This window comes from Musca vetustissima, unplaced genomic scaffold, assembly GCF_032173495.1.
Source record: "Musca vetustissima isolate MV318-11 ecotype Yass unplaced genomic scaffold, APGP_CSIRO_Mvet_v1 utg704, whole genome shotgun sequence".
Lineage (NCBI taxonomy): Eukaryota > Metazoa > Arthropoda > Insecta > Diptera > Muscidae > Musca > Musca vetustissima.
Window position 1 is genome coordinate 1,279,077 of NW_026876336.1, and position 273,860 is coordinate 1,552,936.

Sequence of the window (273,860 nt, forward strand, 5' to 3'; positions counted from 1 at the left end):
ATCAGTCATTTTTGACTATGATCTCTCAGTTACGCTCTCACAGACTTATTCTCAATTTTGCACTGTTCAACACTGATTTAGAACCATCAAATACGATTGGTGGAATTTTTCCTATAAAAATCTATCATTCCTTTCTCTATTACAATCAATCCTAATTAAATAATGTTTCTCTTCTTCTCTCTCTTTTTTTCAGCAACAAAACACATGATCAACACTAACTGTAACATTCCAAATATAAATAATTCAAAAGAGAGGCTACGAGTGACAATTTAAAATACATACCAAAGGTCATCAAATGTCTCTCTCAAATGAAGAACAGCAGAGCTAGAAGAAATATAAAAGAAAATAAACAAAATTAAATGTGTTTATCAACAAAAAGAATTAATATAACTAAATAAGAGATGTGACATGTTAATCCTTTACAAGCAATTAATGAGAGTGGAAGAGTAACAAACAAATTTATTTATAATAGTGAAAAGAACTTCAACTTAATCAAATGCCAAATGTTTACATTATCTAAGAGAGTGTAAAGTGTAAAATTCCAACCATAATCGCCTTTATAGACATAGAGACGGACGAATTTATTTCGTTCGTTCGTTGAAATAATTACATAGTCATCGTTGCCACAGTGGTCGTCTAGCCGTTTTCAGGCTAACAGAGTGTGGGGTATAAAACATGACTAAAAAGTACGAGTTCGATTGGATAATTCCGGTACCACCGGAATTAACAACTGGCTGTGTCTTCGATCGTTGGTTCGAAAATGAAAAGGAAACCAAAGATAATGACTTTGAAAAGGATGCCTTATTTAAAGTGGACGAATATGGTTTCTTTTTATATTGGAAAAGTGATGGAAGGGTAAGTGAAGTTTCTGTCACACAAATCAGAAATCGTTGAAATGACTTGTAAAAATCTGTTTGTTGTGTTGTTGTTATTGTTTTTTTCAGGAAGGAGATGTCATCGAATTATGTCAAGTCAGTGATATAAGAGCTGGTGGTGTACCTAAGGTAAGTAGCGGGAAATTAAGGGTTTTTGGTGAACAACCAATAAAAGCTTTTGTGTGGGTATTTGTTACCACCAGCAACAATTTAATTATGTAACTAACCTTTTCAATGTTAATTAACTTCCTTAAACTAATAAAGGAAACGAAGGGATGGGAGAAAGATACTTTATTTTGAAAATAATTACTTCCATGGGAGTATTATAAATATAATAATATTCTATGATTTAAAGAGAGGATAACTAAAATAAAGAAAATCATTAAAGAAATAAATAAAGTCTTATTAGCATGGGGGAAAATAATAAATAAATGAATCCGATTGGTTATAAGACTGTTCAAGGACTAAAAACATAATAAAAGGTTGTAGCTCTAAAATCGTGATTTTTTTTGTCACCATATATTAAAACATAAAATCCGGACAACATAACTTCGAACTTCGAACTACTTCGAATTTTAAACAATTTTTTTGAATATAATTTTTTAAGATATTCCGCAGTTTTTTCATTTACCATTTGCCCTTTAGGATTACGCTTGAATCAATTTACAACTAAATTGAATTATAGCAAACATATGATTTTTCCTTTAAACCCTCACCACCCTGACATGATTAAGATGCAATCAAAAATCTTAAAAAATAAACAGACAAAAAGATTCGTGTGTGTGTGTTTGTGTGCAAACAAATTTGCACTTAAATATCAACAATATTACTATCCATACTTTCTCATCATCGCCATGACGTTTCCAATGGTGAAAAACAATCCGACAATCCGAACATATGCAGCAAGTGCAGTTTCATCATTATCAATATTTCCTTCTTGCTTTCATACTTGCTTTAATCCTTACTAATATCAACCTTGATGTCATGCGAAAAGGAAATGCTAGAATTATTTACTTTGCCTTCTCCTACCCCCCAACCCCACTCCTTAGCACGTTCGTGCATTTCGTGTTCACTCAATATGTTACAGTTAATCTCATCACTGTTACGATGACACTTTATGAGAATTTTCCATTGGTTCCTCTGCTCGTTCGCTCTCTGTCTCTTACACGCACACACACACACACACACACACTCTCAAACACTCTACAGTCGTCATTTTGTCAACATTCAATACTTGTGATATGATGGCAATTTGTTGTTTTTATTTGATTTCCTGTTATTTTCCTAATAAAATATCCTCTTTTATTTAATGAACGTAGAGTTTCGTTGCATCTATGGCATTTCCGTTGATATTTGGTTCTATTTTTTAGAAAGAGAGGGAGAGAGAGATAGGAAGCAAATTGGGAAATAAACAAATATATTTCAAATTGGAAATAATTAAGTTTTAAAAGTCGTAGTCCTTCAGAATTTTAAATGGTGTCCTCGGTATTTGAGGCTATTTAAAGACAGAAACTTGCCGAAGCGATACAGTGAACAGGTGACGTATTAGTAATATATATCATTCATACGCCACTTTGTACAACAAGAGAATATATAAAATCTAAGATATTTTATAGTAGAGCAAAAGTTGTCCTCTGTCTTTGCTACAGAAGGAAAAGACTCGAGAGGTAGTTTTTTTCTGTAGAACAGACTGAGATTAAATAAAAACTTTCAGACCGATTGACATTTTCTGGGGACATTGACATTGAGGACTTTTAAAAATTTTTCCTCAAGACTGCGAAATTTTCCTGAAGAAACATTTTTCCAATGACTAAGGGCATCTAAAGAAATTCTAATAGTAAACTTTCTCATCTCTGTTGACTAATTGACAATGAAAAAATATATTTTCTCCTCATAAGTATTTTGTTAAATTGATTTTTTTTCTGTTTTCTATTTTCTAGGATCCGAAAATTCTCGATAAAGTCACAAAAAAATGTGGTGCAGATATGGCGGCCCTGGATAAAAAATCGTTAACAATATGTTCCAATACAGATTATATAAATATAACATATCATCATGTAGTGTGTCCGGATGCGGATACGGCAAAGGTAAATTGAAAAATGTTTCGTTTTTTTTTTTTGGAATTCAATAGCATAATGACCAACAAAAAAAAATAAATTTGAAACACTTATGGACACAATGTGTGACTAGCAATGAAAGCAATTTTGGCACTTTCCAAAGCAATCCAAAAAAATTGTTAACAAGTACTTTTTGGAAGAAAATTTCAAGTGCACACACAAAATATATAAAAAATCTTCAACTACAACAACAGTGAAAAAGAAAACTCCCAAGAAAAAGTTGTTAGTCAAAGTTATAGTTTTTACCCACATTAAATGAAATATAACTGAACAAAGGACCTGCTGCCATAATTTACTTTTACAAACTAACAATTTTTTGACAGCAGTTTTATACAATAAAAACAACAACATCAAATGTTCTTCATAACGCCATGGAAACTAGCGGCACAAAAATGCCACAAAACCCAAACCAAAAAGTAAAAAAGAACAACTGAAATCAAACAAAGATGGAATTGTGTGATGAAGAAGAAGAAAAAAAAAAGAGAAAAAACTCACATCACTCATAATTATTTTCAAACAATGAAATCTTTTCAAGGAAATGAATGGGGCGGAGGATTATTTTGAGAAACAAAGTTATGAAGAATATTATTTAAAATGGATTTAAGTTGATATGTGCCTTCAAATGTATTGAAAAGTTTTAATAGAATGTATCAACATCTTTTGAAATCGATATCAATCAAAAAGACGAGTCCCAATGAAAAATATGTGAAAGTTGAACGAACTTTGTGTTTACAAAATTTCATTTCAAAGATACAATTCGAAATTCTAAAATTAGATTAACCACCTTCAGATTTTTTAACAACATCCCTTGTGTTTTCTCTCTTTGTATTTCTCTTAGATTTGGTTACTAGGTTTACGCAAAATTACCCACAATGTTAAGGCCAATAATATATGTCCAATGATGTGTCTGAAAAAACAGTAAGTCCACGAAAAAATAAAAATAACAACATCAGCAACAACAAAAACTCGTTAGCACCACTAACCAGGGGGACATTTGTTTGTTTGTCTGTCCACCCACTAACGACCACTCACTTATAACCAATAAATATGCAAATGCGATTCATATTTCTGTTCTTAATGATTTTCAAGTTATTTGTGTTTCTTTTGCGTTCTATTATGTGTGTGTTTGTGCCTTTGTCTGTATGTGTGTGCATGTCTTAAGCGTTCATTCACACTTCCGTTTCAGACATTGTGTGGTCGAAGTACGCCTTCGATTGCATGTCAAAGTTCTGTCGCTTTGTTATTTTTTTTTTCTATTATTTCTACACTTTGCTTTCCGTTTTCTATTTCCATTTCCATTCCTGTTACTGTTTTGTTTTGTGGTGACCATTTGCCAACCGGCTTTTGTGTTGTCGTTCTTAATGTGGCATAACTGCCGCCACATTGTTGCTGTTGATATTTATTTTACGATATGTTAATAATATTATTTTGGTATTTGTTTTGTAAATTAGTTATGGTGGCAATGTTGCCGGCCATACCCGGAACAATTAATGATGGCCCGCAATCCTCAGAAATCATTTCCATATTGTTTTGAAAAAAATATACCAACTGCAGAAAGTTGTCAAAGCAATGTAGGGAACAGGTGGCGTACTAGCAACATACATAGCTCATACGCCACTTTGTATAGCGATATAAAAAATGTCACTAGGATGGGCGGAATTTTTGGATAGAACTTACCCAACCCTCTGTATTTTATATAACATGTAACATTTCGCCAGATTTCTCGGAATTGAGGATTTATTTCAATAAAAAATGAACCCTCAAAAAATGATGGTTTTATTCATTACAAAAAGTTCAGAAGATTTTTTCGTAGAAAACTAGTAGTTCTAAGGGAAGAGGAATTATTTTCAGTAGCAACCTAGGTTTAAGATTTTGTTTTAGGAAAAAAAGTCCGCATTGAATTGACTTATTATGAGACAAATGTATCCTCTGCCTTCTCAATAAAAGACAATGAATCCTAGGATACTGATTTTGTTCAATAGAAACAAATGTGTCTTTTGTGGAATTTTTCAGTAGGAAGCGTTGGTCCTCAGTTTTGTGAAGTTACAAAAAAATCGGTCCTTATGTCTGAACATAGTTTTCAAATTAAAAAAGTGTCTTTAGACTGCATTTTGTAGAAATATTCCTTGGAATTGCAAGTTTTCTTTGCCAAGAAGTGCTTATAGTAAAGAAAAATGTGAACAGTGTCTTCTTTGTAGAAGGTAACGTAATCAGGTCGTGAGAATTGTTTCCCTAAAAAAATTGTCTTCTGTGATGAGGTTTTTTCAATGGAGCAAAAGCGTCCTGAGAGTGAGATGTTAAAAAAGAAGAAATGAATGTGTCCTTTGGTCCTATAGCATTGTACTGTAGAAAAATAAGTATCCTCAGAAATATATTCCATAGAAACCACAGAACAAGTTGAAAATTTGTGTTCTCAGATTTTTTTGCTATAGAAGAAATAATAAATATTCTCTAGGGAAAATAAAACAAAACTGCGATATGTGTTTTAATAGAAAAATGGGTTTCAGAACTAAGCATTGGGTTCTCATTGCTCAAGAATGTATTCCCTTAGAAAAATTTAGTTCCCAGAATAGTGGAATTTTTTCAATAGGGAAATTGTTCACAGGTCGGAACCTTTTGCCCTATAAGCATTTAATGAAATAAAATTTTCTCATGTGTTGAAGATTTTTTCTATAGAAACTAATGAGGCTTTATATAAAAGAAGATTGTTACTATTGAAAATAAAGGTCATCATGTCTTTAAAAGAAAATATATATCATCAGGGTTAAGGATTTTGTATAGGAAAAATGCTTTCAGGAATAAAAATATTTTTCGTAGAAAAAATTGAGCCTTAAGGATTTTTGTTATAGCAAAGAAAATATTAATAATTTTTATTGCAAAATATGTTGTCGTTTATTTTTTTCCTCTCAAAATTTATATATTCACTCTTTTCTTATTTTGTTCTCTTATTTATTTTGTAATATCAATTTATTTATAATCTGTATTAAACTTTCTTCTTTCTTGCATGCCTTATAACTATTTCGTTCTACACATCTTTCGTTTGTTTTAACGTTTGTCAAATTGCAATTGTGTCTTTCACCAAAATAACAATGCACGTTTTTATGACATTTTGTCAACCTAACTATATGGCATTAAAAATAACACAACCTCCACCATCCAACACACTAACATTTTAAATAAAACTAACCTCACTTTCGACCGATCGAACGACCGACCGCACACTCTAGCGTTGGCAAGATGGGTTACGGCACATTACTCACAATAATAAAGCCACCAATGTCTGCCCAACGACTAATTTAATGAAACAGTAAGTCAAATATTTTTCATAAATAATTTCACTGTAATAAGGAAATGAAATCGGTTAACGGTAAGTTGGAAAGTGTTGCCTAGCATAGTATAAGGTAAGTACGAAATCAATTAATGGAACATTGTTAGTAGAGGAAATGAAAATGTCAATGCCTGGGATGAATGGAACATTTCTGTTAGTAATTTTTTTAATAATAATTTAAATAATGGCCAAGTGGACTGATTTCTTTCTTGTTTCTGTAATCAGTGGCACAGATAATTGAAGCACATACGCTTCACATGTCCCCAACAGCCTCCACATGCAATTCGCAATGGCAAAATCACATCTGACCTTTAACATTTGGCCTGCTGATAATTTATGGCTTTTCAAGTTTTACAGCTGCAACAGCAACAACAATAGCCGTAGCAGCAGCAACAAATGTAGAAGCCTTATTACCGAGGTTTTTCAGCATTACTATGAAAAATCCTGCACTTTATTATGCAGCTCCTTTTGCCCACCTCCCAGCTCTCGATACTCCTGGTGTCCTTTCTCACTCGCTCTCCCTTTCATAGAATATAATAATTTTCCCGCCATTCAACCATCATAGAAAAGTTATCATGAATGTTATTCCCCATGAAATGATTGAGATTGAGAAGAAATGATAATAATACTGTTGCTGTAGCTGCTGCTGTTGGTTTTTGCCTCTGCCCCTCCTGCAGCGGCAGCTGATGATGATGGAGATGAAATGTGAGTCTCTTTCAGGACAACACAGTAAAATCCTCCAACATTTTCATTCATTGCATTTGCAATTTTTATTGCAAGTATGGGCTGAATCTCCTGACAATACACCACTAGCAAGGACATTATATACTCCCATAACAATTCTATACAAAAAAACACAAATGTGTGTTTATATTAAATTTGTTTACAATTTTCAAATAAAGCGATACGAATTTTGTAAACGATAGCAAAGCAATTAACAATGCGAAGTTTTTTCAGTTATTTTCTATATTAAAAAAGGCCGTGAAGATTTTGTGTAAACTAAAATTAGTAAAATCTATAACAACATAGTCCTATTTTAAAAAAGGAAAATCAGGCATTTGTGAGGAAAAAATAAAATTCCCCATGTCATAACAGGTGAGTTAAATCAGACCTCAATAGTCTCCAAAGACAAGGTAAGGTTTTGTAAATTCATGTATTACAATATAAATATATTTTCTTATTTTCAACAGAGAAATTATTTTAGTAATGATCCCCTTGTACGTTTCTTCTACCTACCCTTACAGTTGGATGCGTTTATCATTTTCCGTGGAAAAAGGTGGGAAAATTCCCATCAAAGTTGTGGCCAAGACCTTCGCCTCTGGCAAAACCGAGAAATTGGTATATCAGTGTATCAAAGATTGTGGACTGCCCGATGACAAGAGTGCAGTGATGACCCGCGATGAATTTACATTCGATAAATTTTATGCCTTGTATCACAAAGTGTGTCCCCGAAATGACATTGAGGAATTGTTTACAACGATGTAAGCCGAGATCGACATCACTTCTAAGTTCTTATATTCGAAATCATATATCGTCTCTTTTGTTTCTAGAACCAAAGGCAAATCCGAAGTGATAAATCTCGAACAATTTATCCAATTCATGAATGAAAAGCAGCGTGATCCACGCATGAACGAAATTTTATATCCCCTCTATGAAGAGAAACGTTGTACAGAAATTATCAATGATTATGAATTGAGCGAGGAAAGAAAAAAGGCTGGTAGGTATCGATGGAGTGCACGGGGGGAGAGTAGCTTGGAAAACCATAATTTTTAATTTCTTCCGAATATCCAGGTGAATTCTCTTTAGATGGCTTTAAGCGTTACCTGATGTCCGATGAAAATGCTCCCGTATTCCTGGATCGTCTTGACATGTACATGGACATGGAACAGCCATTGTCCCATTACTATATCAATAGCTCACACAATACCTATTTGTCAGGCAGACAAATCGGTGGTAAATCATCGGTGGAAATGTATCGGCAGACTATGTTGGCAGGATGCCGGTAAGTAATACCCCCCACCACCCCCAATGGAAATTCAAATTAACTAAGATTATTTTCCCCCCAGCTGTGTTGAGTTGGATTGCTGGAATGGCAAAGGTGAAGATGAAGAACCCATTGTTACTCACGGTCACGCCTATTGTACTGAAATTCTGTACAAGGACTGCATACAAGCCATTGCCGATTGTGCATTTGTAGCCTCCAGTTATCCGGTTATTTTGTCATTCGAAAATCACTGCAATCGTGCCCAGCAATATAAATTAGCCAAATACTGTGATGACTTCTTTGGCGAGCTGCTGTTAAAGGAACCTCTACCCGATCACCCGGTAAATAGGCATTCATCATCAATTTCATTTGGGGAGTTTAAAATTCTAATTTATTTTGTAGTTGGAACCTGGTTTGCCACTCCCACCGCCTTGCAAATTACAACGTAAAATCATGATCAAAAACAAACGCATGAAACCCGAGGTGGAAAAAGTCGAATTGGAATTGTGGCTCAAGGGTGAACTGAAAACCGACGACGACCCCGTCGAAGATGCCACAGCTGCCAAACCGCCAGAAGAAGCACCGCCACCACCACCACCAGAAGCTGCAGCTGAACCGGGCCCGGATGGTGCACCGGCCGAAGGTGCTGGCGCCGAGGGCGGAGAACAACCAGCTGCCTACAGTGGCTCCACAACCAATGTCCACCCGTGGCTTTCGTCGATGGTCAACTATGCCCAGCCCATTAAATTCCAGGGCTTCGATAAGGCCATTGAGAAGAACATTGCCCACAATATGTCCTCGTTCGCCGAGTCGGCCGGCATGAATTACCTGAAACAGAATGCCATCGATTTTGTCAATTACAACAAACGTCAAATGTCTCGAATTTATCCCAAGGGCACACGTGCCGATTCTTCCAATTACATGCCTCAGGTCTTCTGGAATGCCGGCTGCCAGATGGTCTCACTCAACTTCCAAACATCCGATTTGCCCATGCAACTGAACCAGGGCAAATTCGAGTACAACGGTGGCTGTGGCTATTTGCTGAAACCCGATTTCATGCGTCGTTCCGACAAGGACTTCGATCCCTTCGCCGATGCGCCAGTGGACGGTGTCATTGCTGCCCAGTGTTCGGTGAAAATCATTGCCGGCCAGTTCTTGTCCGACAAGAAGGTCGGCACCTACGTTGAAGTCGATATGTTTGGTCTTCCCTCCGATACAGTGAAAAAGGAATTCCGTACCCGTTTGGTGCCCAACAACGGCCTCAATCCCGTCTACAATGAAGATCCCTTTGTATTCCGTAAAGTGGTCTTGCCCGATCTGGCTGTGCTACGTTTCGGTGTCTATGAAGAGAGCGGCAAAATGATTGGCCAACGCATCTTGCCCATGGATGGTCTGCAGGCGGGCTATCGCCATGTATCGCTGCGTACCGAAGCCAATTTCCCCATGTCCTTGCCCATGTTGTTTGTCCAGATCGAATTGAAGATTTATGTACCCGATGGCTTTGAAGATTTCATGGCTATGCTTTCGGATCCCAGAGGTTTTGCTGGTGCGGCACAGAAACAAAATGAACAATTGAAGGGATTGGGTATTGAGGAGCAGAGTAGTGGTGCGGCCAAAGATGCTGGTAAATCTAAGGAGGAGGAGAAGAAGGAAGCTCCATTGGTGTTTGAGCCGGTTACATTGGAATCTTTGCGTAGCGAAAAGGGTTTCCAAAAGGTGGCCAAGAAGCAAAACAAGGAATTGGATACGTTGAAGAAGAAGCATACCAAGGAGCGTATGGCTGTGCAGAAGACCCAGAATGCTGCCATTGATAAATTGATCAAGGGCAAGAGGTATGGCGGGGGGTTTTATTGGGGAAATTGAATTTGTTGGAAAATAGATTTGTAACTTGTTGTTGTTCTTGTTCATTATAGCAAGGATGAAATCCGTAATGACTCGGCCATTAAGAATGCCATTGCCGAACAAACCAAACAGTGGACTGAAATGATTGCCAAACACAAGAAGGAGGAATGGGATCTCTTGCGTCAGCATGTGCAAGATTCTCAAGAGGCCATGAAGGCATTGATGTTGACCGTACAGGCATCACAAATCAAGCAATTGGAAGAGAGGCATGCAAGGTGAGTCAGAAGATATGGAATTTGTTGGAATTAAGTTTATTTTAATGTGTCCATGTGTACAGAGATGTCAAGGATTTGAATGCCAAACAGGCCAAGACTTCAGCCGATACCGCCAAGGAGGTACAAAACGACAAAACATTAAAGACTAAAAACGAAAAGGATCGTCGTCTAAGAGAGAAAAGACAAAATAACATTAAACGTTTTATGGAAGAGAAAAAGGTGAGTTGAGAATTTTATTTTCTCTTGTGATTTTTGGAAATATTGAATTTCAATTTATTTTTTCCCCTTTCCAGCAAATTGGTGTCAAACAGGGCCGTGCCATGGAAAAACTAAAAATGGCCCATAGCAAACAAGTCGAGGAATTTAGTACTGACGTACAAAAGGTACTAAACGACACACTGCCGCAGAATGACACAGTAGCAAAGTAGATCTGCCTTTATGTAATGCTAAAATACTAAACAAACAACAAAAAACACTAAACAAAGTAGTAGTCACGTAGAATTTCATCATCATCATCATCACCATCGTCATCACCAATCAGGATCATGAACAACTACATTGTTGAATGTTAATTAATTCCATTATCATTTACTCAATATCATATTTAAACAAATGTTAACAACATTGCAAACAAAACAAAACAAAACAAAACAGAAAAAAACAGATGAGATGAAGAGGCAACAATATTTACAGTAATTAATTAATTATTTGTTTGAATTTCAATAGAATTTCAATAATTTGTAAGAAAAAATGATTGTACCAATGCAAATGCGAATTATCGGAATTCTAAAGGGAGAAACACATAAGAGGATTCAGGCCTGGCTGTTGGCTTTGTATAAAATGTCAAATTTCATATTGGAAGTCGTTCTATTTTATTCTTTTACAATAAAATAACCCAACTTAACATGCCAAGCCTGAAGTTCTCTTATATGTTTTAATGTTTTTTTTTATTTATTCCAAATGTTGACCCCGTTCCACAATCTGCAAGAATTTAAAATGTTTTACTACTATTACAATTTTTCCTTTATGCTTTCCAAAAAATAGTAAAATTTAGTAGAGGTTATTTTTGATATTCAAAATTGTATAGTAGTGCCTAGAATTATGCAATGATTTTAAGATCCTACAGACAAAATAGTACTATTTTTAAAATTTTACCTACAAACTATTTTTTTAATCCAAAATGAAACTGGAAATGGATTACTTTTCCCTTAGGGAAATAACAGATTTTGCTTTTATACTGTATTTACTCTGAATAGGTACGGGAAAACATATAGAAAGGCTACCATGGGTTGGGTAGTTCAAATGGATAACCGGTTCAGATTTAGAAATAGATTTCCGTTCGATTTCATGTAAATGGAGATACCATGACCTTTAGTTCTCTTTATACGTGTCCAACTGACCTTTCCTTAATTGAATATTGGGCCTTTCCTTAATCGGTATTCTTAGCTTTCTATCAGAGCATTTTAATAACACAACCTCACTTCTTAAGATCTTAGCTGTTATTTATATTGGTATTATTAGAAAATGTTATATATTTTTATAATTATTATCTAAAATAATATTTATTTACTTATTTTTTTCTTAATTTTTACAGCTCTTAGATATGTACAAAGTGGAAGAAGAGGCCTATAAACTACATGGAAAATCGGAATTCTATGTCTAGGATTTGCCCAATGAGGATACCCATGAAACTATGCCAAAACAACAACAACAGCAACAATAATATTATATTTTTAAAACAACAAAATCAATAACATTTTTATAATAATATTCATATAAAAAACCAAGCAAGCAAAGGGGGAATTATATATGAACCTAAAACAAAAGAGAGACTATTTTTCTATATAAGCCAAGAAAAAAATATGAGGCATTGATTTTTTGGGTATTTCCTTTCGACATGAAACAAAGGCCAATAACCAAAGCAAAGCATTTGGCCTAAAAACCAAACCAGAAAAATGCAATCGAAATATTACTGTGTAAGAAAATCAGAAATTAAGAGAAATTATTATTATTATCTAAGATAAAAATATAAAATATATTATAATTTATTCATAAGTGAAATAAGTTAAAAAAATAATAATAAATATTTATTAAAGAGGAAAACACTTAAATGAAACTGTTAATATTTAAAAACCAAACTAATAATTAAATAAAAAATATTTAAAACAAATAAAATAAACGTAAAACAAAATTTAGTTTGTATTTTTCAATATTAACAGGCTATGAGAAGAAAACATGAAAATTCCAAACAAATATACACCGATTATACAAAATAAAATAATAAACAAATAATATACAGTAATTTTAAAAGAAATAAATCTAGTCAAATTTATAATAAAAAAATAAATAAATAAAACAAATCTCTATAGAAATGTATCCAAAACTAATAATAAGAATAATAACAGTATTTTGAATGAAAATAAATAAATAAAAAAATCCCAAAGAGTTTCCGTTTAACCACCTATTTATGGAATTACTTAACCCAATGATGGTCCCAAAAAAGAAATGGTCCATAATAAATACAAAGGGTTCAGTAATTCATTTTTAATAAAATAAAAATAATAACAACAATTTATTGTAAACAACAGGCCAAATTATGTAATGCATTGTGCATTTAAAGAAATAATCAGAAAACGAAAAATATTACAAATTGCAAAAGTTAACAATTCCATTTGCTGAATTAGTTTTAAAACTTTAATGCTAAGGATTTGAGGGGTTTTATAAAAATTTCCAGAGAGAGATTAATTGTTGTTGTAATTTAAATTTTTACATTCCCAATTTCCTTAATGGTTTGGAGACAAAAATCAAGGAAATCTTCTTAAGATTCAAAATAGAAATTTAGTTTTCAATCTGGTGTGGTATTTAAAAAGAAAGAATTGAAACTTATTATTACTAAAACGATACAAATTCTAATTCCTTAAGAATATCTCCTTCAACTCCACAACATTCCCTAAATTATCGTATCCAAGCTATTTTCCCTCAAATAATACGCCATAACCTCATTTTCCATAATTTTTTTATCTTTAAATGATGCATTGCATGATAATTTGGCCACTTAATTTTATTTGTTATTTATTTTTTTAAATAGTACAATAAGCAACACTAACACAGAAAATACACTGAGCAAAAAAATTCTTCCGTATTGTAAACAAAAGAAACAAAACAAAAAATTTGTTCTAACAGATAAAAGCATTTATTTTCCAGATAAAGAAAGAAAAATCTAAAGAAATAAATTTAACAAAAACGAAACAATAATGAAAATAATCATTTGAAAACAAGAACTCAAAACAAAAACAAAAATACAAAACAACATACATACATACATATTAACGATGTATGTATATGACATATTGTTATAACACCTTACAGATATCAGTGTGGTTTTTTCACAGGCAAAAAAAAAAAATAAAAAATGGCCAAGTGACTTCATTTAAAATGTGGACTTTAGAAAATATTTTTTCAAAGAAGATATACATAATACATATAACTTTTTAAAAGTTATTCAAAATAAAATTGAAATCCTTTCATAAAGTCCACATTTCCCATTTTGTCACTTGAATTATTTATTTATTATTTTTTCTTTCAAATTTTTTTTTTTCATTTCCATAAAAAAATAGCAGTTTATTGTTATGCTTAAAGCTTTCTAAACTAAAAAAAGAATACAAACAATTTTGTAATGGAAACCAAAAATGATTAAAAAAAACACTAAAACTTGGATTAACTTTTATATGTGATACATAATTCTAATACTTCTAATTTAAACCAAACAATTTTCAATTAAACCCATAAGGAAAATGAAAACCAAAACTAAAACATACTTTCTATAATCAATAATTTAATTTAAAAAAAGAACACATATTTATATTGTTTTCTAAACAAATAAAAATAAATTACTAAATGAAAACAATAAAAAAATATAAAGAAAAACAACAAAACCTGCGCTGCGTATGAACTTATGAAAAATCCCAAATACCAAAACATATATAAAACAAAACAAATATTTTCTTTAATTAAGAACTAACAAAAAAAAAGAAATAAATTAAAGAAAATTATTTTGCCCACATTTTGTAAAAGAAAAAAAAAACAAAATGTTGGGACTAAACAACATTTCCTTACATATTTTTTTTCTTTCATTTGAATGTAAACGAACTTGGCTTAAAGGCAATTAAAACACACATAACTCGCATATAAACAACAATTCAAATATATATTTAATTTTGAAACATTTTTCAATATTTATTTCTACGTTTTTTTTTTCTTTTGTTCCTATCGAAGCAAAATGAAATTATTAACAAAATAAATTACAAAAACTTAAAATATTAACTCATTGTAAAAGTTACAAGCAAAACATAATGTCGAAAATCAATTTATTTAGTTATATAAGCTTATCAAAAAGGTATTATAAAGAAGAAGAAGAAGAAAAACTAAAACAAAAGAAAACCAAACAAATGGCAAGACGTATCCCTCTCATTACCACATAAGCTATTGTAAAGGAAACCTATTAAAAAAGAAGAAGAAAAAAAAACAATTGAAATTAAAAGTTATAGAAAATAAAAACAAAGAAAGAAAAAAAATAATAAAACAAAAAATATATATTAAAAAAAAACAAAATGGATTTTTATTTTATACAATAAAACCAGTAGGGAAGGGGTGGGCACCATTTTGCTGACTCCTCATAGGGGACGTTCAAGTATTACGTAAGCACTATAGGGTATGGAGGGTCACTGCTTTGCTAATTTTGGGTTAAGAGCTATGTATACTTTTGATGACAGGGTGGACCCGGGATATATAATTGCAAGAAATCTGCTTACGTAATACTTGAACGGCACCATACTTTAAAACATAACTAACAAAGCGGAATGTGTCATAAAAAGTAATTCTTTGCGGGAGCCATGTTACCCTAAATAGATTTGATATCAGATAAAATGTGAGGCATCCCCCTTTCATACCCTTTTCCGGCATATGTCTACCTCATGATTATTGGAATGGGGTATGAAACCTATATATTGTGGCGTTAGAAACTCATTGGGCGACAAAAAACTTATAATACCTTCACAAAAAGTTGTGTAGGGTAACACGTAAGAGGACGTCAGGCATGGCCTGTTAATTTTGCTTTTATATTGTTAACGGAGAACGGCGTCCAAAATCAAGTTTGACTCTGATATTCCTTTTAATTGACATATCATACAAAGCCAACTTTAAAATGCCAGGCCTGAATCCTTGTATGTGTTTCTCCCTTGAGTCGTAGGCCACACCATGATGCAAAAATAAGATGATGTATCAAAACAAAAAACATTTCTTTTTGTTTCGATCATCTGTCAAAATGTTCCTTATAATAGGTAACATGGTTGGCAACATTGCACGTCGTATTCAAGTAGAAATTACGCACTTTGACAGTTAAATCGAGTCATCAGCTGCCCTAAATGGGCAGACTACCTATTTATTGTGTCATGGCCACACTAAAGTGACTTCAGGAAACAAGTTACAAGAAATTATGAGTTCTTAGATCGAGTTCCCCAGTTGAATAATTTTTTAAAATTACTGTAGCGGTGAACACGATCTAAGGACGCATACTTTGATGTAAATTATTTCATGAAATTACTTTAGTGTGGACAGGGACTCGATATTATTTTCAATACATTTTTTTTTAAATAGTCATTGCCGTTATTTTTTGATGTTCTTCATAAAACGGCATTTAACGATTTAACGAAAGTTTAAAAAAGCTTTACCTGAAATACATCAGCTGCTTATCAAAACAGCTGTTACAAAAGCTCTATGACGTTGCGGCCAAGCAAAACAGCGAATAACACAATCAATAAAAGAAATACAACACAACCTATGCTAGAATTATTCAGATCTATACACAGACTTCAACTGGTAATAAAATACAAATTCCATTTCTCCTCACATATACACACTCCCCTAGCAAAAAAATGTCAACTTTTGGACAAGAATTTGATAAAATATGGCCAACAACGGATACACCGCTACAGCTAAGCGATTTCGGTAAGAAACTTCTAAAACAATGTGTGGACATAAAGAAACCGGAACAAAAGGAAGTGGATATCAATGCATTTAAATTGAAATCTTCAAATTTCCCATTGGAAGTAAGTCAAATTTTCGAGGTATAATGTGGCTCCATTCCGTTTCAATGTCTTGTTTTTATTTGGGGTATTTGTAGTTTGGTACCAATACCTGCCGCATTCTGAGTCAACCCAAAGACCGCTATCCCAATATACAAAAGCAAATTGTCTCAGCGTATCCCCTAATCCACGAAAGAGTTCTACAATTGTATTTGGATTTTCTGGAACACAAATGTCAGTTTGGTAAGTAAACGTCATTGCAGAAATCCACCAAATAGAAAAAAAACATAATTTCACAATTATTGTTTATATGTATGAATACACACAATGTAACAAACCGCTCCACAACTGAGCAGAGTATATAAACAATATAAATTTCAATAGCAATGAGAGTTATTTAACGGTAAGAGCGTGACGGGAAAGGGATGTTTGTAAACATTATATTCGCGAGTAGTGAGCGCGAGAGTGAGAGAAAGTGTGTATGAGAATATGAACGGGTTGCCAACCTTTTACATTTGCAATAAGGGTATTCACAAAACCATAATTGTTTTACTCATTTAAATGAAATTCCGACAAAAAAATAATATTTATTGGCATTTTTATAAAACAAAAACATGAACAAAAAATAATAATGAATAATAAAGGCGATGATCATTTGAATGTATTATAAGCGAATTTTTTTCTCTTTCGAGTCGACCTTAATGATCGAATATGTTTTTATTAAATACTTTTAGGCAACTCCATTGAAAAAGAAATCTATCAAAATCTCACCTTAACTGGTCTTGTGCAGCGCCTTTTAAAACAGCGCTGTGCCAGCTTTTTTGGGAAAAATGATAAATTTCTACTGCTAACCTCTGAACGTGGATGCAGTGGTTTTATGGATGTTGGCACCCCAAATGAAAAGCCTCCATTGATTTTAAAGAATGTCTTGAGCTATGATGAAATCAAGGTATGATTTGACTTTGGAATAGCTACCCATCTACCCATAAATAAATGTTTCGAATTTATTTTAGCTTTCTGCCCTATTGTCTGTTTCCTCGTATTCGGAATTAATAAACAATGGCTATCGTCAAAATTGCGGTGTTATAGAGAAAAATAAATCTCTTATAGAACGTGAAGGTGTTGTTATTGGTTTAATTGGAGCCCGGTTAACACGGAGAGATGTTATGGAGTTCCAAGACATTGTTATTGCAAAGACACAAAACACCAAAGAAAATGGTTATGGCTTTCCATTAGACGATGAGGAACCCGATAGTAGGGCAAAAGGTTATCGTCAAATTTGGAAGAAATTTTACCAAGAACCCGATTTCCTATTTACGGATGTAAAGAAAGACGACAAACGTTTCGCCACTGCTAAAAATCAAAATGATATTTTCGATAATCTGCTGATGAAGAAACGTTATACCATTTCGTTTGACACTTTGTTATTGGAGAGCAATGAACGGGCCAAGGCGGCTGGTAAACAGGCCTATGTCCATGTTGTGGGCATTGGTTTGGGTGTGTGGAAGGCTGCCGCACATCAAGAGCAACTATTTTTGGAAACATTTACACAGCGCATAAAGTATCTATTACCGAAACTGGGAAATATTGATGTGCTACATTTCTCCTGGTTCCAACTCAGTGAATGGGGTGAATTGAAAAATGGCAAAGTGTTTCAATCGGAAACCCACCCTTCGGGTGGCATTAAATGTTTCATATCGAAAAGAAATCCAGCCGATAAACTGAATACACCAGAAACGGAAAATATGCTATTGATAATATCCTATGCCTGGGATGGTAATGCAATACCGGGTAATGAATTTTGGATGGTAAATAACTTCAAGCTAAAGTTTATGCAACAAAAGAGTCTAATAGAAACTTTTTTATTATAGAAAATGTTAAAATCGACTGGTGATTCTTCTACGGCCTGTAGTACTCTAATAGCGGAGCTCCACAATCCCCACATCAATTCAGAATGGGTGAATGGTGATAATTTGCATATAGCCAGCGAGGAATATGGTATCATACACATTGCAGATTATGTTAAAAAGAAAATGCTTGACTAAATACATGATCAATTTTATACCTGACCTATGACCACCCACCTGTACAATGGACAATGTGCAATATATACATATTTTTAAGATCAATAATAAATAAATTATTAGACATATTTAAACATATGCCTTATTGTACGAAAATAACATTATTTTTATAGGAAAATAAATGGTTTTATTACACGTTTGAACAAATTTCGAAGAAGTTCTGTTCTATTTAGTTTGAATAATCATAACTTCCGAATGTATGTTTAGAACTTCTTACAGAATTCAGTTTAAAAGTCGGAAATGCATTTAAATTGTATACGATAAGCGACCAATAAAATTTCCCTTCAGAATTCGATAGATAACACGCCTACCATTTCTTATGACTTTCGATGCGAACTCTAGCTGTTTTGATTGCTACTCTAGAACAGTTATTATTTTAGGTGCCGTTCAAAAAAAAAATGCAGGACCAAATGTACGTAAAAAAGGACCAAAATCAGATTATCGGACCAACATTGAACATTTCATCGGGATTCTCTTAAATAGCCAAACATCAAATGTCCAAACGGCAATATTGGTACGAATACATGCACACAATATCAGTACTCAGTACTCACTGTTACTCATTTCCAATTGTTTTGAGATAGAGAGAGCTTTACCAAATACGTACGATACTAAAAACAAATAACAAGAAAAACATGAAGAATGCACACACATACCTATGTCTTAGCCGGAACAAAGAAGTCGTTGAAGGCAGGGTTTAAAATGCAGCATCAAAAAATATTAGCATTAGTCTTACAGAGCTACTGCTAAAAAATATTGACATTATGACTAAATCAGCAAACGGCACGTATTGCACATGCGAGCTTTTTTTGTTATGACTAATCGGCAGTACGACTACATATTCACATTTCGCTGCCAAACATCAAATGTTTGTGTGTTCCAGAATTAGAAAAACGGCAATTTTGCGTTTTTATTTAATTTACATGCACACAAAATCAGTACTAAAAAGTAATAATATATTAAATTAAACTCTTTAGCAAGTTTCCAATTGTTTTGATTATCATAGAGCCATTTTTAATTATCTCAGTTAATTTATAAAATTTCAATGGGCGATACTAAAAACAAATAGCAGCCACAGTCAAAAAAGCTTTGGTTGTTAGTCGCGTTGACAATTATGTTGTAGTTGTTCATTGCTATTTTGTAGCTGCTGACACACAGCTTTAGTTTTGCTTGCTAAAATTATTCGTAATGCATTGCTATTTGTTGCAGTTGTGCTTGGCTGTGCTGCATAGTTTGAGGATGAATTTAGTTAGCAGTGCGCCAATTTTCTGTGTTTTTGCTATTTTGGCGTTAGCATTTTAAACCCTGGTTGAAGGTACTTCCCGCACAGAATTTTATGTTAATTTCGTCACAATATACCTGTAAATAGCGGAGAAGGAGGAAATATGTCAAAATTTGGTCCTGAATTTGAACAGATTTGGCCCAATGGTAGCCGCATCGAATTGTATAATATTCTTTTGAAGCAATGTGAAAATATTAAAAAAACCGGCAAATACGGAGGTTGATATTGACGCATTTATGGAGAAATCTTCGCAATTTCCTTTAGAGGTATTCTGATGCCAGTAAAGCTAAAACGATTTAAACAAATAATTTCGTCTTCACAATAGTTTGGCTCGAATAACTGTCGGGTTATGAGTCAGCCCAAGGACCGCAATCCCATCATTAAGAAACAAATCTCGTCAGCACATCCAGTTATACACGAAAGAGTATTGCAATTGTATGTGGATTTCCTGCAATTTAAGTGTCGATATGGTATGTCCAAATTTTTATTACGCTAACTTATGCAGACTTTAGTAGCATTCAAGCTCCGATTTACATTAGCCAATGCAATTTTACTTGGGTCATTTCTCAGTTTGATGTGAGTAGTGAGAGTGTTGCCATCTCTCACCTACAAACTACAGAATTGTGGCAAATAAAATTATCGAAAGTGTAACCATCGTCCAAGAAATTTCCACTTTATTGACAAAAAATATATATATTCAATATTTTTCCAACAAACACCCAGGACACGCCAAAGAAAAGATCCTCTATAAGGACATGACTGTGGAAGATTTTGTACAACGTCTACTGACAAAACGATGTGTGGTATTTACTGATGATGTTGATAACTATATACTGATCGATGGTACAACAGGATATGGTTTCGACTATGATCTGATTGGCACCGACCAAGAACAAGAGCCATTGGTACTAAGTAATTGTTTGTCATATGATGAAGTTAAGGTGAGTAACAGAGAGGATTCCACATCAAATAATAATTGGCCATTCGCTTCCAGCTTTCAATATTTCTTTCGGTTTCTTCGCATAGTGAACTTATCAATAATGGGAATCGTAACAATATGGCAATTATTGAAAAAGATCTCAGCAAAATTGAACGTGAAGGTGTGGTCATTGGCTTAATTGGTGCTCGTTTTCAACGACCATTTGTTATGGAATATCAGGACATTATCATCAACAGTGAACAAAATATTGAAGAAAGGGGCTATGGTCCAAGAAGCTCTTCATTTTATTTGCTTACCAAAAGAAATTGCACCGAAGAAAAACTTCCCGAATTGGTTCCGCTCATTGAATATCGTGGAATCTGGATAAAATTCTATGATGAACGTCCTTATCTACATCGCAATGTCAAAAAAGATTATAAACGATTTGGTAATGTTCTGAATTCCAATTCGAGCGATATTTTTGATAATGTTGTTATGAAGAAACGATATACCATATCATTCGATACATTGTTGTTGGAAGCCCAGTCGAGGGCAGCAAAATTGAATAAACAAGCCTATGTCCACATTGTGGGCATCGGTTTGGGTGTGTGGCGTGCTGCTGTCCAGCAGACGGACATTTTCTTGGAAACTTTCTATCAACGAGTTCAACAACTCCTGCCAAAACTTAATAATATTGCTGTTTTGCATTTTGCCTGGTTCGAAGTGGACCAATGTGGAGATTTAAAACATAATGGTTTCATAGAATCGTCAGTACATCCTCACGGCGGAATAAGAACTTTTATTTCTAAACGTAATCCAGCTGATAAATTATTGGAGCCCGATTTTTCCGATATGCTTTTAGTTATATCCTATGCATGGGATGCTAATGCCTTGCCGGGTAATGAGTTTTGGGATGTAAGTAGAATTTTTTTTTTTATTAATTTGTTTGCCAGCGTTGGCGTTTAATATTGTTTTCCAGAAATGTTTGGGTAATTCCAGTGATTCGTCAACGGCCAGTAGTACTCTGATAACAGAACTGCACAACGGTCACATTAATACAGAATGGGTATGTGGTGGAAATCTGCATATAGCAAGTGCTGAACATGGTGTAATTCATATTTCCGACTATGTGAAAAAAATACACGAGCGAGCGGAATGATCGTAAATATTTGAAGTCACCAAAATACAGTGGTATTCTCTTTTAGTCCATTACACAATTAGGAGAATTTAAATTCTCACTATATGTATACAAAATTATATGCGAAATATTATATATTCAATAAATGTGTGTACCTACAGAAAAATATATGTGTCTATTAATTTACTATGTGATGAAAGGATGTTAAATTATATGTAGCGGTGGTTTTAAAGGAATTTATATTATTGTATATATTTTCATAGGACACAACACAACAAGGAATTTAACTGAATTATATATTTTCATAGGACACAACAAGAATCAAGAATGTATTCTGGAAGGATGCACATGGAAGAATACAAATACACCAGCATCAACCATTCGTTTAGCATTTATTAAAAATTCCCACTGGGTTAATTCAAACACTCTCTCCAACTTAATTTGTTGTTGTTACGTGTTTTGAGAGAGATAAAGGGAGAGAGCTTTATGAAACAGCTGCTGATAATCTAACCGAAAAAATATAAACAGAGAATAAAAACAAAACACTTTGACGGCTAATCAACCATTCATTCATTTCGCCCGCTAAGAAGACGCACACACGAAGCACGAAGTTACCCAGCTTTTAACAAAAAATTTCATCATAAATCATAATAAAAACACAAAGTAAAATATAAAATAATTACTATGTCAATATTTGGTCCCGAATTTGAACAGATTTGGCCTAAAGCCGGTTCTGCCTTAAAATTAACTGAATTCGGCAAGAAGCTGTTGAAACAATGTGAAAATATCAAGAAACCTGAAAAGACAGACGTGGATATTGAGGCCTTTATGAAGAAATCTTCGGAATTTCCCTTGGAGGTGTGCAATATGACATCTGGAATCTGTAATGCAATTTAATTTTGTTTTCGTTTCCCTCAATAGTTCGGCTCCAACAACTGTCGGGTTATGAGGCAACCCAAGGACCGCCATCCCATCATTCAGAAACAAATTTCATCAGCATATCCAGTAATACATGAGAGAGTATTGCAGTTGTATTTGGATTTCTTGGAATATAAATGTTTATATGGTAAGTAGAGAATAACAACAAATATTTGTGTGAGCATTAGGGTATACCGTTTTAATATGTTATTTCATTCGTTAAAGAGACAAATGCCATGTTAAAAAATTTCATTTTTAAAGGATTACATTTCCTTTTTCTCGTACCACAACAACGTTTGCACTTTTGTTTTAATTTTCTGCAACACCCTATTGTACAGACGCACGCATATATTCCATCCATATTGTTATTGTTAAATACAAAAATATAGGGGGTTTCTTGGTTAAACTGTTGAATGTTTGTTTTCACAAGAGACCGACAAAAATGTCAATGACTAATACTTTGAGTACCTGAGAGATTGATATCTGGGAAAATACAAAAAAAAGTTATGGGTATACTTGTTTATGATAATAATCAGCTTTCGCTAAAGAGTTTTATTTTGTATAATACCCATCAAGTCTTAATGCAAAATAAAATGTGTAATGAAAATATATTTAATTTATTTACTCTTCAATAAAATTCAAAACTTGTTTGTGGTTTACGGTAATCGGTTAGAGTTTGAAAATATTTACATATTTCAATATAACTAGAATATCCTAATGCATACACTTTTCCAGGAAATTCAATTGAAAAGGGAATTTATCAAAATCTAAGTTTAAACGCATTCGTGCAACGATTATTACAAAAACGTTGCGCTAGTTTCTTTGGCCGAAATGATAAATTCTTACTCTTGACACGTCATCGAGGTTGTGGTGGTTTCAAAGATGTGGGAACCACACCCGAAAAATATCCATTAACATTAGAAAATGTCTTGAGTTACGATGAAATGAAGGTAAGCGCCATCGTAAACACAAATTAAAGCCAAATTTAAAATCAATTCAATATTTTTGTTAGCTTTCAGCACTGCTATCTGTCTCATCCTATTCGGAATTGATTAACAATGGTAATCGTCAAAATTGTGGAGTTATTGAAAAGAACAAATTGGCCATAGAACAAGAGGGTATAGTTGTGGGTTTAATTGGTGCACGACTAAATCAGCCAATGGTTATGGAATTTCAGGATATAATTATAACAAAAACACAAAATAGTCCAGTAAACGGTTATGGCGACTCTAAACATGATAAACCCAAGGCCAAATATCGTAAAATATGGCAAAAGTTCTATGAGGAATCGGATTTGCTATTCGATTCCGTGAAAATCGATAACCGTCGATTTGGACCAACTAAAACTCCAAATGATATTTTTGACAATCTATTAATGAAGAAACGCTATACGATATCATTTGACACATTGTTATTGGAGAGCAATGAGCGTGCCAAAAATGCCGGTCAACAGGCGTATATACATGTTGTTGGCATTGGTCTGGGTGTTTGGAACGTTGCCGAGCAGCAGGAGAAAATATTTCTGGAAACATTCACTCAACGTCTAAAATATTTGTTACCCAAACTTCAGTATATTGATGTGGTACATTTCTCCTGGTTCCAACTGAACACATGGGGAGAACTGGGAAATGGCAAAGTGTTCAAATCCGAAACTCATCCCTCAGGTGGTATAACGTGTTACCTATCGAAACGGAATCCGGCAGATAGACTGAAAATAAACGACAACAAAGCCAGACTGTTGATAATTTCATATGCTTGGGATGGTAATGCCTTGCCGGGAAATGAATTTTGGATGGTAACTATTTGCTTTTCTTTTTATTATGAATATTTTCAAAAAATATATTGTTTTTTTTGGTTTCGTATAGAAAATGTTAAAATCCACTGGAGACTCTTCTACTGCCTGTAGTACATTAATAACGGAACTTCACAATCCCCACATCAATAAGGAATGGGTGAATGGTGATAATTTACACATTGCCAGCGAGAATTACGGTGTCATACACATTAGAGATTATGTGAAAAATATAAAACCCGATTGAAATAAATGAACATTTATTTATAAAGAACTAGTTTCACATTTTCTATTTATTTCTATTTGGATTTTCCCAGAGACTTAAACATATTCATAAGTAATGTTAAAAATACTTTGGACAGTAGTTGTGTATTGCTTCGGGATTGGTCCATTATGCAACATTGATAAGATAATTGTGGCTTACCACATATCAAATTCTATTATAAAAAGTAATAAGTGACTAATCATTATTATGCTTTGTGCTACACTTAGTAAAATAATTAACAACCAAAGTGAAAGCTTGGCGGCTATCTTCTCCAGCATCATGCTTAATATCATATGTTTACTACTCCCACATTGCTCAGGTCATCCTAAGGAAAAAGTCCTCTATACAGACATGTCTTTGGAGACTTTTATACAACGATTGCTAACCAAACGATGTGTTGCATTTGTTGGTCCCATGGATGCTTATATGCTGATGAATGGCAGAGTGGGATATGGTCTCGATTATGATTTGATTGGCAGCGATGAGGAAAAGGAACCATTAGTCTTAAGCAACTGTTTGTCGTACGATGAAGTAAAGGTGAGCGAGCAACAAAACAGATAGCTTCAATTTACATTTTTTTTTTTCATTCAATGTCCTTCTTTTGTAGCTCTCAGCTTTTCTTTCTGTTTCATCGTATAGTGAACTCATCAATGATGGAAATCGTAAAAATATGGCGATTATTGAAAAGGATCTAAGCAAAATTGAACGTGAAGGTGTGGTCATTGGTTTAATTGGTGCTCGTTTTCAGCGACCATATGTTATGGAGTATCAGGATATTATCATTAGCATCGAACAAAATACAGAAGAGAGGGGCTATGGCCCAAGAAAATCATTCTTCGATTCCCTTACGAAATTATTCGCCAACAAAGAGCACTCTGATGTGGCGATTACCACATCTAGGAAATATCGTAAAATTTGGGAAAAGTTTTACGAGGAACCCAGCTACCATTTCCGCAATGTCAAGAAAGACAATAAACGATTTGGTGATATTGAAGGCGCCAATTCAACTGCGATTTTCGATAATGTTGTTATGAAGAAGAGATTTACAATTACATTTGATACACTGTTGCTGGAGGCCCAGTCGAGGGCAGCTTATTTAAATAAACAAGCCTATCTTCACATTGTGGGCATCGGTTTGGGAGTGTGGCGTGCGGCTGTACAACAGACTGAAATTTTCTTGGAAACCTTTCATCAGCGAGTTCTACAACTCCTGCCCAAACTAAATAATATTGGTGTTTTACATTTTACCTGGTTCCAAATGCCACAATGCGGAGACTTAAAACATGGCGGTTTTATTGAATCGCACTCACATCCACATGGTGGTATAAAAATATTTATATCAAATCGTAACCCAGCTGATAAAATTGTGGGCCCAGAATTCGCCGATATGCTTTTGGTTATATCCTATGCCTGGGATGCTAATGCGTTGCCGGGAAATGAATTCTGGCAGGTAAGTAGTTAATCAAGTGTTTATTTTTGTAATGAATACAAGAAAATTATTGTTGCCTCTATCATCTAGAAACACTTGGGTGATTCCAGTGATTCTTCAACGGCAAGTAGTACTTTGATTACCGAACTACATAATGGTCATATTAACACAGATTGGGTGTGTGGCCGAAATCTGCATATAGCAAGTGGTGAACATGGCATCATTCATATTAGCGATTATGTGAAGAAAATCTATGGATAGAAAATGAGAAGATTCAGTTATTTTTAAAATCCATGTTATATTATCGTATTGTAATAAAATAAATCTATTATATGTATTGTAAAATATATTTGTTGTTTTAATGTGGTTTCTTAATTCGTGACTAGGAATGATACCAACGGTTTCCTCAGAAATGTGTATCAATCTCTTACCCCTTCAAATCAGGATGTGTGCACATGTCCTATGGTTTCTGTGTCGTGCTCTTGTTGTTCCCAATATTTTTATCATAGTAGCGTTTGATATTAACAACTGATTTTGTTTATCCATGACTAGGCTCTCCGGTTGAACAAACACTCTATAAAGGTTTAGGCTTCAGCGCATTTGTTCAGCGTCTATTGGATAAACGTTGCGTTGCTTTTGTCGGTGATAGGGATTCGTATTTACTAATTACGGGCCAATGTGGAGATGGTTACAGTGATTATCCACTTATTGGGAAGCCAAATGAAAAAGAACCACTGACGCTTGAGAATTGTATTTCCTACAATGAAATTAAGGTAAGTTACCGAAAATATTTATTTTTTATTAACGATAATAATTGGGCTCTATAGCTTTCAGCTTTTCTCTCGATTTCATCTTCTACGGAACTTTTAAATGATGGTAATCGTTACAATGTAGCTGAATTTGAGAAAGATTTGAATAAAATAGAACGACAGGGAATAGTGGTGGGTCTAATTGGCGCACGCTTCGAAAGACCCCCCTATATGGAGTGTGAAGATATAATCATCTCATCCGAACAAAATACAAAAGAAAATGGTTATGGCTTTGATGCCAACAACACCACAGTCGCAGAACATTCAAATTCCCATACTGAATATCGTAAATTATGGCAACAGTTCTATCAAGAAAGAGATTTCCTTTATGATAATACCGTGGTGGACGACAATCCCAGATTCTACCGGTGTTCATCGCAGGAAATATTCGACAATGTTTTAATGAAAAAACGTTATGCCATCTCGTTTGATACCCTACTCATGGAGGCTCAAAGTCGAGCAGAGAAATGTCAACAGCATGCCTATATCCATATTGTGGGCATCGGACTGGGTGTGTGGAAGAAAGTGTCCCATCAAAATAAAATATTTTTAGAAACGTTTTCACAAAGGGTGCACCATTTATTGCCTAAACTAAATAATATTGGAGCATTGCATTTCTCGTGGTTCCATATGAATGAATGGCATGATCTGAAGGACAAGGGCTTTATAAAATCAGCCTCGCATCCCTTAGGTGGCATTCACGTTTTCATGCATAATCGCAATCCGGCTGACAAATTGCAAGACTCATTTGAAAATATGTTATTGGTGATATCCTATGCATGGGATGGTAATGCATTACCTGGCAATGAATTTTGGTTTGTGAGTATCGAAAACGGATAAAAAAATATGTATGTGGATTTTTTCACTTGTAAAATTCATTTTTATAGGGATCCTTATCTGGATCTAATGATCCGTCGACTGCTTGCAGTACTCTGATCACCGAGCTGCACAATCCGCACATTAATACCCAATGGGTATGTGGTGATAATTTACATATAGCGAGCGGGGAATTTGGCACAACACTTCACATTCGGGATTATATTGAGAAAATATCACAACAATTATTGTAGTTGATGCGGCGCCATCGAATTGAATGTGTAATCCATGGACTTATTAACAAATATCAAATTTAATTAAAAAATAAAATATTTGATGTACATATATAAAATATATTAAACGAATCAATAATAATTTCATTTTGTTGGTTACAATGTGTACAGGATTTAGATTACATGTATGTGAAACTTATACCTATCGAAATATATGCATAAATAATTTACACATTGAATATCTTATAATTTTTAAATATACAAGGATATCAAATAAAATCGGTTACTTTGAATTACTCGATATTTAAATAACTGTCACAGAATCATTTCTTCTTTGAAGAAGAAAGTAGAAACTATGCTGTTACTAGCAATGAAAATATGATTTTTTCTTTGAATTTCACAATTACACCTCTTATTGGAAACCCCACTCATATCATATTTCCACCCATTTTAGGTCATCCCAAGGAAAGGGAACTTTATACCAACATGTCCTTAACTGAGTTCATACAACGGTTATTATCAAAGCGTTGTGTTTCATTCGTGGGCCACATGGATGCTTATTTGCTGATCAGTGGTGCAACTGGGCACGGTGATAGCTACTTCAATGTAGGCACCAACAAAGAAAAGAAACCATTAACCCTCAATAACTGTTTGTCTTATGATGAAGTGAAGGTAGGTAGGGTCAGCAATACTGATAGTGTAATTAAATTAAATTAATTCTTGTTATTATCTTCTTCTTCTCAAAGCTCTCTGCATTTCTTTCAATTTCGTCATACAGCGAACTTATTAATAATGGCAATCGTAAAAACCATGCAGTAATTGAAACAGATTTCAATAAAATTGAACGCGAAGCTGTGATCATAGGTTTGGTAGGCGCTCGTTTCCAAAGACCCTTTGTTATGGACTATCAGGACATAGTGATAAGCCCCCAACAAAATACCATGACAAATGGTTATGGCCAGCCAAAAAGCTTAACTCTGTGGAATTCTATAAAATACAATTTATTTTCGAACAAAAGTCGTAGAGAAAAACGTAAATTGTGGGAAAAGTTCTATGAAGAACCCTCATTACTCTATCATCAAGTTGTGAAAGACCATAAAAGATTCGGCGATGTTGTTAGACCCGGATCCCAAGAAATTTTCGATAGTGTGGTTATGAAAAAACGTTACAGCTTGGCATTTGATGTGCTCTTAATGGAGGCCCAATCTCGAGCTGCCATTGAAAATAAGCAGGCCTATGTGCATATTGTGGGTATAGGGTTGGGTACCTGGCGAATTGCCCAACAACAAACCCACATTTTTATGGAAACATTTGAACAACGAGTCCACTATTTATTAACAAAACTTGATAACATTGGGGTGTTGCATTTCTCCTGGTTTGACATCGACGAATGGGGTGATCTAAAGAACAATTCCATAATTTCATCTAAATCGCATCCTTTGGGTGGTATACGTGTATTTATTGATAATCGCAATCCGGGCGATAAACTTCAGGGAACTAAATTTGAAAATATGTTGCTGGTAATCTCATATGCTTGGGATGGCAATGCCTTACCGGGTAATGAGTTTTGGTTGGTAAGTCTAGTTGGAGTATTATTTGTTTTATTATTATCTTCCTTAAAATCATATATTCACTTTTCAGCAACATTTGTCGGGTTCCAGTGATTCGGCCACGGCCAGCAGTACCATAATTAGTGAATTACATAATCCATTTATCAACACCAAATGGGTATGCAGTGAAAATCTACAGATAAGCACATTCGAGTTAGGAATAATTCATATTAGTGACTATGTAAAATATCTAAATCAATTTGATAATATCAAATAAAAAAATTAAATTAAAAATAAATCAAAGAGCCTGGTATTTTATTATATTAAACGGCATACACATTAGAACTTTTTACCGGGTTAACCTACTTTATCAGGATTTATTTGACATATATGCAAAAGAATTGACAATTGAAACCCACTGGGTTAACGTTTGGCACGATAATTTTGGCCAAGTAAAATTTGAAAATATGTGTTAATTTTGAAAGAGTGCAGTAGGATTTGATTGTTCTGATGCTATATATCATGTCTTCATTCTCCACTACTACTGCCTCAGAACTTATTTTAAAACGAACGATCACATCTGATCGTAAAAAATTGCAATTTGCAGAATCTATATTGAACGAACATATGGTTCGTCGAAAGGCTTTTCTTTAGTTCTTTGCTCTTTTGGGTAAAAACTGCAATTTTTCAAAAATACTCTCAAAGAGAGCTTTTATTAAATACAAAAGTAAACAACGACACACAATTAAATATAAATACGCCACAACCAAGTGAATACTGATATCAGTATGAAAATTCTCCACAGGGTAGTAGCGTGGGTGGTGTATACAAAAATATTCTTGATGTGTATTCAAAAGCTACAACTCAGCTGAGATGACGGCAATGATTCACTACGCTGGATAAAGGCTTCGTTTCGTTTCTTATTTGCCACAAACCGAAAAATCAGCCATCCAAGGCATTTCAGTCTCTGTTTTGTATTTCTACTCTCCATAATGTCCGAATTTGGCGAGGAGTTCGAAAAGAATTGGCCTCCCTTTGGCATAAATCGAAAGCTGACAAAGTTCGGTAATAAACTCATAGAAAAATTGCGTTCAATAGAGAAGCCACAAACAACAAATGTTGATGTTGCAGAATTTATAAACAAATCATCCGATTTCCCCATAGATGTGAGTAAATTGGTGTTTGATTTTTCTATTAAAATTAAAAGAAAAACTCTTTTTTAGTTTCCCATTGAAAGCTGCCGCATTAAGTCCCGGCCGAAAGAACGCTATCCAATCGTACAGCAACAGATTGTTTCCGCTTATCCGCTGATACATGAAAAAGTTCTTATTTTGATAATAGATTTTTTGGAGCATAAACTAAAATATGGTATGTATGGAAAGAAAGGATAACTTGAAAAGCGGAACATATGGTAAACTTTAAAAGAGCTTTCTTCTAGTTACAGTTATAAAAGCTATGAAAACATATGTTTTTGTCAATATTGAGGTTATGTTTGAAAGATTAGATTAAAAAACATATTTGAAAACAAACTTAAATTGACACAAAAATTACTTGTAGAAATTTATTCCCTAAAGATAGGTATTTTGACCATAAAATTAAATATCACAACTACGGTATATAAGAGTGACTTCTTTAGCTCAAAAATAAAAACTGTATGGATATGTTGGATTAGTCAACAATAGAATTGACGGATTTGAATAAAATTGAAATCCCTGCTTAAAACTAAAGAAAATATGTATATACACAATATTTTGATCGCTTTTCTGCAGGTTCTCAAATGGAAAAACGTCTTTACAAAGGCATGACAATAACGGAATTTATACAACGACTCTTAACCAAAAGATGTGTCAGTTTTTATGGTGAAGATGATGATTATTTACTTTTGGATGCCAATACAGGATATGGACCGAATTATAAAAAGATCGGAAGCAAAGATGAAATAACTCCATTAGTTTTAAAGAATGTGCTAAGCTATGATGAAATTAAGGTAACTACATTATCAAGATCTCCAACATATGACCACTAATTTATCAATGGAATTCCTGCAGATTTCCGCCCTACTTTCAGTTTCCTCATACAGTGATTTCATTAACGATGGAAACCGCACAAATTGTGGCAAACCCATCGATGATTTAACAAAAATCGAACGTGACGGTGTTGTATTGGGCATTATTGGTGCCAGATTTGAACGTCGAGAAGTAATGGAATTTCAGGATATAATTATATCGGAGAATCAAAATATTCTAAAAAATGGTTATGGTCAGAAAAGTTTTGAAATGAAACCACAAAGAAAATCTCTAAATCCTTGGAAAAAAATCAATGAATTGGAGAAATTACAAGATTATCGTCGTATATGGAATACATTTTATGAAGAATACGATCATCTCTACGAAGAAGTCGTAAAGGAGAATAATCCACGCATTGGCAATTCGTTGAATTGTTTGCTAAAATTTGACAATTTAATGATGAAGAAACGCTATGCCATCGCCTTTGACATGTTATTGTTGGAGTCGGAGAATCGCGCCAAATTAGCGGGAAAATTAGCCTACATACATGTGGTGGGATTTGGTTTGGGTGTGTGGCGAGCTGCTGCCCAACAGGAGAAAATCTTTTTCGAAACTTTTAGCCAACGTTTAAAAGAGTTATTACCCAAATTGAATAGCATTGGGGTTGTTCATTTTGCCTGGTTCAATTTAAATGAATGGAAAGATTTGAAAAATGGTGGATTCTTGAAATCGGATTGCCATCCTCGCGGTGGCATTAAAACGTTCCTATCAAAACGGAATCCCAATGATAAACTGGTAAGTCTTTAAGCTAATTTTTTCGAGATTCATTGTTATTGTATAAGAATATTTTTAGGAATCTCCTGATTATGACAATATGTTGTTGATAGTTTCCTATGCCTGGGATGGCAATGCCTTGCCAGGCAATGAATTTTGGGTGGTAAGTAATAAATTCAAAGAAAAATATGAATAGAAATTTATCTCAATATTCTATTCAGAGAAAACTTGCCGCCTCCAATGATCCCTCCACGGCTTGTAGTACTTTAATAAGTGAGCTGCATAATCCCCACATTAATACGGAATTTGTATGTGGTAATAATTTACATGTTGCCAGCGCCGAACATGGGATTTTGCATGTTAAGGATTATGTAGATAAATATCTACGTTCTAATACATAACCATATAATAACTCAATAATACTATCGGAAGTATAATCCAGCTTTAAAACCTAAAATTGTAATGAATACAATATTAAATCCTATTTCTATTAATATTTTTATAAACTCAACTATATTCTCCAAATAAGTAAGCAGGGAGCTCCCTGGTACCGAACACGAAATATGTTCATTAGAAATCATTACAATATAATGTAAATATTTTTATACCGTAGCACAGTGTAAATTTTGAACTTTGTGTTGGAATGTTTTAAAATAAATGATTTTTAATCGTTTTCTATTTTTTATTCGAATTATATTTTTTGGCACAAATCTAATCAGGGATGATCTATCGTTTCCTGGTTCCACCTCAAGAATCAACACATCTATGCAGCAGGAACCAATGAAAACGCAAGATTTTGAACACCCTTCACTTGATGTTATTCAATGCCCATCCTTTTCTATGTTGGAAACTACTTAAAAAAGCTTTTCATTGAGTAAGACAGAGATGGAAGAGTAAAAGCTATGGAAAAGGATAATGATTTGGCTTTGCTAAGAAACAAAATGGCTAACGTTATTTTGTGGGTGGTAGCAAAGTGTGAGAGAGAGTGAGAGAGAAGCTCAACTGACTGAGAGAGTGTAAATTGAAAAATAAACGGATTTTAGCAAGCATTTAATCCTTACCACCCTATTTTCCTCCATTGCAGCATCCCCCACCTTAGTGCGGTGGTGGTTATGCTGCTGCTGATTTCGTTGCTGTTTTTAATCAATCTTATCCTGCCGACATCGACAACAACAACAACGTTATGACGTTCATCTCATCATAACTGTCAGTATTTATTTGTAATTCGTTTAGCGTTGTTTAACTTTTAAGGACACCCAACCATACTGGATGTATCGTTTTTTTTTTCTGAGGATATCTGACCGGAATGCCACAACGCTTTCGCTAAGAGTTAAAAACAAAAATTAACATCCACGGTGTTTGGCAGTTGTTCATTTCGCGTTGTCGCAAACTCAACATTTAACGGATAAAAACAAATAGTAAATCGCGCTTAAATCGAATTGACATTTTTTAAAGCGTTTGTATTTTAACCGACGGAAGATAACCGAAATTATTATTTCAAAATAAAATAATAACGGAAAAATATAAATACACCATTTCCACAATTACACAAAAATAAAATTAAAAAAAAAATAAAATAAACAAAAACTGAAGAATGCACAATCAAAATTCCAAATCCTTTTTGATTCGAGACCTTTTGGGGGATTTAATTAATCATCAGCAGCAACAAAATGAAGATGGTAAGACATTTCGAGTTGTAATATAATTTGAAACTTTTTCTTTTTTGAATATTACAATAGCAACAAAAACTGCAATAATAAACCCAAGTGTTTTGATCCTGTCAACATAAGCTAAATAATTTGAAAACAAATTAAAAAAAATTGTTTAAAACATATTTTCTAAATATCTAAATTTCTAATGCAAAATAATCATTCAAATAAAAAGCAAGTCGAATGTTTTTTCTATTTCCAACGTAAAAACGACAAATAATATATTTCAATTATTATTAATCTATAAAATGAGACAGAGTGGTTTTAATGATAGTATACGATTTTTACACATAATAGTTCCAGACTTTGAGAAAGTCTCCTGACTATTTGATGTCATTGAAGCCAATGATCGTAATACGAAATAAAATTTTTAAAATGAAAAACGAAACGAAATGAAATGTTTTAAAACTTTTACTTACAAGTTGCTTGAATCATTGCCATGGTACTGCCATGGGAAACATAAAAAGTCGTTGAGTGTTTGGAAGCCTGTTTCGTCTTCCTGACACTATTTTCCGATATTATGCCCGATAAGATTTGTTGTGAATAGGGGTACACACAAGAAATCTGTTCAAGAACTTGCAAATGTGTACAATTTGTTACTATCATTACAATTTTTCTTTTATGAAATATAAGTCGTTTATGAAATATAAGTGGTTAAGGTCCATTTTAGGTTCTGGTACAAATCTTTGTTTTCTAGAAAAGTTTACGTAAATATATTCTATCATGTTTAAGGACACAAAGCCACAAACTAAATTAATACCACTTAAAAATAGTTTTGAAACAATATATATATATCTTCATAGACCCACACAGTATACCAAACTGAACTTTGAATACTGCGGAATTATTGTTGCAAAAACAACAAGAGATGATTGTCACTCTTCGGACTTAAAAATCCACCTCTACCGCCAGAATTCTAAAATTACAACTTTAATTTATAATTTTTTTCCAAGAGACTGAAAATGTAGAGGTTATACCAAAATTTGAACATATGCTGACTTTGGATGCAGAAATACCCATTTGAGAACTTACAACCTATGACTTATTGTATAATTAAATTTGGACATTATTGGCCTTATATCACTTTGGATTTTTCAGACTTTGTTAAAACTTACAACTAGTTTATCTAACAATTCAAATCGCCTGTCTGCTGAAATCGCAATATTTAATATGGTGTACCGAAATTGATAGCTGTACTGGGAAATTAATTTTATTATTAAATTTAGCAAAATTAAAATATGTCCAAGTCGCTTTCAGGGCACAAATAAATACAAAAAGTACGGAAACGTTAATCTATTCGCAATGTCAAAATCAGACCAGCAGCCAATTTCCAATTGGAATTCGCTTTCAGGGCACAAATAAAAAAAAATATGGAAACGTTAATCTATTCGGAATATCAAAATCAGCCCAGCAGCCAATTTCCAATTGGAATTCTAGGTTACAATTTTTACTCGGCCACATTTGCTAGGAGAAGAGTGAACCTTTAAAGGGATCGTTTTTCGAACAAAGGTATTAAAAACTAGTACAATTTAACAAATTCTGGATCAAAACCTACTATGACAGTACCACCCAAATTTAGATATTGAGATATTGCCTCAACTCTATAGTTTGTATTTAAGAGAGTTGAGGAGACTCTTCACTTCTCTCGCCCACGAACTGGCACTTGCAGCAAGTAAAATTGCTTAATGTTAATCGGGACTAATTTTTTCCCACATTTTATAAAATATGATGGAATTTATCATTTTCTCGGCGTATAGAAGACATATGTTTATGTTAAATTTCCCATATTGGTATACGTTTTGTATTATAACTCATGTAACGGAACTTTTCGATATTCCGCAGTAGTTATATAACATTTTCAATGTTTTATAACGTTTTCAATGTTTTGACAATGTTATTGCTATTATGTAATACAGATCCATGTTCCCATATAACCACACCTCTCAAAAATTCTAGCTGCATTTTTCGAATACAATTTCCAGAATTTTATATAATATAGCACTTATATTAATTTTGTTATCCAGTACCGAATTTGGCAAATTAGGGGTTTTGGTCTCATTTTCTAATATCAATACTCTCAGAGCTCTTCCCCCCAAAATAATAAACATATATTTATATTTTCCGATTATACCGTTCAATTTTAGGTATTTTCAAGACCATAGTCTCATTGGTTTCAAAATATGATATCATACACTATGGACCCACTTTTTTATAGGTATTTTCCGATTTTACTCTCAACTTTTCGTTGATTATCTATTATTTATTTTAATTAGTTTATCCTTATCCTTACTACATTCTCTTTTTTTCAATTTAAGGTCCTTAACATACTCAAGAATTTTAGGTTACCACCATACAGATACAAAACAACATATGTGATAAGAGAAACCTTAAGGACTTCTCCTCCATTAAGAAACTGTAAAGCACAGAGCGTTGCCTGAATTGCCACCATTTGCTAACAAACAAATAAAATAATATGAAGATATAATTTGTTGTTGGCTTTCCAACTAAATACGAGTTAATTGTGTATTTAACATTTAAATAGTTGCTAATTGTTTAGTACTACATGTTTAGATTTGAGTAGGATACTTGGCATCTTGTCAGGCGGCGGCAGCGGCAGCGGCAGGCACCATTGCCATGGCAATGTTGTGACAAGTTTATCTCTAATTCATGTTCTGCACTCTATTTAACACACAGACACACTTATATACACTCTCTAATTAATATGGCATCATTCTCTTTGACATTATCCTCACATACACACTCACACAAAGTATCCTGCTGACACTTTACCCACTCTCATTCGCATTCAACCGCACACAAAATGCCACAGGCCAGTTATGAAAATTGTTTACATGGACAAGTGGAGGTGGAGTGGATGGGGGTGTGGTTAGGTATGGTGTTGGTTTCAGTTAATCCTCAAAACGAATCCTTATTGTTTAACAATATTGCATAAAAGTGTCGTAAATTTGTGGTTGTGTGTGTGTGTGTCGAAGTCGACTAAATGAATAGCTAGACATTATTTTACATTTTTAATTGCCGTATGATTTGTTTGTGCACAAAACAAACCAAACGTACATTTTCATTTCTCCCTTGTCACCACGTTTGGTTGGGGGGCTAAAGGTGGCAAACGACTTTTCTGCTCATCTCCTTGTCGGAATCGACTACTGTAGCGCTTACTCACACCCTGTGCTGGCGGTAAATGAATGCGAATGCAGTGACAGAACACACCAAATGACAAAGTCGTACGTGACAAATTGCTTATAAAGTTGTTAACATATTTTCATCGTTTTCGTCAAGTACACCCTACACTGAGAATGGTGGGTGGTATTCACATGTGTTTTTCAATAGAAAACGAAAATACTCAACGTTTGTAAAAGGAATTGCAAATTGTAAATACAATATTTTCAATAGAAGAAATAATTACTCATGACAGAATAATAAAGGTAGAATTACCTGGCGAAATTAATAAAAATACTGTAATCTAGTGTAAGGTCTTAATATTGACAACATTTTAAATACAATATTTTCGACGTCATTTATTTGCTGTATAATCAAGGGAATTGAATACCCACCGAAGAGGTCAAGAATTTGCCACAAGAACAGCATAGAAAAATATATCGACAATATTGTAGAGGAGTGAAAGTAATATTTATTGCTGGTTATCGTCAAAAGGATTTTTTTTATTCTAATTCTTTACCACTGAAAGAAACATTATTTTAGGGTATCGTTTTGTCACATATGACCAACACTTACACATAGTTGTGGTTTATTTTTTACACGGTCCCATAAAATGACTTAAGGCATTTGCTTTATTATTTTTCAGTGTTATCTTGATTTCATTCCCTTCAACTGGGTGTCTTTGTTTATCTTCGAATTGTTGTTTTTGCCATAATTCCAATTTTGATTTGGCTTGTGCACTCAAGTGTTGAGCTATTAACCGTTGATGTGACATCCTGAAGTTTTCATTAGACTGCGTTTGGTAAGCAGCGATTTCTGCTACTGCTAATTGGTCTGTTGATATCCTGTGGTTACTTTATTTGTTTGTCAAACCCATTTAAAAATGGGGTTGTTGTGCTGTTGTACAATAATTAAGGACATGTATATTTTGAAATCAGAAAAGATAGAAATTAACAGAAAGTTATATTTTTAGACAAAAGAAAAAATAATAAAAAATACAACATCTGTGCAAAAAAAAAATGATATTTTGTGAAGCTGGTAAGGAAAAAGGACAACATAGAAAGGATTGCAGTGTGCTTTTAGGAGTCATATTATAACTCACAATCAATTCAAAAAAATGTACATCATAAATAACTTCTTTGAAGCTATTTTGAACAAATTCAAATCAGATAAATGAAATCGGACGAACATATATATGGTAAATATGTCGAAATATGATTATGAAAGCCCTTAAGAGTTTACCAACAATTTTTTAATAAATAATGTAGATACACCCCATTAGGTAATGTAGATACCCTCATTAGGAAATCAAAATTGTTATTTTTTAAACAAAAATATAATAAGGATATTTAAAAAATACGAATTTAATTTGTATTCCTTTGTATGTAATACTGTAATATTTACATATAATGTTTAGTATCCTAAATAACTTTGGTTTTGCCTTTTCAAATTGACTAATAACCACTTAATTCGTATTCGGAAATATAACAATTGGTATCACTTTAATAACGGATATCTTCAAATCCCATAACTTGTGAACATACATACATATTTAAAAGCAATTTATTGCCAATTGAACACATTTTTTGCAAGTTTTTTTTTATAGCCCTAGGGCAATTGACTTTTAAACCCTTTAAAGACAGAAGAACAACCCCCATTTTCGAAACCACCGAATAAAAAAATCACATATATCTGATAAATATAATTGAAGGATATGTGTATGTCTGTTTTTTTTTATTTTTTTTAACTAGAAAAGGGGGATTTGAGTAACGAAGGAAATCATCTTTAAGAATTTCAACAAAAAGTCACGTCCAATCAATTTATCCTTTCTATTTCTACACTTGCTGGGAGTCAAGTAGCAATTATTTTATTCTTTCAATTGATTTTATTTATTCCAAGAGGACAAAACAACATATGATGATTATGTTTATGTATTTACACATACATTATAGAGATTATGGGAATATCCTGTGGAAAATTTATGGAAAACATAATAAAACAATTACAAAAAAGGATCAAGAGATTGAGGCTTTTGATTTGTACTTAGAAACACATGACTTGTTCTAATTAAATTTTAATTTCTCACATCATGAAATTTTGAATTAACACAGTTATTTATCATCCATCTTATAGTATTTTTATCCTTAAATATTGTTATATTACTGCATCATTTGTGATTGATTTTGATTGTGAAATTAATAAAAAATCCTACATATTCTTTTCTCTGACGTCATATAAATTTTTTTGACACATGTTTGACCTTTTTTCGTCAAAATTAAGACAAAAACTCCTATGAAATCATCTTCAGTAAACACGTGAACATAATGATTCCAACTGTGCCCTCCATTAAGGCTATCGTGGCAACCTCTTATTTTTTATTCGTCTGCAAAAGCACACATGTGCCGCATTTCACCGCTGCAGACAGGATACAAAGGATATCGCCAGATAAAAATAACACAATTACCACACAATACAATGCTATTTTCGTACATAAGAAGACCAGTTCAGTTCAAGGAAATAGACTAAATTCGTTTTGCATGTGGCTTTGTGGCAAAAGTACTCCAAGAGGATAACAATGGATTGGCAAAGCAACGGGAAAACGATGATGCGCAAGCCGAAGCTATCTTTGTCCCGTCCTCCTCCGAGAGTAATGCCAAGTGGGATTGATGAATGAACAAACGAATGAGCGAGCCATTGGATGACTGAATGACGACTATTGATGATGATGATGGGTTATATTTTAAGTGGTGGTATTGGTGGAACATGTGTGTGTGTTTGTATGTGTGGTAGATAGACGTCTAACAAACGCCCACTTAAAAAAGCATTAAATCTGAATATTCAGTTCTTGTTGAATTGTCTTCTAATGATTGTGTTGTCTTGAGTGGGTTCCATTTGATTATTGTGTGGTCGGTCTCTTCATCACAAGGGGTATTATTATTTTTAACCTCAAAAAAATCTGAATTTAATGGAAGCCTTGTAGGTGGTTAAGCGTTTACACGTGTCGAACCACAGGATAGTTGTTACAAGTTCTATGGAAATCAATGTTAACATCACCTCTCTTCTTTTTGTCATTGCAGATTCGGATATATCTGACAACAATTCGGATATAGATATTGAAGATCGTTCATCTCCTGATTCAGAAGCTCTGAATTGTCATTATGCAGGTGGAGGAAATTCCCTGTCAAATGGCCATTTCAATCTGAGCAACAATGAATCCAGTCTTGATTCCTCAAGTTATCAAAATGACAACGATGCCGCTGCCAGTGGCCAGCCACAGGGACAAACGCACCCCAGTTTTCTCAATGATCCCAAAATGAACTTGGTGAAAAGTGGTCGCAAACCAAGACGTCGACGCACAGCCTTTACCCATGCCCAGTTGGCGTATTTAGAAAGGAAATTTCGTTGTCAGAAATATTTGAGTGTGGCCGATCGCAGTGATGTGGCGGAAACATTAAATTTATCTGAAACACAGGTTAAAACTTGGTATCAAAATAGAAGGTGAGCATATCTCAAAAAATTCCAAAAAAGAATTACGACTAAACTTTTAAAATTATTTTTCAGAACCAAATGGAAGCGCCAAAATCAATTGCGCTTGGAACAGTTACGCCATCAGGCCACCATGGAAAAAGAATATGTCGGCGATGGTACGGGCAATCCTTTGGGTTGTTGCCCACCTGGCCTATCTTCGTTCAACACAACAAATCCCTGCAATTTTTTAACATCAGCAGCAGCGGCAGCCTTATTCCGTAACGTGGGCTATGTTCATGGATGTCCCCTGTAAGAATTGTCGAATGCCACGGAAGGAACCTAATCGGGTTGAATGTTAACTGGCCAAACGAAAATGTTTATTGTTAATTAATTTTTAAATACATTTTGTAAATAGTTAATGAAAAACGGTGTACAAAAAAACGTACAAAGATATTGTACACCGCGGTAATTAAATCTGTGCCAACACAGTGCAATATTTAAATTAGAATTAAAAAATAACTAATAATTGTAAAATATTTAAAGAAAATTATTATAATAAAGCGAAATAATAATGCATATTGAGAATTTGTTTTTTATCGTAAAATCAAAGGAAGGGGGAAAGACTTAAAATTGTTGTTTGGTGGTAAGTATAGGGCTATTATATCAACAAGGGAGTATGGGGGGTTTTTGTCAGGTTAGGTGCAGAGGTAATATACTAGTTTCTATTACAAACAATACATCTAAAAAAATAAAATAAATCGGAAAATAAAAAATACAAAAATAGGGTTTAATAAAAATGCGATTTAAATCTCAGAATTTTTATTTCATATAACATTCGGAACTACTATATTATCCCAATCATAAGAATATAAAAAGACAATTTCGATTCATTAAAATCTTGTGATACATCAAAATAACCCCTTTTCTTCAGTACAGCTCACAAAATGTAAAATTTCAGTTTCTCTCATTCTGACTGGCCATCAGTTTTCAACCAACCATGGTTCATTTTACATCTTCTTCTCTCTGACTCTTGCCAATGTCTCTGAACAACAACAATAACAACAATTATGAGCAAAATAATGATTGCATGCAGAATACTTGTTTATGGCCCGTTGAAGGAGTCATTGAAACTTTGCCAACCAACCACCCACAACGCCATACCCCCCGGGAGGTGGGGAAAATACAACATTGTAATGTCGATTATCTGCTCATTAGTGTTTTACTCTGCTGAGCACTTTTGACTTCCGTTACAAATAATAAACTATAACAAAAATAACGTCATAACATCAACATTTATTGGGATTTGTTTAAATGAAATGATGGTTCTTCAAAATAAAAAAATCTGTTTGGAAGGATAGAGAGTTATTTAGTTGAGAAAAGAGGAGACATGGAAAGGTTTTATGCTGATATTAATGATGACAATTAAGGAAGGACATTTAAGGTTTAAAATATAAAAAAAAAAACAATTCAAATGTAAAAGCTTTAGCATTTTGTGCAACCCCTCAAAAGTGGAAAATCTTTTCAAAACATTTGGAGCAAAAAAAGAGAAACAAAATGTTTGTATATTATCGAAATATCGGTTTGGAACAAATCAGTTATAGGAAACATATCGAGTCGATTTAGAAAGGCTAAAATTTTGAAGCGATTTGATCCAAAGGTTTCAAATCGTAAAAAGTTAAATAAAAAATGGAATCTGTCTACACGATAATTTTCCGCCAAAAAGTTCCACAATTTGATATAATTTAAGTCTCATACGAAGCTAAGTGAAAATCGTAATTTTTTTACAAATCTACGATAGGATCAATCGGTTCACTCATTCTGACCCTTTCCCCATAAAGGGTTGAAATTTTGAAAATTTTGTAAATTGAAGAATTAGCTTTGATCTATCAATTGTACAGCGTGAAATATAAGCAGACCTTCATTAAATTTGAAGATGTGATCTATAGGGCCACTCACATAGGTACCTACTCAACCCAGATGAACAACTTTTCGGTCATGCCGTGACCTTATCATTTATATTAAATTCAAATTTATAATTAATTAAGTTCGCTGTTACTTGTTTACAATATTTATTATTAATTTACTAATTAAAAAATAATACAAATGTGAAAATCGGGTTTTTAATAAAAATATTCAAGAAAAAACTCACCATAGTGTCCGCCATTTTGCACATCTTCAGCAAAACCTCATACACAAGGATTTCCAATCAGATGTGTTTCTAAACGCAAGATTATTTTTTTATCAATGTATATATAATATTATTTCAAACGGAAATACATTTTTGCACATATTCTATATTTTTATTTTTTTTCTTTCACTCTTCCTTTGTAACAACAAACCGATCACATAAACAAGATGGCTCTTGCCGTCATTTAATATAAACAACAAAGAAGACAACACTGGCACACTCACGCGAGATGCCAACGATAGCAAAATGTTCATAGAAATGTGGTTAATTTGTTAAATTCACTTCCGTTTTTTTACACACAATATATCACACATTTATTTTTGACCAATTATTTTTCTATTTTATTTTCTACAATAACACATTTTTATACTTTTCACGACATTTTATTGATTGCTACCGATCACTGCAAACAATACCGAAGAACTAATGGCAAAAATGTCAAATAGAAATTTACTGAGAACAAGAGAGAGAGAGAGAGAGAGAAAGGGAATGGGCGAGCGAGAGTTCAAGTTATGTCATTTGTTATTGTTGTAAATTAAAGCTCTCCTCATATGGTAATTTAGAAACAATAATTAAAATCAATACAAAATCGTTAAAATGATAATAATAATAGTTTGATTAACTATTGAAACCAATGTTCACTCTTGTGTATGTTCAGTCTGGGTTTTCCCATGCAACTTTTGTATGCAACACACAGTTTTTGGGAAGAGTTGTATACATAATGTGACTTATATAAACCAGATTTAACATCCACAAGAGTCAATATTGTGGCTATGGTTAAATTGAATATTTTAATTTATTTGCTCAATTTATACAATTTTTCACGAACATCTTTTATAAAAAATTGTTTTTAATTATCGGTACTAAATTAAAATAAATAAAAAGCCACTTGTCACTTTTTTTCTCTCGGTTTCTCCCAGTAAGTCTTACAAATTATTTCGCAGTGCCTTTTTTGCATTAGTATTTAGAAATTGGAATAAATACATGACATTTGTTTCATACCGATTTATAATTAATATTATTCCAGGCACTCATCTTTACAAAAAATCTATTTTTTTATTTATCTTTTACTCTTTTTGTGAGAACATACCGATCACAAAAACAAGATGGCTTTTGTCGCCATTTAATGTAATCACGGCCAAATACACAACAAAGAAGACAACACAAGCACACACACGCGAGATACCAACGATAAGAAAATATTCCAATTGGGTTAATTTGTCACTTTCACTTCCATTTTTCATACACAATTTATCACATATTTGTTCTACAATAATTATTTTAATGTTTTATTGTAAAACTCTAACATTATTTAATACTTTTAGCATTGATTTTATTGCTTGCGACCGATCATTGCAAAGAATACCGAAGAACTAATAACAAAACTGTCAAATAGAAATATACTGAGAGCAAGAGAGTGAGTGAGTGAGCGAGAGTTGAAGTTATGTCAATTGTTGTTGGTATAATTTCAAGCTCTTCTTATAAATATACAGTAGTGAGTCTTGTGATAATGGTAATTTGACTATTATTTACTTTTTTAGATTACAGAATTTATCACAAAATTGTTTTATTTTACTCATAGTTATTAAATTTAAAATAACAAACAAATAATGTTCCTATGGTCTTATACTTAAAACACTTGTCAGTGTTTTTGTTGACATGCAAAGTTGATTTTGGTTCTCTGTCTTTCCTCCCCGTCATTGTCAGTCAAATTGTCAAGTGGTTGCCAACATTTTTCCATGTGAATGTTAACGAGAAAAAGTCATCACCAGAGATTAAAAAAAAGAAAAACAAAAACAAAGTATGGCGTTTATTATTTCAATACAACAAGTAATAAAGAACCATTAAGTCTGGATGTATTTTACAACAACAAAAGTCATTCCCTTTTTGTTATTTATTCCGTTTGGAAAAATGTTACAAATTGTATTTATCCTCTGGGCCGTAAATAATCTGTTCGCTGTACCTTTCTAGGTGAAAATCATTCGCCTATGAATGTCACAGTTTATGTCACATAAAATCCATCCAAAAGGGAGAACATGAATGGCAAACGTCACCAACAATTACAAAACGATTTAGTTGGAGGGTTGTAGTAGTCTAATATTAAAATCAAATCATTTATAAATATTGACTAGAAATTAATAAATTACTTGTGATAACAAAAAAAAAACAACTAAAAAAACTATAAATTTGCAATTTCATGCTTTTTTAATATCAATTTATATGGTATTAAATTTATTTTGGGGGTGGCTTAAAATATTACCCTGCAGACATTTGAAACCCATTTTTTACATTTTCTTGTTTGAAGTATTCATTAATTAGCGTTGCATAACTTGTGAAATAAGTTATAAAAAAAGAGTGGAATTTTATTTTTTCGTTTTTTGCCTTTCTCCGGACTCTTTTCAATTTCATTCATGGGTTTATTATCGTTATCATTGCTTATTCATTGCATTTATATTAAACGCTTAAATGGGGAAAAAATGTAGCTTCCACTTGGAGCCCACCCATGGCATCTATCCATTTATTTATCGGCAGCTGTGTGTTGCCTGTGTTAGTGAACTCGAAAAGTCCTTACAACTACAGCTGTAAAATAACTGTCTGCCACTAGAGGCAACAGCGCCAACTAACTGGAATTACCGTTATTTCATTTATAACAGTGCCAGGCTTCAGATTGGTTCACTGAACAACATTTTAACTGGGCTATGTAGAATATATACTTGCACGAGAGCTGCCAGATCAATTTTTTAATTTTATTTTTTATTGACCCTTTGATATGTATTGTTATGTCATAAATTGTTCTGAAATGATTATTCTCTGGTTCAAAATCCATATGGCACATTCTTGATGGAATATTACAACATTTGGTCATTTCCCGCACTGCAATAATCTACTAGATTTTACCACTTTCTTTGATATCATATAGGAAAATTCGTTATAGTAGTAACAAATTTTAGATTCTTGCAGTACGGGAACAGATCCATTATCTTACATGTCGATTCCACATTCAAAATGAATCCTAAAAATTCGATCAAGTAAATTTTTAAAATGAAATTGACAAATCATATGGCATCCTTGGCAATCCCTTCTCATAACAAATTTATCATCGTTGCAGTGTTCAGTACCCTTTTAATTTTTAACGTTGTTGCTTGTTTTCCGGTTGGCTACATTTTTCGACTTCCATTTTGTTTGGTACCCCGCTAACCACCTCTACCATGCAGCACATAGACATACAGCTCCACAACAAACAGCCACGTTTAACATCATTCTCACATCTCACTAGTAAACGTTGATTCTATGATTTTTATACACATATATACATTTATATATATAGAAAGAGGGGAGCTGCCTGGAAGGGGGTTTTATGTTATACCCCATAACCATCTTTCTGTCAGAACTCCTCTCCATTTCATTGAGAAGTGGTTGGCCAAATTGTATAAAGCTGTTTCGTTCGTTTATTTTCAAATTTTCAGATGCAGTTGCTTGTGAATGATGATGTTGGCTTTTTTCTTGTTTCTGTTGCCATGTTACCAGCGGGACTTTGAAGTATCTATAGATTTTTGTTATATAATACATTTTTGTTGCACAGCAAATTTATTTTTGTTAACGGATGAAATAATTTGTTAATCGCAATAGAATTGAAGTACAAAAAAACACGGAGATTGCTGTTTGCAGTTATTTTTTGGGGAGCTTCTAGCCATTACAATAACATTTATTCACGGCTTTGTTAGTTGGTTGAAATTCAGTTGTGTCTCCTCTTAAAAATGAATATTTATTCTAATCAAAAATTAATTGGATGTATTTTTTTTTTTATTTGGAGTGGGCTGCAGTATGGTAGAATGTCATTTCATAGTTGTAGAAAATTTTAGAAAGTGAAATATATTTATGATTTTGAATGGTTATTAATAGAAATAATAATAAAATTTGCAGAACAGAGCTTAAAGTAAAAAAATAAGTAAACGTAATCCGCATATTTATTATAATTATAATTTCTAATACATAGATATGCAACGCACTTGTCAATACGACTATGTATAATCCTAACCCAACATTTCTCAAAAGCAAATAAAAAACTGCTGAAAATGTCCATTCATATTGATGGGAAAATCAAATATATTTTAGCAATAATAGACCTACTATACACTTGTCACACTAACAATAGAGATTAAACATTAAAAATTAAGAATTGAATACATAACCTCTAAAGCTAACAGATTAAAAGATACATAACCTCAGAAATCTTGATAGTCTTATCTATTATCTTTGCTACTCTACTCTAAGGGATATCAATTAGAACAATTTACAGCTAATTAAACACGAACAACAATCACTTGTTAATTTGGCTATGATGACAGGCAACCCTCCTTCCCACTCTCGTTAAAATGTTGATGTCGATGGGAAAATCCGAACGTTATGCTCCTTTCCTCTTTTTTGTTGTTGTTGTTTGTTGTTATGATTATCAAGATTTTAGACTTCAAATATTATTATGAAACCCATTAAACTTTTGCCGCAGAAAATCCATTCAGCGTATAATCATTTCATTCGGGGGTTAGTTTGTCAAATTTACAGCTTCCCCTTCATTTATCCTGTGGCATGTCACAATTGGAAAAAAGTCAACAACTTCCTCCCTTTTTTATTTATTTGACACTTGGACTCTTTGTTGTTCATGAAGTTGTTTCTTGTGGAGGGTGAGTGAGTGCACGGGCCTGTTTAGTTGTTTATCAAGGAGTGATATTTTGTTATTATGTGACACAATTTAAATAATTTGTGGTTGTAAACATCATGAAAGGTCCGCTGCAACGTGAAGTGGCAATTTAGGTCATGCCACTAATTATAACACTGGTTATATGCTAAAATAGATTCACTCTAGTGAAACGTGATTTCAACAAGTGAAATTAGAGGACCGCCCAAAGGGACAAACTCTATGTTTAATAGTAAAATAATCAAAAAATACTTTTTAAAAAATAAAAATCTTATTTTAGAACCAGTAGTTAAAATTAGTAGTTAGAATGAAACTTCAGCATCTGGGAACGATAATATTCAAACTTTTTGAACTGGAAATTAAATAATTTTCCGCAACTACCCTACGTCTGCATCGTCATTAGTTCCATGCACCCACAGGAGCTTTATGCCTTTGAGTGCTGTTGGTAATTTGCAATTATTGCCAATGATACACCCTCCTTTTGCCCATTTATATTGTACTTTGTCCTCTGTTATCACACAAAATTGGTAATTTGTGGGCTTTTTGTGATTTCCATTTCATCAAAGATTACACAAATCAAAGATTACACAAACAATAATCCAAGAATTACTGATGGAAATCATTTTGGAAATGATACAATATCAAAGCTGATTTACAAACAACAAGTGAAAGGGAGGGATGAAGACTTTTGCCATAGAAAGTGTTCAAAATCATTCTGGGGAAAATTGAGAAATAGTTGTCTGAAAAATTTTAACACAATTGGTCTGTTCCCGTACTGCAAGAATCTCCTAGTTTTTACTACGATAACAGTTTTTCCTTTATGATATCGGAAAAAATAGTAAAAATTAGTAGATTCTTGCAGTACGGGAACAGGCCAAATATTTCATCATAACTTATATTCGAGTAACTATGGGGTTCTTAACCCTGAGGATAGTATATCATATTACTCCTCTAACATACTTCGTGATTTTATTTATTTTTAAAAATTTCTGGAATGGGTCTATCGTCAAGCACCAAATTGTTCCAAACGAAAGAATAATAATATTTTTTTTTTACTTCTTTAAAGGCAAAATATCGAGGGACTATAGCCTGAATCCAGCAGTATATAAACATAAATACTCCAGACATTACTTTGTGATATCCAAAATAAAAATTATAAATATCCTCCTCGAAATCACATTCGAATAATGGAAATATTTTGAATATAAAACTTAACTTAGTTTCAGTTGTGATCATTATTATTTTTTAATTAAAACATTAGAAGTGTTCGTTATTTCAATACAAAACACTAACGAAATTTTGCTTAAATGAACATCTATAGAATATGAAATAAAGGATATGCATCTGTCTTCATTATAGAAACTTGACGTCAATAACCCTTAGCAAATAATTATTTTTAGGCGTTTGCAATTGTTCACATGTATATACATGTAGGTGCAATTATGTCATAGCTTATTCTTAACAAATGTAAAATACAAATAAAATAGGTCTCTCCCTCAGAAACTAGATTAAAAATTGCTATGCATATGGATTAAATGCATCTTGGCTTCTTTCCACATGCCTTAACCTGCATACAGAGATGCTCACTCGGTTCATCATTATACATTCATATTTTGAAATTTCTTTCATTTTTCGCAACAAAAACAACAAAACACTTACATTTATAATAAATCTATGCAAGATTGCTATGCATTTCAGCCAGTGCAGCTTTCTTCGGTACTTTGTGAAAGGCCCACAGGAAAAAAATGAGCAAAAATATTTTATGACTAACGAGCTAAAGTCTTTATGGGCGTGACACCCAAACCCCAAATGTATAACTTTCAAATGTAAATAACTTTTGCCCCTGTTGTTGCAGCATTTCTTACAAAGTTGCTGTTGTTGTCATCCGTGTTGCCTACCTATGGATGGATGGATGGGAGTTGGTTGCTCTTGTACTTGGATTGCGTTGCTGCACTTTTTCCCCCATTTGTTTCGTCTGGGTGGGTGGTTGGCTATGTATGTGTGTGTTGGCACAAGTTTTATATTTTAATAAATTTTAATTATGCATTCACATGAAAAGATTATCAACTTTAGCATTATGTTGTTGTCGTTCTTGTGTTCTTTTTCTTGTTGCATAAGTATCATAAGTTGTACATTTTATTTTTTAATTACTACCACCGAAGAGAGCTGGTTGTTGGTAGTAAAAAAACAAAGCCTGCTTAGAATTTGCCTTTTAATTGGTTGAATCTGATATGCTTTATCTTAGAAAACAACAACAGCGTACAAATATATAACCAGGTCATCTAAATGTTTGAATTGCATTAATAAAGAAAATCATCGATTCTCATCAAGCATTTCCTGAAATAGTAACAAGATTTATTTTATAAATCACAGTAAAGTAATTTTTAATCTGGTTTCTATTGTCATTTCAAAAAATAATTAATTTTCTTTCGGGTTCCTTTCTTCTGAATTTTTGTATGTCCCCCATATGTTACGAAAATATGTTACAATTTTTCTTTACAAATATGAAAAGATGAAAAGTTTTTGGACAAGTACTATCTTCATATGAAAGATAAACTCGATACGATTAAAATTCGTTTTATTAATTTATTTCTTATATCCGCAAATTTATTTATTTTCTTCTAACAAAGCTTAAAGCATTTTCAATAATATCTACACCATTTTCAATTTCAATTTATTCTTCTAAAACATTGTCCAACCATTGTTGAATATCATCCTTATTGTCTCCAGTTGGCTTACCTGCTACAGTTACCGGCGTCGAGGGAGCATTTGTTGCTGGTGTATTTCGACCTGACTGTACGCTGGCCTTCGACATTTGATCTGTTGTCATATTTAATAGCTCGTCCAGTTCGTCGGGTGCTTCCGAAGCAGCTTTTTTAGCATTGGAAGCCTGTGATTTTTGACTTTTAGCCGAATTGGTTTTACGACTAGCCGAACTAATTTGAATTCGTGGATTATCAATGTGTTCCTTAAGAACATTCTGGTAAGTCTTTTCCGCCAACTCTGCCGACTTTTCCATACTCATCAATTGTTCATTGCTAAACATGGTTGATGAAAAATCCATACGTTTATAGAATGGAATTGTCTGAAGACCCACATTGATGAGTTTCAGATTCAAGGTAAAGTATTCACTAGCTTCCGTATTGTCAAGGAAGGCTTCATTCTCCGCCTGTTCCCATTGTTTTTCTGAAGAAAATTTAAAGTGTCCACCCACAGACAAAGGCATTTGGGACATTAAATGGAAGTCGCCAGCTCTCATCTGTTCATTTTCTTCGTCTTCCAAATTCATATCCAGGTCACGAGCATATTCCAATTGTGTGGTTACCCTTGGGCCACGGCCCTTAACCCACTCATTGCGATCCACGAAACGTTCGTCACTGGAGTCCACAACATCAACATAGCCCCTGATTGGTTCTGCTTTATCCGAACTAGAGGATGTTTTGCAATATTTGCTCTTATTGCGGTAGAAAGTTTTCATCTTATGGCGTTTACTGGGGAAAAAAGTGTGAAAATTCAATTAGCTTCGTATACCAGAGGTCAACTATGTACCTACTCTTTTGATCGATTGTCCTTGCCTTCCATTTTATGTGGATTTTTGGATGGTTTCCTTGGAGATTTTTCAGGAAGTAGTTAAACGGTGGTCATTAGTAGGAATGGAATGGCGAACAATCGATAACACTATCGACAATTTTTTATCGTTAGTTCTGCTTTAGGCTCAAATTTCTCGCCATTGTGCATCACACTCTTTCGTAAACAAGAGTAATGTTCAGTGTTGCCATTCTACATAATTAATTACCGAATTGGGGAATTTGTTTTGGGGATGTAGGGATTTTTAGTACATATATTTCGATACAATCGATGAACTTGGGATATGATTTTGGGTGAAATAAAAAACAAAAACTAAGAAATAACAGAATGCGAAATTCATATTTTATTTTATATTTCCTTTATTCATATCTTAAAGCATATAAAAAATTCGCTAAGTTCTAAGCCAAATCATCAACAAAAGTCGCAGCTATATCCTCCAACAGTTTTTCTTCATCGATCTCTTCTATATTTTGTATTTCTTCTCTGTCATTAGTCTTTGCCTTTTTTGTGCTCGGCTCATCGTCATCAGCTTCCTCATCAACATTCTGTACAAGTGGGCTGTCACAGTCTTCAACGCGAAGAACAATGTCAGGCGATTTTGGATTCTCGTTGAGTTGATCATTTGTATTGTCATTTTCTTCAAGATGTGTTTTGTCGTTGTCAGCAGCTGGCGACACAATTTGACAGTCGTCATTATCCTCCAGTCCATTGTCCACCACCTTATGTGTCGTATCTTCTACATCTTTATGTATCTTATCTTCCACAATCTGCACATCATCTTCATTTGTTTGTTCAAGCATTTCGACATCATTATCACTTGATATATCAACAATCTGTGTTACCGAGTCTTCAGTTGAATTAATAACTCCTCTATCATGTTCATCGATATTTTCCAAACTTTCCTCCTCACGCCCCTCGTCCACCTCCTCACCGTTATCTTTGTTATTGACATCTTCATTAAGCTCATTCTCCTCATCACTATCATCACCAACGCCATTCAACGCCGTAGAGTCCCCTAATAACCGTTCCTGCCCCAGCATAATAAAAGCATTGCGAATCTCACGAGCATCAATGGGAAAGATCAACGATTCCTTTTGAGGATGAACAAGTTTTTCAAGGTTCTGTAGAATTCTAGCACATTGATTACGGACTCTCATGTTGCCATCCCGACAGCAAGCGTTGTTCAACAAACTCAAAATTAAATCCATTGGTGGTGGAGACAAATGGTGTGGAGTGGATACCATTACATACAGTACATTGTAAATCTCCAGGCGACATTGGGCGCTTGAATACAAGTACCCCATATCTCCGGCAAATTCATAAAACTGGCTACAAATCTGTACCACCACGGTTTGTAATAATTTGATTTTCGTGGGCTTCAGGAAACTTGCAACGGAAAGCAGCAACTCCTGTAGACAGCGAAGGGCAGCAATGCACACTAATTGATTTTTGTCATCCCTTTGCGATAGGGAGTTCTTCGCTGTCTTAACACTGTTCTTCGAAATGTTGGAACGCTCATTTTGTGCCTTGTGCAATTGCCGTTTCATCTTCTTGGACAAATGTTTACCCGATCCAGCGCACACCTGCAATGTCAGTTCATTCTGCTCTGGTGTAACATCCACCAGAATTTCATTGATCAGATATTCGGCAATCGAATCGCAACGGCTGCCACCGCCTTGAATTTTGCACCACAGTGAAACACTGTCATAGATCTTGGCCCGGAGCACAGCGAAAGGCTTCTGTTTACCATGACTCTCAGCTGCCGATGTAGACTTCATAATATCCATTAGCAAGCCCAAAATTAAATTATAGTAGGGCAATACATGGGCTCTGAGAATCGATACGACTGCATCTAACAAATACAAAAGATCAATGTGAACCTTTGGCATCAACAAGGCTAAGGCAATGTTATCCGTTATGGGATTTTGATGTAGAAGATTCAGAGTAACACTCAGTCCACGATTGATAATCCCCAACAGCATTTTAGACAACAACGGCTTCTCAGCTGGAAATGGTTCCTTCAGAGCGGCAATTAGATACTGTACCAAGTTGTGGCATCTTATATACAGCTGAGCTGCTCTGTTGACTGGTTCATCGGATAGCACCAACTTCTCCATATTCAGTTGGTCGGTGACAATATTGTCGTCCCATATCTCATTACAACTGGCAAACATGTCGTTGAATACGGCATGAAGGCTGCCCACCAATTGGGTCTGATAATTCTTCCATTGTGTCTTGTGACTGGAACTGCGAACCTCACCACCGCTAACCTGCTGCATTAGATGCAAACATTTTCCATTATAGGCCACAATGTCGGCATCGAGAGAGTCTTGAAACTTTGCTAAGAATTTTTCAATCGTTTTTCTCGACGGGCCACTCGATGCCGGATAGCATCGTAAGCATATTTCCACACACCGAAGGGCGCTGCCAACACTTTCAGCTGGGACATAATTCAACGATTCGTATACTTTTGAAAGATGACCACTTGCAAACGATTTCGTCAAATCTGCTGATTGCAGTGATTTTGTGGTGATCTTACCCAACGCCTCATACGCCAGCATGGATTCATTCGGTTGCATATGGGCATGGCAAGCTTTTAAAGCCAACGATGTCCAAAGATTTCCAGTCTTGTTGAAGACATCGTCAGTGCATTGATCAAGAAATTTATTCAATAAACGAAGCCCCAACAATCGTGACGAAGCTTTGGACAGGAGGGAACTAATGTTTTGGATGACATCGGCCAAACGATCCGCCTGCAAGCCGAACACCTGATCATCCAAACCCTCAACGTAGATGTTGAAAAAGTTATTCTCTGACGAAGAGACACTGTGTATCACTTGCAAAAGTCCTTCAGTTGCCATTCCGAGATGTGTTTCCAATACCTTCCGAACGAGCTGAACGGTAAACAATAATTAGAAAGAAAACGTGCACACCACACACACTCATTCGACTAATCGATTATTTCTTATACAAAAGTCCCAGACGATAATCGCTAATGAAAAATATCGCAATGTCCAATGGAGATTTAATAAGGTAGTATTACAATTCTGAGCGTTGAAAGCTTTCCACAGGTGAATGTCAAAATTTTCCGTTGAGAGTTTGCCTACTTAAGTCTTGATTACTATATTGTATTTTTATTTGCGTTTTTTTTTTAATTTTTGGTTACTAGGGTTCAGTTCTATTGCAATGTTATCGGAACCGATTACTGGCGATTATTTGCCTGGTCATTTTTTATCGTTGATTAATCGATTTTAGTTTGATTGCACGTTTTCCTCCAATTGTTTTTATTTTTTCTCGGGAAAGCAGCAAGTGATTAATATCCTATCTATTGTGAAATTCCTTTACTTGGAGCACTTCGAACAATGTCCAATTTTACCTGCATCAATTGTAGTGTAAAATTCGCTTCGGCGGATATACAGAGAGAGCATTACAAAACAGATTGGCATCGCTACAATCTCAAGCGCCGAGTTGCTGAACTGCCACCAGTCACGGCAGAGGATTTCCAATCGCGTGTCTTGCAAATGCGCAATGCCGAGGCCACTGCCAACGAGGAACGCCAAATGAGCTTGTACTGCAATGCCTGCAGGAAGCAGTTTGGCAATCAGAAGGCCCATGACAACCATTTGAACAGCAAGAAACACAAGGAAAATTTGGTGAAATTTGAACGGGAATGTGGCAGCGAAGTCAAGGAGGTAACCACCAAATCTTTAATACAGCAAAGGCCACATCCGGCTATTGCTGCAGCAGCTGAAGGAAAAGGAAAGTTTGCTTTGAAGCAGGCTGCACAAGTGGTGGAGTATGGTGATGACGACGACGACGATGATGATGAATACGAAGATATTGAAGAGGAAGAGGTTGATTCGGATGAGTTGGATGAGATTGCCGAGAGTCCGTTAAAGGAAAATGACTGCATATTCTGTGAACATAAAGCAGAGGATTTGGTTGATAATTTAAAACACATGTCCGTCGCACATTCCTTCTTTATACCCGACGTTGAGTATTGTACTGATGTGGAGGGTTTGATACACTATTTGGGTGAAAAGGTAGCCGTCTTCTTCATATGCCTGTTGTGCAATGATAGAGGCAAGACCTTCTATTCGTTGGATGCCGTCAGAAAGCACATGATTGACAAGGGACACTGTCAAATGCTACATGAAGGTTTGGCCTTGGCTGAATATGCAGATTACTACGACTACAGTTCCAGTTATCCAGATCATGTAAGTTCTGATAGAACATGTATAGATTTAATGTTACTAATTCACCTCAATTGATTGTTTTTTTGCAGGAAGAAGGCATGGATGTTGATGAAGAAGTTGTTCCAGAACTATTGGATGGTGATGAATATCAACTTGTTTTGCCCTCAGGTGCCACTATTGGCCATCGTTCGTTGCTGCGTTACTACAAACAACGTTTGAATCCAAATCGTGCATTGGTTCCAAAGAAATCAAGTAAATTACACCATGTCCTAAGCACTTATCGATCATTGGGCTGGACGAAAACCGAACAGAAATTGGCTGCTCGTAAAGCTCACGATATTCACTTGATGAAGAGAGTCCATGCTAAATGGCAAATGAAGCTTGGTGTACGCGCAAATAAACTGCAAAAGCATTATCGTGCTCAAGTTATGTTCTAAGTTGATGGTGGTATATGGATTTTATGCGATAGTGGAACTAAATATGATTCTTAGCTAATAGGTTAATTGAACTTTACACGAGTCTTCATAATAAATTTACAACAATGTTTTGTAAATTGTTTTTTATTATAATCACCTGCTGTAACGAAAATATATTTTTTTGAAAAAAAATAAAGGAAATATTTAAAAACAAATGTGCAAAAACTTTCTCTTAAAAAAGGGGGTTAGTTAATTTTAGATACGTCCCTGCTATTTAAAAGCCTTTTCAAATAGGCTGAAAACTTATTTTCGAAAGACAATAACCAAGGTTTATTCATAAGGTTAACGAAGTCTTCATTGACTGTCAAATTTATTTTTAGTTTTTATCCTGTTCTGGTTTGTATTTCGCGATTAAAATGTTGACAGCAAGAGAAGACTAAAGCATGAATTCGTCTCCCTGTTAACCTTATAAACAAACCTTGACAATAATGAAAAATAATGGGTTTGTTGCGATATTTATTGGCCAGATGGCTTTTTCCTCGCAATGAATAAAAATAAATTAAATTAAAGTTATAACGGAATTGTGAATGTCAGCGAAACGCAGCGATATGCTTAATTTATCGGGTATTCAGGATTTTTTGTCAACTGCAACTTACCCAAATTGCTTAATAGACAACTACAAGCCCAGGTTGAACATGCAAGCATCTCAAATATTAATCTTTAATTTATGTTTTAAATTTATTTAAATTTTAAAGTCAAAATTATAAATACAATTTAAGTTTTAACGCTATTATTTTTCTCTTTATTATAAAATTAAAACTAAAACATATTTTAAAACGGGTGGAGTGACAGTTTTCTTTTTAAAGTCGGCAGATTGTTGCTTTCATTTACATGTTTTCTCTCCGTATTACGGCATTGTTAAATTAAAAAAAATGCGAGGAAAAATGTGTACAAAAATTGAACTAAAAAGTAAATAAATTATGAAAAATAAAATTAAATTCAACTATTGTTTTTTGTATATGAGCTGATGTGGGGTCGTATGTATATATGTGTGTGTGTGTTTGTATGGGAGATTTTGTATACTATTTTTAAATGAAATATAAACTATTGAGTCCTTTTTGTTTTATGTAGTATTTTTTTCTTCTGTTTGCTTTAATTCTGTTTTAACTAAAAATTTAAATTAAAAACTTACAAAATAAAATGTTTGTTTTTTGCATATAATATATTTTTTTGCATATAATATATTTAAACATATTTATAGTATATACTTTTTTTAATATTAAGGTAGCACTTCATCGAAACATATAATAGTCATTATTATTTTCAATTTAGCAACTGCTTTTGTTTAAACAATCTGGTATATCTCAATTATTTCTATTGTAGAAAAGTATAGTTTATAAATATTATTAGAAATGGACGGATTTAAAAAAAAAACCGCAGACTGAATAAGAATGGATAAGTAGTTGTGTTTAAGAATATTATAGCTGATTTAAGTTTGTTCATTCATAGGTAATTTGTATATAGTGAAAGGGATTTGTCGTTGTTTTTTAAAAGCAGCTGCTTGACTTACATAAAATAGTCATATATCATATCAAGTGTATTTTATGTATATATGTATATTATATACTCTTTTATATGTATATCTCTGTGACAGTTTTGATAAATATTATAAAAATGACGCAGTGCCAAAAAACTACTCTCGTAGTGTATATAAGAGGTCAGTAATAGTTTCGTAGAAATATAATTAGAATAAAACCTCATTTGCAAAGTGAGATTATGTCAAATAGTGACTATGAAACATTTGAAACTTAGGATATAAATCTATTAACAATTTTTTCACGATAGTACATACAAAATAATTATAATTGTATATACATGCTGACTGCTGAAACGTAACTAAGGCATAACCAAACTTCCAGATTGGGCATCATTAAACGGAGTGTTTAAACTGACAATACGTATTTGCAATATTTTCAGAACTGGCCCACTCTTGAGAAAACTGGAGTATTTGTGTTGGCTTTAGCACTGCGTTATCTTTATTTAATTTAAGAGACGAAAATCGGGGATAAATTATTAGCTTGTATTTTTTTCTTTTTCGTTTGTTTTTTTTTTAATTAAATACATATATATATATTTAAAAAGGTGATAATTATGTATATCTAAAATATATGTATGTTTGTATATATTTAAATTAAATATAAAAAAGAGCAAACGACCGTAGCAGAGTTCACTATTCTGTTATGGAAATGAAATAGGAGAAAATATACATGTGTTGGTGTGTGTGTTTTCTCGACGAAAAAAATCCTAATGGGCAACGGAATCGGTAGACACATTGCATACCGAAAAAAAAAACAAATAAATAGCGCTGTTGCTTTTCATTGTCATTTAGGAAAGCTCCCTACATGGAACTAGTGAATAACAACAGGACTTTGTTGAACACAAACGCCTACCATTGGCGAGGAGGCATCTCCACTGGCCGACGAACCGCTACCACCGCCACCAGCCGTCGCACTGCCGCCACCGCCGGCGCCTCCTACACTATTCGAATTCGAACTACTACTTGTGGCGCTGCCCGGCGGTAGACGTCCCTGCGAATCGTTACGTCTTTGTGAATGTTGTAGTTGTTGCATTTGATGGTGCTGTTGCTGCTGCTGTAAGTGAAGGCCTGGTATTGGTGGCGGCACCATATCACCTACAACCATATTCGATTGAATTGGCTGCGGAGGTGGTGGCATACCAAAGGGATGACTATTGGGCCCTGAACTGGGCCAAGATGTGTAGGCAGGTCCGGTCGCTGAAGCAGAAGCCGTTATAACACTCGAGTCGGTCATCATTAAATGCGAGGCCGCCGCTGATAGCGGATGATGTACCAAATCTAAGGGTAAAGAAGCGGGTGCATAGCTGTGATGATGTGTTACACCTTGCGGTGGCAATGGTGGCGGCTGCTGACTCGATGAGTGAACCATTGATTGTTGGGGTTGCTGTTTGGCGAAAACACTGTTTGTACCGCCACTACTGCCCGAATTTTGACGCAACCGTGAACTTGTCGAACCTGAGGAACCACCACCCGAAGATGATGACGATGATGAGCCACCCACAGGCCCCGATGTAGTAGACGTTACACCGCCACCCTGTAATGACGACGACGAAGAGCCGAGTCCGAAACGTATTTGTTGTTGGGGTGGCGGTGGTGGTGGCATCTGTTGTGTAGTTAATGGTGGATCACAGTCCATGGCCAATGGATATTGTTGATGGTGACTATTGTTTTGAGTGGTACTGCTACAACTACTGCTACTGCCGGGTGATAGGAGGCCTTGCAATGACTGTTGGGCGGCAAAAAGTTGTTGTTGTTGCTGCTGCTGTTGTTGTTCATAGAGGGATTTCATCATCAGGCTGCTTTGGTCGAAACTCTGGGGGCCGCTACCGCTGCCGCCATTACCAGCACCGCCAATTGCCCGTGAACGCATAAAATTACCGCCACCTAAACTGTTTGGCTGTTGGGCGGACGGATGTATTAGAAGACCTGTAGCAAGAAAAAGCAAAAACACACTTTTAGAACAAAATAATGTACATAATAAAGTAATTGTCAGCCAACTAGTTGTATTGCCCAAAATTGTAAAGTTCCTGCGCCTAAAAAAGGATTTTATTTTACTAAATGGACTACAGGAAGTAATATAATCAGGATTTAGCTTGCTGTGAAATTTTCAATTTTAGCTATGGATAAATATTTTCAAATGTTGTACACTTCAGCTCCCGTATTATCATTGAAATGGAAGACACAGCTTCCATTAGTAAAAATAACAGACATCCTAGCAATTGAAACACATTTGTTGATAACAGAGCATTTTTTTTCTTTTTTGTTGATTATATCATAAATTTTTATTAAGTTTTTTTTCATTCTTTTTTGTTCTTGTTTCTTTTTCCTTCATATAATTATTAATTTGTTGTTATTGTTATTTTTATTATTATACTGGTATTGGGTTTATTATGTATTATTTGCGTTTGTTGTTGTTGTCGTTCTTCTTGTTCTTCTCCTTTTTCAGTTATTGTTATATATTAATATTAATTATGAAATATTAACTTAAAGTTAAATGAAATATGTTTATGTGTGTGTGGTTTTATTAATATTAATTCTTTTATTTTATTAATATTGTTTTTCTTTTTAATGTCGTATTTGGTTTTATGTATTAATGATTTTTATGATGAAGTTTTTTGTTTTTGTTTAGTTTTCACTTGTATTTATATTACTTATTAATTAAATGGCTTAAAGTTGTATAACATTTTCTTTACTTTTCTATACTCATTCTTTTGTTTGCGTTTGTTTATTCAAATTTATCGATTGGTAACTGGATGGGGTTTAAAGTAATGTGAAAAAAGGGACAAATGAATAAAATCTGACGTATTGAGTAGAAAGGATACACAATTGAAGATCAATTTGTTGTGAATGTTTCTCAGAGCCCAGTTTTGCACAGTCGAATATCGAAAATATCACCAACGAGGCTTGAAAATGTGTCATATCCATTGGAAATTACACAATTTTATGTTTCGGAATTTAATTTCATGAATATGAACCTGCAAGAATGTACACATATTTACTACAATTATTCCTTAACGAAAGTAAGGAAAGTAATAGTAAAAATAAGTAAATTCTTGAAATTCTGGAACAGACATATTGAAATTTGTTGTAAATAAAACATATTTTAAAACCAATTCGTGTACTTGGAACATATGTTTATAAAATGTTTAAAATTTAAATTTTGTTGTCAAATGTTTTGAAATTTTTTGATACATTATTGTAAAAAAGGAGCAGATTTGGCTTTTTCACATCAGTTGGATTGCACAAGTTCTAGAAAAAATAAATAAATAATATTCCAAATAATAACTCTCCTACTAAAACGAAAAACGTTTTTAGTGAAAAAATATATGCCATTTTAATATGTGATTTTGAGTTGTCAATATTAGCATAATCTTATTTCAATATTATATTTTTTTGGATTTTTTCTGCTTTTCTTTTTGTTGTTGTCTAAAAAGTATTATATTATTATTATTTTAGGTAAATTTATGTATTTGCTTTTTGTTCATTTTATTTACTTCAATAATATTTCAATATTTTACAACAACACACACGCATTTTCATTTGAACATTCATTCTGTTTGTTTTTTTCTCTTTTTTTGTAATTTGTTTTCACTTTTATTGTTAATATTAAATATTACGCATGTTACTCTGCTGTTTGTTGGATTTGTTTCTCTTATTTTTTTTATTATAAACTATGATTTGTTTTTACTGTTACCTAATTATATTATGTTTATATTCTAATGTTTTGTTTTTGTTTCATCTTCAATCCGCTTTTTATTTTGTATTCTAGTATTAAATGTTTATTCTGTATACGATTGCTAATCAAGTTGTTGTTTTGGTAAAGGTAGAGAGGAAGAAATTGGGGCATGGGGATAAAGGGGAAGGGTTTTAAATGTTTGTGGTAATTTTTACAAGTGTATTGAGAATTATTTTGTTAATTCTATTGAAAATGCTAAATTTGTTTTGCATTCATCATGTAGATGTATTTTATACAGCATTTGTTTAATTTATTAACAATAGTCGAGGATTAATTTTTCGTTAATTACAGAATGCCATAAAAGAAACGATAATGTATTCTTCCATTCGTTGCATCCGTATATAACAGAACAACAAATCCGACAACTATTTTCTATTTGCTTTATTTAATAATGGTATAAATATTCACTTTCATTGTTAAATATGTTTTCTTTTTTTTTGGATTTTCATCGTTACTCTGCAAATAATGAACTCTATGGTGGTTAAAGTCACCTAATAAATGCATATTTTTTTCATATAAATATTTGTCCTTTACTTCTTTTTATAAACTATAAATCTTTTCAATATATTAATATCTTTCAGAAAGTTGTCATGTTTTTATAAGTTTAAGAAGTTGTGTTTTTATACAAAATTAAATTCGGATAGGGCGATAAAGTTATTGTGTTTTTTAACTGTTATAATATCAAAATCATTCTGCTACAAGTAAAGAATATTTCAATATATTCCGTACACGAAAAATGGGAAGAAATTTTAAATAACCTGTTTAATTAGTTTACTTGTTTTATTCAAATATTTTAGAAAAAAAAAAATATTTTTATCTAGACATGATTTCCGCAAGAACCCTACGAATATTGCTAATAGTATTTAAAGAATAAACAGTTTTAAAAATTAATTAAAAATGGAATGAAATGCAACTTTAATTTTTGTAGAAAAAAGTGTAACACATTGTTGAACGCACCAGAAATATAGGGACTCGTAAAAGATAGATGATTTTCTATTAACTGCGACTGACAGATAGATTTCATTCCACAAAAGTTTCATTAAAAATACAGCCGATTTGTGGTCAACCAATTTGAATTCGTTGTGACACGTCAAGGTAAATATTTGAACTAGAAATTCGAATTAGGACTCAATATTTGACAATTTACTTTTATAAAAGAATTAAGCGAATATCAAGCCAAATATTCTAACATGTTTTTTTTTTTGCGAATGAACAACATTATAACAGTTATAAAACATAAATAAATTTATTTTTTAAAATAAAAGAAAGAAATTCCAAAATTGATATTAATGAAATAAAGTTATTTGACTTCTTCTTTTTTCATTTATTATTCTTTTTTCTTTCATTTAAATAAAGCCTATGGTGAGAGTGTGTTTGTCTAAATGTTTTGTTTTTTTCTTTAGTTACAAATATGGTTTGATTAATTGGATAAACATTGCCATAGAGTCCAAAAAGTAGGTATGTAGTAAAATATTGTTTTTTTTAGTATTGTTTCTTTTTCATTTCCATAATATATATTTTGTTATGTTTTCTTCTTCTTCGTCTTTTTATTTATAATTTTCTTCATTTTGTATAGTAATAGTTCGATGCCAAAAATATGTGTTTTTGTTGTTGTTGTTGTTTTAGTATAAAGTTTTAGTTTATAATTCATTCCATGTGCGAATGGAAATTGCTTGGATAGAAGGGGCTGGAAGGGATATACATAGGGGGGAGAGTAATATGAAAACAAAAGTGATTTTCTTTTTCCAAAAATGAAATAAAGCCAAAATTATATTAAATTTTTGTTATGATTTATTTTGAGATTGAGATCTTTTGAAGAGATTTTTGTTTCTTATTGTTGGTAGAATATGTTGTTATAAATATATGTTGTTTTTCTTGTTATCTCTTTAGAGTTGCTTCTTCTCAATATTTGCTCTTTAAGAGAGCAATATTGAGACTTAAATTTCTAAACAAAATCTAATAGTAATTTCATGTCTTCATGTTTATATAAATTGTAGTAGTAGTTTTTTTCCTTTTTTCCATTGGTAGCCAAAAATGTTTCAATTTCTTCTTGATTTCTTTGTAATCGTATTGTTGTTGTTGTTAATGTTTCCGCCGGAATTTTTATTTTAATAGTTATTTTTGTTTCGGAAAAGTTGCAAAATGTTGGTTTCGGGTCGGTTTTGTATGTTGTTTTTGTTTTTGCTGGATTTACTAAAACTATAAGTTTTATTTTGCCTTTATTACTACGTTTGTATGTTTTTGTTTTTCCTTTGCTGTTGTTATATTCTTATTTTTCTTTTGTTTTAAATTTCGATTACGACAATGTTGAACCAACTAATCCTTGTTATCCTTTTTTGTATAGATTGCTGCTGTTGTTTGTTGTTTTAATTCTTAAGAAGAATTTATTGAGATTTTTAAATACAGATTTTTTTTCTTTTCGTTTTTCTTTTTTATTGATTTAAATAAAAAATAGTAGAACTTCCTTGTTGTTATTTAGTAATTAAATAGAAATATATTTAGTTTTGTTGTTGTTGTTGTATTTTTGTAATTATGTTTTAAAATTATGGCAGTCACTTAAAGTCGTTTTGTTGTTCTTGTTGTTGTTAAGTAGGAAAAATAACATTAATATAATAGCAATGATTTCCTTTTAAATTATTAATTAAATTAATGTCAGTTTATGTATAAATATATTTATGTATAATCAATTATAAATACGCTTAAAACAAAAGCTTAAATATTTTTTTTACAAAACCTTGTGAGAAAGTTTGAAATCTAAAACAACAATTATGAATGTAGAATAAAGGAATTGTGATAAAAAGGGAGGAGATTCCTAGGAGCATGCAACTCAGCCCTGCCTTTATTCACATTCACATTACAAAGAATATTTGTTTTAATTTTCCAATTTTTTAAATAGTAGCCGCCAGACATTTTGGAATCAAACCAAACATTGATGTTTCTAACAAATAATCGTGTGCTTAAGACGTTTTTAAAATTTTGATTAGTAAACTTGTTTGGTCTCAAATCCTTAGTTAGATAAGTAAATTTGAAATTTAATCAATTTTTGTGCGAACAATCAATCTAACCGGATTGTAAAGTTACATTTCTTATTTTTTGCGCCGAAAAAATGAAACTTCCTAAAACATTCCTGTACATCACATCTTCAAATTTCAGTTTAAGGTCTACTCAATACAGACATTGCAGTATGTTGGTGTCTAATTTTTATTTAAAAAAAAGATAAAGGCAAATTATAGAATTGTTGTGTAATTTGTGAATGAAAACTAATTGTGACGAGTTCACCAATTACATTTTATTCAATTATCCATTATTGTTGCTATCGTTTTAACCTTTCTCATAGTTGAAACTAAAATTTAAAATTAGATATAACCTAAAATTTTCTAACTTAAAATAAATAATTATAAAATACACAGCTTATTATAAAATAAATATATAATTTAAATAAAGTATTAAATTATATGCTAATCACCACAAGTTACGTTGTTACAAACGTATTGGTTTGTTTAGTTTTTCAATTAATTTGAAGGGAAATAAAAACCACAAAACGGGAAAAGCAAGAGCCCAAGATTCAATTTTTTTTTTTTTTTTTTTTTTAAATCATTGGAAAGAAAGTTTACAACAAAAGGTATGTATATACAAAGAGTTTTTGGTTGATTTTGGGCATACGTTTGAAATTTATATTTTTAAATCAAATTGTGTGTTGATTGATGATGTTGTCCCGTTGTGGTGTTTATAGTATTTGTGGTTGTTGAAGTTGATGTTGTTGCTGTTACCCTATTTATATTCCTGGTAGCCGTATTAGAACCTGAGGAAGCTATGGATGTATTGGATGATGATGTTGATGTAGATGCTGATGCTGATTTTGGGTTTGTTGATTGATGTAAATGTTGTTGAGTGTTGTTGATGTTGTCCTTTGATGAAGTTGAATGTTGATTGTTTTCTCTGCTAATCACCATTCCAGGTCATCGTCGATCATCTGTCCATGTTTATATTAAAGAGTGGCACGCAGACATGTATAGTTTTGTTTTTACGTTTTACATACATACAAATATTATTTAATTAAAGTAAAATAATATTTCAATTTCATAAATAGAAGAAAGGGAGAAATAAGAAAGATACATTACATTATGTATATAGAATTACTTAAATTCTATTTAATATTTAGTAAGCACGGTTCTACAAAATAATTACATTAAAAGAAAAAAAATAGAATAAATAATAAACATTGTAATTATAATTTTTGTTATACTTTTGGAAATAATACAAATATAATTAATATTTATATAAACATTAAAAATAAACATATTTAATTTCCAAATAAATATGACTTAAGATTACATAATGATATACAATTCCTCTATATATATTTATAAATTTCCAGCGTATTTTGTAAATAATTGTTTTAAATATTGATAAGGAGGATTGCTGTATATCTAACTACATTTATGTAAGACTAAAAAATAACTTAAAATAAAACTAAAAAAAAACTTTCATGAAACAAATAACATTTCGAACATGCAAAGATTTGTTCGTTAAAATTTATCTATAAAATTTCATCATTTAATGCATAAATTTGACGACAGTTTTTCAATGGGCATTGATTAAACTCTAATTACGGAAATAATAAAATATCATCATGAAAGAAAAAATCGCAGATTTATATCTTTCTTTAAATCAAAATAGATACTGAATGTCCAGTAATACATGGATATGAAGTTTGTAGTTTAAACCCCCTTGTTCATAAGGTTGATGACCGCCAATCACTACACAATTGTGTAATATAAAAGTAAACAAAATAAAACAACCGCTTAACATTCGCGCCTACAAACAGATAATTGTCTAAATAAAATCATTATCCTCAAACTAACTTGTTAAGAAAACAAAAAAACACAACACATGTAAATGAAAATTATTTAAAAAAAGTCTAATTTTCCTACATAAAAAAGGTAACTAAAACAACTTTTGTATTTTGAATAACTTACCGTGACTTTGTTGCTCTGAATGTTGCACCGTACTGGCTGATAACATTTGTCCAGGCACCAATGCAGCCGTTGATGACGACGTTGAACTAACGGAAGGCGAAGATATTGCTATACTACCAGGTTGTACTGCACCAGCACCGGTGGTGGTACTCTCATCTGAGGTACGCTTAAAGAAATTATGCTGCAGAGCATAGTAGGGCGTTACACGTGTCTTCGGATCGAAGTCCAACATTCGCAGTATTAAGTCTTTGAATTTCAGATAGTCCGCCACCGAATGACCTTGTTCATCCATGCGCCTGCCGCCCGGACCACCCGTCTCTACACCCAATATATCGTGTAATTTCCGAGACCCAGGCGGTTTATATTTTCGGCCATTTTGACTTTTCTTCAATACGTACGAACCATCTGAGACCACCTTATCGAAAAATTTACGAGTCTTGTGCGCTTGATCCAACAGATATTTGGGTGGCATGCCCAACACTTCGACAATTTTATTCATTTGATCGACTTCATTGCAGCCGGAGAACAACGGTTCGCCAGTATGCATTTCCACCAAAATACAACCCAAGGACCACATGTCGATGGCCAAATCATAAGGTATGCCCAGTAAAACTTCCGGCGAACGATAGAAACGAGATTGTATATATTGATATATCTGATGGAGAGAGAGATGAAAAATGTAAATTTTTCGAATGATTAAAGCTACAAATTGTATTTTCTATTGCTTACCCTTTGCCCCAGCTGACATGAACTACCAAAATCAACAATTTTGATGGCTGATCGTTTGGGATTACAAAGTAGTATATTCTCGGGTTTTAGATCACAGTGGATTATATTCAGTTCGGGAGTACTCAAGAAGAGCAAAGCAGTGCATAGCTGTTGAGCAAATTTTCGCGTTAGATTCAATGATACGCCGCGAAAATTTGTATTACGTAATAAATCATACAAATTATAGGATAATAACTCAAATACTAAACATAAATGATTGCGCCACATAAAATGCCTTTTAAGTTTAACTGTAAATTGAAAAGAGAAAATATTAATGGAATTTGCGGTATAGTGATTTTAAGGCATAATTGAGTAACAGACAAAAATCAAAACTGATAACTCTGCAGACGTCTCTCATAACTATGAGCAGCAGAAGGTTTGATAAGCATGAGCTGTCAGTTCCGATTTACCGATACACGGTACACTATCCTGCATTTGTACTTACCAATATAATATTTGTTTTCTGCATCTGCCCGATTCATCATTTCCAATAGTTTAACCTCGATTTGTGCCTGATTTAGGAACGGTTTTTTGTTTTTAATTATTTTTATTGCTACATAACCTTGCTCTTCATGATCATACGCCTTGACCACTTGTCCAAAACTACCCTTGCCTGTAGAGAGAAGATATTTAATTAAAATTTTCTAATAAAACGAATGACTGTCAGTTAAAACTTACCAATCAATGAATCGATTTCATAGCGATCCAAAAATTTCTCACCATGTTTTATTATATAATCGTGATTATCGTCGTCATAACCATCGTTATATAATTTCCGTTCCTTTTTATTTGAGGAATCATCTTCGCCTTGTGTCTGTTGGGCACGTCGTTTCTTTTTTGCATAATAAACCTGTAAAAAGCGGAAAGAAGAGAATGGTTTGGAATTAATTTTTAATAAAAATATAAAATTATAATATTAGGCATTCATGGGAAATGTGCCTCAAGGTATGTAAGATCAAATTGTTTGTATTACAAGGGTTTTTATAAAAACCATAACAAAAATATCTTGTAAAAATAAAATTTTCCAAAAATAATAATAATTTTGACAGAACGTACCTAAGACTGGGTCGTTGTAGCTTTGAACTACATAAAACATTTTATTTGAACTGGGTCGAACTTTAGAAACCCTGCAGTATTCCAATACCAATCCACCAGACGGATTTACCAATCCACAATGAAATACTGATAATAGACCTAAATATTAGAATTTTTTGAAAAAATCATTGCTGAGGAAGCCAAAACAGGACTGGGAATTTAGGGGTTGAAATGGGTTATGAACAACTTAAAGAGACCCTTCTACACAATAAATTTTTGGACTTGAAAGTATATTTTCTTTGTCCAATGATATGGCTTTCAATTTCCATTATAGATTTCAGATAATTCATAATAAAATAACTGGTTTTATCAAAATCGATAATTAGTTCTCAAGACCCTAAAAGATCTATCCTTATACCACAATGCTCTCTCAAATTTGTAACGATATGTAAATAGTAGATAGAGACGACGACAGCATTAGGAGTCTCTATATAAAATGTGGGGGAAATCTACAAATAATAGAAGCAGAACACATTTTTGTTTCCCGAATGAGGATGTTGTTGGGGCAGAGATGATGGTGATGGCATCGAATGTGGCGCTCACTCACGAAAGGTGGTGCTGGTAGTGGTGGCCGTCTATGAAATGTAAACATTACTGAAAGCGCATGTGTCTGCTGGCCATGATGTTGATGATGGGCTGGTTGGGCTGCTGTCAGGCCAAGCGAGGGAATACTGAACGAAGACTACTGACAAAAACCGAAAACCAAAAAGAAGAGAACACAAAAAACGAACAACTGTGTATGAAACAAGAAAACACATGGATAAGTGAAGAAATAACGGCGTCCGGCAGCAATACAAACCCAGAACAAGGCAAATATAATGCAAACATGACAGAATGTTGCATGGCGGTCTGTCTAACTGTCTCCCATACACTTAGCTGCTTTAGCCAGCCAAACACAAAGCAACTGAATTGGTCAAAATAGAAAAATGAAAAAAAAAAAACTAAATGGACATAAACATTGACTGGGCTAACAGATATATGTACGTATGTAGAATTCCCCGCTCCTCACTCCATATGCGACACCGACAGAGTCGTATCAAACAGCCAGACATTCATTCAGTCAGTCAGCTAGGCAGACATTTAGTCAGTAAACGAGTCAGTCGTCGTTGTCTGTTGTCTCTGTATGCTTGTTGTGTTGAGTTTCATAGCCGGCTCCTTCATTCCCTGTTTTCTTGAATACCAACTCTGCTGGTTCTCTTTCCTTCCCCTTCCCATCCCCTCACAAACCGAACCAAACACAGTACTTCTCTTTCCCCACCACAGCCAGCTCCTCTCGCCCATCAACTCAGCCCATAGAAGTATGCAATGAAAAATCAAAAATTGCAAAAAAGTTGTTGCTAACCCGTGGAACATTTAGAATTCTGCTGTACAGAAAGAAGATGTATAAGCACAAAAACAACAACAACAACAGCAGCAACAACAATGCCGCGTCGTCACAGACCAAGGTAGCAGCAACAGACGACGTCGGGCAGCACAACACATCAAGGCAGAGATTGGGTCGCCGACAGAGAGCAGAGAAAACAAGGCCCCAGAAAGAGTTTGCAAAGAAAATGTTTTTACTCACACACAGTTTCGGTACAGAGAGAACTGAAATAGCGCCAATAAATGCAACAACAACAACAAAAATGTAATTTTCAAAAACAAATGTTGATGTTATCCATTTGACATAAATTATTGAATTTTTGACGTTTTGTTATCATGTGTGTGTGTGTTTCATAGTTCCTTGAAAATTATTAAATAACTATATGCCCCCCACCACCATGATGCAAATATGCTGGCCATATTTTATTCCCATCTAGGTATGTATATGGTAACAATATAAGAGTTTCTTGGCCCCAAATAAATGAGTTGCGCCTAAAAGTCTGCAAAGAAGTTACTCAGTAAACGCTTAAAAATGGGTGTATGCCAAATTCTGTTGCGGCAACGTCGATGACTACGTTGCCGTTTACATCTCCTCCACACAAAAACTTTACATGCAACACACACACGCACGCACACAAACTTTATAGCCAAACAAATAAGAGCGCGGCGCACTAACAGATACACCGAGAGACAGACCAGCGACCACCAACGAGCGAGCGAGCGACCTGTGTGGAATGTATGTACTTCTGTGTTCTCTTTCTGGTGTTGTCGTTCTGTAAACGTTAAACTTTTCTCTACCTTTATAGCAGCTGCCAACGAGCCAGTCAGCCAGCCAGCCAACCAGCCATCCACCGAGCGCAAAAGTTTTGCTAGCTCTTCTCAGGGTGTTTGTCATCAATAGAGTCGTTTTTTTTTTGGGGGGGTTTAATGCGGATAAATATTCCGAAAAGTTGCCTCAATGCCATGGCATTGCATTTCTAACATAGTTGGAGCACTACTACCACCACTTTAATATCATCAATAGCCGGCAAAAATAATGTGTCGTTTCTGTCTGGCTGGCTGGCTAGGCTGTCTGGCTGCCTCTGTAATAATTTTGCAAAAGGGTGACTCTTGGAAAGCAATTATCTATTTTTTTTTTTGTATTTTTTTCTTTTTGGTTTTCGGGGAATATTGATGCATCCCTTTATTAATGAACGACCGAACGAAGCATAGACTTAAACACCAATAAAATGTTCATTTTTGGTGCTCCCAACAACTCATGGAGGACATGTTGCTCTCGTCCCTTTACTCGGCGATTCAATCATTTGGGCATGTATGATGTTCGATGGTGTTGGGGGGAGTTCCATGCCAATTTTGTAGAAGTTTGGCTGACTGACTACTGGTAGTTTAACAGACTACTTAGCGCCTGTGACTGCAGCAATCTATTTGGTAAAGTAGAGAAAACGAACGAACGAAATCAAAGGGTCACTTGCCCTAGCTACTACGGTTCTGCATACCACAAGTTGTTCATTAACAAACAATAAGATAAGCATCACAGTGGCAATTGTTGTCACCAGCAGCTACACCTCCCCTCCCCTCATCTTGGCTAGCAGCGTCGTTGGCCCCACACTCTCATAAGCGTTGTCATCAAGTGAATATGGAAATATTCAACAGCGTGTTAATGGTGAATATCCGGTTTTATTGTTGCTGATGCTGCTGTTGTCGTTGTTTTCGTTTTGGTTTCATTCAATTCGGAGAATGAGTGTATATCCTTGGAATATTTAATTTTGTTTTTCACATAAGGAAGTTAAAATAAAGCCTTTCTATGAAAGCAAGTGAAAGTTTTTGGTTTTTTGTTACCAGGAGAATATTTTTTTGAGAGAGAAACACTTTTGGAAGATTGCAAGAATTTAATGATAAATGTGAGTTTCAGCGATTTATATCAGGTGAAAGATAAGCAAGTTCCTAGTCGTCGGTACCCAAAAGTATTTCAATAAATTAAATATTTGACTGAAGAAGCGTTGGTAGTAGATTTGGGGACAGCTAGACTTCATCCATATAAAATACTTGAGAATTGTAATCTTTTTTTCGGGAAATTTGATATATTAACGCCTAGGTATATTCACACACAGTGAATATACCTACACACAGTGAATAAAAAAAATGGCATGACTATTATCATAGACGACGGACGATACACATCAATATCCGTCCATCCACCATTCATCCATCAGTCAGTTTAGAAATAACCTTGACCCACAAATCAGACTAGGGGTAAGGCGGAACAAAGACAATGAACAGACAGAAAAAAAAACAAAAAACATCTATAGAAAATAATAATAAAAAAATAAAACTGCTGCTTTTTTTCCTATTTGAAATTCTGATTAGCCGCCACAGTTCAAATGAATAGCTGCTGAAAAAAGGTCAGTGCAAATGATTTTTGAACAACAATGTCAGCAATTTTTTAAACTGAAGGTATCTGAATGTGTGTTTGATGGTTTGTCACAAAGGCAGGCCAATGGATAGATGGATGAATGGCAATATCACAATAAGGATTGGAGGCAATAATTTATTTTTTATATTCCAATTTTTGTTTGTCTCAGTAGTTGTTCTGGCCAATGTTCTTAGTGGCTGGCTATCTGTTCGACAGTCTGTCTGTTAGCCGCCAGTCTATTCTTGAATAGTGTTTTTTTTTTTTTTTGTTTTGCGCCTAAGCGGCGTCATTTTGTTGTTTTTATTTTGTTTCTTGTCGTGATGGTTTGCTCTGTTAGTTGTTGCTGATGGGGGGATACTTACCTCATTTATATGTTTGTAGGTCTTTATTAAATCCACACTTAATTTTCGTAACGGCGCCGTTGCGGGATCACGAAAATGTGTTGGAATTCGTGCTTGCATGGCGCGCACCTCTGATGAAGAAGTTGGACTAGATCGCTGTATGTTTGTTGGGTGGTAGACGAGGAAAGGCATGGAGAGAAAAAGGAAGAACAAAAAAGAGTTAATTTTGGTTTTAATTTGAAGTTTACATTAAATATTAATAGGTTACATAAATAAATTCGATTAGTATTGAAGTCTAAATTAATAAATTTGCTTATCCCAAGTAAATTGCTACCACTCGTTATATATACAGTGGTGGTCACAGAATTAAAACATTTACTGTGGTAAAAATTGTTTGATCAGCCCTTGATTCGTTTGAAGTATTTTTGAAAATTTTTTAATTCAGAACACTTCGATATACTGCACTTAAGAGATTTAGTGTGAAAATAGAAAATTATTACATGCAATTTTTCCATAAATAACGATTTTTATGAAAATACATCGACTTTGAAGTGGCCATATAATTAAAACATTGTGTGATTTTTTACTTTACTGCATTTTTTTGAAAATATTTTTACAAAAGCTCTTTTATTTAGTTGAATTATGTAAATTAAGCACTGATAGATTCATTTACAGATAAAAATATCTTAAAAAAATCTGTAAAATCGATCAAAATTGCCAAAAATGTGTACAGTACACCTAACATTCAGAAAACACCCTTATTATAGAAAATAAAAGTCCGAATGCACAAGAAATTGCTAGAATTAGTAAAAAACAATTAATAATTCTCAAAATAAATAAATATTTGAAATAAAAACTAAAAAAAATTGAATTTAAAGGAATTCAATTTAATATCGGTACAGAATATATTTTATCAAAAAATATATCAGTCCCAACAGAACGAACATAGATCAACGCCTATGTTGACGAGTAAAGGTTTCTTGCACACAGCAGCATGGTTGATTGTCAACTCTTGACCCTTAAAATCTATTGAACATGACAATATTTTTCCAAAATAATATTTTATTAAGAGAATAACTTCCACTTAATCTATTTTAGTAACAAGGATGGAAAAATTTTACAGTTTGACAAATATTTGAAGACTTTTGTTGAACATCAACCATGCTGCTGTGTGCTAGAAACCTTTTCTCGTCAACATAGGCGTTAATCTCTGTTCGTTCTGTTGTGACTAATATATTTTTTGATAGAATATATTCTGTACTACTCGAACAATCGATTTGATATAATAAATACCGATATCAATCGATATTTTCTCATATACTGCAAAAATATTCCGGTCTTCTTTAGTAAAGGCTATTGAAATTGAATCGCTCCTTTAGGTTAATTCCCATTTTTTTGAGTTTTTATTTCAAATATTTATTTATTTTGAGAATTATTAATTGTTTTTTACTAATTCTAGCAATTTCTGGTGCATTCGGACTTTTATTTTCTATAATAAGGGTGTTTTCTGAATGTTAGGTGTACTGTACACATTTTTGGCAATTTTGATCGATTTTACAGTTTTTTTTTTCAGAAATTTTTATCTGTAAATTATTCTATCAGTGCTTAGTTTACATATTTCAACTAAATTAAAGAGTTTTTGTAAAAATATTTTCAAAAAAAAAAAAAAAAAAAAAAATGCAGTAAAGTAAAAAATCACACAATGTTTTAATTATATGGCCACTTCAAAGTCGATGTATTTTCATAAAAACCGTTATTTATGGAAAAATTGCATGCAATAATTTTCTACAGGGTTTAAAATGCTAACGCCAAAATAGCAAAAACACAGAAAATTGGCGCACTGCTAACTAAATTCATCCTCAAACTATGCAGCACAGCCAAGCACAACTGCAACAAATAGCAATACATTACGAATAATTTTAGCAAGCAAAACTAAAGCTTCTTGATCTTGTCAGCAGCTACAAAATAGCAATGAACAACTACAACATAATTGTCAACGCGACTAACAACCAAAGCTTACAATGAAGACTAAGCACCTTGACTGTGGCTGCTTAGCAAGATTTTTAGCAAACAAAACCCGAGAATTTTTCGAGTTCAGTGTTGCCCATTGAAATTTTATAAATTAACTGAGATAATTAAAAATGGCGATTATGATAATTTCATTTTTTCGAACAAAGACAATTAGTAATACTTGCTAAAGAGTTTAATTTAATATATTATTTAGTTTTTAGTACTATTATTGACAGTTTTAATTGCGATTTGACAAGCTTAAATTAAATAAAAACGCACAAAATGAAATGCCGTTTTTCTAATTCTGCGTTGGCAACACACAAACATAAAAACAACCCTCGGCTGATTATTCGTCGGCAGCGAAATATGAATATGTAGTCGTACTGCCGATTAGTCATAACAAAAAAAGCTCGCATGTGCAATACGTTCTTAGCACGGATGCTACGAACTAAAAAAGCTAGCCGTTTGCTGATTTAGTCATAATGTCAATATTTTTTAGCAGTAGCTCTGTAAGACTAATGCTAATATTTTTTGATGCTGCATTTTAAACCCTGATTTTCTATTTTCACACTAAATCTCTAAAGTGCAGTATATCGAAGTGTTCTGAATTAAAAAATTTTCAAAAATACTTCAAACGAATCGAGGGCTGATCAAAAAATTTTTACAACAGTAAATGTTTTAATTCTGTGACCACCATTGTATATATATATAGAGAATACCTCTACTCGTACATGTGGTATATGATAAAACAAAATTGGAATTATTTGGAAAATTCAACAGTCAAATAACATTCTGAACTATATCATTCCACTACTTAAGATGGGTTGCTTTCTTGGTACCAATATGTATGAAGTTATTCGTTCCTTTTTCACATTATCGTCCTGAATAATCATTTTTTCTGCAAAGATCCTTAGCTGAATTTACTTTTTGTATTGAATGACTTAGCTGAATTGAGTATTTCTAGTAATGAATTGGTATTTGCGTAAGAAACCGTAAAATGATTTCACATTATCCCTTTGCTGAATATAGATTTTCTATAAAAAAGGAAGTCACTTATTCAAGTTTTTCAATTGAAATGTTAACTTTGTTGAGTTTTCTAACTAAATTGAGTTTTTCTATAGAAAACGCTTGGTGAATTGTGTTTTCAAGTATATGTAGTCTTGGTTTTGAGTTTTCTACGGGAAAGCTGAGCTGAATTGACTTTATCTATTGAATAAGTTAGCTGAATTGGGGTTATGCATGAAAAAACTTAGCAAAAATTATTTGTTTGTTGTTTGTTGTTTTTATAAAAAAAGGTATGGAATTGTTTGTAAATGTCTTGTTAACCTCGAAGTGAGGCTCCAGCGAAATTCTCATACAGTTTATGTCGCTGGTCAGCTAAGTACTTCGCTTTGTTACAAGAGACATTTGGGTATGAACGGTTTTTTGTATAGAAGCTAGAAAACTAAGGGAACTGATGAAGATCAGTGGCGTGATCCGAAACTATAGTCTTCCCTGCCTTACCCCTCGGCAAACAATGCCATACATTCCCCACTAATAAATAGTTGTTTTTTTTTATAAAAACAACAAACTGGGATTCAGCCTGACTATTTTGCAAAAACAAAATACAAATGGTATCCCAAATAAACCGCCAACACTACCAAAAATTATTTTTTCCATACAAAAACCTTGCTTAGTTTGATATTTTCGAATTAAAAAATGTAATACATTGTCATAGGCTTCTGCTAAATTTGAATTTTCTGCAGAAAATGGCCAGCTGTTTTTCTATACCTAAATTGCATTTTTCTATTTTGTAACATAGCTGAATTTGATTTTTCTATAAAACAGAGTTTACGGAATTGAGTTTTTCTAAAGAAAAAATAGCTGAATTGATTTTGCCAATAGAAAAAGTTAGCTGAATGAAGTTATTATATAGTAAAAAGTCGTCCAATCCACTTTTTCCATATTAAAAGTTTCCTGAATTGAGTTTTTCCTTAAAACACGTAGCTGAATTGAGTTTTTTATTTTATTTTATTTATTTATTTTTTTTTTTTGAAAAACTTTGCTGAATTGAGTTTTTTTAATTAAAAACTCTGCTGAAATGAGTTTTTTCTATTAAAAATCTCAGCAGCATTTAATTTTAATATGGAAAAACTTCTTAAAATTGGCTTCTTCCTAGAATAACCTTGCTGAATTAGGTATTTACATAAAAGCACCTTGCTGAATTAAGATATTCTATTGAAAAACTGGCGATCAGCATATATTATTGTGGGATCATATAATCGAAAATATGTCAAAATGACTGTTCGAGTATATACTTACATGATGCATAACTTCGCGATGTGTTGCAGGAAGCTCTTCTTCACCAACAAAACGGCCGTATAGGGGAGCATGTCGCTGGCGACCTCCACCACTACCGGCTTCGACAGCAGCTGCCGCGCTGGATACATAAGCTGCAGATACTGGAAGAAAGGAAGAAAAGAGATATTGATATTAAAACACCTAATACTGTTTTCTTAAATAAGTATTTGTAATTAAAATAAAACTGTATGATTCCAACAGTTTTGGAATCAGTGTATTACGAAAAATAAATAATTCAGATTCTGGTCTGGAATAAGCAAATATGATTGGGAGCTAATACATAAATCCTGCTTGAGATTTTAGGTAATATTTTGGACATTTATTTTTCACTTATATTCGAATCATTTTTTTGAATTTCCACCACCTCCCTATGCTGTTACAAACATTGAGAATCCTACTAAATTGGAATTCTTAACAATTATATTGATTTTATCATTTGAATACTTTTTTTCGTTCATCCTTTGCATCATATTTTGATTTTTGGCACCTTGGCCAAAATGTTAAGTACCTCCGAGCAATAACCAAAAGAAACTCTTTGTATAAGATTTTGCTTTTTTTCTTGTTCCATTGCTGCCATCAGCGTCATCATCAAATTGCCAGCATAGATTTCTAGCTATAATGACAAAATGCTGAAAAGGAAACAACAACCGGAACATTAAAAGGCACTGAATATGTCGTTGTCGCCGTCGTCGCCACCGCCGCCACATGGCAGCATCAGATGAAAATAAGCCAAAATCAAATGTAAATTACCAACAATTTCACCTAAATTCTACGGATGCCAAAAAGTCTCGATTTCTTCGGTAATAGTGGGGATAGACAAATAAATGACAGGTTTCTTGTGCATTTATCTTGGCGAAAAATTGTTGGTCGCATTACATGTTTGTTGTTGTTTCTGTTTTTTTTTCTCTTATTTGGTTGAAAAGGAAGCAGCAACGGACGAAGGGAAGCTATGAAATTATTGCACAATATTTAAAGGGGGGATAATAGTGAAATAATAACAATGAGAAAAAAGAAACATTATACAATGCTAAATTCTTTAGGGAGAAGCTTCAAAGATTAATATTTCGAAATAACTTTTGTTTATTATGTATATTGTATCTATTTGTATTGTATATTTCTCACTCCATATCTTTGCCATGAAAATTGGCATTTCATCTCCCTCTCTTCACAAAAATAGGTTTATAAATCGAAGAAAATTATGTCTCGAAATCAACAAAATAACTATGAAAAAATAGATTAAATTGTAAAAATGGTTTGGACCAAAATTATTATTAAGAGTAGAGGACGAGTCCACTTCGTTTCAATATTTTTGGGAACTAAAAAATTGTCAACAAAAAATGGCAATATTTCTTCACATTTGAGCCACACTGTATGTGGATGCCTTGTGAGGTGGCAAGATGTGATGACCATCATCATGCAAACTAAGATTTAAAAATAAAAAAAAGAAAAAAAAAACACCTACAATTTCGAAGCAGCTGATGACTGCGAGCTATTTCATGATCTACCAGTAATCGCTCATCGATAGTTTGCTGCTGCCTTTGATCGTTGTAAACAAGACCTGCATCATCATGATCATAATCAGCAGCATCATTGACAATTTCATGCTGAAAACTGTTATTGGCAACATTATAATGATGATTCTGCGGATATTGATGTCGATCTGTGCTATTGCTTTCAGGGTGATAATAATGATATTCGTCATCATAATGAGGTGGCGGGGATGGTTGTTGGCTATAGTGATGATTAGTGTGGTATACAGCCTCCTGCTGTTCATCATTTCCCGAGCCTATATCACCACCCGATCCGCTACTGTTGCCATTTGTAATAAAACCAATATTTTTTGTAGGATGATGACGCAGCGGCTGCTTCGGCTGCCGATGATGATGCATTTCCCAATCTCCATCTGGCTGAGTGTTGGTGGCATCATCGTCACTGCTCCTCTGTTGACTGTTGGCTAAAAAATGTGAGGATCGTAGTTTATTCAAATTTCTGCTGCTATTTATACGTTGAAATATCGAAGACTGGTGATTAACGCTGCAGTTTTCGTTAACGTTTGTCGCCTTCGGTGGTAGCATTGCTGTTGATGTGGGACTGGTGGTACTATCGGCGGCCATAGCTGCTAATGTTGATGATGATACGGAGGAGTTGGGAACTTCTGCAGTAACAACGCCAGCAGTTGATGCCTGCCAATAGCATAAAGCAGCGGCAGACATAATGATGTTTTACACTGCCCAAACAAATTCTTTTAAATATTTTACACTGTGCTACAAAGATCTTAGAAATGGAAACACCAATAAAATACCTTTGCAATTGAAGGGATTTTCAGATACTGCTCTTGGGTTTAGTTAAAATTTAAAAAAAAAAACTACTCTATCGAAATCGTTTGTAACGACCTATTAATTACGAACAGCATTCAAAACTCCCGCAAAAATGGTGTTATTTACTTGATAACGACAATTGGTTCCTAGGTCGTCGTTATAATTGATTTCGAATCTATTTATTTTTTTATCTGTAGCACAGTGTAATTAATATTAGCTTTCTGTATATTCTTTATGTTTGTTTGTTAAAGAATCTTGAATCCCAATACCACCAACACAATTTCGTTAAATGTTCTGTTTCTTTTTTTTTGCCAAGCAACCAAATAATTTATATATGTTTTTTTTTGTTTTCTTTTTTTTTTTTGGTTTAGCTATTTTTGTCGAATACAGCATAAATAATTTCGAAAAGTATTTTTTTTTTTACAAAATACTTTTGATGGATTTTTTGTTGGCTTGTTGGGGGTTTTCACTAATTTTTTGTTGATGTTGCTGTTGTTTTATAAACTTTTAATTATAAACAATTGTGGTTGGTTAACAACAACACACACGGAGAAACACCATTGCGTACATGGATAATTTGTGTTAATCAGGTCGGATTGTATGGACGGACGGACAGACAACCGCTGTCGTTGGTTATGCTGTTGGGAAACGCGTTCTGGTAAAATTCTTTCCGGGTTGGCACTGAATTGAATTTTATTTTTGTTTATACAAATTTTGATTAAGTAAGCGATTTGTGTACTTGGTTGGATTATGTAGGTGGTTGTTCTTGGTTATTGCACTATATACATATATATGTTGATATATATTTCCACACAAACGCACACACACTTCAATTGAATTTAAATTACTGTATTTTTCGTAAATTATCTTCTGAAATTCTTTGTAAAATTTTCAATATTATATTTCTTTTCACAAACTAATTTTATTCTCGTCTAGGCAAGTTGGGTATTTCTTAATTTTTTTGATTCTTCTCACAAAACCATCCGTTACCGAATTTCAACGAAAACTGCAACACAATGCGAAATCTTTTTAGAAAAACATTTAGCTATTTTTCTACATTTTGAATTGACGATTTCGGCATTTCTCTGAAAATGTTGCTGTGCGCTCGTGGTTGTCTGTGTGTTTGTGTTTTTGGGATTTTCGTTTTTATTTCGAAATTCTCAATTGAAATTTTATTATTTTAGAATACCCAACAAACCAAAATATCACAAAGAAACGGGGAAAAAAGAAAAGAACACACAGGCGAAAGATCAGTCAACGACAATCAGACCAACAAAAAAAACATCATTTCGAAAAGGGGAAGAAGAATCAAATTCACAACATTAAAAGTAGACAAAAAGAATTTCTGTTTTTCTACAAAATTAACTTTGGTGAATAAGCCAGGAGGGAAGAAAAGGTGAAGAATGGGTGGCAAATCACAATACGTAATATTGAAACGAAAAAAAAAACAGACAGATATTCAGTCACAGTGGTTAATGAAATATATGTATATGTTCAATTGACGACGAAGACATGAATCATTGTCCAAACAAATTCTCTAGAAAAATACAGGCCAGATATTTGTTTACTTTGGGGTTATAGAAAATACAGTACATTCCTTCTGAAAAAATAAAGTCCAATATTAAGAAAAACGAATGCTAAATCGACGAAAAATCATTTTAAATTATTCTCTATATTCCTTTTTAAAGAATCAAAAATAATCCTGGTGACAGAATTCAAACAATTCGAATACGAAGCGATTTTAATATTTTGGGCTGTATACACAAATTAGTACTGTACACATTATTTTGCCCTCTTCTCTATATTGAAAAGCTCATAAATTTACCAAAAAATTGAATTTTTAAGATTTTTTAATGTATTAAATCCAACGTGTCCTATATAATTACACGAATATCTGAACCTATTTTAGAAATTTTCTAGGAAGAAGTGGAAAAGGCATCCAGGGCCTATCAATATACCTTATATTTATGGTTCTGGGCGTTTTTTTAATGTTTCCTATATACAAAGATCGACCAGTATTTATAATTTTTCTTACAGAAATATTAAATTACAGACAATTAAAATAAATAAAATATGATTTTTTAAGTGGTTTAAGGCCTTTTTAGGTTCTGATACATATTTAAGAACACAAAGCCACAAACAAAAATAACACAACCTAACAATTTTTAAAACAAATCAAACACAATTTCTTAAATATTTCAATATAAGAAAAAAAAACGGATTTAAACCATTTTCAAAATAAACTACCATCCCAGGAAAAGGAACAATATATGTGTAAAATTTTAAAACTTTTTAGCTCGCCAGACGGACATGGCTAAATCGACATTGAAATTTATTCTGATAAAAAATGTACTTTGTGGTTTCTAAAGATAATATTTCAAAGTGTTGCTTACTGAATAATAGATTTGATATGGAAGCTCCACTTTAAATGGAAATACCTATAGCCACATTTATATCCTCAAGAATACCGAATTGCAAATATTTGAGCTCACCGATATCATCTCTGACGCTATTTGATGTCCACCACAAAGCAATTCCTTCCCACAGGCTGTATGGAAGTGAAAAATTATATTAAGTACTAAATTTTATTACGCAAAATATCCTTCACACTTATTTTGTCATTAAAAATTTGGCGAGGGAAGGGGGAAGAGCAAGCAATCGTACAATACGACGACGAGTACGACAAAGATGACAGCAATTGAATGAGAAAAGCAAACTTTGTTGGTCACTTTTGACAGTTTTATTTCATTTCATTCAAATAAATGTTCGATGTCAATATTTAACAGACGAGAAAACTTTTTCGACCATCACAGACAAATAACATGGGAATACTAGAGTGCTAAGGGAGGTAGGGAGGCACATAAACATAAAACTTTCTAACATTATTAGTTGTAATAAGACGAGTTTTACTAACAAGAAAAAGGGTTAATACAACAATGTATCGGCAGCAATGCTATGCCTTTTTACGCTATCTCCTGTCATTGAAAATGTGTGACGTTGTTTGACACGTCTCTCTAATATCCACCAACATTCACATCCACATCATTTCGAATTCCCACGAATAGAAAGAAAAAAAAAAAATAAAAAAAAAACAAGAACAAAAACTACAAAGAAAGATGTCTATAAGTTTTATGTCTGTCGCCAAGCAAATAAAGGAACGACTAACAATGAATATCTCGCAGATGACAACAACGCACTGCAAGAATACAAGTGGCAAAGAAACAATAACAACAGAAAAAAGTAATGTAAACTATTGCACAATAGTTATTCGGGGTGGTATATTTCATTTAAGAAACAAATTATTTATTTTCAAAAATATATATCGAATGTATCCATCACATGCCACCTATATTGTAAAGGTCCATTTGTAATATTAATAACATTCGGCGTTTCTCAATAAAAAACACAAAATATCAATAATGTGAGGGTGGTCTCACCTCACCTGTCATCAATATCTATTTACCACCACCATACCAACACCCCACCATGTTACACATGACTTTCTTCATTCTTCCGTGTGACCAATAGATGTGCTCTTTGTTTGTATTTTTCACTTTTGGTATTTGTTGATGCTGTTGAAAGGTCCGTTCTTTTTGTAAACGAAATAAAAAACAACAACAGAAAACACCACAAAAAACCAAAGCATTTTTTTCTAGGAACAAAAAGCGAATACATTAATGCCCGCGCCAATCAATGGCTTTGACGTCAAATGACGAATATCGCACACACACAGAGACCATGTGGTAGCCACAAAAACGTAAACTCTTGTAAATATGTACCACTTGTACGTATGCGATTAGTAGCAGTGGTTAGATGGGCACTGCGATTAAAGGCATACAATGTCACTATAATTTTATAAAAAAAAAACAAATATTCTTAAAATATCCCCCAAATGTGAGTTCAATGATGATAGATAGTCTTGGAGACTAAACTTGACATTATCATATGTCTATAACTATTTATTTTTATACATTGCTTGTTTATATGTCATCAACTGTCAGATGATTAACTATGTGTGAGTAAATGGACATTTCAATGAACTTTGCAACCTCTATGATGATGTGGTCAGGGCATTGCTTGATTCTAAAAATACTATTTTTGTTGAAAAAAAAAAAAGTTATTGAAGCGAAGTTCTTGAACCTAATCTATTATATATTAGAGATTCGAAATTCGGTAACATGGATATGATTGACATGTGCCAGGATTTCTATCCTACTAAAAATACGCCTAAGTCCATCCAAAAAGGACTGCTACCTTTATATTGGGGGTATGTCGAAATACGGAATATCACAGAATACCAAACTACAGATATTTTTATAAAAATATTTTTCTCTTAAATTATAATTCATATTTTGGCCAGGGATTAGCATATGGGGCGCAGAGTTCAATATACACGTTCCATATACTAAATAAACAAAATGTTGTTGGCATTTCTGATGGCCAATCTGAAAATTAAATTTGATGCCAAAATAAAGAAATCGAAATTATGCGGCTGTCAAAGTAAAATATTTTTTTGCCAAGAAAAAGTTCAATAATCTGTTTCTGTTTTATTAAGAGGACCCACGAATTCGCAAGAAGTGAAAAACATACGAAAGAAAACAAATACGCATTATTTTTTTATATTGCTGAAATTTGGTTGGATGCTAAGATTCTTTTAACTAATATAAAATAAAATTGAATTTTGTTTGTTTTTAGATTATACCTCAGTTGAATAGTTTGCAATAACATTGTTTCACTGTACATAAATTAAATGCAATAATTTCTTATTTTGGGAGACTGACAATTTCCAAAATTTTGAAAATCAACCATATGTTCAGTTACTAAGCGATGTTTTTTTTTGTCTGAATCAAAAGGAGGGAGGACCGGTTAACGTGCCGGCCTCTAATAAAAAAAAACAGAAAACTTCCCACGCCATAGTTTGCCACACAAATTAGTTGTCTCTATTTTGGAGTCAATTGTAAGTGTTGTTAGCAACCAACCAGCCAACCAAACAATCAAACACCAAAGAAGGCTGACCAACAACAACAAACGAAAACCAAAAACTTTGGATTATTCATAACAAACATGTCGGTGACGAACTCATACCCCACACACCCAACATGCATAGCTGAGATATGCATGTCGAGAATGCAAAGTCCCCTTTTATGTTATCTCCTCTAGTCGATGACCAAAAATAGCCAACCAATTAGCCAGGCGGTGGGTGAGCTATTTAAAGCAAGCGTGACTAGTGACTACGGTTCATTGGCTAGGATATTGTTTGTTGTTGTTGTTTTTTGTCGACAAAGTAAAATAAAATATATTGATCACCCTATTTTGCCAAATTATAATTAGTTAAGCTAATTAAAATTAGAATTCAAAAGAAATTTAAAGGTGGTGGACATTTTTACAAGTCAAAGCACTGATTTGGGTTTTATTTTAGGAATGAGAATTCAAACAGTTTTATGGAATTTGGACTTCGCAATATTTCTTTTTTTGCATTATTATAATAAATCTTCTTTTTCATTATTTATAATAAATGAAGTAAAATAGAAGCACTTACATTTTTGTTTGGCTTTGTCCATTGCGGCGCCGCTTGTATCCTCTAGTCTATACATATAAAGACCGTTCTATTTGTCGTGGTATGCGGGGGAAAGTTGGCTCTGGTTCTGTTGATTCCGAAAAAAATGCCCGTAACACGAACGGGGGTTTCACCAAAATATTTCCCAAGAAACTAGAAGGTGTCGCCGCGCACACTTATAGAACGACGCTGGGGTTCGTTCGTATCAAGATAGAAAAAAACCACAAATTTCTTGGGAAAATCTTTGCCTCCAATGGTGTTTGTTATTTTATTTATGTGTGTACAAACAACAATCTGTCGAGGGCGTTGTTTTTATTGTTGTTATTTTTTTTCAAAAAGGGGAAAACGGAAACACCAATGCACTATTATATTAAATTACGTTGCTATTTTTATTTTTTTGTTGGTATTAATTTCCAAAAGTAGCTAGTATTTGATCTTTTTTGAACACACACTGTGTAATATCTGTTTTTTTTTTCTTTTTTTTTTGGTATTTCAATACCTTTGTAGTTTGAATATGTTTCCTCTATTTTATTTTAACTCTTTAGTTATTACTCTTTTTTGCAACACTTTTCTTGTGGTTAATTTAAAACTTTTTTCACGTTTAATTTTTGTTTTACAAAATTATCTTGTTGTTGTTGTTATAGATGTCAACGTGCATAATGATATTGTTGTTATTGTTGTAGTTGGGTCTTTCAAGACAAGTACTTTGAACATTTTTCACATTCAAAATTAACGCCACGAAATTTAAATGACAACGAAACATTTTACAAAACTTTTTTCTTTGCTGATTTGTTGTTTTCTTTGTTGTTTTAAACGAAAATGTAACACAGCATTCGTTTATTTATTGGTGGTTGTTGTTGTTGTTGTTTTTGTTACTTCTTTGTTGTAAAATATATACAATTGTTATTATTATTGTATTGCAAATATTTTATTATTCACTTATGGCATATTTCATTTATTTCACTTTATATAAAAATGTATGGACAAATTTCCATACTTTTACTTTAGTTTAACTATATGCGGAACCAATATTTAGTTGCGGCTTAAAACTGGAAAATCTGCAAAGAAAAACAAGGGGAAAATGTGTGTTTAGTATGATTATTTTATAATATCATTATGTGTATACAATTTATTAGGTAATTTTATAAAATTCTGAAGCAAAAATGCCTAAAATTCTCGGAATTAAATAAAAAAAAATCTGAAAAAAAAATTTAAAATTCTGAAGCAAAAATTCCTAAAATTGTCGGAATTAAAAAAAAAAATACTAACATAAATTCTCTTCCTGTTGACGTATATCAAAAAACAATTCTAATTGCTTTAAATTAGGACCTGACTAGCCCTGGCCACAATAAAATCTTGCTGTAAGACATTTGACAGGAATGTCCTTCGAATAGTGTGAACCAATCATCAATTCACACAGTTTTGGGTTAGCAACTTCTATGACTAATGTTTCTCTGCTACAACCAGCCTTAGTCATTAACATTATTCCCCATGCAAGTAAAGCAATTGCAAGCTATGAAGAGACAGCAAATTTTGTGCATGGCAACAACGAAATACCCCAACATTAGGTAGTAGCAAAGTCAGACAATCCGAAAAAAAAATTAATAATGTAAATTTATTTATTTTAAGCAATTTTAATATCGGGGTTTCAGGCATTTCATTTATTCCGCGGACAACGCTCTCAAAAGAATAAGTTTACCAAAGTAAAACAATTCCGAGGGAGCGATTTTAATTTATGAAACACAGTAAAGACTTTACGCAAATCCTACTGCAGATATGCTGTCATTAGAAGATTTTCATAAATATGCTGCTAATTGAAAATAATAACTGACCCTAACACACATCTCTGCTGACATTCTGAAATGATCGATATCTGATTAAATGACCATTTGACATCAAACGATCATCATAATATGACAAATATTGTAAAAACATAAATATGTTAGCTATCGTATTTTGTTTTTATTTTGTATTAAGTTACAAATGGTAAATACGAAACAAAATTTATTTAGCCAAACACTTTCTCTCGGCTAAAACCGACAAAAACAAAACAATGCGAAAGAAAGCCAAAAGAAAATTTAGAGAGAAAAAAAAAAAACAAATATTAATCACGCCAAGGTGGTAAAAAATAGGTAACAGCAGCAAAAACACACACACGCTTAACATAAAGCTGTCACGCGCCCTCACAACAACAACAAAAAATGTTGTAGACAACGACACAAACTGACTGTTTTGTTGATCTAGAAATATTTGCCATTTTTCGCATATTATTTGATTTAAATAAAATGTAGGGATTCGCCACGAAATCCATTTTTTACTTCAGTTCTAGTAAAAATGAGGGGAGATATAGTCATCTTACGTTTTGCTACACATAGCATCTCTGACTACACCAACATCGACTTAAATATGAAAATGTTCAAAAATTGAATTAAAACAGGTAGTGAGTTTTATATAATCTTGAATCATAACAATTAAAACAAAAATAAATATTAATGCATTAATTTAATAATGTAACAGTAGAAACATTATTAAATTTATATATGTTTACAAACATATATGCCTAAAATGATATGAAGCCGCTTTAGTTATGACGATGGTGGGAGCATTCCGGTTAGCGGAGCCCCTATAAACACTACTTCCCATCATTCATCAACAACAACAACAACGTCAGTTTTGCTTGCTTTAGCTACAGCTGAGCGCGTACTTTGATCAAGTCAACACACATGTATTTATGTACGAATGTATGTAATTATATACAGGTCTCTATACATATGGAGACAAGTAGTAAAAACCCTGTGTATTGTTGTTGTTATTTTTTAGTTTTGCTACTGCTGCTGTTGTTGTCGTAGGAAAATACGTCATATTCTGACCTAAATACTCAAGAAAATATTAGCGTTTTTATTGTTTTTTTTCTTCGTTCAGTTTTTTATTGTCATTGCCGACAAAAGCAACAATAAGAACAATTTTTTGTTTCCATATATAAAAATTATATAAAATATGACAATTAATTATCAAAAAAAAATTTAAAATAAAATAAAAAACATTTATTGAAAAAAAAAGGAATGAAAATCGAAATAAAAAAATAAAAAGAAATTCACAAGTGAAAAATGCAATTTCTGCAAAAGCAATTTCTAAAACGATCGTCGTGTTCGTTTCCCGGGGGATTTACATATGCAACTTTTCTAAGCAACTCTGCTGAGTTCTTATGAGAGAGCATGTGTAAACCCCGAGATTCAGAAAAACCAAGTGCCATGTTTCAACTTATTGCAAAATATTGAATATATTTAATTGAATTGAAAAGATTTTTTTATAAAATATCAAGATCGAATAAATATAGAATTTTTTTTATTAAAACTTTCCTAATTACGACCACAATAATTACAAACAAATGAAGCGTGCTATGTGATCCCGTAGTGAGGATATGACTACAAAAAATGCAACTAAAACAGAAAATGAAACCGAAGTTGTATCGTTTCGGCATGCACAATATTCCAGATGATAAAGATGTTGTTGAGTTCTGTTGCTGACCGGCTAGCCAGCTGTTTATTTGTCTGTCTGCGATGCCTGATGTTTGCCGACACACTGCTGTTACTGCCAACAAGGTGCTGACTAAAGTGAAACTTTTTTTATTGCACTCTGCTCTCAACTACACCCATCATCCTCATCATCGGCCATGCAGTCACCCAGTCAGTCAGTCAGTTAGTCAGAGAGTCGTTTCATGTTACTTTTATGGGAAGTAGCGCAGTCTGGAAGTGTGCTTGTGTGTTGCTCAGTGTCGGACTGCGTGCGTAGAATGTATGTCCGTATGACTCCACCTAACCGTTGCTAAGGCTTAAATTTTTGGACAGGTGCATTTTTTTTGGATGTAATAACACTGCGCTGGTATATCTGCCAAACACCAACCAAAACAATTCCTAATTTTTGAAAGAAAAAAATGTTGTCACCTGTTCAATGGAATAAAACACGAGATTCCAGAAAAAATATTCTATTTCTCAAAATATATAATCCGATTGATTGAAAGTGGAAAATGTTTACCAAATTAAAGAATTTCAATGTCTGTTGGAACATTACCCATTGTCGTGTGTAATATGTCTTCCAATTTTTCTAATTTTATTTGTTAACAACATGTATGACGTCAAAAACTGAAATGGAATATCCGTTTATATTAAAATTTTGCCTTTGCATTATATTGAATAACCCGTATATGACTTCCATACTCAATGAAAACGAATCGATCAATGGATTGAATTGGACTGGAATTGTTTGGACTACTGACCTTTGCAAATGACTTATTTACACATTTCTTTTCTAAATATTTACAATACAAGCTAATTTCACAGCCACAGCCACAACAGAAACAACAACAAATTCAATGTTTTACAATATTTCCATATTCTTTGTTTTGGTGTAAAAATTCTGTTATTGATATCTTTATGTTCAGATTGTTTATATTACGAGCAGCATTTTCAAGTGCGCAAATTACTTTGAATCCAAAACAAAAACGAAGGAAATAGAATAGAAAGAATGAAATTTGCAAATGAAAGTAATCAGTCAACCAACTGCAAAGAAATTAAACAAAGCGTCATAGAAGATAGTCTCATTCCTCCCTCGCCGACAAACAAACATACAAATAGCCATCCATCCAGGGAGGCAGGCAGGCAATACAAACAAACATTACAATCCGCATCGAACTGGTGCGCATTCAATTATTCAGCAGAAATGTGGCGTTCACTCGACTCGCTCGTCTTGTTGCACAAATTGTGAAATAAAAATAGATCCCCGAGCAAGTGGGTGTGAGTGCGGTGGTGTAGAGGGAATGGTCATATTTTTTCCGTCATTTTTTTTTATTTTTGTAAATTGAACGCCCACGTCATCACCTGCATTATCATCATCACCAGCACTTCTGCCCTTTACTATCTTCTGTAACTGGCGCCTAGGCGTCACGTGTTAAGCTGCTACAAAAATATGTCGGAATGTTTGTTGATAACCGAGGGAGAGAGCGCATCTTTCGAAACCATTACCACAAAACGCCTATCTGATTTTTGTTTTACGACAGAGACGATAACAATGATAATTATCTACTAGCCGGTTGGCTGGATAGAACTGACAACGCAGTTCCATAGTGGGTTAGGTAGGTGGTGGGTAGGCGGCTACTTTATCATTGTTACAAAAAAATAAGAGGAATATTTGTTTGTTTGCTTTCTTCCCACAACAATGTCTGGATTGTAAATACAATATTAATTCAAGCCCAGAATAATAACAACAAGAGAAAAATAACCAACAATCAATATTGTTAACACGGTCCAGTGTAATCGCCAATACTATTTTTAAACAGAGGGAAAAAAAAATTGCCTCCCCAACAAATTATTAGTAATATCTAATAATATTATGTTATTATTGTTTTTTTGGATGCATAGTAAAAACCAGATACTATATAATAATGCAGATGTTTAGAGGGCAATAGTATTTTTCCTAGAAATTTAATGGTAACTAGATCAGTAGATCATGCACAATATTGAAAAGGCTACTTCTAATGCCCAAAGAAAACACTGAAAATTGTAATTGGACACTAAAGAACCCATCGAAAGAACTTTACAAAGTCTCTATGGTTAATAAAAATATTATATTGTAGTTCTTCTATGATCAATAGTTCTTCTAAAACAATAGGAGAACATTAGAAGTATTTTATGGACAACACCATATCTTCAGAAGCCTTTTGTAGTTAACAGTAGATTTATTGAAGCCTATAATGGTTATAAAATAGTTCCAAATTTACCAAAATTCTGTTTATCAAGCTTTCAGAATTCTCCTGGCAACTCTTGAAACCGCTCTATGGCCAAACAAAGACATTCAGAGGCCCTTCACGATTCAGAGTTTATTTTGCGGCCTTTTCTACTAAAATCCTTTACATATATCTGCTGACATCAGTAAAATGTCATCTATGGTCAATAGAAGACAATAGGAGATATATTAGGGTCAATACAATAAATTAAGATTCCCTCTTTGATCAACAGAGGACGTTTAGAATATTTATTACATATGACACGCAGTTTCGCTGATCCCTGATTTAGAACATTTTGATAACAATTGGAAATCGGTGTGTTTATCATTTAACCTTTGGTCAATAGAATTTTTCCGAAGAAGGCCTCTTCGGCCTGCCACTCTCTGAAATCTAATGGTATTAATAAAATACCACTTATAATAAATAGATTATTTTCAAAGATATATTCGTTCGGTCAGCCACTTGTTTTAAATATACACAAAAATCTCCTGTGAATACTTTTTTAACCTTTTGTTCTTAACAAAAAATAAACATTGTGCTGCTTTTTTGATAAAAAAAAAGAAGCCGAGTAGACTATAATAAGCACCTAGCGGTACGATAGCCCTTAGCAGCAACAAAAAAAAAACGACACACGAAAATTTTTTGAAGAATTTTAGAGCAATGGTTGCGGTTCCTCTTACTTCAATCTATTTCCAGTTGGAAAAAGGCTCTTGGTAACGAACGAAAAAAACGAACTAAACCAAAATACAAGAAAACGAAACTGAATAATAATAACAATAAGAATTCAAATCATAATAATGAAATGTTTTTTTTTTTTTGAAGAAAAGAAGAGCTGCTACTTATGTTTGTTTAAACTTAAAGAGAGCATGACGTTTATAAGGTACAATGACCCACGACAGGCATAACAGCAGCAACAACAACAACAAATAGAAGCAAAGCGGCAGCGACAGAAAGCAATACAAATAAATATCATCAAACACACAAGAATCCCACAGAAAAGCAACAACGGCAAACACTCTCTCTCACACATGACATCACAAACATACGCACACACACTCACTCAACAAGAATCAAACCATTTCGTCTGTTGACTAAATAAAGTTGAGCACCACCAGAGAGAGATACAGATACAAATGAACAACAACAACGGCAACGCAATTTCTTCTTTTCATTTATTTCTAACGGATATCACACAACAGCAGTCTTCCCAAAACAAAAATTACCCCAAAATAAAACGTAAAACAATAATGAACTCCAAACATGGTTGGATGTATCCCCCCAAAATCAAATTAAAATAAATGCAAATGAATAAAAATCAAAGTAAATATAGCGAGGAAGAATACCCACACACACACACTCTTAATTCGCCCGGTTAGAAATAGCAACAAACACGCGCACGTCACAGGTATAATCAAATAAAAGAAAAAAAACAGACGAGTGCTGCTGTTCTTTGTATTTGGTTGGTGTTAATATAGAATGCACACACACATTTAAATATTTAGAAAGCTTTGTCAAAAGAAAGCAGTAACAAAAACAAACAATAATAAAAACATGAACATGAAGACCACGACGACAACGACGACGATCATTTGATTGAGGGGGTTGTGTTTGTTTAATTCGTTCTTTGTTTTGGAACATGGACATGGGGTTTGTTGTCGAGAGAGATAGAGAGAAGCAGAGCAATAATGGTGTATTGAGAACAGCTCAACAAAATAAACAACAACTGTGAAAGTCAATGAGTGAGATTAATTGCAAATTTCCCCCTAGAAGTTCATGAACGTTTTTTTGCAACTGATTGAACAAAGAATAATTCTGATTGTCAAGTTCAAAGCTAGTGATTAGGAAATGTGAAATGTTAATAATCCGCCTCGAAATTTACAAGCTATTGAAGAAAAAATATTTATAAGAAGAGCAACAGAGGCCTTTTATGGACCATAGTGGATTTTACGACGACGTCTATAGAAAAAAAAAAAACAAAATTACTTCGTAACTTTATCTTTTGTCCATAAAGGATCTCTAGAAAATACCAGACCTAAAGATTACTTTCATCGACATCAATATCGGGCTTATGAGCGTTTCAGTGGTCTTCAATAATCAAAATGAAAACTTTAAATGTATATTTTAATCGATGAAGACCTTTAATGTTCTTCTATGAATAAAAGTTGATTTGAGATTGCAGGTTTAATGAAATGCCTTAAGAATCCTTAAATTGTATATCTTCTATAAAGGCATTAAGTATTTCAATACATACCTCGATGTCATATATGTTCAAGAAAGTTTTCAATGATCCACAGGGAACAGGGACCTCAGGGAAAGTCTTCTATAACCCGCGGAATATACCAATATGAATTTTATGTACAAAAGAAGACATTGGGAGGAATTATATTTACAATACAGGTCCCTAAAATACTTTCTGTTCAGAGATGCTCTATAAAACACGTTGTTCTCTATGCTCTGCAGAAGATCTTGGTCGTCTATTCTCACGAAATATCGTTTAAATTCTTTATACAATTCTAAAAAAACGTATACCTATATGCTATATATATAAAAGTTCTGTAAAACACTCTTATGGTCAATTGGAAAAAACTATGAAGATCCCTGTATTTTTACAAGACTTTTATAATTAATAGAAACCCTAAAAAACTTCATAACTTTGCAATACTTAAAAAATGCAAAATGAAATGATTTTGTAAAAATGTCCTTTGAATACGGAAATAAATGCGGAAGTTAGGTTAATTTCACAGACTTTCCTATGAATACATTAAATATACTAAGAAATTGTCAACGATTGTAGCATTGTTACAAAATGCTTCCCACTTACAGTGAAAAACAACAACAACAACATCAATTAGCCATTAAAGCTACAGAGTAGAGCCAGAACAAAAACTGTGTGCAATTTGTAAATGCATGAGAACTGATCTTTGTCAATATAAATCTTTGGAAATTCAAAGCATGCGTCAGATGGCATTGCCCGCAACAATGATGTTGCCGGTAAGTTCAATAAACGAAACAAGTTTGACAGCAGACGAGCGAAGAAAAAAACGCTGACTCACAAAGCATGCAATGTGATAAATACAATAAACATAATGCAAATGCAAAATGGTATTATTAATATTTAGCGAATGCAAAAAAGCTTTGCAGTCCTACAGTTAACAATGAGAAAAAAACAGAAACCTAACCTATAAAAATGGTATAGGAATACAAATGATAACTGTTGCATTGTTTAATCGTCATTAGCATTTCATCGGCCTCAGCCCACATCTTATTTATTATTTAATTTAAGATTTCTTTGACCTGTTTCCCAAAGACGTTGACAACACAATGTCAATGAACAACGACGCTTTATGACCGAGCAGAGCTCCACATGAATTAAATAAACGGGCCAGCCATTGAGTAAAAAAACAACATGCATATGGTGGAGGAGCTAGGTACCTGACTCTGAAACATTTCTTGGGAATGTTTGTTGTAGTAATAATGGCTATACAATAAAAGACAAATGCTTGTCAATAGAAAAAATAATTAAACCAAAGGAGATACTGACTACATAAGAATATTCAATAGTTGATAAAATTTTATTTTGCATTGTCGCCAATTTTTTTAGTGGATACTCCTATTTATATCAAATATACTGTTCCTTAAGATGGCATTGAGATCTGCAACATCTGTAAATTTTAAATCTAGAATAGTTTTCAATAATGAATAAAACAGTGGAGCATGTTCGGCCAAAGCCTTCTTTAAGTTTTCTCTTTTTCAACAATTCTAACGAAAACATATATACAAATAAATGCTTCTAAATTTAGTTAATATTTATAACTTTTCACAACTTACATTTCATATCGATTTGTTTTGATATTCCTTTCCGGTGAACGAAAAAATTCGAATTCCGTGTGTCTTGCCGATATTAGTATTTTGTAGCATTTTCATAATTTATATTCCAATTTAACCAACAAAAAAAAATTAAGTTATATATTAAATGTGTTTTTGTTGCTATTGTTGGTGTCGTGGTGTAGTTATTGTTGTTGTTTGTGATGATGGCAATAACACAAAACTAAACAGAAACCGAAAAAAAGAAACGAAATGAAACGTTGGTTGGTTCTTATTTGAGTTCTTTTGTCTGTTCGCACGGTTTTGTTGTTGTTGATGGGTTTAGGAAGGGGACAGCAGTAAAGGGAAATGGAAAAAATACAGAGAGAGAGAGCAAGTTGATAGGAAACGAAACACACACACACGCCAAACAGATAAAAATATAAAAGAAACCAAACAAAACAAAACTCTTCGAAAATTGAGAACAGTGACTGAGCGAGAGAGAAAGAGAGGGGAAAGAAGAACAATCCAACGGCAACAAAATAATGATGTTATTGTTGTTGTTACTGCTGCCGTGCTTTGTGTATAATGTGTGTGGGAACAGTTTTTCGTTGTTCTTTTTTTGTTGTTGTTGGTGTTTGGGGAAAAATACAAGGAGCTCCGATCAATTTTTTGTGTGTAGTAAGAAATGGAATTTTGATTTTTTTAGTTTGTATTTTTTGTTTTGTACTCTTTGTTCCTTGTGTGTTCTTGTTTGACAATGTTTTCGATTCGAACAAATCAAATGAACAAAACAACAACAAAAGCAAACCGAAAAAAATACCAAACAGACGGAAATTACACTGACTTTGGGACTTGACTTCTTCTTGTCTGTCTGCTACAAAACATCAGCATCTCAACTCTCCTACAACAACATGTCGGTCGTTGGTGTTGCCATGAACCAAAAAAAAGAGAGGAGAGCACAACGCCATCCAAAATGACGACAACGATGATGATGATGATGAAGGCGATGATGACAATGAAGAAGATATTAGACTCCAATATGACTTGTAGTGTGTATGCTAAATATTTGCAGTCGTCTAACTAAGCCTTCGGCAGACGTCGGCAGCTCAGTTGCGAGTGCAGCAACGTAAACGACAGCGCTACCGGCAGCAAACACATTTTTTTGCACAAAAACACTATCCTTTTTTATCTTTCTATCTCTCGATGAGATTCTTTTTTCAAAATTTTGTTTTTTTTTTGCAATTTATTTTTGTTTTCAGAAATTGCCAAATAAATTTTGGATTTTTTCAATTTTCTTGTCAACACCACTTTTTGTTTTATTACATTTTATTTGAGACTGACTATATTCACATTTTCTGGGCGCGACGTTTGTCGTTGTTGGAGGGGGAGACACACACCAAACCAGCAGAGAAAGAGAGCGACGGCAACGGCGACGACGATACAGCACAAAACGCACGCACACAGACACAATTTACCCCGATTTTGTCCGCTTTAACAAATTTCCGTGATTTTCTTCTGCTTTATTGTGTTATTTTATATTTCATGGATTTCGATTTTTATAACTTTGAGTAATTTGTTATTTTTGGAAATGAACTTTGCGTACAGGCAACATCGAATTGCTTGCTTTTCTGTTTCGAATTGAATTTTCCTCGCCACGGGTATGGAGGATTTGCGTTCTTTTCTTTCGTTTAGGTTTTTTCGGCTTGGAGAATGAATGAAGAAAAAGAATGAACACAAAAACGCAAGCCTTTTTTTCCCAGCCGTAAATTTGCTTCTAGCACGATTTTCTTCTTCTTTCGAAACAATTGGTATTTATAATTTTGTTTTCATTTATTGCAATTACATTTTTCAACGTTTTTTGTTAAATAATTTACTCTTAAAAATGTTTTAATCTTACAAAGTTTTTCGACGCGACTTCTCCCGTGATGTGAGTGATGCCTTCGTTTGCGACTGAAAGAAAAACTAAAAACGTTCCACCTGCTGCAAATGGGTAGAACGGCAGAATACCCGATAAAGTAGAAAATCAAAGTGGAAAAACGAAATTTACGAATGAGGTATGATGGACACCGCTTAGAAAGCGTATTATCGAGAATGAGGCATGGCAGAATTGCCGATTAGGGATACCGCAAGACGGCAAGTCGGACAAATCATGCGGCGATGTTGAAAGACGTCGGAGGCGGCTTGCATTCGGGTTTGAGTCGATGTTTCTTAAACAATTTTTTATCAAATTATCTTGATACCAAAATGTTAAATTTTTTAAATAAAACAAAAAATTACAACTAAATTTCTTTTTTTACATTAGTGGTGCGATTTTGTAACGACATAAATACCGACAGCAGCAAATTCTCGTCTGCTTAAATTTCGTTTATTTAAAAAAAATATGTAAAAAAATAAAATATTACTAAAATTTTAAAATAAATTTTAATTTAATTTGAGAAATATGCATTTCTTTTTCAGAACCTGCAAGAATATACAATTTTTTTTTTCATCTATGATAGGTTGTAAGAATGGGTTAATTCATGTAGGTAATTCGAATGCTCGTCAGAACATGGTATAAGCTGAAATTCGACTAATCGATTTTGTTGGCTTCGTTTTGTTGAATCACTTTGAATTTATAACATGATTGAAGCGATTAGTTCTTTTAATATTATCGGACTTGGAGTATTTTATTAAAAGAATATTTCATTGGATTCAAACACTTTATTCTTTTAAAATTAGTATGAGTTTTTAAGATTTTGAATTACTTTCCTGTTGTTTTGTGGTTATTATTTATTTTTTATTTTCGTACTGAATTGCCATTGAAAGATGTTGAATTTTGAGACAGTTTCAACGGGACTTTTACTGAAGTCAAGGGACAGAATGGCATTCGTTGTCGCCGATTTTTATAGATTAACGACAGTTTCTAATTTCTTGCCGGAAAATTAGAACCTGCACGCAGTCGTGATTTAGAATTTATATACAACCTCTTTCACAATGGAAGGGCACATCGATTTTAGCATCTAGTACCATAACCTTACAGTCAAAAAGGTTTCGTGTTTTCAAATTTTTAAACATTTTAGGGTTAGAATCGTCAGTCATAAGGAGTGGTATATACAGTGACTTTGATTTGTATAAGGATTTCCATTACAAATTATGAAATATTCTTTCCAGAATGAGTTTCTGATATTTAATAATTATGAAATATTATTCTAATGTTACGATGACGAGAAATATAATCACTCGTAATGAGATGAACATCATCTTTAGAAGTCGTGGTAAATGTATTGAACGTTTTTTTTGATCTGTCATAGAATGAATCTACTGTCTTTCTGATTGTCCATACCCGCATCGGTATACCCTACATCTTAAAGCTGTTTATACAGCAAGTCCAGACAAAGGATTCCACCGCCCTCCCTTATTATTGAATTTCTCTGGTAAAACGCAAAACTGATTTTTTGATTCAATATTTGAATATATATTCATTCATTTATTCGATTTATATTCGTATCGATGGTTATGGGATTTGGATTAGCATAATATTTAAGAAAATATGTATTTTAGTTATTTTTTAAATATTTGTTTAGATAATATTTAGCCTTTGTAAATAAATATGAGATCAATTGGAATGAGATAACCAAAAAATTATTTAATATTGATTTGCATTAACTATAATTTGTTTGGGGATGTTCATTAACATTTGTTTTTTTTATGTATTAATTTATACATGTCACTGCTTGCATTTTAATGTTTCATCTCAATGAATCAGTCTATCAAATGAATATTGTAATATTTTTTTTTGTCCTTTTTTATAAATTATATATGTAATTGCTTGTTCTTAGTTTGTAAAACACATTATCAGTATAATTTTTACTTAAAACTAAATACATACATACAAATAAGAAACAAATATATTTTTTCTAAATTCATTCATAAATAATTGGACATTTTCAGTTTTGGTTATTAGAAGCGTGTTTTAGGTTTGAAAATCATTTTATGAAATATTTACATTGCATGTGGGCTTCAGTTTCTTCTTCGTCATTTTTTGTTTTGGGATCTGATCTGTAGAGGCTTTAGAAGCGTTTTCCCTGCAGCGGGTAATGATCTGAATAAAATAAAGTCGAATATGCTTTTAGGACAACCTTTTTAAAATTAAAATTTAAAAATAAATACTTTAGGGTATAATTCATTCAAGGAGTTATATACTTGGCTAGATTTCTGTCATTATTTTCAATGTCACATTTCCACGGGAAGCTAGCTATAGCTCAGCTTTTTCTACATTTACATGCTAATAACTTTGTTAACAGCACTTATTCTACTAAGCGTTTTCGTTTAGAAAACCCCCGATCTATTCAATGGCTGCTGTTGCTGTACTTAGGTGCAACAATGATAACTGGTTTGTCCACCACCACCACCACCATTACTGGAGCCATTTCTCAGAACGTAATCATTGTATATAAGAGAATTGGAGGAGGATGTTTTACTATAACTGGTGTGGATCTGCTGTGAACTATTATCAATTGAATGTATGGTTTTACAAGAGAATTGACGATGATTTGAGTCCTGAAAGTAAGCGATGCATTATATATGGGAAAAGTCAATATTTGATTGATTCGAGTACCTTTGGTTGTATGGGAAAACAACACCATAGAATGAAAGCAACAAAGGCCACAAATGTGCCAACCAACAAAATAAAATCTTCGATTGTCTGGAATGAAAGCATCCAAAATATTCCATAATAATATATTTTCGTATGTGTGGTAATTCCATTGAACTTACCGGTTCCTCCCCAAGTAAGACAAAATTTATTAAATAGGAAAAATCGTCAAATGGTGTCATCTTTATGGGACTCCTTGGTATACAATTTAATGTGTACAAGATTTGAGTAGATTCGATTGTAGCTTTCAAAGATTTATTGTCTGATTGCTGCAATAAATTACTTGCAAAAAACGGCAACAAACTCTTCAATAAACCCGAAAAATTGTCGAATTGTTTGTAATTGCAATGTCAAATAAGACATTTGATTCTCTTTGGTTCACTATCGTGTTCTCTCTGAGGCTGGCTGTCGTCCTTCAGTGACAGTTGTATCCTTTGTTTACATTGCACAAAGTTAAGGGATGTTTCTTTTTTGCGATATGTCACTCTGTCACTGAGGTAATGATTTTCCGTTAATTCAATTATTGGTTTGGAAATATTGAGAATTTGAAATGTAAAAATTACTAATTAATTAATAATTCAGCATTTGTATACCATTAGTAATGATTACGTGCCCGTTACATCATAGAGTAACTCTGTGACAAGGGTTTCTTCAGAATTATCTTTCATTGGCTGTAAATTTAACACAAATAAGGTGTCATATTGAAGGTGATATATTTTGCTTTATGATATAAACGGCAAATTTATTATTTAAATCTAGGTTAAAGCGGCAATTTAGAAACGCAACCACCAAACGAATTTTTCGCACAAAGAGGTTCATATTTATGAAAATATGAATGAATTTCGAAAATATGCCTTTACGACCTGTAAATTTAGCGACTGGGGAGATGGAGAAAACAAAAAAATTAGGATTTTCTTCAATGTTCAATAACTTTTGATATACTTGGAGTATAGTGATCAAATTGGTATCATATGAAAGGTAAAAACTCTAGCTATTTCGATATCTGATCAGAAATTTATATATATGGACTGCTATATGTCAAAAAATATTCTGAATATACATTTAAAAATTACAACCTTAAGTAAGTTTTTAAAATAAAATTTGTTGATACTATAATAAAGACAACAATTTGCCCTTTAATATGGTACCTTTGTTGTGTTAATAGAGCAATTTGTTAAAAAGTTGCAGGTAGTAGAAAACAATTCCAATGAAACAAGAAAAAAGTGTCAATTGTTTAGTTTTCTTAGTAAGCCCACATATGTAATTTATCTCATTTATATACGATGTAGCACAGTCTGCCCCAATCGACTATAGAGCTTTGTTAACATTTGACCAAAAAATTGACGATATTTTAATATCTTTAAACTTTCACATAATGCTAATTTTCTCCTATATAACATGCGTATTTATATTGAGCGTCGATATGTAATAACACTTTAGAATTCCCTCTAACCATTGGTGCAAATTTTATACAAATCGGTTAAGTATTCGCTGAGTTATTTGCGTTTGAAGTCAACGATGTTCCGAATTATACTTACTGTTCGGTGCTGGGCGCCTATTACCTTAAAATGAAAAAACACACAAAAATCGATCTTGTAAAAATGGAAAGAATTTTTTTCTTCATAGTAGCTACTGTGTATGTATGTGTAAGCTGTGTTACATTAAATTTGAGCTTAAAACAACAATTCACACACATTAATTTAAAAAACGAACGACAGACACACAGACTGCATTTGGCCTAAAAGTATGCTATACTATTCTTTACAAACCAGCAGCCATGACGAAAAATTGCCGTTCTTAAAAATGGATTTTTGTGTGGTTTTTCATTTTCAGGTAATAGGTGCCCAGCACCGAACAGTAAGTATAATTCGGAACATCGTTGACTTCAAACGCAAATAACTCAGCGAATACTTAACCGATTCTCAAAAATTTTGCATGAATGGTTAGAGGGAATTCTGAAGTGTTATTACATATCGACGCTCAATATAAATACGCATGTTATATAGGAGAAAATTAGCATTATGTGAAAGTTTGGAGATATTAAAATATCGTCAAGTTTTTTTGGTTAAATGTTAACAAAGCTCTATAGTCGATTGGGGCAGACTGTGCTACATCGTATATAAATGAGAGATTATTAGAAAAGTCTATGTCCTGACACATAACTGACGTTTTTATATAATATGGAATATAGTAAAAAAAAAAATAAAAATAAAAAAATAAAAGATCGGGAACATAGGGTAGCCCTTTTGCAATTTGATGTTCTTCAGGAATTATCTTTGTGTGGCTAAAGGGAACTATTGATTGTCATTAAAATTGCAATATTCATATTTTGAAACTGATTACTACTTTCCTCCAAAAAAGTAATACACGATTTTTTTTTAATTTCTATTGTTTATTTGTCGTTGTGTTTTTATTCGCTATTCGATCTAAAATACTAAATAACAATAAAATAAGACTTATTACGAATTGAAAGCGTATAAAATTAATAAATTAGAAGAGTAATTATTGTCTTGTCTTTTTTTAATCTAAATAAATACACATGAGTATACACTCTTACTTCGAAATTTCGGAACAAGTCCACATAAAATGTTATAAATACTTGATTATTGTAAAATATTACCCCATTTTCAAAATTTTGGATACAAAGAAAAAAACTTAAACCGAAATAATGAAAATGAGGTGTGTATTAATTAAAAACTTGTACTTGGTAGTTATAAACAAAAAACACAGCTAATTTTTGGTTTGAAAACATTTTTAAACTACGTTTTAGAACTCTTTGGAAAGAAATATATTAAAATTTCGTCTCGTTCTCCCATTTTTTTCTGTGACATGGAAGTTTCCTTTGTTATTGTTTATAAACTAAACAGTCTTAATTAAATTTACAAATTATCTAATGTGTAAGGTACATCTAAAATACTTAGATAGATTGGCGTTAGCATTTCTTGGGGAAGAATACATTCATTTCGATCAAGATCTGCAACACTATGAATACGGTATAGACTGTGAGTAAAATAGCGCCTAGTCGTTTGGTGAGACGATAGCCGGTAAAGCTGAGACCAAGGAAAAGCGCCAAAGTACAAAGCATCAAAATGAATATGCTGTACTCGATGCCCTGGGCAGCGACATTGATCATGTTTTGAGCTTCGCCAAAATGAATGCAATTTTTAATGAACCATGGTACACCCAATGACAAGAGAATGGCCAAGGAGTTGGCACCAAGAGAATTCGATACACCAATACCACTTTCACCTATGGGAACGGAATTATTAGTCAGTACATCATTACTTTCAAGGTTGTCTGAAATACTTACCATTTCTTAGAGATATTACACTGGAAACAGCTTCAGGTGTTGTGGAACCAGCAGCCAAGAAGGTGAGACCCATAATAATTGTTGGTACTCCAATTGCAACACCTAATCGAAGATCGAATTAATTACAAATATTCTAGTAAAAACAGACAGTTGCTTTCTTCACATACCGAAGGCTGTTAAGGTCCAGACAATCATGTAAGCATTAACGCCAATACAAACGATGCACATTATGAACGAAAGTGGATACAATTTACGGTACTGGACTGGATGAGGAATAATACATCTCAGGACAAATTTAATTGGGAATGTGAATGCCCACCAGAATTTCATGACTTTAGATTCACCGCGAGGCAATGCGAATAGTTTAGCTGGCAGTTCCATAGATGCTTCTTCGCCATCCCCTAGTACACAATGCGGAAAGAAGTTAGTTATTGGAAACCTCAAGGCCTAATTTCAATATGATTATTATACTTACAGCTCTTGGAGTGTGTAAGTTGGACACGCGACGACATGGAATTGGTATTTTCTGGTAAGTTAACCACAAACAAACCATTACCAGTCAATGGATCCTTTTTCAAAGGCAATTTAGCCTTGGCACTGTTCTCTGGAGGTTCGGTGAGATCTGAAAGAAATTTAATAAAGACAGGAAAATTAAATTGAAATATTCGTCATACAGAAGAATGTTAGGGATTCTCATACCGTATCTTGTTGAGATGCAGCAATTCAATTTGTCTTCCACAAATACTCGTATGGCAGGCATGAATTTGTTGTTGTTGAACGTAACCAAATAATATATCACCAGGAAGCCCATCATTACACAGGATTCCACAAATGTAATGTTACCACCCCAAGCCAATACAATTAGAATAATTGTATTCAAGCCATAGATGAAACAATCGCGTACAATGGGCCACCAATCCAATTGGACAGGCTACAAATGAAGAAATGATGATGACGTTATCAAAAATAAAATAAAAAGAAATCCAGGGATTTGCTATTACCTTGTTGATGGCCAATGCAGCCACACTGGCTACGCCCAGGGTGTTGAACATAAGTGATCCGATAATTGTACCCAAACCCATATCCGAGTTTGTTAACAAGGTACTGATGGTGTTGGTAAAGAATTCCGGCATAGATGTGGCGGTGGCCATAAAGGTGGCGGCAGCCACATCTTTGGACAAATTCAAATCCTCACAAATACATTCGACGGTGGGTAAGAAATAGTCATTACAAATAGTGGCCAATAAAATAAAGAAGTAAATAGCGCCAAAGACATGCAGAACAACCCAGCCTTGACGCAATTGTTCAACTGGAAAGAAAAGATATCAAAAACAAAATAAATTAACTGATACGAATCTAGCTTTAAAATTATTTTCAAATTTGTCGAAATTAGTTGTCAGGCTATGAGTTATCACAAATCAATAACAAATACAAGTTATCTTCGATTAACGAATCTCCTGTTTTTAAATCACTGCTCCAATCGCTTCACGTGATTTGAGATTTCCTAACTTGGCCTCCCTGGCTAGTTACTAGGTCTTGTCATTTTAAAAAATAATTAATTTGTTTGGTTATAAGTTATCAAAAATGTTGCCGCCATTTTAAATATTTTAAAATTGTTTTTTTTTTTTTTCGAAAAAAAAATTGGTGACGAGTTAATATCAGGAACACTTGACTCCCTCCAATTGACTCCTCAGTAATCAGGGCTGAGATATGTTATCATATAACCGATAACTTCAACTTCTTCAGAGCAAAAATATTGTTTTTGCTGCTGCTGCTGCTGCTGCAATGAGGCGACAATTATTGATGACTTATACAGAGGCATGTCTTCCATTTGTCTGTGAAGTTTTTGACGCAAGTCATATCATTAGAATATGTAGTAATTTAACCGAGATATGTACAGGCGTGGTTAGGTGCCGATTGGTTTTTAATTTAAATATTTGACTATCTTTCAAGTGGTAAAGTTTTGATTTATCGGTACGCAAAGTTTGTTAGGTGTGATTTTTACCTGTAAACAATTCTGGGAAATCGTCCAGCGGTGATGCTTCTGGTTCATCGGGACACACATCCCGGCTAACTCCGTTTAAAGCAACAAAATCTTCGAAATTTTGCAAAAATGTTTCAAAATTATTTTGTGTGTGCTGTGTCAGGGATCCATTGTTTTCTGAAAAAAAAGATATAAAAGGAGAAAAATCAAAATTATTAGTTATCTCGTATATGTGTGTGTGTGCATTTGGAATTAAGTGATAAAATTATAATCAGTCTTTTACATGAATGACAGCACAATATTTATGTATGTGCATACGTATTTTTTGGGAACATTTCATTATGTGAAAATGATTGATGGTATTACATTAATGCATGGTGTTGGACAGTTAAATGTATCGTAAAGTGAGTACAGAAGTATGTACTGTTGTATTCCATAATCTAACCGTCGGTGAGAGTGTCGTCTTCCTTACAAATGTAATAATCGAGGAGAGTTGCAAATTCTAATTCTTCAATAGATACGAGGTGAAAAACTGTTACCACTTTCGAGTTACGGCTGATAGTCTGTTACCACTAGTTCTAGTTTCTGCGGAACAATTATCTTGCCAAAGGTGTGGTTGTTGGCTGAGAGGCGTCGTGCAACTGACAATTGAAATAATCTCAAAGCAATCAACAAAAGGGGAAACCATATATCGTATATTTATCTAATACAATTCATTGTCATACCATTTCTTAGTGATAAGTGCTAGCAGAACGCAAGTGTCTCTAGAAACTGGTGTTTAAATTACTAGGCAATGACACATAGAGTTATAATTATTTAAAAATGGTCAATTAATTCAATTTAATAGTAAATTAGATTAACGTCGATAGACTTAATAAGAAAGATAGTAGTCGGATTGTTTTTTTTAAAGTTTAATTTATACATTCCTGGGAAAATATTTTCTAAGAATTTTTCTATTTGAAATGTGAAACTTTTGAACTATTTTAACGATTTATTGATAATTATAGAGATATTTTTTATAGAGACGTAATGTATAATATGCTGGACAGATTTCTTTTGAAATGCCGTATTAAAAATGAGGTGCATTTTGGGACCGTTAGCTGCATCTGCTGCACTTGAGAAATATAATCAAAAATACCATTTCTAAGGGAAATGAAACATAAATAATTTTGTTCCACACTATGGCTTGTTAGACGAGACTTACTTCGATAGGAAAATAAAATAGTTTGTATCCCGACATTAAATGGCTGATCGAAATTAAATAATTTTAATTTTACTAAACTGCAAAAAGGAACAATATTTAAAATTGTTTTACCGAGAATTTTCGAATTCTATTTTGGTTTTTTTAATAGGGACGGTCAAGATCTGTTAATAAGGTCACCCAGCAAGCGGAAGCCCGCTGTTTTTTCTCAAGTATAATGTCAACAATTTGAATTTTTTTACGTTTTCATAATGAATGTAAATACACAATAATGGTTTCCCTGGATGACCATATTAATAGGCCTTGGGGATAATGGTGCTGAAATGTCGTATCGTAGTAAAATGAATAATTGGGATTCTTTGAGTATATGTATGTTAATAAAAAGCTCGTTATCTTAAAACCATATCCTTTTATTAATAATAAACTATATTAGAAATTTATTTAAAAATTACCTAAGGTAATTGATAGCTAATAAACAGAATAAATGTTCTGTCTATTGTATTGACATTCTGTCTATTGAAAAAATTAGTATCTGCTGTTGTTTTTATTTACATTTAAACGATTTATTGGGCGAATTATTGCAACTTAGCCGCAAGATATGAACATTTATGTCCAGACTGCCTGTAAACTTTTATTGATAATTAAAGTTAGAATGGTCATTGCATTATTTTATTTATTATTGAATAAAAAATAGTAAAAAGTAAACAAAGAGATATCGTCCTGGTAAAGACATTTTTTGCGGAAAATGTGTAAAACACTATATTTTTAAATATTAAATAATATGATCCCATACATTCAAATGATCCCTGGATTCAAATAATTATTCAAAATTTTAAATAATTATTTTATTATTTAATATCTTGGTATTGATTTTGCAAAGCAATTATTAATTTTCTGGTATGAAACCAACATTAATAATAATTAATTTAACGACATTACCGATTAAAATTAGTAAAATAAGCCGAAAAATGTTGCAAATATTGATAGCACGCAAAAAACTAAGCCATCCGTCATGGTTCTTGAAAATGAAAAACAAAATATATACTCTACCTGCCACCAAACTGTATACAATTTAACAATTGATAACACTTTGAGGAAATTTTTAAATTCACTCCATTATCATTCATCATTTTTCTATTAAATTAAATAATTTTTTTTTTTGTAAAAGTTTATAATTATTTTAGTATTTTGTCAGTATTTATTGACATTTAAAGGAGAATTGCTTTAGATAAGTTAATTGTTCTTTTTAAATGGGCCATATAAAATACCATAAAGCTCTAAAAAGCAAAGCAAATTACCGAAAACAATGAAAATAAAAACAAAAGTCTGTCTCCATACATTCCAGACACTTTACCGATCAATTATGTGGCATAAAATTAGACGAGAGAATGAAATAAAGAAATGTCTGCCAGACTATCGTCTATTTCGGTGGAAATACCTTTTTCTCCAGATACAAAGTTTATGAGACTCGATAAGAAGTTATTGCGCAAAGTGTAAACAGTTCGAAATTAATCATGCGATTATTTTTAGAGATTTGCTAGGAAAGGTAGGTCAGTTTTGTTAGGGGGAAAATAATGACGAGCATTGCTTCCACTCCAATAAGGAAATAGTGTGGGTACTTTACCATCATTATTTACCATAAAATGTTATGGGTACTTTTATGACAATATGCTAATATTGTTTTGTGATATCGAGGCTACCGATAGTAAAATAATTAAGATAATGGGAATTTGATTGTTTTGGAGATAATTATTTTTAGATAATTATATCCTTATAAAAATTCTCAGATTCTTAAAAAAACTATTCCATAAATATTGCGAATAATAATCAAAATTATGGAAAGACAACTCCAAAATAATAAATAAATATTTTAAACAAAGAATTTTGCAACTTATCTATTCCTTTTTAGTTAAACACATTATTATTTGAATTTTATTGTAGTCTTTGAGCTTGATTTGTTACCATCATTGCGGTCATTAACATATAATTTCGCACATATATATTTTTATTAAAACAAAATCACGTTATTGTATTTTGAACAAAAGCCAATAAAATTGTCGAAACTGTAACAATTTGCGGCTGCCTAGAACGATATTTGTAAACAAAATAAATTTTATTTTCAAAGATTACCTCAAAGGTGCATAAAAAAGAAATCAATGCCATGGTTCAAACGTTGGTTGCAAGGCAGGGGTGGGGGCAAAAACAATATATGATGATAGCACAAGTAATATTTTCATGTCATGACTTTTACAAAGTCTTTGTTAATTAGAATAAATATTTATTGGAACTATAAAAATGTATTTTAATTTTATAATATTGAGAATATAAAAAAGTATTTACCCACAAAATACCACCACCTTCTCCAAGGTAAATCCATTTTTTAAACTTTGTTTAAGTAATCGTTTATTTATTTATTTATTAAATTAATCACATTGACTAGGATGTCTCGTTATTGGACTCATATTTGGTTTTTTAAATGAGTTATTAATACCATTAGCCAATACTAATAACACATTTTCTTCTTTTAGTTTATTGGTTTTGAGACGAGAATAGTGATTGTGGTTGATTTTTGCCTTTAGTTTGATATTATTTTGTAAAACGATTAATTATTATGCTTTATTTACAATTATTATTACTTTTTTTCAATTCATTACCACAAAGGCTAAAACAATTTTATAGTGTACACTCACACAGCAATGTAATAATATCTTTTTTTTTTTTTTTGTTTTTTGTTTACACTGGAAAATGATTTTTATGTTCAAAACTCATGCCAACAATAACAACAACGAAGTAAATACTTCAATTCTTAATTTGTGTATGCCGTTCGCGATTCACGTACTCTTCATATCTGGTAAATATTCCAACTCAATTTGATACGATCCGAGTAAACGACAGAGAGATATCGATCGATCCGCTATCGGTCTGATTGACTGTTGAGCATTTCAAGTGTAAATAAACCTTTACTTTAAACTTATCGTTAGTTTTATACGTCAACGGCAGACTAAAATAAAAATAATTGAAAAAAAAAACCGAAATTCAAACTCAAACTGAACTTTGTGCAAAGGCAAAACAAAACCAGACACTAGACTAGACAATAAGGCACATGCGCTGGCGCAAGAAAACCAAAACAATCTTAGCTACAACAACAATTAATAAAATAATAAAAAAAAAAAACAAAACAAAAACAATTGAAAAGCAAATGTTATTATCTACTTAGAAGCTGAATTTCCCCGTCGAATATGAGTTTCTTGAAATTTATTTATACAAAAACAAAAGTACAAATATAAAAGCTTTTTTGACAACACCATGGACAATCGGTTAATATTTTCGTTCAATATTTATTATGAGCATGATTGGATATTCATTTTGTAGATCAAAAGTTATAAATATACAATTGACATATTTGTCTTAAAAGATCATTTCAAGTATCGAATTTGAAAAAAAATCTGCTAATTTTTAATTCTTTTTTTCGAATTTCTACTATTAAATTTTTGGATTTCAAAACTGTAAATTGAAGAATGAATAACCTAAACAAGTTATTTGACATACGATTGACCCATTCTCCACTTTCTTCTCCTATTAACTGATAATTTATTTTAAAATTGATTTTCTCATACCAAAAAAGTGCTTACAATGCAGTTATATTAAAATTAGGACACTCATGTCCGAATTTTGGAAAAATGTTGGAAACAGTGTAATAAATTTGTAATGATGATTTTCAATATCAATGTGATTATTTCGGGGGAATTTATTTCTTAGCCATCTCATAATTTATTGACTGTTTATAATAGTTGCATGCTTATATATTTTTATGTTGATTAGGGTGGTTCACCATGTACACATTATAACGATATATTAATTTTTATTTTTAAAACACAAAGTAAAAAAATTCTTTTTTCCTTAAAAAATCGGGGTTTCTTTGTTTTTATAAATATGATCCAGTTTATAAATGGCAGCAATATTTAATCATAACATTGTTTATTATATTCTTGTGTATGTCATCTATATTATTAATATTCATTTGCATATCAATTACTGTTTATCATTAAAAAATATATATATATATATATATATATATATATTTCAAGATCAAAACAATAAAACATTTGTGTAAATTCCAAAATAAATTTAAGCTACTTGAAATATTTCTTTTCATTCAAAAAAATAAAAATATCGGGAACGAGTATACAAAATGTAACATTCACTAGGTATTTCCAAGTTAGATCGTATAAAGTATACGGAAATACCTGCAGGAATATATTAAATCATATATTCGAAATTTGTTTTTATGGAATTTTGAGTAATTTTGCCTGTAATATTATATATATATATTCTTGACACTAACATCTTCATTTAATTTATTATAATTGTTGATTGAACTTTAATTGTCTAAACAAAAGCCAGCTGGCTCCTAAAATATTTCTATGTATTTATGTATATTTTCACATCATATCAGTATGTCGATTGGGGGTGTGAAAAAAATAATTGAATTTTTCTTTTGTTTTATATATTTATATTGTTGTTGTATTCTATGCGGTTTATTTGATTTGTTGATTTATCAAAGAATTGCTAAAGCAAATAAACAACATGATTATTGCGTGACACGTGCTGTGGTGAGAATTAATGTTTTGCCGGTCGGCCGATTATAAAACACTCAATTGGCTGAAAATACTTGAAATATTCAAAGTTCAATTGTTTGGGGTTTTTTACTATTGTTGGTCGTCTTTTTTGTTGATGAAAGATCTTGAAATAATATATTTCTAAAGAATTCAACATTGAATTTTAAATATGAAAACATAATTGTTTGAAATGCAATTTTGTTTGCAAGACATACAAAAAAAACAAAAAAATTGAAAAGAAAAAAAAATACCTTATCAAGAAAATAGTTTAATGGAAATCAATAAATGGAGTTTACTAAAATCCCATTTGAATCAATGCAACATTGATTAAATTGCCATTGACATTCACATTGAAACTGAGCTGCAAAACAAAAATCCCCCACTTCAGGTGGTTTACAGGTGTAGGCCTAGCTAGCATATCTACCTGACATAAGTCGTATACATACATACGTATACGTATGTTTGTCCGATACCTTATCAATTTTTTACGATTTACTGTTGTCGTGTCTGTTGTACAACTTCGATGTAATGAAGCTATTTGATTTAATTATTATATGTTTTACTTCTACAAAGAGTTACACAAAAAAGTTCCCCTTACAACCAGTAAAACATTTAGATTGTATCCTTTGGTTAGGAGTGATAGTAAATTTAATGATATAATTGTTGAAATAATTGGTAATAAAAGTTTTACAAAAGATTAAACCACGGTGGTAGAACATGTGATAAGAATTCGATATAGGAGCACTTAGATTTTAAATAAAGAGGCACTTACAAAAATACGAAAAACATCATGACTTTTATTTTCTTTCTCTCTGTACTCTTAGACGAATTTTAACATTCCGCACTTTTCCTAGTTTTACTATTAAAAAACATTAATAAACGGTACTATTGTTGGAAATTTGACATAGTTGCATTTAAAATTATTGAAATGTATTAATATTATTAAAACTAAATACAACACCCTTTTTTACTGAAAACTAAAAGTTTCCATCTGTTCAAAAAGCGTGAATGCTATCTAATTTCAGTTTAAAAATGTTAACACCTTGACATCTGCCTTCAATAATTCCCCTTTTAATATTTGAAAATGCATTACAAATTTATTCGTTAATTTTGTATAGACCCTTTTGTTAGAAGGGCTTTTAATTAATTCAATTTTAAACTTTGGTAAATAAAATATTGCAATGACGATGTTTTTTTTTTTCAAACGAAAAAAAAAAATAGGAGGAGATACGACGTAAACGTTCTTAAGTGATGGGAATTTTTGTTTTGCTGTAATTGCAATTCCCAAAGCGCGTTGAGATAACCAAAGTAACTGGCAACAAATGTTGGGCGCCAAAACAAATAGTAAACGTAATTTGTATACTCCGTACTCAGACGAGAGTATCTATCTATATAATTCCCATACAATGCAATTGGAAATTTATTGATAAATATTGTCTTGTTGTTGTTCTTTGTATTTTTGTATTTCATCTTTATGAACTTTGAAATAAAACAAAAAAACTTGGTAATTTACAAGGCCAGGTAATTGATGGTGGATAGACTTAATTACTTTTATTTAATGGTTATTCCATAGAAATTTCTCTTGCATAATTATTTTAAAATCTAACATATATTAAAAAATTATTATGTAGATAGTTTTTTTGGGTTTCTAGAATCCAATTAGCAAATTTCTTAAATACATAACTCGATTAGAATCATTTAATAAAGTAGCTTTGTTAATTGTTCGCGTATTAATTACAAATACATAAACGTCAGCACCTATTTGTTCTTCTTGGCGAATTCTAAGAAAATTAAGTATTGTCGTTGCGGGGATATACCCCAAATCACATAGAATCTTTGCCATTTCACCTACTTTGCTATCAACCAAAATATTAATGATTTAATCGGTTATTGTTTTGAGTTGGCAACATTAACGTTTCCTTTGAAATAATTATTTATTTTTTCTGTACTTTTAAGTATTATTATATCATTTAAAGTGTATATTAATAAAAATAGAAAATCTAATTTTGCTTTATCATTGCTATCAACGAAAAAGCAAAAAAGGCTAAAAAATCGACTTTTGTAGTTGTTATTGTCATTTCTCGTTTTTGACAAGTACTTAAGTTGTAGTTGTTGGAATTTTATTCTGAAAAATGACTTTATATTTTTAACTTTCCTATAATAGCTAATTTACTGTCATCATATCTACATAGCGTAATTGGAATTTACCATAAATTGGTTATTCTTATAAATTAACAATTAAAAATCTAATTTGGCTGAAAATCCAAATGGTCTTTCTAAATATTAAATTAAAATTTTCACTTAAAAGTCTGTGCATACATGACATCTCAAAATTTAATTTGAATTTCCAGTGGAGTATTAGGTCTTGGTAGTGAATCATGGATATTACAAATTCAAATAAATGAAAATTGTTGTATAATCCAATAAGCCAGATACGAATGAATGGGTCATTTATGAACCAGGATTGAGAATAATAGGAGTAGTGTTCTTAAAATATTTTAAATTTTAATTTAATGAAAACATTCCACAAAACTAGAATTACAACTTTGAAGTAAATTTTTCCATTGTTATTAGGATACCACGATAAATGATTGTTGACGTCTTGAAATGCGTATATTAAAAAATAAAATATTGGCTAATTTATGAATATATGAATTCGTACATATATTGTATGAAAAAAACTTCTTCTGTTAAGGAAAACAAATTTCCCAAATTGCTCCCAAAATTATGACCCAAAGAAGAAAAAAATTGGATATAGAACTTTTAAAGCATTTCATATGATGACGGAATAAGTTTTCCGTCGGCAGTTGTATACAACCCCGAAATACAAACAAATGATTTTTTGATCTGCTATTTCAGTTTTTAATATGAGAAAAAACACTGTATCAGGTCAAGACTTCCACTTATAAATATTAAATTAAATGAAATCAATTGTATATGTTAGAAAAAATCTTAAAATGCTTGTATGTTAAACTCACCATTAGATCCATGGACAGCTGATGGATGGGCAAATATTAAAAATAGCACAGCCAAGTGCAGCATACATTTCGTAAACATGCTTCAATGTAGTTAATTTTATTTATTATTGGACAATATTTTTTTTTCAATTTACTTTTCAAAAATGTTTTCGATTTCAGAAAACGCTTGGAGACGAGAAGCAAATTGTTTTCGTTTCGTTTTATTTTTTTTTTGTTCACCGAACCAGTATCACCGTTACACAGCTTCCAAAATAAACAATACAAGCTTTAGTCTTAGCTTAGTGAATTTTAACACCAGTATGTTTTAAGCTTTTGTCGAAGCTTTTCAAAACATGATTTTTCGTTGCAAATTTTCACCGTTTCCGCTTTCGGTTTGGGCACAACGAACTAACCGGAAATTCAAACCAGTTTTGTTTATTTCTTCTTGTTTTGGAAATAAACAAAAGTACAAGAACCGTCTATGGTTTGGCGTCTACGGCGCTGGTATTCATCGATTTTGTCTTATCAACGACGTTTTGTAAATCCGCAAATTTTTCTAACATAACCAATTGTGTTTAATTTACAACGTTTAACTGTTTTTGGTTCTTTTTTTTACCACACCGCGTCTACTTTTCTGTCGGAAATCAGGACAAACGTCTTTACGGCCACTATTGATGAGAATAAAATCAGACCGTGTTGTTTTATTAATTTTATACTCGGCCAACTAGCTAGCTGGCTGGCTATCGGCAGCGTTTATACTGAGCAAGTGTTGGTGGTCGCCGTGGTTGGCTGATATCTGTCTGTCATCGGTTTTTTGTTTTTCGAATGATTACGCACAGTTCGTTAACTCGTAAGCGACAATCGTGCGACCACCGATTTGCCAGCCCTCTCAAGTTGATCGGTATTATCGGTTGGACCGGAGACATTTTAGCGATATCAGTTGTAGATAAATTGGGTCCGCCAAAAAGGAAAACAAACAAAAACGAAACATCCAAAAACAGTAGTAGTAGGAACAATAACTACAGCAAAACGAATTTGGAGAGTGAAATTATTTGCGCAGAGTATTGCCGACAATGTGATAAAAGGCCCATCAATCGGAGGGGCAAAACTGATTTTTTTTCTAATTTCGGGAGATTTGGTATTATTGATATATGCCCCATTCAATTCTCCAGTTAAGATTTGCCATTGACATAGCCGCACCAAGAAAAGTTGTATTGAAATAAATACCCCTAAGAAATGGAAATAAAAATATTTAGCGATATGTCAAAGACTTCAACAGTGACGCATTTAGATCGCTATAAATCACTGACGACTGGAGGTGTCTTCGTATCTTATGTTATCGCTTTGCGCTTGATTTTTTTCGAATTGTATGATAGCCCCTAGTGGTGTTAGGTGGTCAAAAATCAGCGTAATAGCTGAAATTTTAGGTATCAATAAATCTTTTGCTACAGGTGCAATTTTGATAAGGAAACAAGAAAATGTAAATTCTTAAATAAGCAAAATGGGGGGGGTTGAGCAATTTGTAAGGAAATATGTTCAATTGAATATACATACCTACATTGGAAATGGCCATAGATAGGCAGTCCAAATTAATGTTGTTATGACAAATGATGTCTCCCAAAGCAAATATTAAGTCGCGATTTTGACAGATGAGGCCCTGCAATAGAAATTAATAAAAAAGAAAATAAAAAACTTTGTGGCAATTCGTACAAAATTCGTGAGGAGAAATAAATTTTTGTTTTCATTCTTTTTTAATTTGACTACAATTTTTGCTTGTTTTCGGGGTAATTCAAAATTGCAATAATACAGTATTGTTTCTATTTTTTTTGGAATTTTTTGGAACATTTAGTAAAACATCTAGTAAAAAATACTCAGTCAGTAAAAAATACTTAGCTCTCGCACGTAAAAATATTACAAAAATTTATGGCTGTCATCCAGAATGTGAATTTTTCTCAGTGTCATTTGAGCTGACTCATTTTGTTAGTAATTTACTAACTTATTAAGCTAACCTCGTTCATAGAGATAGAAAATAAATTTATTTATTACTTATATTAATGCTTATGGTTTATTTTATCATTGTTTTATTTTTTGTTGAATAATTTATGCACAATTCTAATTTAAACATTTCCACCGAACGATATCTATGTCAAAATCGTAAATAGATTTATGATCTAAGAAGCAGCAGCCACCATCACCACCAGCAGTGTTAGTTCGATGGAGGCAACATGTGAAATATCGCTTATCTGGTGGTTTTAAATTCCATGAATGGCTAGAATCAATCGATGATTGTATGACTAATATAGAAATCCTTCAAGGTCTATTTCCAAAATAGTTTGTGGTTATGAATGCGACTGATGACAAATTCCATCTTTCACAATTAATCCTTGGCTTATTGATTGCATTCATTTACTTGTAATATAGAGCCGTTTTTATAAAAGAGATAATAAAATAAAAACATGTTTCGGCATAATTAAAGAGGGATTTATTCAAAGCCCTTGGTATAATTGATTGTTGATATTCAATGATAAGCCATGTTCATTCGATACCCAGTAGACATATTTTTTTTTTGCATTGACTTCTTTATCAGCACCTACCATGGTTTGATAGATTGTTGTGCCAATAAACTAAATTCGCCAGAGTACCTAAATCTAAACGAGAAGTGATCCCATTATCGGTAGTAGCCTAATTGTGTTAATGACACTTTGACAAATCATAAAAAATAGGAATAGACTTCATTTATTATTTTGTTGGCATTCGAATCTCATGTGAACCCTGAGGGGTGGAATAGGAATTTGTGTTATGTGGGTGGTGATGGTGTCGGCATTAGTTACAAATCCCAAAAATAAACATCAAACGAAATAAATTTCCGTGGGAAATAAATTGAAATTCTTGGAAGAAAAAAAGATAATTTTTTTTGGCAAAAAATAGATAATTACTCATACATTGTCAGTTACAATTAGATCTAAAGAACCTGGATACAAACACGTAATATACTCGCACGGGTCATAGGAATGTAAAACAGACACATTAACACGCTAAATGACGTTTTATGTCTAAAACTATTCTTTCAAAATATTCTGAATTTATTTTTCCTCAAATAAATGTTTCGAATACGGTACTACTGTATAATAGGTAAAATTTATTATTATTTACTTAATCTCAGATTACCCCACAATTAACGATTCGATATGTTTGGTAGTCTCTTAAGTACCAAGAAACCTAAGGCAGATAAACATCATGAAAAAACAAGCTTCTCAAACGATCAACACTAAAACTTAACGATGACAAGTTAAATTAAAATATCACTTATAAGAAATCACGGCTAATTATCTAATCTGGCTCATCTATCGACAAATCCTCGTCATGTGGTAGTTTTGAAGAGTTTCAAAATGGCCATTGCTCTTTGAGCAGACTGATCGTCCACTTTTCTCTTAATTGGCGTAAGAAGGCACGTGCGAAAGTATTTGTCTTCCCAGTTTCTTTTGTTTTGCAAAATCGACAGCGTTCGAAATCGGATTTTGATTACATTTTCAAATACTCTTGAACTTCACCATGGTCAAATGATAACATTATATAATATTCTTTATAAAATATTCGTATTTATCTGGTATACTATCACTTTTAAATTATTAATAGATTATAAAGACAATTTGTTGTAGATAATTTTGTTGTATACTTTATAAACAAAGATATTAGATGAAAATGGAATTCTAATGAATTTTTGATAAATTTATATATTTATTTGTATTCGAGAAGAACGCCTAACATTTGTTTCAACGTTGAACAACTCTTTACGGAGTTCAATTTTTTCTGCTTAAAAAATTATTTGAAAATCAAATTTTCTACTGAATTGTTCTTTAATGATATATTTTTCTTAAAATTAATATTTTACTAACATTATTCGTTTCTTCCTTATAAAATAAATACTTAAAAACAACTACGGTCTAAAATTAATGCGGACAAACGGGTAAATTGACAGGGAAAAATACATTCAATTGCATTAACGTTGTTAGAGTCATTATAATAATATACAGTATCAGACAAGAGAGGCCAACTTTCCGATTTAATGTAAATTTGTTAAGTACAAAGATAACATAGAGGGCCACCAATGATGTCAACAGAGCAACACTGGTAAATGTTAATCCTTTGGAATTTAATGTTACCGCCGATTCTTGTGGATCATCTGGTGAAAAATAGGATTTAACCAGCCATGGTAGACCTAAACAAAGTAAAATGTCAAATGTATTCGAACCGAGGGAGTTACTAAGACCTTTTGAAGCCTGTCCTTGTCGTGTCACTATAATACTACATATTGCTTCCGGTATACTCATACCAGCAGCCAATATAGTGAGTCCCATGACAGAGTCGGGGATAAACAGGGTATCACCTAAAAAATAAAATTAAACAAATAAATTAACAATTTAAAAAAAAAGAACACGGAAACCGAATACAACGAACGATCCACGATAACATTTTCACGGTAACATCGACTTCGATCCAAAATATTTGTGGTTACAATTTAATTTTCCAAAATACAATGAGAATAGAACGATTGTCAGCACATTTTGGTTCTTATTAGCCAATCAAATGTCGAATTAGCCACTCTGAGTGACCAGTACTGTCTAGCAAAGAAATCGTAAAAATAGTACATAGTTTCTTCAACAAAACATTTATCAAAAATGTATCAATTGTACAATGTTATACCATAATTACATTAGGCAATTTTTCTTAAGGGCGGGAGAGGCGAAGTGTTTTGCCAAACCCCATTCACTCTCTCAACGAACAAACTACAGAATTAAGACAATTAAAATTGCTTAATGTAAATCTGGACGAAATTATTTATTTTTTTTCTTCAAATTTATTTTCATTCAATCGTAGAAATTCAATCATATCCTGATAGAATCGTGGGAATACAATTTAACTAAATATTCCCCATATTTCAAGTATTCGCCTAATTTTTATAGTTTATTTTGCATATAAACCGAATACACTGCCCACAAATATATCGCTTAATTGGCAATACAGTTTGTATGGCACTATGACCATTAAAAATAAATGCGACTATGTTTTCCAAAACCAAGTTATCAATACTTTTAAATCTCTTTAAAGTCTAAAGGCTCTTTTGGGGGTGTGCGAAGCGATAAGATTGTTGGCCTGTGACTGCTTCAACTTCGTCGGTTCCGATAAACAAATTACCATTTATAATACTTACCAATAATTGTTATACCAAATGCTACCACATAGGACATTATGCCGGTCCATAAAATAGTCAACGTCAATGTTATATATTTGAGTGAGTGTCGTTGCCGGCAATTGGGCACGGTCAACCATAAAAGTGCAGTTATGGGCCAGCGGAATATAAACTCCACTTTTGAGTATCCCTCACAAGACCAGGGCGATCTGATGTTTTCTATACAAAAAAAAAAAAGTTTTTCTTAGCTGAAGATGACAATGTATGTGCATGACAGTTGAGTACGTACCTTCTTTTTCTTGTTGCTCCAAATACAACATCATGTGTGATGAATGCAGACCCTTTTCCAAATTCAAATATGCCTCTGTGGCAAGACTAAATTTCGAATCATTTTTTGGCAATAGTGGTGTAAATTCACAAACTTCCTGATACTGAGGTGTGTGCAGGCCACATGTTTGTAAAAGTCGTTTAGCTGTTGTGGACATTTTCTGGTTGTGATACATGACTGTATGTATGGAAAAAAGAACACACGCTTAAAAATTGTTGTACAATTTTCTCCAAGGGCAGTTGTTTTGAACTTACCCAACATATATACGAAATATGCTATAATTAAGCCAAAAGCTTCATACCACAAAACCTTGCCATCTTTTAGAATGCCAAGTAACGTTAAGACGGCAGCAAGATATACTAAACAGTCTCGAGTAATTGGCCACCAATCCAATTTTAGATAGCTAAGAGCAAATAGTCCACAACAGGCTGGCACAGCCAAAAGATTGAATACGGCTGAGCCCACAATTGCACTCACTCCAATGTCTCCCTTGGTGATAAAGGTACCAACGACATTCATAAATAGTTCGGGACTAGAGACCGCCGCTGCCATAACAGTAGCTCCAATTACATCTTCGTCAATTTTGAAATCTGTAAGAGAATATAAAATTAAATTATTAAATTTAATTAAAATTAAAAAATAAAAATTTTATTCTAAAATTAATTAAAATCTTTTTGATATTCTTCAAATTCTGTTCCATTTCAATGATTTAACTTACTCGAACAAATCTGCTCAATACTTGGCACCATATAATCATCACATATTGCTGCCAGAAACCAAAACCCATAGAACACCAACACAATATGTATGATTATCCAACCGTGTAGACGTTGTTCTCGATTTAAGCCATCAGAGGGAAACTCCAAGATTGCAGGAGGTGTACAATTGCCAAAATCCAAATCATAATCCACTGATAAAATTTTGCGATTATATGAACTTTGAATCCATGCTGTAATATTTGGAATTTTTTAATTTAATTAAATTGTCATTATTATCAAAACTTTCATACAATTTTCGTTTTCATTCAAATCCTCTGCTGTACCCATCAGCAAGTAACGTAAATAGAACAGAGTTAATATCCCAAATATCAACACCATTCTCAAGATGAATATCATTTTCGTCAATTTCCATTTTGAATTGATAATGGATCGTTTTGAAAATGTCATATTGAATTATTGTTTTGCTGCTGATGCGAATGCGTTGCCACCTCTATCGGAAAAAGATCGTTGTCTCACTGAACGTCTGAATTCTATGAATGCAAACCCTCGTGCCAATTGCAGTCACTTATGTACGCACGCATGTGATTTGATGTTGTTTTTATTTCTAAAGGGAAAATATTTATTGTTTGTGTGTGTGTACATTTCTGTAAAGAAAACAAATTTCCGTCAAATGGCAAATAAATGATAAGTCTTGTTACAGAATTACACATTTTATGGAAAATTTCCAGAAACGGATTTTTTGGCTGCTGTCAAAAGTTAAACCAGATTCAGGTAGATACTTTGTATGGAATCAGGTAGTAGTTTTAGGTTATAGGTAGATTCAAGGGGAATTTAAGATAATTCTGGAAATTTTTATTTAAAGAAAAATTATAATTCGAAGAAGAATTCTTCCGTTTTATAATGAAAATGCCAGTATCAATTTTGACATCCCTACTAAAAACGAATTATTGTAGTGTAGACTGTTGATCGGTCTAGCATATTTTCTTCATAGTCATTCACCACAAGTATGTGCTTAGGCATCCTTACAAAAGTGTAGTTTTCAACCAGACTGTAAATCGCTCTAAAATCTTTACATGTATTCCATTGACAACACTTCCAAGCTATTCAAAAAATCCCCAGAAGATCGAAATTGGCATCCCTATATAAAATTGCATTTTTCCAGTTTTGTTTAGCATTTATTAGGTGTTTGACAAATGTTTACATTTTCAAACATATTTACTTACGATTTGGAGCTAAATTTAAACTATGTTTATAAATCAATCATTATGGGGAGAATTAACGCCGAGGGAGAGAGGATGTCCCTTATCAGTAGTAAAACTAATCAAATCAAAAGCGGCTAGTAAGTACATGTCCATAAAAACGTAGCGTGTGTCCAACTAACTAACTAACTAAATGTGGTCTGAGAGTATTGTTTTCTTTTGCAAAACAAATTTGATTATACAAAACTGTATAAACAATTCAAAATCATTTGTTAATCTTGAACGAATGAAAAATTAGCAAAATATTATTCTTTTTCTCTCTCGCGCAGTGCAACGCAAATTTATGGAAACCTTTTCGCTATTGGGTGTATATTATTGATTATGACAATTAGTGGACTTTGATTATGAAATTCTACGAAGATACGTCATAATTGCCAAGAAATATGACTAGTTTTATTAAAGCAGGTTTAATGTAAATGTTACCCAAATGATCTTAAAATATCGATTTTTCGTCTTTGAAGACCCCACCTCAATTCTTACGACCAATAAGAATTTGAATTTTACTTAATAAATATAATCTCAGAACATAAATAAAATAGCTACAAATGCAGATGACGCCAAATCTATCATTTTGTCGCACAGTGTAATCAAGTGAACTGACAATATAAATTACGTGTTTTATTAAAACAGGTAAATGTCTCAAAACTGGCATTGGTAAGAATCGTTACTAAAATAGAATCAGAATGTAGGTGGCGTCTCTGTTTATACCTGATAATTGTTTATTGTGAATAGTTCATCGTTAGAACCTATATGTGCATTGTTTGAACTCGGTAATATTTTTTAGCGATATTCACATTTTTTTCTTCTAAAGATCATTGACATTTTTCCTTTTTATTTATTTAAAGTGTGATATTTTCATTCTAATAATAATTAAATCAAATGACCAAAAAATAATATTTATCTATGTTTTGATAATTTTTCTTAATTCTTCCGTAAAAAAATATTTCGATAAATTTCGTCTGGCCCAGATAATAATACAATATGACTAACTTTCATTTCACATGTTTTGCACATGTTCAGCTTTAAAAGAAATCCCCGTTGCCGAAAATTCCAGAGAAGACATTGTGATTTCATATCTAAAATCAAAAAGAAAAACTTCCCTCTTTCATTCGATTTGCGCAATTTAATGAAAGAAACCCTCTACTAAACCTCTAAAGTGGCCCACTATCAAGACCATTGGTCTATGGGTCTTAATTAAAATTAAATTACAATTTTCTAGAGGTTCTATTCCATCGTCTGTTTATATTGTATTTTTTCCTGTTCTAAATAACAAATACTAAAATATTATAATTTAATCGGGATATAAATCAAAGTCGTTGATAACAGGGGACACACATACTTGAAATTTCTTGGACATACGCATATATTTTCTATGGAAACGTTACCTCTCTGTAATGGTGGTCGTACCTGCCGCACCTGTGAATGACGTCAATTAAGAAATTCAATGACATCAGTAGCGAATATCAATTGTCGAAATAAAATTAATCGTCAAATTCCATCTTAAAACTGTCGCAGATAAGTGAAATAACTGCCGAAGAAAAAATGAAAGAAATAATTGAACGCAATAAAATGGTGAACAAAAAGACAAGGGCTAACAATTGTGTGTACAAAATAAAGGGTCGCAATTAAGTGTATTATATTCTTTTGTATGCCCTTATCATACACTAGAATGAAAATTGAACAACAGAATGAATATATATATATATATATATGTTGGTCCAATAAAAATGTTGACTGTTGTTGTATTCGGTTATGAAAATGATTGTTTTGAATTTCAAGTATAAAGGTTTTATTTACTCCAAAAACTAGCAAAGTTAAGACAGCGAAATATCGCTCTCTTCCTATTTGACGGACTAAAAATGGTAACTAGGAATGCCAATCTCTGATTTATTTAGACATCTTTACTAATATTTCGATCTGTTCAAGTATGTTGGTCCAATAAAAATTTTGACTATTGTTGTATTCGGTTATGAAAATGATTGTTTTGAATTTCAAAATAAAAATTAAAGGTTTTATTTACATTGCCATATATAAAAACATAGCAAAGTTCCTTGAAGAAAGCGAAATTTCAGCTCTCTGAGTAAATTGAAAACGGCACATTTAATAAAGAACAATTTTAAATTGAATGCCAATCTCTGATTTTTATTCATAGACATCTTGGAATAGCTGGGAATATTTGGATCTGTTACTAGCTTTAACGTAAAAAACATTTATGTGTATGTACAAAGAATTGGAAGAATTTCAAGTATCCTTCACTAACATTTTTCTTCGAGTGTATTGTTTTTTGTTTCAAACGTTAATATAAATGTCAGTAAAATAGAACGTAAAAGAAATTATTAAATAAATCGTAACGGATGGCCTTTGCTTATAATAATGACAGGGATTTCTCTTTGAGTAAGTGATCGATAATATTTTTAGGCTCCATATTTCATCAATGTTTTCAATCTCTTTTTTCAAGTTTATAAATTTTTCCATCGAAATCATGAACATATCGAAAATTGCACAATCAGTGGAATTGATGCCTTTCCCAATTGGTTTACCCAAGAAGTTATTCGTTATGACTATGTAGCGATCTGTTTTGTCATAACAATGTATTTATTTTTGGGCGTGGCCATTGTCTGTGATGAATATTGTGTACCCTCAGTGGAGAGATTGTGTTATAGTATGAGTGATGTAGTGACACGTTTTGGAAAATGTTATATGTATTTTCATTTCTCTTCTCTCGGTTTAGAATTGGATATGTCCTATGATGTGGCCGGAGCAACATTTCTGGCAATGGCCACCTCAGTTCCAGAATTTTTTGTCAATTTATATGCCACGTTTTTGACGGAAGGTGATATGGGTATTGGTACCATAGTCGGTTCTTCAACCTTTAATAGCTTAGCCATAACAGCATTTTGTGGTTTTACAGCGGCTATGGTGGTAGGAGTCACAAGCGATCTTATTGTAGGTATATCTTAAAAATTAATTTTTTTTTGCTTTCAGGGAGTCTCATTGGATTGGTGGCCACTTTCCCGTGATCTCCTATGGAATTTAATAAATATAATCTTATTAGGCATATTTATCTATGATGGTTATATATTTTGGTATGAAGCTGCAATACTATTTCTGTGTTTTCTAACCAATATCACAAATTTGTCATTGGATGGTGTTATACAAAATCGATTTAGAGGTTATTATCTTAAATGTTAATAATGAAAGGAAGGTAAATCCTTTTTGTGGGATAAAGAGCCATTTCAAAAATGGCAACAATCTTTCAAAAAAAATATCTATAGAAAGGGTGATAGATAATTTTGATTGTAGTAGTTGTGGCCCCCTAAATAACTAAAATCAGCATTACTAACTTAGTTGGAGTAATAAATGTGTAATTTGCTAATATTTCCTATTTTTATGCAATTCTCTTCAAAATCCATAGATCCCGAAAAACAATGTCCATGCATTTGTTTTATACCCCGTGGTCCGGTACAAGATTTTATGGAAATGATTGATCCAGATAATTCCGCAGAAGAACCATTCAATTTCCAACAATGGCCAGTGAATGAAAATAAATGGACACAATTTATTTGGTTCATCTCTTATCCATTGGAAGTGTTAATGTTTCTAACCATACCAGATGTGCGACGAACGTCCCAAAGTAAATGCTATATACTGGGCTTAATCATGTCCGTTGTGTGGATATCAATTTTAACATATTTAATATCATGGATGCTGACCGTGGTTGGTATGACAGATAAATCCTGTGATGTTTTTCCACCACATACAAATGTTATCCATTGAAATAGGTTATTATTTGCAAATACCCGATTCCATAATGGGCATAACAATACTGGCAATTGGTACAAGCATTCCCGAGGCAATATCAAGTGTTATTGTTACCAAAAAAGGTAAACTTATTGCTTTCATTTAATTTGTGTTCAAGAAATTTCCCCTTTGTATTATTTTAGGCTATGGTTCAATGGCAGTCTGTAATGCCGTTGGCTCCAATAATTTCAACATTTCCTTTTGCTTAAGTATTCCATGGCTCTTCAAAACCATACTCATGTCCAGTAATTCCCAACAACAGACCATTGCAATTAATTCGACAAGTATTTTCCACTCGACTGTCATTATGGTGGTCACATGTTTAATACTGTATGGCTCATTTATGTTGACAAGATTCCAATTGGGTTTTGTTGTAGCGATAATTTGTTTAATTTCCTATTTAGCCTATATTGTATTGGCTGTAATATTGGAAATGCATGTTTTTGGTAATCATGTGTTACCACATTGTCAACATCGATTTAATGGAAATTAGTAAAACAAAAAATATATATTTGGATTGAAATAAACAGATTGTTTTATAGAAACAAATTATATTTAATTAAAACTCCTTAAAGTATGCTAAATTAAATGTAATTACCTCTGTAATTTACATACGCTACTTAATTATGGTTTATTTCTACAATGAATTTAGAAGAAAATATATCAAATGCATCTCATGAAAAAGTGTGTGAAGTAACCAAAAAGGCTAGATTGAGAAATGGGTGTAGGTCCTTCATATCCCCGCCTACCGTTATTTGAGGGATATCAAATGAGGTTTAAATTTCTAAAATATATATTATTTTTTAACACAAAACGTGTGTGTGTGTTTTTGTGTGTTATTTTTTAGTTTTATTCGTGCAACAATAAAAGTCACACAAATGTTTGTGTGCGTGTGTGTGTGTGTTTTTGTGAGGCAAGTCAGTTTCTACTGGCGACAACCGATTTATATGATTGACCACATTTTTACATACAAATATCCAACATATATTGATGTACATATACAAAATAGAGAAGACATCGAAAACGATATTAAGAACAACAACCACAATCACCACCAAATCTTACTTAATTCACTTTGTCACTTAAATCTTCTAAAGATACATTTTTGTCCAGCTTGTGTTTGGCTCTATTGTATGAGCAGAGAACGTCAAACTTATTTCTTTTTTTTCAACTTTTCAACAACAATGAACATTTTGCTTTTTTCCACACACACACACAATCATACACCCAGAAAAATACATGCAGCACCAACCACATAGAGCACCTTCTCCATCATTGATTGTTATTTAATGTATCTAAGTTGTGTGTACATACATATGTACGAATGGAGATAGCTGCAAGTAGATCTTTATTTTTGTAGCAGCTCCTGTAAAGCAAAAAGCGAGACAACAAAATTCACCACTGATTTTTATTACTACTCTCTACCATTGGACACGGAAGGACGGGGGACAAGGAAGGTAAAGGTGCTGCGGGCATTATGCGATCGGTATGTGACCGATGTTATTTGTTGTCGTCGTTTAATGACAAACAACAACAGCAACAACAACGACGACGATGATGATTTTCTTCTTCTTAATACAACAGATTACATTTGAATTATTCTCTCGTATAGGACACACGGTATCCCATTGTATTCAAATTAAAGTAGAAAAATGATTTGTGAAAAGAATGAAATTTTAAGTGATAATATCACACACACACATACGTGAAGTGAGTAGTATGTATAGACATGTTGATGTACAGATATATGACCGCACTATAGTATTTATAAAAGTCAACCAAGATGCGAAATCGTGGGGGGGATAAATTGTGAAAACTTTTGCAACCAAGACGGAAAAATAAAAATAAAGTCTATCTAAATGAATGAAATGTATAAAATTTCCTCAATAAATTAGTAGGAACTAGGTCTATTAATAATAAATCAATAATCTAAAAAAAAAATGTTCTCAAATGCTTCGCATGGAAGTGAATTTAACGACGAAATACGGACACTCATTGATAAACTCAAATATTAATTTGATTATAATTTTTAGAAACGGAAAATCTTATTCATATTCGGATCAAGCACGTGCAATCCAATCGTTTTTCTTAATCTGCAGTTATTCTGTTAAAAATAGATAAAATATTATTTACTCATATCTGACATGATTTTTAGACCAAAATTAACTTCGATCGAAAGTTTAATAATGTAAAATAAAGCCTCGAAGACTGTAAATGAAAGCCTCGACGACCTGAAAAAAGATTCCAATTTTGATTGGATGGTTTTTCGGAAGCATTTTGCTCAATTAGTTCTAGACAAAATTATCTACAATGTATCAGCCATACGTTCCATCACGAATCCTTATCCTGGCACCTGTAACAAAAATTTTAAAAGGATGAATAAGTAAAACATTAAAACAGGAGCTGCACAAGCAAACAGAATTTTGAAGTATTTTAAGTATTGCAATCTCTATAATCCAGATTATTCGGTAATCTGGACTGGATTTCACAACTCACTGCGCATTCTAGAATCCAGATACTACACAAATTTACATTTGGGAGTGAATGTTTTCCTTATCAGTGTATTATTTTGCACGACGCCTTCAGTAAATATGTCACACAAACTTTACTTATTATAAGTAAAAATTGTATCTTTTTATTTAAAATCGATATTTTTATTAACTTTTTAATAAAAACAAAAACATAATTTAATAAACACTAAATTAATAAAAAATTAAACCAATAAAAAACCACGATTTTGATGAAACCTTAGTATTTTCTCCCAGAACCATATGATTTTGATTCTATTATTTATTTAAATACTATCATTCCAAAAAGTGTCATTATCATCGTTAGCATGATAATGCTCATAATATGTTGAAATAATTTGTAATGACGTCGCTTAATCACATTATGCCCCAGTGTCGAATTACTATTACATTGTAGTGACCTTTTGCAGGGTCCGGTGTGAATGTGTGTATGTGTCGTTCTGTAAGCGTGCGTCTGTTTTGTTTATTATTTAATTTTATTTTATTCGATTCATTTGCTTTGGTTCGATTTTTATTGCACCACTTTGTACTTAGAATAGAATCCGATACTGGGCAGTTCATTTGCAATGAACTGTCGTATACAGACATTTGTGGACACGCTTTAATTATTATGTGAAATGGGATGGGTTTCATTCGGATACTATAATGACATATACAACACGCACATCTAATGAAGTAAATTTGACCGTACGCACATCTAATGAAATATATTTGACAATATTGTCGAAATCCACCACAATATTTGAAAAATAATACATAATTGAAGAGTTCAACTACCAACAACAATGAATTAAGCTTGAGTAAGCTCAGACATTTTCACTACAAATCCAAAACATTATTTAGTATTGGAAAATTTATAATAAAAAAATCGAATATTTCATAATTTAAAAACAAATGACCCATATAAAAACAATCGATTGAATCAATTATAATAAATATCTGACTTACAAGTCACAAATACGTGACAAATAACGAAAAGCCACTAGCTTTGCTGTCTCCAAATTCTATTTGACCCGCATTATAGCTGTCCAAAAATACCAGTACACACACACAGACATATCCGAACTTTGTAAAAAAAGATATTTTTATTTAATTTGTACAATAAGTTTGTTACTTTTTTAGGTTTGAAAAAAAAAACAAAGAAACACAGCGACAGCAACCCAATGATGATCTCTAGTAATCATCACACATTTAAATTATTTCACTTACACAGTGACAATTGAGCATGATCTCGTATTGTGCTCACTTGCTCGCACAAATTACTCTAATACTCACACATCATTATTTCAGTGGTCCCCTCGTGACCCGTCACAATCACTTTACGCTTCTGTTCGGTCCAGCCACCACTGGTGGTCATATTGTCATTCTCCATTGTTGTCATCGTTACCGTTGTGCGACGACCAGCGACGTCCAGAGCATTCAATGTTTTTGCCGATTTTGGATTTTTTTTTTTTCCAACTGACATCAAATTGCCGTCGTGGTTTTGTGTGTGAGCTTCATGCATTAGTTGCGAGCTTAGGAGAAATTAGTTCACGAAAACACAGCGGTAACTGAACATCATATGCAAAGAAATTTCGTGTGTTCTAAACGTCTTTCCTTTGGAAATTTATACACACAACCTCCAAAAGACAAACATTTGCGGCTTACATCGGTTTCAAGATCAACTAATTTAAAATGCTTTTGATATTCTGCCGACAGTGACGTTTGACCAGAAAACCTAAAAAAAATACTCGCAAAAACGTAATAATTAAATCCGCTGTTTTAAAACAACGACGACGGAAACCAAAGATTTTCTTTTAACTAGACCGCCTTCGTGCCCGAGAAGTAGAGTTACGGTGACGTTCGATTCACAAAAAAATAAAACAGAAGATTCCCGGTTTCGTGAACGTTTCTTGGCCGGCCTCCATTCATCCATGTTTCGCCTAATTCCCCAGCGTAAAAAGAAGCTCAATTTAAGCTATACAAAGACGACGACGTCGGTGGTTCTGCATCTGATTCTTGTCGTCTCAATCATAGCCGTCACTTTTGTTTTTGTTTAGAATGCTGTTGATGCTGCAGATGTTGGCGGCATATCTTCTCGACAATATCCAGAAGCAATTGTACTCACACTAAGGAAAATGATGCTGGCTGGCTCTGCGATCACTGTCATTGTGTGTGTGTGTTGCCCATGTAGTGGTTGAATAACGCCTGTTCTATTTCCCCCCGAAAAAGTATAAGAAAAACGACAATTTGTCATAGAGCCGAGTCGCCTTTAGATTTTGCAGTACCGTGTGTGAGCTTGTGTGTCTTTGTGGGGAGCGAGCGAGTGAATGTATCTCGGCTGTTGTCGCAATTGTCATATGTGTGATGAGCACATTTGCGGAGGCTGAGCACAGTTTCTGACGAGCGGTGTTCAAAATATCAACCAACGTAACTACGATCGCGCTTACGATCTTCCGTGAATTGACAAATTAAAACAAAACCCCAAATAAAAAAACACAAATTTACAATAAATCACAACAACAAACTAAGAGTGAATTAGAAAAATAGAAACAAAACAAAATAACAAGCCTTAAAAACGATAACAACAACATAAAAACCATTGAAATTGAAAAATAAACAACAAAAAACCTCGAACTCGAGCAACGAACGGGGTTTAGAGGTTTTTTTCATTTGTTACGTTTTTTTTTTTTTTTGTTGTGCTAAATATTTGAAAATTCAAAACATTATTAAATGAAAATCATTTGAAAAGAAAATAGTTTGAAACCCAAAAACATAACCCGACACCAATAAGAAGAACTCCACTACTACCAACAGACGACGACGACGACGCTCAGGCTCGTATTCAAAGGAAAATGGAGGATCACTGGGGTTTAAGTAATACAAATGGTATATACTGTAGTAATGTTTAACGAATATTTATATTTATAAGAATACTAAACTATTTAAGCTGCTGCTAAAGAGCGAAAATTCCATACGAGGGTTTTGAGGAATAACATTTTTAACATTGACGTAATCGATATACAAGTTATAATTTATTATTTACTTTTGAATATTTTTCTCGAGTTTTACAGTGGGAAAAATAGAGTGCGTAGTAAATGTACAATATAGTTAGATATAAAGATACCCCAGTATCTCTCAACAAAAATACACTTGCGAATAAAATAATATTTAAAATCTATTTTAGTGGGATTTCATCGTTTAGTATGAAAGACATGAAAAAATACAAAAAAAAAACTGGTAACGGATTTTTTTTTTATTTTCTGAACACTTTTTACGTCGAATTACCCCAAAATTATATTTTTAGAAGTTTTATGTTATTATTATAATAATTTAGGACAAACTGATTTCAAAACATTACCACTGTAGTGTAATTGTCATTGTTTATAATTATTGCCAGTGTTTACATTTGATGCGATACTTAGAAATGTTTGAGCGATGATCGCGGATTCAATCAACACCGTCGCATGCCACCACTAAACAAATGGAAATGCACCATGCCATCATTTCATTTATATACTGTTTACAGTGCTATAATTAAACGGGGTAAAATGTATTTAAAAAATAAGAGAAACGTACATTTTGTTGCTTTTAGTCGGAGACATAGCCATGGACAAACATTTTTTTTTCAAAATTTAATAAAGTATAGTTTCAAAATCACTAACAATTCATTAATGATTTATCAAATATATACTTTATTTATGTTAAGCAACAATACATAGAAACGTAGATGACATGTATTAGGCAATCGTTTAACAAAAACATTTGTCTTGTAAACCACAAATAAGGTAAATTCCTTTAAAATTCAAAGAAAAGAAAAATATTTTTATTATTAATCCACAAAATTAATATTTTAATAAAACAATTTTTGATATTATGCAATGAAGTAGGGATTAACCCTACTTATCCAATATATTTTAGTTTAAATAATCTCATTTTTATATATACGTCATGGATATGAATTACCCTTCCCTTTGAAATATTCGCACGGAACACCACATTTCAGTACCAGTTCCAAAAAATTGTACAATTATACCGATCGATTTTCTGTATTTTAAAATTACTGGGCAACATTTTCAACACAATTTTTATAACATAGTTTTTAATTGATACAAATCTCTCTCATAGAAAATTATCGATTGCCACATTGAATGTGAAGTCTGTCCCGCGGTTCACACTACCAGAAAAAAAGATTATATTAGGTTGGGGAAAAAAGATTCCATTATTTTTATTTGAACTATAGGACATTATTTAACACGCTTCGGAATGTCCGATTTGGGCCAAATATGCACCGTTTTGTTGTATGATTTGTTGTCATTTTAAGGGTAACTCAATAATGCCTCTCTCATAGAAGTCCTGCTCTCTATTTGCAAAAAACTCTAGTAGTCGATTTTCACACAATCCTCCCACAGATACCAGATCATTAAAGAAATTTTGCAATGCAATAAAAAGATGATAATCGCTTTTTGCCAAGTCCGGATGCATTAAAACGTCCCAACCAAGCTCCCAAAGTGTGTGGCGAGTCACTGTAGATGTGTGTGGCCTAGCGTTGTCCTGGTGGTACACGATACCTCTCCTGTTGGCGAATTCTGGCCGTTTCTGGTCAATTTCTATCTTCAGACGGTCCAGTTGTTGACATTAGAGATCAGAATTTAGCGTTTGTCCATATGTAAGCAACTCATTAAATACTTTATAACTGCTTCAGAACCTTATGATTCTTTTATTTATTATTATTTATGATTATTCTTTTAGAAAATTTAAAAGTTGTAGCATTTTTGGAGTACGACGAAAGGTATATTAATTTTGAAAAATGTGTTCCTAATTACATAGTTCAATTTTTTTACTTAAATGTTATAATTTTTATATATTTTCATAACTATCTGTAGGATTCGTCTCTTTCCTGAACACATATATTTTTTATTACTATATTTAAAATAACTGAGCACCTTTGTATGCATATTATTCTGTGTCTAACAATAAACATTGATTGCACAACAAATATTGAAGGAAATTTCTAAAAAAAAAAGCACTCACATCTACAGCTTATGATTGAGAAAGCAAATAAAAGTGTTCTTTTTTCTAAGATAGAAACCCCAGGTGGTGATTATCTATGGTTTAGGAACTCACCACGCAGTAGAGATACACAAATACACACTTCCAAACTAAACAAATGAAATCACAACCAACATGAGGACTATATCTCAGTGTGTGTGGGGCATAGAAAACGATGAAATTCGTAAACTAGAGTAAATGCCTTAACTATAGAAAACGAAGAAGAAGTGCGATAATATGGGTTTAAATTGATGATCATCTTCATCATCATCATAGGTTGTAGTCCATAGATCTCAAAGCGAGCGATGGATATGTAAAAGATAATAAATAATAATAAGCAGTCAACTAACGGCTAGAGGCATCAAGAGCAAAATACAACAACAGCAACAACACCGACAATGTAAAGTGATGATTAAGAACATCACACCCAAAGCAATTTAGAAATGAAAAGAAAATAAAAAAAATAACAGCCATCATCGAATTTAGTACTCAGCAGCGACTTATGACATACGTGTATAGCAGTAGATTTTGTCGGTATATAAGAAATTTGAAAAGATAGAAAGAACCAAAGAACAAATCGTAAAGCATTTGAAACGAAAGAAATGATGAAAGGAAAAAAGGCAATATTAATATAAATGAATAAAATGACGTTGATAATAATGACGTCAATTTGTCAACATGGATGTATACTTATAACATTTTACGTTAATATTAAAATGAATAATATTTTCAGTATAACATATATAGGGATTTGTATGTATGTTCATAATATTTTATGTAAATATTAAAAAAATACTAATATTTTCAGTATGACATAAAATAGGGATTTGTATAATTTGTGGTACATTGTGGCGTATGAACAACGTGCTGTTTTTAGTTGCCTCATAATATGTTATACCATTTTATTTTCAATAGATTATTTATTAATGTAATTCATTTAACACTTGTCATTAAAAATATATATTATTTATCTATAGTGGAAAAAACACAATTGTCCCAATAGTTATTTGATAACAATCTGGATATATTAAATAACGTTTACTCTAATTTTTGTTAGCACGCTATGATTATTTGTCTGGTTGGTTTAAGGCAGACATTAATTGACAATTACACTGTTATTCATTATATTTAATCATATATGCTTTGATTAAATATATAATACGATAATAAAAACAATGAGGGGAGTGAAAATTTTCTTATGGCGATGAAAGCTCTTGGCGCGGACCTAGAAGCACAAACACGTTAAGTTTTTGAGTTATGACTTACAGTTTCTTCATAAATCAGCTTCACATCTTTGTTTTATTCTATTGTAGATTATTTTTGAGATGGCATGCCTTCAGCTAAATCGAATGAGGACTATTTTTGTAAAACATATCCTCTTAATATCTGAAGAAAAAATACGGCTCACATTCAAAAAATATCAAAAGGTATAGCCGATTTTGAAAGAGTAAGAATTTTCTGCATTTTACATTTGATCGAGTAAAAATTGAATGTGTTGATTTTAAAGAATTTTTCACTTTTTTTATATTTGGTTGGGGAAAAAGAAATTCATTATTTTTTCGGCAGATGACTGTACTGACAGATTTCTCGTAAAGTATCGACCAAATAATTTTAGATTTATGCTCGTTGTGGGTTACAGGGTGTTAAACATGCAAGTGAACAAAGGGAAAATTCGGTACATTTTATAGTTGTTCTTTTACAAAAACGAAAATGCAAGCCAAGCGGTTAACATTATGAATGATGTTTATGGTTACGATACTGTAACAGCCAATTATGTGCTATTTTGATTTCGTAGATTCCGTTCAGGAATATTTGATGTTAAAGATGCACCTCGCACAGGTAGGCTGGTCGTCGAAAATGTTGATAAAATCGGATAAATGATCAAATCATAGAACAAAACGGTGCATATTTGGCCCAAATCGGACATTACGAAGCATGTTAAATAAAGTCCTATAGTTCATAAAAAATAATGGATTTTCCCCAACCTAATATATGACCACTCTATTTTCGACTCAATTTGTCCAATACGTATTCTATTGTAGATTAAAATTCTTTCACATGATAATTATCATTGCATATAATTAAAGTCTAAATAATGATTTTCTAATGTTGTGTAAAAATTCCAACTAGAAATTTCATATTTTGCGTTATCAATAGAAATAACTTTCTAGAATAATAAAATCTCACTGATTATCTTCGAAAAAACTGTAGATAATGGTTTGAATGTCACATAACGATATAAAACACAATACCTCAAATGTCAATCATTTTCCAAGGTTCCATTTAAGAAAGAGTATTCAATATAAACTAAAGGTATTGTTGTTGTTGTTGTGTTTTTTTATTCCAACAAATATTAACTAAAATTGTATGCAAATAAATTTGTTTCTATTTTCATTTGTTTTTCTCAAATTAATTGTTAGAATTCAAAAAACAAAAAATGCAATCGAATTCTCATCATAAACTAATGCTTTGCGTTAGAAGAGAAGAGTAATGAGACAATATTATAAATGTCACACACACACACGCGCTTGCACACACAATTCTCTCATATTAGTAGGCAAACATTTCAATTCAATTCTTTTTTGCATCGCAAAGTCAAATAAATATTGTGACCAGATATGTGAAAATGTATGCTATGAGTTCGCACCAGAGTGGAGATTTCTGATTTCGATTTGTTTGCCAGCCAGCCAGCCTGTCTGTCTGTTTGTCTGTCGGTAGTTTGCGATTTGATTTTATTGTTACTTTTTTCAGACTTAATTAAGCAATTTAAGAATCATTTAATTGAGAGAGAAAGCATTTTGCTTGACTTGACTGGCGTACCAACCAACACAGAGACACAGGGTGTTTCAGAGGCGGCCTTTTTGTTTGTCCGCAAAAGTGAATTTACTTGAGTGTAAGTGGGCATGTGTGTGTGCTCATCGCACAACAATGACAAAAGTCGAAACATTAGAGAAAATACAAATTCTGACTTTATCAGCTATGTATCGGCGTGCCTCAACAACATTTAATTATCCATAATATTTGTTCGTTTGCTTGTTAGATTTGGATATCTTCTCCTTCGTCGAACTATAAGATCTTTATCGTTCATTGTTTATTGCCGCATTGAATACTTAGTTTATAGCTTCCGTTGATCATTTCGCTAGCTGTAGTTGCTGTTTTTATTCAATCTTGAAACAAATTTGTTATTGTTCTTTGCAATCATTGCTATTGCTATTATTATTTTTTCAAGTTGCGTTTTTAATTTCCATTTTTTTCTCTTCACAATTTTCTAAATCAATTAAAATTGTTTGCTAGTTTTTTGTTGCCTTTTTTTAAATTGTGTAAAAGTAGTACCGCCGCTTTATAATAGATAATTTAAGTTTGTTTATTGTGTTGTCATCATCTTTAGTAGCTGACAGGGAAGGTTTTTTTCTACTATTTAGGCGGCATTTGTTCTAATTTATGAAAATAAATGTGTAAGGTTCCATACAAAATTGGCGATTTACACTTTTGCCGCCAAAATAAAATACTTACAAAAAAAGATTACTATCGTTAAGTACGAACAAATTTAATTGAAATAAAATATCAAAGGATGAACAGGTGGTACTCGTGTGCGTATGATCAATATATTTCATACGTATACGATCCATGGTACCATTCATGTCGGGGGATATTCTAACTAAATTAATAATGAATTTAATGATAATATAAATAAATGTAAAATAAATTAAAATTCAATTTTGTAAATCTGTTGTACATAATTGTTCTCATAACATGTAGTTTGTAAAACTTGTTTGAATGCAGATTTTCATGCAGAGTATTTCGATCTATCAAAACAGATTCTTCCATGATTTTATAAATGTTTCATAAAAAAAGCTCAATATCTTATGTCAACATAAAACTTCATTTTAAATGAAAGTACTAAGTACATATTGTAATATTAACTCTTCGGACAATCAAATAATAAACGGCATATACATTAGAACTTTTTACCGGGTTAACATACATTGACATATATGCAAAGAAATTGACAATTGAAACCCACTGGGTTAACGAAATCCGGTTAAATGTAAACGCACTAATAGTTCCGTTTATTGAAGTGTTCATCCGATATTAACCCTGCTGATAGACTTTGTTGGTTCGGTCGTATCATTTTCTTATGATTATTTTACAAACTCTTTTTGCTAATCTGTAAATTAACTTTTGCTATTCTATTCTCTGTGTACCCTTAGATATAAATTGTACACAACCCGCTATAGATGATTTTCCACGGGATTTATTCACAGAGGCCCAAAGACAATCGGGTGCTGTTGTACTTCATGTTATAGCCAGTTTATATTTATTCGTAGCCTTAGCTGTAGTATGTGATGAATATTTTGTGCCCGCCGTGGAAAAAATATGTGCAGGTATGTGTATTTTCTTCTTTTTTTCTTAAAATACTTATTATCTCAATGCCAACTTTCATCTGTGCTTCGTTTCGGTAGCCCTTAATATGTCCAATGATGTTGCGGGTGCCACATTTATGGCCGCTGCCACATCAGCTCCAGAACTATTTGTAAATGTGATAGGAACATTTATTACAGAGGGTGACATTGGTGTGGGTACCATTGTGGGCTCGGCTGTCTTTAATATATTGGCAGTGGCAGCATGTTGTGGCATAGGAGCTGGAATGGTATGTTTTATTCTGCTCTACACTATAAACACTGTATTTGCACAGATGCGCTAATCATCTTTCCTTGTGTTGCAGACAATACCATTGGATTGGTGGCCATTGACACGCGACAGCATAGCGTATGGATTCACTGTGGCCGTTTTGATTTGTGTGATGCACGACGAACGTGTTGAATGGTACGAGGCCTTGATCTTGGTTTCTCTCTATGCCGTCTATTTAGCTGTTATGTATTTTGATAAAACCTTTCAAAAATGTGCCAAAGGTAAGCATTCAAAATTTGGTGTGGTAATCCCATGTTTACTGATTGTTGATGATGGTATGATTTTGTTGTAATAAAACAAACACAGGTGGTGTTAAGCAAGCTCGTTCACGAAGCCGCTCATCCAATTGTAGCATACAAACCAAGAACAGCAATGACAAAGAACCAGGTTTATATAAAAAATAATTTTACCCTTTTTGCTAAATACTCTTGTGTTATGTTATGTGTTCTACAAGCATATATTAATAATTAATTAAACGAAAACAAACAAAAACAATTTTTGCAAACTGGCGGTCAATCATGGAATGAGATCAGAATGAAATAATTTTGGCAATTTTTATTTATTTTATTTAAAAAATCTAAAAAATTCTTTAAAATGCCGTGATTGATCATTAGGAGACTTTTAACAAATCAAAATAATTGATGTTGTTTAAAGTCTTATTCAAGCAAAGTCAACTTATTAAATAATTTCAAATGATCACACTTAAACAACTAAACTACTACTCTAAAGTCCGAAAAAAACCATTCTCACAAACTTGTTTCTTCCTACTCTCTGCTTCTCTCTGCATAGTTATATTCCAAATAAACTAGTATTCTAAAATCTAGATGCTATCTAATCTATTCGCAATACTCTGTTGCCATTCAAATCCTACTTTGGAATTTCTGAGAATGTCACTACTTCGAACTTTGTCTATCAATCATACTATAATATCCACTTGTAAATATGTTCACTTGTTTAATGTTCAATATACGTATGTATGTATGTTTACTTCCTGTTTGTTTTGCCTTCCATGCCTACCTATATTTGTACGGCTTTTTTTTGCTAATTATTTTCCATATCCATTTAGAAATTGTGGAGAACCGCATATGCCACAACTTATCTACAATTCAATTGAACGGTGGTGTAAATAATGAATCGGCAAAAACACCATCGTCCGCCGCCACGCCGGCCATTGCGACCACCTGTATTAGCAACACCATCACCACAACAATTTCCACAGTGTCCACAAACAATTCTGGTTGTGTGGTGAAATCGCCTCCCCCGGCAACGACGCAAGAAAATACAGATGTTGAAGCTCCTGCTGCTGCTGCTGCTGCTGCGGCAATTGATACACCATCAACCAATGGCGAAGAGGAAGAAGAGGGCTATTCTTTGCTAACCTATCCCTGGGGTAAGAGCTGCTTTGCCCAGTTTACATGGATTATTATTTGGCCAATACACTTGTTATTCCGTATTGCCATACCGGATTGTAAAAAGGCCAAAAATAATAAAATCTTTCCATTGACATTTGTCATGTGTATTGTTTGGATTGGATCGTTGTCGTATGTAGTTGCCTGGATGATAACAATAATTGGTAAGTAAATAATTGAAACCTATTTACCCAAACGTACCCAACCGAATTTAATTAATTCATTCTGTTTCATTATTGCAGGTGATACATTAAAAATTCCTGATTCAGTCATGGGTATTACTTTCTTAGCGGCTGGTACAAGTGTCCCCGAAGCGGTTTCCAGTGTCATAGTCGCCAAAAGAGGTATTGTATTCAATTATCATTTATTCTTTTCGTTTCAAATAATCCGACTTCCCTTTCGTCCAGGTCATGGCTCAATGGGCATTTGCAATTCAATTGGTTCCAATACCTTTGACATCCTACTATGTTTGGGTGTACCATGGCTCATCAAAGCTGTCTTCTTTCCCATACAGCCAGGACAAAATTATGTAGGCATCAATTCCGCTGGCTTGGAATATTCTGCCATTACATTGCTCTCCACACTGTTTCTTTTGTATCTGACCTTCTCCTGCAACAAATTCAAACTGGATCGAAAAGTGGGAACAGCCTGTCTGGTGATATATTTGGTATTCCTGGTATTTGCCTCCCTGATTGAACTGAATGTCTTCTTCCGGGTGAATTTGCCGACATGCGGCAGATCGTGAAAAGCTCCCATTTGGCTCTGAACATTGCAGCTCGGAGTTTGCGGATATATTTTGATAATGTCGTTTTGTTAAGTTAAGAGATATCAGTTACAACAAAATTTATGTAAATCCATTTAATTGCAACAACAACAAGAGCAACAAAATCATCTGTAGTACGCATAAACACGATCAGAATAGCAAGTCCTTACAACAAATGCCGTTTAAGGTCATCGAACAAGAATTTCACACAGACGCACCAAAACACACACACACACAATTATACATATTTAGATTTCTAAACTAAATACCGAAAGAGAATCATTGTTTAAGGATATTTTAAGTATTATTGTTCTATCTTCGGGTCTTGTTTTACCAACTACTGTTTGTTTATACAGATGTCCTGTCTCAAAATTTATCATTTATTATACAAATACATATAAATAAATAATATATTGATCGCCCTTGCAAACATAAATAAACTCAGTTCTTGTCATCGTGTAAGAACAATAGAAGTGGAAATTAACAATACAAACAATTTTGAAAAATATAATGTATAAAACTTTGCATAACAAAAATAAACAATTTAATGAAATGTAATTTATTTTATAAGATTTTTAATTTAAATAAAAACAGATTAAACAAAACTATTATCGTGTTTTTAAGGGGGTTTTTGCAATTATTTAAAAAGAAAAAAGGGAAAACATCTTTGGCAAATATTAATTTGCGCATAAAAATGTCAACAACTTCTCAAAATATAGACAAGCAGAGTATGTGAGTAATTAACTAGTTGGGACTACGTTCCCCTGACTGTGGGTATACGTTCTTCTATCATATTTCTACAGATACAACATCAACATGGCAAACTATGAACTTATGTGTGGGTAGAATTTTTTTCTAAACTTGTTTTTTTTTACCGAAAATGTTTCCATTCAGCAAAGGCCACAAATTGTGTATTTAGCTTAGTTTCCTTTATTTGTCATTTTCAAAAATATATACCTTTATTTAACTAAAAATAAACAAAAGAACTCTTCCTTTCGTTTTATAAAAATTACTTTAACTTAGTATGTTGTGGGATCTGAAGGGAAAGAAAAGTAGTGTAACAAATAAAAATAGCATTTTACAGTCGTCAAATGAAAACTATATGTACGCAAACTACAACAACTGAAAAATAGTTGCGGAGGATATCTTAACTTCAAAGAATGCTTTTCGTAGAGGGTGCAAAGCACTCGTCGAAGGCGTCATGAAAAAAGCCTGGAAAAATAGGGTATTTACATTGCTTAAGTAAATATAATTTTGTATTGCCTCCATGTTATGGCTCTTCAATGGCATTTGCACAATGCTGCATTGCGGATTCATATATATTATTGGGGATTCTTTAGGCCTTGTTGGAATTGTAAAGTCTGTTGCTGCTTCTTGATTTCTTCTTGCATTTCGATGGCAAGTTTCTTGTACTTCTCAGCTTCCTTTTCGTTCTTTTCTGTGCCATCACCGCGAGCATACATCTGACTAAGATTGGCACAGGCGTACATATTGCGTAGTTCACAAGCCTTGTACGCAAACTCAAATGCCTTTTTCATATCCTTTTGTACAATGTAGTCACTGTCCTTAACGGGTTTCTGGCTCGCGGGAGGTGCATGAGGATTGTATTCCTCTGGTTTACTTTGAACACCCGAGATGTGCATTCCGGACAAGTAAAAACAGGCTGTCGCATTGTTCATATCGCAACTCTTTGTAAGGTAAGTCAAGCCCTAAAATAAAATTTGTATTTTCGATTTTCTACGATTTGTTTTTTTGTATTTGTGTCGGGCCTACCTTTTGTACATCTCGATCAATTTCCTTTGGCATCGAACGGGACACCAACAAAAGGCCAGAATGCAGACAGGAATCGGAATCATTTAAGTTGCAACCCTTCTCATAGTAGCTAAATGCCGCCTTTGGATCTCCTTTGCTACCGCTTTTGCCCTTACCCAAGAAACTATAGTTGCCGAATTTGAAACAGGATTTTGCGTAACCATAATCGTCACATGTCGATTTATATACTTTGGAGGCTTTTTCGAAATCTTTTTTGATACCTTCCAAATAGTCTCCCAGTAAATGACAAACTACAACAAGAAGATATAGACAGTCAGTTTTAGTTTCCTTGCAATGTGTTATTACATTTTCTTTGCTGGACATTGGGAGGTTAGGATCTGTAATTTTTTTACTTTCAAACCAAAACTTCACAAACCTTCAGGTTTCTTTTCGGAATAACAACCGAAACGGTACTCCACTCCTAGTTTGTCGATATATTCCTTGACATCGGATTCCTTTTTCAGATCGTAGGCCATGATTTGTAACTTATTTATGTTATGAATTAATTTTTCTCTGGCCCCAATAACAATTTCTCTAGTAAAATTGTAATAAAAAATTAATTGTGACAGCTGATTTAGACTAGAGCGAGCGAATGAACAAACGGATTTTATAGGAACTATTCTGACAAATGAACGAATGGAACTAGATTCGATGTTGATACAGTACAAACCGCTCTGTGAACAATGTTCTCCAACACTAATTTTGGGTCAACAGTAGAGTTCTTTAAATCGACTTTCAACTAATCGAGCAATTGCATAAGGCAGTCAATAAACAACTGATTTTGTTAAATGCACAATTGCAATTTACTTGGTTCCAATATCTTTGACATCCTACTATGTTTGGGTCTACCATGGCTCATCAAAGCTGTCTTCCTCAACATACAGCCAGGACAAAATTATGGCTGGCTTGTTATATGTGGCAGCCTTTCTGGCGATACATTTGGGATTTATGGTACTTGCTTCCTTGATTGAGTTGAATGTCCTGTTCCGGGTGAATTTGTCAACATACGGCATGGTAAGGATATTTTAAGTATTGTTATTCTATCTTCGGGTCTTGTTTCACAAACTACATATAAATAATATATCGATCGCTGTTTGTTATCAAGAAAGGGTCGGTTGTTTTACTTACATTTTTTTTTCAAAGGCCATTCCTATTTGAATTTAGAGTCGCAAATCAATTCATTAATCACCAAACGCCATCAACAAATCTGGAACAGAGAACTTTCAATTTTCACAATATTCCACTTATCATGTCTTAACTTTTTTTCTCGGTTTATTTGTTACTTTTTCTATCTTTGCTTGCGGTGGATAGAAGAATTATTTGGCCACAAAACGCTCCACAAATGTTCTTAACTTAATGGCACTTGAACAACACAAATCACCCGACACGGGAACACGATAATGCAGCGCACTTCACTTTTTTAATTGCATTCAAAGTTGTCAAGTCACTGTGTGTTTACATCAACAAAAATAGAAAATTACGAAAGGGAAATATTCAGTTACAATTATCACAGAACGATATTTCGCGAAAATTAAGAAGAAAAACCGACCTCTTCGTGAACAAGTTTGTCCAACACAAATTTTGGCGCAACAAAAGAGTTTTATAGATCGATTTTTGAGAAATAGCAAAAAATAAACAGCTGATTTTGTTAAATGCATCATGGGGCTCTGTAGATCGATAGACAACTGTTAAATGAAATTCAGAATAAATCACAATAGCGTTTCATATGAAATTCAATTTTCCGTTTTCAAATTAATTTGAATTACTTTTTAAAATAATACTTTGGAATGATGATATATAAAATTAAAATAGACATTCGACTTGTAAAAATCTGTTAATAATAAATAAATATATTCGATTGACAAGAATTTGAATCTCAACGGACCAGAATAAAATTACCGAATGTTTCAAAGAAGAGTTTTTTCCACGAGACCGGAAAAGTCTAACATATTTGAGTTCCAAATTATCGAGGGTTAAATGTAAATACTAAATAATTTCTATCAATTTCTTAAACTTGGACGTTATCATTTTTTAAATTAAATTTAGCAGTATTTGGTATTAATTTCAGATTTTTTCGTAGGAAAAACTAAACTCAATGCTAAAATTTGGGCCAAGGATGACACCACCCCCCCAATACAACCATAAAACAAATCGTAATTAGTTGTCTATATATTTATTTTGAACACAATACGTTACGTTACCCTTCACTGAACAAATCTGTTTTTAGCTTTAATTTGTCCAATAAATTTTTTTATGAAAATTTACTCCAACTAATAATTCTTGTAACTGATTTGAACTCGGTATCTTGAGTATTTTATATTGTCACCTTTAAATATGAATAAATGTAATTTGGTTTTGAAATATGAGTGTTTTCGTTTAATGTATTTTATTGTTTTCATCAAATTTCATAATTCCAACTACATGTGTATTTCTTTTAGTTTCATTTCTTTACAACGATGAACACTACAAACATGGTTATATTCAAAATATTTGAATAATTTCATTTTGTTAGATTATTGTTCTAGATAGTATTAGGTGTTCAAATCACCTATCGCAATATGCTTTGAGAATTAAAATAATACATTGTTCATGAGAAAATCACCATCCAAAACATAGTTATGGAAAGTTTAATAAATACGATTATCAAACTATTTGGGTGTGTTATTGTGACCTTTGTTGATATTATTCAGTATCATTATTATTATTTTTATAAATATTATTGTTCTTTTGTATTGACAAATGAGAATAGTCACATAGTCGTTTTGGTTTATTTTAGGGGTTTTTATTTTTTGTTGTTTGTTGTATTATTTAAATTAAATTAAAATTAATTAATCATTAATTCGTTAAGTAAATGTGTTTTGTTGTTGTTGTGGTTTCTTCTCTAGTTATATCCACGCATCATAGCAATACAATCAAAATAATTCTAAATCAGTGTGTATACTTTCGAACAATTTTGACGAGTTCCAGGACTTGATGGATATTTTTGTTGTTGTTGTTGTTTTAGAAATAGTTTTTGGTTTTATTACTGTGTACGGTATTTGTTAATAATTTACTTCTTAACCATCTTCATGAGCATGTCTGTGGACAAGGACTTGGGACGTTCGATGGGCAAGCCCAAAGCACGATCCCAGATGAGGGAGGCCAACACACCGAGAGCACGGGAGACGCCGAACAAGACAGTGTAGTAGTTCATTTCCTTCATGCCGTAGTATTGCAACAAGACACCGGAGTGAGCATCTACATTGGGCCATGGGTTCTTGACCTTGCCGGTTTCAGTTAGGATTGGTGGCACGACCTTGTAGATCTTGGAAACCAATTGGAAGAGTTCATCGTTGGGCAGATGCTTGAGGGCGAACTCGCGTTGGCAGGTGTAGCGGGGATCTGTTTTGCGGAGTACAGCATGACCGTAGCCGGGAACGACTTGGCCGGACTTGAGGGTCTTCCAGATGTAGTCCTTAAGTTGTTCCTCAGAGGGGTTGTTACCGGCTTCTCTTTGCAATTTGCGCAACCAAACCAAGACTTCTTGGTTGGCCAAACCGTGCAGGGGACCGGCCAAACCGTTCATACCGGCGGCGAAGGAGAGGTAGGGATCGCTCAAAGCGGAGCCAACCAAGTGAACAGTGTGGGCAGATACGTTGCCACCTTCGTGGTCACTGTGGATGGTCAAGTAGAGACGCATCAATTCGGTGAATTGGGGATCGTCATAGCCCAACATCTTGACGAAGTTGGCGGACCAATCCAAATTGGGATCGATGGTCTTGGAACCCTTGCCATTGCGGTAGGTGTTGCAGTAGATGGTGGCAGCGACAACGGGCAACTTGGCAATCAAGTCCATGCTGTCTTCATAGACGTATTCCCAGTACTTGGACTTGTGGACACCCTGCATAAAAACAAAGCAAAAACACAAAATTTAACAACATACAATTAAATGGCCATATGCCATTATGCACACTTACCTCTGAGTAGGCCTTGGCGAATTTACTGTCGTGGTTCAAGGCAGTGATGGCAGCCGAAAATTGGGACATGGGATGCAAGGTGGTGGGGAAGTTGTTCAACATAGTAACAACATGTTGGGGCAAGGCAGCGCGTTCAGCCCATTCGCGGGACAATTGCTTGACTTGAGCCTTGGTGGGGACATCACCGGTCATCAAGAGCCAGAAAAGACCTTCAGGCAATGGTTCAGCACCACCCTCAGCAGCGGGCAATACCTTTTGGCATTCGGGAATGGAAAGGCCGCGGAAACGGATACCTTCATCAGCATCTAAGACGGAGGTTTCAGTAACCAAAGCTTTGATACCACGCATACCACCGTACATCTGGAAGGATCAAAGCACATTTTGTGTCAAAGTATGGTCAAAACTTGGCATTTAATCGATCAGGTCGAATATAAAAGTAATACCTATATATCTATATATAAATGTTCGGACCACCTGCAGTTCCATTTCATTGTAATACAATTTATCAAGGAACTGGCACCAAAACAATGGGAATGTCAATGGTATTTGTTATTATGCAATTTTAGCAAAGAAACTAAAAGTCACATAATCGAAAATCAATATATGTATATTTGTTTGTCTCGTATGGGAATAATAACAATTGCATAAAAATATAAATCAACCGGTAGTTTGAAACAAAGTCAATGCATTCATCATATGTACCACCTTCCCCTATTCAACCCAATGTCTTTTTTTTTGCAGGTTGGTAAACAACAAGAAAGTGAAATGTTGTGTAATCGCACGAAAAGTTTTTTAGAACACAAAAAAAAACAACAAAACAGAAAATGCACATTTAATTTTAGCAGTGCTGCCGCCATGAATCCATTATAGAGGAGTGGTATGGTGGAGAGACCGGCATTTAGCGGATAGAAAATTAAAGAAAATTTAACAATTTCATGATATTTTGCTGTTGTCGTCATTCTACGTTGAAGAATAGGCAAGCAAGTACGATTATTTAATCGCTTGGCATTTGGCCATAATATTATTCTTATTCTGTTGATGAAGATGGCTGTTGTTGCTATTGTCGACGTGGACGTCGTTTCCAACATATGTATGAACGCATTAGCAGCGGCCATCTGAAGGGGATTTTCGGACAAAATGATGTTTTCATGTAAAACAGGCCATCATCTTTAGGTGGCAAACCAAATAGGGGATGTGGAATAATAACAACAAATTCTGGAACTTAAAAGGGGATGTAAAACAATATGGATTTTGAATAAACTAAAAGAAAATATTACGTAGCATTACGTAATCATATTTAATTTTGAATGCTTATCATCAACTACTCTAATAATATGTAAACTTCATTAACAATTCGATTGCTTAAATAAAATAGTTATCAATGAATTATTAATGTCATATCTTGTACTCACCATATCGATGGTAGTTTCACCCATTTTGAAGGAACCATATTGCTTCCTGAAATTCTTGACGCGTTCCTGTTCAGCGGGAATTTTTTGGGCTAAAACTTCACGCAAGCTGGAATCGGCAGTGAAGAAACGGGCATATTGGGCCAAGAAAGCATTCAATTTCTGAAATAAAAAAGTATAAATTAGAAAAATTGTTTGACATTTTATTTATACTGAGAATAAGTAGTAGTGGTGTGTGTGTGTGCGCAGCATTATATTAGATAATAGTTTCAATTTTGTTTCTTTTTTCTTCTGTAAGAACATATAGACCGTAAACAGTTCTATGAATACATTTCTATGTACGTACAGATGTATTTTATTGGCTAATCACTTGCTTTGTTGTAATAATGAAAACTGTGTAATTTACTTGTAACGCTATGCCAATATTGGATTGACGCGCCCGTTTCAGGCCTTCTCCTCATTACAATCAAAATGCTTTCATTCAAAAAAAGTTGATAGATAGATGAGCAATAATCTTCCACAGGGAAATTTCTTTGGGTTTTAATAACTGATAAGAAATGAAAGGTGGCGTAACATTAAGAAGAAACAAAAACTTAGTCAATGGTTCGCCAAATACATACATATAACAAATAATAAGACGAGGCATGTCATGTGTCGAATGCTAAACACTATAAATGTGGCGTGGTGCGTTTAGTTGTAACGTGACTGAATAAAGGCGCACATTTGACAATTGGCATATTAAGTTCTTATAGGCCACTAATTTTAACATTATTTCCAGAAAAAGAGTAAAACAACAAATTTTTATGAGTGTTATGGAGCGTTTTATGAAAGTAGAAGAAGCAAATCGTTACTGTAATGAAACATTTTAATGTTCAGTAATTTAGTTACCGAAACATCGGAATTTGTATAAAAATTCAGATTTACAAAATGGCTACAAGATTTATCTGTCAATTTCCATTAACGGTTCCTGAGTCATTGACACTAAGTGCAAATGAGAAAATATAGAGCAAAATGGGCGTGTGTCTTAGGCGCCATCAATTAGATAGCATAAATTAGCATTATTTATTGTAAAATGACTATCAATGTGACATATTATTTATAAATAAATCAAGTTATTGGTTGTCAGCTAATAATAATACCTCACTTTTTGATAAATCATTACAGCAACAACAATATCGGCTATGATGACAAAAAACAGCAGTGCAATTGAATATGCAAAAAAGTCAATATTCGTCGTTAGCACAGCTTACATCACACCTTGCTAGCGAGTGAATGGGAAACCGCAAGCCTAGATTGAGTGTCTGCCTCTTAACGTTTCTGGCGGTATCATTCATACATGTGCGAAATGTTCTCTTAAACGATTGCAACAAGTTGTAATTTGAAACCAACTGATGGCGATGATGATGACGTGTGGATGATTGCCATCATCATTTGTTTTCATTAGAAATGTAAATTTTTCCATTAAAAAAGAAAAGCCAAAATATTAGCATCATCAATCAAAGAATGGATTGTTCTAAACCGGTAGAATTATTATTGTTCCTGGTTGGATTTATTAGTGGATATGGTTCCTAGTTAGTATGCAATAGTCAAGAGAGATATTCCAATTTATTTAGTTTCCATTACACTTTTACTTGAGAGCATTGTTCGTTCCAATAGTATTGAATAAGGGATAGAACCAATTTTTAAGACTGCAATTTTAAACCAATGTTGTAGTTTCAAAAACATTTCGGATTTTGTCAAAATAATTGTTTCTATTTTTAATCGATAATAGAATTAATAGTATTCTTTTCACCTGTTCAAATGCAAAGAAATATGTTTGTGTGCAATTATTTCTCAAAGTGTGTTTGTGGCATTATTTCCAAGTAAACATTTCATCCATCACATGATGTCATTAGCGACACGACAATGTATCTGTCATTCATTTCCCGGCAAAGGTTAATAACAAATATGCATTATTTCCTTATAACAATAAATGAAAGCGCATTCAATTGAAATATTATGCAAAATATTAATAATTATTTGATATTTTCTTTATGTTTACCTTTTCTATCTTCTATTCAAACAAAAACATACCAATGGTGATTGTTGGTATTCTTTTATTCGTTCAAGAAATTAGCTCTTCACATAGATTGTGTGCAATTTTGATTTACTTGTGTTAATTTTTCCACTAAATACCAGAGGGAGTAGCAGAAAAAAAATGATATGGCAAAATAAAAATGGAACGAAATCACATGACGTTGATAATTAAATGATCACATAATACTTTTTTCATGGTATATGCGTACGTCAACCCACCCGAGTCATATAGAATTTGTTTAGCGCTACTTTTAGAAAATCTTATCATCTCCTCAACACTGCTTAGAATTCCAGTGTCAGTGTGTACGTGTGTAGGAAATAGTACTACCAATTTATCAGATAATGGGAAATAGTATTTTAAACATGGTTGACATTCGTGGCGTTATCAAAAATTTTCTTCAAGGCTTTATATCTATGCCCTTGTTGGTATTATCAGTACTTTGAATGCGGCAGATAATAATCACACTAAATGGTTAATACATTTATTGGTATTGGTAATGGTAAAATTATTGAAGCCTAACATAAAATATTAATGCTACTTGTTTTTACTGCTACTAAAGCCATAAAGTTAAAAATGTATATATTCAAATTTAAGATTTTTTAGGAAAGGAAAGTGCAAAAGTCAATAGACACTGTATATTTGCTTTTGACAATCATAATAGCCGGACTATTAATATTTTATTTACTGTGTATAAGTCCAAAAAGCTTACTATCGAAGTCATATTTTATTAGAAAAACAGCTGATTACAATACGTCCATTTTAATTTATTTATATTTCGTTTAATACCTTAGCCTGTGAATAACAAAATGCTCGACTAACTAAAATTGCATGCAATAGCGAAAATTCAAACGTACAACCTCTATTTCAATATCATGAACACTGCAACTGCAGTTAATGACTGTAACCGAGTGCATGCATTGACATTTAATGATAAATAAGTGCTGGGAAAATAAAACATTTCAACTTCCTTATTTATTGTTATATGATTTTAAATAAATTGATTTATGAATTGCAACAGCAACAGTTATTATTATTTTTCCAACAATATTGAATAACGGAAAGATATAAATGCCAAAATTATTAGACTGAAATATAGTTGACTAAATATTAAAAGGTATACTTGGAAGCTGGTTTTATTCAGCTGTCATATTTATGTAGAATATAAAGAAATGAAATTTTTATTGAATAAAATAATTTCAAGTTCAAGGTAAACAAGTATTCAATTACGCTTGAGAAGGTATGAATCAACTGGGCATGCATTAACTTGAAATAAAGGAAAATATTAAAATATAGTAATTCAAAATATTGTATGAGAGTGATTTTGGCCAGATTTCTGCGCAATTTTCAATTGTGGATGAATTTTCTCTACCTCTCTTTCAAAAACAAGGGGGATGATGTATACGTATATTTTTTTTTTCTTTTTTGTTAGATGCTAATATTATGTCTATCTTACGCAAGAGAAAAATAAAAACAAAAACATTATAAAGAAAATAAAAATGTTTTCTTTCATGTATTTTTAGAATTTAATACTACGCCACCGCCACCACCAACAGAGAATGAAATTCAGCTGCCAGAAGCCATATCTCATCACTTTTTGTCATTTCGAATATTTCTTTGAAACATTGTCACATACGGTTACAACAAGAATTAATCAAAATCTAAAATAGTTCAATAACCGTTTCACAAAAATAAAGCAACTGAATTCTTTGGGAACTTCAAATTATAAATGCTTAACAAAAAATTCTAAAATCAAATAAATGGCATGTTAAACTTGTACGCTGCGGCACTGCGATCTTTTCAATCACAACGTTGCAGTTTATTCCAGTTACCACACTGATATTGACCCATATTGTTGTCTTTTCGTTTAATTCGATTAGAATTATTAAATTTCAATTCCGAAAGGAAGGCGGAAAAAGTGCCAAGCCTCGATGTGTGGTGTGCTCCGCTCTATTGATAACGTTGTAATCAGTGTGAGTGGAACACTGGCGCGCAAATTAATTGAATATGCAAGCCCAGTTGTTGTTGGTCTCCTTGTCCGTGTATTTATACCCACCATGTGATGTAAACTCACACTCACCCTTTGCACCGTACAATATAAACACGCACTCACATCACAGCTTTGTGGCAAAGAATATTGTGACTGCAAGTACGTACTAGACTCATCCAAGTGAAATGCATTGACTTGAAGAGGAAAGAGAGAGGGATGTGTTGACCAACCAGACAGAAGAAAATTAAATAAAATACAATAATAAAAAACCAAAACGAGTCGTCTACGATATAACAGACCGTATGTAGTGTTTCTTGAAAGTAACTATGTTTTATTGTCATGTTTGTGATCTATATTAATATTGAATCTTATAAAAAAGGATATGTTGCCTTTGGCACAAATGTCTCTCAGAAATTTAAACAGTAACTAAGCACGACATCCAACACCGCTTCAAGTAGATATTACAAAAGTGATTCATACAACTTATTTATTTTTTGTGCTATTATAGGTTAAAGTAAATGCGTATACAACTCACTATCATCGTTATGTGTTATCACTGTTTGCCAGCAACAAGACGATTTAACGCATGATTTAACTCAAGCATGAATTACTACTGTCTGATACTTGCATAAATATAATATATAAATCGTATCTCCTCTGAGAGACAACAGACAGACCTCACAAACTCTTGACCAGTTTTTGAAGGTTGCATTTACTGACATTGGTAATTTCCTAAGATTTGAAATACAAAGAGAATCCAGAGAGGAAATAAAAATTTTACATTTTGTAGGCTGATTCGGTTTTAGAAGATCTGCTGACTAGCATAGATCTGCTATGGTACAGAAAATAAAAGAGAACCAAAGTATGTTGAACTAGCTAGCTAAATTTAGAATTTTTAAAATATTTTTTTATCTATACATAACACAATATATATTTAGAAAAATCCACAAATCATTCCAATCTTATTCATACACTTGTAGCGTATATTAATGACGTCCGCAAGGAGTGTCATAATCTAAACGTCACTACGACGACCAAGTCTGATTGTGTTCATGACAATTACATACCAAACACACACGGGCCACTTGTTTTGCCTTATCTTTTTTCCACAAAAAATCAACACATTTCCCTAGATTTTCCTACGTCACCAGAGCAAAAAAAACCGGAAAATGTGCGATATCACGAAATACATATATGTATGAACGTATGTGGCATACTATTCGCGTGGCACTTCTAATAACAGCAGGGTTAAATAATAAATAAAATAAGATTACATTATTTTATTTAATGTTCATTTCAAGTACTTCCAGAATATACCAAAATTATAAACAAATTTTAGTTTATAAACACATGGGCATCAGGTTTAAAAAAAAAAAAACTGAAAAATTATTATTTTTTTTATCTGTACAAAATATATAAAATCAATTTGCTATATGTGGTGGGATGGTGATGTCATGCGAGTGTTTTACATCCAAAATTGTTATTTTTAACAACAGCAATTACAATGAAGGCTAAAAGCAAAATGAACCTTGTATATGTCTGGAGCGAGTGAAAAATAAATTACATGCAAATTGTCATCTCTAGAATTAGTACACTTGAGTTGATATTATTTTTTGGTAGCCCTTGAGAATGCAATTTTTTAAAATAATGTTTGTACGGAATTCATTTACTTTAAAGTATTTTCACTTAATCTCCTATCCATTGAACAAGATAACAACAGTACCAATTGACGCCAATGACCAATAGTCGTTAAGATAAAAGCCAAAGCTCGTCGAAAAAGATCACGCTGATTTGTTCACTACTACAGCTGCTGCTAACTCTGACACGAATCAAAAATTATTTATTTGTCATTGTTGTTTTATATGTGAGATTGTAGGAAAGTTTTATTTTTTTTTCAACAAGGGGAGCTATAATATTAAAACGATTTGAGTTATTGCTGACGAATGCAATATTTTGGGCTTTAAACATATACACTACTAATCTGCCATGATACTTTAGATTACATGAAAACATTAAAGATTTCAAATGATGACTGATCAGCTAAAGAACGAAAACCGGTTTTCTAAATAGAGGAAATGAGCAGATAGAAAAAACAGTTGAATGCGTCAATAAATAAGTGTATTACATCTGAAAATGTTAAGGTGTTTATGGTGTGTTAATTACTAAATATGTTATATATATATTGAACATTAAATTGATTGAAACAATAAATTGAAGCTTTAACCGGCACATTTTTAAGAACTACGAAAATGTATAAAAAAAATAAAATAAATCTTTAGTATATTAGAAATAATTTCCAAATTTAGTAGGAAACGTATTAAAATGTGTGCACATTTGCTTCGAAACCAGTTCAGAATATAAAAAAGTTTTATTTCTTAAAGTTCAATAACCCCAGCGTAGAAGTGTGTTTTGAAAACGGAAACATAAAAGACAACTTATTAAGAATATTGTAACATATTCACAGAACATGCATAAATGTTAGTGCATTAGGACTCAGTTCCAAGAAGTGATTGCTTGATGTTCTTCCAAAAAAAAACGTCAACTAAGTAAGCCCATATTACAAATGAACAGAGAATGAACATCTAAATTGAAAAAGTGAAAATTTTGATTAAACTGTCATTAGTGACTATCTATAGAAATAGGTATTCCTGAATTTAGTAATGTTGATTTATAACAGAATCATTTATATATTCTAACTATATAACTTGTTCGCAAATTGATTCTACCAAATAGTGGTAAAAGTATTCTTGAATGTTCCAGTGCAATTCAATATAATTTTTGAGAGAGTATCGAACATACCACAGATCACATAGATAATTAGGTATATTAAGGTATGATACCCAATAAATATTTAAATGGCTATTAGAACATTATTATATTCCCCTAACAACTATCACAGCCTATTGTTCCGGCATGCAACTGAACTAGTAGCGGAGCATCAACCTTCACTAAGGTATGTAACAAATTCCAAAAGCTAAAAACATTTGTAAAGATGTTCCATATTTACAATTAATTTGACTAAAGTTAATTATTTATCATTTTAATTCCACTTCTCTTATTGAAAAAAAAAAAACATTCCTATTGCCAAGTGATTACATAAACACGCAATACAAGGCACGCCTATCAAAAGCACACAACTAAAACATTAAATTATTGATATTCATATAATTTCATTTTTAAATACATATAAGTATAATCAAAAATATTATTAAATGTGCAAATTGCAAATATTTGTTTTTTATTTTCGCCCAATTCACACTTTTCTTCCTCACATAACAATGACACCTGTCATCTGACAAAACAAAATAAGGTCATTAGAATATCCAAGCCGCCCCCACTAATTAACAATTATTGGTTGACCAAATACCCATCATTTGCTTTGGCCAATAAACAAGATTAATAAACAAAATTGCAACAAAGATTCAATGCAAAGAAATATTATTTTGTTTGTTATGTAATGGGGCAGTGGGTAAATTATATGGAACAGCGAAGAAAACGACCGATATGAGAATTTTTCAACGCAAGCGTAAAAAAGTCATGATAAAAGAAAGTAGCAGGCGGCGGCGGTTCGTTTCTCCTCCTAGCTCATCAAATGAGCAATAAATCCCCCCTAGTCAAGAGTCGTCAACTCTCCCACATATGTTCACTCTCCCTCTCTTTCACTCTGCGGTACTTTTTTTCTTCTGATAGAGAGAATAGGCTCTTATCATTTTGGTCACACGTATTGTGGCTAAAACTAAAGGAGGCCAGCCGAAAAAGAACTTAACTACCAAAATTCGAAAAAAAAATTGTTACATAGCAAGAAACAGAACTTCACATTCATAATTACAGTTTGTTATAAAAAAACTCAACACGCTTACACATCATCATAATCGCGTATCTCAGATTACTTGTGTCACACAAACACACTCACACACACCACTGACAACGGAATATATTGTAGAGTTGGATTAACCCTACTTTTCACAGTGTTGAGTTAATGATTTCTACAATAGGAGAAGGCAGGCATCGTATACAAGAAGCAAGCGGGGCGATGACTTTCTCGAAATGCCTGCCTGGCCTGTCAACCAGCCAGGCAGAGAGTTCAAAGTTTACATTACTGGGGTGATTTACTCCAGCACTGAATCAATGGAGAACACGCTACTTCAATGCACATGGTGGTGGTACCGGCAATATATTTGATTTTATTCATCTTTTTCTTTTTTTGGAGGGGATTTATACAACGTGACTAGTAAAAATCTTTCTAGGCATTTAATCGATGTGGTTGGTGTACACGCATATCACACCACCAACCGTCGCCGCCGCTGCCGCCAACAGTCTTAAAACATTGACAATGCCTGGCATTATTTTGCAAAATACCACACACGTACACAGCCACACACACACACACACACACACTCTTAGACATCATAGAAATTATTGTAACTCACCTGAGCTTCTGGCAATTTACGCGATGAAATACGGTATAGCACCATTGTGTTTGGATCGGTTTTATTTTACTTCCTACAAATAGACACAAGAGAAAGAACAAGGAATCAAAATCACTTTCTTTTCACTTATTCGCGTGAGAATATATTTATGATTTTTCTTAATGGAAATTCATAGCACACGTTTGCATTTGCTGGTTAGGTCTTTTGTTTTTCTTTCAGTTCTCTGTTTTTTTTTCTGTTTTCGTGTGTGTACTACAACTGTCAAGGAAGGAATTGTTCTTTCGGCCTTTCTTGGTGGTAGGAGGTAACAGAACAAAAAAAAAAAATAGAATGGAAGCACTCACAACAATACACTCTCGCACTCTCGTATCACGGTTCCGGGTCGTCGTCGCTGAATCGGCTGCTTGCTACTAGCTTGATGTTCAGAACGCGAATGAATATTTCAGTGTGAATTGAATTGGTTGAGTAACCAAAAAAAAACAGAACTTCACTACGAAATAATTCTCTTATATGAAACAATCTGCCAAATGTGTCAATTCTCCTTATCTCTCTTCTACTGTTTTTGTTTTTGAAAATGAGCAAAAATACAACTCTGTATAGTTGCCATTCACGTGTCAATGTTAATTCAAATAAAATACAATACTGTCTGGCATGGCCAGTTGGGAAATAGTTGTCATTATTTAGAAAGGGTATTGCCACATCTAAAGAGCGTGTGTGTGTGTCTGTGATAAGAGTGTTCAGCTAAATTGCCAATCATTGAAAAAACAGAGGAGATGTATTGCCAACCATATTAAAATAATCAAATATGTATTGGTAATTCTCTAGAAGACACATAAAGGGAATAAAGACGTGCTCATGGGAAAACTTTTAAATGTGAAATAAAAAATAAACAAGCTTAGATTAAGCATTTAATTCATTCAATAGCCAACAGGTGTCGGCCCAAATAAAATTGATTGAGAAACGTTGTTTTTTTCTGTTTTCAAAATAATTAAGTCTAATAAATAAAATTTAAAATAGATTTGTTTACAAGGGCGTTGTAAGAGGTTAGAATAGGTACCACTGATATTCTTAATGAGTTGTGTTAATTGGTTACTTGGTAGAAAATTCTTTTTTTAAGCGTTAGAATATCCCTAAGAAAAATCCAAGGGATCTAAGTGATGAGGATCTTCGAAACTATAGTGTTGGTTGTTTTTGCTTCTTGGAGGACTTTGAAGGATTCTTCCTAATAACTTGATTATTTTATTAAATTCACGGAAAACCATAGGGAAAATATTTTATTAAAACAAGATAAATCGGAATAGAAACAGACTACTTTTAGATAACAATATTGTTTTTTTAATCTTATTCCGGTAACTTATCATTTCCTTTTGAAATAACAAATGCAAAACATCAATACAAATATACTGAATGCAAAACATAAAAAAATCGTATGAATCTTATGCTTCAATAAAAAATGAATAAAAAATTATATACATAACTGGAAATCCGGAAGACGAAAAAGTATCCTATTATTTTCATATTTTAAATTTGTGAAAAGTTGTTTCATGGTCAGCCACAAAATGGGCTTTTGTTCTATTCTGATAGAGGCACAATGAAAATAGGATGAATTTCTAGCAGTTCTTCAAAACATTTGAAAAGAAAAGAAACATCTGCAGCATCCTATTCATAAAACAGGATAACAATTTGTTTTAACGCAAAAAGGATGATTTACCAAACATCTGCCAAAACGAAAAGAAGTCAACATTTGAAAAGTTTGAAAATTCTTGTTTAAGGAATTAAAAAACTTGTAGCCTTTATTTATACGAAAATGGTCTATTTCTAGTTTATGTTATGTAAACAATGGGTCATAACGGTTCCTGTCGATGCTGAGTGGACAATGGCCAGTTGTTGCGCTACCCCTTTTACCATTAAGCTATAATTTTTTTCTGGTATTGTTATATTCTATTCTAGTTCTATTGTTATTTGATAACTATTATTTATTTTCTTTATAAAAGAGACTTCTTTGGATTCAATAGAAATAAACAATACATTGTTTGTGTCGGAACCGGTAGGAAATTTAAAGATATCTATGATTGTTTTCACATATTATTCAGGGCAGGATATCAAAACAAGAACTTTTGGGATCCCAGCTGTATTTATGATAATGTTTAAGTCCTGGGAGAACATTTCACATTCAAGGTCGTTTTTATTTCTTATCTTGACCGGTCTATGGCATCTGGAATCCTTGAAGAATATCGAGAAATATTGAAGCTTTACATTTGTGAGAACTATGAAGGGATAGAGTACGCATTGTCCATTACGCCACGAGTATTCTTATGCAAATGTTATGAAAATTATTTTTTTGAAGAAGAGTTGTTATATTTCAATATTTTACAGATATTTTAATAACTTAATTAGTTTACCAGTTTTTTATTATTAGACCAAATATTTTATAGTACGTTTACATTTAACCGGATTTCCCTAACCCAGTGGGTTTCAATTGTCAATTCCTTTGAATATATGTCAAATAAATGCCGTTTTAAGATGTAAATTCTCTTTTAAGAATTTCAAAAAATAACATTTTTAAAAATATTTTATTTCAATAGGCCAAAATAAATAAATATTTACAACATATGTTATTTTATATTTTTGCACACACAATAAATTGCTGCGCATGCCAAATTTCCGTCCCATGTTTTGGCTTGTCGTGAAATTACTTTGTATGAAAAATATATCATTCGAAAATACTAATTAATTTTTCAAATAACACCGTTCATCATTTTCTTCTTACCCCCCAACACAATGTTTTGAATGTGTGTCGGCGAGCGAAAAAAAATCGCATTTAATCTTTTTTTGCAAATGTCCTGAATTTGGCCAGACAAAGCAATGCAAGGAGCAGCTGTTTTTTTCCTCACTTAAATTCGTTAAAGGATAACGCGTGCCAAAAACACACCAAACAGCAACAACAATAACAATAAATATGTAACACAAAAACCAAATCCATCCACCCGACACTATTAAAATGAATTCCAAAATGATGAATTGTAGTCAATGTCCGATACAGAACAGACAACAACAACAACAACAACAATCGGCCACCGAAAGAGAACTACAGATCCCAGGATCTTAATCAAATGCCTGCGAGCGCATGTGTCACTTTGAGTGAGAGAGTGTCTGTGTGTGTGTTCATAAAATATTAGATTTGTATAGAATTTTGAAGGTGTTTGTTCGTGTGTATGTGTGTGTGTTTCGAAATGGGACACTAGGATGGAATCGAGCAAATGAGTATTCGCCAACAACCACTGAGGGTAATTGTGCGTGTGTGTGCTAAAAGGGAGCCTGCTATTGACTTAACAAAGGACATGCGTGTTTCAGCTGCGCCTATGATGACGGGAATACAGTTCCGAAAGCCAAAAAAGCAAATGTTGATAGATTAAAGAGCGCCCGATGCGATCAAAAAATAAACACACTAAACTAAAATGCCTCGTCATTTCACTTCGGTCACGCTTAAGATTAGCTTTGGTTGACAAGATAAATTAACTCCAGCTTTAAATAAGACAATTGCCAAAGAATTGAAATACTTTGTTGAACGTGTCGTGTAAAATACATGACTTTCTGTGGAAACAAATTTGGACACATTCAAAAGGAGTCAATAAATGTTCTACATAGGGCAATTAGAGGGGGCAATAATTTTCTTATAGAAAACCTAAGATCCTTTAATTGTCAATAGAAATGGAAATTGGATTTAGATTAGATACACTTCGGGGTTTTTATATAATATCCAATATATAATCATAGAAGAAAGTGAAATGTTGCTATGGTAAACTATTTTACTATTTTTTTTTATAGAAAACTCATGGCCCTTAAATTTTCTGTAGAAAAAATTGGTCTTTGCAAAGATCCAATTTCAGTCGAAAACATTTGGTAGTAATTTAGAAAGAACCATTAAATTTTGTTTGACCTTTGGAAAGGCCAATAAGGGTCTTAGACCCTAAGAAGGGATAATATTTCTATAGAAATTTTATGACGCTTAGAAAAGTCAATAAAATTTTTGTAGACCCTAGTTTTGGTCGAAAAAATATTTTATGTACATAGTCTCCGGTCCAAAGAAGGTCCAATAGATTTTCTATAAAAAAAATCTAAGTCTCTTAGAAATTCACTGTAAAATTATGACAATAGCAAAGACTAGCATTTTTTTATATAAAATCTATGGCTCTTTGAAGTTTCAATAAATTTTCTTTGGAGAACATATGACCCTTATATGACAAAATACGTTATATATAGAAAACCTCTGGCGATAAGAAAGGTCAATAATATTCCTACCTATGGCCCTAAGAAAGGGGACCGTTTATATGGCAACAAACAATTTTAAAATTTGACAATAGAATTGCATTGTATTTCAAAAATTTTTAATGGAAAACTGAATTTCAAGATTTAATTAAAACAAAGAATAATACAACAACAATTGCTTTCGTCTAGTGATAGATTGCAAAAAATGGCGTTGATGGATTAGGCAAACATAGTCAAGCTGTTAGCCATTTCCCAGCTTTCAGCATTTCCGGTCATTGCAAAAGGCTTTAATTTCAAAGACAGTTTTTTTCCTGCCACAAAATGTGGTATGCAATACTGCTGCCTGTTGCATGAAAAAAAAAAATTTTGCATATTTTTTCATATGTCTAGCCTTTTCAATTGCATGGAGTATGAACAAGATGGGAGATGTGAAACACACTCATGCACACATGGATACGGATGGTGTGTGTATTTTTTTACATTTCCACATTGTGGTGGTATTGTTGTTTGCATCGCATTTCCTAGGCATCTGCATAGAACAATGCCTGGCCATTAGTTTGTCCTTCGAGTGCCTCTGAGTATTACTAGTCCATGTGTGGATAATGGCATGGTCGTCGTTTTTGGACATGCAATCTAAATTTGAATAGGATTGGGTGGCGGTTGTTCAAAGACATAGTCATGACGAAATTTGATTGGGGCATAGAGATGAACTAAAAAAGGGAGAACATTTCAAAGCTGCATGTTGCAAATTCAGTACAGTACACCTTTTGGTTAAGTTGTTTTTTGTTTTTTCTCTCTCAAAATATAAGCTTGCAGATTCGTTTGATAGTAGTATTTCTGAATATGTCATATTTTAGACGTAACAAGGCGAATACATTTTTTTTATATTTAGCTTAAGTTTATATTAATAATGGAATTTTTGTGTGCTCAGTTATCGCATAAATGCAATTAATAATAATTCCGAAATAGATTCGTCAAAAATCGTCATAAGGTAAATTCCAGTCGATTTCATTCGATTATTTTTTATTTTATTTATTTCTTCTGTTTCATAGTTCTGCTGTGAACGATAGGCACAGACTAAAGTGGTCTGCCAGCATCTATCCAATCGTCTGCCCAGCCCAAACTGTCTTGCTGCTTGCACTATATCAGTTGTTTTTGTTATTTTCTTTTTTTGCATATGTGATGTCTCTCTATACGGCATGTACATGTGTGTGTGTGGAATGACTACATGCAACCCAACATGAACTGTGAAGATTCAACTTGAGGCTCCAATGCAACATAAATGTTTCTTTGTAACCAGTGGGTGGGAGCTACAAATGTGTATAGTCGGAAACACTCACACACACCTTCATGTGTGAGGCCGTCGTTTGACGATAGGCCTTCCTTGTTATGCCATTCGTTCGTTGCCGACTCACTATTATTGTTGATGTTGTTGTTATTGCTGGACACCCATAAATTGCATTAATATTGCGTTGTCGTTTTGCTGTTGTTGTTGTTCTGGCGCAATGTTTGTTTGTTTGCTTTTGCCTTTGGTAAGGGATCAAAATTTAAATTGATTGCTGTTGTTGTTGCTGCTGCTGTTGCCATCGTGGTTGGTTGTTGCTTTCGGTATTGCTTTCTCATCAAGAGCTTTGCCTTTGTTTTATTTGTGCAACAATGTCTGGGCAGCGTTGCATGCAAGTGTTCGGTTGCATGTTGCTGCCCATTGGTTAATTCCTGGTCGTCATCATCATTTTTCATTGCTTATTGTTGCCGTTGTCGCCGCTGTCGTTGTTGTTGTTGTCATGGGCATGACTGGCTGTCTACATTCATGCAGTGCAATTCAAAATGGAAAATGTTTTCATTTCATAATTTTGTGTTTTTTTCTTTTTTTTCTGACCATCCCAAATGCGGTTCGGTCGCTTTAAGTTCAAAACTTGTGATTTTAATGTTGTATTAAATTGCTTAATTAATAAAGAAGGTGTTGAAAAACTCATTATCGTTTTCACATCATACTAAAAAAATAAAATCAGAAGAAACAACATTTTATTCAAGGACATCCGTCGATTATCCAAAATAGGGGGAGAGCTCTCATATATTTGCAATTTTAATTTGAAATAAATAATGTGCATAGAACACGGATTATTATTAATGTTATTTTTGGACATATTTATGACAGTCTGTCTGTCATTGTGGAAATAATTAATGAGTATTTTTTTTTAATTCAAGGAGAAACTTGGAAATAATAATGAAGGCTCATTGGGAACAGAATATGCACTAGAGCATAACTCTGGATTGGAAGTGCCAATAAATTTTATATAAAAATATCACTAATAAGCCCGATAAATTTTCTATAGGAAGCCCACGACCGTATGTAATGGTAAGTTTTTTTGTCTTACAAATTATTTGATTAAATTCGAAAAATTTCCCATGAAAAAGGTAGCAAATAAATATTATTTTAAAGAAGAAACATCATGTATCTTTAGGATTTTAAGATTATAACTAAACAATTTATTTAATTTAGGGTCCAATATATGGCAAGAAGTCCTTTATGCCCTCGATTTATTTATAGGAATCCGTTTTCTAATAATAAGGCAGAAAGCTTATGTTCCAATTCTACACATAGCAGATGAAATATTCAATACGGCTTTTAGAAAAAAAATCTCTACTTTGGTAATGTTTATTTGATTTCTATAAACTAGGAGAGTGTAGAGATATTAATTTAATTTATTATTCGGAAAATTAAAATTTTAATAAATATTTATTTTCTTTAAATTATAGATTATACACTGAAACAATCTCCGACGTTATCGGATTTATTTGAGGACATACAGATGGAAAACTCTTTCAAAATAAACCGAAATTTTTTCTATATATCGCTTTAAATCAGTAACTGCCACATCTAACTGGCCACCTTAATATTCTCTTCTAGCTAAAATCGTAGATAAGAAAAGCTCTCAAAATTCTCCCACACAAACTCATCTTACTATTTTGTATGTGTATTACCGCTCACCACTACCAACTGTCCATTGTGCTTAATACAAAAGCTTTTCTTTCGAACTTTTTACTACGTACGTACAGATGTGTATGATCAGTAGTAAATTTGCTCTCCAGATGATTCTTTTTATCTACAAGTGGGTGTTTGTGTATGGCAGTGTGACATGATTATTCTGTGTACGTATATGAATAGGCAAGTGTTGGTGGCGAATATATATTCATATTGTTTTTTTTTCTTTCCTCTTTGTTAATATTGCCGGCTTTGATTCGATGAATTAAAATTTTGTGAGAGAAATAATTTTTTGATTTTTTTGTTATTTTACTCTTTTGTTTATTTGGGGGAGAATTTAATTTTTGCAATTGCGTGATATGTTTTAAATGTATTTACTAGTGTTGTCGTTGTTGTTGTTTTAATATATATTTTTCTTTGTTTTTTCTTTTGTTACTGGATTGGTGATCGCCATTATTGCGCATTAAGTTTTGTTGTTGCTAGCCGACTGGTTGGTTGGCTGGTTGGCGGGTTGCCTGTTTCTCCTCCTGTGTTCTTTTTCACACTCGAACGGCGCGAAAAAGGGGCCACATTTTCCACTCAGTTTAATTGCCGATTTATCTTATCAGTGGCCATTAGCTTAAAAAAGGATGTTTGTTTAAGCATAATTATGAAATTACAGCTATTAAAATAATTTCTTTATTCCCTATGTTTAGATAATTCATCCATCCAACGGACCATCTATCCAGCCAGTCAGCCATCCATCCATTAATTTAGCCAACAGTCCATTTAATTCATTTCAAAATTATGCATTATGAAAATAATGACTTTTTTATAATTAAGTTAAACGACATGTCAAAAAAAAAAAACTACTACTTACAATATAATTAAGAAATCATAAAAATAAAATAAATTGAAAAAATGTCTTAAAGGTGGATAAGGAAGGAGATGCATTTTTGTATGGAGATTAGCTAAATAATAATTGAAATTTTATAAATATTTTAAAAATTTATTATATCAGTAGATTTTTTAAAGTTTTTTCATAATTTTGGAATATATTTTTAATAAATGAAAAAATGTTTAGCTTTCAATGCATTTGTCGTATTCAAAACATTACAATATTTTTTAAATAATTTTTTAAGTTAATTTGTAATTAAATAAATATATTGTTGTTAAATAAATATATTTAAAAAAAATATGTTCTTTAATATATTTATTTATTATATTTTTTTAAGAATTAAATATTTTTTTTTACCTAAACCAAACACTGTTCTCTGTGGATCACTCACTTCGCCTGACAAAAGTCAATGATCTTACGCACCATGATCAGCATAGTGTTGGGACACCCTTTTCGAAAGTGTTCCGATATATTTTTTTTCGTTCGCCATACAATATCACACTAACAACAACCACAGGGGATGCACGGAAACAAAAACGAAAAAAGTCGTAAAGATCAAATACGATATAAGGACAATAATGTCAAGCATTATAGCTACACAGGTCGCAGCGTGATGATCCTTTTATGTTACCTTGGCTTTAATACAAACATTCATTTATTTTCCGTCAATATAAAAAAGGAGCTTTAAAACAAACGAATTGTTAAATTAACGATCACCTTAATAATCCTGCCGTCGACAATGCCACCTAGCTTGGCGGCAAGCAGTCAGCCAGCTTCAGTTTCAAAAGGAAAGCGCAAAAAAATCGAACGATAAAAGTGCACGCAATTTCAAAAAAAAAAAAAAAAAAATCCAACAAAAGAGAAAAAGGATTCTTTGAAATTGTAATGAAAAAAGGAAGAAGGGAAGTGTGATCGAATTGGAAATACCCTTTATAATACAAAAAAAATGATGTTTTGAAATTGATATGGTCTTAATACACAAAGTGATTCTTTGCCGAAAGTTTTTCCACGTAAGCTCCACATTTATTATGGAGAACTTAACCTATAATCTAAAATAAATAATTGTCTTAAAAATGGAAGAAAACCCACAGAAAGGATTGAATCTCGATTCTGTTGATAATGATTTAAAAACAAGTGTTCAAAAATGTCATCTTACTTAAGCAAAAATATAAAGATGCCCTTATCAAGGTTTGATCCCATGGCCATTTGTGTCCAAAGTGGTCCCGAAAATTGCCTTTATGTCTACATTACATTTATAGTGCAGATTATAAGAAAGCAAACCAGACGATCAAACTGAATGACTGTCCGACTGCTAGACAGACATTCAGCCCGCTCATAAAACTCTCTTCATTGTGAAATTGCAGTTTTTGGCAATTACCCAAAAAATATAGTTTGCACCTGTCCATAATTTTTATTCTCTGCCACAAGTTGAAGGAGTAGTCCTTCAAACAGACACACAAACACACACAAGCACTCAACGCTTGCATGATTGGCTTGATCTCAGTTCTCGGTTATGTTTTCAACGCGTGCCGAAGAAAACACATTTTTCGTTCGTTCGTTAATACAGTTGTTGGTGTTGCTGTTGTTGTTGGCGGAGTTAAGGATTTTGTTCGTAAAACTGTTTGTTTTTAGCATATGCTGCTTTGTCCTTTGATCCTTATTTCAACACGACACAGAAACAGCAACGATACTACCCATATTATGGTTATGGATAATTCCTACCTAGAGTTCAACTGGTTTAATCCCCAAATGCTTTTCACAATTTTGTATTTTTTAATGGGGTTGTAAGTCAGGCTTTGCCTTTCCCGCTGCAGTACAGTACAAGGATGTTGTATTGATGGTGCCTTTGGTTTCGGTTTGTTTTTGATGATCCTCAAAAAACAACATAGTTTCTAATATCCTTTAAGCGACCCTGTATTTGTATTTGTTGCTTTTCTCGTTCAGGTCTTTGAAATGTTCTTTGGAGTAAGGGTAAGGCGACCACAAGAGCCTCCATAATTATATTTTAATGAAATTCTGTCAAAATTTCACAATTTAATGGTTTTCCGCTAATAATAATATACATAAAATAAAATTAATGTGTATTTATTAAAACAAAACGAAAAAGGTTTTGCTTTGTTCCCGCGTCATAAATATTGGCCTGCAAACCGTTAACTTAGCTTAAGGCAACACGGCTGATCCTTATCCCTGTTGTTTTATGTAATTGATTTTTTATTTAGCCATAAAAAGGACATTAGAGGTTAAGGTGCAACTAAATACTTAAAAAAAGTATAACTTAACAGCAACAACGCCCATACTTCTCGATGCGGATTTTTTCTTTGTTTTAAGAAAACGCCACCGATGGCATTACTAACAAAAAATAATAGTTTTTTTTTATAAGCCAGCAATGTTGTAAAAACATGGAAGGAGCCTGGAACGACAGAATAAATTTTCTTTGTTAAATAGTTTATGGTTTGTATTGGAAACATGAAATAACTTTTGTACGAAAAATAATTTAAGCATACATGAGACAGACAGACATGTACATAAATAAATATATTAATCCCACATGGAAGCATTTCTGCTAGTTCTTCGGTTCGGTTCGATTCCTTTTTCATTATTTTATGAGGTGAGTAGTAACATTGGTCCACATTGAATATTATTTTGAAAATTAATTTATATTGAAAACTGCTACTAATAATAATGACCCTAATAAAATTAGGGATTATTGTTGACATTCGCTGTCATCGTCTTATGTTTTTAGTATAAGAATACGACAAAGAAAAACTTGCAGCACCTGGAAATACAATTTGAAATTCTATACAAAAAAATAAAATATTCTAAAAAATATGTTTTTTTTTATCAAAAAGAGGACCCTCTGTGAGAAGATACCAGAAGGGATGACCCGGATTTAATGTGGACATGTTCAAAATCGATCGAATACTCCATCAGCTCCATAAGACATTTGTTTTTTTTTAATGTTGATCCTTTGTAGGAAAAGTTCGGGAGAGGCAGGATGAACCGATGGGTCCCATTTTCATACAAGATCTAGGTGTTTAAACATGTGTGGACTGGACGATACTACAGAGAATGGATAAAATCAAAAGCTTCAATCGTATAAGTGTTACTACTTTTTAAAATTTGTACAGTGGTACATCCCCTAGATTGGGTGGACCGAATCTATGGGTCACATCTTTAGCCTGATTATATCAGTTAATATTTCGCACGATTTTGTGATTTTTTTGATGATTTCTTGAGGTTGACATAAAAATATGACTTCGGAAAATTATAGATCAATTGATTACTCCCTTCGTGTGATCTGGTACGTTCTTCCACCAGCATGGCAGACATATACATGTTTTTGTCTGTGTTCGAAGCCGTGGCTATCTGAAGATTAAATCAAAAATTATTAAAATTTGTCCTATATTTGCCACAGAATAAATTAGTCCTTAAATTTCCTTTCTTGTTCATAAAAATCGTCTTAATTTTGAAGGCTTGCCCGAAGTACTGGAAAACATTTTATCGAAAACAACATTAGATAAGGTTGCAATATTATCTCCCTCTCTTTCTACAAACGTTCCTGGTTTCTGGGAAATATTTTTTATGAATCTGTCACACAATCCCCAAATTAATCCTTAATTTTTACCAAAGTGCCACCAACTCTTGCTCAGTATTTTTCTCATTTTGTTTATTAAAAACGTGATCAAAATGATCCCTGTTAATTTGTCAAGAAAACTTTTATAAATTGTATCCAGAAAAAATCAAAGAAAGATTAAAATTGTTAATTAACAACTTATCTCGAAACGTTTTTGTCCTTTTTTCAATATCAGCAGCTGTCATCGAATATTATCTTAAATGAAATATCAGAATTTGACTAATTGTGGTTGATATGGACACTGGGAAGGATTATGATGAGGCTGTTGTTGTCATTGTCAAACAAATGCAAATGAGTTGTTGTACACAGTCAGTGACATGTAAGAAGACTACTGGGCGGGAATAATACAAGAAACATTAAAAATTTGTATTTTTAAAGAATAATTTTGAATAAAGCATTTCTGCCAGTTGTTTGACATGTCTTCCTTTTGTGTTGAAATCTTAAGGAATATTTTTTTAAATACTAAATATAAATTTTATATCTCAAAAAATCGTTTGTATTTTTTTTTTGTTTCTTTTTGAAAATAGTTTTTTCAAACGAAACACCCTAATATTAATGACATTAATGTAGTTTGTATGCGTGGAGATGTGAATAAAAATAAACAAAATTCTTAGAATATTTTACATTTTTTTGGTAAGAATTATTTATTCTAGGTTGTCTGCATTGGCCCAAGTTTATCGTTAAGATTTGTCAATGTTACAACATTTCAGTTGATAATACTGAAATTATTGTCTGATGTTTACATTAATCTTCAAACAATATTGTTGTTCGTGTTTTTGTGTTCACAAGCTATATATATAAGATGTATTATTCATTCAAAACAAAGAATAGAAGTACATAAAAGCCAAGCTCTTATTTCATATGGATTTTTTGAAACACAATTTGCCAACAATGTAAAATTGGGTGCTTTGATCGAACTATAATCTCCCGTTTTAGTCAGCAGTTAAAAAATCAAACTAACCAAGTTTTAGATAATCCCCCTAACGACTCTACCGCCAGTATCTTCGTCTTTCCAGTTCCAAATATCGCATTTCTTAGTTACATTCACTCATTGAAATTTTAAATGGGATCCGGTCCATCCATATGGTGGTATAATCAGTTTATAGCATCTGTATGTGATGCCTATTTACATTTGACACACACACGCACACATGTAGGCAAACATTCATCTGTTGGGGGTCATGGAAGGAGAATAAGAAAACCAACAAACAAAAATATGGAATTCCAAAAATGTCTCAAAACTTGTAAATTACAAACGCCAGTCGTAGCAACAATAACAACAACACCGACACCACCAACAACAACAACATCTGAATGGGACAAAACACCAGTGACGACAGTGAAAAAAAGTAGTTCATGTAAACATTGTATGGAAGTGACTGACTGACTGACTGCCAGCCACTAAGTCAAACGAATGCTATGTAATTTATGTAAACAAGAACATACACAGATACTAGAACGCGCACACAAACACACACGGAAACATTAATAACATAAAGAAAGCTTAGATCCAAACATATCTGTTAATGTTTAAAAAATGTGGGTATTAGGGTTGTAATGCTGGAATTTTTTAGGTTTTTCTTTGGGAGAGAAAATACTTTGATGCTACAACTCAGATCAAACAATCAAACCTATAAATTCTGAACAATACTAAACTATCTTGTCACTATTCGGTCAGAACCGGTCAGATATTTGACTGGAACCTCTGATTCCAGATTCTCTATCTTTAGAGTTTGAACAGTATTCTGGCGGGAAGCTAGAGTTGTCGAACCGATGTAACTACGAGAACTTCACAATTATATAAAAAAATCAAAAACGAAGAGATTTTATTTGTACCCGACTATTGTGTAGAATTCCCAAGAGAAACCTATTCCATTTATCTGAGAAAACGGTTACTATATTTTTTGGGTGTTGTAATCCCTACCTAACATGTAAACTCTCCCTACACAAAATATGTCACGACGTGCAAACGCACACACATATATTACTCACACCATTTCTATTTGTGTTGTTACAAATATTTGATTGAATGGATGACTGGCTGGCTGGCTGACTGGGTTACAGCAAAGAAAGAATTGTCAGTCGATCATTCGTGTGTACATCAAGCTGTTCACTGATAACCTTCTCCATCTAATCTCAACAAATTCCAAAACACACAATTTTTATGAATGAAAAAGGTAAAACACAATTCGAGACCCATTTTTTGTAAAGTTTTTCAGTTTTTGATTTTATTTTTTTTGTATTTATTGTTCTTTTTTTTTTTTGTCTGAAGGCTATTGCGATAATTGACAAATCAAGTTCAATTGGCCGATAGCTAAAGCAGAGTAAAAACAAGTGAAAATATTTATGAATGAGTTGAAGATAATTAGGTGTTTTCCTTTATGTGATAATAAAGCATACATACATACATTTTTTTCTTTCCATCTGAAATTCTGCTTGTTCTCCACCTCTCCCATATTTTGTCACCCCTTTCCCTATTAATTACTTTATTGAATGGCATTGGAATGCGTTCATACAAGTCGATGCAACCAACCGCCTTTTTTACTTGCAACATTGTTGTTAACCGGTAAATGAGAACATTAAAATCCTTGTCCCAGCCAATGATCCTCATTAATTAATGACTAGAAGGCTGGCTGTGGCTGATCAATTAAAAAAGACGCCAATTAGATTAAGTTGCTCCTTGGAGTGAAACGATGATAAGAATGCTGTCAGCCTGGCGCATTGGCGAAATCATCAACGATCTTAATAGTGCCTCATATAAAACAATTTTAATGATTGACAAATATCATCAACGTAGTTTGGTTGGCGGGATGGCTGGATGACTGACTGGTTGGTTGTTTGGTTGCATGGCGTCGTGTTTAGGCCCCAAAGTCATAAACGAATAACATATTTACACAAACATTAAACGCCAATGGCATAAGAATCCACCAGAGAACAAAAACGATTATTTTTTCTTTTGGTTTGCATTTTGAGTGAACCCTCATCTCTGGGCAGCCAGCCACTACCACAAAATTATGAGCACACAACACAGGTGAGGATGAGTTAAGTGCGACAAAAATGATGATTGTATAAACCTGTGCCCTCTATGCCCAGCAGACAGATCCTGACTTTGAGTGGCCGAAATAAACGTAGACCTTGTTAATAGCTCGTGTGCCTGCTTTCATCATGCAGGAGCTTGCAAGCAGGGAGCAGGGTATTGGAGCAAACTAAGGCAAGAAACAAAAAAACCTGCAACAATAGCACCAATAGTTGCAGCTGTTGCACTTTGTTTTACCCTAAAACAAGGCACACGCCAAAAATGCCAAGCCTAAAAAAGAACCGAAAACGATTTTTCGTTGCAGCAACAACACGAAAACGCAGAGACATTCAATAGGGATGCAACCGAGCAGCAACCAATCGACCAGACCAAAGCACTACCACCAGCGAAGCGTACCAAAGCAAATACAACAAAAGCCCCCAATGAAATGAGAAGTAACTGTGATAACGGTATGCAATCAAAAAACTGAACCCGAACACACATCGGCAAACGGCAGAAGGCAGCAGGTGCATATGCACGACCATAAAAGATCCAAAATACAGCGCCAGAGCATCCATCCATTCGTCCGTCCAACAACCTCGTCATCATTAAAACTCATTTGAATGCAAGTTCGCTGTTGCACATCCACACAAACACACACACTCACAGGCTCACCCAATCACGCAGATCGCCAATGCATACAGCCGGAGGACATTTGACATGGGGCCTAACAAAATGTTTGGAACACTTTCTAACAGTGGCCGGCCAGTCAACTTGACCGAATACGACACCTTGCACGGTTGTTAAACATGGTATGAGTATCATGTTTGATCAGCGTCTAGTTCCTCCATGCCAAATAAGAACGGAGGAGAGGTCGTCTTTTTTTGGGAGTAACAAAATCGAAACATTAGCTTTGTGACACCAGCTGCTGTTGCTGCCGCTGATGGTCGTTTGGAAAATGTCAGCATAAATTTTGTTTATCAAAGGACAATGACAATGACCAGAAATGTTAACAATTTAGAGTTATTTATCGGTTTTAGAAGACCCTGACCCCATGTGTGGCATGGAAAAAACACAAACAAACAAATACAAAAGGAATTTAAATTGTAATAGACATTTGATAGAATGACATTGGAAATATTTTTGTTTTGCAAAGGATAACAAAGGACTTGTGGAATTTCATTTGATAGGGGCCATAATGGGAGGATATTAGCATTTTATATTATTCATTACTCGGATACGTATTATTGGATAAATAGAAGTTATTCAAGAGATATAGGGAAATCTGTGAGGATGATTTGTTTATGTTTTTTTAATAGCATCTATCTCTTCCAAAGATATGCTTTCGAAAGATGATTTTTTTCTCAACGATTCTGGGATATAATCCTAATACCGTTAGCCTTCGATCTCTGGTGGAGTACAACATAATAATAAAGTATAATAAAATGCAAAAAAAAAAAAAAATTATTAATGCAATTAAACCGAATGTGGGTCATATTTGAGAATAAGGACGACGACATTAGCTTTTAAGCTGCAGCAAGGTGTATCATTCTCGACCAACAATTGACTTCACCTTCAATGGCAGATGTTTAAGAGGTCGCAAGCTTTGCAACTTTTTAATCAACAGCTTGTTTGCTTTTGAAAGTGGTAGCCTGCGGCTTGTGTCCAAATGACACCGTCTTAAGATTTCCACTGGGGATTATAACACATATCCAGACAAAGATACAATTGTCCTAATCGTTTCGATCAATAACACGTTTAAGTTCGGGTTTTTTGGTGTGTGTGTGTGTGGTACTGTGCAACAAAAATACTAAAAAAAAAACCAATAATAATGAGTCAGGACACCAATCATCATCACCACTGGCTGTAAAAAAGAGAGCGTGTGTTTTGTGGCCCAAAGCAAAAAAAGGAAACCAAAACAAAAATAAGAGGGCCTAAACGAAGTTTGTCATTAAGTGTCTTTGTCTTTGTTTCGTTGTGGCCTTTTTTCTCCTTCTTCATTATTTTTTCTGGCATCATGTCATATTTTAGCGAAAAGGGTTATTTTTCTTACTGTTGTTATTGTTGTTTTTTATTGTTTTTGCTTTATGAATTCGCATCGAAATGTCCTGTGGGCCCTCAGTAGTCAAATGCTTTGTAATCAGTTAATTTTTATGTGGTGTTGGCCACAACCTCTATGCCAAATTGTTGAACAAATAATAACAATGTCGTCTGGGGGCAGGCCTGACCAGACCAATAACAACAACTTCAACAAATGTGAAATGACATGAAATGTCACAGCCGCATTGAAGCTTGTTGTTGTTGTGTTTTTCTTTTTGCCAATATTGGCTAGTGTGGTGTGCCGTCAAAGAATATCGAATGCATCCCACGAATGCCTTGTTTGTTTGTTTATGGCTGGAAGTAGCGTAGCATTTGTTGCATGCTTGCGATATATTTGAGCGGCGTTTTCTGTGTATTAATGGTCAGTATAAAGGGTCGAAAGAGAAAATATGACGATATTTTTTATATTTCTTATTTTATCATATGTTTTGTAGAGAAATATCCAAGAAGCATCTCATCTATATAGAAAAATACTCTGGTCACACTTGTGGCGACTGGGAAGGGAAATCAATTGTAATATGCCATCTTCATTCATCCCCCTGCATAAACACAAAGTCGAACTTCTTTCTTGGAATTGCCTGTGTCTCACTACAGAGGACATAGTAATACCCTAAAATTATTGGTCCTAGATCCACCATTCGAAACACCGATTGTCACATCGTATCTCTACTCTCTATAAAACTGCAGAACGTAGTTATGGACTCAATGAAAATGGATGGATTTTCAACATGGACTGGATCTAATGTTTTGGATGATGTAGATCGTTAAGTAATTGGGGGAACCACATTAGGGTCCAAAAATATGGAACAAGGATTCCAGGCGATGTAGGATTTTACGATTAAAGGTAATATTTAGACAACTTATATTATTAATTTCTGTCGTTTACACCTAATTGCTCCCGGCTTATCCATGATCCTAGGGATTTGATTCAAAAGGACAATTATGTTGGATTTTAGTTGTATAGGAACTAAAATTTGTTATTAATGTTCATTATTTTCCACAAGTCCACATTTCAACACTCCTTCCAAGGACACCCTTTGCAATTATAGGAATTATTGTTTATGATGCGACAATTACTTTATTTTTGTTTTTACTTCCCCTAATTCTGTCGCCCAAAAAAATTTACACTTCAACGAAGCAGAAGCAGTTGAACTCCCCAGTGGCTTTCGAATGCGGATCATTGAATGTAACGATTTCTAAGAAATCATCGCCCATTGTAGCACCTGGTTGATGAATATCAAAATAAAAAATAATTAAACGAATAAAAAATTTACATAAATTGATTATTTGCATTTGATGATGTACACTAGGATATGTGGCGTCATTATTTCATTAGTGAACTAAAGCAGACGATTTTTTATGAGTTCGAGGATTTCTATTAAAATGCTTGTGACTATAAACTGAGGATGTTAACCTGATTTAGTGTAAACCCCTTGTTTGGGTATTGCTTGAAATGCATTTGCGACAATGTAATACCGTATTCCATATAATTATGTAATAATCGGGACAATTTAATAATTGAAAACAAAAAAAAAAATAATAATAATCCTTTGTTTAAGGAATGAAAAAATTGAAACCAAATGAACGTGCAAAATAGTCACGACATGGTATATTAGGGTGGCTCGTAGTCAACTCATAAGGGAAAACAAGTGTATATACCCACAACCGTGGTAATTAAATCACTATTGACAGTAAATACGATTGGAGTCTCGGAAAGTGTACCCGACGACGAATATTACACATTTTATTTGCATAATGAATTGATCAGATTAGATCAAACCTATATATATATATATATATATAATGCAGTACTTTGAGAGATACCTCAGTCTAGTACTTTGAGAGATACATCAGTACAGATACTTTATAATTTCAAATCAAGTATTTCTTATTCCAAAAAATATTAAAAAAAAAAATAAAAGTATATTGAATATCATTGTGTGTATTTTTTCTTTTTTTTTTTTTTTTGCCCAACATGCACCTCGAATTTTTATTTGCAGCTGGCCGCTTGGACCAAAACTATTTGAATGTGTTGTAATTTACACCTAATAAATTGTTTATTAGCAAGATTTTTCAGCTTTCGAAATTATGTCTATGCAGAAAACCTCTCTCAAGATAAGGAAATATTAAAAAAAAATTTCTTCGCAAAAAAGTGCATTCATATCGCGTGCTAACGTCATAAAACTCAAAAGCAGACGTCATCACCTGAAAAACAAAACAGGAATATCCCTAGTTTCCAACTATGAAATAGCAATAAAACTTCCCTTCAAAGAAACAACAAGGAGCACGATAAGATGCATTGAAATCATATGGACACAATTAAAAAATGTATCCTCATCGGAGTCATCAACTCAATGGTAATGCATTTTTGTAGGATAACGGCCCAGGGATTCCAATGCAACTTGTGTTACTGCATCCAGCTACATTTCATTGACGATACATCAACAACAACAACTATATTATCATCCTCATAATCAACAATATCGACAACAACAACAACAACCAGATGAAGAACATCTGTACCAAGTGGCCACCACACAATTGGAGAGTTACGAACTGGTGTAAGTATCAGATGCACACTCTCAACTTGATTTGCGGTTGCTTGGTGCGTCTTTTGTTGTTGTTATTGTTGTTTGTGTATTTTTGGTTGATATTCGCACATGAATTGTTAAAAGTAGTTATTGTTAAAGACAGGGTGTGGTCAAAGATAATCTATGATTTCTAACAAAGATTTTGGACAGTTGAATTTAAAGAGAAATTTCATAATGGTTGGTTGTTCGTTGATTCGTACTATTCAATTTCGAGAACGGTTGCAAAATAGATTTTATCCTATTATTATTACTATTATTATTATTATTGTTATAAAGCTATGATTGTTCTATATTTTGATTACATATTCCTAGATACGAGGGTTTAAGTAGGAGGTAATATTTGTTGAAAAATGAGTTCGTCCTCCAAATTACATTCCCGCAAATGTGGATCCTAATCACACTGCTCAAATTTCAAATACCAAAAATAACAATGATATCCGAAATTTGGAACATTGGAACACTACTAACGAAATAAACAACAAGTTTTAGATCCCGTCAATAATAAGTATAGCTAATAATTCAAATTATAATAATAAAAATTTTTATGGGGGGTTACTTTCTGTTATTTCTGCCAACAAATTACAATAATAAACATAATATTATTGTTTATGTGAGATTCTTTCTTTCAATTTAACATATTATTTAATTTGGTAAGTTAGATTTTGACCCACCCATTTGCAAGCATGTACGTGTGTTTAATTTAAATAATGAACAATGCTCTCCTCACAATGCACCCTTTATTGTTGATGCACTACGTTTTCGTCGTCATCGTCGTTGTTGTTTTTGTGTCTTTTCCTCCTTTTACAGCTTCATGCAGTTCACAGGAAATACGGAGGAGACGATACTCAAAAGCTCAGGCTCACGTGCGTGTGCTTTGCTTTTAAGGTGTTGTCTGTCGGCAGCAGCAGCAGCAATCGGCACCCAAACCAAACAAAGGCCAAGTAACCACAATCAGATGAACTTCAATAAGCACCTCTTTTGTCCTCTTGTTTGCACCACAGCCAAATCATAGCGAACGGAACACCAGGAAATCCACACAGCCAGTTTTGGTCTTGTGGCCAAAGTGCATTCTCTCAACTGCAGTTGGTGTTGCTGAAACCGTAGATGCACTCGGTACAATAAGGACGACAACAACAACAAAACAGCAACAACAACATCACATCAAGTCAATTCACATTGGTGTTGAGATTAATCGGTAGGTTGACTGCTGAAGCCATTCATTCATGGATGAATTAATTGAAAGCATTGTCGTGCTTGGCCTCTGGTTGTCTGCCAGATTGCAGGGCGAAAATGTCTGACTCGTCTCATTAAACCAAAGTCATGGCTGCAATTCAATTAACAACAACAACAGCAATAATAATAAAAATGAAACAACAACAACAATGCAAAGCAACTAAACTAAGCTAATGAAGTATCATGTTGCATACTTCGTGGTGGCTTGCTGGTGTTTGCTGTGGCAGGTGAAGTCTGGCGGTGTTCACCTCCTACTGCTCCTGGTTTTTTGTCTTTTCTGTCTGCTGTGTCAACTAGGGCCAAAACAAATTGCATTCCCTTAATTATGTCACCTTGTTGGTGTCTCTTCATTCATTGAAATGAGGTGAGAACAAATGTGGTGACGCGATCCTTCCTTTTTCCGCTCTCCGTCCTCCTACTCCTCCTGTGGGGTCACAAGTCAAACTGTTGTAATTTTCATTACAAAAAGAAAAAAAGTAAATGAAAAAAAAACTATTTCCAGGGAATTCAATTTCAAAGCCATTATCTTTAAATGCAACACCAATTGCTGTGCAGATTGTGATCAGTTAATAACAATATTTGCCATTTTCCCATTAATTTATTATTCTGCTGCTTGTTGTTGTTTTTGTTGCCGTTGTTAGGCTGTGCTTGTTGGCCTGTTCGGGGCGTTTAAATTGGTGACACCACTAACACACATACTAGCCATCATTTCCATGGGGAAATGCCATAATTTCCGCTGGCCTTTTTTTCTGTTGCTGCTGTTGTTCTCCTATCACCCTTTCGGCTTAGAAGAGCAAGAGAAAGAAAGAGGAGGAGCTGGTACTGTGTCTGGACATGCAATGCCAGTTTGCTATTCATTGCATTCCACAGCATGTTATTATGTTTTAATGTGTAATAACTGCATGGCAAATGGGCGAGCAACAACAAAAAAATAAAAGAAATTTCCCCCGCTCCACAAATGGGACAGCTAACCATCCACTTAGCAAAACCAACAACAACAACAAGAATGGCTAACACAAAGTTTATCAAATGATTTCAAGCTTCGCGATGACGATGATGATGATGATGGCTGGCTTTAACAATTAATTTTATGCCAAAAGTACAGGTATTTATGTAAGAGACTTATTTTGAGAGCGGCATGTTGGATGTATGGAATTGTTTCTTTGCTTACCAATAAAAAAACATATACGAGGTTATGAATTCTAGACAAAAAAGATTTAAGCATTTAATCTTCTCACGTCCACCTTGTACGGTGACTGAAATTCACCTTAAAAATGCAACAAATTCCCATTTTGAAACCCCATTCCCCTTTTCCACCATGCCGTTATTTTTATTAGGTTTTAATTAAATGTTTCATTTTTTCGGGGATATTTGATCGCGTTACTTTGTTATATTTGTCAGCCACTTAAAAGGGTCATCTCAAGCGAGGTGTTACTCTTGCAAACGCAATTCCAACTATCCACGGCGGACGGCAACAACAATTGTGTCCATCTCCTTGCCGATCGCCCATTTACTCATTTATCCATCGTAGATTTTATTCAGGAGATAAGACCGAAGGACTTTTTCCATGATTTTTATCAACATCTCTCCAAAAAAGTGAGGGCAATACAAATGCATTGCGCCGTTCGGCTGTCCAATAATGAGAAAGTTTGCAAAACGCACGCAATCGCTAAAATAATTTCAATTTTCCTGGCAGCTTTGGTTAGGTTCTGGTTATTTTTTTGGGTTGGTGGAACTCAATTGATAAATAGTTGTCGGCTGGTGGCACTCACTTTGTCGGTGAGGTTATTCAGGCAGGTGCTAAAAGAAAGTTTTTTTGTTTTTGATTGTCGTTGTGGTAGTTTATAATTAATATATACATAATTACATACATTTAATCATCGTTAATAAATATATTTAGATATTACTTTTTTGTTATTTTTTTTTGTGTGTTCACATTAATTTGCATTTAAATGGGAATTTGTAAATGAAAAAAAAAAACTAAAAAAAGATCTTGGCCGAAAACTGTGGTCAATCGAACTAAGAGGACAGTAAGTAAGTTTAGTGGTATGTGTATTGGTTGGACCCTAAATTTCGTAAAGCAGCAAATTTCGAAAATCTAACAGAGTTATAAAAACCTCAGTGAGACTTTGGACCATAGAGAATCTTCGGGAGGCTATTCAATGCAGCTCAAAAACAAGCCTTTACGAGTGTGTTGGTTAATGTAGGATCAATTACTAAGAATTATAACAATTATTATACTCAATGTCTAAAATTCTAGATGCGCTGTTTACTATTTTCCCTATATAAAATATTTTGGAAAACCTTAAGAAATGTTAGCATATAAATTAATTAACTGAAGAATTTACCAAAGAAGTATATGGTATGGAAGGATATGGTCAAGTGCAATGCTGTTGCGAAAATTACTGCCCTTTGAAGATATAGGAAAAGGACATATTGAGGGAATCTTTAATAAGTAGAAGGTCCTCAGAATACTTTCTATATAATAGAGATTTAAAAAATTCCCTATTTATAGATAATCAGGCCGCACTGTGTTGTCTTTCTTATAAGTCGTAGTTACTTTATTCATATTAATTCACTATCTAATGCAAATTAGACTATCAATTTACAATAGAAATGCATTCAAAACAAGATAAACAAAATATGTATGTAATATTTTTACTCATCTCAATAATAAGGGGTTTCCCCTTATAGCCTGTACAGGATATGGGAAATCATTTCACCAATCTTAATGCAGTAATCAATTTCTTTTGATCATTTTGGATTGCTGTCCCCCTTATATATAAAACAAAAAACACCTTAGCCAATATCCACATTACGTCAAATTATAGACATTAAAAAGACAATATCGCCACCACCATCAGTGCCACCTCACTGCTGGCTGGCTGCCTGCCGGACGATGATCACTGGGCTACCATCATCATCATCCCAAGTGATATCTCAAAGGATGAGTGACTGGCGACAGTAACCCAGCTATGGCTTGTAATTGTAATTAGACTGCCGAACAGGTTGTTTGGCCTTTATGGTTTGTATATATTTTTTGGTAATCAAATATTTGGCTAAAACCATAAGCCACAAGCAACAAATAAATTGCCAAAATGAAAATTATACCCCTTACAAAATGGATTGGCCGTTCGAAGTTCTTGTCTTATTTGGTAGACAGCGGATACATTGTAAATAATTTGTTAGGCCCCGAATACAGATGCAAATTATAAACATTACCGTTGGCCGAGGTAAACACCAAGCCAAGGCATTTGGCTAAAAGTGTTATAGCCGAAAATCAATTGACAACATACACGTCATGTTGCCACAACAACAATGTGTCGAATTTTGATGTGGCAACTGACATTTCGCCCAAATATAATAATTAATTAAATGCACTGAAATGTGAAATTAAATAAACACCAGGCATGGGGCATCGCTCTCTCCCTCTCTCTCTCTCTCTCTGAGTGGCGGCAGCAGGGAAAAGGATAATGTGTTGAGTTGGTAATAAAAGTGATTGTCGATTAATGATCAATGTTAATGTTATGTTATCCTGCATAAGGTATATCTATGGGAATTCTTTTGAGAACTGAACAGATGTTCTTTGGAATATTTTATGTGATTTGAAGAAGCTTTTGATGTATTTATTTTATTAGATGATTTGTTTGTTTATTTGCGGTGGTTGATTTCTTCCTAATTTCCAATATACGATTGGAGAAAAAATCTCTTGGATTCACTTCCTACTATCTTCTATGTGTAGACAGTCGGCTTGACTAGTTATCCGAAAGAGTTATTCTTGACAAAATGTATTTCATACCAAATATTGGACACAAACCTTTGTGTATTATCATACAATTACATGTAACTTCCCCCTCTTTTATAAATTACTTTACTCTACACAGTTGGCATAATACCAGTCATTATTAATATTTATTGATTTTATTAAATGTTTATAAATACATTTTACTTCTGCAATTTCCTTCCCCCCTAAGGCTGAACAACACATTTCCACTTCATTAAAATATTTTATGCCTCTCAAAAAGAGGGTGGCTATATGAAAATAGAAAAACAAAAACAAAAAATAAAAACAAACTACTCTCAAAGTGAATTGAAAAAAAAAAACTGGAAACAGCCAGCCAACAAACGCCACTGGACGGGGTGAAGTGTAGAAACTACGCATTAAACGCATTTTTTCAATGTCAATGCGGAAATGGCACTGCCATCAACAAATGCCCAAAGCATTTCTATTTCAAACATCTATTGGCGAACCACTCACCGAAGGGTAACAGGGCTGTTATCCAAAATAAATATATTGTGTATGTGAAATAAATATTAAATTCTAAAGAGGGATATCCCAAAGCCAAAGTTCCACAATGGTATGAGGCAACAACCAACAGCAACAACAACTACAACTAAATTGACAAAAACGTAGAGTTCTGCTCTGAGCTGGCAAAAAACGCTAATATATCATTATGTGAGTTAGATTTCAAATAAAATTGTTAGGGCGCACAATACAGTCAGAGAGTAATTTTTACGGAATAATTTTGTAGAGTTGCCAAAGCTTGAAAATTTTATGTAAAATTGTTAATATATTCATAAAAAGAAATTAAAATTCTATTTAAATTTGTATGGGACATCTTGCAAAGACTTATAATATATTCAAAAACAAATTTGTTAAAATTAAAAAAAATATATATATATAAACAAATATATATTAACAAAAGTATGGAAAATAAACAATTATTTAGAATTTTATCTACCGACAGGAGCTTAGAACGACGCCTGATTGTAGATGTCTAATACTTTCTCTACAAGTTCGACTATATAAATGATTGTTGTTGGCTTTAAAATCCCGTCATTACAGGAGTAATACCAAATTCAATATCTGCAGATAATAAGCCTCCTAACTATGTTATATTCAAACAACGTGTATAAGGGGAAAACCAGTCTATCAATGGAAGACTATAGAAGATCTTAACGATTTACAAAGGAAGAGTAATCTTAGAAATGCAATTTATGAAAAAAAAGACTCGATCTAATTCCATCTGTAGCAGAACCTTTTCAAGGCCTTATGTTTAGATGATTACTTCGATCTGGCAATCTTATTCCGTTTATCCCCGCTTTATAATGACGCACTTTATTTCCATCCACATTTGGGACATTTGTCTGTGTGGTGGCTGTTTTCGTTTCATGCGTTTTCAGTCGCTTTTTTTGGTATTGTAGTCAGTCGGTTGCTAGGACAAAAATCAGGGAGGAATTTTGTTGTGCGTAACGCATTAGGAAAATCGTCAAAGTGAGTGGAATTTCATAAGACGAGGGTTGTTTTTCTCTATGGGATATAACATTTTGTTTTCTTTCCTTTTCGGGTTTCTTCTTTATTTTCATAGATACGAAAACTAGAAAAAAATGTGTAATGTATACGAATAGAGTGGAAGATGTGGAAATGATAATATGCAGTAAATGCTCTTAACGAATGGATAAAAAGATGTATTTCCTTACTAGCGGAACATTTCATGGAGAACACTTTCTGCGTAATTTTGTGTTGTGCTGAATGTCAAGGTTTCGTTCGTTAAAACCCAGGGGTTTGGGAAAATAACGTCTACATATTCCAGTTTTCCTAAGGAAAGGGAGAACAAAAACGTCTTTAAATTTAAAAAAACACGTGTTTTCATGTTCAAAACTTCAACAATAGATGAAATAAATTGTGATTCTTGAAAAAAAAATCAATAAAAAATTGGAACCAGTTCTAAAAATACATTAATGCTGTACTTATTATAAACTGTGGAACTGGAAGATATACATATCTGTACAATAATAGCCATTTTGCGAAAAAACACCAATAGAAAATGCTAAATGCGGTTTAGTAATATTTGAATTAGATTTAATACACATCGACTTTTGATTCCCGATAATCTGCACGTCGTCCTTTTTGAATCTTATTTTTCTCCTTACAGTTGCTTCGAAGTTTTCCTTATTTTTGCCCCAAAGAACTTTGAGCCACCTTTGTTGACATTATTTATTTTCGCCACCACCACCCAACCGTTCCTCCATATGCGGAATATTTCACTTCCTCGTAAAAGGATTTTCGTTCTTTTTCAAACTGAAATCTTATTTTCTTTACCATGCTTCTTTACGTCGTTGTCGTTTCTATCACATTGAGGGTACAGTTCCATATGATTCTTAGGGTTCAATGATTCAATGAATGCTAAGGTTTGGGAAAAAGTGCCGGTAACAGTAGTACAGAAACGACTACAGTTGTTTCGTTTGCACGTGTGTGGTTGTTAGATAGTTTTTATCTAGATTTTCCATTTTCTTCTTTTAATGTGCTTGTGTAGATTTTCAAATAATTTTCACTTACTCCCTCTCTAATTTCCCTCTCTTTCGACAAAAAAGACCCACACTTTCTCTATTCACTCTCTATCTTGTTATTTGTTTTCTCTACATTTTGTTGTGAAAGAGGAAAATTGTACACACGATTTTCCACAATATTTCCCTCATCGCAACGCACACTCACACAAACATACACACACACACACACACTAATCGGAAAATACAGTATTGTATATCAACAAAACGATGAACGTTCATCGCACATGGTTCGGTTGAGAGCATCCACAGCAGAACAAAAAAGCATGTGACAGACAGAGAGGAAAATGGCCAATGGTGTGCATGTGTTAGTTAAATTAATTGTTATTTAGTTGTAGCTGTGTGTGTGTGCATGTTCTCTGCCATATATTCGTGTGTGAGTGAGAGATACTTATGGCCTTATCTGTGTGTCTGGCGTATCTATGTTTTCTCAAAGTGTTTCTATGCACGCGTGTCAGTGTGTGTGTGTGAGTATCTAACACACAGAACTGTATAATTTCATTGTAGCCACAACAACAATGCCAACAGTTTGTATAGTAAAACGAGCGTGTGCCGTACGAGTCGTAGGTTTTTTTCAGTGTGTTCTATACCGACCAACAGCAGCAGCCATTTTGAGTTTTCGTTAAAGTGAAACACAAAAACACCAAACATCGGATTTTTCTTTTTCCTCCAATAAAAAAAATTAAAAAACAATATTTTAACAAATAAAAAACAATAAATTTTGTGAAATACACATTTTCAAAATAAAAATTTCCATTTAAGGGAAATTTGGTGAATTCAATAAATCACAAAAAGTAAAATTAAACACTGAATAGATGTGTATAAAAGAAAATTAAATAACACGAAACAAATCAAGGAAAAATTACGAATTTATTTCCAGCAAATCAACAAATAGTTGTAAAAGAAAATTTTTAAACATAAATAATAATAATAATAAAAATATATATTTAATAAAACCCCACCCATTTTACAAAACAAAGTTACACAGAGTTAAAAAAAAAGAAATAATTTGAAAATTTCTAGTGATTTTCCAAACAATAAGAAAAAGTGAAAATCCTCCACCAAACCAACCAATCTAGAAAAAAAAAACGAAATAAAAAAGTAAAGGAATACAACGTAATCCTTACTATTTCCACAGTAGTGTCTACGTCATTTTTCCGTATCTACATTTAACGGATTTTCTTTATATCATCCAATTTACCCACACTCAAGCTAGCCAGCCACACGCACAGAACGTACACATTTAAAGCCCCCCGAAAAAAACGCACGAAACTACATCATTCAAACCCATACACAGACAATACCCAGCGCCATCATCGTCAGCCGACTTGAACAACGACGAAGACGAAGTACATCATCCTCGAAGTGCTCGAAGAACACATCGTCAATTCGTTTGATTCCTTATGCCTTTTATGCATTACTTTACGAGCTGATCATACCGCTTTTCCCTGAGTGTATACGCACCCAAAGCAACAAATACAAACACAAAAAACAACAACAACAAAATAGCTAAAGAGCTTTTCCTGTGTCGCGTACATATTTCTGTGTATCCTTTTTCCGTCTTACATTTTTGTGTGGCATTTTTTCGTATGTTCGCATTAAATTTGTCATCGTTAAAGGAATTATATGTAAACGAATACAGTGAAGACAACAACAACAACACCAATAAAAATCAATAACATTTTAAATTTGTGCGCAATAATCACAAAAAAGAAACTGAGGAAATACGAAACGGGGTTCTATAATATCAGGATATAAATATCTCCATATAAAAAGGTAAGATTCACGACAAAACGGGTTTTATTGAAAAAAAAAAAGATTTTAAATTGACATCCGAAAGACTCCCGCCTTCATAAATTCTTAAATCTTTGGACCTTAACTTAACTCACCTTAAACAATAGCTATTGGCAACTATTCAGGAAGTCAAAATTTCTTCTTGTCCTGATTATTGTCTTGCATAAAATTGTTCATGGGACTGGGGACCTAGGCCATATATAGTAACCTCAACTGACTTTTTAATATTTCTGGAGAATTTTATTGCATGAAATCTCTTGCATGGGCCAAAAATCGTTTAGACTACTTCACCGGAAGTTAAAAGTACAAACGTTTGTTTTGTTAAAATTGTATGAGGGACCCCTGGTCGGTCTATATTTTAGATCATTATTGTAGGGTTTTTTTAGATAATCGAGATTCTGAACATCTTCTATTAATAGAAAGAAAGCTAGGCGGTGATATAAGGTTAAGGGTTTTCTATAGGTAAAAACTATGAGACCTTATAGAGAATTTCAACTGATATATGAATACAATATATTTTATAGGTGATGTTAAAAATTAGATTACTTTGGAGATATTCCATACACAAAAGACCTCGTGGAAGGGCATTTTTCTGTATTTAAATTGCATTCTTAAAAAAATATGAGATATAGGGGTTTGTGCTAGAAAAATATCTACAACTTAAAGAGGTGTTATGTTACCATATATAATATATGTGGTAGATTTTCTTCAAGATTATATAAGTTGAAAAGTGCATCTCCTTCCGACAGAAACTCTTCACTTGGTAGAAAAGTCTACTATAAGTGGAAGACCTATAAATGACATACATATATTCAAAGGAACTCAAGGGGTATTAAATAAGTATATTTTAGGTAGAAGCCTTCAATAGAAAGTTTTTTTTTCACAGAAAGACGATAATTGCCATTCCTTTTGATAGAATTATTGATCGAAACCATTTTTACGAAGTTATGTCCTTAACTTCAGATCGCTTACAATGACTATCACCGGTCTCTATTCTTGTCGTTATAACCAATTTCGGCTATATATTCTATGAGCCTTCTACAAACAGAATACCACCAAAATCTAAATAAACGTCCATCGGGATGTGTTTTATGGGGAGGTACGCATAAAGATATCATTGAGCTAAACATGAAGATTTTTTCCAAGAAAGAAAGAAAAAGAGCTATTCACATAAAATGTGAAACCTCCTAGAGGTCTTCGAGAACTTCTTCAGAACAAGAAACATGATGAAGAAAACTAAGACTACCGATAGTATTTAATTCGCTCAGAACTCCAAAAGGAAGATTATTATCTGAATCCTAAAGAAACTACGCCTTAGAATATTTCAAAGAAATGTCAGAGTATTCCAAAATCTCTCCTTACAATCCGGATTTTAGATTCAAATGGATACCCGATAAGCCGGATTAGCGAGCTACGAATTATCGAGATTTTAGATTTCCTCGTCTCAATGTCCTGTCCATCCACATTTAATCAACCATTCATAAGGACACGCCCCTCAATGCTCTAACTTTATTTGTTGTATCTATTTGGAGTATTACTATTAAATAAGGTTAATACCACGAGCGTCAAGAGTGGGTCCATGCCCATATAATAATTTAAATATTTTCCGCTCAGGCAATTGTCTACTATATATTCGGACTATGTATGGATTTATGTTCAGTTGTAAAATGTTACAAACCCTTACATTTTTATAATGTTAATTTCATTTCAATGCTGACTGTAAACCAAATATTCTTCCCTCAAATGTATATGAGTCGTTTATTTTGAAAGTGGTTTAAATCCATTAGTTTTTGCAACAAATCTTGGTTTTCTAGAAAAATTTACAAGACATATTACTTTGTTTATTCTATAATGTCTACGGACACAAAGCCACAAACAAAATTAATACCACTTCTTTATATTTTTGACACAAATCAAATCCAAACCATTACTTATCTCAATATAAGAAAAAATGGACTTAATCCACTTTCAAAATAAACGATTCATATGGGCCTATAAAACCAGTGGTTTTATGGAGAATAGTAAGTTCTTGGTACAATTCGTAACGGTGTGAATTAATTTGGTTGATTTTGATTGATTTTTAATTCAAGCTAAGTTTTTTTGTCTGCGTAAGCAAGGGGTTAGTAGTACCCCTCTCGAACTTTTATTGAAATTTGGATCATTTCGAAGTAGAGAAGAAATGCATTTCAGAACTATTTGCTTAACATTGCCACCTATCGTGGTTTTGTTAATTAAAGTTAATTTTTTGTTAATGCTGTTAATTATTTGACATTTAACTAATCAATCAAGCTTTAACATCAATTGCTAAGCAATAAATAGACACATACACACTGTGCCCGCCAACTGTGCATGACTCTCCCAGCCTCCGCATGTCACATTTTTTCATATGTCTGCTAGACCGTCTGGCCCTAAAAACTAAATTTAGATGCAACTTCCTCTTTGGCAACACCATGGTCGTTGCTGCTGTTGTTGTTCTTGTTCGAATGGTGTGTTTCATCTCTTCGGCAAATGTGTCTCGGCAAATATGCAGTCGTCACATACGTACGTACCTATGTACATCTATCCATGCGCCAAGGAAAAACAACAGACAGACAGACACACAGCCCGAACGAACAACCGACCGACCGACCGACCGACCGGGAAGCCAACACCATTTCGACAAAGTTCACTAGACTCTGTGAAAGTTAAAAATTTAGCTGAGAGTATGGGCGATTGTTTTAAATTCCCTAAAATAGAACATGAAAGCAAAACAAGGAAATATCTGAGAAATAGATATTTAAACTTGAATTAAATTATTTCATTTGGCAGGTTCTTTTTTGCACAGAATAATATTTAGTTTGGCTTTAAAGGAGCTGTTAAGAAAACTCTGGGTTGTTTTTATGTTGGGCTTTTTTATATTTTTGACCTGGAAAATGATAATATTATTGTTGATGGTTCGTCTGAAGGTCCTTTAAAACTTATCTGAATATATCTTTGAGGGATCCCATTGTACCTTTGAGGTTCGCCTGATCCACAATATTCTTTGTTAGATCTTTTGGGTTAACAATTTGTATACTATCCCGAACTTTGTTCATATTGCCTGACACTTTAAAGGGAATATCCGTTCTACATTCCGACCAAATGTATGGTGCAAATGCTAACACACCCCACAAGAAATCATCAAAGTTCACTTGGTGGTGGGCTGCCTGCCTGAGACGACGATGACGGTGACGACGACGAATAAACGCAACAGCAATAGCATCAAAACAAAACATAGCTATTCAGACGATGATGCTACGATGCTTCTACGCTTCTACAAGACATTTAAAAATAGACTTCCCACTAATATCAAAGAAATTTCAGGAAATTTTCCAACAAATTCAACCAAATTTACAAATCGAAATGAACTTATGAATGGGCCTCTTAGCCATGATATGATAGACGAGGGCTACAACGGGGCTACATACAACTGTTCGGACTGACTGAATAACTGGGTGGCTGGATATTTTGGGAAATAAAATTACAAAAATAACAACAACAAAAATGTGATAATCCAAAAAAATATATCCAAGAATTCTATGAGGCAATTTGTAGGCATGGAAGTTCTGGTAAAGCATTAGCGCCCTTTTCCATTCAGAATGATATGGACGATTTTTGAGTGTGCGTGTGTATGTGAGAGTGATCATATATGTATGTGTTGGAAGATGTCTCACGTCTGACATAGGGACGATGATCATTAGCTCCAAAAATAGAATTAGAAACGGAACTACTAAATGCAAAGACGACACACGTAGACAGAAGCAAGCGAATGACTGACTGGCTGACTGATTAATGAAAGAACGGAAGATTTGGAGGAGAAATCTGTCCACATAAATAGATTTGGATAAATTATTTATGACAAATAGTGGGTAGGAATATCGTGACTCTGCTCTTAAGAGTTTGGAAAATCTGCTGATGTTGTCATTCCGAATGGTGATCGATTATAATTAGTTTCTTAGTTTCTATTTTCTAATTATAATGAAGCGTATTAAGGGCAATTAACTTTGGGAATATTAAACAAGTAAAATATTGTGATAACATTACACTAGAGCTATTTGGAAAACTGACATATCTCTATATGATTCTGAAATTATCTATGATTGCGGATTGATTGAGCTATTTTACCCACTGAGAACCTGAAATACCAAACTAAAGCCAATTCGGTTGCAAAATGCGGTTGAAATATTAAAAATTGAGCGATATTGTTATATATGGGGGCTATTCTAAAAGGTTGGCCAATCTATTCCCTTTCAATACCAAAAATCGTACGCTTACCGTATGTGTGTATATTTCTCCTTTGTCCTTTTCTCATATCCTGAGAATGGTTATCACATCTATTCCCAGCGAAACGAGTTTCTAATATTTTCTACAACAATCTTCCTTCCTAAGCAGCATTTATTTGTTATATGCTCTGTTTAGGTTCGTTACCAGGTATTTGTCTTTAGTGGGACAAATGCACACACACACACATCCATAGACAGTAAACAAAATGGTCCGCTATCCCTTTTTCCTATACGAATCAAAAAGCATATCAAATTTAAATTCTATTAAATGAATACAAAACGAGTATCAACATCCTTATATTTCCTGAAGATAGAATATTCCATGGAAGACAAATACATTCCCCAAAAGAAAAACAAGCCCAATTCTCATGACTTTGGTTGTGTTTTTGGGACTAGAAGAGTTGTGATAACAAAAGAAAGCTTGTTTTTTTTTTGTTATTTTCTTCTTCTTCTATTGTTGGCCATATCAGGCGTTATCTGGCGCTTTTCACACATTTACTTAGGCCATCCAGCCTTGCAGATGTGCAAATTCTATGGGTGTGAGTGTGTGTGTGTGGCCAAACTCTTGTTGTTTCACATTTTTCAAATTGGTTCTTCTTTTTGGTCTCAATCTGAGAACAAATCGAAGAAACCAGAAATGAATATCCCAAATAATATAGCATATCCCAACAAAGACGAACAAATGATAATAATCTATTGTTTCCAAAAATGTAGATAAAGGCTTTTGTTGAAGAATAAATGGAACGAATTTCTTTCATTTGGAAACCTGTTTTAGTACCAAGGCTAAACTAGTTGAAGTTTGTAAAAGGATGTCCTTGAAATATGTACTCAAAAGTAGAAAACTTTTCCCACATAAGATCTAAAACACCCAGTCTATTATCATAACGGGATTCAGTGGGAAGATTTTCGACCCTGTAGGACGAATTCCCACGGAGGAAAATTTCTAAAATTTATAGCACAATATATATTGATAGGTGGCTAAAAACTGATAGCCTTAACTGCAATCGATAGTTGTAACAGGTATTTGTTCAGGCCCTAAGAAGGAAGTATATTGTTGTGGCCAGATCGGATTTAATTGCCGAATCTATGAAGATATTTCAATCCTGTGGGTAGACTCAAGCTTCTGGTGGATAGACTCAAGGACTGGGCCTTGTATAAAATGTATATTATATATTATTATTTGTTTTTGGGACACGACAAGCATTTTTATATTCGACGATGTGTGGAACCAGAAAGATTAAAACTATGCCACATTTCTGCCTCTGATACCTCGATATTCCGAAAACATGGAACAATATTGAACAATATCATCGATGAACTCTGTTACAAATTGAGATCTCTTAATTCAATTTGGTGACAGACACGAACATATATTGAACATTTTCGACGAGAAAACTTGTTACTCTCTGGAAATCCGAAATAACAAATTACCACCACTTCGACTATAAAAAATGGGTGCTATGTCAGGATACGAACATATAATGAGCATAGATGTGTCATAACGCTGGTGTGCCTAATATTTATGATGATGAGTCCTTTTACCCTCTGGTCAGTCAATATAACCTGAACCACTATTTGTATTCGTTTATATTTATTTCTGGCGAATGTAAGAAATTTTCGAACCCATCAAAAAACCTCAACGAAAAACTTAACATGTCCCTTAGACCACCCTAGTTGCAACCACACGGATATGTTTCTTTTTTCGACCTAGTCTTTGCATTTTGTGTTTCCATTATTTATTCATATTGGTCCTATCCCCTGTGTAATATTTTGATCCTGTTTTTGTTAGACGTTTTTGTTCTACTCTAGAATTTCACCAATCTCACTCCGTCTATTTCCGTTCCCTTACATTGATTGGGAGTCGACAACACTTTACAAATTGCATCCAGTGTGTGTGTGTGTGTTTGGGGAACAGATACACCAAAAATGTCCTAGTTGGAGTTTAAATGGGGGTTGAATTTACACTTGTACCTCCATCCAAGCTAAGCTGTGATGTAGCAGACAACTTGTCGTTGTTGCACTGACACATGCATGCGCATCAAAGGTCAGAGTGCAACAGGGGATGGTTGGATGGATGTTACCATCACCGGCAAACTTGCAAAGTTCTGTTTTGCAATGCAAATAAAACAAAACTGCGTATGTGTGTTTGTGTGTATTGGTGAATATGCCGGGTCCTTGCTTGCAATAATAATAGCACAATAGTGCAATGACAATAAAAAAACAACGGCAACACACACACATTAGGGTGACTCTTTCTCTCTCAGTGTGTGTATGTATGTATGCCAAAGCTATAGCTAACTGGCGCATGCGATGCAAATGCAAAAGCTTTCATGGTAGTGGTAAAACGATTGCTGATGCATGACATACTCCTTGCACTCTCAATATTCTAGAGTTGCATATATCCATGAATGTATGTATGTATACATATGTGTGTCTGTATTGTATTTCCCCTGGGGGAGATGGATGAACGCTCGAATGTTCTGTCGCAAAGGGGTTGATTGCATTTTGCACCATGCATTGAGTTTGCATGCGTAGGCGCATTTTATGCATTCCGTTGCGATTGGTCGATTTAATGTGAGTTGTACGTATGTAAATACACACGTACACACAGACACGGCGACAAGTGTAATTACGATGACGATAGACCTTGCATATTATGAAGGTATGAAGTTATATACACGCGTATTTATGTATCGCATTGTATATATGGATTATGTATATGCAGCAATAGGCTTTTGAAACGCCATTGCAATATTGCAAGCCTTCTCTGTGTCTGTGTTCTTTGTCTGCCTCCGAATCTAACAAAAAAGGGTTGCATGTTGCAGGACTTTTTTCTTTTCTTCTACTGGTGCTGCTGCTAGTGTTGTTGTTCTTCGTCGTTCGTTTTTGCATACAATGTTGTTGAGGATTCCAACACAACACATCTCACTGACGGATGACAAGGAGGTGTTGAGGAGCCTACATATCCTGTCACTTAATATTCGTATCATCACCTCTCTTTTTGTTATTATTAAATTCAATTATATTCTGGTCACTCAATCCAAGGCAAGTGACGATCAAACGCTTGCACTTATGACATGGGTTTTCATATTTTGGATTTGCTGATGCTGTTGTTGTTGTTGTGGTTCGTTGGTTTTTTCTTTGCATTTCTCTGTGCATTCTTTGTGTAATTGATGTTGTTGTTAGTTGTTGGTATGGCATGAGAACACCTTAACGTCTGTCCGCCCTTGTCGGTTGCTGGTTGCATGTCGTTTAACAAGCACTTTTCTGACATTAATGACATTTTTGAAGTATCATTAACTCGCTTCGTTTGGTTTTTTGGCTTCTGCCGAAAGATTTGGCTGTTGTTGTTATTGTAGACAGATATGTTGTGTTGTTGTTGGAACAATAATATTGAAAGTTGAAATTGAATTTAAGTGAAAGATAGATGTTGTTGCTTGAATTGCAGCGATAGATATAAATCGACTTAATATAAAAATCTAAAATCAAGTAAAATATTTCGGAATAGGATTTTTAAACGCTCCTAAACAAAATTTTTTCCTTTACACATCTAATATTTGGGCAAATCAAAAACTTAGTTTTAAAATACGCCAAAAACAATCAAATTCGCCTGTGATCAAAATACAAAGTGTCCATATACGTGAGTGGCATAATTTCGTGAGAACATATTCAAATAATGTATCGAATTACCTACATTATCCATTACTCCTATATATTATATTTGCCTCCAAGATGACTTTTTGGTGAATTATAAGTCTGTTAACTAAACTTTCAAAGACAGAGGGTGACATTATCGGGAACTATACCAAACAGTGGACCTATTTTAATACAAACATTCAAAAAAACAAGTTTCGTACTGTGAATATTTTCCCTTTTGTAAATCGACAGGAAAGATTTCCCTCGGCAAAAATCGCCGTTCTCACTTTCCAAGCCCTCTGAGCGTAATATTTTAAATTATTTTAAAAAAAATATTTACTTTCAAATTCAGTCCACTACTCCTCCTCATGCCCATTTCATGACTGATTTATTTCCATTGACGTGATTGCTACTCCACGTTGTATATTTCGCCAGATGAAAAAAAAACAATCCTCATTCAGTCATGATTATTATTCATCCACATTTCTACGAACATTGCTTACGCAAAACGTGAATGTGCGTTTGTATGTATGTATCTGTGTTGTAAATGCAACAAGTGTTGCAAAGTTCTTTTATCCACGTTCCACGTTGATGCGTCATCGGAAAAGGAATGCACTTCGGTTGTGTGTGCTTTTTTCATCATTGCAGAGATGTTATGTGTGTCCGTCCATATGGGGGTTGAGGCTCTCTCATTAAATAGGTCATGATGATTGGTTGCATTCAAACACCAAAGTGCATGAACGATTTTACCAACAACTTCAATGGAATACCTATTTCCCCTCTCCAAATGTAGCTTCATGAGTACCTTGCTAGTCGAATGGAATGCATTTCATGGTAAAAACCAATGAAAAACTGCATTGTTTCTATAATTGGAATTACGGTGATGGTCCTTCTCACTCACTTTTTCTCTCTCTCTCACTCTCGTAGCACTAATTCATCTTCTTCGTTGTTCGTTCCGTTGTTTTTCGGCGAGAGAGAAGAGACCAAAGGGCTTTTGTAATTAATACACCTCTTGTAAATAATGCCAAGAACTTCAAAATAATGCCGTAAGGTGTCAAAAATTACAGATATTCGCTGTTCATCACAATTTGTTTCCATACCTTGCTCGGCTCGATTCTTCATCCCAAAAAGAAAGAAAAACAGAGAATACCTTCCTTGGCTTTGTTAGTAAGACAACCGTTGAATATTTCATGTAATTGACCTGCCGATGATGGTTTGTTTCCCCTTTGAAGATGGGCAAATGTGTGGTGTTTTACGTAGCCAGAGTTGCTGCACTTGTTGCCAATTGCAGAAATTCGTGGCATGTAAGAAAATTACAAAATTGCTGTTGGCCGTTGCTTCGTCGGATGTGCTTTGTACTGCGTGTGTGTTAATTTGTTAATTCCTTTAAAGGAACCCTAGTTTTTTTGACATTACACACTGTCGATACTAAGTGCACGTACGTTGTCCATGTGGGTTTAAGGATTTTTAGAGATTTCAAAAGTGCTAAAGGTGTAAAATGTCAATTAAAACTTAATGAGAGAATATTAAGAGCTAAAAAGAAGTATAACTTATGTAAAATTCGAAACGAACTAATTCGAGTAAGTTTTCTGCCACCAAACTCTGAGTATAGACTATTCTTTAAGCGATTCAAAAATTAGTGAAATCAAACTTCTTTTAAACTATTCAGTTATTAAATCCTAATTATATTTCATATTTATTTTTCAGGTAATTACATTTGATCGCACTATTGGATATTTAATAAACAATTCATGTAAGTTATTATTTGGCAAAGCTTAGTGAAAGGGGCTTCATAAACATATATTTGTTCCACCACAGTACCTGAGGACTGGATATTCAATAAACAATTGTATCTAAAACTTTGAAATATTTCAAAATCTTTTTATATCAGGACTGTGGTATACTGCAAACCTCACATGAATTTACATTACACAATTTACACTTTTATAGACAACAATATTCTGAATTACTAACGTTTTAAGTGCCAAAAGATTTTATCAGGGATTACATGATCCTATCTTGAGTACAAATCTGCATATTCGACTTAGAACTCCACAATTAATATCCTTCTTAGAAGGCCACTATAACTAAATAAGATAGTGGAATATATTGCAAGCATACATTTCCAAAAAACACACACACACAAATCTGCAACTTTTTTCAAAACGAAAAAAATCGTCATCAATTAAACATTGAACACCCCCATATTGCAATCAAAAGTTTGTGTGGCTAAGAAATCTCTTGAATAAAAAACAAAACAGAAAAGAGAACAGAACCGAGCCGAGCCGAACATAAAGAAATGATTAAAACATGCTCTAAGGCACATACTGTGTCCTTATTTCCTTCTTCTTTTTTTTTTTGTGGAATATTTCTACCATTCGTTGTGGTGTGTTCCACTGCTGCGGCCGATGCTGTTGTTTGCTGCCGCCGCTGATGTATCCTAAAAATCAAGGCCAAGAGCAAGGATTGTTTGTTTGTTTGCATGTGTATGGAGGATACAGCTAAATATTTGCTTTAGAAAAAAATATAAAACGAAACCCAAGAAAGTGAAAAAGAATGCCCGGGAAAAAATGAAAAGACAGAGAACCACTATAAAATGAACCAAAATTGTTGTCGTTGCTGATGCCGATGATGCTGCCACTGCCACTGTTGGCGATGATACTCATGATGATGTGTTTTATTCAAATGCTTTGTGTGTTATCTCTGGTTCCTGCTGCTGGCTCCTCGGCATTGTCCTTGTTTTTTCTTGTCCGATTTTTTTTTTTTGGAAGCCCTCAAGCTAAACGGTTGTTTGGGAGGTATTGTTGTTTGGGCATTTATTTGCTCGAAATTGTTTGTTAGGTTTATTCTCTCGTCCATGGCTGGTAGTCGTCTTCTATTGTTTTGAGCACGTCCTTTCCCAAAAGCTACTTCCTTTTTGTGCGTTTATTCAAATGTTTGTTGGGCACTTTTTTTCCATTTGGTGTGTGTGTGTTTCATTCTTCTGAATATGGGATGTGGAATAGAAGCAAGGCGGCATTCGATGTATGTAGGATACACTTTGCACAAGTGTATCGATTAAAATTACAATTTGTACAAAATACCAATTGTAAGCTGTAGATTTCTGTTTTCGCTTTTGTTTTTTGCACTCGTTTTGTTTTTGGTACACCCTCTTGCTTTGGCATTCGCCACTCCGCATTGACACTTTTAATTTGTATGTTTTTTGTTTTTGTTGTTGCTGTTGCTGTGAATTCCTTTTCTCTAATGAAAGAGAGTGAGAGAACCAAGATTCCTTCTGCACTTGTTGGCGCTGACAGCAAGCATTCCGAACATGCAACATAAACGAAGTGTTTCCTTTTTTCGTGTGTGTGCGATTGGCTGCTCTGCCGCTGAATTTTTGGCAACGTTGACGTTAACCTTCATTTGTTGGCTGTGTTCGTGTGCTGGATTTTGTTCCTGTAGTTGTGTGAGCTTAATTTCCAATTCTATTAAAATGATATTCACAGTTCGTTTAAGCTCAAGGATCTTTGAGTTTAACTCAATGGAAAATACTGTCGAATCCAGATAAATGTTATTTGTGTATAAATATTTGAAATATTAGTTTAAAAATATTTCGTATTGCTAATAGGACAAGTCGAGTTGCAAATGCAAATGAAATTCTCCTTAAATTACACATTTGATTATTGAAATATTTTAAATTAAATTTAAAAATTAATATATATATATATATATATATATATATATGTTTTTGCACGTTTTTTTAATTTTTAACAGAAATATCCCATATCAACAAACTAATGATTTTTTAAACCCTCTTTGTTTTGGAAAATAAAAATATATAATAAAGTTCATCGTCGTTTATGTGTTTTTTTCTTTGCCATGACCGTTCTAAAAGGAAAATTTATTTGTTTCACTTTTTCTGCATGGCAATTTATAGATCATAGACCTCAAAAAAAAAAACTATTCATAACAAACAATTAATTATACATATAAATTTAATTGCGAATGAGTAATCAATCCAAAGTCTCAAAGCAACAAGAAAATCTCATGCGACGTACACAGGCACACAGGACACACTCGCGCACACATACGCATACTCTCACTTGCTTAGACTCACTTTCTCAAGCAATACAAACAAATGTCCATGCGATATACATATATATATATATATATACTCAATGTGTGAGAGAGAAAGAGCGTGCAAACGGGCAAGTGAGTGATAATGGTAACAAAGACATGAAAATTGGTGGTAGGTGGAAAGAGGGGCTTAACCCCAGTGTACATAGATGTCGTTAGTGTTGCCGGTGGTGAAGCAACAACAGAAAAAAAAACAAAAAATTGGCAATATCACTTACCGTTGTGTGTGTGTGTGTTGGATCCACTGTCACACATCCTAATGCAACATTGCATATTTGCTGGAATTTTCAGTGTTGAGTTGTGTTGTCATGTTTATGTTGAACCACTGCTTGAACGTCGACAGCAACTGAGCTTTGCTCTCCATACGACAGAGAGGACAGAGCAGGAAGCTTTGGTGGGCCCGCACATGTTTGTGTTTGCTGCCAGCAGCCGTGGTTTTTGGTTTGGTGTCCGCCATATGTTTGTTGTTATTCTTCGAGCGATTTGTTCCTTTTTGGCAATTTGTTGGACGATAGTTTGGTCAAACGAACACACACACACGTACGTCACACAACATTCTCATATACCGCGTGTTGTTGTAAATGGCCCATATAACCATGGTTTCTATTGAAGAAGAAGAAGCAGACCATCGCTACCTTACCTTGTGTTCACACACCGCTGTTGTTGAGTGTAATTCCTCCTCCGTGTGTCTATCTGTCCGTCTGACTTTCGTTCGTTCTCGTTGCTGCTATCTCTGTGTAAATGCGTCGTTGTGCTGCAGCTCAATACCGGCATCAACAGCAAAATATATCTTTGCATTTGTGTGAGTTTAGTTTCGGCTTTCTTTGGCAGTGTGTGTATGTTCGTGCGTGCGTGTGTGTGTTGGTATCTGTGTTTGTTTCACACTACTTTTGTGGTGCTGCCTTCAAACTTTTGGTAACTCTCCTACCTCAGTGTTCAAATACGTTCCTAACCGTGAGCAACCAAAGAATTTGTTTCGTTTCGTTTTTGTTTTTCTGTTCTCTGTTTAACACCTCTTCTGTTGTGTTGTGTTCATTCATCATCATCTGCTGAGTGTGCAAACGGCTAACGGCTATCCATCCGAACCAAAACCAATTCAACCTACCTCCATTCAGCGCCACAGCCAGTTCGGTGTTGGAAATCATTCTGTTTTCGTCTTCTCATCATCAACAACATCATCATCGTCGTCATTATCATTCTCCGCCCGATGTGACAACACTCGAATCGCGCCGCCACACAGGAAAGCCGCCAAAATTTGTCTAACAAAAAAAAAAAAAAAAAAAATAATAAAACGGGAAAATTGTTTAACAAAATATCGTTTTAATTTTTCTTCAAATTTAACAAAATTTTGCAAATATTGTGTGTCACTCTGAAACCGAAAACACATGAAAGCTTATTTGGAAATTGTGTAAAACAAATTGAAGTTGCCAAGTGTAAAGATATGTCCAATAAATAAATATCTTTAAACAAAAAAGTCAAATATACCTATGTGTGAAAAAAAATGTTGAAAACCCCAAAAAGCTGACATCATAACTTTTTCAAAAAACAAAAAAAAAAACACTTTAAAATCTACTGCTCTTCTTTTCGGAACCCAACAAGAAAACTGTTTTCGTTAAAAAATACCAAACTTCTGTGGAATTATTAACAAACAAAAAAAAAATTAACTATCACCGAAAATTATACAAAATATTTGCCCTAAAAACATAGATTTTCACTTTAGTGTGTGAGAGTTCTGTTGTTGTTGTTGCCTGGATTCCAATACAACAAAATATAATTTAAAGAATTAATTAAAGAAACAAAAAAAAAAGAATTAACTAAAAATTTACCAACACACAGTGAAAAAAAAATAAAAATTTCATTTCGAAAAAAAATCACAAATTTGTTGGTATCTTTCGTTCTCTCCCGCAGTTGGTGTTGTTATTTGAACACAAATGTATGTATTCCTTGTTTTAGTATTTTTCTTTGTTGATGTTGTTGTTGTCTAATATATAATTTGTTATTGTTTTTTTTTTGTTTCTTTCTATTTTATTTTGTTCTCTTTTATTTGTTGTTGTTGTTTTTATATAAATATACAAAACTTCAAATGTTTTGTTTGTATGTATGTGTGTATACTCTATTTACTCGCTGATGCCGTTGTTGTTGTTGCTAGATTACAGCAAGCGACAAAAGTGTGCAACAATGTAAAAGGGGATTTCTTTAAACAACAAAATCTCTTGAGAATGTGAGCTCTGAGAGGCCTTAAAATCTCGATGTAAATCCTTCTTCCGCATCTTTTTCTAAAAATTTCTCAATATGCATAGATATATTTATATCACAAGGTTATATCACAAAACAAATAGATCAATTATGGAGATTATATATGTAATGGGGTCCCATACGTCTCATCGAAATAAATGGGTTATCAGGAATTTTTCCTATACTTATTTCAATAATCGGACTTCAAACGTATGCAATAAACCAATAGTCTATAGTCCGAAATTATAGAACGGTTTTCACTGGCCATCAACTCTCCTCGCTCTATTTGATTTATATGGGATCAATCGGTCATTGACATCTACTTGTTACATATTTCAACTGATTTTCAGTAAAATATCTTTCAAGATATTGATATCCAAAACCGAAAGTCTTACTTCCCGACAGTATTATATTTTTCTTTTTTTTCTATCAATCCCCTCAAATGAAGTTATTTACAAAGACAATGTCAGGATTGCAGATTCACAGAACAGAGTACTGAGCGTTTTTTGACTCGAGGTAGACATTTTAAACACGGACTCCTATGATGCTGAAAACCCCTCTAATCTTCTTACAGTTTCGTTCATTATTAGAACCAGATCTTAATTAAAAAAAAAAAAATCTGCTGTAAACCTACGCAAAATCTCATTGTTCCCATTGCCAATGTATACGATTTAAATATTAATCCCAAAAAGGTATTTTTTTGGCCTCCAGGTTAGATAATTCCATAATCCAGCTGTGGCAAAAACGTTTGACACTTTTTATAGAAATAAAGGAGGCTTGGTTGATGTGGGTTAGTTTCTTATTGTCGCATACGACACGAGGGATTTATCCATCTTGTTAGGTTTTGAAATGCATCACGCTGTACTTCTAAGACAGCTACAGTAGTTCAGATCCTGAGGCGTATTTTGGTACTCTGATAGATGTAAATTCACAAAATGGTTTCATTTTGAAATTCAAAATTTTGGTACAAATCTATCCCGATCCATATATCCCAGCTCCTTTTATCTCCCCAAAGACCATCGATATACAAGGTTGTATGATTCCCATGGGCTTTTCTACTGCATTTTGTGTTGTTCTTCCACCCCACAAATCCTTCTGAATGGTCCACAGCTAGACCAAAACGGTCCCCGTTTTCAATATGTATTAGAAGTGTATTGTCATGGTTCAGTCTTAAGCTTGACTGACGGAATTTTTGTCCCCCTTAAAGCGCCACAACACTTTTGACCCACACTGTGTTTCATTTGTTCCACATTACCAAAACACATCTCGCATAGAACCTAGTGAAGGCTCTCGCGACGAATTTTCTGTGATTCGTCGTCGTCGTTGTCGCTACTTGTACAATGTGTTGCGGTGGCTCCAGCTGTTCATGGCATTGTTGGTGTTGTTGTCATTGATTATGATTGCCATATAGATTGTTGTCAGTCACTCATATTCTCTGAAATAAACATTGAGAATTGTAAGGAACTCTCTATATTTTTTTTTTTTTTTGGAATTCACACCGTTTTTTACAAGCAGCTAGCCAGCCATTCATTCCATTAGGCAGCCGGTTGGTTGGTTAGTTGGTGGGTCAGGCGGCAACTGCCAGTCTTCTTGCTCTTAATGACTTCATTTCATTCGTTGTTTTGTACTTTTGTTTTCTTCTTCCTCCACACTTCTGTTCCACCTCATCCTCTTTCGTCGATGTTTTCAGCATTTTCTATTGTTTAGGTTTTTTATTATTCTATCGTCTGTCTATACACCTCATTCTTTACTTTGGTTTAGCGGAGTATGAGAATTTGTGTGTGCGTGTGTGTGTTGTGTGTGCTGTTTCAGTACTGTTTGTCTTTTCAAATGCCAACATATCACATTTTTTCTTTATTTTTTTAGTTTTTTTTTTCGAAAGAGTATTCATTTTTGCGTTGCCTTGCTTCCTATATTTCTTCTTCCTTCTCCGAAGACACAGTTTAGTTGTTTGCATTTTCTTAATAAATGTTGTTGCTCTGGCCGTTTTCCATTACTATGCTCCACGACTATGACTTTACACCTCATGTAAGACAAACCTAGGACGACGACGGTGGGGGGTGGTGTGGTGTAGGAAGATAAGTTCAAAGTTTCATTGAAAATCTTTTGTGAGAGAGGGAGAAACTGTATTGCGGAAGTTATGAACTTCATTCATTCATCGAATGAATGAATGAAAGAGAAACGATGACATACTTTCAGTTCGTTTACAGTGGACCATTTGAAATGGAATAGAATGGAATGATACAGGGTGATCCCAAAGTGAATAAGGAAATGTGAGGAGATTTTCTATAAATTGATTTTTTTTCATAATTCGTAATTTTCTTTTAGTTATTAAGTTGGCAGAATGTGAAAATCGATTGCAAATTCTTCAAATTCCCAGATAATTTCCAAAAAATGCGTTCTTCCACAAACATTGTTCAAAACAATCAAATCTAAAGTGTTTTGTTTATGACATCCTAATGAGCGTTTTCTTAATTTATTCTTTAGTGTATCCTTTATTTATCTTAAGTTGTTTATATTGTTTATTATTATTTGCCTACATTATTGATTTTTTTTATTATTTTCATATTTATCGTTTTTTTTCTTTTCATTTTAGGTTGGCATAAAAAACAAAAATAAAAAAGAAAATTTACAAAAAGAAAAGAAACTAAAAAAGCCAGTCTAATCATTCACTCACCCAAAAATTAAACAAAGAATTCAAAATTCAAATTGATTTGAAAGTGGCCCAAATAACAAATTTTTAAATCAACGGCGCTTCTTTTCGATTGAAAACAACGCAAGAGTAAAACCAAATCCAAATCAAAAAACAAATTCAAACATTCCGAAAAGGACATAAATTTTGGCTAATTTGAAAGAACACTACAAAACCGAAACCAAAACAAATCAAACAGAAAAAATGGCTTCCGAATTGGATCAGTTTGCCGACTTGGAACTATCAAAAGAGGATCGTGAGCAAATTTTCGATCCACCTTTAGATCGACAGCAAATGGAAGGTGCTGGCACCTCAAGGTACTTGATTTGACATTTTCCCCATCTTAGATTCTAGTTTTTTTTTTTTTTTTTTGTTTTGATAACCTGCCTACAGCAGTATTATGCTTTATGGTTGTGGGTGGCCAAGAGAATGTTTTCCGTACACCCGTTCCTGGCCAGCTACTAACTAGCTAGTATTTTCCGCAGTTAGGCTTTAACATTTCAACTATAATCAGTAGCTTTTGTAGTGTGACCATGTATTTGGTTTCTTTTGTATCGCATTCTTTTTTCCCTGCTTAGTGAATTGCCTCTGTTGCCTTCCTTAATCTATTTGCCTATCTCAATTATCTTATGATGTTCGTTGTTTCTAAATTTAAGTCCAGTTGAGTTATTGTTGGGTTTTATGGTTTAATGAGGTCAATTAAAACCCATCGTCATTTCTATTTGTGCTTATCACGCCTTACAGCTTGTCAAGGAAGAATTGTCGAACGTAAAGTGTCTACGCTGCGATGACATACAAGCGGCTTGGCTTGGCTCGGCTCTCAGGCGGTGGTAGTCTGAAAAAAATTTCGCCAGCAAAAAGTTGTCATTTGATTCGTCCTGCAGTAAACGCACACAGCCTCATACCACTGTGCTGTTGTTGCTGTGTTGTCAGTTGTTGCTTGTTCCAGTTCCAGTTTGGCTTCGAAGGAACCCCCTCGAATGACCATAAAACAAACTCCATTAGTAGGAAGAAGCAACCTTTTTGTATTTCTTTTTGTTTCTGGTCGATTCACATGCAAATGAAATCACTTTCGCACGTTCTAATCATTCCATTTCTGCTTTGACCAACAAATTCGTTAGGAACAGCGAGATGTGTGTATGCATATCCTTTTTAAGTTCGTTCGTTCTTGTTTTTTGTAGCTGCTAGTGAATGAGATTTTGAAATACGGCAACGGCAACAAATTTCAAGTGTTGTAAACAGCAATTTCGGATCTTTGTTTTTGTTTTTTTTTGTCATTGTTGCTGGTTGCTTAGAAGAATATGACACACAAATAATAAACATTGTTAAAATGTATTTATTTTGTAGACATTTTTGTTGTTGTTATTGCTGGCCAAGCAAATGTTATATTTTCTTAGCTTGAGGGCTCGTTAAAGATTCACCCTATTTCGGTGGAAAAATGAAACCCCAAAATACCCCAAAAACAACAAAGGCCATGACATGTTTGATGTGTGTGTTTTCTTAAGAATCAAAATCCAGCAAAGACATCCTGCAGCGTGCAATAAATATTTACTAATTTGTGTGTGAGGTCCAGAGTTGACCCTTCAAACAAATTCATATTTGCAGATGCATAAATAGTTCAGGTTGTTGCTACCAATTAAGGTGTTTTCTCTTCGGAGATTTTAGTGATTTTCGAATATTACCTCTAGACCACTTAGACCACAAAATAGTACGATAATGATTAAACACGAATTCTCTTTTTTCTGTTTTCATCATTCGTTTTTGATGAGGATATCTCTCACACACTTACTCTCAATTTAGTTCTGTTCAACACTGTTCTAGACATAAAAATTTGACTAATATCGGGATATTATTGTATGTCAACGATCCCTACTACGGACATATTTCTCCTAACTCGACAAAGCTGGGTAGGAACGGGCGAAGGGGACTCAAAAGGTTCCTTTTTATGTTTGAAATCTTCAAAATTTCCGAAACTTATTTGAAGTAGGGAATATACATATTTATGTTGAAAAATAAAAATAAACATACAGTTGCGAAAAATAAAAGAGCACCAGCAAGTAACATATTAATTTTGTTAATATGGTCAGTGGTCACTGATCAGACGACCACCGAATGCAGAACTTTAAAAAGGTCGATAGGCCTTTCTAAGTATTGCTTGTAAGGGTGGTGCTGTATATATTCTTCGACCTAAACTCAGTTCATTTATCTAAATCAACATCACCTAGGAAGCATAAACTCCCAACAATAAACTTGGAAATATGTTATTTCAATTGAATTTCTTTAATTTTGGCACTGCCACCATCAAATCGTTGACAGACAAATTAAAATACCTGTCAGAATTGCATCAGACACAAAATCAAAAAAAAAGTACAATAACAATAACAAAATTAAATGCGATGCAAAATGCAAATGCATTTTTAATTTAGTCATGGTAACCCCTAAATTATGCCTATTAGCACCTCATCAAAAACCCATAAACAATGTCAATGCGATACAAGTCCAAACATGCATCCATCCGACCATCAATCAAGCATGAATCTACCTTTCCTGCTGTCATCCGAATTGTATCCAAAGGCAAACAAAAGCTTTGCTGATGAGCGGCATTAAAACGACCAAAATTATACAGCAGCAGGAGCAGCCAGCATCAAAACAAATCCTGACAATTTGAATGTCAATCAAACTGAAATCTACAACAAATACAACTAATTTATGTTACATAATCGATGTGATTCCAAAATGACACACAAACACATCTACATGAGAGGTAGGTACCTCTCCGTCAGCCTCTTCTTCCTTCACATCCTTAAAAAAGAAGAACACAATAAAATACGATGCATATCTGCTGATAAGCTGTTGCGGAAAGCAAATCTCCAAGATTGCGAATCTCATTTTGGTAAACCCTAAAAATTCACACAACAGCATTCACGGCAGAGATACAGATCTACTGGAAAAGGTTAAAGGTTCTCATCTGTGTGTTGTGGAAACCCCATATTTCCCTTCCACCCCACTCATTCACTAATTCACTCACCCAGCCTGCCTGCCTGACTGGCTGACTGACTGTCTCCCCATCAGCTTAACAAGCTTTAGGAAAAGACAAGGACAACCAAGAAAGAACAAGATTGCAGAAGGGCTGTTATTTGTACTTCGTGTGGTAGCTGAGCTTGCCTCATTGTTTCCAATTTAGTTCTTTTTTGTATTTTTTGGCAATTCTAAGGAATCGACAGACACACGAACGCGAACCAACACCATGGAAAATTTCACGGAAATCTCACAAAGCACGTGAAGGAATTGATACATTAGTGTTGTTCGTATCTGCCCGAAGCCACTGAATATTCATAAAGTCCTTGTTCCTGATCCTTGTGTGTGATCCTTGCACAAATTAGTTGCTAACGATGTGGTAGCACTCACACACACGCACCCATTTGCACATCAAGTGAGGCCGGTGCATGCAGCATGTGTCGTCTTCATGTTCACAAAAATCCAACTCAAAAGCAACTCCAAAGCCAATAGCAAAAACAAAATTGGGAAATTTGTAATTAAAGCAAGGAGGGGAATCACACCAACGGAAGGGGAGAAACTAGTTTCCTCGGCCTCGGGGCTATTCCTCAGTGTCGCCAAGTGTTGTTTCCCTTTCAGGGGTTCTCTCACACTCACAACTCCCTCCCTTAAAAATCTAATCGCCATGGCTGCTTAGAAATTTCTTAGATTTTTATCGCCAATATGTGATGTATGGCCATGAGCATTCATCTTTTCCTGCCATCAACGAAACAAAAAGAAAAAATCCACCCAAAAAATACGATCACACCCCTTTTAGAGGAAACTATCTTGTCTTTTGTTGTCTTACGGAATCTGGAGAATAGGGATTTGTTTGGCTGGTAGCAAGCAACAACTACAGAAACATGTTTAGGATTAGCTCCGAGTTTTGACAAGATAACATTGCCAGCAATGTGTCCATGTATATGTGAGTGTGCATTTTTTGCCAAGGACTTTATCCTTTTCAGCACATGACAATCGTGCAACATTCGTCAAAGTGAAATTCTCACTGGCAATCTAATCAAGGTAATGACGCCGAAGAAGATGCTAGATTAAGAAGAGTATGAGTAAAATCTGGAAAGAACTATGATGTAGCCGGAAGGAGGAAAAAAGGAAGTGGGTTTCTGATTAAAAACAAATAAAATAAATATTCAAAGCTTGTGAAAAATATAAGAGAAGAATATTTTGAATTCTTAAATAAGTTTGGGAAATAACTATTGTCAATTTCTTTACACTGCTCATACTAGCTTTGATAGCCTTAGAAAAAAAATTATTATGAACAATATCTTTGCTTAATATCTGTTCTGGGAGAAATTCAAACCATATTAAATTAAAGTATATAGCTCGGACAGACGAAGATAAAATTATCCGAATAGCTCGGAGGGACTACTATTAGGACATTATTGAAAATATAACCGGTAGTCCTCCAAAAATAACTATCAAATATTCACGAAGTTTTAACTATTAAAAGTCTAATAGAAGTAGGAAACAGAGATCTAATAGGCTTACAATATACCTTGAAAAATTATAATCAATCTCCAGATGGACTTCAAAATATTCCTCATTATTCCACCTCTTAACACCTCTCTCCACATCTAATTCAACAAATGAATAATCTTTAATCTATTTTTTGGAGTAACTGATGTCCAGTATCAAATATGTTTATAGAAAGCTTCTAATTCTAGTGGCATAGCTGCGAAATGCTGTTTACACTAGAATGACATTAATGCCTTTAGTTGCCGCATTGTGCTTCGTCAAATATGTTTCATTGGCCCAGTTGGCATTCGGTGTTCTGGCTTATTTTATTTTATTGGACATAAGAACCGAACAACCGCGTGTAAGCAACAATTCAATTGTTGTTTATTTCATAACCAGGTTAAAACGACTACATGCACACATACCAACCAAGCTATGTAAACCAAACAAACAAGCAAACAACTAACCACTCATTCATACATACCGACAGTCAGACCGACTGGCTGGCTGGCTGGCTGTTTAAAATGTTGTAGGAAGGTAGAGGAGAGACACGGCCAGACACAATATTTTCACAGACGGGTCAATGGACTGACTTGCTTGCTGGCTCAATTCAACACCCGAATGCTCAACGTCCGACGACAACACATTTGTCGGCCAAGAACTTCATTTCCATTTTGGCTGTTGCTCGGCAGCAGAATGTTGCTGCTTCTGTTGCGGCTGTTGTGTTGCCAAATGATGATCTTGGCCCAAAGATAGTACAAGTGTTCTAATTTGTAACTCTGGTTCGGTTTCTTTACATGCACTCGGGTGGGAGAGGAGGGCGACACAGAACAGAGTTCCCTCAATGAAATTGAGAACAACTGCAAACATATAGCGGTTCACTCTGGCCACACATCCAAAGGACCAACCATCATCAGTGTTCCAAATAACCAACAACAACAGTAACAACAACAAACGCAATATTACGGTCATGGAAACGAGAATGGAATATACGAACAGGGGGAAACCGAAAATAAAGGATAAATGTAATTTATTGTTGATTAAAGGAACATTTGTTTTACAGCGAAATGTGAAATGAGAAATGCTTTCTTCTCTCTCCTACTCCTCCTCATCCTCCAGCACCATTTCTTTCCTGTTATCCTGCAAGTTTTATCATTTCCTTTCCGTTCCGTTTATATGGATTTGGCTTGGCTGGCTGGCTGGCAGGCTGGGGTTCCAAACAAAGCAACAGCAACAACGACTGACCCATAGTTTTAAACAAAACTTTCTTTTTGATAATAATTTGTAACTCTTTTTGGTTTGGCTTATTTCGAAACCGAAAAGAAGCGAACAGGGGTTGCTTGTTAAAAAGCCTTTTTTTATTGATGGCCTTTTTCGGTTTTTTATTTTATTTTTTTTTTTTTTTTGCTGGTATTGTTACTCCGTTCGCTGTTATGGTGCCGTTGTTGTTGTGTTTTTATTACACATTTATGTTTTTTTTATTTTGTTTTTGGCCAGAAAAAAGAGCATCTGTCGCATTCGATTTTTAGGCCTAAAATGTTAACGAAACAATGACTACACCTTGTTTCAATTGCCACTGATGATAGCGTTTTTTTTTTTTTTTTGGTTCGATTGTGTTTGTTCGATCATGATCATCATATGCTGGCCAATGATAATAATTACCTACAGATCCTGGCATGGTTAGCAACACATATAATGTGGAAATGTAAGCTCTATATGAATGACTATTATAGGATTCCCTCCAGAGTGTATATAAAACGAGATGTTGTCTCCTAAATATGAAATAAAATAGAAAATGAACACAAGAACTAATACACAAAATCCTCAAATCCTTGCTGGGCCCACAAATTTTTATCCATAGCCAAAAATGATATACTTTTGGAGGAGCACATATTATTTTTTATGTGAATATTGACCCATGTTAACATGAGTATTTCGACCGGTAAAACTCAGATAGAATTGGAGTAACACTATGTTCGGTATGCCGTTCGAATTAAGGAGTCGTATCATTAAATAGTCGTATATATTATTACTGGGGAAGGAGTATGTAGCAGCAGACCTAATCTGTATTTAACGTGGGTTCTCTTCAAACTATTTAACAAAACCTACCTCGTAGTGACCATCTCCCACCCATAATTCCATGTGTCAATTTTCCGGTATTACTAAGTGTTTTATTTTTAAAAAATCAGTAATGCACAACACTTTCTCCCTCAAAATATGAATACAGTAAAATCTCGATATTCCGCGGACATCTATAATCCACATTATCCGGTAATTCGGACTGCATTTCACAACTATGTAATTGCATATTTTATAATTCGGATTGTTTAACTGTAAAATTGGAGTGTGAAGATACATTTTTAATTAAAATCGTAGCAAATTTTAGTGATATGGTACAAAAATTCACATTTTTTGCAATGAATAATTTTCTTTTTTAATAATAACATAAAACTATTTAAGTTATCACTAAATTAATACAAATGTAAATTAATTTAAAAAAAATCTTGAAGATTTTAATGAATTACAATATGGTCTTTCGATGTCCTTTATTCCCCTACATTTATTATTTTTTTATACCGAACATCGTTTCAACGTTGGAAACGGTCCATCTAACAACTAAATTTTCTACGAAAAAAAAGAATAAACTCCCGCCTTTCTTTGAAACGGAAAGAAAAGGAAGGGAACAAAGTAGATGGTGTAGAAGATGGACAAAAGAAGAAGGTAGAATACTGAAACCATTACCTTGGTAACACTTTTTCAATTCTCTCATTTTGCCATCTACCTCCGCGCACACTTATAAACTGTACCGTAAACGTTCCACATAACATTCCTTTGGCGAACCCAACAAACAACAGAAACCACAACAAATCGCCATCTAATTTGATTTAGAAAAAATTAACGCTTGACACAGAAAATCATTCAACAACAACAACGAAGAGAAGACTTGAGAATAAACCCAGACAGGCCACCACACCATTCATCCCTTTTTCGGTCGCATTAGTTCAGTTACCAACTATCGGTTTTGGGACGACTGTGTCGTCTTACCTTGGCAAGGAAAGAACAAAAATGTGCGCATGCGCTCCTTTGTGTGTGTTTCAACAAAAATGCCTCGAACAGACATGGCAACCAGCACACAGGCAAACATACGCACACACACACCCAGACATATATAGCCCCCGTTGACGTAAGTATCCGGATTACGAATTCGCTTAAATACACAACATCTGCCCTACACTCTACTCTTGGCTTCTGTCGATGCCTCCCCAGTCCAAACAACAACGACGTCAACAACAAAAGAGAAAACCGAAGAACACATCATCATTGCATTACTCGCTCGGTTCGCCGGCTAAACTCACTTGCGCCGCATATGTTGTGAGAGTCCCAATGTAAATATCCTGACTTTCAATACATTGTACGTACCGTACATACGTACAAACATTCCGTCAATTATGTTTGAAAACAAAAATTCAGCTGACACCATTGGACAATTTGGACTTTGTTGTATTAGCAACACTAATATATGCATGCCTAGATTGTTATTTCCTCTCATGGCAGAAAGGATAATACTACTCTGTGGGATATCCTTCGCTATTCTAGTTGTGAGAAATCAATTTCTGTTACAGGGTTTTCAAATATGAACGGAAGACAAACTAATTGCCACTCCCAATATTGCCTGCTATAGGGTATTCCGCCAGACAAGGTAATGGAATACGTTTTGTGTTCACATCATTAGAAAATTCCAGGAATTGAAAGGATAACATTTGATACTAAATGGCATTGAAAACATAACGAATAACCAAAATGTTTTTTTTTTCGGGGATGAGGGCAGAAATAAAAAATTGGTTACATTTTTTCGTTAATTGTGAGCGTTAATAATTCTCTCCTACCAATAATACGTCCTAGCCCTGAGAGATGCATGTTAAAAAATTATTTTATCGTAATTTGTTCTAATAATTATTAAGTACTTTTTCATGGAACGGTCGTTTCCTCTGAAACTCTCTCTCCAATGTCCTTGAGAAAGCCTTAGAATATAATTACTACCAAAAATCGGTAAAAAAAAAACTTTTTCGCCACATGGCATCGTCACAGACCGGCCATTCATAGACGAGACTCGACAATGAACACAAACAGCAACAACTATCTAACAATGACAAATATGGAACAAATACTTTTTGGGCTTCTACTCTTTGGCTTTGGAATGACGGAAACTGAGAAAACAAGAAGCAAGCTCGATTTGCGATTGAGAGGGCGAACCACACACAAACATACGTGCTTGGATATCTGTGTTTTCAGCAGATGTTTGTTGGTGTTTGTTCTTCTCCTCAAAGAACGCCAACAACAATAACAACAACATCAACTGGATGGAGAGTGTGAGTTTCTAAACAACATTCGAGTGATTGGAGAAAACGCAATCGACAACATAAGAAGCAAGTATTGGATGCAAGAGATAGATATGTTTTGTTGGATTTTGAAAACGATTTGAGAGCGAGTGTGCAAAACCAATGTCGAAAATTTAAGTCGGCAACAGTGTTGCCACATAATAAAAACAAATACTCTCAGCAATATCGATTAGAAGAAAATTGAAATTAAAAAAATTACAAAAAATTGGCCAATGGGATGTTTTTTTTTCATTTACCTCCTTAGTTAGTTTTAACCGCAATTAATAATGTATTCCTAGAACTATGGCAACACTAAGGACGCGACCGAATTTTGCTTGTTTACCTAAGCGTTAAATTACGGCCAGCCAGCATAGTTGTTATTCTTTGCTTATTATTTATTTATTTTTTTTTTTAATTCAGTTCTTGATTTTTTTTTTTTTTTTTTGTTTCGACAATGTTATTTTGCATATGTTAGATATTTTGCCGAATCTGGTTTTGTTTTCTCTGTTATTTCGGAAATTATATTCAAAAACCTAGTTATGTGTGTATGTGAGTGTTTGTGCGACCGGCACAACTAAACAACCAGCCAACAAGGCAGCCGCCTGACTTAACCGCATAAAATCACAGTTGACCATAATCGCCTATAACCAGTCAACCACGGCCAAAAATCTAGATTTTATTGACGCATTTAGCACTCTCCGCCTCGAATATCAATAATTCATTGAGATTTGGTTTTGTTGCTGTTGTTGTTGATTCGGCGGATTTTCGCTTTGGTATTTTTTTTTATTGTCATACAAGCAGAAATTTGATTTGATTTCTTTTTCTTTGTGATTATTTATTAATGTTTTATGTTAAATAGCATTGAAAAAGATTTGAAACCATACTGATATCCCCCCGGTTTCTATGTGAAACAGTTACAGTAACGGCTGCATTTTTGAAACTCGAATCGTAGTGGTTGTTATTGATTTTATAAAAAGGTTTTCATAAATCAAGGTGACACATGGGGTGATCTTGATTTAGTCTTCCTTCATATTGCAGGGAATCAAAACAAAAAGTATAAAACCATAAAATCAGTCTTTTACATATTTTTCAAAACCAAGGAGTTTGGATGGTTAGGTCCCTCGAATTCGTTCGTTTCGAATTTTGCAGAAAGCGTCTGATATTTAGTAACATTATTATTTCTCTGAATAAATAGAATAACACCAACTTCGGTTGCAAAAATGGAGCAAATACTGTACATTACTCCGATGCATTTTTGTTTTCAATGACAATTTCCAACTATTGTTCACAGAAAATGAAATAAAACTCAGCTTGCTGTTGTATCATTGATAAGAATTGGCAAGATAAACAGCAGTCATAAATATTTCCGAGAATAGCTTATAGTTTTTTCTCACCGAAATTGAAACGTTTTTGGAAATAATTTAGCTGTTTTATTTGTGTATTTTTCGTGATTTCAAGTTTTTCTTTTTTATACGAGACCTCCGACCACCTGTTTTATTATTTTTTTTTTTTTTAGACACAAAAATCAATGTCACCTACCTATGACGATTGAATACATATTAAGACAATTTATTTGAATAACAACGAAATATGCGAATTGAGTAATGTTGTCGTTTAATTAAAAAGCGAAATAATTCATTCGTCTGTAGCTTCTTCTGAAAGAGTTATTGCGGAACAGTTCAAACAAGAAAGAAATCTCCCCATACATTTGGGTCCAAATCCCATGGTACGTTTGTTCCCGTACAAATGAACTGGCAAATTTTAAAGAGGAATAGTAACAGGTCCTGGAACAATTTGTCTTTTAAGGCCTCAACAATGTGTGTGTGTTTGAGTGCCATATTATTCACAAATGAAGCTCTTCTCTCCAATCGATCACCGACTGGGAATAAATAATGCAATTATTCTCCATTTGAAAGTGTTTACGAAAACATTTTTCAATATTTGACAACTTGTTGTGGCAAATGACGTGCCGTGACACACATTCGTTTACCATCACCCCTGGCCCCTCCAGCATAACACGTCGCTGTTCACCATAAGAATGGATATTTTTATTTCTATTTGTTGCTGTTGTTGTTCTTGTTCGCCACCCGGTATGTGTGTGGCAATGTTTTTCTCATTTTACACATTTTCCAATGAAAAACAAAAACTCGAGTAATGTGGAAATGAAAAGAATAAACAAAACGAAACGAAATGTGTATTGGATAGGCAAATAGCAAACAGAAATGTTTGCAAATTTTACATACATACATATGTATGTAGGTGCATATACATATTAACTACTACAGTAACTTCCAAATAATTGAAATAGATGCTAATAAATATCCATGGCGATTAACTACTACTTGTCGTTGCAATGGAGTTTTGACATTCGATTTAGAATCGCGCACATTGTTTTTTTTTTCTTTTTCTTCAAATTCATTTATTTGCCACGTACTGTTTTCTGTTGGAATTATGTCAGTAGAACGTACACACACTCGTACTCACTGCTACAACTGTGTGAGAAGATATGCAAAATATTGTAATTTTACGCTGACAACATTATTTTATGATCGGTTGTCGAGCATCTACCAATTTCTGCTGAAATCCAACAACAACATGTCTATCAGACCGACATACTTGTTAAATCGGTATCGTCTTTCTGTCCTGCGTCTCGGAGAACTAGGCAGGATGGATTATATTGACAATTAATCTAGGATTCAAAACCATTATTTTTTGTGACGAGTACAGTTAATACAAAATACATTGTAGATTGAAATTATAGGAAGATGAAGCCATAGTTAAAATCGAAATTCTATTCAGAATGACTGAGTGTTCTATTGAAAGTCAGCACTAACAAAAAATCGATTTTGGCAAGGTAAATAGTGACAATCAGCGAAACATACTTTAATTTACCTAAACCCATGTTTTTGTTTACATTTCATTAAATTGTTGTAATATATTTCAATATGAAGCTATATAAAAACATGTCTGTTCCAAGACCTGCCATAATGTAAAAATGTTCACTTTGATGATATCGAAAAAAATAGTAAACATTAGTAGATTCTTGCAGTTCTGGAACACACCAATAATGGTAAATACTATCTAACTTACATGTTGTCACTGCCAAACATCAGTACCGGAACTTTATGTAGTCTGTGGGGGAGCCAGCATGATTCTTTTATTCTTGACTTCATTACACACTTTTGATATATTTAACACATTTTGTTTGTTGGTATTTGCGACCCGTTGCAGATATCTGAAAATAAAAACAAGGAATTTATATGGAATGTCGATAGGAAGTGAAATATACACCAATATATCATTTATTTATGCTGACAATTATTTCGAATAAGACATAACTTATATGTGCCTTATTCATATATGTATTTGTATTTCCACACATGGACTTTTTATTTTATTTGGCTTAGTAAAAATTTAGTTGCTGGCTGATTAATTAAATATTATTATTATCTAACCAATAAGAAATCACTTTGTTAAGACTTTTGACAGGAAGAGAGAGTAGCATTGCAAATGAATTAACAAAATTATCTCTCACATAGAAAGTCAGAGATGGGTGTTTTGATATACATACATATAGCTATTTGCTAATAAAACATTTATTGTCAAACAAATAAACATACATAGCCCAAAACTATTACTATAACTGTTTTACCTATGATCGAATTTTATAGTGTAACAACAGGGGAAGCCAATTTCCCGTCTTTTGAAATTGTCATTCGGCGCTTTGTGTTCGTTTCACAATGCAATGGCATAACAAAATCCTTCTTTAACATTGTAAAATTTACAATGACTTGTAACATATTTACGAATTTTGCATATTTAATTTAAATACTATTGGAACCTAACCATGAAGATGTTGTGGAGAAAATTACAATTGTACTCAATCTCATGTCTGTTAAAAAAAAAAAAAAAAAACAATACAAACAAAGAGAACGTGTGAGAGAGCCCAACAGACTTTAGCACGCAAATACTCTTCATGTGTGGGCAGCAGTTATCAAAATAACAAAATAAGAGAAATTATGAGCAACAAAAACTAAAGAGAACTACATTGGCGAGAATAGCCCATTCAGTGATGCGTTTTGACTTTTTACGTTAATTTGTACGATTTCGTACACTTTATGCATAAAAAGGGGCTTAATATATTTATTTAAATTAACTTACGTCTCTTCGAATTGGCTTTTTTACGTTGGCCAAATGTTCATTATTTTATTTCCTTTAGTATCTGTGCCAAGTTCCAACTATGGAAGGAGCAACAAACTATCCGGTCTAATCGTATAAACCGGCCTGCTCTTGCTGATGGTTGCTTCTGCTGCTGTTGTTCCCGGTCATAGGTGCCCATCAGTATACTTTAAAGTAGCTGCCTACTCACACGCATTGTTATGGTGCATGCTAGGGTGCGCGCACGACGGCGTGCGAAATAACACTTAGGGATAAAAGTGTTCAGTATATTTTGGATTTTTATTTCATTATTCAAAATGCGTTTTGTATGTTTAAAAACAACAGAACAATTCCTGTTTTTTTAAAGAATTAAATATTTGATAATTATCGTAATATTTAATATTGATATTTAATATTATAATATGATTATTATCTCAGTATATGCTAATTTATAAACTTTATTTGATTTTCGTGACATATACAATTTGTTATTCATATACAAACATGTTCAATAATGCTTTTAATTAATATAATAAAAAAACTTAAATTCATCAATAATTTTTTCCGACCACAAAAATGTACACACAATTTTGGTGCGCCTTCGTGTGGCTGTTCTCTGGTGGGATATGTGGTCGGTCGGTAGCACTGCCAAAGAGCACAACTGAACAATTCAGTTTAGTTTAGTACGTCACGTTTTGCGGTTGATTCATTTTTCCGTTAACAAGTCGACATACAGTCACTTCGTTGCTTCTCCTGTGAAGAAGAATAACAAATAAGAAAAAGAATAACAATTTCCAAGAAAGAAGAAATACTATTGCAAAGAAAAATATTGTTGATTTTTATAATAAAAAATAAAGAAAATAATTATTTTGCATGGAATTCTTCGAGCAAACAAAGTGATTCTAAGTAATTTACAAAATATTAAAAAAAGAGAATACTTACAAAGTTATTACGTATTTATTTGCACATATTGTTGTAAATCATTTGCCTCTGGCTGGTGGTTCGTCGTCGTCCTCATACGTCGTTCATTCGTTCGTTCGCTCGCACGCTCGCCCACGGAAACATTGGAAGCGGGGTTAGACGACGCGGCACATTTAAGTGAATGTCATTGGTTCCGTTAGAAAAAAACAAAAAAAACATACCCACACACGCACAACCGCACTCAATAGGCCGCCGAACTATATTAAAAAAAAAACAAATAGACGCACAACAACGCAGATGACAATGACTTGTTTAATGAAATTAGAAAATAAAATGAATAAATAACGACATCAACAACAACAACAACATTTTCATATTAATAAAGTGAAATAAACAAAACTAAATGTTGCCAACTAGTTGAGCGCTTGCAACATAATAAGGATTTGCCGATTGGTGTAGTGTAACGCGCCTACAACGTAATCGTCATTGTCGTCACTGTATTCTATTCTACGTACTATAAACACAACAACACGACAAACGCCGACAACATCACTGGCACTAGCAGCAGCAACAAGAACAACAACAGCACCACACACACACCACACATAGTTGCAATCGTTAAAGTCATCGTTTCTTCTTTTCGTGTTTGTGTTTTGTTACTTTTTTCACTCTTTTTTCAGTTATTCTCGTTTTTTTTTAATTTTTGGTCTCCGACGATTTGTTTTGTCGGTCGTTGCTGTGGTTTATTTGTATTTGATTAGTTAGTGACGGGATGGATGGATGGTGGTAGGTAAGTGGGTGGTGGTGGCGACGTAGTTGGGTACAGTGGAGCTGACTGACTGGCGTCTTTATTCCTCGATTTTTTTCTGTTTGATTTCAATTGTTGTTTGCATAACTTTGTTATTTGGAGGGAAAAAAGTGACGGGGCAATGCCTAGACCACAAATGCTTGGTGCGGCCAACACTTCAATATAATATAAGACGTTTCTATAAAAAAAGCCTAAAATATTCGTTTCTTATCGTTAAGCGGAAGTAATGAATCATCTGTAACATTTTAGGAGCTACACCACGCCACCTGTTACAAACCTTTTACTGCTGATTACTGAAAAATCTATAGAATACTGAAAACTTACAATTTTGTATTGTCATGTTTTTAACGAGTTATGGTCAAATCCTGATAGTTTAGGTTGATAGTTCTATGTTGATGAAGCTATTCCAAATTGGAAGCTATTAAATAAACTATTCTCTAAACACAATAAAAATTGAACATATTAATTTAGATTTTTAGAATATGAATAGTAGCTGTATTTCAATGGAATCTTTAGGCATCAGGAGGTCCGCAATGCAATATCTGCCGTGGTCACACCTCTGTATCTCTGAGAAAATTGTTTCAAAAAGTTATTGTCAATTTCTTGAATTTTCTCTCACACCCTCTCTCTCTCTCTCTTTGTACCTTGTCGCCTCTTTTGATTGTTCCATACTATTTGTAGTTGTTATTTTTTATTCTTTTTTCGCCTTTTCGAACATATTTTTGCTATTCTGCTTGTTTGTTTTTGTATCGTTTTTGCTCTATGCGCGCCTAAGACACTGTAATCGTTGACCTACTTTACTTTGTCTACAACAGTCGTTGCCGTCTGTCTATCGCGACTTTACCACATTTGGTACGTTAATTTTGTTTTTTTGCTTATTCGTTCTTTCCGTTCTGTTCGCCAAGCGCGTCTAATGCATTGGTATTGTGTGAGCTGTGGGTATCCATGTATGAGCTTTATTCCATTTAGTTTATTTTTTAGTTTATTTTTTAATATTATTAAGTGCTTTGGCCGTTGTGTACACATTTGTTAATGTTTGTTGTTGGCTTTGTTGCTGCTACTGATGCCTAGACTCCTCTGTCACCAGTGTTAATCAATTTAGCGGTTTCGCCTCTCTTTTTTTTCATTATTCTATATTATTGTATAATGACAGTATTTACGCTACAATGTTAAATTGTGACCACAAATGCGACGCCGTCAACGACAACGACGACACAATTATGCCAGCGATAGTGTGATGGCATCGTTGGTGGTGGTGGCGGTGTTGTTGTTGCTGGCGATCTGTGTTCGATGACAACTGCTAGTCAATCACCTCCCCTTCGTGGTGTAGAGAAATGAGATAATTTTGCAATAACGGCAATTAAAAATGAATTCTAATTGACGGAAGTAATGATGATAGTGATGGACTGTTTGTTAGGACGGAAGGAAGGAAACAATAGTTAAAATTGTGGTTTGTGGTGCACCATTCCATTCATTTTTGAAATACACCTCTCAGTTCAATTAACACGCATTAAGACCAGACATATCTCCAATAAACATGCAGCCAATTCAAAATCAGTCAAAATATTCATAATTACTAAAGACAATTATTGTCTTCTGTCTTTTCCAATAAAATTGATAACTATGTTCTTTTGCACTCTTTTCCTACTATTAATATAAAATCTCCGAAGAGAACAACGTGGCCATGAAGAGCAACAAATTAATCAAATAAAATACGAATGTGCTAAGAGATAAACAAAATAAATGTTAGCATTCTTAACAAGTGTTGTGAAAACAAGAAATAAGTAATTTTTAACTTCAAAAACAAGAGAAGAAGCTGGAAAAAAACGAGAAACGGAAGGAAACGGAGCTGAAATATTTACAAAGTGCCAAATTTTCAAGTATTATTTTATGTATTTATTTCAAATAAAATCGTAACAAAACGACTGTTTCTAAAAGAAAAAAAGGTAACTCCACTTCTTAAATTAAGGCGGAGTTTTCCTGTGCAAACTTAATACTTTTCTATTGAAAAAAACCACAATACAAAATAGAATTTCTACAAAAATCTTCAATATGTCACGCTATCAACAAATACGGTGAGTTATATTTACAAAAAGAACAAAAAATATGTCAATTTTAAAAACGGTTCGATGGGATGGGAATGCCTTTATAGTATGTACGTATATATTTTCTTTCTCTTTTAAATCAATCATAGTGTTTCTTGATTAAAAGTTCTCAATATGCCACCATAAATACATATACGCAATTGAATTGAAATCATAAATAACTTTGCCACACATTCATATTTATTATTCTTGTTATTATTTTAATCAAACACCTACGAAAGTACTTGCAAAAATAGAAACAAATATTTAATCTTTTTATTCAGCCGATGATAGTTTATTCGTTTATTTCGGTTTTGGCATGCTGCGATCGCCAAATTGACGACATACACGATGACTCCGATGTGCGTGTGTGTATTTTTAATCAATATATGTGGAATTCCTTCTTTCATATAATGAAAATGTTACAAGTTATATAGCCATAGAACGAGGCTACTGGCACTACTCACCTACTCGAGTGTTCGAATTAGTACTCTAAAATGTACAATTAAAATGTTAAAACACAACATTGAAGCGCACTTCGTACATATGTGTATATCACTTTATATGCCATTATATACATAATACATATGTATGTAAAACATAATATGTATGTTGAATAATGTCCATTAAGTTTTGTTCTTGCTACGATTAAGTGCAAATGCAACTGCCCTTATTCGGGAGCATGCAGAGATGGTACACCTCCATTTCCCCACTGAAAAGAAATACTACAAAATATTTGCGCAGTCGAGAGTCAAAAAGCAAAAAAAAACAACAACAACAAACGGCAAAGAGGAGAATCAACAAAATGCACCAACAAATTTTCATTCATAAATTCTGTTCGGTTTGCATGGATGTTGATAATGGGCGTTTGTTCTCAATGGCTGGCTGCCTCAATGCTTGATTGTGGGACTTGCTTGCTATTTTTATATGTATTTTTAATATCGTTGTTGTTGTTGTTTTGAAAAACTCTCAGAGTCTCGATTCGCATGTCGATGCTGTTAAGTTTGTCAGATTTAATGGTTGTTTTTGTTTTCCCAACCAATTCATGTTGTTGTAGCGATGTGGGGTTATAAAGTGCTGCAGCATGGCGCTGTGGTAAAAAGGAATTCGTGTTGTTGTTGTTTTCTTTTTTTTTTGTTATTTGTACTTGCAGTACAAACTGTGCCTTCCCCGTGTGTTGGCTGCATTACATATGTTTTCTCTCTCCCTTCCTCGTTCTCTCTCACTGTCGGTCGGCCTTTCTCTCTCACTCTGTGTTGTTGTTGTTGTTGTACGAGCAACAGGCTGAAAGTGCAACACAGCACTTGTGGTTGTTGTTGTTGTTGAGAGAGTAATTAGACGTTATTTTTAATTTTGTAACAAGCGTAACAGGACATAAACGTACCAAAACAAAAATTATATTTTTTAAGTGCAACACAGCACTGGTATAAATATTTAGAATTTTAGTACAAGCAATTTTGAGAGAGAGAGAGAGTTATTTTGCCCCCACCAATGCACATTGCCTGCCACCTCCCCTACTTGTTGTTGTCCAATGCACTTTGTACTCGAGTTATTATTCGGAGTACCCGACGAGTAGTTGTTGTTGTTGTTTATGCAAAATATGTATATATGGCATGGTGGTTTTATATTTGTTTCCTTTGCTCTTCTTTTCAATTGCAATGACGTTGCATGTGTTTTTGTTTTGTTTTTTTAGCCTTGTTGTTCTTTTATTACCGCGATCTTTCGTATGGAGATCCACTTCCATAGAAAGTATTTTTTATTTTTGACCAGTTATAGTTGATGACAGTTTTTTGTCCGTTTTTTTTTTATTATATATGATTTTTATTAAATATATACATACATCCGTAGGAATGTTTAGCATTGCTCCATATATATATATATATATATATATATATTTTCGATTTTCGAACTAGGTTCGCTCACTGAAAATGCAATGTAAATTATTTCTGTTTCACCAAAAAAAAATACAATACTTTCCCGAATTCATAAAAAACACATAAATAATGTAATCGTAAAATATTTTGTTTATCTTGTTGTTGCATGCTCAGAAATTTTCACACACAAGGACTAGCTGACATAAAAAGCCAGCAAATATACGCACATATGCATAACCTGAATGTCCGAATCAGAAACGAACCACCAATAACGAACAAAACCAAAGATGATACGTTGTTATTTGTTGTCTGGTTTTACCAGAAATAAAGGCCACAACAAAGCGTCCAAACCAAATCTGAATTAAGAGAAGAAACCGCCACAAGAAAATAAAACTTAAGACAAATTCCTGGAAAAGCATTTCGAATATAGTTTGGCACTTTGTTTTTTTTTTTTTTAATTATGTATGAAATTTAGATTGCTGTTAAGGTCTATTTGTACAGGCATATCCACAAGCGGGTACCCGGTCGGTCATATTCATCGGACCTCACTCACGCACAGGCGGCAAAAAGAAAGCCGCGCCAGAGTGATGGTGCTGTTGTTGTTGACTCCACTGATTGAACATTCGAAGAAGGCCAACGTTGTTGAAATGAGCTTTTGTTTTCGTTGTGGTTCAGACGCCATCTACTCCAGCTCTCAACGTAAACTCTCTGCTGACCTATTCTTAACATTAACTTGTTTTGGGGAAGAAGGAGTAGATGTGGGGGCTTGGCAAGAAATCAGTCGTCGTTGGCATCATTCACACAATCACAGTCAGTGTTCGACGTCGACGACGATTGGATTTGTCCATTTATTGAAGACACTGTCTGCATACGAAAATACCTGTATTGTGGCTGGCGGTAAACAACAGCGTCATGTCATCCGGAATTCTGCGACATGGTCTCCTCTCTAGCTGGCTAACCAAAACTAAGCTCCGATTTTTAGCCAAACTGGTGGTTTGGTGGAGAATTAAAATACAGACACAGAAATACCAGCAATGAAGTGGTCATAGGCGGTGTTTATGAAAAGGACGGCGGAGGGGACAACCTGACGAAGAATTCCTGGCATGTGGAGTGTAGTGTGTATGTAAACAAGTTCTGTTCTGTTATTTTCTTCTCTGGCGATGTCATCGATTTGAAAAAGTAAAACATTCTGAGGCGTTTTTATGATAGTCCATGAGTTACCCGCCCTCCCCCTCTGGGTTTTGCTCCAAAGCGTGGGTATTTCCCATTCTGCCAAACTCCACAAAACAAGACTCATTGAGAAAAAAAGAAACTAAGCAACGTAGCGTAGTGCATCACATTCCTGACTACAACTTCATAATGATGATGATGACGACGATAAGAAAATGTATAATGCAGACGATGGCATTTCGTGGCCATGCTGAGAGTTTATGGCATAATTGTTGATGTTGTTGTTTTGGTCTGGTCTGGCCTGGTAATGTTGTTGATCCACACAGAACATATACTCACACTGGACGTTGTTCGATCGCCCGTTCGCTAGATGTTATGTTTATGAAGCTCTTGGAAAATTATGGCAATGATGAAGAGGATGCTGCTGCTTCTGCTACGACTGGAACCGCTCACATTCTTATTTTGTGAGGAAATACAAACAGAGTAACCAACCACCAACACTGGGATGATTCAACCATAACAGCAACAACAACAACACAAACAAACGAAAATAATACAAGTCTAAAGTTAAGAATAACAAAATATCTGCTGTCTGATTTGCGGATGTTGCACTTACTGCAGAAATAATGTCCAACCTTAGGCCCCATCGGCTTATTCACAATAAGGCGATAATATGCACGACAATAGTTTCCTACATTAGGGTTTCTATGAAATCATTTTGTCTGCCAAATCTGGCGTATTTATCAGCAAGAAGGCCATTTACTCATGTCATAATCCACATTCCAAAATTGTGTGAAATGATGTTAAAAAAAACAAAAACAACTAACAACCTATAAATCGTGCCACTTTACTGCGTTAATACAAAAAAACGTTTGGCTAGAAGTGCTAAACCAATCGATGACATCATTTATATTCTTCAGATCCATTTTAATACCTATTTTACTTATATTAGTAATCATCAGTCCAATTTCTGAAATTTTGCCAATGACTTTGGGTCCTTGATTACTTTTCTCCCTCTCTCTCTCTCTCTCTATATATATATATATATATATATCCACTTATTGGATTTATTAACCAAAGATTGGCCATCTCTGACCAACGCCTAAATCATTATAATCGTTCGTATACGCATTATATGGACTTTGATAGGTATGTGTGCCTCCATATGTATGTCTGTCCGTCCGGCTCTTAGTACAGTTTAACTATGGGCTCCGTCTTCGCCACAAACAACTCGAAAGAATTGTTTGCAACAGGGGAGATGGAGGCAGGCAAATAGTAGGCGACCTAGATGCTGATCTCTGCCACTCATTCCATTGCCTAGAGATTCACGTATCCGAACACACACATTAAGTTTAACGTTCTTTTTACTGTAAATTCCAGAGGATGTGGTTGCTGCATACCGTCCGCCGCATTAGTTCAGTAGAAGAACGCCAGCCAAGGCATAAATATTTTCATCGAGTTTTGTTGCTGTTGCTGCTGCTAGTGCAACAAACACTGTCATCATCGCCAACATCAACATCGTTGTGGCGGCGATGATCATCGACATACCAACACCAACAATAAGAAAATGTATCGGCTTTTAGTCAGTCTGTCAGGCAGTCACTTAACCAGGCAAAAGTGGGGCCAAAAGAATGTCTGTGTCGTCTGTCTTTTTGGCTGTATGTTGTATGTATGTCGGTATGTGCATGCATATTTACGGATGTCTGTGAAGTGGAGTTTCTGAAGTATATTGAACTTGCACATATTTTTGCTGCGCTGGTGCTGTTTTTCCAGGAATTTTATACATTTTGGGTTTATTGTTGTTGTTCATTTGTCTGTTCCCCATGTCTCCCAGTGCCACTATTCGGCTGTCAGTTAGGTGCAGTTGTGTGTGTGTTTTTGCCATAGATCCATTTCTGTAAGTCAATGATGTTGTCGTAGTTGTTGTTTTTTTTTTAGATTAATTTGGTGCCCTGTTGTTTGTGTTTTGCTTAGATTTGCATTTTCATTTGTTTCTTTTTTCCGATTTGATATTTCACGATTTCTTTGAAAGTATCGGATTCAGTTAGTAAGCATTTTTTGACAATCCAAAGAATGTGGCCATATACAACTTTGGCGGGATTTTTCTGTCATTTTTTTTTAATTTAAATCCGATGATCCAGTACCATCTCCAAACGGATCACTGCGTCCCCAGGATGTAATATTAGATTAGATCAGTATCCTTTATGGAGAGAGTTTGCTCTGTAGTTGTTATTGTCGATAATATTTAATATCGCTTTCCAATGAATTTCACGATTTGTTTCAACATTTTAACAAATGCCAGAGCCATGCCTCCTTTTGGATTTGAAATTGTGACCATTGCCAACGAATCTTTTGCGGTAATTGCAATCGGAAAATGTGTTTCGGTAGTTTTCATTTTATGTATGCTTCTTGAGCAGCAGCAACAACAATGCCTTATTAGAAACAGCCTCCTTACTCTCCTTTATTTTGTTTCATGTAGATCAGATTGCCCTATAACTCTACATTTTCCCGCATAATATCTAAATAGAAATCCATATATGATGTACATATATATTTACATATGTATGTATGGGATATTACATTGTATACTACATGTATGTGTGTTTAATTTAACAAATCAAAACAAAACAAAAATGCAGAAGTTTGTTTTCTGGTTTTTCACAATTTTCTTTTCTTGTTCACAGTGTTACGACGTCAAAGATTATTATTAGCGGCATACCGCTGCAAACTCGATTCGAAGACATCGAACCTCTTTTGAAGCCATATGGCATCGTCAAACAATGTGAGGCTGTCTCTAGTAAGGACCCACAGACCCAAACGGTTCACATAACATTCGAGAACCATGAACAGGCCCAAAGGTACATTGATTCATGCACATACATACATACATTTAGTAAAGAAGAAAAAAAAAGCGGAAGAACACAAGCGAAATTCCCCCCAGAATAATGGACATAGAAGAATGTATATCAAAAAATGTTTGGCATTATTAATACGATTGATAGACGTAATGGGTTTTTGGCTTGACTCGTTCAGATTAAAAAAAAAAACATCAAAATCAGTTGTGTCCCGCAATATTGAATGAGAGAGAGAAATCCATCCATCCATCGTTCAATATTGAAGGACGGTTTAAAATCAGGACAAAGTTGTAGTATGAATTAGAACCCTAACCATTAATGTTGAGTCAAAAATACCACACGCCCTAAATTTCCTCTCATAATTGGCTATTCCAAAATTTTCTTTTATATAATTCATTGTGTGTTCTCGTTTTATTGATGACGATTATTCAACACCAGAATGTTATTCTAACGATTTTTCTTTTTTTTTAATTTCAGAGCCGCTGGTGGTTTAAACGGTGTCGAATTTGAAGGCAACAAATTACACGCCGAACAATTAGATAAAAATCAACGTCGTACTCAGCGCAATCCACGAAATCCATATCCAGGCATGCCAGGACCCGGACGTCAAGCGGACTTCCCGCTCCGCATTTTGGTACAAAGTGAAATGGTTGGGGCCATCATTGGTCGCCAGGGCAGCACCATTCGCACGATCACACAACAAAGCCGTGCCCGTGTCGATGTGCACCGTAAGGAGAACGTCGGTTCCCTGGAGAAGGCCATAACAATTTATGGCAATCCTGAGAATTGTACAAATGCCTGTAAACGTATTCTGGAAGTCATGCAACAAGAGGCCAATGCTACAAACAAGGGGTAAGTACTGTGATTTCGCCTATGGATTGTCGATCTTTACTCATTGACTGAATTCCTTGCAGGGAGATATGCCTGAAGATCCTTGCCCACAATAACTTGATTGGTCGCATCATCGGTAAGAACGGCAACACCATTAAGCGTATCATGCAGGAAACAGATACGAAAATCACCGTCAGTTCCATCAACGACATCAGCAGTTTCAATTTGGAACGCATCATCACCGTCAAGGGAGCCATTGACAATATGTCCCGTGCCGAGAATCAAATCAGTTCGAAGTTGCGGCAAAGCTACGAAAACGATTTGCAGGCAATGGCACCGCAGAGTGTCATGTTCCCAGGCCTGCCGCCAATGGCCATGATGTCTACGCCCGGCAATGGCATGATATTCAATCCCAGTATGCCTTATGCTCCCTGCCCCGGATTCCCCATGTCGAAGACTCCCGCCGCTGCCGCCGCCGCTGTTGTGCCACCCGTCTTCCCCAATGATATGCAGGAAACTACGTACCTTTACATACCGAACAATGCTGTGGGTGCTATCATCGGTACTAAGGGTTCACACATACGCAGTATAATGCGTTTCTCGAATGCCTCGTTAAAGATTGCCCCATTGGACAATGACAAGCCCGTCGAACAGCAGACAGAACGTAAGGTAACCATTGTCGGCACGCCGGAGGGCCAATGGAAGGCCCAGTATATGATTTTCGAGAAAATGCGTGAAGAGGGTTTCATGAGCGGAACAGATGATGTCCGATTGACTGTAGAAATTTTGGTGGCCAGCTCACAGGTAAGCATGACAATGCCGTGGAACGGTGTATTAGTTTGGCAAACATATAGTCAAATCTGAAATTCGCTTCTCTTTGTTAAAGGTTGGCCGTATTATTGGAAAAGGTGGTCAAAATGTACGAGAATTGCAACGTGTCACCGGCAGTGTCATCAAATTGCCCGAACATGCGCTGGCGCCAACATCGGGCGGTGATGAAGAAACGCCCGTGCACATAATTGGCCCATTCTATAGTGTCCAGGTGAGTTGGAGCAGGCCATATTGTCTGCCGTCGCTATTCCCAATCTAAATCGGATTCAACGTTGTCTCCTTTTATTACAATTCCAGTCTGCCCAAAGACGTATTAGAGCCATGATGTTGTCTACAAATCCTCCTCCTGTAACCAAAAAACAAAAAGCTGCCAAAGAACAACAACAGCAAGCTGCTCAAAGTTCATCAGGCAGTGGGTCGCAACAACAACAGCAGCAACAACAACAATCATCATCACAACAACAACAGCAGCAGCAGCAACAGGGTGCGAGTACAAATCAGTAAGATGTCGTAGTACTGTGGGTGTAAAAGCATTTATTAAAACTTATATATTTTTTAATTTTAAAAATACCGTTTTCGTTTAAAATTCTTTTTTTAATAACGCGCCCCTCCTATATACTACATATATATATTTACATTACAACAGAAGAAAAACAAGATAAGCATAACCTCTTTCAAGACCACCGCCAGTCAATCTCTTGTTTTAAGTATCAATCGTCTCTATTCATAAACTGTTTTATTTTATTTAATTTTTCTTTCGATCAACAAATCTGTGAAGTAATGAGTTCTTTGTAATTATATTCACTATCGAGATAGAATTGAGTTGTAAGTTCACATCACAGAGAAAATATTATATATATAAAGGATATAGAATAGATCCGGTCTTCTCCCACAGTATACTCCACCATATTGAAGCTTATTGTGTAAGCACACTCGTATATTACAGAATCAATCTACTGTCGTAATTATTTAGAAATCACACAAAACATACCACTACCAACAAAAAGAACCCCCTTCTCCTACCCGCTTAAATATTTATACATATGATATCATATAGAAATCAAATAATAGCTTCAACTATTATTGGAATAATATTGGATACACACAATAAAAAAGCTTGCATAATCTAAAAACAAAAACCACAACCAAATTATAAAATATTTCGGCATTTTTTTCAAAAACCAATAAAATCTACTTGAAGTCTTGGTATTTCAAAAAACGGAAAAAAACACACACACACTACAATTACAACTCGTATGAGAGGGAAAATCATGAAATTTATGCAAATTGTTGTTCGTCATATAGCATGTTTATGCACAGAAAAACGATGAACATACATAACTAATTTGGAATGAAATATAGAATTCTAAATTTTGTTTGCATCGAATGTCGCCACACCATATTCAATAGTAATTGTAAGAATTTCATAACAAATTTGAACATTTCCAAAATTATATATAAATGTGGTGTAGCAGAATCCCAAACAACCATAGTCTAAAATAAAACTACAATAGTGGGGAAACAATGACATGGAGATGAAATAGTTTTAAGCAAGTTTATTAAAACCACCTAAAGGATATTTCGAAATCAATTAGGAACAGTAAAGAATTAAAGTCGAATGCTATTAACCGATAACGATTTAATTTCCCTTCGTTACAATTAAAACAAAGTATACATGTGTAGGGGGACTATTCAATAGTCATCAGAGTATCCGTGTCTCTCACCACGTTAACTTGATACGAACTATTTCCGATTCGTAACAATATGCAATTTTCTTTGTTATCTGTAACCAAGAAAATGGGGACGACGAAGAAGAAGCGAAAAAAGTGTTTGCCTTAAAACGGTGCTGAAATGTTAATTGATTTTGTTAAAACTAAATATGAACCTTTTTTTTATTTCTTATGAATTAATTTTGTTATTTAAAGAAAATACAACAAGAGCAAGAATAGAAGATTGAGATACTAATGATATATTCAAAAACATTTTTGCAATAGAACCTAGAACCTCAACAGATAGCCATTAAAAGGGGTCCAGCATTGTGGGACATGTGTGAATAGGATTGGACGTGACGAAACGGAACGTCCAAGGTCCTCAATGTTTTGAACTTCTCTCTCGACGTTGGCCCCTTTGTAACTTAACCATATCCCAAGAGCATCAAACAATCAAATATTAATATTTACAATAGCCTTTTTTACAAGCATTTACCCACTCATTATTACGTTTTTGTTTTTTTTTTATAATATAGATTCCAGTTTTTTTATAATAAATAGTAAAGTAGTTTCCGTTGTTAAAAATACTGAGAAAATAAAATAATTCCTATTATTTACATTATACAAATAATAAATATATTTTTAAATTATAGAATAATAAAATAGTTTAGCTTAAATGAAAGAATAACTACTTTTAGCTCAAGTTCTGTTTTGTTGAGACGACAATGGCACTTCAATAACTCCATCTCTACAATAATATTCCCCTCCTGATAAAGTCTTTTGATTTATTATTATTTTGATATCAAACAACATTTCGGCATATGCAAAATTAACACACACCACCAACGTTTTTCGGCAAATCAAAATTTTTATTACATAATGGAAATTAATTCATTTGGAAACAACAACAAAAAATAAATACAATTGGAGGCAAAAACAACTATGGCCATCAATATTGACTTAAACAAAAAGAAGGATAAAAATTAAACATAAAAATGTAATTAAAATACCTCAATGTAAGTGCATTATCTTCTAAAACATTTAAATGATAACTAACCTAACGCAAAAAAAAACACAAACAAAAACATTCACTATTTAACAAAAACAAATAATAAGTTAAATAATAATAATAACGATGAAGATAACAGAAAAAAAAACTATTATAATAGCAACCACTACATGCGATCTTTTCATACCGGTAAATTGAACAAAAAAAAAAAATCAAGTCTACAAATTTGAAAGGCCGAAACGAAAATTTCCAATAAAATCATATCATCCGTGAAAAACAAGGCGAATTCCTTTACACTACTTAATAGTGTTAATTACAAGTCAACATTAATCAATAGTATTCGCTCTATCAAGCGTCACCGTTTTAGGATGCAATTTGGAAATATTCGAAATTAAATAAATTTTGGAGGACCAAACAGAACGCGTTGGAAACCCGATATTCAAAATATAGGTTTTTGAAATCGATATATCTTCAAATTACATCCTGAAATGGTGAATGTGAATGAATCCATAGAAATATGGACAATATTGTGACCACCGACCAATTGAAACACACTGTTTACTACAAAATCCATGTCTGTGTGATAGCTAGAGGTCACGAACGTGATATTCTCCATATAAACCCAACTGGATAAAGAAAACACAATCAACCGAATGACAGAACCGCCATAGTTATGCTATGGTCCATTTTTTATTCTAAAAATCCTGCTTACCCAACTTGAACAACTAACCATCGACCAGTAACCAACTATTTTACCCGTAAACATGAACTATACAAACCCATTGAATAAAAAATTGTTAAAAAAATACATTTGTATCGTTAAACAACCTAACAAAGTTTAAAATTAAAAAAAATAATAATAATACCAAATTGAAAAATTCCAAAAATTACTTCGTTTAATAATTTAATGAAGAACAAAATGTTGAATCCGTTTCGATTGACATTATAAAAATCATACTATTGGGTATTTAGAGTAAGACGTTACAAATATAAGAAAACAAAAATGAAGAAAGAAAGAAACAGAAACGGAAGGGTGTCGCATTTCCGCTACCAAAAACCCTCCTCCCAAAGTTTTTTTATATTATTGTTTTTTTTTTTTAGTTTTCTTTTGAGAAAAAATTATCTTTTTTAAGAAACGGAACAAAAAAGGAATGACGATTTTTTTTATATAAACTAAAATTGTAAATAATAATTATTTACCAAGTAGGCATACATACTATTATTATATATTTTTAAAAGTATATACATTTATAAACAAACAAAAAATTATACTAAAGTATAATTAAAAAAAAAAAACAAAAACAAAAGAAAAGAAGAAAGCGATATAATGAGACATATTTTGTTGAAACTTTTTTTAAAAAAGGATGAAATCGAGAGAATTTTCATTTTTTTATGTGTATACAACTATTTTCGGCAGCAAGCCTATACTGGATAAAGAGAACGAAGACGACAATGACTAAGGGGGACACACATAAACTTGCTCATGTACACATTTTTCAGGACACACAGCGAGTCCCATTACAAATTTTCTAAAAGAAAATGTTTACGATAGGACTTGGAGGCTATTAAACAGGATAAATACCATTGCATGGATTGAATTATCAGTGTGTTAATTTTTTGACTCTGTTGTCACTTTTGCAAGATTATTGCGGGTCCTAATTTTGGTTATTTCTTCAACTATAAAACCAGACGAGAAAAATCAAATTTGAATGTTGTGCCAAGTACTGTTGTAATAATATATAGATTAACAACAACATGATCCGAAGTGTGATAACTTTCTTTTTTGTTATTTTAATGTTTGAATTTTAATAATCAAGAACTGTAGTGCTCTACAGCAACAATAAGAAATGTCACGAGCGTCAAAAACACAAGGACAGGGCAGCCATCATGTTTATCACACGCATACATACACGACACAGGAAAAGCACATTCAACAATTTATGTAAGTGATAATTGTCATCTTCAGCTAATAATAAAGTAACCTAAAATTATCAATAACAACAGATAATGACGCCTAGTTTGCACTCCCTTATAACCAATATCTGCAGATCGAAAAAAAGGTTAGTCCTATTTTTCTCTTATCATCACATATCAGGAACAATAGACCAAATTTACATCTTTCATCATCGCTATTGTGATTCAACTATTCCATGGAACAGTTAATTACAATAACGGTGACCTAATTTATTGTTTACACATACAGGTGTTTGACACCGCTAACCAACAAATAATGTATGTTTTGTTTCGACATAAATTAGAGAATGTAATTTTCCTGATCCAGGTCCCTTATCAACTCATTTCATTTAAAGACAAAATATACAATAAGGTACAAAAAATCAAAAGTACAAAGATTGGTGAGACGTTTTTCTCGTGAAGCATTTCAGCTTTCTTTTGAGTGTCCCACCTCATTTGTGTCAAATGAAATCCTTGCAAGTTATGATCTGCCACACACAAATTCAGTACCACAATAGCCACCAATGTACGAATGAACAACAACAACTCTAGAAGTATATACAATGCAAGTTTAAGCGATTTACAACAACAACAAATGTTTGTAATAGAAATATATCCTGCCTTTCAAATGCCACAGTCATGTTCACACAAGCCAACTGGTCGTCATAATATAATCCTCCTACTATAAGACAAAACATATTCAACCAATCCAAAAATAAGTCAATTGGTTTAGACCACTCAGTGCAAGTATTGGATTATCTCTTATCTGGCTCTGAACAGAATTTCCTTTTTATACCAATCTGAATCAATTCCAACGTGTACACAAATCCAAAAGTAATACCAATGAAAATAGTGCTTCGCGACATCATCACTACACGACTCATACAAACAATGGAAATAGCTGTTGCCAAACAATACCGGACAAGTAGCTTAACAACACAAAAACATAATATTGAGAAGAAATCTTCTTCAAATCGAACAATTGAAATTAAGTGTGTCATATGTATGTAAAACAACAACAGCAACAAACATACCAGACTAAACCGGAAGGCGAACCGAGCGAGGTTTCAGTTTCAGGTTTCCAAGAGGTTGTTGTTTTACATTTACGTTGACATTTAAAACTATTAGCACTTACATAGCCCGGCAAATGAACCAACACTGCCGCTCTTATTCAAATATCAGAACACAATCAGAAACCAAAATTGACACTAAAAAACGGATACCACTTAAACCCCGACTAAAATAATTGAACAAAATAATACGAAAATGAAAAATAAAAATTGTTTTTATATATATATATATAACAATAATGTAAGAAATTAAAATTTTTTTTCTGTGCGAATAAAAAACAAACAGCAAAAAATAAAAACAAAACATATTTATGCTAAATAACTTTACAACAACTTTGGAATAAAACAACAACAAAAACAAAATATTCAAATAAAATTGGCTTAAATATAAACAATATAAAATACACAACATACAAATATGAATATAATAGACGAACATGCCTCTTAGTACTATAAATTACCAACCACAAATGTATGTTTAATTGGCTACTCTGCATAAAAATTCAATGTAAACCTTCATATTGTTATTTTCGATTTAAAAAAAAAAAAACAACGAAAATAGAAAAAAAAAACAAACAAATATATAACAAGAATAACAAACATACAAACCGAGGACACAACGGCTTTTCGCCGCATTTGTCCTCTAAATGGATTATTAACTCTGAATTGATTACAGAAGAAAAAAATATATAAACAAAACAAAATATATATAAAGAATACCTATATACAATAAACACTACCACCCTCCCTATTTACCACTTTACAATACATATAACATAATAAAAATATATAACTAATTTAAGCAGCGCTTTTCTCCAATATGCAACTATTGCGTGTATAGACAAACGCGAAAAGAAAGAAAGGCAAAAAAACAAATATTTTTTTACAAAGAGAAAAGGTTTTAGAATTCTAGGGCAAAACATGCGGCAACTAACTGGAGACTGAGCTACAACATTTTTATATTGTCGTCTTGTTTTGTTTTGGATATTCTTTTTACTAAACATTTTTTAATAACTATTTTTGAAAAACGTCATTTTTAATTTTTATTTAAATAAAAATTCAAATTTAACAATCTTTTTACGATTATAACAAAGCAAAAACAACAGCAACAATGACGAATCATCATCACCCATTTCATGAGAATCTAATGTCGTACAAATCAAGCGTGTTTTTGTTCTAAATACGAAGTGTGATTTAGTCATTCTGCACGGTTCTCTAGACATGGGTCCATATCTTGATGTTATTTGCTTTATTTTGTTTCTTTATTGAGAATTCGATGAAAACAAATCTAATTTTTTGCCTATCTACTATCCTACTACATAAATACATATTAAACATATATATTTACAACTTTAGTTCGCTTTTGTTATATTTTTATTATTATAATTATTATTTTATGTTTAGTTTATTTAATCTTTTAAGCATTTGTAAATCATTGAGCGGTTTCTTCTGTGTGATAGTAGTTTTTAATTTAAGCCGTTTGATATTTACAAATAATTAAATAAATATACTTTTCGTTTTATAATTATTTTTTTTACAAATCTACCCTTTACCATTATTATATTGTACTAAATTTACATTTATATTTACAAACAAAATAATAAAAATAGCAACAACAACAAGAAATTATACATTTCTTTTGTATGTTATCATTAAGTTGTAAATCCTTCAATATATAAACAAAAAACAACAACAATGAAAACTGAATGATAATAAAATTATAAAAATAATATATATATATATATATATTTTTTTTAAATAATTGTATATTTTTTGTCAAGGAAAAAATTACAATATTACATTATTATATTTTTTAATAATATATATATTAATTTTATTATTATTTTTTATCTATAATTTTAAAGCATTAATAGTTTTACATACAAACAAAAAAAAAAAACAATAACAACAAAACAGAATTAAGATTAAAATCCACAATTTTGTTTTGTTAATCAAAAAAATTGTAAAATTTTATATTTTCAAACAAAAATATAAAAGTAAAAAACGGAAAACGAAAGAAAAAGATTGATGTTTTTATTTAACAGTGGTTTGTTTCCTTCATATTTTCTTCGTCATGTTGCAGCCGTTTGGTTTGTCTATTTATTTCTTCATTTCTCTCAATTGAATGACAATTGAATGCAGTAGTTGCACGAATTAGTTTTTCGTCGTTTTTAGATAAAATGCAAGTATTTCCTCAGCTAGACGTTGAATGTATTCACAATTGATATTTGGATTTCATACAATTTGTACAAAATATTGATTAATTGTATTTGTATTTTGCATATTGTGGAAAAGAATACTGCTTGATGAATACTCGTTCATTGGTTTCCGATTTTTTGCTTTACAAATCAAAACATTACAACGAATTATTTTTCCCATAAACCAATCGTCAAAGCCAATCTGTATGCCAAACTCATTTTAAATAGTCAGCCCTGTTCAAGAAATTGCAATGGTAAACTATTTTACAAGCATTTATGTTTTTACTGTAAAAGGTGTGTAAACTTAAATTATAAGATAAAATGTAATCTACCTCAAATTTTCATTAAAAAAAGTTAAATATTTATATATGACATAATGATACACATATTTGTGTAATATAAACTGCATTTATATAAAACAAAACATGAAAAAAAAGAAGATGAAAGCTAAAACGAATAAAAACAAATAAGCAGAAACATACACAAGAGCGACGGAATCCTTTACAAAAACACTAAACTATACTAAAATCATAAGTTCCATTTTTATGTTCCATATAAATATACTAACTGAATTACAAAACAAACAAACAAACAAACAAAAAAAACACAAGTTTCTAATTAATATTTCCTAACATAAGAACAAACACACTAATAGTAAATCACTTATGCGTCGAAATAAAATTTATTTTGCGTCCACACATAAAACTAAACAAAGATTATTTTTTTGAGCAAACAAACCATACAACATATGCAAAAATATATTATGGCAAAAAAATATTACAGATGTCAAAATAAAAGCGGCAGCAAACTAAAAAATAGAATAATTTGATGTTGATACATATATGTATAGGAAACTAACAAAAAACAACAAAAATGCGGAAGCAGCAGTTTTGGCTAAAAAATAATACACCAATTCCAGCTTCGGTTTTGAAACACCAGCGACTGGCCACCATAACAACCAAGTTATATGTATTTATAAATGTATTCATAATTACCAATAAACGCCAAATTCCAAAACCGATATTTAATAGTGGCGAATTGTAATTTTTGTGTATTCTGGAATTTTTGTTTCATTTTTCTGACAACAAACACACCAAGTCACACAAACATGTACAAACAGTAAATGAAGAACACACAACATTTTTATGCCACCATAATTATATAAACAACACTTGCTTCTACATTAAAACCTACATATATCCTCCAAGCAAAAAGAAAAAAAACGAAAAGAAAACTAACAACAAAACCAATATGAATTATTAAACCGTATTTTGTGTAAAATTATATGTAAACTTTTCCAAAAACCGCAATTATTTTATGTATTTCAATGAAAAACACAACAACAACAAAATAATAATAATAATCAACCATAAATACCTTCAATGTACATCCATGTCAAATGTAATATGAACAAAAAATACTAATAAATCGTAAAAAAAATTGAAATCATGTGTTTTATTTCATACTCTTGTTTAGGCAAAAACAATTGGAAATTAACTGATTGAAACATTTATTGGTTAAAACATTTCTTTATATATTCTGAATTGAATTGTATAAAAAATTAAAACGGGGAATTTAAATACAACCTTTCTATAGCAATTTATTTATTGTTATAGATTGCTTCGGCATCTACCTTATTTGATGAACAATGTCAAAAATATAATGAAAATAAAACATATCAGCCATTACGACTGTATCCAAAGTCTCGATAAAGGTTCTGTCTTTTATTTGATATCGTTTATAAAGTCCTTTGGCCGCCGTCGTTATAAGCGGTTCCGACTGTCCAATGGATCCATTGTTATTTTTTTTTTTCATTTAGATTCTCTTAAAAAGTATTTTCTTTGAAGTTTTTGTGATTTGTATCTGGAGGTCATAATTAATTTTTTTATTTATTATTTAATTGCAATGAATTTGCCACAGCTCCCCCTCTGTTCACAAAAAGTGTCGGATATTCGACGAAATGTAGTCGGTATCGAATACGGCCATACCAAATTGGAAGACGTTGCACGATACATCTCATTATCGACTTTCATAATTTGTCCCCTGTATTTTAGTGACAACTTAAATATAATTGACACCAACATTGCTCATAACTAAATGGCATAGGTAATTTTTTTACAACATTTAACGTCCCAAAAAGATATATGTTGCCATTATCAGATATAAATTATAATAGCATTGTAAAAACCGGATATGAATTGTCAATTTCCGTGTTCTAATTGAATATAAAAAATAATTTAATCTGGCAATGACAACAGTTCTCTGCACAGTAAATTAGAGCACAGAATGTGTTTTCTACTTCCGCTTAGTCATTAACTATTGAAAACAATCCAATCTGGCAATAACCAACAAGCAAACTGACTGAACACACCCCATTATCGCTTTGGTCCGTTTTAAAGTTCATTCGCCTCTTTCAGCTTATAAACCCCTATTGTTTAGCTCTCTTCTCAGTAATGAGAGTACCGCCGCCGAAGAAGCACGCGTCGCTGCCCCATGTTGCAAAAATAAAAAATAGAAAAATAAGGAAAAATGTAAAGCAGTTGTGTTGTGTGGTTGGTTTTGGAATCGAAGTCATAATAGTTTATTAAATTAGTGCTACATTTTTGAAAACAAGGCGAAAAACCTTCCATTTTTTATGTTCGCACCCTTAACGCGACAGGCTCTGTTAGAATTAATCAAGAAATTAACTATTAGCAATGAGACAGATGTGAATGAATTAAATTGCATAGCACAAACATAAAACATACAGACGAACAACGTCAATTGTACTTGCATCCCATCCAAACAAAAAAAATTGGAAGAAGAGCAAAACTAAAGATATCTTAAACCACACAAAAAAAATAAGAACGAACCAATTAACCAAGAAGAATATTTACAGCGGTATCAGATAACAAAAAGAATATCCTGTCAAGTTGAAAAAAATATAAATACATGCACCCATACATTATATCTATATCGGCTATTTGGCTCTTTCCAATTAATTGTTCAATTGATGCATCTGATAAAAAAAATACAAACAAAAACAACAATAATTGAACGCAATATATTTGATTTGTTTCTTAAAGTTCTTTGTTTTGCAAAGTTTGTTGTTTTTCTTTCATTCGCGTTTCATCTTAATACACATTTGAAATTGGTTGCATGAAATCGGTTTTTGCCTATCTCTCTGACATAGAGAAAAGAGAGAGGGAGAGTGAGAGCAAGAAGTGTGTTGACTTTCTACTGTTAAATGTTGCAAACGTACTATGACGAAATGATACATGTTTATACAAAAAACACTCCTTGCCACATCAAAACAACAAATTAAAACACTTTTGATAGAACCTAAATTTAACAACGATTTTTACGATCTTGGGAAATAATTATTTATAAAATTCTTTAGAATAAAATCTAATCTCAGTATTTTCGCAATTAATTTAAGCGAATTAAAAAAAGTGATTGCTGACTCAAAAATAAACAAGATTATATATCAAATTAAAAGCCTAAATGAAGTGTTTAAATAAAAGAATTAATGACAGCTGATCAGAATTATTTGAGAGCACTATCATAAATAGACGTGCAGAACAAGCCTGTGTCTCAATGAATTTATGTTTGATCATGATTTATTTGTGCCACTGTTAACTAATATTTGAGCAATTGTATTTGTCTTATTTGAGTTATAATTTGATTACGTACATGGCTTAGTCATGATCTGCATCAATTTCAAATAGAAACAAAAAATGCCAATAGTCATGATACTTATTCAGCCTTTAAATACAAAATTAGGAATCATATCGAAATAAAAAAAGAAAATCAATTAAATATTATAACACTTCTATTTTCTTTTAAAAAAATAGCTTTTCTAACGATTCCGACTAAAAAATAATTTCATGAATAAGTTGGCAGCATCGCAACAAAAATAAAATCAATATACATCAGTTTGTGGCAACAAAGTTTAACAGCAGTTGCACATTGGAAACATTTAGCCAATACGACGCATCAACAGCGGCCACCACCAACAATAGGCAAGTGTACAAGAGAGTTCTGCAATATTTCTACAAGATGACATCGTACCTTGAACTGCTCGGTTTGGTTGTGCTACTAATGCTACCTTTTCTCTACGAATCCAGTCACATTTTTCGGTATTATTTTAAATTTCTCATCTACTATGGCATTGTGTCGCTCAACTCAATTATCCTGATACCGGCCTTCCTGTTTCGTCCATGTGATGTTCGTAATTTGCTGTAAGTATATCTTGACAATGTGCTAATTGGTCAGGTGTTGTATTATTTACCATTTGGTTAGTTACATTTTTATAAAAAAAAAAAACAATTGTGAGAAAATCAATAACAGTTGACCATATTCCCAAGCATTTTGTCTGTCCCAACGAAAATACCTATTAAACAAGGCCGTCGGTTCTGTTCCCCTAGTTTATTTATTATTTATGTCTATTGACAATAAAAAAAAAATAAAAGAAAAATTGAAGAAAGCAAAGGAGAGGCGGCACAGCTGGCGTTCATGCAAAAAATAGTTAACAAAACGAGTAAAAAGGTCGTTAAGTTCGGTCGGGCCGCACTTTTTGTACCCTCCACAATTAGATGACACGTCTGCGGTCAAAACAGGAGCTTCTATTAACAAAAAACAAAAAGACGTAACTACAAGTGGGTTTATTTGATAAATGCAAAAAGGCGTAACTAACAAAAAATTCACGTTTTAACTTAATTGTTATGACTGCCATTAAACTAAATAACTAAATTTGTTAAAAAATTATAGTCTATTATTCGTCATATGCAATATCACCCTGCCGGGCATACTTTTTCATTTCACATGACATGTTTATAGTTTTCATTCAGAACAGTTTTTTGCTTCTCCTACACAATTATGTTTTTGTTAGTTACGCCTTTTGGCATTTTAGCTAACAATATATATATATATATATATATAATAAAAGAAATTTACAGACTATTCTGTCCAAATTCTTAAAACAGTGGATTGTTAAAATCGTAATGGTAAACAAAACGTAACGACGAGGGAGTTACCTCCAACTCTTTGTACAGTAAAATATTAGGAGTTTGGTAGAAACTAGAATTCCTTTAGGCTTTTATCATTAATTTTCTTGGGATTTTGATTACAAGAATAGCGAAATTAACGAGTGTTTTTAAACATCGATTCCTCCATAGATTTCTGCTTTGATGTAAGTAATTCACTTACCTAAAAATCCAAAATAGTTATGCTCCTGCAAATACTCCAACAAGTTCCTTTACCTCATCATCCTCATCTTTTGTTTTCACTTTTATTACACTTTCTTTCTAATATAGTAATTTGTTGACCTCCACAATTTAATTCTTTTAATTTCTTTTTTCGCCAAAAAATAGAAACACTGACACAAAATAAAAAACTCACAACAAAATGGCGGCAACACAATCAGCTGTTCTACACCCTTGTAAAAACAATGTACTAATTTGTTTACAATACATTTTTGTGAAGTAAATTTACAACCTTGTGATAAACTGAACGCCGATGTATTTTGTTGCTGTGATATTTTAAACTGTTGTCGATCTTCAATATTTATAAGATGTACTTGGAGGCCTGCATTGTCAATTTACAAGAATTCATGAATACCGCTAATATATTTTTGCGGAAGCTTATACAACCAGAGGAATTGCCATATCAAGAGTTAACTGCTTGAAGGAAAATATAGTAGAGGTCCATTCTTGTGATCAAATATTATTTTGTAGACCGAAGGTGAAAGTGCTAATGACCCGAATGAAAATCATTGCAGCCGGATTTTGACCTAATTTTCGCCCAAAGCCGCTCACCGACAAAGAAATTTTGTCGCTCGACCAATTTTTCATAAGTGGTAGTTCTAGTATAGGGCGATAATATGTGCTATTAAATTAACCTAACAGTGATTCCCTTCAATTAGATCCATCAAATAATTCCGAAACTTTAACTCGAGTTATAATGGCTTCGGATTTTCATTTAAAATTGTCTGACATAATTTAATTATTTTAGATACAAATCAAATAGAATGTCAACACTCAAATGATTTTATCTGGAGTTTGAAATTTGACCTTTAAAACAACAATATAAATGAATTTTTAATTGAGACCTATGTGACAAGTTATTAATAATTATTATTGTACCACAATTAGACAGTTAATTGATATTTTTATAAAATAAATTAACTTTATGCATTCAGTTGTACTTTGGATAATAAGCCTTTTGAACCTATGTACTCAAGATTGAAATACATTACCAATCTATTACGCACAAATAGTTTACACAGTTACCTATCTTTTGTACGTGCTTTGAAATATTTACAAACAATGCATGAAGTAGAAGACAAAAATCTGTAGAGTGAAATGGCAAAACATGACAATTGTCTGTCTGATCACAGATTCAAGCTTTTGTCTATCTATACGTATTGCTAAGAGTATTACGAAAAACTCAAATCGTAAAATAATCTACATACATATATACCTAGTTCGTATAATGAATAGGTATCTTATTTAAGGTTTTGATATGAAAATCTTAGTTGATATTCGAAATCTGACCTCAATGAACATTAAATCTTCACCCGCCATGTCCACAAATTGTCATCCATGTCAACTTTTCTATTATTATTTTATTTATATTAGTATGTCCTTAGATTGATTCATCAATCCTGTCAACAATACAATTAATAATTTATTTGTGTATTTGGAATCATTTGTAGTCGATGGACGGGTCATTCCAATCAATAATATCAAGTGGTACAGTGGTGTCTTAGAGGACGATTTAAAAATTCCACTTGAACTTTATTGGGAATATTGGAAAAATTAAATTAGGCAATGTGGAACCCTCGTGGTCCTTTGGGCTAGACTCTCATGAATGGAAAATTGAAGTTTACTCGACGAAATTTAATATTGAAAGTCCCACACATATAATCTAGCACAAGACTGGGATTTGTTGGCAATTCGAATTTTGGTTTGTTGCCCACTGTCGTCATTAGATTAATTGATTTTCTTTTTATAACATCGTATCTATATTCATTATCTTTATTGGTTCGTGCTGTTCCTTAATGAACATTGCAGGCATAGTTAGTGTCCAATAAAAGCAATATTTTCATTATTTATTTTGTCAATTGAATGTGAGCGATTACTTATATTTTTATTTAAATGAAAACGATGTTTGATTTTCATAAATTGGTTCTGTATCAAAATTGCAAATGGCCCCCTTTGCATTCAGAACCTAAAAATGTTCACAATTTATGACAATTAAAAGCCAATTTAATAATACTACTAGTATCATCAATATTCCCAAAACATGTCTCCAGGCCAATGCTAATGATTTATTAACAATCTAATTGAGAATTCCCAGCTGAACCATTGCTTTCAATTTCAGCTATCAATTATTCCACAATGAAGTTTATTACCTGTGATAATAATTAGCTATTAAGTGACGAAATACTTAATTTAGATATGAAACGTGGCGTCGTCGTATCATTTCAAGTACACATAAAACAATTATAGTTTAGATAAAAAAAATATTGATTTGATAGAGGCACTCAATGAAGTGCCGAAGGCGATTTGATTTTTGTTTAAATGGACAATTTAAAATTGAAAATGTTGATACCTTAAATTGTTTATGGAAAAAAAACAATAAAGATAATAATTTGATTTTGGAATATTTCTAAAATGTCGAAAATGATAACTAGAAAATGTCATAAAACTATGTGACCACAATATCATACTCTATGAAACTGTTACAGCAATAAAACGTACATAATTGTTTTGAGAAAATTTAATTCAATTTTGCTTGGCCCGATGGCTTTGAATTAATGTAAAGTTTTTTCTAAACACATTAATAAAAAATAAAATTAAATTAATAAAAAATATAGATAGCGTATACTATTTTCAGAAGAATATTGTAGTGGATAAAATGTGCTATTTCTCACGTATAAATAAAACAATTCAGATAGAAGATTAGTCTATAAGATAAAAAAATATTCTATGCTTTATAGAAATCGAATTACTTATTTGTACTTTGAAGGCTTGAATATACAATATATTACTCTTTTTACTTAACTAATTTTAATCAAAATGCGATGAGAGAAGTAGAAGTATTTATAGGGTACGAATTTTATTTTTACGATACTTTCAACACATGATTAGTGTTTAGGGTACTCTATAATTGCTGGTCATGTTGTACTCTATAAATTGCTAAGAATAACATTTTTATTCATGACCCTCCATCCATAGTCCAACAAAATTTAATGGCAACTTTTGTTTTGTTTTTTCTTGCAGATGGGCGAGTGCATTTTGTCACCGCGTAACAACCCTAATTGGCTTACGATGGGAGTTGCGTGGAAAAGAACATTTAGAAAAGGATCGAGCCTGTATTATTGTGGCAAATCATCAATCGTCATTGGACGTTTTAGGTATGTATGGAATGGAAATTGAGAACATTCCAATAACGCATGTCTATAACTAAACAAATCCCCTTTACCTCCCCTTGTCGCACAGGAATGTTTAACATCTGGCCGGTAATGAACAAATGCACGGTGGTTGCTAAACGTGAACTATTTTATGCATGGCCATTTGGTTTGGCCGCCTGGCTGGCCGGTCTGATATTCATCGATCGTGTTAGGGGTGAAAAGGCCAGAGACACACTTAACCAAGTCAACAGCAAAATCAAGAAGCAGAATATCAAATTGTGGGTATTTCCCGAAGGAACACGACGAAATACCGGTGAATTACACAGTTTCAAAAAAGGTGCCTTTCACATGGCCATCGACGAGCAGATACCCATCTTACCAGTGGTCTTCAGCTCGTACTGCACTTTTTTGAATGATAAAAAGAAAATCTTAAACGCCGGCAATATTATAATAACAGCATTGCCCGCCCTTAGCACAGAAGGACTAACCAAAGATGATTTGCCCGAGTTAATGGACAGAGTGCATAAACTGATGTCCGATACATTTAAGCAGACATCGAGTGAAATTGTACAGCGGTATGCTTCGAAATCGATAAAAAGCAAAACTGCATCGGGACAAACTGATGTTGAACTGACAGTGCAATTAGCAGCCCAAAAACCATTGGATGCCTCCTCGCCCCACTCTGTTAAAGCAGCCACAAGTCATGCGGCGTCATGTGATCTATCCACGACTGCGGTGGAGACGACAACGCCCGCAGTGACAACTAGTCAAGCTCAAGACATTGTAAATAAGGTCACAGCAACAGAACTTAAAGATGTCCCTAAAAAAGCCAACTGTCAAGCAGCATTAGTTAATTAGAGATTATAAAAACGGAAAATATAAATCACGACGCAACAAGATACTCCTTTTTCCAGAAAAAAAGCTAGCAATGCAAAATTTGTATTTCATGTTGTTTGTTTGTTTTTTTTTCCTTTTTTGTATTAATTTAATTTATAACAACAACCAAATATGTATTAAAATAGTCAATGATAGGTGAACTACTAACTAAACATTCGTAACGATATATGACGTATTTTAACAAGAAAAACATAACATTCGTACAGTTTTATAACTAGGTATTTTTATTTAATTTAATTGAAACGAAGTTCTTGCCTCATGTAAAAGGGTTTCATCCCAAAGCATCACCAAAGGTCATTCCTTATAATAAGTTTTACACCACAAACCAATGCCCTGTAGTTAATTTTAGTTTTGTAAGTAAAATCTGCTTAAGTATTAATTAACAGTATATAACGCCATACGCCATTAGCATTTGGGACATAAGGCACATGTATTAATTATACCCTATCCGTTTCGAACTTAACACCACCTAACCGACCAAGACATTGATTGCATCATGACATTAATTTTTATTTATAATAGAGAAATGTTTTATTGTTTATATTTTGCTTTCGTGTAATCGCTTTTTGTTCGAGTTGAAACTAAATTAAGATATTTGTAAAAACAAAACAAAAAATATGCTGTACCAAAATAAAAATGACATTTTAATGAAAAATCAATTTAAATAAGAAAACATCGCTGTTTTGCTATATTCTATTTATTGCTGTGCAATATATTTAAAGTCCAATCCGCTTAATTAATATTTAATCGAAGTTTAAGAAATCGAATATTGACGTACGAGGAATAAATCCAACTTTTTTGAAACATTTGGAAATAACTTCAGCCTGTTTTATCCTATTCACCCATTTCGGCTCGCAAATCATCATTTGTTCCAAGGAAAACTCGCAGTCTGCACACATAAGTTGTTTTGGTGCAATGATCTTCCATTCAGCACATTTAAAAGATCGAATGATCGAATCCCACGCTTATTTATTTCAAGTAATATTGTTTTCAATTAGCCGATTTTTTCCATTAAACGGAGTTTCAATAAAGAGGTGCAAAATATGTGAACATTTTAAAGAATTGTTGGTTTCAAACATTTTTATTTCAATTAAACGGTTTGCAATCGAGCGGATTAGACTCTATGCATGTAGTAACTAAAATAGCGAAGATGGCATTCTAGCTGAAATTGAAATTATGTTAACAGCTTAAAGCTAAATGTCACAAAAACAGTAGTTAGGAGTGTTTAGACACTTTGAATTTTGGTTTCGATGAAGACATTTTGTTATCTGGCAGACTAATGATCAAGGACGAAAGTAACGTCCACGTCCGTAGCTACTAGCATTCGAATTATTGAACGAACTAACAAGCGAACCTCGTCCACGTCCAAAACTTGCCACCGAACTATAGTCATCGGCATCCGAGGAATTACCAGCGCCATAGTCAATATTAAAATGAGAACTTTCTGGTTCTCGCGGCACATTGCGTCGCGAACGGACATTCCACGGATTCAAGTCGTCCGGATTGTCCGCATCATCATCCCCACTAGCAGAACTTGGTGGTGGTTGGGATATTTTATGTTTCTTCTTCATTTCATGACGACCCAAGGATGGAAAGTCTGTGGAATATTTGTTGCCGGTCTCTTTTGGTTTCGGATCGTCATAATAATGTCGTGAACCAGCTACTGGTTTGGTGACATGTGTTAAGCTGGTGCTCATAGACACCATTGATTCGTCGTCGTAACTTCGGCTGGGGGCTTCTGTTATAATGGCATTAAGATTGGTATTCAATGGGCAGTGGCGCCCAGGTACAAGAGGAATGGCCAAATCCCCACACATATAATCAGCAAACATATATCCCCAGCGTGTAACATACGATTGTGTACAATACTTACATTTATCAATGTCTTCGTGATACTACAACGGTCATATTAGACAGTGACGACAATATTCGATCATCAATATGTAGCTTACCTGACATCCGATTCCAATTTGAAATTCAAAGAAATCTCTTTCAAAGTAGGCATCTGTAATGTAAAAGCTTTTTGGTTTCTCCAATTCCCCGGCCTCGCAGGTCGCCTCCTTCATAATGTACAGTAAATATTGAATGGGATAAACTTTCAATTCGGTGTTATTTGAACCGATATCGGCTTTCAGAAATTCCAATACCGATTCCACAATATGTATACAGTCGCGATGTGTATAGACCGGTGGATAATTGTTCGAATCTTCGTCGCGAATAAATTTTAAAATTTCATTGTAAATATTGCCGAGATTCTTGTCTCCCAGAGCATTGGGCGGCAACGGAAGATTGTGTGTTGTTTCCGAATGATGCTGAGCTTCATATTGATGTCCGTAGATATTAACACCTGTTGTGAAATCATGCAATGTTAAATATTTCAAACGAAATGGTTCAAATAGAAGACAAACCTGGATTTATAAGTGTTTGATATACACGACTAACTCCCTCCTTTAGAGAAAATTTCGAAACGGCCAGTTCTGCGGGCACGTAAACACCTCCTTTTAATGTTTTCGTAAAATAATTGGCCATAATAAAATAGTAGCTCTGCTTTTCCAATTCTGTAATGTTAGGCATTGACACAATTAAAAATATATCGTCTATGTCATAAACGCAGAGTATAGTTTACCATCCTTTTGAACACTTTTGCTGACAGTTGTTTCAATATCCCGTTTCATTAGACGTTCCTAAAATGGAATATCATTTTGTACACTTAACTGTAGTTCAGCCTCTCTGCTCTGCCCTGCCCTTACCTTGTTCTCGTGATCAAGTTTCTCCTTTTCTATTTGGGAAACGGGGACACCAGTACATGTAAGTTTGTGTGCAGCAGTGCGAGATGACACTATCTTCTCTTCTTTCGCCTTATCTTGATATGGTGCCCGTTGACCTGCATCCATTTTCTATGAAATGAGAATGCAGTTAATTTCAATATTGGTCGCTGATACGACTGATACCCACCGTCCAAATTTCGCCGGCTTTCTTAGTGGCCTGATCTATGGAAAGCCCTTTTCCATGCTTGCTCTTCCACTCCAAAGCAAATATCATGAATGCATTAGGTTTTTGTTTCTTCTTTGGCGGCATTCTTGAAGATTACGGGGACTTGTGTGTACTGTTTTGGCTGGTGCTTTGAGTCTTTGTTAGGGCCCTAAAAGATACACACAAAATATGCTAGGCTAGCACTATTTAAAACCGTTCCAAGAATGTAGGAAACATTTATCTGTATATGAAATACATATATATTTGATATATTTGATCCATCGTAATTCAAGCCAGATCTAGTCGATGGGCTTCAACAAATGAAATTACTTACTCCTGTAGCTCCTTGGATTTGGAATGGCAAGCTGTAACTCCTTCGTCGTGTGTCTATGTTTGGACTTTATAAGAGTTAAATCCTCTGGAACTCCATTGGCGCGGCTTTTGAAAGGAAAATATCTGTGATGAGTTAAATCCTAGTATTTAATGTACTTAAACTGAGTTTAATTAAAATAAAATTAATTTTAATTTTGCGTAATTTACGAAGATGCCGAGTGAATGCTTTTCTCGCGCCTTTTACACCGACTGGAAAAACGTTCCAACTGCTAACGAATGGGAGGAGAAGACAAAATGGCCGATAAAGATGAACTCAAAGTGGATAATCGAAAGTTTACGAATGAGCTGGGATGGAGACTAGATGAAACCGTTCAGATTTCTACTTTTCATTTAATATTTTTAATTTTCTCGAAAATTTGGAAATTTCAATAATTTTTATCATTTTGTCAAAGTTAATTTTTTTCGATTCATTTTCGTAAAATTAATTCACTAATACTTTAACTTATTCCGTTCCAAAATTTGCACGAATGTTCTACTATTCTCAATATACCTCCTTTAGATTATTTAGATTAGATTGCGGCCAAAAATTTTTGGCCATAATTCCAATACTCCGGATTGGAATGTGGCATATGCCAAAATGAACTATTAAACTTAATTGATATTCTAAACATTTTATTTTGTTATTGGGTTCACAAAAAAGTCTCATATAATTGTTTCAATTTTCCTCCTTAATTTCGATATCGTCGTCCTCTTGATCTTCTTTACTGTTTTCATGCAACAAGACATATTCACGTGTACTGAAGCCAAACTTGATAACATCCTTCTCCATTAGCTCGTAGTATTTGCGTGGCTCTATGCGTTTGTTGTTTAAAAATGTTCCATTGGCTGAATCTAAATCGATCAGGTAGAGGCGTACCCGTTTACCAGATGTGCCGTCTTCGCGTTCAAATGGCACCAGTCTGTACTGAAGTGCGGCATGTTGTTTTGAACAACTGGGATGGTCAACGGGCAGGTCAACCACTTTCCGATCTCTCCCCACCAGGAAACACGATTGTCTGTGTATGTGTAATACGGGTAGGGCTGTTTCGCCTTTGAACGGATATAAACGCCAACGTCTTTTAGGTTTTCTGGCTTCCAGGGGTTCAGCGTATTTGATGACAACACCATTGACTTTATTCGTGTCCTCAGTAAGGGCTCCACTAAGTCCAAAGTTAGGTTTTTCTTTTTCTGCTGGCTCTTGTTTCACTTCGGACTTTTTGTCCTCTGATGCTTTTCCCCATTCATAGTTATTGTCATCGTCGTCCCTTCGGCGATTCTTAAATCGATTGTCTGTGCCGCGAGGTTCTCGCTTAAAACCCCTATCTCTTGATCTCTCTCTTTCTCGATGGGGGCTACGTCTGAAGAAAAGAATATAACGATTAAATTTATATACGAAAAACTAAATTAGGAAACAATGCGACACTTACTCTCTTCTATCGTAGTTGGACCTGTTTCCACCTTCATGTTCACGTTTGAAATCCCTGCGTTCGTCTCTTTCTCTTTTAACGTCAAGTCTGTCTCTGTGGTCTCTGCTGGAACGATTGCGATCCCTTTCCTGAGATCTGTCTCTATGCCGGCTTCGACTTCTCTCACGACTCCGACTCCTTCTGTAACTTCTTTTGGGGCTTTCCCATTTGGACCGTAAGTCTTTTTCTCGCTCACGACTCAATGATTTATCCCTTCTCTCGCGTTTTGGTTGAAATGCTTCTTTCTTATCTTCGCTTGATTTCGATTTCTTTCTTGTGGCGTTTCTTTCTTCTTTCTCCGATGAGGACTCGGACGACGATGAGGAGTCACTTTCAGAATCCGACTTGGACTTGTGTTTTTTCTTGGATGATTTGGTCTTCTTCTTCTTGTCCTTGTGCTTACTTTTCTTCTTTAGCTGTTCCTCTTCTTGATCTGATGATTCCGATGAACTGGTACTGTTTTCATCACAAGATTCTTCCGATTCAGATTTTCTTGACTTTTTAGATTTTGTTTTCGACATTTTTTTTATATATTTTCACTACTCTACTCGCGCACCAAAATTAAAATTCTAGAGTTGGGTTGTTCCGGAACGAACTAGTTCATTGGAACTATTCCGAGAAAGGAACGAACGGAACTAGTTCCAGTTCTTTAATTAATATAATTCCTTTCTCTGATCCAGTTCCTTTTTTGAACTATTTGAAGCAAAGGAACTGTATGGAGCAAAGGAACTATAAAGAGCAAAGGAACTATATGGAGCAAAGGAACTATTTGGAGCATAGGAACTATAAAGAGCAAAGGAACTATATGAAGCAAAGGAACTATATATGGAAAAACGAAAAAAAGAATGATGAAAGAGAGAGATTCAAAAGAACTATGTAGGAGTCGGAACTATATGGAGCAAATAAATTGTATGAACTAAAGGAATTATATTGAGCAAAGGCACTATATGGATCAAAGGAACTATATGGAGCAAAGGAACTATATATGGAAAAACGAAAAAAAAATAATAAAAGAGAGAGAGAGAGAGAGAGATTCAAAAGAACAGTGGGAAGCCTCCAAGACTCCAGCCTTCATAAAATTCGCTTGTTAATCGTCGTTCTGCCAAGACCCAAGCGACGTCGTACGCAAACCTTCGCCAACAAATGGTCTGTTCCAGTACTTTTTATACCCTCCACCATAGTATGGAGGGTATATTAATTTTGTCATTCCGTTTGTAACTCATCGAAATATTCATTTCCGACCCTATAATATATATATATTCTTGATCAGGGTAATATTCTAAGACGATCTAGCCATGTCCGTCCGTCTGTTGTAATCACGCTATCTTCTGAAGGAATTGAGATAGGGTGCTGAAATTTTGCATAGGGTTGTCTTTTGTCTGCAGGCAGGTCAAGTTCGAAGATGGGATATATCGGTCCACGTTTAGGCATAGCTCCCATATAAGGGTACCCCCCAATTTTCGGTATTTTGGGGTTCTTGAGCGCGTTTTTCAAGCGAATTTGTAGTAAATGTATCCACAAAAAATTATACATATAGGTCCACTTTTTCTTGTAGCCCCCATATAACGGTACCTCCTAATTTTCAGTATTTTTTGGGTTTTTATCGTATTTTTCACCGAATTGGCTGTAATTTAGTATTTTGAGTTCTTAGCAGGTACCAAATCTCTCCACAAAAAATTTAAATATAGGTCAATTTTTTCGGATATCCCCCATATAAGGGTACCCCCCAATTTCGGTATTTTGGGGTTCTTGAGCGCGCTTTTCAACCGAATTCGCTGCAATTTTGTACATTGGGTTCATATTGCGTACCAAATATCTCTACTAAAAATTATAAATATCGGCCCACTTTTTCATTTCAAATACCTGTCAGTATACCTGTGGTGGAGGGTATCCAAAGTTCGGCCCGGCCGAACTTAACGCTTTTTCACTTGTTTAATAGTAAAGCTAGTAAAAGGGAAACATTTCAAGTCTCAGAGTACAAAATAATTTGAAACGTTCGGGAACGCAAATCTAGTAAATATGCCAATTCTTTTAGGTTTTGGAACGGAGCTAAAATAAAAACGACGACTGAAAAAATTGAAAAACGTTCCACCTGCTAACGAATGGGAGGAGAAGACAAAATGACCGATAAAGATGAACTCAAAATGGTATAACCGAAAGTTTACGAATGAGGTGGGATAGAGACCGTGTTGTTTACGAATGAGGTTTAGGCAAATTATGATTAGGGATAAGTAAATCGACTTTCGATTAATCGACTTTTTGTATTGAAAAGTCTAATGCCATGTACAGACGAGCGTTGTTCCCTCTCTCATTCGTGGTTTGACTCTTAATTATGAAGTAATTACATAGTTCAAAGGAACTACATTAAGGAACTAGTTCCTTTTTAAAAAGGAAACGAGAATGATCGATTCGCTACGTGAACTAGATTGCCCAACTCTACAAAATTCCGAAAAAAAACAATAAATTATGGTTCGATTACATATAGAAATTGAAACACACAATCGATAACTGTGTTATCGATTAGTGGTTATGGTGGAACGGATTTTATTTCGACTGCTTAAGCGGTGTACACGCTGTCACATTTGAATGAACGAAAATATTCATCATTGTTGGACAATCAAAAAAATAATTACAAAATCCATCTTATGGAAGATACTTGAATTTAAATAAAGAATAAAAGATGAATCAAATAAATATTTTTAAAGTCCATGGCTTCGTACTTTGTTGTTTTGGCTTTGTAAGAGTTAAATGCTATGGACATCCATTGAAACTGGAATTTTAATTTGATCTGTGTTGTGAAATTAGAAGAAATATGTCTCAAAACGTAAAACTAACTGAAAAAATAAAGTTGAAATTCGAACATGGAATCATGTGTTGTGTGTTATCGACGTTGAATCTATACATTGCTCACACTATCCACTGTAAAATGATAACACAAACAGGGGCATTAACGGCGGAGAAATGGTATAGAGCGACACCTAAATTTGCATGATGGCAATTTGGAATTAATAAAAAAAATCATGCCTAAGTATTTGCATCGATCACAGATGTCGTTAAAGCAAAAACATATATTTTTGAATATTTTAATTACACTTGCATATGACCACAAATAAAAGACATTTTAAAATGTAGAATTTATAACTTTTTATTTGCTGTAAATGTTGTTTTTGTTATTTTTGTCCTTTCCGTCGCTAGAATTGTCAATCATATTTCATTCGGCGTTTCGTTTTGCAACTAGTTTTGTTCTTTTTTACTTTCTGTCGTTTCAAGTAGGTATTTATTTAAAATGCAACTTTAAATTTCGCTTTTTAGTCATTAATAATATAGTTTACATGCCAATTGTTAATGTTTTGTAGAAAAAATGTGTTATTTTAGAATAATTATATTTGTTATAGTATTAGACAGAGGTTAATGTTTTTCTTTCTTTTTTTTAATAAATACAAAATGAATAACAACTATCATTTCTGTTTGTTTTTGGAAATTGCACAAACTAAACCATTTTTATGGAACGTAACAAAGATGAGTCGTACAATCAGAAATAATACAAATTTGCAATACTGGAGTTTCTATTTTGATGTGGGTTAAATGATACTCATTAATGCAGGGAATTTTGTTATTTTCGAAGAAGCGAAACTTGAATATTTTATTAACAACCTGTAACCAATAGAATTGTTTTTTTATGTTATTTTATATTAAAATCTAATTTTGTTAGGTGTTTTTCGAATCTTAACAAATAGTTTTCAAGCTTTTTTTCATTTCAATTTTTTACATATATTTATGTATATATTTTTTAATTCTTCTAGTTAACGCTTTGTATGCATTATGAATAACTATATATGCATGTGTTTCTAAGTATGTATGTATATATGTATATATTTTAATTAAGGCTTTGTTCCAGCAATGTATATAGCAATTTTATAATCTGAACATTTAGTTGTTTGCCCAAAGACTCCATAAGGAATACAGCGTGGGGATAGAAGAAGGAATTACGTGTCAAGTGATAATTATATAACATCGTTGTCTTTTGATTTTGGTAAATAAAATAAAGGGTATAGTATACAAGATTCGGTGATGATATTTGTAGAATATTTGTCAGCATTATTTTGGAACTCCTCAAAAATATGTTGTTGTTGTTGTTCACAAAATATCATAGTATTTTAGTTTGTAAATCAGTTACAAAGTATAGAGAATAAGGCTCAGAGTCTTTGGTTTGGCTTAGAATATTTTCATACCTATGAATGTAATTAATAGAGCTAAACTCAGTAACAAACCTTAGATATTTATGTCTGAACTCTAGGTATGGCTAAGACAAGGGCATATGATGACATATAAACCGATAGATTGATGATACAATAAGGACTTTAAGAGATAGTTGGTATAGTGACAGCATTGTAATCATTGTGAAAATATTTACGAGCACATGAATCCAAACATCATCATCATCATCAAGATCATGTAGAGCTAATGTTTTCACTATTAAATATTCCTGATTTACGTATTTCAATTTTGTATCAAAATGCAAACTGCTCACTATAAATCGAATAAAACTCAGAATTCGTTTAGATGCATCTTTGTTAGCTATGGTTTCATATCTTCATTGCCTACACACCCTGTCCCATATGTCCCCTTTGTCTTTCACCTGAACATATCTGCTGAATGTTAAGAAATATATCATAGTTCGTTTTTTCACAAGAAGTTATATAATATAAAAAAACAGAGTCGGAAGTCTATAAGTCGATATGAAAGAGTAGATAGTGTATGCGTCTATTGCTAACAATAAATACTATAAAATTTCCTATATTGTTAACTGAGAGTACATGGCATCAATTTTTCAATGTTTTCAATAATATACATTTTTGCTTTTGTTTTGGTTTTGGTTTTGGTTTTCATTTTTCATTTTCTTTGCTTGTTTGAACGATTAGTTTACAATTTTGGTTTTATTAATCGAAAAAATAAAATAAGTACTTCAAAACAATCTTTTGTCATTTGTATATAATGCTTGTGCATGTGCGGGTAAATACTTTGCAATTAATCATTCTAAACAAGTTGAAACCTTTTTATTCTATAAATAAAATTAACAAATGCACAAAATGTGTGAACATCTCAAAAAATAACTTTTTAAAAAAATCTATATTGGACGGGAATTGTGGAAATAATAAAAATATCAACGGCATGCTGGTTACAACTCCAAAATAACAATAAAAACAATGAGACGAAAATATTTACCCCAAAAAGAATAGTTATTGAGATGAAACAAATTATGCGAACGAACAGCAGAACAAAAACGAAAAAAAAAAATAAAATAAAATATTTTACAGCCAACAATGAAGATTTTGTTAGATTGTTTTTGTTTTTATTACGGTTTTCTCTTGAACTTTTCAATAATATTCAATATTGTTAGTATTGGAAAAACAAATTCATATAGAAATTAATATTGGGATAACCAACTAAAAATTCGCAACTGGAATGTTTTCTTGGGTGTTTGATAAATAATTGTTGTAAGTTTATATGGATGTATGTATGTATACATGTTTATAAGTACTCAACTAAACAATATGTTATTATTTTGAAAACTTGTTTTTTATTTTACTTTTTTATAAGCTTGTATTTTGTTGTTCAATTTTGTATTTTTTTAATTTTATCTTTATTTGTTTATACTTAATAAGCCAATGGATATAATATGTATAATTTTAATCAAGTCGTTATTCGTACATATAAAATGTTGGTAGTTTTCTTTTTTTTAGATTTTCTTATACATCGCTACGAAAAATAGTGTTTTAATTCACCTGTTTTTTGTTTGTTTTTGTTTTTCTCATGTTTAATTTTTTTTTGTAACTTTCTTTGAAATTTAACAAAATTTTGTCGAACGAAAACAAGAAAACGAAATAAAAATGGATTCTATGAACTTGTTCCCATTTCTTAAATACAATACATGCACTTTTTGTTATGTATATACTATATATATGTATGTGTATGTATATATAATTATTATGTATATATGTTTGTTTTATCGGTTGTTGTTTTGTTATAAAATACATTTCTTTTTCTTAATGTTAAAAAAATGTGAATTGTTTATTTTCCAGTTTCATCATGGTTCATCATGTCATGTTTACCATCATCCACCACCACCAACTCCTCATCTTATCTGACCTCTTCGACCTCGGCCTCGCCCTCGGATGCACTGCGTATCGAGTTGTACTGGGAGTTGCGGCTACGCAGCATGCGCAGGAAACTTCCAAAGGCGAAAATTGTTCTTCGATGGCGATGGAATATACCCTGATAGAGGGCCTCGCGCAATGTTTTGCGATCCTCTACATCAACGGACGAAGACAGTGAGGTTTGGTGGGTCAGGCGACCTAAAGACAGAGAAAACAGACAATATTATAAAACACAACACCAAGGTCCGATTAGTCAAAACTTATCGCAAAGCAGCAACGAAATGAGGCCGTGTCTGACCGCCGATACATTGTGACTAATTAGACCTTCACCTCCAATGCGAAATGAAATCTCAGTATTCGCATTTGTAGAACGGCCGTTAATATCTATCGATATGTGCTCAAGAAGAAACCATCTTAGAAATGGAGAAGCTTGTCCGAGGGCATTGCATAAAATGAAAGTACACCAGAAGTTCTTCTTTTGTGTGTATTGGGGTGTATCAGAAGTACTTCTCAAGATCACAGCGAATTTTGAAATTGATTTTGAAAAAAATGAAATGAAATAGTTTCAAGTATTTCAATGATAAAATAGAAGAGTCGATGAATTGGAGGATTCCGAGAAGTGGCCATAGTGTTCTACACATGTGTTTTGGAGTGTTACGTGATTTTCGGTGCATTATCCTCGCATTGCTTCGATCTAAAGTACTTTCATTTTCAACAAATCACCACACGAACAGTTCCTCTTATCTAAGTTCTGAGATCTCTTTCCATTGTCTATTGGTTTGGTCTATGGTGACCAAATGACCTAGGATGCTTACCTCCGATGGGGGATTTGGGCGATTTGAGTGATTCCAAATCGGTTTCTTTGCCCTTCAGATCCAATTTCAGTGATTTTTTTGTTGCTTCCTGATTATTGACAGCAGCACCACCACCATCCTTATCCTTGTGCGACTTTTTCGATACTTTAGCCTCGACTTGACGTTGGCTAACAGCACTTTTGGATGAGGACGATGTTTCTGGTTCCGTGGACATTTTCTTGTTTACCGTAAGGGTGGTGGTCGATTTGGTCGAAAGGGAAGTGGTCGAAGTGACCGATGTTGTGGCTGAATTGACCGATGAATTAGAGGTGGGCGATAATATGGATGTTGAAGTTGTAGTATTCGAAGATTTCGAACGATGTTCAATAGCCACCATGGTTTAGTGAAGCCAATCGAATTCTCTTTGCTGGCTCAAAATTAAAACGTCTGAACGTCTAATGCTGTTGGTGGATGGGTTGGGTTGTGGGGGATTCGATCGAAATGGATGTCTGTCGTAATATCTGTATAGGAAATATATATATATATTTTTTTTTGGAGCAGTGTCGGTTTTACGGTGGTCTGGCTTCACTGCAATAATCTGAAGATTCTGTGGGCACACCAAGTGTCGACGTTGGCAAGTCAATGACGCTTTCCTGACGACTTAACAGAAACGAATTTAGACTGCTTTTGCCACTTAGAAGTGATGTATCGGCTAGATGCTGTGATGCGGCTGCTGTTGCTGTTGAAATGCTCAATTCTGTGGGATATTTGTCGGTGTAGTCACTCAATGTTATGCGGGGTAGATTCAGGGGATACTCTTCAATCTCTAATTCTTGCAGATTTCCGATGAGGGCATCAATTAGGAATTCCTTGGCGGGATAATTGTGTTGAGTACTTGTTTTTGGTTGCTGATTGTATTGATAGCTTGGCCTTTGCTGTTGTAGTTGTTGTAACTGCAAATTCATGCTACACCAAGAGTCGTTGTGTTGGATTTGGCTTCTTGCAGCTCTGTCCTCCTCCGTTGGCGGCTCAGAATTCTTTGACGATTTGCAATTTCCTTTGCCGTTTCCAGTTCCTCTAGTCGGTGGCAATAATACTGCAGCACTGTCGGCTGGCTTGATTTGAACACGTATAGGCCAGTGTGTACGGTCGGTCTCGGCGTCGAACGGATATGGCTTTTCCCTTTCGTTAAAACGGTAAATGCGAAAAGAACGTTTCTTGGCGATAATTTTCAAAATTGGATTACAAATGCAATGGGGGTTCTGTTTACAGCTCTGTTGCTGTTGCTGCTCTGTGTCAGATGCATTCGATTGTGGGCTAACACCAGCAGTTGCTGTCGTGTCGTTGTTCGGACAATCGTTGTCGCCGTCTGTAGAATGACGCAATTGTCTTTGTTGCTGTTGCTGTTGTTGTAAGTGTTTACGTCGTCGCTGGTGATTGCGTTCACCTACGTTTTTCAAGTACTCAATGCTATTGAGAAAACCTTGTTCGTAATAAGCTGTTGCCTGTTCTAAATAATGCGATAGGGTGGTATTAGCATTGGCCAATGCTACACCGCCGTTCTTGATGGTACTGTGCTAAGGGGGATGGCACAGAGAATTGCGAAGGGTTCGTGTTACACAGCACTCGTTGGCGAATGGAATTTCTATGTAATCCTCCAGTAATTGTTGTCGCTGCTGCTGCTGATAAAGATGCGGATGCAGATGCCTGTGTGTTAGCAGTCCATCAACACTTTCGAGTGTCCCCAAACTACGACGTCGTCGCTGTTGGCAGCCGTCTTTACTGTTTGTTGCCCTTGTATTGGACGTATTTGGTTTGAGTCTCTGAAATCGCTGTTTCAGCTGACGTCTTACCAAATTTCTCAAAGATTCAATACTGTTGGTGTCTTCTCTGGTGGCGTTTCGAATGCGCTTGAGGGTATCGTTGTAAACTAAATTCTCACGTTTGTCATCACACAATCGTCGTTGTCCACGTGTTGTCTGATCGTTCTCAAATCTGAAATTGGATGAAAATGTGTGTGTGTGTGAAAATATTAGGAACCAATTGAAAACAGAAGACTTTGAAGAATAACTATATGATCTATGGTAATTTGGTAATTTTTAAACAATCGTAGAGATATGTTGTTATTGGATATGTACAAATTTTGGTGGTGTACGTATGTATGTAGATTCGGCTGTTTTTCATAAGTGTTCATGCGATTTTGCTTGCATGGCATGAATAAATAAATTTATTCCTTTTTTCATACGAGGGTATGGAGCAACATGTGTCCAGACCAGTATGAGTCGATAGAAGGCGGTTAGGCCTTGAAAGCGGTTAACCGAGTACTGTATTTTGCGTGTACTAAAAGAGCCCTCAATGTAAATTAAAAACCGTTGTTAGTCTGGTTCTCCTCGGCAATTATATGCGAGTAGTGGTGTTCGTGTTTAATAGACGGTGTGTGAGTGTGTGTGTTTTTGTTCGCTGTCGCCATTATTGTTTTTACACAGTTTTTGCAAGTAATTTATTTACATATATTTTAATCCCTTGAGGCACAATACACACACACACACCATACCCAGCAACGTGCCATGTCATACAAGAATGTTGAGCGTTTGTAGATGCTATCAAGAAACAACAACAAAATCTAACCAATACCATTGCACAAATTCTTAGGACGCGTTTGTCGACCCATACGTTGTATCAAATACACATACATTGCCACCACATTTAATTCGCCGTACAGAAGATGAGTCCGCGGAGTTGGCGGAGGTGGTGAGCGAGTATCCTTTCAGTAAGCTGTGAACCTCCGAAATGGCACCTTCATGCCTTATCGTCTGTGTGCTGGGTATGGTTGCTAGGATTAATGCCTTTCTGAGTGGCATTAATGGCTTGCGTTGTAAGTAATTAGTTTCATATTTAGCAATGGCCAACAACGGCGAACTAGCCTGAGATTAGACCGAAAGCAACAGTAAAACGGTTGGAATGGTTAGGAGTAGTACTCGGGTTTTGCGAATAGTCTTTGTTGTCATCAGACGAACAGTAGAGTGTCGTGATTTCAAAGGTTAGTTTCGTGGCATAACATGCATATGTGTGAGTGTGTATTGATGGCGGCGGTGGTGGAGTAGAGTGGTAGTAGTAGTTGTTGTTGTAATTTGACAAGGCTCGTGTATAATATATTTTGGAAGGTAAGAACTACGGGGCACGTGCAACAGACTGCGAAAAACGAAAGTTTTAAATTTCCCCAGATAACAACAAAGTAAAAACGAATTTTGCTACATGACGTACATAAATTTTATGGCAACAAAATCCAATATCGGGGTTTGAAATATAAATCATATACCAATTAAGCAAAGATTCGTTGGCAATTCGAGATGTAATCCTTTGGGATTGGCCACATAAATTCAAATTTTTAAAAAATATATGGTTGTGGGAAAACAGTACCTTCGGGGCAGGGTCCTTTGTTTCAATGACATATGAAACAGTTCCCAAAACGTCGTCATGCTAAAAAGGCAACAATGCAACCGTTTCAATCTTTACCTTGGAAAATGCTGCTTAGCCATTGACAATTCCGTCAAATATTCCGAGGGTGCTTCACGTATTGTCGACGATGCAGTTTTACTATAATTATAGGATAGAATATTCCGTTTCCTGTGACGCAAGCGAGGACGCATTTTAAAATCACGATAATGATTGGCAATTTCATGACGATAACGAGTGTCGTGAAAATACGAGGCATTATAAAATTTACGCATTGGTAACTGCGGGACATTCCTTGGTACACTGGGTCGTATGGCTTTGCCGGTGACAATAAATTGATTATACGCCATTGTTGATGTTATCACTTGGCATATAATTTGTTCGTTTTTTTTTTTTGTTTAGAATTGACAAAAAATTAATAAACAAATACAATTTTATTTCACTGATTGTAACAACGCAATTTTCGAATCGATACCTCAGCTATCTAAACACCAACTAAACAACAATACAACCTGTCTCCAACCAATGCGGTTAGCTACAGGATCTCTGTCTGCCGTCAATCGAATTAGAAATCGTCCTTAACAGTAAAACAATTTCTGTTTATTACTTACATCTGTACTTGTTATGTTTAACATGACAACATCCTTGCTATGTGTTTGTGCGGATGTGTGTCCCTAGCCAAAAATATGTTTACTGTCGCCATTCGTTTCTCGTTGAGTGTCTTACAACGGTTTGCGGTATTTTTTCTTGCTGTACGATTGTTATCACGTCAATAAGCCATTTATCAAATATTGACTGAGCGGGGGCCAGGGTATTTTGTTGGCTGGCTAGTAATCCCAATGCAATTGTGGCAGGCAGACGAAAGAAAAGGAATTCCACTTGTAATTTGTGGCAACAAGCACAGGAAGGAAATGCGATATCTTCATTTGCCTCTTGAAATATGACAAATTCAGTAATTTCAAATGATTCGCTATTGTTTATCAATATTAGATTTGTCAGAATGTTGAATGAAAAAAAAAACAAAACGAAACTGGAATTTAACGGCAATATAAAGTGTAATTTAACCCCAAGTCAATACGAGGGTAACTTTGCAATGTTTAAGCCTAAAGTTCAAATAGTATCTCAAGAGCTATGTATATAAGCCTTAAATATTATAAATCAGGATAGCAGTATTCACGCTATAATAGGTTCGAATGGATAAAAAGTTTCATGAATACGTATATATATATATATATATATATATATATTATAATTATTGATTAATGCCACTTGTGACCCGCACCCTAATGCCAATCGAATTAGTTTGCCATATTCTAATTTGCCCTAGTAAATTCTAATAAGTTTGTTTGTTGCCTATTAACATGCCTTACCATGACATGCCATGCCAGTGAAGAAGGTGGAGGAGGCATATGGGTTGGGAGGCTCATTATAATTATTATGATTATTTATTTGAAAAAGTTATTGGTTTTTTGAAAGCTTAATTAATTGATACGCCATTTTTTGGTGTGGAATGCCACAAAATGTTGAAAGCAATGTTTATCAGTTTTTGCATATTTTGTTCATAAGAAAGCAATGAACTTTTTTGCGCCTTATATAAATGCCAAAAAAAATGTAGACAAAGGCTAATTAAAATACCAAAACCTGTATTATGAAGACGAAGAAAAACAAAAAACAAATGTTAAATACATAAACACACACCATGTAAATAAATAGTCTGCTTCATAAAGAGAAAGGAAAATTTGCTTAATTCTTTGTAAGCAGTTCGCTTGCTATAGGTTAGGGTATTTTTTTAAATTGGGATCAGATGATTTCCTATTGCTCTTTTTTGGATAGAGGAAATTCTCTAGAACTACTTGAGAAAAAATAGACATACCCTTTAATAATTATCTCCTTGAGTTAAGAGGTGACGTTTGCAAGTATTTTGCAACCTTAAACATGTATATGAACATGTTGATGTTAAAAGATATATATATATTTTGATATAAAATCAATTAACATCATCCCACAATATTAATTAGTATATATATATATATCCAAGGCAATAGTAATTAGTATGCTAGAAAATATAAATATTAAAAAAGGCCGCAAACGAACAACGTTGATATGTTCTCATATAAATAGCTCTTAACAAATCACCTATCATCGCATGTAAATTCACTTTCGTTGAGTGTAACATCAATTATGATATGGAAATAAAATAGAAAAACACTCTCCAATGAAGAGATAACAGATAGCCCACAAATTTACACTAAAACCTTATAATTTATTTAAATGATTTAACTCAATTTGATTGCAATAATTCAATTTAAATAAATAAACGAACCCATCACTGTTCGTCGTTCGGTTCTGGAGACAGCAAATTTAACGATTTGTATGTCTATAAATTGTAGACAGCCAGCACGGGCCGGCACTACTCATCAATTATCAAATCAATGGCAAATGGAAATACCGCTAAAATGTTGGGGTAAACAAAACTAAAGGGAATATCTATCGTAGACTGGCTGAGTAATGGGAGGGGAGACAATTGACATACAAATAATTGAAGCACACATACATATTTAGATATATCCATATATAGCACAATATAATCCCGATAATGAATTCATAACAAAAATTTAAATTAAAATGGGAATAGCTGGGGGTGGGGTTGGGGAATTTTTGAATAAACTAGAATTGAGCTATTGAAAACGTTCGAAAAATAAGACATATTTATTGCAATAATGTGTGTATATCCTATTAGTTTGTAGCTCTACTTCATTTCTGGACTGCAAAGGAGTGTGTGTGTGTGTGTTTGTCATTACACCAATAACAATAATGTCATCGAGTCTTATAATTTTTTTATTCCTATGATTGATGGATGGATTTGTGGCGTCCTTCTATTTATTGGCGGCAATGTGGCCATATGATGATTTAATATCTCTAATACGAAAGGAACGCAAAAACATCATTGTTGTTGGAAAACAGAATTATTTATTATTTCTTTGTTATTTGTTGTTTTCCCGGTGTGATTGTTAAAATATAAAATGAGATAAACAAACAAAATTGCATGAAATGAAATAAAACAAGTTATTATGAGCAAGCACACACACACACCCCAGCTCACTTGCAGCCCCTGATGTGTGGCACCCACCCACCCATCTCTATCGGTCTGTCTATACATTCGTTCGTCCATTCACCACTAATATTCGCTGAATTATGGGGTTTCGAAGGGGAGAGGAGGTTCTTATAGTGCGGTATTAAACAACCACTTGGGGATTCCGAATGGGTATTTCATTCATTAATGTGTTTTGCACTTCTTGGTGCCAAATAACACCTGTGACTGTCTTCGTCCAAGCGAGCACATCTGCAGCAGTGGGTTGTGGGGTGAAAATAACAGCGTTGTGCCAAAAACAAACATAAACACAAACAATACAATGGGGAAAATTGAATAAATTTCCCATAGAAGGAAAGTTCGACAACAGCAGCCAGGGATAATCCACACCACACATACACACACAGTATTTGAGTTTCATACCATGTTTGAATAAAAAATGGAATTGTTGCATGCGTTGTTATTAGATTAATATTCATACAACACAAACACACGCGGTGTACGCAAAATTAAAGTTGTATTTCTCTTTGTTGTTTAGGGACTCTAAATAATTCAATTTCAACAATTACACATTTTGTTGGAGCAAATAACCACACACACACACTCACACGCGCGTACAAAAGATAATAAGGTTATTATTCTTGAAAAAAATATTACTGCAAAAATTTGAAAATTATCAAAAAACCAAAATTTACTTTGAGAATTTATTACCCACTCTACTTACTTTTGTGTATTTATTTTGGTTTTTGTTGTTTTTCAAAATGAAGCAACTGCGATGAAAAATATATTATTTGTTTGGTATTTCGTGTTGTTTTTGTAAATTCAACTGACTGCACTGATTGTAGGCGAGATATTATTTTGAGATACGTTGGCTGATAATAATATCAAGTGCATTAAATTTATTAAATACAAACAATGTACGAAAATCGAACAAAAGTGAATCGAAATAAAGAGGCCATCGCAAAGGGTACTCGAACAATAAAATCATTATTGTTTAAGATAAGGACAAAATAAACTTCCCCTTCCCTGATTGTCTTGCAAGTTGACATTATACAAATAAATTGCATTGCACTTTTGGAGAGATGATTGAGGGTGTGCAATTCTCCTAAGTGATATTTATTAAAAGAAAAGAGAAAAGATGTACTTCATATAGAACGTATACTACCGATACAAATAAAAAGCGAGAAATAAATGATTTCAAGTGTCATTTAAATCAAACAAAAAAAAAATAAAATAAAATAAAATAATATGTATAAGGGGGCTTTTAAGATCAGGTTTACCTGAAAAGAAAATGTTTTCGGAAAATTATTATCTTTTTATGTTAGAACAATAGCACAGGGTTTGGGTTCTCGTTTCAAAGAGTGCAAACTATGATCCCAGAAAGTTGTTGATTCCTTTCTCCTTTTATCCTAATTACAAATGTGTTTAGTAATTAATTTTTTAATAGGAAGCAAATATTTAGTGCATTATAGTATAAAATACATTCATTGACATATATTTCTCGCTTTTATGAACTTGTTCTTAATTAAATCGAAAAATAACTCCTCACATAAGTTACTAACTGTAAAACGGCATACACATTAGAACTTTTTACCGGGTTAACCTACTTTATGAGGATTTATTTGACAGATATGCAAAGGAATTGACAATTGAAACCCACTGGGTTAACGAAATCCGGTTATATGTAAACGTACTATAAAATACGAACAAAAATAAAATTCAATAAATTAAATAACAGAATTATATGATTTTGTTCTTTATTGAGCGAGGAGAAATCACTTTCTTTACGTCTAAGGACAATGGCAGCGAACAAAGAACACTAAGGATGCCTGTAATCCGCATACAAAAAGTGGTACTTCAAAACTACAATAAGGTACATTATAAGTAACAGCGATAACGGCAATAACAGCAACAACAACGACAAGAACAATACAAATGTATTGTTTATGTTCTGCATTCATTTACATCTCTTCGCTTCCTCCAACTTGTATTATTTATAACAATTGAATATAGTCTTTATGATATGACTGTGCAGGTGCCACACAGAATTTCTTAGCAATTATATTTACTTTCCTCCCCCGATTCTTATTGTGTCTCTGTTTGTGTTTGTAGGTATGTGGGTTTCTGCCACCCTCAAGTTATTCAGTCATCTTTAGAGATTTTTTTGTTTTGTTCCTTCCTGTTGTAATGGGCGATTTTATATTATGTTTTATTAGGTCGATTTTGCCAGTATATTTTAAGTATTTATGTAAATTCCATTGAATGTGCGTTGTTCTGTTTCTTTTTTTGTTTTTTTTTTTCTTTAGTAGGAATTTATGTTGAGCTAATCCAGCCGAGGTATTCCTTTAACCATTGACGTAGTAATACCAATTCTCAAAGGGATTCAATTGTAATTATTTACAAAGAGCTTTGTACGTCGGAAAGAATTGTTAGTTCCAATATATCGGAAGTAGTAAGAACATTTGTATTTTTCGGATACATTCAGCAATTTTGAAGCTATATTCAAAATATAAATAGCAATACTTGTTGTAATATTTATCCACTTTATATCTAAAAAATTGTTTGTTCATACATAACAAATTAATTATATGTATGTATGTGCGAGCCAAACACGCTAAACAAATTTCATTAATTTTATGCATGGTGTGGAAAATTATGTCATTTTTCCTTTCCTTGCGAGAAAAACAATGTTTGACTCAACTCATTAGATTGTACTGAAAACAATAATGGCAGCCATACTATGTTTATCATATTTAAGAATTATTTATTAGGCTGCATCGCATAAAATACTACAATTTGTGTGAAATACAAACATATTTAACACATTCTGTTTTAAACACATATGTATGTATATATATATATACAATTACACAGTTTAGTCGTTATCTTCATCGGTAACATTAGCTTTCAAGAGTTCGTGATTGGTAACCTCTGCCTCAATTATGGCCAAGTCCACAGATTAGTGTCATTCATATTCATCTTGGGCATTTTTCGTGAAGGATTTATTTATTTTTTGTTTGGCTTTCTTTCATTTCATACATCACCTACTTTCGTTAATAAAACGTTTCAATTTGATGCGAGTACCTCCTGACTAAAGAACAATGAAGGAATACAATGGAAATTACGTGCCCCTCTGTGCTACTGCTGATATCGCCACACTACTCAGCCATAAGTAGTCCTTGAACAACGCCAAAATACGAGCACACACAATGACATGCACACATTCGAGGACAATGACTTGTATGTTAGAACGATGAAGTAGAAAAAAAAAACAGCTTAAATACCTAAGAATATTAGGTGGGTGACAGATATTTTTACATTGTATATTCCAAACGACAACAACAACAATTTACAAAAACATTATTGGTCTGTTTCCGTACTGCAAGAATCTACTAGATTTTACTATTTTCTTCGATATCATAAAGGATAATTCGTTGTCGTAGTAAAAAGTAGTAGATTCTCGTAGTTTGAAATAAAAACAAAAATTATTAAAAAAATAAATTGTCGTCTCACCCTATTATAAAAAAAACATATTATATGCTACATATTTACACACATGCACTATGTAATAGAATTTGTGCCACAAATCATCATCAACCTTTATGAATGAATACAAATACTCCCGCATTATCGAATTCAGGCCATTGCCTTATTATTACATGAAAATCAAACCAACCAACAGTGGCCTGAAAAGATGGCCGAAGCAAGATGCCTTAATTTGTTTACAATGCTCCCAATTGTTATCAATTTAAATATTAGGAAAATAGAAAATTGCCTTTGAAGATATGTTTCGTGAAAACTCGTTGACTTTGAAGTTCAACGAATCACAATTAAATCATTACAATAATTTATTTTCGAAATTCCTATATATTTGGAATTACAACATTTTCTTAGTAAATTTCACATTTTTATAAATTTATGACTTGAGTAATTTGCTTTCGTTCCGCACACATTTTTTTCCAAATACATTTATGGCAAATTTCCAAGAATGTACTTATGACTATTTGTGTTGCTGTTGCTGTCGTTGTTGTTAAGTTTGTCCATAAATTCCTCAAATAGTTTTAGACACCAACAACAAAGAACTGTACATTTGTACATGTGAGTGTGTTGTGGTTGACATACATTGCCTTTAATACAGATATTATTATTTGTCTATGGGTCGGCGGTTAACAACCTTTCCGAGTCGTTCTATTATTGGAAATGATTTTTTTCTATATCTTGATACGGAAATAAAACAAAAAAAGAACCAAAAAAAAAAATTAAAGTTAGTTGTCGCTGCATTTATGTCACTATGTCAGACAGACAGTCAGTTATTGTATTCCATAAATTATCAACATAACGCCAATTAATTCAAGTAGTTAATGTCCTCATTTCCCTAGTATTTTTAAATGAAATGAAAGAATGGCGGAAACTTTAATTGAAAATATCCAATCTATTAGGGTATAGAAAATAATAGAAATGATTAGAAGGTTGGTAGGATTGGGGATCGCAAATCATTGGAAATGTTTCGCAATAAGTGAAACAATAAAAAATATTGAATTCAAGCTTTAAAGACGGAAAACTATGTGGATCATTTTTAAATTGAAATGAGCCTTCCTATGTTGTTGATCACTTTGTGTCACCATTAAATCGCATTTTAATTTTATAATTGATAAATGCTGTCATATTTTTTGTTTTTTTTTTTTTGTTTTGTTTTAATTCTAGACCCTTCCTTGTAAAAAAAACATTCTACGATTTGAACTTCTCCCTGTAGCCATTTAACGAAAATTAATGACTAGCATGAGTCGGAAAATTTTCATATTACTTAATTGTTTTGTTAACTTGTTGTTCTAAATGTATATATATATATGTATATACATACATATATATATATATATATACATTGCATTTTAATTATTATTATGATGAAGCTGCTCTTGTTGTGCTTGGTTGTGTTTTTATCTTAAACCAGTGATTCAATTCAATGCAAAACAACAATAACAACATGACAAATGTGACCTTCAGTTCAAGTACTTGGAAAATACCACCGCAACTCAATGTGGTTGAGATGACAAATTCGAAAACAATGTTCCACAGCAACCAAATATAGAGAGCGGGGTGAAATTATTTTTGTGATCATTTTGTTTTGTTTTGTTTTGTCCAAGTGCAAATAATCCACAGTTATACCCCCGCCATAGGCATGCAGGAAGGCAGGCAGCCATTCAGCCAACCAACCGGCCATCTTGTTTATAATTCTATCAAGCTCTGGTGCGACGCATACTAAACTTGATTTTTTTATCGCAATTCAAAATGATGTCACGTATGTCAATCAGCCAGCCAGCTAGCAGGCAGTGAAATAAGTAAACAAATATAAACAATGCAAACCGCACTTCTTCTGCCTGCCCGGCTGTCTGTCCGTCCGTCCATCCGCCCGGTTAATGTTGTCTCGTATTTCTAAATTTATAGAAAACGCAAATCGCCTAAAGAACTTTCGAATTGCGATCCCATATAAACGATCACAAATGCACACACACAACAATCAAATTACGATGTACACAGACACACACATTTCACATGTGCTTGTGTGCGTGCGATATACTTATACAGTATGCAGATGATTTCATATAATATCAATTATTATTAATTCAAAGCAAATTTGGCACAAAGAAATTTAAGAAGCAAAATCGCTTTGAGATTCTAAATCTCAACAGCATTTTAACGATTTGAGAAGCTGCATATTTATGCAATTAACAATTTTCGAATTTTCAAATATTTTTTCAAATACAATTGACAAAAATCTAATGACACAAGAATATAATTGATGGAAATGGGAATGGAAAGCAACGTAACAGCATTTATCTTATCGCGATTTGTTTTTCACAGTACAATGCTAGTAGACAGATTGTTCTTCTCGGATTCAATGACAGGTTGTATGTTTTCTTCCCCAACCCCTCGATTCAATTTCGCCTTACTTCACTTAATGGAAAAGTAGTTTTGCGTCAAAGCGAAGCCTCTCCCATAAATTTCCATCAAGAGGAAATTTCGAATATGTAAATCATAGATCATTTTATTTGTATTTCCATTCATTTTCTTTTGTTTGGGATTTGTTTTTCGATAGCATCAGTTAAGAGAAGAAAAGGCACGGCGAAACAATAACAAACAAACGGCAGAACATAACAGGCAATTTTTAATAGACAGTCGGTGTTTTCTTTTTTTTCTTGTTTGTCGATACAGCACCGGAAGTTATAAAATGTCATAATCAATTTGCATATATCTATGTCAGTCATTCAGTCAACTGATGTCGTTGTTGTTGCTGTTTTGGTTCTATTTGTTTCCCGTGTGATTAATGAGGAATTGTTGTGTTGCAAACAAGGCATTGATTGCGACAAAATATTTTGAATCATGGAACTGTGATAGATAAATTAGAAGTATTATTTTAAACTATAGTTGGGTGGGTTAGCATTTTCAAAAAACATTGTCGTCTGGGGTGTTTATTAGAGTTATGCGTGTTTAAGTTCGGTTCGGTTTTGATGATGATCTCATAAAAAAGCACCCACCCAAGGGTAAATGTTTTACCGCCATGCTAATCTGTAATGCCCGCTTGTATATTTACTTAGAATGCCTAAATGGCATGTTAAAAGGGAATCAGCCCCTATCCAAAATATGTCTGGATACTCTCGTGCCTTTATTATGTTCAAGGTTAGCACTGGTTTGTTGCCAGCATACGGACTCCATTACAATAAAAACAACCAACACAACAGCAACATCAACATCAAAAACTTTGATACGCATTTCATTTTTATGACAGTTATAAATACTTTGAAGCTTTCTACAAACAAGAACGAGAAACGGGGAAGGGAATGGGACAGACTGGGGGGTGGACGGTGAGTGTCTTAAGAGTTTTCAAGTATATCAAAGAAAGAACGAAAGAAAGTAAAAGTGAATTCTCAACATTGATGGGATTTTTATTTTACTTCAAATGCCTCAGTATCCAGCTGTGGCCAGGCGATTGCCAGTTGCGGTTCCATTAGCGCAACACATTTGGTGGCACATGACAGTAAGCCCCATTTATGGTGACAGCTTTCATGTGAACAGTTCCAGTAATTTGTACTGTGCCTTTTAAAGGTCATATGTGTAGACAAACATTCATTGTGCTCTACTAGAATCCACTACAAGTTTTCTTGAACATAATTTAAAATATGTAGAAAATCTATATATATAAGCAATGTGGTGCGCTCAGAGGGAAGACGTCATAAAATACCTTGCCAGGTGACATATTTACTTGGACTTAAATCCTTTCATTTGGATTGGATGTTCTCTGATTGAAGCCTATCTTCAAAATCTGTTAATTACTTTTGGTATAATAAATAAAATAATGGTTAATTTTCTTTTGTTTTCATTTTTTCTTTATGAAAAGTCTAAATGGGATATTGTTCCTGATACTTTGCTGTGACCACTGTGAAGAGAAAAGAGAGATGACGATGGAAATTTAGTGAATAGTTGTCATAGCTTTTCAAATGCCTTCACGTGTTGCTACTTATGTATTTTAAAAAATAACAAGAACAACAACAAACAAAACATAATTCTTGACAAGCCATCCGTCAAGATTTTATTTGTTATAACTAATTGATTCACTGCTATAACAATTAATATCTGTCAACAAGTTTTAAAATATGGACATGTTCGCTCAAACTATTTTCCATGTAGTAGTTGTTGTTGTTAAATAGTAAATATTATGAGAGTCATCATCATGAAATGTCAAATGTGACAGTGCTGTGATCTCATATAATGTTGTTCTACAATATAAATAGTAATTACAAATGTATCTACATAATTTTGATAAGAACCATTTAGTTAGTTATCGGTTGGCGGTTAAGTACTTTGCAAATATCTCAAATTCCATCATGTACTCATCTCTGAGTATTCGATACTTCATGTGCTCTTGATGCACTCATTTTCTTCCAATTTATCGATGAGAGATTACAAAGAGAATTGCCACGTGACATGCATATTGCATTGTCCTAGTAGAAGAAGGTGGAACTTCGTATCCCTTTTAGTATTGGTGTTATAAATAAATACGTCATCTGGCAGTTTGAGCTGGAAATTTAAAATATTCAAACATTCTAAGACTATAACACAAGCGTTGATTAAAATAAATAGATACATTTGTTCACACGAGAAATTCATGTATCAAAGTACAATATAGCTCTCTATTTTATAATTGATTAGAATACACATATCAGTAACATCTAATCCATGTTTTTTTTTTTTCTATTAAATAAGTATGTTGACAAAACACTTGGTGATCTATTGAGAATTCATTTCTTATTTGCGCATATTTTGGAATTTAGTATATTGAAAATACTGTGCTCTATGGCAAAATGCCATGACATTTTTCCAATGTTATGATACTTGTCGTTGTCGTTGTTGTTGCTGATGGTATTGTTTATTTGTGTTCTATTAACTTGGCTGACCATCCTATTTTTAGATTCCCACAATGGAATGTGGATCAAAAGAATAACGTCATTAACACAATTATGCCAACCAATGACAGAAATGAAACGTGCAGGTTCCCAAATATCAAAGGAGCCAGACCGCCAGCCAGCCAGCCAGCCAGCCAACCCGCCCGCCAAAAAAATGACTATACCAAACTATTTAATTATAATTGAGCCTATTAAAGTAATCGAATTAGAATATTATTTTTACACAGCAGCGCCTTTATTTGCGTTGTTAATATCGAACGGAAGAGTACATGGAAAGGAATATGGGGGAAAATACCGAAGTAAACTACTTATTTGCTTCAAAGGTTCATACAAAACATGAGAGATGCATAATCTCTTTTCTTATACCACAAAACTAAAAAGTACTCTAATATAACATCGTACAAATGTAATCGTTTAATCAACCTGCCAAACTGAACTGTTTACTGGTCTGTAATGTTATATGTATATATTTAGATGAAAAGATGAAATACCGAATCTCTCAACAGATTGTATTTTTCCAAAGATGTTGATTTTGTTTTTTTCTAACTCCATATTTTTAATGTTTCCTGGAAATATTTGACGCTATGGACCAATTGTCTAACACATCTTTAATGGATTATGAGTTTTTTTCACTTTTTTCTTTAACTTCTTACCTCCTTTGGATGTTTGTAGTAAATCCCAATATTCTGACATGGAGCAATGGATTTTTTCTGAAAGAAAGACGAAAAAAACATGAATTTATTTTTTTATTTCCTTTTTTCAAGACAATATTTTCCCTTTTTGGCTTGACAACAAAAACAAGCAAATATTTGTTAAATGTGTATTAGTTATGTCTGAGTGAGTATGTGTGTGTTTACTTGTCGGAGCAGTCTTCTTGGCAACACCATCGGAAATGAATGTCTGTAATACAATATGTTTGTCAAATAATAACTCCCAGATGATTGCCCCAAGCACGCATTTCCAAAATGTTATGTAGGCATCTATTTCCAAATATAATTGAAATTATTGACAATCAATGTAGGCTTAACTTCAAGTCTTTCCATGCTTCTAATTCTTTACTTTCATTTTCATTACACACCTCGTGCAACAATTTAATGCATGCCACTTTCAATGGAATTTAAATATACATATCTTCGTTTTTGTGGCCACCGTTTCATTGGCATCAGTCAACCTGACAAACCCGGGTTGACTTTATTGGCCCAATGTGACGACATTAGCCGACATTGACAGCCGTTATTTATACAAATTAAAACAAGAAAATTCAATTAGAATGGCAAAAAATAGTCACAACAGCAACAGAAATGGCAACGACAACAACGTTAACCACAATCATGGCAAGATTCATCGGCGAACAACAATGCCAAATGACTGGAGGTGGGTTGGGGGGTTGATAGCTTTATGACGTTAACATGGCTGAAAACAATCAATTGACTGACATCCGGCCACGAATCCATTTGCAGCATTTTTCTTGCAACCATAAAGCCACTCAAAACGCATTCCACGACGGTTCAATTCATTCAGTTGCAAAACGATACACAGCGACAGCCCTAATCAGATTAGAAGCGCATCAACACAACAAAGGATGTCGTCGACGCAGTCAAGTGTAAAATGCAGTAAGGAAGCAATCGAATCAGGCTTACAAATACAATGTCTATGCTGAACATGTCCATTGTAATTTGTATGTGTACTACGATATTTCTAGGGGGCAAATAACTACTATTAAAATTGTATCAGATTTATTGTTGTTATTGTTGTTGTATTAGAAATGTGATGAGTAAGACGAATTGAATTGCAAATGTTATGCTTTAAACTGACGAGTCTAATATCGGAGTCGGTATGAAAATCTATGAATTAAATTTATTATTTTTTCGATAAAATTATTTATTAAAAAAATGGAATTTTGCTTCCTTGTGGAATAATGGCGTCATCTAGGCCAAACCATATTCTTCCATATTTTTTGTTCTAAAGCCACACACACAATTTTGCCATACAACGTTTCTGGAATTGTTACAAACGCTTAAAAGCCATCATCGTATGAGATCATAAATTTAATATTCACAGCATGTAGCCTTTTTGCGTATTGACATTTTAATCTTCTTATGGCCTAAAGAAGACCCTTCGGAGCAATCCTTTGCCGCAAGATACAGATACGGCAATCAGATTGAATGATGACTTACTGATGTTGCCTGTCTCTGGGTAGATGGAAGCATTTCGAGGGAATGGGGAGCCAACAAAGAAACAGACAAAACAACAAATACAAGTAGGGTTTCTTGGCTTTTGTATTTTGTTACAACATGTCGGTAGAAATCATTTTTGTGGCTGGTATTACTTCATAATTCGCATGCACGCACACACACACACACTCTTATGAAATGGTGTAATCAAGCGTTTACTTTGCCAGCACATCGTAAAAGCTATGAATTTCAATTAGATTTGGTTTTTATTCATTCTAGACAAAAATAACAACAACAACCGCAACAACAAAAACATAAACATATGGCTGGACAACGACTCATTGCTTAGACTAAAAAAATATTTTTTTTTGAAATTATGACTAAATGAGAGGAGTGCCACAGAGTGTGTGTGTGTGTGTTTGTAATATGTAGTATCCTTTGGAATGGGAGTTGTTTTATTTGTTTCGTGTGCGTGCGCACACACATACATTTATTCTGTATATAAAATATATCAAACCGCATAATATTTTGTGTGTGTGTGTGTGTGAAAATGTGTGTGTGAAACACTACCGCCATAGTTGTTGGTGTTTTGCCTTGGAATTTAATAATGTCTAGCAAGTAGTCAAATGGTTGTCCTTCGTAACACAACTAACTGGCTGTTGCTTCAACCCGCACACACACACACACACACACGGACAAACAAACAAAAACAGACACGTGCATACATTATAAAAAATTTATAATGGACTTCCTCCCTATTTCTTCTATGTCTTTTGCTTTATCTAACTCTTTACACTTCCGATTTGTATGTATCGCCTTAAACTCGGGAAAGCAATTGTAATTGAAATCTACTATACTGCATAATTTTCTTTTCCTGAAAATTCTAAATAAATTATTGTTGAAATGTGTTATGATGAAGAGGAATTCACATGACAGGTCAATATAGAAATATACCCTTTGTGGTGGTATAAAGGAGAGAAGAAACGATTTTCATTTATCCTTTACAGAAATTGAAAGGATGCTTTCCGTTTAAACGCTTTTTCTTTTCTAAGAAAACAACAATATTGATAGGGAACGGGTAATGGATGTTGATTTTTCGTTTAAATTTTAAAACAATGAACTTCTTTAGGGCATAAACGAAACGAGTACGAACAATTCAATTGACCGCGAGGGCTTTGAGAGAGAGAAAAGAAAAGTTTTATTCGTTCTTAAAATACCAACAACAGGAAAGTTTTGGCAAAATATTTCTGGCAAGACAAAAAAAAAGATGATATAAGAAGATTTTAAATAAATGGGCCATATCGGTTGGCTGTCATATAAATCATTTCAAATCCCATCTCAAATGAAATGGGAAATGGGAGTTTTTTTAGGATTTATGGGTGTAAATACAACAACAGCAACAACAATTTGTAAACGGTATTTTATGGTTATGAAAAATGTGGAACGGTATAGGATACATGCCAAAACAAAAAAAGTACTCGGATGTAATTACTTTGGAAGGACCAATTTGAAGAAAGCCAAGATGATTTTTCCCCTCCTTTGGGAATTCTATTGGTAGCTTTTATAGCATGAATTTCTATGAAAATTGTTTATACAAACAAAGAAAAAAATGGGTCAGAGAAATGTATGATACATTGAGGAGATTCTATTGTGCATAAATGCACAACTGATACATACTTATCAGTCCAAAACATCAGTGATTTATCACGGCTATTGTGACCATACAAATTTCTTAAAAAAAAAAACAATTTTATTTTCCACAAAAGACCGACATTCAGCCAAAGACATTAATGAGTCAAATATTGACTTCTGCTATGCTGTTATAATATCATTATGAGATTTTGGATCAAAATGGGAAAACTATATGGGGAGTGCACGTCTTTGATGTTCTTTAAATTTGATACGCCCATTGATGTCTTTATGGCCCCCTCCACTAAATATTTTTTACAAACTATTTTTCCATTATGGATTTGGTAAATAATATGAACTTCATTAGATTTATGTACGAGTGAGTCTGTTGCTGATACGTATGATTAATGTGCAGTAACATAAAATTTATATTCTCACCACACTCATACGCCACGATGAACTTTGATGGTCATTCCCCACTCCTCGTTGTTTGTCTTATGAGTTAGTTATTCCCAACATTCACTCCTCACAGTTTGTGTACAAAATATTCGTCTACATCTTGTGAATCATCAACGAAAGCGGACATTCCAAAATGACATTTGAAATTTTCAAAGTACGATGTGTCAAAAGTACTTGCCATCCCAAAAATAAACAGGGAAACAAATAGCCAAAAATAATATTAACTGAATTATATTTCATTTCATTCACCAACCGTGTGGCGATGATGCGGCCACTGATGGTGATGATTCGTTTGAAAATCCGCTAAAAGAAAAACTAGACATTTATTGGCAACACAAATTTTCCATATCGTTGTTTTTAGTTTTGTTGCTGTTGTTGGCGTTATATTTTGATGGCAATAAAACAAATAGCACAACATTCCTTTTGACCATATAGATGAGTCCAATGTGTATTAATGGTATGCATGGTGCATAGTTTGTGTGTATTTGTTTGTTGTATTGTCAACACTTTCCACTTTCCACTGTAGCCAGAACACAAATAATATTCTAGTCTAAGTAGATATCGATTGAATGATGCCGAAATATATGTTACGGATCCCAAATTGAAGATTTTGAGGATTTTTTTTTTGAGATCTAAGAAAATATTTTTAATATTTGGTTGCATTATAAATAAGTAGTGAAATTTTACAATTAAATTTTGTTGGTTATTATCTTTTTATTTTTTTAAAAGATATTCTTTCGAATTCAAATATTTTTCTACACAATAGAATGGAATAGAATTTTTTGAGATCTAAGAAAATATTTTTAATATTTGGTTGCATTATAAATAAGTAGTGAAATTTTACAATTAAATTTTGTTGGTTATTATCTTTTTATTTTTTTAAAAGATATTCTTTCGAATTCAAATATTTTTCTACACAATAGAATGGCATCAAGTATCCACATATAACGATAGTGGGTTGCTTTGATTGCAGATCCATATATATATGCCTTCTCTGTTCAAGGGGTATCTTTTAAGAAAACATACTAATTTTGCACATTACTGTAGCAAAGTAAAAGTTCCCAAAGTCAATAAATTGATGAATTTTCTTAATTTGTCAACAGAATTTTTCTATGAAATTCCAAACAGCAAATTATGAAATTACATATGGCGGCGTAAAAACAAAAACAAAAAACCTCTGACTCAGTAT

The 273,860-nt window shown here is 33.4% G+C and overlaps 20 protein-coding genes and 1 pseudogene across 25 annotated transcripts; 11 read left to right on the plus strand and 10 right to left on the minus strand.

The window, feature by feature from the left end:
- Nucleotides 1-667: 667 nt before the first annotated feature.
- Nucleotides 668-12,132, plus strand: LOC133338883 (1-phosphatidylinositol 4,5-bisphosphate phosphodiesterase). 3 transcript variants are annotated; one of them, XM_061547008.1, is made up of 13 exons: nt 668-855; nt 945-1,004; nt 2,816-2,962; nt 3,831-3,910; nt 7,565-7,801; nt 7,871-8,037; nt 8,112-8,322; nt 8,387-8,645; nt 8,707-10,136; nt 10,218-10,421; nt 10,484-10,640; nt 10,715-10,861; nt 12,016-12,132. In XM_061547008.1, the coding sequence occupies exons 1-12, from the start codon at nt 676-678 to the stop codon at nt 10,847-10,849; spliced, it is 3,267 nt and encodes a 1,088-aa protein (XP_061402992.1). In that variant the 5' UTR covers nt 668-675; the 3' UTR covers nt 10,850-10,861; nt 12,016-12,132. The 3 variants fall into 3 exon arrangements, with proteins under 3 accessions (XP_061402992.1, XP_061402990.1, XP_061402991.1); XM_061547006.1 differs by having other exon boundaries at nt 10,715-10,804; XM_061547007.1 differs by lacking the exon at nt 3,831-3,910 and adding an exon at nt 6,220-6,299 and having other exon boundaries at nt 10,715-10,804.
- A 4,222-nt stretch (nt 12,133-16,354) lies between these two features.
- On the plus strand, nt 16,355-18,549 carry LOC133338932 (uncharacterized). Its single transcript, XM_061547061.1, has 5 exons — nt 16,355-16,528; nt 16,603-16,747; nt 17,239-17,453; nt 17,518-18,312; nt 18,376-18,549. The coding sequence occupies exons 1-5, from the start codon at nt 16,355-16,357 to the stop codon at nt 18,547-18,549; spliced, it is 1,503 nt and encodes a 500-aa protein (XP_061403045.1).
- A 1,424-nt stretch (nt 18,550-19,973) lies between these two features.
- On the plus strand, nt 19,974-21,948 carry LOC133338933 (uncharacterized; annotated as a pseudogene).
- A 663-nt stretch (nt 21,949-22,611) lies between these two features.
- LOC133338884 (uncharacterized) lies at nt 22,612-24,888 on the plus strand. Its single transcript, XM_061547009.1, has 5 exons — nt 22,612-22,785; nt 22,849-22,993; nt 23,581-23,795; nt 23,858-24,640; nt 24,711-24,888. Exons 1-5 carry the CDS (start codon nt 22,612-22,614, stop codon nt 24,882-24,884), a joined length of 1,491 nt encoding a protein of 496 aa, XP_061402993.1. The 3' UTR covers nt 24,885-24,888.
- Nucleotides 24,889-25,253: 365 nt separating this feature from the next.
- LOC133338935 (uncharacterized) lies at nt 25,254-26,592 on the plus strand. The gene is made up of 3 exons (XM_061547062.1): nt 25,254-25,439; nt 25,510-26,352; nt 26,422-26,592. Exons 1-3 carry the CDS (start codon nt 25,254-25,256, stop codon nt 26,590-26,592), a joined length of 1,200 nt encoding a protein of 399 aa, XP_061403046.1.
- Nucleotides 26,593-26,719: 127 nt separating this feature from the next.
- Nucleotides 26,720-32,920, plus strand: LOC133338936 (uncharacterized). Its single transcript, XM_061547063.1, is given in 13 exon segments — nt 26,720-26,747; nt 26,884-27,104; nt 27,159-27,959; nt 28,028-28,114; nt 28,511-28,861; nt 28,936-29,763; nt 29,831-29,952; nt 30,686-30,905; nt 30,963-31,107; nt 31,509-31,726; nt 31,788-32,544; nt 32,588-32,682; nt 32,741-32,920. Coding segments are annotated over 13 exon segments (4,053 nt in total).
- Nucleotides 32,921-34,113: 1,193 nt separating this feature from the next.
- LOC133320922 (homeobox protein B-H2) lies at nt 34,114-41,186 on the plus strand. Its single transcript, XM_061530032.1, has 3 exons — nt 34,114-34,198; nt 40,483-40,903; nt 40,967-41,186. Exons 1-3 carry the CDS (start codon nt 34,114-34,116, stop codon nt 41,184-41,186), a joined length of 726 nt encoding a protein of 241 aa, XP_061386016.1.
- Nucleotides 41,187-50,427: 9,241 nt separating this feature from the next.
- On the minus strand, nt 50,428-51,414 carry LOC133338885 (uncharacterized). Its single transcript, XM_061547011.1, has 2 exons — nt 51,311-51,414; nt 50,428-51,248 (listed from the first exon to the last, which is right to left on the minus strand). The coding sequence occupies exons 1-2, from the start codon at nt 51,337-51,339 to the stop codon at nt 50,432-50,434; spliced, it is 846 nt and encodes a 281-aa protein (XP_061402995.1). The 5' UTR covers nt 51,340-51,414; the 3' UTR covers nt 50,428-50,431.
- A 329-nt stretch (nt 51,415-51,743) lies between these two features.
- On the minus strand, nt 51,744-54,206 carry LOC133338937 (proline-, glutamic acid- and leucine-rich protein 1-like). The gene has a single exon (XM_061547064.1). The coding sequence runs from the start codon at nt 54,204-54,206 to the stop codon at nt 51,744-51,746; it is 2,463 nt and encodes an 820-aa protein (XP_061403048.1).
- Nucleotides 54,207-54,704: 498 nt separating this feature from the next.
- Nucleotides 54,705-55,980, plus strand: LOC133338879 (cytoplasmic 60S subunit biogenesis factor ZNF622). The gene is made up of 2 exons (XM_061547002.1): nt 54,705-55,562; nt 55,631-55,980. Exons 1-2 carry the CDS (start codon nt 54,708-54,710, stop codon nt 55,976-55,978), a joined length of 1,203 nt encoding a protein of 400 aa, XP_061402986.1. The 5' UTR covers nt 54,705-54,707; the 3' UTR covers nt 55,979-55,980.
- Nucleotides 55,981-58,364: 2,384 nt separating this feature from the next.
- On the minus strand, nt 58,365-84,547 carry LOC133338858 (serine/threonine-protein kinase minibrain). Its single transcript, XM_061546969.1, has 8 exons — nt 84,456-84,547; nt 76,560-76,699; nt 72,270-72,404; nt 67,716-67,887; nt 67,483-67,650; nt 66,999-67,285; nt 66,270-66,924; nt 58,365-59,480 (listed from the first exon to the last, which is right to left on the minus strand). The coding sequence occupies exons 1-8, from the start codon at nt 84,508-84,510 to the stop codon at nt 58,366-58,368; spliced, it is 2,727 nt and encodes a 908-aa protein (XP_061402953.1). The 5' UTR covers nt 84,511-84,547; the 3' UTR covers nt 58,365.
- A 16,873-nt stretch (nt 84,548-101,420) lies between these two features.
- On the plus strand, nt 101,421-224,959 carry LOC133338861 (insulin-like growth factor 2 mRNA-binding protein 1). Of its 2 annotated transcripts, XM_061546981.1 has the most exons (7): nt 101,421-101,425; nt 200,169-200,303; nt 222,574-222,747; nt 223,222-223,596; nt 223,659-224,379; nt 224,462-224,617; nt 224,704-224,959. In XM_061546981.1, the coding sequence occupies exons 2-7, from the start codon at nt 200,191-200,193 to the stop codon at nt 224,908-224,910; spliced, it is 1,746 nt and encodes a 581-aa protein (XP_061402965.1). In that variant the 5' UTR covers nt 101,421-101,425; nt 200,169-200,190; the 3' UTR covers nt 224,911-224,959. The 2 variants fall into 2 exon arrangements, with proteins under 2 accessions (XP_061402965.1, XP_061402966.1); XM_061546982.1 differs by lacking the exon at nt 222,574-222,747.
- Nucleotides 101,606-112,864, minus strand: LOC133338870 (sodium/potassium/calcium exchanger 4). Its single transcript, XM_061546992.1, has 8 exons — nt 112,788-112,864; nt 104,011-104,166; nt 103,007-103,314; nt 102,705-102,936; nt 102,481-102,627; nt 102,173-102,406; nt 102,006-102,107; nt 101,606-101,944 (listed from the first exon to the last, which is right to left on the minus strand). Exons 1-8 carry the CDS (start codon nt 112,849-112,851, stop codon nt 101,628-101,630), a joined length of 1,560 nt encoding a protein of 519 aa, XP_061402976.1. The 5' UTR covers nt 112,852-112,864; the 3' UTR covers nt 101,606-101,627.
- LOC133338938 (sodium/potassium/calcium exchanger 4-like) lies at nt 116,716-119,400 on the minus strand. The gene is made up of 6 exons (XM_061547065.1): nt 119,295-119,400; nt 119,004-119,234; nt 118,540-118,875; nt 118,247-118,462; nt 117,979-118,176; nt 116,716-117,153 (listed from the first exon to the last, which is right to left on the minus strand). Exons 1-6 carry the CDS (start codon nt 119,398-119,400, stop codon nt 116,717-116,719), a joined length of 1,524 nt encoding a protein of 507 aa, XP_061403049.1. The 3' UTR covers nt 116,716.
- On the plus strand, nt 129,424-138,553 carry LOC133338895 (sodium/potassium/calcium exchanger 3-like). Of its 2 annotated transcripts, XM_061547020.1 has the most exons (8): nt 129,424-129,460; nt 135,835-136,008; nt 136,087-136,274; nt 136,350-136,536; nt 136,622-136,702; nt 137,382-137,888; nt 137,967-138,068; nt 138,132-138,553. In XM_061547020.1, exons 1-8 carry the CDS (start codon nt 129,427-129,429, stop codon nt 138,467-138,469), a joined length of 1,611 nt encoding a protein of 536 aa, XP_061403004.1. In that variant the 5' UTR covers nt 129,424-129,426; the 3' UTR covers nt 138,470-138,553. The 2 variants fall into 2 exon arrangements, with proteins under 2 accessions (XP_061403004.1, XP_061403006.1); XM_061547022.1 differs by lacking the exon at nt 136,622-136,702.
- Nucleotides 139,810-140,779, minus strand: LOC133338869 (cytochrome c oxidase assembly factor 7 homolog). Its single transcript, XM_061546991.1, has 3 exons — nt 140,676-140,779; nt 140,261-140,550; nt 139,810-140,196 (listed from the first exon to the last, which is right to left on the minus strand). The coding sequence occupies exons 1-3, from the start codon at nt 140,773-140,775 to the stop codon at nt 139,810-139,812; spliced, it is 777 nt and encodes a 258-aa protein (XP_061402975.1). The 5' UTR covers nt 140,776-140,779.
- On the minus strand, nt 143,060-154,288 carry LOC133338863 (probable citrate synthase, mitochondrial). Its single transcript, XM_061546983.1, has 4 exons — nt 154,159-154,288; nt 145,668-145,826; nt 144,256-144,615; nt 143,060-144,179 (listed from the first exon to the last, which is right to left on the minus strand). The coding sequence occupies exons 1-4, from the start codon at nt 154,201-154,203 to the stop codon at nt 143,349-143,351; spliced, it is 1,395 nt and encodes a 464-aa protein (XP_061402967.1). The 5' UTR covers nt 154,204-154,288; the 3' UTR covers nt 143,060-143,348.
- An 11,396-nt stretch (nt 224,960-236,355) lies between the features above and the next one.
- On the plus strand, nt 236,356-241,598 carry LOC133338939 (1-acyl-sn-glycerol-3-phosphate acyltransferase alpha). Its single transcript, XM_061547066.1, has 3 exons — nt 236,356-236,565; nt 240,610-240,743; nt 240,829-241,598. The coding sequence occupies exons 1-3, from the start codon at nt 236,384-236,386 to the stop codon at nt 241,596-241,598; spliced, it is 1,086 nt and encodes a 361-aa protein (XP_061403050.1). The 5' UTR covers nt 236,356-236,383.
- A 1,322-nt stretch (nt 241,599-242,920) lies between these two features.
- LOC133338940 (protein maelstrom 1-like) lies at nt 242,921-244,715 on the minus strand. The gene is made up of 6 exons (XM_061547067.1): nt 244,593-244,715; nt 244,388-244,534; nt 244,264-244,321; nt 244,046-244,195; nt 243,590-243,984; nt 242,921-243,532 (listed from the first exon to the last, which is right to left on the minus strand). Exons 1-6 carry the CDS (start codon nt 244,713-244,715, stop codon nt 242,921-242,923), a joined length of 1,485 nt encoding a protein of 494 aa, XP_061403051.1.
- A 938-nt stretch (nt 244,716-245,653) lies between these two features.
- LOC133338941 (smad nuclear-interacting protein 1) lies at nt 245,654-246,969 on the minus strand. The gene is made up of 2 exons (XM_061547068.1): nt 246,410-246,969; nt 245,654-246,340 (listed from the first exon to the last, which is right to left on the minus strand). The coding sequence occupies exons 1-2, from the start codon at nt 246,967-246,969 to the stop codon at nt 245,659-245,661; spliced, it is 1,242 nt and encodes a 413-aa protein (XP_061403052.1). The 3' UTR covers nt 245,654-245,658.
- A 5,534-nt stretch (nt 246,970-252,503) lies between these two features.
- LOC133338881 (uncharacterized) lies at nt 252,504-253,862 on the minus strand. 2 transcript variants are annotated; one of them, XM_061547005.1, is made up of 2 exons: nt 253,422-253,862; nt 252,504-252,759 (listed from the first exon to the last, which is right to left on the minus strand). In XM_061547005.1, exons 1-2 carry the CDS (start codon nt 253,795-253,797, stop codon nt 252,590-252,592), a joined length of 546 nt encoding a protein of 181 aa, XP_061402989.1. In that variant the 5' UTR covers nt 253,798-253,862; the 3' UTR covers nt 252,504-252,589. The 2 variants fall into 2 exon arrangements, with proteins under 2 accessions (XP_061402989.1, XP_061402988.1); XM_061547004.1 differs by having other exon boundaries at nt 252,504-252,804; nt 253,422-253,861.
- Nucleotides 253,863-273,860: the final 19,998 nt, after the last annotated feature.

Excerpts from the sequence above, each read along its gene's own strand:
- LOC133338935 (XM_061547062.1), top strand. The coding sequence starts at position 25,254 with ATGTCTTTGGAGACTTTTATACAACGATTGCTAACCAAACGATGTGTT. Across the intron at positions 25,440-25,509 it reads TGTCGTACGATGAAGTAAAG|CTCTCAGCTTTTCTTTCTGT; the intron begins GTGAGCGAGCAA and ends CTTCTTTTGTAG. Across the intron at positions 26,353-26,421 it reads CGGGAAATGAATTCTGGCAG|AAACACTTGGGTGATTCCAG; the intron begins GTAAGTAGTTAA and ends TCTATCATCTAG.
- LOC133338941 (XM_061547068.1), bottom strand. The coding sequence starts at position 246,969 with ATGTCGAAAACAAAATCTAAAAAGTCAAGAAAATCTGAATCGGAAGAA. Across the intron at positions 246,341-246,409 it reads TCCAACTACGATAGAAGAGA|ACGTAGCCCCCATCGAGAAA; the intron begins GTAAGTGTCGCA and ends TCTTTTCTTCAG.
- LOC133338939 (XM_061547066.1), top strand. The coding sequence starts at position 236,384 with ATGACATCGTACCTTGAACTGCTCGGTTTGGTTGTGCTACTAATGCTA. Across the intron at positions 236,566-240,609 it reads TGTGATGTTCGTAATTTGCT|ATGGGCGAGTGCATTTTGTC; the intron begins GTAAGTATATCT and ends TTTTTCTTGCAG. Across the intron at positions 240,744-240,828 it reads ATCGTCATTGGACGTTTTAG|GAATGTTTAACATCTGGCCG; the intron begins GTATGTATGGAA and ends CTTGTCGCACAG.
- LOC133338870 (XM_061546992.1), bottom strand. The coding sequence starts at position 112,851 with ATGCTGCACTTGGCTGTGCTATTTTTAATATTTGCCCATCCATCAGCT. Across the intron at positions 103,315-104,010 it reads TTTCCCAGAATTGTTTACAG|TTGAACAATTGCGTCAAGGC; the intron begins GTAAAAATCACA and ends TTTTCTTTCCAG. Across the intron at positions 102,108-102,172 it reads CTGGACCTTAACAGCCTTCG|GTGTTGCAATTGGAGTACCA; the intron begins GTATGTGAAGAA and ends ATCTTCGATTAG.
- LOC133338895 (XM_061547020.1), top strand. The coding sequence starts at position 129,427 with ATGGAGGATCACTGGGGTTTAAGTAATACAAATG. Across the intron at positions 136,009-136,086 it reads CGTGGAAAAAATATGTGCAG|CCCTTAATATGTCCAATGAT; the intron begins GTATGTGTATTT and ends TCGTTTCGGTAG. Across the intron at positions 136,537-136,621 it reads CTTTCAAAAATGTGCCAAAG|GTGGTGTTAAGCAAGCTCGT; the intron begins GTAAGCATTCAA and ends AAACAAACACAG.
- LOC133338861 (XM_061546981.1), top strand. The coding sequence starts at position 200,191 with ATGGCTTCCGAATTGGATCAGTTTGCCGACTTGGAACTATCAAAAGAG. Across the intron at positions 223,597-223,658 it reads GCCAATGCTACAAACAAGGG|GGAGATATGCCTGAAGATCC; the intron begins GTAAGTACTGTG and ends AATTCCTTGCAG. Across the intron at positions 224,380-224,461 it reads TTTTGGTGGCCAGCTCACAG|GTTGGCCGTATTATTGGAAA; the intron begins GTAAGCATGACA and ends TCTTTGTTAAAG.
- LOC133338940 (XM_061547067.1), bottom strand. The coding sequence starts at position 244,715 with ATGCCGCCAAAGAAGAAACAAAAACCTAATGCATTCATGATATTTGCT. Across the intron at positions 244,322-244,387 it reads AACTTGATCACGAGAACAAG|GAACGTCTAATGAAACGGGA; the intron begins GTAAGGGCAGGG and ends ATTCCATTTTAG. Across the intron at positions 243,985-244,045 it reads TCAAACACTTATAAATCCAG|GTGTTAATATCTACGGACAT; the intron begins GTTTGTCTTCTA and ends ATTTCACAACAG.
- LOC133338858 (XM_061546969.1), bottom strand. The coding sequence starts at position 84,510 with ATGTATAGACTAGAGGATACAAGCGGCGCCGCAATGGACAAAGCCAAA. Across the intron at positions 67,888-72,269 it reads CCTACAAACATATAAATGAG|GTTTATTATGCAAAAAAGAA; the intron begins GTAAGTATCCCC and ends CGCTTTTTACAG. Across the intron at positions 67,286-67,482 it reads AGAAAACAAATATTATATTG|TTAAACTTAAAAGGCATTTT; the intron begins GTAAGTACAAAT and ends TTCAATTTACAG.
- LOC133338863 (XM_061546983.1), bottom strand. The coding sequence starts at position 154,203 with ATGGTGCTATACCGTATTTCATCGCGTAAATTGCCAGAAGCTCAG. Across the intron at positions 145,827-154,158 it reads GTAAATTGCCAGAAGCTCAG|AAATTGAATGCTTTCTTGGC; the intron begins GTGAGTTACAAT and ends TTTTTATTTCAG. Across the intron at positions 144,180-144,255 it reads TCGCCAAGGCCTACTCAGAG|GGTGTCCACAAGTCCAAGTA; the intron begins GTAAGTGTGCAT and ends GTTTTTATGCAG.
- LOC133338932 (XM_061547061.1), top strand. The coding sequence starts at position 16,355 with ATGTCAACTTTTGGACAAGAATTTGATAAAATATGGCCAACAACGGAT. Across the intron at positions 16,529-16,602 it reads CTTCAAATTTCCCATTGGAA|TTTGGTACCAATACCTGCCG; the intron begins GTAAGTCAAATT and ends GGGTATTTGTAG. Across the intron at positions 18,313-18,375 it reads CGGGTAATGAATTTTGGATG|AAAATGTTAAAATCGACTGG; the intron begins GTAAATAACTTC and ends TTTTTATTATAG.
- LOC133338884 (XM_061547009.1), top strand. The coding sequence starts at position 22,612 with ATGTCAATATTTGGTCCCGAATTTGAACAGATTTGGCCTAAAGCCGGT. Across the intron at positions 22,786-22,848 it reads CTTCGGAATTTCCCTTGGAG|TTCGGCTCCAACAACTGTCG; the intron begins GTGTGCAATATG and ends TTCCCTCAATAG. Across the intron at positions 22,994-23,580 it reads GGAATATAAATGTTTATATG|GAAATTCAATTGAAAAGGGA; the intron begins GTAAGTAGAGAA and ends ACACTTTTCCAG.
- LOC133338885 (XM_061547011.1), bottom strand. The coding sequence starts at position 51,339 with ATGGAAGGCAAGGACAATCGATCAAAAGA. Across the intron at positions 51,249-51,310 it reads AAGGACAATCGATCAAAAGA|TAAACGCCATAAGATGAAAA; the intron begins GTAGGTACATAG and ends TTTTTTCCCCAG.
- LOC133338881 (XM_061547004.1), bottom strand. The coding sequence starts at position 253,797 with ATGGTGGCTATTGAACATCGTTCGAAATCTTCGAATACTACAACTTCA. Across the intron at positions 252,805-253,421 it reads GCCCAAATCCCCCATCGGAG|GTCGCCTGACCCACCAAACC; the intron begins GTAAGCATCCTA and ends CTCTGTCTTTAG.
- LOC133338883 (XM_061547006.1), top strand. The coding sequence starts at position 676 with ATGACTAAAAAGTACGAGTTCGATTGGATAATTCCGGTACCACCGGAA. Across the intron at positions 3,911-7,564 it reads ATGATGTGTCTGAAAAAACA|TTGGATGCGTTTATCATTTT; the intron begins GTAAGTCCACGA and ends CTACCCTTACAG. Across the intron at positions 10,641-10,714 it reads GTTTTATGGAAGAGAAAAAG|CAAATTGGTGTCAAACAGGG; the intron begins GTGAGTTGAGAA and ends TCCCCTTTCCAG.
- LOC133338879 (XM_061547002.1), top strand. The coding sequence starts at position 54,708 with ATGTCCAATTTTACCTGCATCAATTGTAGTGTAAAATTCGCTTCGGCG. Across the intron at positions 55,563-55,630 it reads GTTCCAGTTATCCAGATCAT|GAAGAAGGCATGGATGTTGA; the intron begins GTAAGTTCTGAT and ends GTTTTTTTGCAG.
- LOC133338937 (XM_061547064.1), bottom strand. The coding sequence starts at position 54,206 with ATGGCAACTGAAGGACTTTTGCAAGTGATACACAGTGTCTCTTCGTCA.
- LOC133338869 (XM_061546991.1), bottom strand. The coding sequence starts at position 140,775 with ATGGCCTACGATCTGAAAAAGGAATCCGATGTCAAGGAATATATCGAC. Across the intron at positions 140,551-140,675 it reads TTCCGAAAAGAAACCTGAAG|TTTGTCATTTACTGGGAGAC; the intron begins GTTTGTGAAGTT and ends TTCTTGTTGTAG. Across the intron at positions 140,197-140,260 it reads TTGATCGAGATGTACAAAAG|GGCTTGACTTACCTTACAAA; the intron begins GTAGGCCCGACA and ends ATTTTATTTTAG.
- LOC133338938 (XM_061547065.1), bottom strand. The coding sequence starts at position 119,400 with ATGATATTCATCTTGAGAATGGTGTTGATATTTGGGATATTAACTCTG. Across the intron at positions 118,463-118,539 it reads ATATTTCGTATATATGTTGG|TCATGTATCACAACCAGAAA; the intron begins GTAAGTTCAAAA and ends CCATACATACAG. Across the intron at positions 117,154-117,978 it reads ATTTGGTATAACAATTATTG|GTGATACCCTGTTTATCCCC; the intron begins GTAAGTATTATA and ends TTTATTTTTTAG.
- LOC133320922 (XM_061530032.1), top strand. The coding sequence starts at position 34,114 with ATGCACAATCAAAATTCCAAATCCTTTTTGATTCGAGACCTTTTGGGG. Across the intron at positions 34,199-40,482 it reads GCAGCAACAAAATGAAGATG|ATTCGGATATATCTGACAAC; the intron begins GTAAGACATTTC and ends TTGTCATTGCAG. Across the intron at positions 40,904-40,966 it reads ACTTGGTATCAAAATAGAAG|AACCAAATGGAAGCGCCAAA; the intron begins GTGAGCATATCT and ends ATTATTTTTCAG.